Below are 288,358 nucleotides of genomic sequence, written 5' to 3'. Positions count from 1 at the left end.
TAATCTCGACAAACATAACCAAAAACACATAATATCTTGTCCTTTTTTTCAGAGCCTTCTCACTTCACAGATAACAACCTGATAAACATCATTAGATATGGGGAGGACTACTATGCCTCATCAGAAGTCAACTACTTGAATCAAATTGACCCAATGACCCTGGACGTAATTGGAAAGGTAAATTCAAATCTGTTGAAATGATCACTGTTGTCCATGTAATCTATTATCACTGGCTTTAATATATTCTCCCTTTGCCTGTCCTGTAAACTCAACCTCAGATGAACTACAGGAATCACATTGCTCTGAATATGGCGACTTCACACCCTCACTACGACGATGAGGGAAACACCTATAACATGGGAACTGCCCTCATGAGGTTTGGCATGCCCAACTATGTCATCTTCAAGGTTCCAGTAAATGCATCAGGCATCGGAACATTTACATTTTGGGGGTTCCTGGCCATATACATGTTAGGGGAAAAACCTCCATGAATGAATACCCATTTAAGTGTTCACAGGACAATGTTCTTTCCCTCTCCAGATAAGGAGCATAAGAAGCCTGCCCTGCGGAAGGTAAAGCAGGTCTGCAATATACCATTTCACTCTACCCTCTTTCCCAGCTACTTCCACAGCTTCGGCATGACAGAGAATTACATAATCTTTGTCGAGCAGCCATTCAAACTGGACATCCTCAGACTGGCCACAGCTATATTTAGAAGCGTCAACTGGGCCAGCTGCCTCAAATACGACAAAGAGGACATTGTAAGCTACACTTGTCTGATCACAGCCTCATGGGAAGTTAATTTTTTATCTTCAACTCACTTTGCCAACAATCAAACTTCTTACATTCTCTCTGGTGATCCCCTTGGTCATTCTTTAGACGCTGATCCACCTGGTCGACAAGAAGACTGGGAAGGCTGTATCCACCAAGTTCTACACCGATGCCCTGGTGGTTTTCCACCACATCAACGCCTACGAGGATGACGGCCATGTAGTGTTTGACATGATCACCTACAAAGACAGCAATCTGTATGAAATGTTCTACTTAGCGAACCTGAGAAAGGAAACCCATGAGTTCATTGAGAGCAACAAGGTCAACTTCTCCCCACCAATCTGCCAGAGATTTGTCTAGCCTCTCTGTTGACAAGGTATATATAGATAAGACCCCAACTCTATCCTGTAAATACATTAATATTTAGCTCCTTATGAAAGTTCAAACATTGAGCACCTTAAAGAGGGAGCTATAGAGCATAATAGGCATTAAAGCATGAGAGGTCATGATATATTGTGAAAATATCACATCTAGAACTGATCAGGGGCTGTGATATTTTGCTTAATTAGACATTTCCATGATGAACTAGCTATGAATTCATATTATGTTTTCAAGGCGATATAAGCTTCATGCGAAGCTGCATCAAATTAAATGTTACCATTACATGTTTATACAACAAATAAAGACTGGATACATGTATGTTATAGGATACTACAAAAGGAACAAATCTGGTGAGGCTCAAAGACACAACAGCCAAAGCAGTGATGCAGAGAGATGGCTCGCTGTATTGCCTGCCTGACACAATACTTGAAGGTGAGACTGATGTCAAATGAACATCACGGTGATCAGTATGAATTATATACTACTGCATCAAGAGGTCAAATGCTACGTTAGTAAAACAGTTGTTCGTTTTAATGAAATATTGAGGGTTATAAGTTGCAGCATTTTTTATGGATCATACCCATAAAAAATGTCATTTTTTAAATACATTTTACAATACAATTTTATTTATCTCCATTTGTACACAAACAGGTTTGGAGTTGCCAGGGATGAACTACAAATTCAATGGCAAGAAGTACCGTTATTTCTATGGCTCAAGAGTAGAGTGGACTCCACACCCAAATAAGGTAGTCTCTTACCAATGTATTCTCCTTAACATAGAGAAGTGGGTCCTCCTCATTTCTCACTGACAACATACTGCTGTTTGTGTTATTAATACTTACACAGATTGGGAAGGGGGACATTGTGACCAGAAAGTACACTGAGTGGACAGAAGAGGACTGCTACCCTTCTGAGCCTGTGTTTGTTGCCACACCAGGAGCTGTGGAGGAGGATGACGGTAAGAGGCAGTAGGCCTACTTCAGCTCTGATGTCTGTCACTATAAAACGGTACATTTATTTATTTTCTGTTTTCAGGAGTCATTTTGTCCTCAGTCGTCTCACTCAATCCAAAGAAATCCCCCTTCATGCTTGTCCTTAATGCCAAAACATTTGAGGAAATTGCTCGGGCCTCAATCGACGCCAGCATTCACATGGATCTGCATGGACACTTCATTCCCACACAGAGCACCAACTGACATAGCCAGCAGAGGGCAGGATTGTACCTTAATATTGTAGAGGGCAAAGTATTGCTCCCAACCATGTAAAGTCGATGTCCGTGCCCCTGTGGAAATTCAATCAGCATAATAAACAAAATCCCCATCAAAATTCTTCTGTTTAAAGTAGAGATCTGTTTTGTGTGGGCTGCGTCCCAATCCACTGCATCCAACAATGACAGCCTTCCACATCTGCGGTAGAAGGTGGCAGAGCTACAAGATCATGTCTAGATGGGATACAGATTGTCAAATTGACCTCAAAAGGTGATTATTTTAGCTAACACTAACCCCTTTCCTAACCTTAACCTAATTCTCCTAACCTGCTACTTTAATTATCGTAACCTGCTGTGTAAGTTCTAAACCTGATACGAAAAGTAAATCTGTTTTTTTCATGAAAGAAACACATTGAGTAACAGATTCAATGGGCTAATAGCAGTAAGACCAAATTCAATGTTTTATCAAATATTTTTTTAATAAAAAAATGGTATAACTACAGGGGTCTTAAAATTCTAAATCAAATAGCTAAATTTTGAAACAATTCCATATAGCTTAGTAGAAAACCAGCCCCGGGCCATTCGATTACTAGGCTACCTCTCCAATAGTATTTGCTCAAATGTATAATTTATGTTTACAGAACATCTACTACAAAGTGTCTTTTAAATCCTATTTTTAGACAGAGAACGACAACCTCTATTTTTCTAATCAGGATGTATACAGTGTAGTTTTGTATGTAAAAAGGGTTTATAATAATGTATTATTAATAATAATGTATTCATTCCATTTATCCTGGTCACCCTATTGTACATTGTGTTTCTGTACACCAGGTTATTAAGGAAAACAATAGTGTATGGCAAAGCAGTTATGGCATTGTTATTATTGCTGTGGCATTGCTATCACCATTACTTCTCTCAAAAGTGAGAACTTACAGCACTTTCTGCGCACATAATTACCTCATTCAACATTATGATGATTATTACCATGAGTCACTACAATGTACTTACATTAGCTTTGTAAATATATATTTGAATATCCATTAGAATACTGTGTTTATGAAATGTCACTTATTTAATTCACACAAAAAAACATGTATACTTTGATTTAGTACATTCTAGAGGAAGACTGAAACAAGACATTAATGCTCTAAAGTTTAACAGTTTGACAATTTGCTGTGCATTAAATGCCAGTTATTGTTTGTTGTTGTTATGTTTTGTTTTAATAGTGTGTTAGTCTAAGTTTGATTCTGTGACTTTGCTGAAAACGGATCCCCTGATGTCTGTGTAAATGTGCAATTGAACTATTTGTCTTTAAGTCTGACCATGTCATCACCTTTTAATTAATACATTCTAAAAGGAACATATTGTTTACAACTACAGTAACACAAATGGCTATTTATTTATATGTAATATAGTCCAACAACATGGCTGTGCCAGTAAAGTACATTTTAGCTTGCTAACAAATAAAGACTTCAGGGGAAAAACATATTCAAACCTTGTTGTTGCTTTATCCACAACTCTTGATGTTTGTAGAGAAACCAATCTTTCCCCGCAAGAAAGAAAGTCTACAAAGAATATTACTGAAAAAACAGAAACATGTTAAGATCATTTGTTCAGTTGGTATGGTTGATATGATTGTTAGTGTAGCTCCTCCTTCCCCCATGGGAAATGTGGTTTGACTCGGGGAACTTCACCCTCACTAATAAGAGACAAACACTGGATATCCCTCAGCGCCAGGCATGCATAATTAACAAGAAATTGGCATAGGCTAGCATGGTACCAATGGCTTACAAATATAATATATTAGGTGACCTGGTGGGATTAGACTAATCATGGTATACAAATATAAGATTTGGGTAACTCAGTGCAAAGAACTGACATCATGATTTCTTACCCCCGACCTTACCTGACAGCATAGACACAATACAGAGATGCCATTATTTAGACATAGTTATCTTTTAAAATAATTAGACTTTTCAGATGATCACTGCAACATTTTAAATGTTTTATATCAGGTTTTGCTATTTACGTTTACTGTGCATGAGAAGCCATTTTGACAGCTTCACACAGCAATAATGAAATCACCAAAGACAGACAAGTTATTTATTGTAACTGAGGAGTACTTACAGTAGTAATAGTCTTGTGACTACTATCCTTACGCTATTTTCTCCCCAAGAACTTAACATGGCAATTACAGTAAGTAGAAGTCTTACTTTAGTCTTATCCTTACCTTTCAGACAGCAGAATGAATGGAGATGAGGCTTTTCAATCTTACCATGTCACGGAGTTCACCAAAATCAATTTCACAGGTCTGTCTTAACCAACTGTGTAATAAAAGTGTTAAATTACATAATATGCAACCATAACTGTAATTCCTAGAATGTTCAAGAGATTTAACAAAGAGACCAAAGATTAGGCCTACTATCTGACACAGAGTGTATAGCCAAGTACATCAGATGACAGGTACAGTTGAAGTCAGAAGTTTACATACACTCAGGTTGTCATTAAAACTAGTTTATCAACCACTCCACAAATTTCTTGTTAACAAACTATAGGCTTTGGCAAGTCGGTTAGGACATCTACTTTGTGCATGACACAAGTAATTTTTCCAACAATTGTTTACAGACATTATTTCACTTATAATTCACTGTATCACAATTCCAGTGGGTCAGAAGTTTGCATACACTAAGATGACTGTGCCTTTAAACAGCTTGGAAAATTCCAGAAAATGATGTCATGGCTTTAGAAACTTCTGATAGGCTAATTGACATCATTTGAGTCAATTGGAGGTGTACCTGTGGATGTATTTCAAGGCCTACCTTCAAACTCAGTGCCTCTTTGCTTGACATCATGGGAAAAACAAAAGAAATCAGCCAAGACCTCAGAAAAAAAATTGTAGACCTCCACAAGTCTGGTTCATCCTTGGGAGCAATTTCCAAGTGCCTGAAGGTACCACGTTCATCTGTACAAACAATAGTACGCAAGTATAAACACCATGGGACCACGCAGCCATCATACCGCTCAGGAAGGAGACACGTTCTGTCACCTAGAGATGAACGTGCTTTGGTGCGAAAAGTGGAAATCAATCCCAGAACAACGGCAAAGGACCTTGTGAAGATGCTGGAGGAAACAGGCACAAAAGTATCTATATCCACAGTAAAACGAGTCCTATATCGACATAACCTGAAAGGCCGCTCAGAAAGGAAGAAGCCACAGCTCAAACCTCCATAAAAAAAGCCAGACTACGGTTTGCAACTGCACATGGGGACAAAGATCGGACATTTTGGAGAAATGTCCTCTGGTCTGATGAAACAAAAATAGAACTGTTTGGCCATAATGACCATCGTTATGTTTGGAGGAAAAAGGGGGAGGCTTGCAAGCCGAAGAACACTATCCCAACCGTGAAGCACGGGGGTGGCAGCATCATGTTGTGGGGGTGCTTTGCTGCAGGAGGGACTGGTGCACTTAACAAAATAGATGGCATCATGAAGTAGGAAAATTATGTAGATATATTGAAGCAACATCTCAAGACATCAGTCAGGAAGTTAAAGCTTGGTCGCAAATGGGGCTTCCAAATGGACAATGACCCCAAGCATACTTCCAAAGTTGTGGCAAAATGGCTTAAGGACAACAAAGTCAAGGTATTGGATTGGCCATCACAAAGCCCCTCAATCCTATAGAAAATTTGTTAGCAGAAATGAAAAAGCATGTGCGACCAAGGAGGCCTACAAACCTGACTCAGTTACACCAGCTCTGTCAGGAGGAATGGTCCAAAATTCACCCAACTTATTGTGGGAAGGTTGTGGAAGGCTACCCAAAACTTTTGACCCAAGTTAAACAATTTAAAGGCAATGCTACCAAATACTAATTGAGTGTACGTAAACTTCTGACCCACTGGGAATGTGATTAAAGAAATAAAAGCTGAAATAAATAATTCTTTACTATTATTCTGACATTTCACATTCTTAAAATAAAGTGGTGATCCTAACTGACCTAAGACAGGGAAGTTTTACTAGGATTAAATGTCAGGAATTGTTAAATACTGAGTTTAAATGTATTTGGCTAAGGTGTATGTAAACTTTCGACTTCAACTGTACATAAATTGGCAACATGGTGAGTTAACTTAAAGGGGCAATCCGCAATTTGTACGTCCATTTTTGTACTTTTAAAATAATTATATATTCCCATTGATCTTGAAGAATATGACTTACAAATTCCTCCTGAGCCTAGTTTAACTGTTGTCGTGGACGAATCAGAATTAGTTGGGTAACATAGATAATTAAGATGTTTTATTAGTATAATATGCTTATTTGAGGTACTTGTCATTAGAAAGTGTCCATTGGACTCTGGTGTCTTTTCAGTTGCACGTCTACCTTAGCTGGGGCTCAGACACTTGGGGCCCAGAGAGGGGAGAGGTCAGACTTGTCGTCATGGGAATGTGTCTTTACCTATTTCTTAAACCATGTGAAGGGATGGCGTGATTAATGGGGAACCAATGACTTGTCTCCACAATGTCTGTGAGCAAGTCACTCCCTCGTTTTCTTTATTGTGGGGAGGATTATGGCAGTAAATGAACCCTTGTATGTCCTCTCTTAGATCTCACACTTATCCTGTGATAATATATGGCTTAGAGGCACACTCCCCAGTGAGCCTGTCCAGGAGTAGGGTCAAGAGGGGGTTTGCTTGAGATGGGAGTATCTAGAGTTGACAATTGATATATGCCATTGGATGAAATGGTGTTTTCGTTCTATACCGTACCAGGGAGGGACGGTTCTAGGGGGACCAGATACTGGGCTATACAATGAACCCTGTTGACATAGCAGTTACTGTCTGCTGTGTTTTATGGATATCTGTCATACAAAAGTTAACCTTTGAACTGTTACTAAGTATCTGTGGTTTGTCAATGTACGTTGAAGGGGGTGTATCGTTGCTATAAAAGATCCCTGTAGCCATTGTGTAATCACCTTGTTCAATGGTTCATTCGAGAGAGTGCATTATTGGGGGTCAAGTACTTTTGCAAAAGTATCTAAAGTATTAAAGATGTAGTTTAACTCGGACTGGTGTGTTTGTAACTTCTCATTTGGTAATGCAGAAATTAGCCACCACACTGGCGTACCCAATCAGACCCCAAAAATATAATCTTGTTTGTATATATGCATCATGACAATATTTAATGAAAGACATACTTATGACACTGGTTGATTATCTCAGTTGAGATACTACAATCATGGTTTGTGGTTCTATATAAATGTTCCACTATACTGTAGAATATGAATATGTGGCTGCCTCCATATGTGGAGGTGTATTGTTCGTATTTGCTTCTGATAATGCATTTTAAATCCATTCTATTGCATTTCCAAGTAGACTTTGTTTAGTTACATAACATTTATGCACTAGCATAGAAACATGTAGGTTAAAGGTTCATAGCAAATCTGGTTCAATAGTTTAGTTTGTCATAGTTAAGAGAATAATAAAAAAAAGAAATCAATTCTATGAAATGGAAATGATTGAAATATTATGTATTGTGAAAAGAAATCCTGGTATTTCTGTTCTAAAAAACATATTGCCAACATTGCTGGCATTAGTTTCACTAAGCCTAAGTAATGCAGCATGATCACTCAACAAAACCATCAATCTAGCTCCTACTGTATAACAGCAGAGTTTAATTTTATTAAAATAGGTCTAATCCAAGTGTGCATGAGGTCATTGCATTCAAATAAATAAATTTGTGACAAAACGTTTTGGAATTTAAAGTAATAATTCAGATGCAGCTAATGTTATGTTATGTTATGTAAATGTAATGTTATGGATGGTGGGAAAGTGGTCTATGAGTTGGCTTAGCATTAGCCCACTTGCAAAACAAATTGGACATGCAAATGAAGAACGGATTATCATTTAGAGTATGATAACAGGGGTCATACAACTTCCATCCTTTTGCAGTCAACAATACTAAGGCTATATATGCTTTAGCTTTGTATACAAACCTATCACGTTTCAAGGTAAGACCCAGATGCAGATAATGTTGAATTAGCAACAGTTTATTAATCCAACAGGGGCAGGCAAAAGACTGGTCAAGGGCAGGCAGGGGTCAGTAATCCAGATAGGTGGGGCAAAGGTACAGGACAGCAGGCAGGCTCAGGGTCAGGGCAGGCAGAAAAAGGTCAAAACAAGAACAAATCGAGAGACAGGAACAGAGGAAAAACGCTGATAGGCTTGGCGAAAACAAAACAAACTGGCAACAGACAAACAGAGAACACAGGTATAAATACACAGGGGATAATGGGGAAGATGGGCGACACCCACAGGGGGGGGGAGACAATCACAAAGACAGGTGACACAGATCAGGGTGTGACACAAACCTTAACCTTAGGTTGTAGAGTCCTTATTCTTTCTTGAAACATTCTAGGAAAACTGAGCTTATGATTCCACCAAATATTGATATGCTTATCTCCAGTTCTAGTTACCTTATAATAGAGTACATACAGTAGCTGAGAGGGTCAAAGTTACTTTTGTATATATAGTGTATGTGGACACCCCTTCAAATTAATTGATTCAGACTTTTCAGCCACACCCGTTGCTGACAGGTGTATAAAATCGTTCACACAGTCATGCAATCTCCATAGACAAACATTAGCAGTAAAATGGCCTTACAGAAGAGCTCAGAAACTTTCACCGTGGCACCATCATAGGATGCCACCTATCCAACAAGTCAGTTGGTGAAATTTCTGCCGTGCTTGAGCTGCCCCGGTCAACTGTAAGTGCTTTTATTGTGAATTGGAAACGTCTAGATGCAACAACTGCCCAGCTGCAAAGTGGTAGGCCACACAAGCTTACAGAACGGGACCCGAGTTCTGAAGCGTGTAAAAATCTTCTGTCCTTGGTTGCAACACTCACTACCGAGTTCCAAACGATCTCTGGAAGCAACATCAGCACAAGAACTGTTCGTAGGGAGCTTCATGAAATGGGTTTCCATGGTCGAGCAGCCGCACACAAGCCTAAGATCACCATGTGCAATGCCATTGGACTCTGGAGCAGTGAAAACGTGTTCTCTGGAGTGATGAATCACGCTTCACCATCTGGTAGTCCGATGGACGAATCTGGGTTTGGCGGATGCCAGGAGAACGCTACCTGCCCGAATGCATAGTGCCAACTGTAAAGTTTGGTGGAGGAGGAATAATGGTCTGGGGTTATTTTTCATGGTTTGGGCTAGGCCCCGTAGTTCCAGTGAAGTGAAGTCTTAATGTACAGCATACAATGACATTCTATAAGAGAGTGTGCTTCCAACTTTATGGCAACAGTTTTGGGAAGTCCCTTTCTTATTTCAGCATGACAATGCCCCCGTGCATAAAGCGAGGTCCATACACAAAATATTTTTTCAAGATCAGTGTGGAAGAACTTGACTGGCCTGACCTCAACCCCATCGAACAACTTTGTAATGAATTGGAGCGCCGACTGCGAGCCAGGCGTAATCACCCAATATCAGTGCCTGACCTCACTAATGCTCTTTTGGCTGAATGGAAGTGAAGACCTCGAAAGAATGTCCCAAAATCTAGTGGAAATCCTTTCCAGAAGAGTGGAGCCTGTTATAGCAGCAAAGGGGGCACCGACTCCATATTAATGCCCATGATTTTGGAATGAGATGTTCGAAGTGCAGGTGTCCACATACTTTTGGTCATGTAGTGTATGTCTGAATGGAGTAAAGGTCCTCAAATTGCTTTGGATTTAGACTGTTACACTGTGATGTTTTACATGGCAGGACTGTTAGACCAGCGCACAACCCCCAGCCTGGGAAACCAGGGAGATCCTTGCCCAATCTGAAGTATCTGGCTGAATGCAAATACAGAGCAAAAAACTAACAAAAATCTTGAATAAATTAAAATGTATTTGTATGATAAAGTGCTCTTGCACTACCATGAAATATGTTGTGAGGGGAAAAGTATGTATTCACCTTATGTGTTGGCTATGTAACAATTATTTACTTAACGAACATTAACATATTTTTGTCTTGCTAATGCTGTGTTTTATGGTCTCCACTCTAGCACCCTGCAGCTAGTTTGGGTGTTGAGGACGTGGGCTCTACTAGAGAGAGCTTGAAGCTGACAATTGATTTGTGTTGGTGATAAAAACCTAAAAGCTAGCATTCTATAGACAAGATGTGGTGTGTGACTTGAGATAGAGAGCCTGGAAGAGCTAAGAACAATGCCTCATTGTCTCATCTTCCTGGCATCTGGGAAACTAAGTAAAATACCATCCTAATGTAGATAACCAAGGTGGCTTATGGGAAGGTTAGAAGTGACTGACTAAGCAATCTTGGTATCAGCTATTTAAAAACTGTGCATCATCTGTAAAGGCTAGACTCTCAGCCCAACAGTGAGTCAAGACTGGTGGGCTGACAGTCTCATTATTATAATAATTAATCGATATTAAATAAAGATGATTGTTTGAAGAAATGTCCAAGACCAAGTCTCTCTCGGTACTGAATTTCCACGACAATGTTCTATTCCGTCTTTGTAGCACAAAATGCATTTCATACATAAACACATTTAGACAAGGAGCACATTTACCGTACTCTTCTGTGTTGTACTATACTGAATTATACTCTACTGCACTGAACTATACTGTACTCATGTTTACTCAACTGGGGCCTAATTTATAATCGTTGTGTAAATTTTACACTAAATATCTGCTTGCACCATTTCTGAAAAGAGATTATAAACTTGGCGCATACCACACATACACAGCTTTACCGTTATAAATCAGACCTGTTGAGCATTATAACTCAGCCTAAAAACACCCATCACTTACTCAGCTTTTATGGTGACAATAACGACCTTATTTGCTATATAGGGCCTAGCCTACTTTGGAAGTATTGGAATTAGGCCAAGACAGTATCTAAAGGCAATAGCAATGTCAAACCTAATCAAATGTCTCTGGAGGAGTTGGCAAAATATTTTAAACTTTTACAGTGACACTTTAAAATTGTTAAGGACCTGTAAAGAGATTATTTTAATTAAATAATGGTTTGCATTTACTTTTTCCCGAACCTAAATATGCTGCACTGCCTGCGAATTCTGAAACTTTGTCTAGAACAGTATGTCTATTCTAAAAAAAACTAAAGTAGGCCTACTTACAGTGGTAGCCTACACACTTCAATGCAAAATATCAACTGTCAGTTCACCTGTATGTTATAAATCGCTACGGATGCATAGAGCAACATAAAAAATAAACGTTTTGGAAAACTCACTTTATTCAGTTTTACACACAAGACAACACATAAAACAATATAAATATACTCTGCTAGGAAAAAAATAAGAAAAAAGTAACTATAAAGATACCGTACTTTAGACAAGTTAAACACACTGGGCAGAAGGATACAAAAGTTAAAGGGCAATCTGTAGTTTATACAGGAACAGAGTGGTCACCTCGCCATTTTTCCTGTAAACAGACGAGGGAAAGGGGTGGAGAAATGCAACCACTGATAAGAATGCCATCAGAGGGTGGACTGTTCAAAGTAAGACTGTTTTATGATGCTTGGAGCCCAAGCATCATAAAACAGTTTGGAGTTGCCACGTTTATTGAATTACATTTTTCTAATTTCAGACAGCACAACACATCTCCCACCCAATATTTATATGATGGGGAACCGCCATCTTCCAGTTCTGGAGTATTAGCCGTCTAGCTAAAAGAGTTGTATGAGCAACAGTGTCCGACTGAATTCTTGACGGGACACACACACACACACACACACATATATATGGGCAGTACTCCAAAAAGGGCTGTAAGGGGAGACGGATCTATAACAGTGTCATATATCAGAGGAACATTAAAATATTAATTCCCAGAAACCAGACAGTTTATAACAGTCTCAAAACATATGAAACATTGTGGCTGGTTCCGTTTTACATCGAACACAGGTAGGATCAAAATCAGAGAAAATTTTGGCCCCAGACCAGTGGATACGGTGAACCACCTTGAATTGAATGAGGCTGTGTCTAGTGCTAAAAGAGGACGAATGCACCCTGTGCAGCACAGATTCCCAGGTGTCTTCCCCAAGTTCCTCCCTAAATGCTTTTCCCATCAAGTCTTTACATGCAACAAAGAAGGGTTCTGTAAGTCATTAATGATTGCATACACATCTGAAATTGCACTGTTAGGAAGCTTGTTTCGGTCAAAGATGCTTTCTATAGTTGTACTCTCAGGCATATTGGGAAATTCAGGTGTGGTAGCTCTAACAAAGTTCCTAGTCTGGAGATAGCAGAAGAAGTGGGATTGGGGGAGGTTGAACCTTTCCTTTAGTTGAGCAAAATAGGCAAATATATAATCAAATAATAGTTGGGCTAGTGAGGAGAGGCCAGATGCCAAAAGCCCCATCATTTAAAGATGGAGGAAATAAAATGTTCTGATTGATTGGGCCTGATAGAGAAAAGCCTCGAAGGCTAAAGAGTAAACAGAACTGATTACAAATTTTAAGAGACTGCTTTACAATTGGGTTGACACCACATGTTGCCTAGGGACACTGGGAGAGAGGACCACATCACAGAGGAAAGTGCAGCAGGTTTACATGATTCAGACTCCATCTGGGCCCAGAGTGGTCTTGGGCCAGTAGGATCAGCTTGTAGCCAGTACAAAAGGGCTCTGACATTTGCAGTCCAATATTATGTCTAAACATTTGGTAGAGCTAAACCACCCAATACCTTAGGCTTCTGTAAATGTTTTCTACCAATCCGTGGTACCTTGCCATCCCAAATAAAATACATTGTTTGATCCAGTGAATTAAAAAAATATTTTGGAATACAAATGGGTAAACATTGAAATAAGTATAAACATTTGTGTAACATTCATTTTAATGACATTAACCCTTCCAATAAGAGAAATATGTAGAGACTTCCAAAAAGTAAAATATTGTTTCAAACTGTCTGCTAGAGCAACAATGTTTTCCTTAAACAAATTTGAATATTTCCTTGTCACTTTAACTCCCAAGTAGGTGAACTGATCCCGGACAATCCTAAACTGAAAGTTTGTAAAAGAGCACTTTAAAGCAGCCTGATTTACAGGAAAAAGTTCGCTCTTGCCTAGATTCAGCTTGTACCCTGAGATTGCTGCCAACTGTTTAAGAATAGATAAGGCATGTGGTAATGAGGTATCTGGGTTGGAGATAAACAAAAGGAGGTCGTCCGCATATAGCGAGATTTTCTGCTCTAAGCCTGTCCTGAGTATACCTTGAATAGCATCATTAGAGCGCAGTGCGACGGCGAGGGCTCGATTGCCAAAGCAAACAAGGGAGAGAGTGGACAACCCTGTCTGGATCCGCAGTGCAGGGGAAAATAGTCAGAGGACAAGTTCTTAGGCCATACCGAAGCCATGGGAGAGAAATCATCTTTATCCACGCAATGAATTTGGGACCAAAGCCAAATCTATAAAGGGCGGCTGTTAGGTATTTTTTTTAAATGTCACCTTTATTTAACCAGGTAGGCCAGTTGAGAACAAGTTCTCATTTACAACTGCGACCTAGCCAAGAAAGCAAAGCGACAAACAGAGTTACACATGGAATAAACAAACGTGTTATTTACTGTACAAAAGAAAAAAATCTATATACAGTGTGTGCAAATGAGGTAAGATTAGGGAGGTAATGCAATAAATAGGCCGTAGTGGCGAAGTAATTACAATTTAGCAATTAACACTGGAGTGATAGATGTGCAGAAGATGAATGTGCAAGTCGAGATACTGGGGTGCAAAGGAGCAACAAAAAATATAACAATATGGGGATGAGGTAGTTAGATGGGCTATTTACATATGGGCTATGTACAGCTGCAGCGATCAGTTAGCTGCTCAGACAGCTGATGCTGAAAGTTAGTGAAGGAGATATGAGTCTCCAGCTTCAGGGATTTTTGCAATTCGTTCCAGTCATTGGCAGCAGAGAACTGGAAGGAAAGGCGGCCAAAGGAGGAATTGGCTTTGGGGGTGACCAGTGAAATATGCCTGCTGGAGCTCGTGCTACGGGTGGGTGCTGCTACGGTGACCAGTGAGCTGAGATAAGGTGGGGCTTTACCTACCAAAGACTTAGAGATGACCTGGAGCCAGTGGGTTTGACGACGAATATGAAGCGAGGGCCAGCCAACGAGAGCATACAGGTCGCAGTGGTGGGTAGTATATGGGGCTTTGGTGACAAAACGGATGGCACTGTGATAGACTACATCCAATTTCCTGAGTAGAGTGTTGGAGGCTATTTTGGAAAATGACATCACCGAAGTCAAGGATCGGTAGGACAGTCAGTTTTACGAGGGTATGTTTGGCAGCATGAGTGAAGGATGCTTTGTTGCGAAATAGGAAGCCGATTCTATATTTAATTTTGGATTGGAGATGTTTAATATGAGTCTGGAAGGAGAGTTTACAGTCTAGCCAGACACCTAGGTATTTGTAGTTCTAAGTCACATATTCTAAGTCAGAACCGTCCAGTGATGCTGGACGGGCGGGCAGCGGTCGGTTGAAGAGCATGCATTTAGTTTTACTTGCATTTAAGAGCAGTTGGAGGCCACGGAAGGAGAGTTGTATGGCATTGAAGCTTGAGTTGAAAGCCTTGGCCAGGTCGATGAATACGGCTTCACAGTATTGTCTTTTATCGATGGCGGTTATAATATCGTTTAGGACCTTGAGCGTGGCTGAGGTGCACCCATGACCAGCTCAGAAACCAGATTGCATAGCGGAGAAGGTACGGTGGGATTCGACATGGTCGGTGATCTTGGTAGTCCCACTAAACGTGGTCAAAACTTTTTCCGCATCAAGCGAGACCACCACCTCCGGGTCCCCCGACGCTGGAGAGTACAGTATATTCATAAGGCGTCTAATATTGAAAACGAATGCCTATTTCTCATAAAGCCAGTTTGGTCATTCGGATGGCTAAGAGGTTGGCTAGGATTTTGTAATCACAGTTTAAAAGCGAGATTGGGTGATAAGATCCACATCCAGGGGGTCCTTATTTTTCTGAAAATAGTAATGAAATTGAAGCCTGATAAAGACTAGGCGGTAGCTTTGATGTATTAAGGCACTCTGCAAATATCGAGACAGGAATGGGCAAAGCAGACCGGAAAACATTCTTTAAAATTTGTTTGGAAAACCGTCTGGACCCAGTGATTCCCAAATTTTCATTGCGGACACTGCAGTTGCAATCTACTTAGGTGTAAATTGTTCTTCTAAACCATCATGGGAGTCTATCAATTGAAGGCATATTCAGACCATCGAAGAACAAAGCAATTAACAAAGGGGCTTAAGGAGATTCAGAGGTGTACAGCGCAGAGTACATTTTTTGAATTGATCATCTCTTTATGTATAACTGTGGTTGCACCAGACAGGGTCTTTAATTGGGATTAAACATGAGGCCTCAGATTTACGGATCTGATGTGCAAGGAGTTTACTGGCCTTGTCGCCTTGCTCCTACACTCTGTATCAAGCTCGTAAAGAGTAATTGTTCAGCTTGTCTGGTAGAGAGCTCGTCAAATTCAGATTGGAGTAGCTGGCGTTCTTATAGAGATCAGAGGAAGGATGTGTAGCATATTTCTCATCCAATGTAGCTATGGCTTCGCTCAGGTCTCGAAGCCGCTGAGCGCAAGCTTTGTTTTTGTTGGATGTATAAGAAATAATTTGGCCACGTAGGTATGCTTTGAGGGACTCCCATATGGAAGAGCAGGACATACCTGGGAATTTAAACTGACTTGCCTAGTTAAATAAAAAGGTAAAATAAAAATAAAAAAATCATTTCTAGGAATAAGGTGATTTCCAAAGAAATGAAATTGACAAACTCCTTATCTGAGAGTAAATTTGAGTTAAAACACCATTGATAACAAATATGAGATTGCTGGGGAAACTGTAGCTCAAGCACTAATGGTGAATGGTCAGAAATAACAATACTCTCAGAGCAACATTCTTTAATTGTAATAGCCTGTCTAATAGGCCCGATTAAATGAGAGATGCGCAAGGTAATTTGTTGTAGGCCTATGTCTACTTCGGAATATGAACTTATCGTGGCCAGAAAAGGTGAGAAATTTATTCTGCAATGCTTATGTATTATGTGGTAAATTAAATATTGTCTACTTGAGAAATTTGACGTTCCAGTATTCAGACAACGCCTACAAACGTCAATGGACGTGAACTGTCAGTTCTACCATTAAACTGCGCTTTGGATCAGATCGCATAGAGCAAAATAGTTGAAATACTGTAGATTATCTATTTACTAATGTGAATTGGGTCCAATTAAATGAGAGATGGGGTGTATTTAGCCTATCCTAACTTGTTGTAGGCCTATAGGCTCGCTATTTCGCCAGTATAAATCCATCACAGTCAGAAAAGGTGAGGAATGTATTATGCAATGATCATGGAAATGAAATAAAGAATTGGAAATAGATACCTATTTCTAATAATTTTAGAATGCAAAGAAAATAAATATTGTCACTAAAGGCAAATGATTGCATTGCTATTATATTTAGCTACCCGTTTTTTGTTGTTGTTATGAATAAAGTGTCATCATATATCCCTTCACAAGGCTCCCACTCGGCAAAAACTGGTTGAACCAACGTTGTTTCCCCATCATGTCAACAAACAAATCCAATGTGATGATGTTGAATCAATGTGGAAAACTGATTGGATTTGCAAAAAGTCAATGTAAGGCAATTTCATATTTCTTTCACCAAACTTTTAACCTAAATCCAATGGCATGGTATTTTTTTATAATTTTTCAAGTTGAATTCCCATTAGTTGACATCTCAACCCAATCTAAATCAAAACTAGACGTTGAACTGACATCTGTGCCCAGTGGGCTACGTTTGCCTTAATTGCAATGCAATACTTTAACCACTAGAAACTGTCTAAAGTTTGCGTGAGGATAAGCACATTATCATGTCAAGTTCCATTTCTATAAATGCCAACTCTTGCGTGCATGTTTTGGGCCATATTTTGAGGCCCCAGGATCTTATTTTTATCCATTTAAACTGGTCTTGGTCTGGTCATGGTCTCGATCCACTGGTCCTTGGTCTAGGTCTGGAACTAAATGGTTCCGGTTTTGACTTAATCTCTGGTACTCAAACCAATTTTAAACTTTGGAATTCATGTAGGTAATGGTGCTCCACCAAATTGGAAGTCTTCCACCTAGCTTGGAAAGACATTACTGTGCAAAAATGTAAGTAAAAAGCTGCCTTCCCCAAGTAAAGATGACCTTCACTTCAGCAGTGATGAATTCATGAACTTCTTCGACGAAAAGATCGTGATCATTAGAAAACAAATTACGGACTACTCTATGAACATGCATATTTTTCCAAAACTCAGTTGTCCTGAGTCTGCACAGAACTGTCAGGACCTTAGATCAATGGAGACACTAAACATTTTTCATCCTGTAGCTCTCGACACAATCACTTAAATAGTCATTGCCTCTAAACCTTCCAGCTGTCTACTGGACTCTATTCCAACTAAACTACTGAAAGAGCTACTTCCTGTGCTTGGCCCTCCAATGTTATACATAATAAATGGCTCCCTATCCTCTGGATGTGTACCAAACTCACTAAAAGTGGCAGTAATAAAGCCTCTACTGAAAGAGACAAACCTTGACCCAGAAATGTAATTTTTTTTTGTTGATGAATCTCCCATTCATCTAATACATTTTTAGATAAAGCTGTTACTCAGAAACTCACTGCCTTCCTGAAGACAAATAATGTATACGAAACGCTCCAGTCTGGTTTTAGACCCCACCATAGTACTGAGACTGCACTCGCGACGGTGGTAAATTACATTTTAGTGGTGTCAGACCAAGGCTCTGAGTCTGTTCTTGTGCTCCTAGACCTTAGTGCTGCTTTCCACACCATCACCACATTCTTTTGGAGGGATTGGAAACCCTAATTGGTCGACACAGACTATTTCTTGCCTGGTATAGATCTAATCTGTCTGAAAGATATCAGTTTGTCTCTGGATGGTTTGTCCTCTGACAAATCAAAGGTAAGTTTCAGTGTTCCTCAAGGTTTCGTTCGAGGACCACTATTGTTTTCATTATACACTGAATATACCAAACATTAGGAACATCGTCGGGCATGGACTGTACAAGGTGTTGAAAGCGTTCCACAGGGATGCTGGCCCATGTTGACTCCAATGCTTCCATTAGTTGTGTCAAGTTGGCTGGATGTCCTTTGGGTGGTGGACCATTCTTGATACATACGGGAAACTGTTGAACGTGAAACCTAGCAGTGTTGCAGTTCTTGACACAAACTGGTGCGCCTGGCACCTACTACCATACCCCGTTCAAAGGCCCTTAAATGTTTTGTCTTGCCCAATCACCCTCTGAATGGCACACATACACAATGCATGTCTTAATTGTCTCAAGGCTTAAAATCCTTCTTTAACCTGTTCAGTGGCGGTTTTAGCATATAAATCTTGGTGGGGCGACAAAAACAAATGTGGGATGGATGCCAGCAAATCCACTACACAACGCTAAACAATACATTAGTTGCACTATACCTCTGCCACGCCTGGCTATCAGTGGAGCCTTGTTTGGCAGCGAAACTGTTTATTCAGCCTCATTTACTGCTTTATATGGCTGACTTGCTTAAACAAATGTGGTTTCTACTGACAATTGAGATGTACAAACTATGGCATAACAAGCGTATAAGAGGCAATCCGTAATTTCGATAAAGACATTAATGAACGAGCTAGGACATACGTAGTCAATATAACTATTTGTTCAGCACTTTTGAAATGTACAGACACAGAATTCACAACATGGGCTGTTCTTACAGTGTTCTCCCTGTACACCAAGTCAGAACTGTATGATAAATAAAGGGGGCATATAAGCAGACAATGAAAGGCCTTACAATATTCAATGATTACATTTCTCAAAAACAGGTTATAGGCTACATGTGCACCACCCAGTCAGAACAGTTGGTGAAATTAAGAGGTGAAAATAGACCAAAATATTAGGGTGAGGCTCAGCTTACTACACAACATACACATTACTTTCTTAGCTACAGTATACATATCTCCCTGGCATATTACATAATTTATGCAGCAGCATACAAGACATGTTTGGAGTCACCTTGTTGTGCTGTGCTCACTTGAACAGCAAGGTGGCGCAGCGGTCCTTCGTCTGCAAATTATGTCATCAAACTTTGTCATCCAAGTCTGGCATTCCCTGGATTTGTGATGATAGACAACTGGGAACTTGGGGAAAAAAAGGTTGAATCATGATGACGTCAGTGATCTTCAGGTCGTAGCTCGAGAAAGAGGCCCGAGTTCCCAATTTACAATTCCGAGTAGGATGAAAGTTCAAAACGTATTTTCCCAGTCGTAGCTCATTTTCCCCCCCGAGTTCCCAGTGGTTTTGAACTCACTAAAGTCAGATTTTGCAGTTCCGAATTAACCGTTGTTTTGAGTGCGGCACAATTCATGCTTCATTGACAGCATGGCCAATGTTGAATGTTTATAATTTTTAACTAGGAAAAGAGATCCTTAATCTTAGACTTGGGAGCACACAGCCACTCCACTGAATTGCAGGCTAATGATTGCTTTGCAATGCTTGCTGTTAGCCACTGATTCCTTCCAAGCCACTAATTGTGTAATTTGCGATTTCCAACTTGTGTAACGTTTATGTCCAATGGACGTTTTATCTATAATTTCTCTGCATTATTTCTCTTCATATGACAAGGATTTGCCAGTAGATTGTCGACTTGATTCATGATGTTGACTGCTAGCTAAGATTTTGAGAGTATGATGTTGACATGTTGATCAGTCCAATCAAAGCTACTGTAGATATAACGTGATTTGACGTCCTTTTATCTGTGGCCAATGACCTTGCGCCTTCTTGGATGGGCACTTCTAATGTAACTATGGCAGCACCCAAGGGGTTAGAATTTTAGAGCTCTACCCTTAGACTTGGCGGTGACGTAGTGTCCCCATGATAGACAGAACACTGAGCCAATCGCAGCGCAATGCTCTGTATTTTATGCTGGCATGCCCCACCACAACAGAAAGCACTGAGCTAAGCTGGAACACCTGCATTTTGGAGCTGCCTTACTCAAGAAAACAAAAATGAGACCATGTTTGTATGCGGCTTTATTAACGCAATGACATTGTTTGCAAACTGATATGTGATACATATTAATGCCAAAATAACATACAAAACAAGCAAGCCCACCCCCCAAAATTTTTTTACTATTACGGGGGCTAAGTCACAGCCTTGCTCGCGATCTCCCATACTGTCCCTAGGAAGGCATCATGTCAGGCTTTTTTCGCTATACTCAACTTGATTTGGTTAAGTCACTGACGTGATCTTCCTGTTCAGTTTTGCGACCCCTCGGGCTTGTGCGGTGGGGGAGATCTTTGTGAGCTTTTCTCAGCCTGGTCTCAGGGTAGTAAGTTAGTGGTCTATTTATATCCCTTTGGTGCTGTGCTTTGGTAAAGTGGGTGGGGTTATTTCCTGCCTGGTTGGCCCTGTCTGTGGGTAACTTTGGATGGTGCAACAGTGTCTGTCTCCCCCCCCATCTCAGTCCTCAGTATCTATGTTGCAATAGTCTATGTGCTGGAGGGCTAGGGTCAGTTTGTCCTATCTGGTGTAATTCTCCTGTCTTATCTCCTGCGTGATCTTAGGTATGGTCGCTCAAATTTCTCTCTCTCTTTGTCACCGTCTCCTCTTCTCGAGGACCTGAGACCTAGGACCATGCCTCAGGACTACCTGGCCTAACTACTGCTGACTGTCCCCATCCCCAGTCCACCTGGTCTTGTGCTGATCCAGTTTCTGCTGTTCTGCCTGCGGCTATGGAACCCTGACCTGTTCACCGGATGTGCTACCTTGTCCCCGGTCCTGCGGTTTCAACCCCCCCCCACGGGCCTACGACACAGCGGCCCACATGTCCCTCTTTGGGAACTCCTTCTCAGTGCTCATGCTAGCACAGAACAGGATGCTCCAGCCGGAGCACGCAGACCCGGACCTCTGCAACCTGAATGACGCAGCTCTTCAAGCGCTTGCATTCATGAACAGAGAGCTAGGCAGACTGATGTCCACCCATGTTGTGACTTGTCACCAAAGCCCCAATGTCTGATGACTCCAGACGGATGCTGAGAAAGCGCCCAGCAGTCCCCAGACTGCTCTTTGACCCCGTGGCTGAGCGGGCCATCAAACGTAGAAAACAGCTGAGACATCAGAACAGCAAGATGGATTTTACTCAACCTATTTCCTGGTTCCAAATAAAGACGGAGGCTTCTGTCCAGTTATGGATTTAAAATGGTTCAATGTTTTCCTAAACGTTCTCCCCTTTCACATGTTGTGAACCATCAGCGTTCTCCAGACCATAGCCGCAGGGGAATGGTTCACGTCCCTGGACTTAAAGGATGCTTACTTTCACGTTCCTGTATTACCGGAACACAGGCGTTTTCTGCGGTTCGCCTTCCAGGGTCAGGAATACCAGTTTGCGGTATTACCCTTCGGTCTCTCCCTGGCTCCTCGCGTCTTCACAAGATGCGTGAGTGCAGCCCTGAGGTCCATCCACCTACAAGGGATCAAGATCCTTCCTTACCTCAATGACTGGCTCATCTGCGCCCCCTCTCGTCAGTGTGTGGCTGAGGGCACAGCACAGCACTGACACTGAACCACGTCACTACACTGGGTCTTACCATGAACAACGAAAAGAGTAACTTCACACCAAGCCAGAAGGTCAACTTTATTGGCATGGCTCTGAACTCCCGCACTATGAGTGCATGTATAACAACTCAGCACGTGGACAGCATTCTTCTGTAACAATTTCAGTTGAATGCAGTCGTGGTGGCCTCCACGGTGACACCGTTAGGCCTGCTGTCTTTAAGACCACTACAAGGGTGGTTCAACCCAAGCAGGACAGAAACACCAAAATACGGGTGACAAGGGCATGCTACTCCACTTTGCGGCCGAGGAGGATGAGAGCCTACCTGTCTCTTGGATCAATTCTGGCAAGGCTGGATGTAGTGATGACCGACGCTTCGCTAACAGGCTGGGGAGCAGTGTGGCAACACAGGTCTGTACGAGGAGAGTGGTGCCCCCGCTGGAGGAAAGAGCACATCAACATGCTAGAACTTCAGACAGTTTACCTAGCCCTAAATCATTTTCTGCTGGTTCTCAAACATGCCCTGAGACGATCAGACAATACATTGACAGTGTTCCACATCAACCATCAAGGTGGAATGAGGTTCTGTACGGTCCCTACAGGTGGCCCAACAACTCTTGATATGGGTCCTACCACATCTGGCCTCCCTACAATCCATGAATCTCCCAGGCAAGGTGAACGAGGTGGCAGACTTCTTGTCACGACAGAAACCACCCCCGGGGGAATGGAGACTTCACCCACAAGTAGTGAAGATAATATGGCAGCGGTTTGGAACAGCACATGTGGACTTGTTCACCTCAGAGCAAACATCCCACTGCTCCCTCTGGTTCTATCAGCCCCCTGGCCATGGACGCCTTAGCCCACACGTGGCCAGAGGGCCTACTGTATGCTTTCCCTATGACTTCCCCGATCTTAGCAACGCTACACAGGGTCTCTCGGGCTCAGCACAGGCCACTGCTTGTAGTCTCCAGATGACCAACGAGACCCTGGTTTCCAACCCTCCTCAGACTTCTGGAGGGAGAGCCATGGCAGCTCCCTCACAGACAGAACCTACTTTCACAGTTGGAATGCAGGATATGGCATCCCAGCCCAGACCAACTACAGCTATGGGTGTGGCCTCTGAAGAGCCCGACCTTCTACTGATCCGCTGCGGTCCTGCTATTATCGGACAAAATCTCCTTTCGAGCAAACGGAGGAGCCGGACATAAAATGGTTATATTTGAAAACGGCTTTCGTCTAAGCTATTTCATCAGTGAAACGTGTTAGTGAGCCCTGTCTGCCTACGATGGAAGGCAGACGACCTAGGCGTGACTTTACGCCTCAATCCAGTCTTTTTGCCTAAGGGTTTATCACCTCTTCACATCAATCAAGCCATCGAAATTACAGCTTACTGCCCCCCCTCCTTTCCAGAATGCAGAGTTGGAGCGAGCAAATCTCCTGTGTCCAGTCCGTTCCCTCAAATGCTATATGCAAGCCTCGGCGCACTACAGGAAGTCAGACCAACTGTTTATTTTCCTTGTTGGGAAGTCAAAAGGCCTTGCATTGTCCAAGCAGAGGTTTTCACACTAGGTTGTGGATGTCATCACTCAGGCTTACAAGGGAGTAGGGCTCCCTGTCCCAGAAGGTGTGATATGTCACTCGACCAGTAGTGTCGTCACATCCAGGGCTGCACTGAGAGGCGTCCCCCTAAAGGAGAAATGCGCAGCTGCTACCTGGTCGTTGCCCTGCATCCTGCCACACTATGGGCTGTGCCATTATTCAAGTGGCACTGGTCCATTCATCAGCGGTTAGTGGTGCTATTACTCATGACCTTGTTGGTGTGAGTCATCCATACTTTGATCCGTACTGACAGTCTGAAAGTATAAAGTAGAACGGAAGTTATGAATTTAACTATGGGTCTACGAATACCTGGAAGACCGTCAGTACTTTCCTGTCACTGAATCTTTTGTGCGAGAAGATTCTCTGAGACAGTGCATGGTCTGACGTAGGGTTTTATTTGAACCGCGGGGGCATGTCCTCCCACGCTGTCACGTCACCGGTGTGACTTTGTTATTATTACTCGACCTGCGCAGAGCACGAGGGATATAATCCACACTTTCAACCGTACTGACGGTCTTCCATGTATTCGTAGAACCATAGTTACAGTCGGAACTTCCGTTTCTGCATGCCAAATTTGAAAAAAAGTTACCAATCTGAGTTATTTTACAGCGTCGTTGTGAATATTGAACGAGATAGCTTCCAAAAGGTTAAACGTACATATCGTTACACGGAACCCAAACCGGCTGCGCGTGTGCGCCATCGTGCATAAATGTATTTTGTCCCCCTACACCAAACGCAATCACGACACGCAGGTTAAAATATCAAAACAAACTCTGAACCAATGACATTAATTTGGGAACAGGTCGAAAAGCATTAAACATGTAGGGCAATTTAGCTAGTTAGCTTGCTAGCTAATTTGTCCTATTTAGCTAGCTTGCTGTTGCTAGCTAATTTGTCCTGGGATATAAACATTGAGTTGTTATTTTACCTGAAATGCACAAGGTCCTCTACTCTGACAATTAATCCACACATAAAACAGCCAACCGAATCATTTCTAGTCATCTCTCCTCCTTCCAGGCTTTTTCATCGTTGAACTTATATGGTGATCAGATCTACACTTTCATAGTATTACCACGACAACCGGCAAAACAGTTAGTCTTTCAATCACCCACGTGGGTATAACCAATGAAGAGATGGCACGTGGGTACCTGCTTCTATAAACCAATGAGGAGATGGGAGAGGCAGGACTTGCAGCGTGATCTGCGTCAGTAATAGGAATGACTTCTATTTTAGCCCTTGGCATCGCAGACACTCGTTGGCTCGCGCTAGCAGTGTGGGTGCAATAATTGAATAACATGGATTTCAAAATGTATTTTGCGATGCTCGTGCACGCGACGTGTCTGGTCTGGTCAGCATGTAAGGATCGTAAGAAAATCTATACGTAAATTGTTTTGATCGTAAGAAAAGCCATGCGTGAAACGTAAACTTTAAATTAGCTCTGTAAACGTACAAACCATATGTTACGACTATGAACGAACATTTACACGTTCAATTCTTACTTAACATCTCCCTTTATTCTGTTACAGATCTTTTTTATACATTCAAACTTTTGTCAATGTGGCATCTGCAAAGGACATGAACCCAACGTAGCTAGTCAATCAAGCAACTCTAGCCCAGGCGTTAGAGTTGCTTTGCAGCTTACATCTAGAGCTTGTTTTAGAACTGCATTCAATAGTGACGTTACACTAGTCGATGGCATAGTATAGGCTTGGACCTTCAGCAAATGACTTGTGTGAGAATGATAAAAACACAGAAGAGCCTTGTCTATAATAACCGCCTGAGCTGCAAAATAAAAAGCAAATACGATTTAGGCTAGGCCTATTCTGCTATCTAAATATGTAATGCGGTTGTGTGTTATTTAATGATCATATAATTGCACAATTAATTTCTATAACTACGTGGGGCTACTGTGATCATGTAACCTAATGAATCACACTTTTTCTAGTATTTTGGGAGCACGGACTGCTTTATATTAGGCATTTTGACTGTTGTATTAGTGAATTCCACTCTGCATGTACGCTTATTATAGCCATTTGCACTGCACAACTCCATCATCCATATCAATAAATGAGACAAAACGAAATATTAAGTCTTGGCTATAACCTGTCCTGAGCAGAATGGTCATGACTATCTATAGCCTATTCTTATTGCCAAATCGGTTTTCCTATCAGCCACTGCACATGCTTCTTGAACTATTTTGTTTAAAATGTATTTAGAGGCTATATTTGTATTTATTTTACCAGGTAAGTTGACTGAGAACATATTCTCATTTACAGCAACGACCTGGGGAATAGTTACAGTGTAGAGGAGGGGGTTGAACGAGCGAATTGTAAGCTGGGGATGATTAGGTGGCCATGATTGTATGAGGGACAGATTGGGAATTTAGCCAGGACACCGGGGTTAACACCCCTACTCTTATGATAAGTGCCATGGGATCTTTAATGACCTCAGAGAGTCAGGACACCCGTTTAACATCCCATCCGAAAGACGGCACCCTACACAGGGCAGTGTCCCCAATCACTGCCCTGGAGCATTGGTATATTTTTTAGACCAGAGGAAAGAGTGCCTCCTACTGGCCCTCCAACACCACTTCCAGCAGCATCTGGTCTCCCATCCAGGGACTGACCAACCCTGCTTCGCTTCAGAAGCAAGGCAGCAGTGGGGTATGCTGCTGGCTATTTAAAGGTCTGTGAGCTAGAGTCTCCTTTTAAGGGGAGCCCTATAATAAAAACAGTTCTAAAACACAAATAGAGTTCTACAATTATTTTAAATTCATATTAACACCTCATACAGAATATGCTTGGGCAAGATTTTGAGTGATTAAATAAATACCAAAATATTTTGAGTGGCATTGACTCCAGTGGTCATACATAGAATAATAGATGTTTGGTGAATCTATATATTATGTTTCATTATTCTTGGTAGATTCTACTGGTTATGATTGCAAACAGAGCCCAGAGAATGGGATGGTGCAATATTGAATTAGTCATATTTTGATAAGGTGCATGCATGGGGATGTCCACGTCACCCAGAGATATGCCCATGCTGTAGAGACATACCTAGAGGACTGAAACTTCACTGTTGTAGGCATAGTACAGCTAGTGCTATCTAGACTTGCCTCGGCAAACACATATTTTACATTAGCTACCTGTATGTGAAGTAAACTCAACTGAGGACTAATAGAGACTTAATTTGAAAACGTGCAGCATACCTCTTTCAGGTTTCCCTGACTTCCGTTTTTTATACTGCCTTTATGCTTGTTAGTGTAACACTCTTCAAAGGCCGTTTGGTGTACAAACTCTAAAAGGTATTATTGTAGGTCAGAATTGCAACACAAGGTTTGTTCCAGCCAAAAATGTTAGTCGGTAATCGTAACATGGTGTTTGTATGTTCACAGATTCAATTTCACGTTTACTTTCATGTTTCATGCATGGCTTTTCTTATGATCCTAACGATATGTACGTTCAACCTTTTCGCTTGCAACGCCAGGGTTGTGGGTTCGATTCCCACGGGGGAGCAGCATGAAAAAAGTATGAAAATATATACACTCACCACTATAAGTCGCTCCGGATAAGAGCGTCTGCTAAATGACTCAAATGTGACTTGCACTTATACTAGGCTACTACTTGGTAACTCAGAAATGGGAGTGGTTTCCTTTGTCTAATATATAAACGACCCCGTTATTTCGTCTCTCACAACTTCTTCGGAAGGTAACGCGTGAATATTTGTCTTTGATCTCAATAAGGATGGCCTACGACTACGCTAAAAAGATAGAAGAAAGACCTAATCCAGTGAAGGCGGACCTCAAAGGTATGTAACCTGATGAGATGGTTATGAAAACGTTCGATAATTTTCATTATCAACATAACATGCGCATCAACGTTCACAGGTATAACTGGGGCTGTAGCAGTGTATGGTGTAAAGTCAATGGGGAAGCCAAAAAAGTTGCATATTACAATTTAGGAGTTATCATAATTACTTTGTTTTCTCTTATCCTGTTCATATGCCTTGCCACCGTGATATACATATAGGCCTAAGGCCGAGATAAGACACAGCGGCAGAATAAATTGAACCATAACTTTGTTACATCACAACCGGAGAAAACATATGTCTGGTGAAGTCCACAAAGCATATTGCATGTAACAGTTACATGACCTACACAGCATGGTCAATCAAGACAATGTTTCTGAGATTTCCGGACATCTAAACAACTACTGATTTAGAACACATGAGTAACCTCAAGTCCAAAAGAAAACAGGTGCTGCTTCCACTATTGCAGCACCATTACAACTTCACCATGTCAACATCATCAAATCACCCTATGCTTAGTCTAATACAGTGACAACTAAAATATATTTTTGGAACAATTTTTAGTCCAATCAACGTAAGCTAAATATCACGACGCTGTCCATGGAACTGATTTCTTGGTGTGTGCGTAAGTAGAAAATGCATGTTGACTCACCGTACTTGAGAAACGCCAATGCCATCCTCCTCATGTTGCCGAAAGTCTATGACTGTCATACAGTACAAGCTTTTAGTTTTTGTTGTCCTAGGCTACCTGGCTACAATGTTTGCTCGCAAGCATTTCATGGGCAACGATTATCCAGCTAATTAACATTAGCCTACTACATCTACCTACATATTGAACTTCCATCCTCTTAGCCCAGAGGCACAATGTATGACTTTATGGTTGGATCAGAATCGCCTTTTATAATGAAATTGTATTTTTCACATGCTCAGAATACAAGAGGTGTAGACCTTACAGTGAAATGCATACTTACAAGCCATAAGGCATTTCAAAGATGGTACAATAAAAAATAAATAAATACAAACAAGTAGTTTTCTTTGTATTAACTTTTACCAAATCGAATGTATTATATTCTCCTACATTAATTTCACATTTCCACAAACTTCAAAAGTGTTTCCTTTCAAAAGGTATCAAGAATATGCAAAGCCTTGCTTCAGGTCCTGAGCTACAGGCAGTTAGATTTGGGTATGTCATTTTAGGCGAAAATGGATCCTTAAGAGGTTAATGTATTAATCCAGCTCAGGTGCAATTTAGATTTTGGCCACAAGATGGCAGCAGTGCGTGTGCAATGTTTTAAACTGATCCAATGAACCATTGCATTTCTGTTCCAAAATTTGTTTAACTTTTCAAGTTCATAACTGTGCACTCTCCTCAAAAAATAGCATGGTATTCTTTCACTGTAATGGCTACTGTAAATTGGACAGTGCGGTTAGATTAACAAAAAATTGAGCTTTCTGCCAATATCAGGTATGTCTATGTGCTGGGAAATTTTCTTGTTACTTACAACCTCATGCTAATCTCATTAGCCTACGTTAGCTCAACCGTCCTGTGGGTGGGACACCGATCTGTAGAGATCCTTATGAGGAATCCCTAAAAAAAGTAATAGATAAGAATAATTAAAGAGCAGCAGTAAATAACAATAGCAGGCCTATATACAGGGGGTACCAGTACAGAGTCAATGTGCGGGGGGCACCTTTGTTGAGGTAATTATGTACATGTAGGTAGAGTTATTAAAGTGGCTATGCATAGATGATAATAACAGAGAGTAGCAGCAGCGTAGGCGAGTGGGCAATGCAAGTAGTCTGGGTAGCCATTTGATTAGCTGTTCAGGAGTCTTATGGCTTGGGGATAGAAGCTGTTTAGAAGCCTCTTGGACCTAGACTTGGCGCTCCGTTCCCGCTTGCCGTGTGGTAGCAGAGAGAACAGTATGACTAGGGTGGCTGGAGTCTTTGACAATTTTTAGGGCCTTCCTCTGACACCGCCTGGTATAGAGGTCCTGGATGGCAGGAAGCTTGGCCCCAGTGATGTACTGGGCCGTACGTACTACCCTCTGTAGTGCCTTGCGGTCAGAGGCCGAGCAGTTGCCATAGCAGGCAGTGATGCAACCCGTCAGGATGATCTGAGGACCCATGCCAAATCTTTTCAGTCTCTTGAGGGGATATAGGTTTTGTCGCGCCCTCTTCACAACTGTCTTGGTGTGCTTGGACCATGTTAGTTTGTTGTTGATGTGGACGCCAAGGAACTTGAAGCTCTCTACCTGCTCCGCTACAACCCCGGCGATGAGAATGGGGGTGTGCTCGGTCCTCCTTTTCCTGTAGTCCACAATCATCTCCTTTGTCTTGATCACGTTGAGGGAGAGGTTGTTGTCCTGGCACCACACGGTCAGGTCTCTGACCACCTCCCTATAGGCTGTCTTGTTGTTCAGGCCTACCACTGTTGTGTCATCAGCAAACTTAATGATGGTTTTGGAGTCGTGCCTGGCCGTGCAGTCATGGGTGAACAGGGAGTACAGGAGGAGACTGAGCACGCACCCCTGAGGGGCCCTTGTGTAGAGGATCAGTGTGGCGGATGTATTGGCTGAGCGTTTTCCTGTTTGCTTATGGCGGAATACAGCTCATTGAGTGCAGTTTTAGTGCCAGCCTCGGTCTACGGTGGTATGTAGATAGCTATGAAAAATACAGAAACTCTCTAGGTAGATAGTGTGGTCTACAGCTTATTATGAGATACTCTACATCAGGCGAGCAAAACCCAGAGACTTCCTTAAATATCGTGCACCAGCTATTGTTTACAAATATGCATAGGCCCCGCCCTGTGTCTTACCAAAGGCTGCTGTTATGTCCTGCTGATGGAGTGTATAACCCGCCAGCTGTATGTTCTTAATGTCGTCGTTCAGTCACGACTCAGCCCAACCAATCACTGGACCCATATGTTCACTTGGCTACGCATGCCTCTCTCTAATATCAATATGCCTTGTCGATTACTGTCCTGGTTAGTGATTGTCTTATTTCACTGTAGAGCCTCTAGCCCTGCTCAATATGCCTTAACCAACCATGTTGTTCCACCTCCTACATATGCGATGACATCACCTGGTTTAAACGTCTCTAGAGACTATCTCTCTCATCATTACTCAATGCCTAGGTTTACCTCCAATGTACTCACATCCTACCTTACCTTTGTCTGTACACTATGCCTTGAATCTATGCTATCGTGCCCAGAAACCTGCTCCTTTTACTCTCTGTCCCAAACGTGCTAGACGGCCAGTTCGTATAGCCTTTAGCCGTACCCTTATCCTACTTCTCCTCTGGTGATGTGGAGGTTAATCCAGGTCCTGCAGTGCACAGCTCCACTCCCACTCCCCAGGTGCTCTCCACTTCCGGTTTGGAGCGAGCAGTCGCACTACGCTTTGCTCCACAGGTAATATTACACTTCATTACATTACAACGGTTTGATTTGTTTGATCTGAGCAATTTTTCTTAGCTAGCTACATAGCCGTCTTTGTATCAAAGATAATTGTGTAGTTTAGAGTAATTATCGAGGTTAGCTATCTTCGTCCTCCTAACGTAGTCATCACTGCTAGCTAGCTAGTCAACACTGCTAGCTAGCCAACCAGCCAACTTCTACCGACTAGCAGCACTGTAGAAACTATTACATTACAACGGAGCGACTTGATTAGTGTAGTGTTAGTGTTAGTTAGCCAGCTACATAGTTGTCTTTGCATCTAAGATAATTGTGTAGTTTAGAGTAATTATCGAGGCTAGCTAGCCAGCCACGACGCGACGCCAGACTTAGTCAACACACCTAGTCATCATTAACCCACTGCTAGCTAGCCAACCATTACCGACTAGCAGCGCTGTAGATACTAATACATTACAACGGAACGATTTGACTAGTGCAGTGTTAGCTAGCTAGCTACATAGTTGTCTTTGTCATAGCTTGATGATTGTGTAGTTTAGTAATTATCGAGGTTAGCTAGCCAGCTATTTCCGCCCCCCGCGATGCCATTTTTCCAAACCCAGCCAACTATTACCGACGAGCAGCATTGTAGAAACTAAATACATTACAAAGGAACGTCTTGATTAGTGTTATGTTCGCTAGCTACAAAGTTGCTTTTGTATCATGACAAGGTGTAGTACTGAAACTATCGAGGTTACCTAGCCAGCTACACGTTCAAAGTCAACAACGCAGCCACTGCTAGCTAGCCTACTCCACCAGCCAGCAGTACTGTATCATTTTCGTCATTTTAGTCAATAAGATTTTTGCAACGTAAGCTTAACTTTCGGAACATTCGAGACGTGTAGTCCACTTGTCATTCCAATCTCCTTTGCATTAGCGTAGCCTCTTCTGTAGCTTGTCAACTATGTGTCTGTCTATCCCTGTTCTCTCCCCTCTGCACAGGCCATACAAACGCTCCACACCGCGTGGCCGCTGCCACTCTAACCTGGTGGTCCCAGCGCGCACGACCCACGTGGAGTTCCAGATCTCCGACAGCCTCTGGAACTGCCGGTCTGCGGCCAACAAGGCTGAGTTCATCTCAGCCTATGCTACCCACCAGTCCCTAGACTTCCTGGCGCTGACGGAAACATGGATTACCACAGATAACACTGCTACTCCTACTGCTCTCTCTTCGTCTGCCCACGTGTTCTCGCATACCCCTAGAGCATCGAGCCAGCGGGGTGGTGGCACTGGAATCCTCATCTCTCCCAAGTGGACATTCTCTCTTTCTCCCCTGACCCATCTGTCTATCTCCTCATTTGAATTCCATGCTGTCACAGTTACCAGCCCTTTCAAGCTTAACATCCTTATCATTTATCGCCCTCCAGGTTCCCTTGGAGAGTTCATCAATGAGCTTGACGCCTTGATAAGTTCCTTTCCTGAGGATGGCTCACCTCTCACAGTTCTGGATGACTTTAACCTCCCCACGTCTACCTTTGACTCATTCCTCTCTGCCTCCTTCTTTCCACTCCTCTCCTCTTTTGACCTCACCCTCTCACCTTCCCCCCCCTACTCACAAGGCAGGCAATACGCTTGACCTCATCTTTACTAGATGCTGTTCTTCCACTAATCTCATTGCAACTCCCCTCCAAGTCTCTGACCACTACCTTGTATCCTTTTCCCTCTCGCTCTCATCCAACACTTCTCACTCTGCCCCTACTCGGATGGTATTGCGCCGTCCCAACCTTCGCTCTCTCTCTCCCGCTACTCTCTCCTCTTCCATCCTATCATCTCTTCCCTCTGCTCAAACCTTCTCCAACCTATCTCCTGATTCTGCCTCGTCAACCCTCCTCTCCTCCCTCTCTGCATCCTTTGATTTTCTCTGTCCCCTATCCTCCAGGCCGGCTCGGTCCTCCCCTCCTGCGCCGTGGATCGACGACTCACTGCGAGCTCACAGAACAGGGCTCCGGGCAGCCGAGTGGAAATGGAGGAAAACTCGCCTCCCTGCGGACCTGGCATCCTTTCACTCCCTCCTCTCTACATTTTCCTCTTCTGTCTCTGCTGCTAAAGCCACTTTCTACCACTCTAAATTCCAAACATCTGCCTCTAACCCTGGGAAGCTCTTTGCCACCTTCTCCTCCCTCCTGAATCCTCCTCCCCCTCCCCCCTCCTCCCTCTCTGCGGATGACTTCGTCAACCATTTTGAAAAGAAGGTCGACGACATCCGATCCTCGTTTGTTAAGTCAAACGACACCGCTGGTCCTGCTCACACTGCCCTACCCTGTGATTTGACCTCTTTCTCCCCTCTCTCTCCAGATGAAATCTCGCGTCTTGTGACGGCCGGCCGCCCAACAACCTGCCCTCTTGACCCTATCCCCTCCTCTCTTTTCCAGACCATTTCCGGAGACCTTCTCCCCTACCTCACCTCGCTCATCAACTCATCCTTGACCGCTGGCTACGTCCCTTCCGTCTTCAAGAGAGCGAGAGTTGCACCCCTTCTGAAAAAACCTACACTCGATCCCTCCGATGTCAACAACTACAGACCAGTATCCCTTGTTTCTTTTCTCTCAAACTCTTGAACGTGCCGTCCTTGGCTAGCTCTCTTGCTCTCTCTCTCAGAATGACCTTCTTGATCCTAATCAGTCAGGTTTCGAGACTGGGCATTCAACTGAGACTGCTCTTCTCTGTGTCACGGAGGCTCTCCGCACTGCTAAAGCTAACTCTCTCTCCTCTGCTCTCATCCTTCTAGACCTATCTGCTGCCTTTGATACTGTGAACCATCAGATCCTCCTCTCCACCCTCTCCGAGCTGGGCATCTCCGGCGCGGCCCACGCTTGGATTGCGTCCTACCTGACAGGTCGCTCCTACCAGGTGGTGTGGCGAGAATCTGTCTCCGCACCACGTGCTCTCACCACTGGTGTCCCCCAGGGCTCTGTTCTAGGCCCTCTCCTATTCTCGCTATACACCAAGTCTCTTGGCTCTGTCATATCCTCACATGGTCTCTCCTATCATTGCTATGCAGACGACACACAATTAATCTTCTCCTTTCCCCCTTCTGACAACCAGGTGGCGAATCGCATGTCTGGCAGACATATCAGTGTGGATGACGGATCACCACCTCAAGCTGAACCTCGGCAAGACGGAGCTGCTCTTCCTCCCGGGGAAGGACTGCCCGTTCCATGATCTCGCCATCACGGTTGACAACTCCCTTGTGTCCTCCTCCCAGAGTGCTAAGAGCCTCGGCGTGACCCTGGACAACACCCTGTCGTTCTCCACTAACATCAAGGCGGTGACCCGATCCTGTAGGTTCATGCTCTACAACATTCGCAGAGTATGACCCTGCCTCACACAGGAAGCGGCGCAGGTCCTAATCCAGGCACTTCTCATCTCCCGCCTGGATTACTGCAACTCGCTGTTGGCTGGGCTCCCTGCCTGTGCCACTAAACCCCTACAACTCATCCAGAACGCCGCAGCCCGTCTGGTGTTCAACCTTCCCAAGTTCTCTCACGTCACCCTGCTCCTCCGCTCTCTCCACTGGCTTCCAGTTGAAGCTCGCATCCGCTACAAGACCATGGTTCTTGCCTACGGAGCTGTGAGGGGAACGGCACCTCCGTACCTTCAGGCTCTGATCAGGCCCTACACCCAAACAAGGGCACTGCGTTCATCCACCTCTGGCCTGCTCGCCTCCCTACCTCTGAGGAAGCACAGTTCCCGCTCAGCCCAGTCAAACTGTTCGCTGCTCTGGCACCGCAATGGTGGAACAAGCTCCCTCACGACGCCAGGACAGCGGAGTCAATCACCACCTTCCGGAGACACCTGAAACCCCACCTCTTTAAGGAATACCTGGGATAGGATAAAGTAATCCTTCTAACCCCCCCCCTTAAAAGATTTAGATGCACTATTGTAAAGTGGTTGTTCCACTGGATATTATAAGGTGAATGCACCAATTTGTAAGTCGCTCTGGATAAGAGCGTCTGCTAAATGTCTTAAATGTAAATGTACATTTGTTGACTTCTAACTGTAAAAGCCTTGGTTTCATGCATGTTAACATTAGAAGCCTACTCCCTAAGTTTGTTTTACTCACTGCTTTAGCACACTCTGCCAACCCGGATGTCTTAGCCGTGTCTGAATCCTGGCTTAGGAAAACCACCAAAAACCCTGAAATCTTCATCGCTAACTATAACATTTTCTGCTAAGATAGAACTGCCAAAGGGGGCGGTGTTGCAATCTACTGCAAAGATGGCCTGCAGAGTTCTGTATTACTATCCAAGTCTGTACCCAAACAATTCGAGCTTCTACTTCTAAAAATGCAACTTTCCAGAAACAAGTCTCTCACTGTTGCCGCTTGCTATAGACCTCCCTCTGCCCCAGCTGTGCCCTCGATACCATATGTGAATTGATTGCCCCCCATCTATTTTCTGAGCTCGTGCTACTAGGTGACCTAAACTGGGACATGCTTAATTAACACCCCGGCCATCCTACAATCTAAGCTCGATGCCCTCAATCTCACACAAATGATCAATGAACCTACCAGGTACAACCCCAAGCCTGCATCCGTAATGGGTCTGCGACCAAACGACCACCCCTCATCACTGTCAAACGCTCCCTAAAACACTTCTGCGAGCAGGCCTTTCTAATCAACCTGGCCGGGGTATCCTGGGATGACACTGACCTCATCCCGTCAGTAGATGATGCGTGGTTGTTCTTTAAAAGTGCCTTCCTCACCATCTTAAATAAGCATGCCCCACTCAAAAAATGTAGAACTAGGAATAGATATAGTCCTTGGTTCACTCCAGACCTGTCTGCCCTTGACCAGCACAAAACAACCTGTGGTGTTCTGCATTAGCATCGAATAGCCCCCGTGATATGCAACTTTTCAGGGAAGTTAGGAACAAATATACACAGGCAGTTAGAAAAGCTAAGGCTCGCTTTTTCAAACAGAAATTTGCATCCTGTAGTACTAACTAAAAGTTCTGGGACACTAAAGTCCATGGAGAATAAGAGCACCTCCTCCCAGCTGCCCACTGCTCTGAGGCTAGGAAACACTGTTACCACCGATAAATCCACTATAATTGAGAATTTCAATAAGCATTTCTCTACGGCTGGCCATGCTTTCCACCTGGCTACCCCTACCCCGGTCAACTGCCCGGCACCCTCCCCAGCAACCCGCCAAAGCCCCCACCATTTCTCCTTCACCCAAATCCAGATAGCTGATGTTCTGAAAGAGCTGCAAAATCTGGACCCATACAAATCAGCCGGGCTAGACAATCTGGATCCTCTCTTTCTAAAATGATCTGCCGAAATTGTTGCAACCCCTATTACTAGCCTGTTCAACCGCTCTTTCGTATCGTCTGAGATTCCCAAATATTGGAAAGCTGCCGGTCATCCCCCTCTTCAAAGGGGGTGACACTCTAGACCCAAACTGCTGCAGACATATATCTATCCTACCCTGTCTTTCTAAGGTCTTCGAAAGCCAAGTTAACAAACAGATTACCGACCATTTCGAATCTCACCGTACCTTCTCCGCTATGCAATCTGGTTTCCGAGCTGTTCATGGGTGCACCTCAGCCACGCTCAAGGTCCTAAACGACATCATAACCACCATCGATAAGAGACATTACTGTGCAGCCGTATTCATTGACCTGGCCAAGGCTTTCCACTCTGTCAATCACCACATTCTTATTGGCACACTCGACAGCCTTGTTTTTTTTGAGTGGGGCATTCTGTATACTTCTGGCCCCTCTTTGGACACTGTGTTAACTAACCTCCAGACGAGCTTCAATGCCATACAACTCTCCTTCCGTGGCCTCCAACTGCTCTTAAACGCAGGTAAAACTAAATGCATGCTATTCAATCGATCACTGCTCGCCCGTCCAGCATCACTACTCTGGACGGCTCTGACTTAGAATACGTGGACCACTACAAATACCTAGGTGTCTGGTTAGACTGTAAGCTCTCCTTCCAGACTCACATCAAACATCTCCAATCCAAAATTAAGTCTAGAATCAGCTTCCTATATCGCAACAAAGCATCCTTCACTCATGCTGCCAAACACACCCTCGTAAAACTGACCATCCTACCGATCCTCGACTTCGGTGATGTCATTTACAAAATAGCCTCCAACACTCCACTCAACAAACTGGATCGAGTCTATCACAGTGCCATCCGTTTAGTCACCAAACCACCATTGCGACCTGTCCGCTCTCGTTGGTTGGCCCTCGCTTCATACTCGTCGCCAAACCCACTGGCTACAGGTTATCTACAAGTCTCTGCTAGGTAAAGCCCCGCCTTATCTCAACTCACTGGTCACCATAGCAGCACCCACTCGTAGCATGCGCTCCAGCAGGTATATCTCACTGATCACCCCCAAAGCCAATTCCTCCTTTTGCTGCCTTTCCTTCCAGTTCTCTGCTGCCAATGACTGGAATGAACTGCAAAAATCTCTGAAGCTGGAGACTCATATCTCCCTCACTAGCTTTAAGCACCAGCTGTCAGAGCAGCTCACAGATCACTGCACCTGGACATAGATGGGCTGTTTACAGATGGGCTATCTACCTACCTCATCTCCATACTGTATTTATTTATCTTGCTCTTTTGCACCCCAGTATCTATACTTGCACATTCATCTTCTGCACATCTACCAATCCAGTGTTTAATTGCTATATTGTAATTACTTTGCCACAATGGCCTATTTATTGCCTTAACTTACCTCATTTGCACTCACTGTATATAGACTTTCTCTGGACTGTATGTTTTGTTTATTCCATGTGTAACTCTGTGTTGTATTTGTCGAATTGCTATGCTTTATCTTGGCCAGGTTGCAGTTGCAAATGAGAACTTGTTCTCAACTAGCCTACCTGGTTAAATAAAAACAAGAGTACCGTTTTTTTTATGTCCCGTTGGTAGGATATACATGCTTTCAGTTCGTCCCAGCGATTGAACGTTAGCTATCAGAACGGAAGGCAAGGGCAGACTAGCCACTCGACGCCTGATCCTCATAAGGCATCCTGATCTCTTTGTGCGAAACCTATGCTTATTTTTCCAGCAAATCATGGGGATCTGGACCTGGTGGGTGTCTGCAGTGTATCCCTCACGTCCGACTCAGAACTCCTTGTCCAATTTGAGGTGAATAATCATTATGTGCAAAACAAGTTAAGAACAACGCGAAGAAAAAAAAATGGCATGGTAGGTTAAGAGCCAATAAGACAGCAGCCCTACCCTCCGGCGCCATCATCATACATCATTGGCCAGTAAGGAGAATTAAGTAAAACCACAAGTCCAAATCTCTGTCCATGGCTAATTTAGGAAAGGGCCAATTTTAGCTAGCCAGACATTGGAGGACAACACAAGGAGAGGCAAGATTTCAACCAAAAAATTCTGTCATTAAAGTTTGGCTTGACATTTTTTTGTGGTGCGCCAGGACCATTCACAGTTGTGCTCACTCAGTTTAGCTCAATGCTGATTGGCTATCGTTTTTATTTTTTATTTTATCAAGAGTCCAAATGCTTGCTGGCTTCCCTTGCAGTCAATTCTACTAGCGGCAACAACATCATCATACTCTTTTTGACCAGACAGCGTCAGATAGTGGGGCTACACATACAGAGTCAGGAGGCACTGTTTTGCTCACTTGGATGCTTTCACCGGTGAGATACATTCAGCCCCTTACTAATTGAAGGGCAATTATGAAACGCAGAGAGATGAAAGATCAATTATTTAGTAGTCTTAATTTTTTTTATTGTTCAATATATATATATATATTTTTTAATAAAAATAGGGGGGGGTGAAAGTTGTTACTTTTGGGGGGGATGTTTAAAAGCAAAGCAGTTTTTCCTCTTTGTTGTTGAGGAGGCAATTGGAGTCCGACCGACATCCCCAGGTTTTAATGTCTATGCCGACATCCCACAACTTGCCACAAGCTGACGGTTCATAGCTTTATGCCACGAACCGCATAGGTATAGGCTATTCATGATTTAAATAATGGCTGTGTGAAATGGCTAATGGATGTTGTTGTTTCACAAAACGTTGAACCCAGCTTTGAAAATTGTTTCTCATAGTCAATTAACAATATTCTGAAGGCCTACTCCTCAAACAAAGACCATTTATTTTCTTATTAGTTATTTACATTTCTTTTTGAATACTTAAAAAAAAAAACATTTAAAGCACACAACAATGTGTGTAGATTTGTTTAAGACTACCAAGAAACACTCTGTGTGACCCTGACTTAGCCCACTGCAACAAAAGTTAAGGGCTGCAGAATGAGCAGTGACGCTCCTTGGTTGTACACTCTGAGTAGAGGGGCCCCCCTTTTACTGCGATAGAATGTACAGGAAATTGTGCAGTATGTCCAATATGAAAAACGTACTGAACATCGTGCAATACGAATGGGCTAATTAACTATGGGATTTAAGTGTTTTCTAAAGTTTATTATAATATTGTTATAAATACTATTATTTGTGCTATAAAGATTAACTTTATTATTTTTCATGTTGTTAAACAAAATTGTAAGTCTGCTAACATTTCCCCATAAAATGTTACAAATTTTGACCATTTGTATTATTCTTCATTGCAGGACTTTTATTTTGAAAGAAAATCACAGAGGACACGGCCTTATTCTTGCTATATCTTACTTATTCTTGCTGGCGGAATAGACACACTATCATAGATCTCCCCCCCCACATGCTGTTTTGTAAAACTCTTGTTTTATGTAGGCAACCTTCCAAGCTGGCTGCAAGGCACGTTGCTGCGCAATGGACCAGGTTCGATGGGATGGCCCTGATGCACAGCTTTACATTCAATGATGGTAAGATGAGTGGAAGTGTTTCTCTTTTTTGTGATATAGAAACTCAAACAAGAAGTCCAATTGGCAAGCTTTTGGGCTTTTTGGTACTATTGGCTCCATTGGTTGTGCAAGTAAAAACAATTTCCACATTTAGCAATTCACAATCGAAGTAAATCGGTCTGTGTGTTTATTTAAGGTGAGGTAATCTACAGAAGCAGATATTTACATGGATACACATGCAAAGACAACATGGCTGCCAAAATAATTGTTGTCTGAAATGGGGACAATGGCCTACCAGGATCCAGGCAAAAACCATATCTAGGTAGCACATTACAGATGGTTCACTTTGGCACATTAAAAAGGCAAGATGTTGAAATCAATTACCTAGCAATTATGTTCTGGCATGCTGTAGCATAAGCTCAGGCATGATAGTGCATATGAGCTGACTGTTGATGATTTAATTGCATTTGTCCCTATGAATATTCCTGTTGCTGATCAAATGATCTTTCTCCAGGGTGATCACCTTTCTTAACCACATGGTCCCAGACTTCACTGACAACTGTGGCAACAATTTCATTCGATGTGGGAAGGATTATTATGCAACCTCTGAAACCAACTACATCCGCAAAGTAGATCCTGTGACTCTGAAGACTCAGGATAAGGTAACTTAAAGCTATCACTGGCGTTGCTATCTGGATGACCATACGCATGAACACACCTTTTTATAACAAGATGGGCTTATCTCACTAGGTGGACTACCTGAAATACCTTGCTGTGAACCTGGTGACATCCCATCCACATTACGATAAAGACGGAACAGCCTACAACATGGGGACTTCAATAGCGGAGAAGGGAAAGACCAAATACACCTTATTCAAGGTTCCAGACACTACTGCGGGAGGTACACTACCAGTCAAATGTTTGGACACACCTACTCATTCAAGGGTTTTTCTTAATTTTTTTTACTATTTTCTATATTGTAGAATAATAGTGACAACATAAAACTATGAAATAACACATATGAAATCATGTAGTAACCAGGAAAGTGTTTGAAAAAAAAAAATCAAAATATATTTGAGATTCTTCAAAGTAGCCACCCTTTGCCTTGATGACAGCTTTGCAAACTCTTGACATTCTCTCAACCAGCTCCATGAGGTATGATTTTCCAATAGTATTGAAGGAGTTCCCACAAATGCTGAGCACTTGTTGGCTGCTTTTCCTTCATTCTGCTGTCCAACTCATCCCAAACCTTCTCAATCGGGTCAAGGTTGGGTGATTGTGGAGGCCAGGTCATCTGATGCAGCACTCCATCACTCTCCTTGGTCAAATATCCCTTACACAGCCTGGAGGTGTGTTTTGGGTCATTGTCCTGTTGAAAAACAAATGATGGGATGGGATGGTGTATCGGTGCAGAATGCTGTGCTAGCCATGCTGGTTAAGTGTGCCTTGAATTCTAAATAAATCACAGACCGTGTCATCAGCAAAGCATCCCCACACCATCACATCCTCCTCCTCCATGGTGGGAACCACACATGCGGAGATCATCCGTTCACCTACTCTGCGTCTTACAAAGACACAGCGGTTGGAACCAAAAATCTCAAATTTGGACTCATCAGACCAAAGGACAGATTTCCACCGGTCTAATGTCCATTGCTTGTGTTTCTTGGCTCAAGAAAGTCTCTTATTTGTGTCCTTTAGTAGTGGTTTCTTTGCAGCAATTTGACCATGAAGGCCTGATTCACACAGTCTCCTCTGAACAGTTGATGTTGAGATGTGTCTGTTACTTGAACTCTGAAGCATTTATTTGGGCTGCAATCTGAGGTGCAGTTAATTCTATTGAAAGTATCCTCTGCAATCGAGGTAACTCTGGGTCTTCCTTTCCTGTGGTGGTCCTCATGAGCCAGTTTCATCATAGCGCTTGATGGTTTTTGCGACTGCACTTGAAGAAACTTTAAAAGTTCTTGACATTTTCCAAATTGTCTGTCCTTCATGTCTTAAAGTAATGATGGACTTGTCATTTCTCTTTGCTTATTTGAGCTGTTCTTGCCATAATAAGGCCTATTTGGAAAAAGACCAAGTCCAATCTTCTGTATACCACCCCTACCTTGTCACAACACAACTGATTGGCTCAAATGCATTAAGAATGAAAGAAATTCCACAAATGAACTTTCAACAAGGCACACCTGTTAATTGAAATGCATTCCAGGTGACTACCTCATGAAGCTGGTTGAGAGAATGCCAAGAGTGTGCAAAGCTGTCAAAGACAAAGGGTGACTACTTTGAAGAATCTCAAATATAAAATATTTAGATTTTAACATTATTTTTTTTGTTTGGTTACTTCATGATTCCATGTGTGTTATTTCATAGTTTTGATGTCTTCACTATTCTACTGTGTTTGTCCAAACTTTTGACTGGTACTGTAGATCTTCAAAAAGATCACGTTGTCTGTCTTTTTATGTTTGAGTTAGTTAATTCCTAGTTACAGGGGTATCACCAGTCCCTGTGAGGTTGTTTCTCCCTTGGACTTGATCACTGTCCATACCTCTCGGTTGTCAGGTCTAAAACCGGCACTAATTAAAAGGAAAGAGAAATCTAGCAGAGACTTCAGCTCCCCGGGAGTTAAACTTTAGACCACTGACCTTGTTACCTCTGACCTTGTAAGCTCTGACCTTCACTGGTATCTGATGAAAATGCATGGTCTCATATAGCAGTGGTCAAGACCTTTTTTTTTATATTGGTGAAGTCATGTTTTAACACATTTGAGCAATAACCTTGTATTTTACAAACTTAAACATTTAGCAGAATAATTGACCCATCACCTTTCTGGGGTTTGTCTTACTACTTTACACCATGGATGGAGAAGTATTCTGAGCCTGAAGCAGATCCTTTTCACAAAACATTACAAATAGCAGTAAATGGTTGCAAATTCTCCGTTTTTGTTTCATCAGATAAGGCCAAGGCTTCTCCAGCCTTGAAGAACCTTGAGGTGATCTGCACAGTGCCCTGCCGCTCCCTCCTCAGCCCCAGCTACTACCACAGCTTCGGCATGACTGACAACCTCTTCATTGAGCAGCCATTTAAACTGGACATCCTCAAGATGGCCACAGCATACATGAGGTGTCAACTGGGCTGGTTGTCTGAAGTTTTTCCCTGAGGAAAATGTAAGGGTTATAAGACTCATTTTCTTTGGCAATGAATTTAATGATTCCAATGTAAGTGCAAGTACACCGTTTTTTCCATTGCATGGAAATTACATCCCTTTGTGTTTTCAACTTTGACAGACCCTGACCGACAGAAAGACAGGCAAAGAAGTGGGCATAAAGTACTACACAGAGGCAATGATAGTGTACCATCACGTGAAGGCCTTTGAAAAGGATGGTCATGTCATCTTTGATGTCATCGCCTATGAAGATCCCAGCTTGTACAACATGTTCTACATAGATGTGTTAAAAGAACAATCAAAGACCTCAGCATTGTCTGTGCCAAAGTGCAAAAGATTTGCCCTTCCTGTACAGACTGACATGGTAATGGTTTGCAACTGATTACCATCTTAACCTTTTAAACATTGCTCTCAACTAATGAGTAGTCAACTGTGTCTATAATGTTGTGAACTGTTTCTGAAGGGAATTGATGTTGGAGATGATATGGTGAAACTCATGCACAACAGCCAGTGCTGTGAAAGAGAAAGGGGGTAAACTACTCTGTCAGCCAGAGGTGCTTTGTGATGGTAAGACCAAAACTTGTATTGCTCAATGTTCTGTTAAATTATTGTGCCATATAGACACTCAAAATGCATACCAGCCCAACATTTTCTTTCACAATATACTTGTGTTGATTTTTGTTGTTCAATCCCAAAATCTATCTACAGGTGTGGAACTACCCAGGATAAATTACGACTTCAACGGCAAGTACAGATTTGTCTACATGACTTGTGTTGCAATGTCAGCAGTGGCAACTAAGGTAAAAGTCCCTGGGATTTTAATTTAGGCCTTTGTGAACATAACTGCATGTGTTGCTTATCTAATATTTTGTTAACTATACTTAACTTTTATAAATAGACCATGAAGTTGGACAATGAGGCAAAGGAGAGGACTGAATGGCGTGAGGAGAACTGCTGGACATCAGAGCCCGTGTTCATTCCAAGACCCAACGGAGAAGGAGAGGATGATGGTGAGATTGCTTTACATGGTCCTTAAATATATGTATAGACTTATGTTTTGATTAGAATGGCCAGACATTCACACTGTATGCTGAATCAACTTATAATTTCAATGAAAGTCTGTCCATCTTGCACCTACAATATTCTAACAAAATGTCTCCTATGTCCAGGTGTGGTCTTGACAACAGTCATCAACTCCAATCCAGGGGAATCTGGCTTCATCTTAGTGCTGGATGCAAAGTCTTTCAAGGAGGTAGCTCGAGCATATGTGAATGCAGAGCTTCACATGGACATGCATGGATACTTCATCCCAAAGGAAAATTAGTCTGACAAAGCAATTATTTACTCAGAGTAGTCTACTACCCTCTACAAATAAATAGACACTATGGGAAACAATAGGGATAGTATTAGACACTCTAAACACCAAAGTGCCTTGTAAATATTGTTGTCTAAACAATGTGCTAGTATTGCTACATTTTGCACAACACATGATGTGAGCAGTTATCTATGGACTAATGCCAGTGTAGTCTGGAGTCTTATCTCAAGGGAAACCATAATGGATATCCTCAATCATCTACCTATCAATATACCATTAAATATTTGTCTGAAAATGTTTGTTTTGCTACCTATTTAATTATGTGATTGGTGTGTTATATATTTATGTATTATTATGTATTTTGTCCTGTATAGGATTGTCAAGGAAAATCCTTATAATACAAATTATTGTACAATTTTTTTGTTTTAATTAGGCCTAATAAACAATGTGTGAAAAGGGTGATGGTTGTCTCCAGTCCACGAGAGAGCGCCAGTTACAAAGTGAGTATACGTTGCTGTTTGCGGGACTCTGATACCTACGTCATATTGTGGAGACGAACATCAACATTGAAATCGAGGGGCATTACTTTTTAAGAACTTGTGTTGGATTATTGTTAGGTTTATCTTCAGTAAAGGACTTGGTCACGATGCTCTCTATTTCCAGATTTCTTCAAAAAAATCAAGTAAATCAATTTCATTCATTCTAATGCATAACGTTAGACTAGTCAACTTTGAAGGTTGAGTGCGACTATTTTCTGCTCACTTAAGTCAGACAGCAAATGACACTGGCCATTTAACGTTAGATCGCTCACTTAACTAGTTAACGTTACATCTTGTAATTCCATATTTATTTATTGTGAGTTAGCAAACGTTCGCTAACTGTCTTTGAAAACATTTGTTTTAGGCTGTTTTGGTTTCTAGACAGTTGCAGAGGACTCGGTCTTCTCAGACCGATGGAGAGACCCGAATTGCACACATTCTCAAAGAGAAGTTTCCATCGGCCACGTCTCTAAAAGTTGTGGACATATCAGGTAAATAGACATATAAACATGGGTGTCAAAAGGGGTCCTGGTCTAGCCCAGCTAGCTAGATCATTATGCATAATCAAATGTGTGTTACTAAGACGCTGAATTTGTTGGTGTCTTGCTGGTATTCAGTGGACGCATTCTCGCGTGGTCATCCTTCCATATTAGGTCTCGTTTACGCGACTAATGGAATGAAATGCGAGAAGCCTGGGCTTCCTAGGATTGTGGATTATTGGCGGTTGGCATCCAATAATAATAGTGCATTGGAGTACCAGATGCACTCATAGGTTCAATAAAATACTTATGGGAAAAACAACCAGCCCAAACTGCATATACTACCATACCAAGCATTATCCCTAACCACAGGCCTGAGTGGGCATTACCTCTCAACAACTTCTGTAGATCCTTTTCAGAAATATCTAGATTATCCAGAAAATGTTCAGCTGCTCTACACAACAATTCCAATTTCATCTGACCAGCTTTCTACTTGTGCAGCACAATTCACAACCATAGCGATGAAGGTCAGAAACCTGGACTTCTCCAAACACAGTTGCTTGGATCCACACATTTCACTGTGAGCAGGCAATGAAGAGAGCCTTGAGCCCTACCTCCTGATTCACCCTTCTCACTGCTTCTGCTTATGTAACTCCCTGTCCCACCTGTATCTGTTTCACCTTTACCAGGCACTCTGTAGCCCTGGCCTCATGACTACCTCCACAATTACTATACTTTCTGGGCTCATCCTCCAAATATTTCTCCACTACGTGGAAACCTCCACACCTTGTACATCTAGGTTGCCCTACCCTACACACTGACGTTACATGACCACATTTCTGGCAGCGGAAACACTGCAGAACAGCTGGCACAAATGCTCTAACCGGATAGCTCAATATATCTCAACATTACCAGATCAAAAGTACCTCCAAAGCATAGCAAAACCGACAGGCTCCTCCTTCAATCCATCTCGATTACAGCTAAGCCGCAAGGCCTCACACACACACCAGAAACCTTCCTCTTTAGCTGCTCAACCTCTACACTTAGAGGCACTGCTATCACACCCTTGAGTGGAGCCCTGCTCTGTAAACTAAAGCACATTATTTCTCATTCTCCCAGTCAGACCATGTTCACTGCTCAGTCCCTTTGGGAGGTGGATATGCATCCTATCCGAACAAATAGAGAGGAGTTTATCTTAACATACTTCCCTATCCTACTCTCCACCCACCTTGAGACCTCATGGGTCTGCCAAAACCCCAGATTTACTTTTTCTAAGAACCAAACCCCAATCACCAGAATCCTCATAGACAATCCTCTTATTTCCATTCCCCATATCTGCTTCTTTTCCATTCTTCAAAGGCACAGCAGTCGCCTCATCTTTCTTCTCTGACTCCTCTTCCATTTTTACCTATCTCATCTTAACTCTCTTCACTTCCCTCACTCCATATCACTCCCTCCATGATCACTATTAACCGGAGAAAAAAAGGTTTTCAGCTTCATCTCTTAATTTATTTGCGCGAGGGCTAGTTAAGTCTATGCTCGACTAGTTCTCGGCCTAGGCAGCGGCGTCGTCACGCACCCATTATTTTAGAAGTGTTACGAAGTACGAGAGTATTGAGGGGGGGATGATGCGGAGGGGGAAGTTGGATAAAAACATTTTTTTTCCTGCATTCTAGAGCCATAATCATTATGCCTAATTCTAAGATTTTTCTGGATAGGTTATCTAAGCATACCTCTTTACCTGTTCAATTTTAATGAGGGTGTCATTCTGACTATTGTAAATCACACACATCAATATACTGCAGTAATATGCCTAGGATATTACATACAAATTACAACACAGTACATGGGATCATAACACATATCAATACAAGCACATATCATGGCATCATAATTAATTCACAACTATCATGATATTATCATAAGGTGCCAGATTACATTAAACCAAGTATGTTTCTGCATATCTAAGCATACCTCTTGAGCTGTCTGTATCCTCATGCCTGGTGCTTATTTTTGTTACACTTCTCTGCTAAAATCTGGGTAAAAGATTGAAAGGAATGTGAATCTTATTCAGTACATTTAGTAATTACTTGCTTTTCTAAAGTCTAGCAAAATTGCCAGCAGACATGCCAGCTAAAATAGTTGGACAAGCTACGCTAGTTATGAGGTTGGGAGACTGGGAACCTATCTAGCAGGCTAGCTAAAGCAAACTTCATAAAATGGCTAGGTGGCTAGTATTACAGAGAAACAACAAAACATATTTGTTATATTTATTCATCAATAAATAATCAATAGGCTACATAGCTTAATCAAATTAATGTATAAATGTACCTCCTGCAAGTTCTGCCTATCACCAGCAGCTAAAATCAAATCAAAAACAGGACAAATCTTAGGGGGCACGTGCCCTTGTTCCCCCTATGGGCTTGACGCCTCTGATTCCTTGGTGCACTCATGAAAATTGTGTGTCATTATGTTTTGTGTTCTCAGGTGGCTGTGGTGCCATGTATGAAGTCCATATAGAATCCAATGAATTTAAAGGGAAAAGAACTGTTCAACAACACCAACTAGTCAACCAGGTAACCTATGGAGATGCATTCTGGAGAGATCAATTAGTTTGCACCATTGTATGGAAGGGTATAGGCTATATAGCTGTCAAAATTGTACATTTGCTTTGGTTGATACTGTTTTGTACCGATCGGATGTGTGGGGGAGAGATAAAGCAACAACAAGTAGTAAAGTATGTCAAGTCTTATATCAAACCTTTCAGGTGAAGTTATTATCCAGTATTGCATTTTATTCCATATGCCACATTTTTGCAAAAACAGCACAGCTGAAAACTGCTATGTTCTCATCCACAGGCTCTCAAGGAGGAGATCCAAGGAATGCATGGACTACGAATATTCACAGATGTTCCTCGAGAGTAGGACCAAGCCCTTTTACAAATTGTAGGTCTATGAACGTACACCCCTCGAACGGAATGTCATATGCTGATTACATTTTCATCTAAGGATGAACAACCCAAAATCTCAGATGAATTGCTAATGTATCTATGACAGTAACAAAGGAAATGGTTTGTCCTGTTACTTCCTGACAGTATTGTCAGAAATAATCTGAAGAATTTATGGTAGGGACATATTTTACAATGTCAATTGTGAAATAAATGTAACTCTAAAACCATCATATTTTTATTTATTTACCATAAACACAATTAAATTATTGAGATTGATGATGAGATTATTCGAATGATGTCTTTACAGAAGACATTGACCTAAAAAGCTATGATGCGCACAAAATAACGCTGTCAGCATTCATTCGTAAATTGCTAAGTCAATTATGCCCCTATGCAATTGAGTTGGCCTATAGTGTTTTTAACCATTGTAAAGATAGGATGCAAATACATTGTAGTGAACAGATGGAAAACCTCATAAAACAACTAGCTATGCAACTATTCTTGTACATTTAATCTGTAATTGAAAATCCTTCCTATGTTTTTGTTTAGTGTAGTAGTAGTAGTTTGTTTGTCATGAGACAAGTTTTCATTCCGTTTCCAGTATTTATGTTGTTATTCCTCCTTGTTAACCATTTAATGTAGAAATAAAAGTTGCTGACAAAGTAGATGGATTTAAATAATAGTATGTGATTAAAAGGACAAAAACACAGGACCCTTGTGTCTTTATTAAAGGGATACTTCAGGATTTTGTCTACACTACTGTAGAACTTATAATTTGCAGGTGTCTAACAACCTCATTAGATTGTAATAATCACTGTGTTGACCTACTTCTACTGTGTGGCCCCAATGCTACCCATACTTGGTAAATGTACTGCAGTTTTTTCTACTGGGAAATTCACCAGCAGGTGGGGCCCACTAGCTATTTCCCTGGCCAATATTTTTGTGGGTTAGTACTTAAAGTGAGAATACATTTTACTACATGGTAGCCTACTTGAGATGTAACTTTGTTGCTCACTTATTCATAAACAGGTTATGAATGGATTATAGACATGAAAACTATTGCCAGTAAATGGTCATTCATAATTTTGATATTCCCCAAAAACTGGTGTCATGTACCCTATGTGTTGTGGTAGTCAGTCAATGTTAGGTTCATGTTTTGATACTCACAAATATTTTAATTTATGTGCCTGGAAGAAGAAATTTGCGAATAACCTTGTCTGATCACATGCTCATTTGTAGCCACAATAGTGGAATTTGCGGTTCGTCTTCAAAATAAAAGTCTCCTATTTGAAAGTGATGTTAAGGGATAAAAATTGTGGAATCATGTCATATTTGGACAGAATAATCCTAAACAATGTTGGATGTTGTTACATAATTTCAAATGAAATACAATAATGAATTAATTTGACAATAAACAAAAATCTGTTGAAATCCAACTGCGTTGTGTTACGTCAGATAATGCGGCAATTCCGCCTGCACTGATCGGTTGAGGGACGCGCTTTGCATAGGAGTGATGCCATCTGACGTAAGACCATGATCCCACTGTGGATGTTTTAGACTGCATAATTGCATTGGGGGACATACATACAGTACAAGTCAAAAGTTTGGACACACCTCATTCAAGGGTTTTTCTTTATTTTTACTATTTTCTACATTGTTGTAGCAACCAAAAAAGTGTTAAACAAATGAAAATATATTTTATATTTGAGATTCTTCAAAGTAGCCACCCTTTGCCTTGACAGCTTTGCAAACTCTTGGCATTCTCTCAACCAGCTTCATGAGGTAGTCACCTGGAATGCATTTCAATTAACAGGTGTGCCTTGTTGAAAGTTAATTTGTGGGATTTCTTTCCTTCTTAATGTTTTTGAGCCAGTCAGTTGTGTTGTGACAAGGTATGGGTGGTATACATAAAATAGCCCTATTTGGTAAAAGACCAAGTCCATATTATGGCAAGAACAGCTCAAATAAGCAAACAGAAGCGACAGTCCATCATTACTTTAAGACATGAAGGTCTGTCAATCTGGAAAATGTCAAGAACTTTTAAAGTTTCTTCATGTGCAGTTACAAAAGCCATCAAGCGCTATGATGAAACTGCCTCTTGAGGACCACCACAGGAAAGGAAGACCCAGAGTTACCTCTGCTGCAGAGGTTAAGTTTAGTAGAGTTAACTGCACCTCAGATAGCAACCCATATAAATGCTTCACAGAGTTCCAGTAACAGACATCAACTGTTCCAAGGAGACTGCGTGAATCAGGCCTTCGTGGTTGAATTGCTGCAAAGAAACCACTACTAAACGACACCAATAAGAAGAAGAGACTTGATTGGGCCAAGAAACACAAGCAATGAACATTAGACCAGTGGAAATCTGTTCTTTGGTCTGATGAGTCCAAATTTGAGATTTTTGGTTCCAACCGCCGTGTCTGTGAGACGCAGAGTAGGTGAACGGATGATCTCCGCAGGTGTGGTTCCCACCGTGAAGCATGGAGGAGGAGGTGTGGCGGTGCTTTGCTGGTAACACTGTCAGTGATTTTTTTTTTTTGAATTCAAGGCACACTTAACCAGCATGGCTCCCACAACATTCCGCAGTCATACGCCATCCCATCTGGTATGCACTTAGTGGGACTATCATTCGTTTTTCAACAGGACAATGACCCAAAACACACCTCCAGGCTGTGTAAGGGCTATTTGACCAAGAAGAAGAGTGATGGTGCTGCATCAGATGACCTGGCCTCCACAATCACCCGACCTCAACCCAATTGAGATGGTTTGGGATGAGTTGGACTGTAGAGTGAAGGAAGAGCAGCATACGTGGGAACTCCTTTGTGAGTAGGTGTGTCCAAACTTTTGACTGGTACTGTATATTCACTGTACAGCCTTACCCCGTTTCATTGGTGCACAATCCATAGGTATCAGCCTACTCAGTGACACCCACAGAACACAATATCTTTATCAGAATCAAATGTGTACAGGATTTTTAATTTTTTATACATGTTTATAAAAATGTTGACGTTAATGCCACATGTTTGGTGAAAATCACTTCAATACATGTACTTTATTTGTCAGCCTGGCCTGATATTGCGACACTATCTAGCTACCTACTTCTCTCCTTACCGCAGGACGTGTTGTTGTGTTGCCTGCTTTGCAGCACAAACTATCCCCATTGGGCAGTAGACTGTATCACGGTGACATCTAAATGGTTACTACCAATACTTGAAGTTATTTATCGTGTAGGCTGCTGTCCTACTCTAAATATAATCAAGTGGCATGGAACAAATTCGCCACGTTACTGGCCCATGAAGGAACTGCTGGCCAGTGGGTAAGCACCTCGATATCATACCGTTGTACGTTAGCTGACTTCCAGATGGTGACCAATACTACAAGTTATTTCCCTCTCGTCCATTGAAATAAACATCACTTTATTTTACAAGTTTGAATTAGTGCCAATGCCATGCTTCTGTTTTTGCCATCAAGTCAACATTAACTAGGCTCATCAGCACGACTGACTGAACCCTTTCGTCTCCACTAGACTCTCAACTGCGCGACACACGTGATCAATTTAGGCACCAGGCGTGTCCCTACTAATAATTTATATATATACACTAGATGACTGCAAGGGGGCGCTGAGTTGTAGTTTCTGTACCTCCATCTTGGCACTTCCCCACCGGTGTAAAACTAATATTTTGGAAGCTACATAAATACATGTATGAATGTCTACATTCGTTTTTGCCACGTGTATTATGTTACAGACAATGTAATGCATACTTTTAAATCATATTATGCGAGCTAAACGTAAAAAAATATATATATATATTTGTAAAGAATCCTTAAAGTATATATTTATTTGATGAATAATGTTACTGTCCCCACTACAACAAAACAATACTTAAATACATGTAATTTTGTCCTTGAAACGTTTAATTGAGGAGTGCCAATATGGCGAGTGGTGGCTTCAAATCCTCTCTTTGGCCAATACACAGCACCAGCAATCCAAGGTTTATAAACATCTTTGGTGCGAATAGCCTCTCCCTCTTCCAAAAGAGAACTGATTCAGCTCATACTGCGCATTCTGAACTTGGAAGGAGGGAAGGACCAGTTACAATCTCGAGCATCCCCTTCCAGCCCCATGAAGCCCACCGACATGGCTAAAGAAGGAACGGAGTTGACAGAGGAAACTGAGCACATGATAGAGAAGAATGGAGCAAAAGAAACAGAAAATGTCCTATCTGCAGGAGATACCAAAGAAATGAGAGCCGTAATACTTTCCGGTTTCGGGGGTCTCAACAAACTCCGGGTAACCAAGAAGGCGATGCCTGAGCCACAGGAGGGAGAAGTGAAAATTCGCGTCAAAGCATGGTAAACGTTGCATATTAAACTGTTGATTAATTGTTACATTGATGCCTGCCTATATGATCTTAAAATATCAGTGATGCGAAGTTACCACATTCATACGTGTATTGCAACATGTTGCAGATTCTGATTCAGTATGGGCGAGCCATGAATAGACCTTGAATTAAAGTAGGTTCAACTCGACCTGTATAGTTTGTAAAAGTGACACGAGAAAAGGACTCATTGCATTCATGAAGCCGCATGTCCTCTGAAGTTTCACTGTCTGTAGTAGATGATTAATAAGGACTGTCTGTGGACCAATCATGCAAATGAAAAGCAAAAACACCTGAAATGTTGGAATGAATTACAATTTGGCTTGTTAAAATGATTTGCTTGGCTTGTTCTTGACTGATCATCTTAATGAGCTTTTATTGGCTATGGCAGAAGGGGGAATACCTCGAGCCTGTTGAAATTGATTTTCTCATTACAACTGGCTCATACAAAGTCCTACAATTGTGGTATTTGTGCTCTATTCTCTTATGATAGTCTACTTGGCATTTACTAAGTAGATTCTGTTGAGGGATTGAATAGTTGTCTTTAGTCCAACCATATTGTTTTATTGATAATATTGAAATCCATAATAAATACACATAAACTATACTTTCAACAAGTGGCATGCAATTTTTCCATAAGAGGGAGAGCCTGTTACAGATATGCTCTATCACAGATTGGCTATTCATTGTTCAGTGCATGTGAATCCCCATGGCCTTGGAACTGTAGCCCCTTTTAATAGTCTGGAATTCAAGCATGGGTTTGTAGATGTCAAACTGTTTGTGTTGTGAATTTATGACTGCTAAGGCATTTATTTACTAACATATTTTAAGTCTAAGTAACATTTATCGAATAGTGAAAATGTCCATCATGCATTATTGTGTCTTCTCCAATCACCTAAGTTAAAAATAAATAACTGCTTGATTGTGAGGTTAATATCAATGAGACATTTACTGTTGCAGTGGCTTGAACTTCCTGGATCTTATGGTGCGTCAAGGTAATATTGACAATCCTCCGAAAACTCCACTTGTCCCTGGATTTGAATGTTCTGGAATAGTTGAGGCGATGGGAGAAAACACCAAGGGATTCGAGGTCAGTGAATCCAGATCACAGTATGTTACAGATATTATGTCATGGATTAGTAGCACAACTATATTGATCTCACTTTGCATTTTTACCTCCCAAAATATTGATTTGTGTTCCGGTTTGAAATGGTTAATGTTGATATTTTGAAATGCATTGGTCAGAGTAACATGTGAGGTTTGTTGCATTTCTTAAACAAACCTGTAACCATGTCACCTCTCAAATCTGCATTTATCATATTTTATAGCTTACCCTTTCCTCTCTCCAGATAGGAGACCGGGTTATGGCTTTTGTAAATTACAACGCCTGGGCAGAGGTGGTTTGCACACCGCTGGATTACGTCTATAACATGCCTGATGATATGACTTTTCCTGAGGCAGCGGCCTTCTCCATGAACTTCGTGGCTGCCTACATGATGCTGTTTGAGGTTGCCAATCTCCGAGAGGGGATGTCAGTATTGGTCCACTCAGCAGGAGGGGGTGTGGTAAGTCAACTCCCGAAAGGAGGTGTAAAGAAAAACACAGCATCTGAAAATGATATCAGTGATGTTACTATAGATACCGACAAGGTGCGTATCTCTGGTGGCTCTTGAGGGTAACAGCCTGTGGCTATTATCAGACAGCTCAGATGCTGTTTTACATAATGCCCTATTCATGATTGAAGATGATGGACAGATGTGGCTGAGAAAACGACATCTAGGAAAGATGTGACTGTGGTTGAAGATAGAGAGTGTCTGGGCTGTGCTGGTTACAGTATATATGCACACAGACTCTTCAGAATTATTATTAATTAAAAAAATTTACCAGACATTGAATTATCAGGCTCATGTAGCACATTTCCCTTTAGCGAAAGCACTGTTAGTGATTCCCAGCTTTAATAATTAAACATAACTAGAGATGTAACTATACTCCAGAGATGCTCCTACAGACTGTAATTCATGAACAACCTCTTACAGTGTGTCAACATACAGACTGCTCAGATTTCAGACTGATGCACACAATGGGGTATAACTCTGTTGTTTAATTCACGTATGTAGTACCATACTGTAGTGGAGATGGACAAGAAAACATTTACTGTCTTTACCTAGTGTGTTGAATGATTAGAACAGGATGAGAATAATTATTATAATTATTTTTCATATCAAATATGGATTATGGTTGGTAAAGCTGTGATGCATAACCTGTGGAAATGTCATTGTCTGGATTGGCCTTGTGTAATACTGTCTGTGTCTTGGAGAGTCTGACTAGGATTGTGTGGTGTTTTTCAGGGTCAAGCTGTGGCTCAGCTGTGCTCCACTATACCCAGCGTCACCGTGTTTGGAACGGCCTCATCTTTCAAACATGAAGCCATCAAAGACTCTGTGACCCACCTCTTCGACAGAAATGCTGATTATGTACAAGAAGTTAAAAAGTAAGGTTTGTTTTTTGTTCTACAATAGCAATTATTGGGATAAAATCTTTATTCTAAACATAGAGCTGCGGAGGTAATTGTTCTACACAATTTTTATGAATAAGACTAATTTGTTAGCAAATGTGTAATTTCGTTGGATCTTACAGGTTTATTAAAATATGTTTAGATATAATTTCACATAATTACTAACAATCTCTTTCAGTTTATAATGTACAATTTGATATGTACATATGAAATGACAATGATAATGTGATAACGTAGAATACAGAGCATGTAGAGCTCAGGGAGAATGCAGATGTTAGTCGATGCCATATTTGGACGTGTGTGGCTGCGGTCCCTATGGCAACACGCAGCTCGTCTCCGAGAGCAACGGCAGTGTGTGGGGCAGAGTGCTCAGAGGCTCTCTGAAGGCAACCTGCAACAGGCTGTCTGCTGGGGACGTGGAACAGCTGGGCCAATCAGGAAAGCGCCCTGATGCCTCATAAATACTATGCCCATTTAGATCACATTGCATGTCGTTGTCTTGTCTGTTCCAAACATATTACTCACCATATGTCTGCTGCAGAGGGACAAGTGAGAGCCATGAGAAAATGAGTTTTGATCAGTCATGGAAATAAAAGTGCTGAAAACAAATTGGCTCCATATTTAAAAAGTAGATGGAGAACAAGCTTTGGAGGAAAAATACTGGAGTTTTGGTGCAGGTACAGACAACTAGCGCAAAAATAATATTGCGATATTATCAGAACGATACGATATATCGTTCAAAAATAATATCCCGATATGTAACTGTATGGATTTTGTCTCCCATCACTAATTATCTTGTTTGATTGGCAATCAGTGCAATCCATAGGGATGCTGCCGCCTCAATAGGAGACAATCAGAAAAGAACCCTCTATGCCAAGGCCAACTTCATGTCTACTGTCTAATAGGAATAGTGTTTTGGAGGTGAGTCGTGCAGTCAGGAGGCTTAAAGCATGTCCATCCGATAATCACATTCTGAATTTATTCTGAAGTGCTTTATAAATGCGTACATTCAACCAAGCTTTCCTCTTGAGTTCCTTTCTTAAGGAGCCTAATCCTTGGTTCCCCCTCAGTACTTATTGACAGAGGGAGAATACTGTCTGCCTGCATATCACAATGGTAGTAAATACAGCCATATCAGAGGGAGAGGCAGATTAATAAGCCTTTCATCTCTGTGGCCTCACATTCCTCTCAGGATCAAGAGAAAAGCAAAAAAGCTCATTTTACAATATGCAAGGCCATGGGCATCATAAGACCGCCGAGCAGTTTAGCCAAGCAGGCGGGCAGGCCACTAGGCAGAAAGGAAGGCATTAGGACCCCTTGATCAGAACATGCCTCTCATTCTTTCTTTCACATTGGTGCTCTTAAGTGAGTCATGCTACGAAAAATTGCACTGATGGTTAACCTGTCCAATGCTTTTAATACTGTATCACTTGAAATCAAGAGTGGAATTTGATGGAACAAAAGGCTGATTGAAATGTCAATAAAGTGGATTGTTTAGTATTTGCTAAAAATATATAAATGTAACTATTGAAATCTGAACTAAACATTGAATGACTAATAGATTGATAGGCGTCTGATGAAGCCTGTAGTTGAGGCTATCTGTAAATGAGGAACATGTTGATTCTCGTTAATTGAATTTCCTGTATTTGGTAGGATTTCTCCAGAGGGAGTGGACATCGTCCTGGACTGTCTGTCTGGGGAGAACACTGGTAAAGGCCTCGGTCTGCTGAGGCCTCTGGGAACCTACATCCTCTACGGTTGGTGTCCTATCAGGATGCTACTCATAAATTTGCTACATTGTGCCACCAGTATCGCACATAAGACTCTAGAGATATGATGTGGTGTTAGCCTGTGAATGATGAAGTATCTTGAGTGACATTTTTAATTTAGAACATTTCAAACTTACTGACAGGTATTGTATATAGGTTAGGCACCATTGTACTTGTGCTATACTGTACATATACACTGCCTTCAAGAAGTATTCACACCCCTTGACTTATTCCATATCATGTTGTTTTACAGCCTGAATTCAAAATTGATAAAAAAAAAAAAGTCTCACTCATCTACACACAATACCCCGCAAGGACAAAGTTAAAACATGTTTTTAGAAATGTTAGCAAATGTATTCAAAATTAAATACAGAAATATGTAATTTACTTAAGTATTCACACTCCTGATTCAATACATGTAGAGGCAGGTAGTCTATTGGTTATTGCGTTGGGCCAGTAACCAAAAGGTTGCTAGATCGAATCCCTGAGCTGACAAGGTAAAAATCTGTCGTTCTGAACAAGGCAGTTAACGCACTGTTCCCCTGTAGGCTGTCATTGTAAATAAGAATTTGTTCTTAACTGACTTGCCTAGTTAAATAAAAGTTAAATAAAAAATGATAAATATTTTGTGCCAGTAATTACAACTGTGAGTCTTTCTGGGTAAGTCTGTTAAGAGCTTTGCAAACCTGGATTGTACAATATTTGCCCATTCTTCTTTAAAAAAAATAGTTGTTGATCATAACAAGACTTCCCTTAGATTTTCAAGCAGATTTAAGTCAAAACGGTAACTTGCCACTCAGAAACATACACTGTCTTCTTGGTAAGCAACTTCAGTGTAGATTTGGCCTTGTGTTTTAGATTATTGTCCTGCTGAAAGGTGAATTCATCTCCCAGTGTCTGGTGGAACAAGGTTTTCCTGTATGATTTGCCTGTGCTTAGCTCCATTCTCTTTCTTTTGTATTCTGAAAAACTCCCCAGTCCTTAGTGATTACAAGCATACCCATAACTTGATGCAGCCACCACTATGCTTGAAGAGTAGTACTCGGTAATGTGTTGTATTGGATTTGCCCCAAACATAATACTTTGTATTCAGGACAAAAAGTTAATTGCTTTACCACATTTTTTGCATTATTACTTCAGTGTCTTGTTGCAAACTGGATGCATATTTTTGAATAGTTTTGTTCTGTACAAGATTCCTTCTTTTCACGGTCAATTAGGTTAGTATTGTAGAGTAACTACAATGTTGTTGATCAATCCTCAGTTTTTTCCTATCACAGCCATTAAACTCTGTAACTGTATTAAAGTCACTATTGGCATGGTGAAATCCCTGAGCGGTTTCCTTCCTCTCCGGCAACTGAGTTAGAAAGGACACCTGTATCATTGTAGTGACTGGGTGTATTGATACACCATCCAAAGTGTAATTAATAACTTCATCATGCTCAAAGGGATATTCAATGTCTGCTTTTTATTTTATTTTTACCCATCTACAAATAGGTGCCCTTCTTTGCAAGACATTGGAAACCCTCCCTGGTCTTTGTAATTGAATCTGTATTTGAAATACACTGCTCGACTGAGGAACCTTACATATAATTGTATGTGTGGGTTACAGAGATGAGGTAGTCATTCAAAATTCATGTTAAAAACTATTAATTCACCCAGAGTCCATGCAACTACTTACACTACTTGACCAAATGTATGTGGACACCTGCTAGTCGGACATCTCATTCCAAAATCATGAGCATTAATATGGAGTTGATCCCCCCCTTTGCTGCTATAACAGCCTCCACTCTTCTGGGAAGGCTTTCCACTAGATGTTGGAACATTGCTGTGGGGACTTGCTTCCATTCAGCCAAAAGAGCATTAGTGAGGTTGGGCACGGATGTTGGGCGATTAGGCCTGGCTCGCAGTCTGTATGGACTTCGCTTTGTGCACAGGGGCATTGTCATGCTGAAACAGGAAAGGGCCTTCCCAAACTGTTGCCACAAAGTTGGAAGCATAGAATCATCTAGAATGTCATTGTATGCTGTAGCGTTAAGATTTCCCTTAACTGTATCTAAGGGGCCTAGCCTGAACCATGAAAAATAGCCCCAGACCATTATTCCTCCTCCACCAAACTTTACAGTTGGGACTATGCATTCCAGCAGGTAGCATTCTCCTGGCATCCGCCAAACCCAGATTTGCCCGTCGGACGGCAAGATGGTAAAGTGCGTTTCATCACTCCAGAGAACGCATTTCCACTGCTCCAGAGTCCAATGGCGGTGAGCTTTACACCACCCCAGCTGACTCTTGGCATTGCGCATGGTGATCTTAGGCTTGTGTGCGGCTGCTCGTCCATGGAAACCCATTTCATGAAGCTCCCGACGAACTGTTCTTGTGCCGACGTTGCTTCCAGAGGCAGTTTGGAACTCGGTAGTGAGTATTGCAACCGAGGACAGACGATTTTTACTCGCTACGCTCTTCAGCACTCAGCGGTCCCGTTCTGTGAGCTTGTGTGGTCTACCACTTCGCGGCTGAGTCGTTGTTCCTCCTAGACGTTTCCACTTCACAATAACAGCACTTACAGTTGACCGGGGCAGCTCTAGCAGGGCAGAAATGTGTTGTTTGTCTATGGAGATTGCATGGCGGTGTGCTCGATTTTATACACCCGTGTGGCTGAAATAGCCGAATCCACTCATTTGAAGGGGTGTCCATATACTTTTGTATATATAGTGTGTGTGGCTTGTTAAGCACATTTTTACTCCTGAACTTATTTAGGCTTGCCATAACAAAGGGGTTGAATACTTATTGACTCAAGACATTTCAGCTTTTCATAAAACTTTTTTTTTTTTTAAATGGCTTTGACGTTATGGGGTATGAAAAATCACAATTTAATCTATTTTAAATTCAGGCTAAAACACAACAAAATGTGGAAAAAGTCAACAGGTGTGAATACTTTCTGATGGCACTGTTTCCTATGACATAGCTTAGACCACAAATATTTGTATGTTTCTTGTAAGATATAGGCTCAAGATCTTTCACCTTGTCTAAGGACACTTAGAATACATATGGTCCAATTATTTATAGGTAATATCCCTCCATCTACTCAATAGTCAATCTGGACAGAATTTAAGCGACCGCTTGAACCTCATTGAAAACCAAGGGTGCGGTGTGATTCAGTGTGAAATGTAGGTTGATTCAAATGGATAAAAAAATGATACCTGAATTTATTTTACTTACCCTGGCTTTTATCCACATCTGAATTGTTTAATGACAGGAGTCTTCTTGGGTTTCAGATAATGTAGAATTAGTTTTTCTGTCAGTATGACAGTCGTGGAGTTGTAACACTAGTGCGGCATGAATCAATTAATGGTATGACGGTGAACAGAGTTCATTTACTGTGCCAGATCAAAAAGAAGCAACCACTCCTCCCCCACATTAACCCCTCTTCACCTCACGGCTCTTTACGGTTCACCTATCACTTCAGCCCAACAGTTAACACCGCCACCCTGTCTCTCTCTATAAGCTTGTGTCTTTGTTTTTGTGTTTTCAGGCTCATCAAGCATGGTGACCGGGGAAACAAAGAGTTTCTTCAGCCTTGCAAAATCTGTGAGTCAGAAATGCTGAGTCTGTCACTGAGTTTACAGAATGGAACAGTCTGTTTAATATTTATCGAACATTCATTACTTACAATGAAGCACAAATGAGTTATTGGGGTAAGTGATGTGTGTGTCTCTGGTTTGACTCCCCAGTGGTGGCAGGTTGAGAAGGTGAACCCTATTAAACTCTACGAGGAGAACAAGGTCATTGCTGGATTCTCGCTGCTCAACCTCCTGTTCAAGCAGGGCAGGTGTGGGCAGGTGAAAACGGTGGTGGAGAAACTCTTCTCCCTCTACAACCAGAAGAAGATCAAACCTGTGGTGGACTCCCTGTGGGCACTGGAGGAGGTAAGTGGACAGCTGGTGGGCAGGGACATTTCCCTGAACACATCTGGCATGATGTCTTTGACTGGCAGGTCTGCTATACAGCCAATCTGGGAATGATCCACACGGTCACTAAGGAAACACAGATGGGTAGTCGGAAAGTTTTAGAGAAGGTGGTATGGAAACATCTTGGATGGAGTGTCATCTGTTGTTTGTCACTGTTCCGCTGTTAGTGGACGTCGGTTCGGCCCGCAGATGGCAGGTGGGCCGTTGAGACCGGTTGCTTGTTTTGATGGCTGCAGTTATGCGACGTTCACATTCACGCCCACATGAAATCCATACATCAATCTCTCCTCTCCATCTCTGCCAGTGCATCTCTCTGGGTGTCTGTTTTCCTCTTTCTGTTTCTACACTGTCACCAACTCTGTTTGTAAAGAAACACAAATGTGACATTTGGGTGTTTCACACATTCTGCTATTTCTGTGGACTTGATTGTGGAATTGCTAGTGGTTAGCAGGCAGCTCAGCACAGAGGGTCATAGAGTCATTTATTGAGACTACAGTCCTGCTGCTATGAGGTAGATGATTGGTGGTTTAATTATTCACAAGATCCCCTGCTTATAAAACAGTGAAAGCCTTCCCGGAGCTTTTCCTCTCCATTCATATTACTGGTGTTTACCTCCACTCAGTTATATTTCTTTATACACATATACAGTATATACAGATATATATATATACAGATATTGACCAAAATCTGTTTCTGGTGAAAAAATTTATAGACAAATTGAATTATTTCTGTCCTTCCTATTGAATGTCTGAGACACAACTGTACATTTCATTTATCCATTCCAGGAAATGTGAATAGTTTCTCTGGTAAGGCTGACATGTTGTTATTTGAGTAGAAACAGTCAAGGAGATACAGTGTGTCATGTAATTTGATTTAATTACATTGTGTTGGTCAGGTGGCCAGTTCAAGTCACAGAGCTGACCTCTCTGATTCAGAGGGGTTGGGTTAAAAGCGGAAGTAAAGTTTTGGTTGGGTGCACTAGACCAGTGGTTCCCAAACTTTTTATAGTCCCGTACCCCTTCAAACATTCAACCTCCAGCTGTGTACCCCCTCTAGCACCAGGGTCAGCGCACTCTCAAATGTTGTTTTTTGTCATCGTTGTAAGCCTGCCACACACACACTATACGATACATTTATTAAACATAAGAATGAGTGTGAGTTTTTGTCACAACCCGACTCGTGGGAAGTGACAAAGAGCCCTTCTAGGACCAGTGCACAAATAATAATCATCAATCATTTTGCTCTTTATTTCACCATTTTACATATAAAACCTTATTTGTTAATCGAACATTTTGAATAACTCACCACAGGTTAATGAGAAGGGTGTGATTGAAAGGATGCACATAACTCTGCAATGTTTGGTTGTATTGTAATGGAGAGAGTCTCAGTCTTAAATCATTTTCTACACACAGTCTGTGCCTCTATTTAGTTTTCAGGCTAGGGAGGGCTGAGAATCCACTCTCACATAGGTACGTGGTTGCAAAGGGCATCAGTGTCTTAACAGCGCGATTTGCCAAGGCAGGATACTCTGAGCGTAGCCCAATCCAGAAATTGGGCTGTGACTTCTGACTAAATTCAATTTTCACAGTTTTCGATGAGGCTCTCTTGTTCAGATATCGGTAAGTGGACTGGAGGCAGGGCATGAAAGGGATAACGAATCCAGTTGTTTGTGTCATCCGTTTCGGGAAAGTACCTGCATAATTGCGCACCCAACTCACTCAGGTGCTTCCCAAATCACATTTGACATTGTCCGTAAGCTTGAGATCATTTGCACACAAAAAATCATACAATTATGGAAAGACCTGTGTGTTGTCCTTGTTAATGCAGACAGAGAAGAGCGCCAACTTCTTAATCATAGCCTCAATTTTTGTCCCGCACATTGAATGTAGTTGCGGAGAGTCCCTGTAATCCTAGATTCCGATCATTCAGGCGAGAAAAACATCACCCAGATAGGCCAGTCATGTGAGAAACTCATCATCATGCAAGTGGTCAGACAAGGGAAAATGATGGTCAGTAAAGAAAACCTTAAGCTCGTATCTCAATTTTTTTTAAAAAGGTCAATATTTTACCCCTTGATAACCAGCACACTTCTGTATGTTGTAAAAGCGTTACGTGGTCGCTGCCCATATCATTGCATAGTGCAGAAAATACACGAGAGTTCAGGGGCCTTGCTTTAACAAAGTTAACCATTTTCACTGTAGTGTCCAAAACGTCTTTCAAGCTGTCATGCATTCTCTTGGCAGCAAGAGCCTCTCTGTGGATGCTGCAGTGTACCCAAGTGGCGTCGGGAGCAACTGCTTGCACGCGCGTTACCACTCCACTATGTCTCCCTGTCATGGCTTTTGCGCCATCAGTACAGATACCAACACATCTTGACCACCAAAGTCCATTTGATGTCACACAACTGTCCAATATTTTAAAAATATCCTCTCCTGTTGTCCTGGTTTCCAGTGGTTTGCAGAAGAGGATGTCTTCCTTAATTGACCCCACATAAACGTAACGGACATATACCAGGAGCTGTGCCAGGCCCGACACGTCTGTTGACTCATGCAGCTGTAACGCATAGAATTCACTGGCTTGTATGCGAAGCAGTATTGTTTCAAAACATCTCCTGCTATATCACTGATGCATCATGAAACAGTGTTGTTTGATGAAGGCATTGTCTGTATAGTTTTTTGGGGGCCTTTTCCCACAGCATTGTCCCAGCCATAGCCGAGGCAGCAGGAAGAATTATGTCCTCCACAATAGTATGGGGCTTGACTGTCCTAGCCACTCGGTAGCTCACCAAATAAGACGCTTCTAACCCCTTCTTATTATTGGTATCTGTTGCTTTTATACATGTCTTACTACTCGAAAGTCGTCTTAATTCTCACTCAAAAAACTCCTGTGGCTTTTTTTTCAAATTGGCATGTTTTGTTTCTAAATGTCTGCGCAATAGTGAAGGTTTCATTGAGTTGTGAGATAGTACTTTTGCACATACTGTGGGGGGAAAAAAGTATTTGATCCCCTGCTGATTTTGTACGTTTGCCCACTTACAAAGAAATGATCAGTCTATAATTTTAATGGTAGGTTTATTTGAACAGTGAGAGACAGAATAACAACAAAAAAATCCAGAAAAACGCATGTCAAAAATGTTATAAAAGGATTTGCATTTTAATGAGGGGAAATAAGTATTTGACCCCTCTGCAAAACATGACTTAGTACTTGGTGGCAAAACCCTTGTTGGCAATCACAGAGGTCAGATGTTTCTTGTAGTTGGCCACCAGGTTTGCACACATCTCAGGAGGGATTTTGTCCCACTGCTCTTTGCAGATCTTCTCCAAGTCATTAAGGTTTCGAGGCTGACGTTTGGCAACTCGTACCTTCAGCTCCCTCCACAGATTGTCTATGGGATTAAGGTCTGGAGACTGGCTAGGCCACTCGAAGGACCTTAATGTGCTTCTTCTTGAGCCACTCCTTTGTTGCCTTGGCCGTGTGTTTGGGTCATTGTCATGCTGGAATACCCATCCATGACCCATTTTCAATGCCCTGGCTGAGGGAAGGAGGTTCTCACCCAAGATTTGACAGTACATGGTCCCGTCAAATGATGCGGTGAAGTTGTCCTGTCCCCTTAGCAGAAAAACACCTCCAAAGCATAATGTTTCCACCTCCATGTTCGACGGTGGAGATGGTGTTGTTGGGGTCATAGGCGGCATTCCTCCTCCTCCAAATACGGCGAGTTGAGTTGATGCCAAAGAGCTCCATTTTGGTCTCATCTGACCACAACACTTTCACCAGTTGTCTTCTGAATCATTCAGATGTTCATTGGCAAACTTCAGACAGGCATGTATATGTATTCTTGAGCAGGGGGACCTTGTGGGCGCTGCAGGATTTAAATCCTTCATGGCGTGGTGTGTTACCAATTGTTTTCTTGGTGACTATGGTCCCAGCTGCCTTGAGATCATTGACAAGATCCTCCCGTGTAGTTCTGGGCTGATTCCTCACCGTTCTCATGATCATTGCAACTCCACGAGGTGAGATCTTGCATGGAGCCCCAGGCCGAGGGATATTGACAGTTCTTTTGTGTTTCTTCCATTTGCGAATAATCACACCATATGTTGTCACCTTCTCACCAAGCTGCTTGGCGATGGTCTTGTAGCCCATTCCAGCCATGTGTAGGTCTACAATCTAGTCCCTGATATCCTTGGAGAGCTCTTTGGTCTTGGCCATGGTGGAGAGTTTGGAATCTGATTGATTGCTTCTGTGGACAGGTGTCTTTTTTACAGGTAACAAGCTGCGGTTAGGAGCACTCCCTTTAAGAGTGTGCTCCTAATCTCAGCTCGTTACCTGTATAAAAGACACCTGGGAGCCAGAAATCTTTCTGATTGAGAGGGGGTCAAATACTTATTTCCCTCATTAAAATGCAAATCAATTTATAACATTTTTGACATGCGTTTTTCTGGATATTTTTGTTGTTACTCTGTCTCTCACTGTTCAAATAAACCTACCATTAAAATTATAGACTGATCCTTTCTTTATCAGTGGGCAAACGTACAAAATCAGCAGGGGATCAAATACTTTTTCTCCCCCACTGTATATATATATATATTTTAATGTGAATCACATTTTTCTTTGTCTTACCCCCAAAGGCTAGTTTGGTACGTGATTCTGTACAGTACACTCTTAGAAAAAAGTTTCCAAAAGGGTTCTTCAGCTGTACCCATAGGAGAACCGTTTTGTTTCCAGGTAGAACTCTTTTGGGTTCCATGTTGAACCCTCCTTGGAAAGGGTTCTACCTGGAACCAAAAGGGTTAAACCTGGAACAATAAAGTGTTCTTCAAAGGGTTATCCTATGGAGATAGCCGAAGAACCCGTATTGGTTCTAAATAGCACCTTTTTTTCTAAGAGTGTAGTGTTAATAAGAGGACATTTAATAAATGGGCTCCCTTGTGTTCAGAACAAGAACACAGCCTTAGTTGAACAGCCACCTGTGACTTGCTTGAAGACAGCAAGCAATAAATAAAGGAGCGGCATAGGCAAGGTGCAATAGATGGTATAAAATACAGTATATACATGTGAAATGAGTAATGTAAGATATGTAAACATTATTAAAGTGGCATTATTTAGAGTGCATTGTATAAAGTGACTAGTGACTAGTGATCCATTTATTAAAGTGGCCAGTGATTGGGTCTCAATGTAGGCAGCAACCTCTCTGAGTTATTGATTGCTGTTTAGCAGGCCTTGAGATAGAAGCTGTTTTTCATTCTCTCGGTCCCAGCTTTGATGCACCTGTACTGACCTCGCCTTCTGGATGATAGTGGGGTGAACAGGCAGTGGCTCGGATGGTTGATGTCCTTGATGATCTTTTTGGCCTTCCTGTGACATCGGGTGCTGTAGGTGCCCCCGGTTATGCGTTGTGCAGGCCACACCATGCTGAGATACAGCCTGACAGGATGCTCTCGATTGTGCATCTGTAATAGTTTGTTGGGGTTTTGGGTGACAAGCCGAATTTCTTCAGCCTCCTGAGGTTGAGAGGCATTGTTGCGCCTTCTTCACCACACTGTCTGTGTGAGTGGACCATTTCAGTTTGTCTGTGATGTGTACGCCGAGGAATTTAAAACTTTCCACCTTCTCCACTGCTGTCCCTTCGATGTGGATAGGGGGGTGCTCCCTCTGCTGTTTCCTGAAGTCCACGATCATCTCCTTTGTTTTGTTGACATTGAGTGAGAAGTTATTTTCCTGACACCACACTCCGAGTGCCCTCACCTCCTCCCTGTAGGCTGTCTCGTCATTGTTGGTAATCAAGCCCACTACTGTTGAGTCATCTGCAAACTTGATGATTGAGTTGGAGGCGTGCATGGCCACGCAGTCATGGGTGAACAGAGAGTACAGGAGGGGGCTGAGTACGCACCCTTGAAGGTCCTGGGTTGACGTGGTTACACGTGGTCTGCAGTTGTGAGGCCAGTTGGACGTACTGCCAAATACTCTAAAACGACGTTGTGGCTTATAGTAGAGAAACATTACATTCTCTGGCAACAGCTCTGGTGGACATTCCTGCAGTCAGCATGCCAATTGTACACTCCCTCAAAGCTTGAGACATCTGTGGCATTGTGTTGTGACAAAACTGCACATTTTAGTGTGGTCTTTTATTGTCCCCAGCACAAGGTGCACCTCTGTAATGGTCATGCTGTTTAATCAGCTTCTTGATATGCCACACCTGTCAGGTGGAGGGATTATCTTGGCAAGGGGAAAATGCTCAATAACAGGGATGTAAACAAATTTCAGAGAAATAAGCTTTTTGTGCATATGGAACATTTCTGGGATCTTTCATTTCAGCTCATGAAACTTTGGACCAATACTTTTGTTCAGTATAGATCCTTGTTTGCTTGGTTTATTGTTTTTCCTTTTGATCCTATCAGGCATTGTGGTGGGAAAGTGACAGACTGACTCCCCACTATTCTGCATGGTTGTCATGGTTTCAGAAGTTGATCCATCCACAGCATTCTGCAAAGTCATGCCAGGGTGGGTGGCACCTTTAAATGCTCATACCAAAATAGGAAAGAAAGTGATTGAAGAAATGAAATCCCTAATTACAGATGTATCACACTTAGGTTATAAGTTATAATTCTTTCCCAATCAAGATTTTTTATTTGGAAATAATTATCAAAATATTTGCCATGAGGTCACTGTCTTCGAAATCAGTGATCCGAATAAACTTGAAATGAACAAATAATGACAGTCAGTGGAATAAATGCTATCCTAGCTTGTCAGCTACTTTGAATTGATAAATTTACTTTTCTAAAAGGCTTCCCTATCTTAGTTCTCTCCATTAGAAACATTATTGACTTACAGGCTTTCAGAGTGTTGACTTAAACCTACAATCATTTTACTCTGGGGACTGGATGTACTTGTAATACTATTGACAATGATATTACTCCTCATGTGCAACAATAGGGCAGGCCTGAGTTGGTCAGAGAGACATGACTGACCTGCTGTATCCATTTTGTTCCCTTTCCATCAGGAGACATAATGTGATGTGTGATGAATTATGCTCTGTCACCTGAGTGCAGAACCACCGTTCCCCAGACATGGCTCTTATTAATCTCTGCTGTTCACTTCTCCCCCAAGAGGGCTCTTCAGAACACATGTTCTCTATCTGGAAGCCTCCACCACACAGAGAGTCATGTTTTGGATGTGAAGGTGGGTTCTGCCTTATGCCGTCACGGCATGGAAAAGTGTTATTTAGAAAGTCAGGGAGATTAGTACCTGCTGCTCCATACTCATCATAAGATATAATAACATACTAGCTACGTGGTCTGTATCACCTGACTGATACGTCTGCAGACTCCTCACTGCCCGGAGCAAAGCTACTCTGCTAATCATGAGGAGACTGCAGCTGGTACCGCAGAAGAGGGCGAGAGAGTGCAAGGGCAGAGAGAGAGAGAGAAATTAGTGAAGGTTAATGAGAAAGCAAGGGATAGTGGAGGATAGCGTTGTGAGAGGGAGAGGTTTGAAGGAGGCTTCAGTGTTGTAACATTTTGCAGCATCGCTCACACTAAAGCTCAGCCCTAATAGTCATCCTTGTTTATGATCCTACTGTTCTGCTTGGAAACAATACCAGACCCAGAGGGAAAAATAGATGAGCTGGCCATGTCTTCTCCAAGCAATGTGAATCTTATTACCTGTGTTGTGGCCATGTTTTCTGGACTCCATTTAACCCCCTGAGCTGAAGATGATTATCTGGATACTTTCTATGACAGCAACATTCATCATTCAGCACCAGTGTAGCCAGGGGCCTTGCTGTGATTGTTTGGTATGGTCCTCTACCTTCTGTTCCACAATAGTCGTGAGGGAAGTCATGCACCATCTTCCCGTGACATCCCGACCAGGGGATATCATTTTGTTCTCCACAGCCTCTTAATGTCTCTAGACTCGGATTTGTTTTGGAAAGCAATATATCAAACGGGTTTGCACAATGAAAAGCAAGTTTACCTATAAAGACCTTGTCTTGGAGAACGGCTTTGAAGCCACAGACTTCAATTACTAGAAACTATTTCTGAATGCCCTGAGCATCACAGAGGCAATTCTCTCTGTGCCGTGAGTCAAGTGAAGTCCTGGAGAGGTCCATAGTGAAGTTGAGGGGGCTATTAGAGGAATGCAGCCAGAGAATGCACAAAGCTCCCCCCTAGAGATGCACATCAACCAGCTGTATCCTGCTCCTCCAAACTAGTCAGTCTTTCACGGCACTCCAGGAAATGAACACCCCTCCAGAAACACAACTCTAGTATGCTTTTTTACCTTGGGCCACATCCATTTGTCTGTTGCCTAGGAATTGTCAGTGACCTGACACCTGAATGCATATCGGTTGTTTTCGGACAGTTGTTTACTGTTGTTGCCGAGCTCTCCCTCCCAACCAGCTTGGCTGTTCCACTCTGCTCCCTGACACCTCAGATCTGGCATTGGCAGAAGGCAGGCAAGGCAGCCAGGCAGCTCTGGACAATCTGATTTATGGTCCTCTCAGACAGCACTTGTTAAAACTCAGCACCAGCAGTGTTTTCCCCTCACCAGCCTATCAGGCAGAAGGCCATTACTGACACTGGCATTACTCAGGATGTACTACCACCGTAGCCAGGCTACAGATAACCCAAGCCTCAGTAGATTCACTAGTCCACCTTGTCCTGGAAATATGTTTCGATTTCTCATTAATGAGGCTGTCATGGTTAAACTCTGCTGAGCTGTCACCAAAACCGTGTGTAACACAAGCCTGAACCACACTTTCAATGCTTTAATGCTGTCGTCTGTATCCTATCCTACAGCCAAGAAGTATTCTCAACACAGCACCTTTTCTGTCGCTACTTGTTGCCCAGTGGACTCCTGCTCGGCTGTCTCGTGTCGCTAACTGAGCTACAGCATTAGTACTATGTGGTTGTATATCACGGCACAGCTCTCGGTTTGGCCACACCAGATCTGGCGTTACCTCCCCGGCTGAGCCAAGCTTGGCACTGTTGCCATAGGAACCAAGGCCCTGCATTGATAAACAGACCAGAGTGTAGCCAGGGATCTCTCCGAACGTGGGGGTGGGAAGAGAGTAACCAGGCTGCCACACCCTGTTATGACACCCTAGAGCCATTTTCACTGACCAGTGACCTGTAGGACTGTGAAATCTATCAGCAGCATGTGGGCTCTCTGACACACTGAAATGAGCCGTGCTAAGACAGGCATGTATTATGGGTTGCTATCATTGTTAGCTACTGATTCCACCACATGGTCTGATCATTCCTGTTTATTCCAGTGATTCAAATGGCTGTTGTCATTCACCCCATGTTTGCTCTGGCTCCTGCACCTTTCTATTACCACTATCATGTAAATTAAGGCTCTTAAGTCTTGGCCTTAGCTACGCTTGTTGATTTAATGACCTCGCACCTGGCAAACCTGGCCTGTGTAAGACAGCATGATGAACAGTCCTTTCCTCTTGTAGTAGGCAGCTGTGTAAGCTGAATGTGCCCAAATGGTAGAAGGAACTGAAGCCTCCAGAAAAGGTTGTTTGCTGTTATCTGTTCATCTGTAATACATGGAGGAAAATGGATGGCTGACTCGTATTGGTGAATTGTTCATAAACATGTGAAATGATAGACATTAATGTTATTAGTGGAGTGGAATTATGTTTTTCAAAATGTTTAGTAGTGGTGGCTGCATCATGTTATGGGTATGCTTGTAATCATTAAGGACTGGGGAGTTTTTCAGGATACAAAATAAACTCAATGGAGATAAGCACAGGCAAAATCCTAGAGGAAAACCTGCTTCAGTCTGCTTTCCACCAGACACTGGGAGATTAATTTACCTTTCAGCAGGACAATAACCTAAAACACAAGGCCAAATATACACTGGAGTTGCTTACCAAGAAGACAGTGAATGTTCCTGAGTGGCTGAGTTACTTGTCTAGAAATGATTAACAACCAATTTGACAAAGCTTGAAGAATTCTGAAAAGAATAATGGGCAAATATTGTACAATCCAGTTGTGCAAAGTTCTTAGAGATTTACCCAGAAAGACTCACAGCTGTAAACGCTGCCAAAGGTGATTATAACATGTAATGACTCAGTGGTGTGAATACTTATGTAAATGAGATATTTAAAAAAATATACACTGCTCAAAAAAATAAAGGGAACACTTAAACAACACAATGTAACTCCAAGTCAATCACACTTCTGTGAAATCAAACTGTCCACTAAGGAAGCAACACTGATTGACAATAAATGTCACATGCTGTTGTGCAAATGGAATACATTACATTACATTTAAGTCATTTAGCAGACGCTCTTATCCAGAGCGACTTACAAATTGGTGCATTCACCTTATGATATCCAGTGGAACAACCACTTTACAATAGTACATCTATATCTTTTTTTGGGGGGGGGTTAGAAGGATTACTATATCCTATCCCAGGTATTCCTTAAAGAGGTGGGGTTTCAGGTGTCTACGGAAGGTGGTGATTGACTCCGCTGTCCTGGCGTCGTGAGGGAGCTTGTTCCACCATTGGGGTGCCAGAGCAGCGAACAGTTTTGACTGGGCTGAGCGGGAACTGTGCTTCCTCAGAGGTAGGGGGGCCAGCAGGACAGAGGTGGATGAACGCAGTGCCCTTGTTTGGGTGTAGGGCCTGATCAGAGCCTGAAGGTATGGAGGTGCCGTTCCCTTCACAGCTCCGTAGGCAATCACCATGGTCTTGTAGCGGATGCGAGCTTCAACTGGAAGCCAGTGGAGAGAGTGGAGGAGCGGGGTGACGTGAGAGAACTTGGGAAGGTTGAACACCAGACGGGCTGCGGCGTTCTGGATGAGTTGTAGGGGTTTAATGGCACAGGCAGGGAGCCCAGCCAACAGCGAGTTGCAGTAATCCAGACGGGAGATGACAAGTGCCTGGATTAGGACCTGCGCCGCTTCCTCTGTGAGGCAGGGTCGTACTCTGCGAATGTTGTAGAGCATGAACCTACAGGATCGGGTCACCGCCTTGATGTTAGTGGAGAACGACAGGGTGTTCTCCAGGATCACGCCAAGGTTCTTAGCACTCTGGGAGGAGGACACAAGGGAGTTGTCAACCGTGATGGCGAGATCATGGAACGGGCAGTCCTTCCCCGGGAGGAAGAGCAGCTCCGTCTTGCCGAGGTTCAGCTTGAGGTGGTGATCCGTCATCCACACTGATATGTCTGACAGACATGCAGAGATGCGATTCGCCGCCTGGTTATCAGAAGGTGGAAAGGAGAAGATTAGTTGTGTGTCGTCTGCATAGCAATGATAGGAGAGACCATGTGAGGATATGACAGAGCCAAGTGACTTGGTGTATAGCGAGAATAGGAGAGGGCCTAGAACAGAGCCCTGGGGGACACCAGTGGTGAGAGCGCATGGTGCGGAGACAGATTCTCGCCACGCCACCTGGTAGGAGCGACCTGTCAGGTAGGACGCAATCCAAGCGTGGGCCGCGCCGGAGATGCCCAACCCGGAGAGGGTGGAGAGGAGGATCTGATGGTTCACAGTATCAAAGGCAGCAGATAGGTCTAGAAGGATGAGAGCAGAGGAGAGAGAGTTAGCTTTAGCAGTGCGGAGAGCCTCCGTGACACAGAGAAGAGCAATCTCAGTTGAATGCCCAGTCTTGAAACCTGACTGATTAGGATCAAGAAGGTCATTCTGAGAGAGATAGCAGGAGAGCTGGCCAAGGACGGCACGTTCAAGAGTTTTGGAGAGACAAGAAAGAAGGGATACTGGTCTGTAGTTGTTGACATCGGAGGGATCGAGTGTAGGTTTTTTCAGAAGGGGTGCAACTCTCGCTCTCTTGAAGACGGAAGGGACGTAGCCAGCGGTTAAGGATGAGTTGATGAGCGAGGTGAGGTAGGGGAGAAGGTCTACGGAAATGGTCTGGAGAAGAGAGGAGGGGATAGGGTCAAGTGGGCAGGTTGTTGGGCGGCCGGCCGTCACAAGACGCGAGATTTCATCTGGAGAGAGAGGGGAGAAAGAGGTCAAAGCACAGGGTAGGGCAGTGTGAGCAGGACCAGCGGTGTCGTTTGACTTAGCAAACGAGGATCGGATATCGTCAACCTTCTTTTCAAAATGGTTGACGAAGTCATCCGCAGAGAGGGAGGAGGGGGGGAGGGGGAGGAGGATTCAGGAGGGAGGAGAAGGTAGCAAAGAGCTTTCTAGGGTTAGAGGCAGATGCTTGGAATTTAGAGTGGTAGAAAGTGGCTTTAGCAGCAGAGACAGAAGAGGAGAATGTAGAGAGGAGTGAGTGAAAGGATGCCAGGTCCGCAGGGGAGGCGAGTTTTCCTCCATTTCCGCTCGGCTGCCCGGAGCCCTGTTCTGTGAGCTCGTAGTGAGTCGTCGAGCCACGGAGCAGGAGGGGAGGACCGAGCCGGCCTGGAGGATAGGGGACAGAGAAAATCAAAGGATGCAGAAAGGGAGGAGAGGAGGGTTGAGGAGGCAGAATCAGGAGATAGGTTGGAGAAGGTTTGAGCAGAGGGAAGAGATGATAGGATGGAAGAGGAGAGAGTAGCGGGAGAGAGAGAGCGAAGGTTGGGACGGCGCAATACCATCCGAGTAGGGGCAGAGTGAGAAGTGTTGGATGAGAGCAAGAGGGAAAAGGATACAAGGTAGTGGTCTGAGATTTGGAGGGGAGTTGCAATGAGATTAGTGGAAGAACAGCATCTAGTAAAGATGAGGTCAAGCGTATTGCCTGCCTTGTGAGTAGGGGGGGGAAGGTGAGAGGGTGAGGTCAAAAGAGGAGAGGAGTGGAAAGAAGGAGGCAGAGAGGAATGAGTCAAAGGTAGACGTGGGGAGGTTAAAGACACCCAGAACTGTGAGAGGTGAGCCATCCTCAGGAAAGGAACTTATCAAGGCGTCAAGCTCATTGATGAACTCTCCAAGGGAACCTGGAGGGCGATAAATGATAAGGATGTTAAGCTTGAAAGGGCTGGTAACTGTGACAGCATGGAATTCAAATGAGGAGATAGACAGATGGGTCAGGGGAGAAAGAGAGAATGTCCAATTGGGAGAGATGAGGATTCCAGTGCCACCACCCCGCTGGCTCGATGCTCTAGGGGTATGCGAGAACACGTGGGCAGACGAAGAGAGAGCAGTAGGAGTAGCAGTGTTATCTGTGGTAATCCATGTTTCCGTCAGCGCCAGGAAGTCTAGGGACTGGAGGGTAGCATAGGCTGAGATGAACACAGCCTTGTTGGCTGCAGACCGGCAGTTCCAGAGGCTGCCGGAGACCTGGAACTCCATGTGGGTCGTGCGCGCTGGGACCACCAGGTTAGAGTGGCAGCGGCCACGCGGTGTGAAGCGTTTGTATGGCCTGTGCAGAGGGGAGAGAACCGGGATAGACAGACACATAGTTGACAAGCTACAGAAGTGTTGTTTCTTGTATTATTGTCTCTTGTGTCTTTAGAGAACTGTTTCACTTTGATATCCTTTTTCTTCTGTCCTGATTTTCTCTTTCTTTTCTTCTGTTAACTAGATATTCTTTGTTGTTCTTCGTTAGCTAGCTAGCTTCATAGAATAGAATAGAATAGACAATAGTTGGAAATTATAGGCAATTAGCAAGACACCCCCAATAAAGGAGTGGTTCTGCAGGTGGTGACCACAGACCACTTCTCAGTTCCTATGCTTCCTGGCTGATGTTTTGGTCACTTTTGAATGCTGGCGGTGCTTTCACTCTAGTGGTAGCATGAGACGGAGTCTACAACCCACACAAGTGGCTCAGGTAGTGCAGCTCATCCAGGATGGCACATCAATGCGAGCTATGGTAAGAAGGTTTGCTGTGTCTGTCAGCGTAGTGTCCAGAGCATGGAGGCACTACCAGGAGACAGGCCAGTACATCAGGAGATGTGGAGGAGGCCGTAGGAGGGCAACAACCCAGCAGCAGGACCGCTACCTCCGCCTTTGTGCAAGGAGGAGCAGGAGGAACACTGCCAGAGCCCTGCAAAATGTCCTCCAGCAGGCCACAAATGTGCATGTGTCTGCTCAAACGGTCAGAAACAGACTCCATGAGGGTGGTATGAGTGCCCGACGTCCACAGGTGGGGGTTGTGCTTACAGCCCAACACCGTGCAGGACGTTTGGCATTTGCCAGAGAACACCAAGATTGGCAAATTCGCTACTGGTGCCCTGTGCTCTTCACAGATGAAGCAGGTTCACACTGAGCACGTGACAGACGTGACAGAGTCTGGAGACGCCGTGGAGAACGTTCTGCTGCCTGCAACATCCTCCAGCATGACCGGTTTGGTGGTGGGTCAGTCATGGTGTGGGGTGGCATTTCTTTGGGGGGCCGCACAGCCCTCCATGTGCATGCCAGAGGTAGCCTGACTGCCATTAGATACCAAAATGAGATCCTCAGACCCCTTGTGAGACCATATGCAGGTGCGGTTGGCCCTGGGTTCCTCCTAATGCAAACAATGCTAGACCTCATGTGGCTGGAGTGTGTCAGCAGTTCCTGCAAGAGGAAGGCATTGATGCTATGGACTGGCCCGCCCGTTCCCCAGACCTGAATCCAATTGAGCACATCTGGGACATCATGTCTCGCTCCATCCACCACCGCCACGTTGCACCACAGACTGTACAGGAGTTGGCGGATGCTTTAGTCCAGGTCTGGGAGGAGATCCCTCAGGAGACCATCCGCCACCTCATCAGGAGCATGCCCAGGCGTTGTAGGGAGGTCATACAGGCACGTGGAGGCCACACACACTACTGAGCCTCATTTTGACTTGTTTTAAGGACATTACATCAAAGTTGGATCAGCCTGTAGTGTGGTTTTCCACTTTAATTTTGAGTGTGACTCCAAATCCAGACCTCCATGGGTTGATAAATTGGATTTCCATTGATTATTTTTGTGTGATTTTGTTGTCAGCACATTCAACTATGTAAAGAAAAAAGTATTTAATAAGATTATTTCATTCATTCAGATCTAGGATGTGTTATTTTAGTGTTCCCTTTATTTTTTTGAGCAGTATATATACACCGTTCAAATGTTTGGGGTCACTTAGAAATGTCCTTGTTCTTGAAAGAAAAGCATTTTTTTTGGCCATTAAAATAACATCAAATTGATCAGAAATACAGTGTAGACATTGTTAATGTTGTAAATGACTTTTGTTGCTGGAAATTGTAGATTTTTTATGGAATATCTACATAGGCGTACAGAGGCCCATTATCAGCAACCATCACTCCTATGTTCCAATGGCACGTTGTGTTAGCAAATCCAAGTTTATCATTTTAAAAGGCTAACTGATCATTAGAAAACCCTTTCACAATTATGTTAGCACAGCTGAAAACTGTTGTTCTGATTAAAATCAAGGACATTTCTAAGTGACCCCAAACTTTTGAACGGTAGTGTATATATCTAAAACCATGTTTTCACTTTGTCATTATGGGGTATTGTGTGTAGATGGTTATGAAAAAATGCTATTTAGTCCTTTTTGAATTCAGGCAAGAACATGTGGAGTAAGTCAAGGGGTATGAATACATTGAAGGCACTGTATTTTAAAAGGAACATATGCTTTGTCCTCTTACTAGCACACCATAGAACAGCAGCCTTGCCAAATTCAATGAAAACCTACTTTTGTTGTTGTGGGACAATGATCTGAAAAGAACTTGGCCACACTGGCCACCATAAACACATTGAAGGTATTGGGAACCCACATCCATCTTCTCCATGTCAGCATTTTCTTTTCAGATTTTAGATTCACTCTAGCTCACATGGTGACAGGATTCAGTTATTTGGTGGCACAAAGGGAGGTCTTTTTTGCATGGTGAAAAAATATTTTCCGTTATAAAGCGGTTGTAACAAAGGTCTATTGATGCTATGGCTTTGGTTACCTCTCTTGCTCTCAAGCAATTTCCTATGCTACAAACGTCTGTCGTGGAAAAATTCTTACACAGGGACACTCAAACTCAATCTTAAATGAATCATTGTTTATTGTCAGCGCGCTGGAGAGGTTCCAACCAACTCAATGCACCATAGAACACATGTCTGTCAGAAGCTCTTCCTGGGCAGTCCCAGTTGTCTTATATACAGCTATACACAGACCAGTTATATTTGCATGATTTAGCATAATTAATGAATCATTACCGTTTTGTTTCATTCATGGGACCGACCAATGCTGTTTCATAACATGTGACAGACCAACACCTCACGAGGCTTCTCCTCTCTAAGCTGAGACCTTAACTGAGATATCGTTTGTTCGTTCTCAAAACAACGTCTGGGCGTGCTGCCAAATTGCAGTTACTGATAAGAGGAGGATTTGTTCAGTCAACCACTTGCATGAACACAGACATTGGTTTATAGAACAGCACATGAATAGAACACAGAAAATAGTTATAAGCACAAACATTCAAATTCCCATTACACACCTCCGCCTGAACCAGCTATAATATGCCTGACAATGTAATCGTCTTCTCCAGACCTTCAGAATTTCTGCCTTTCCTGTCATTTGGGGTCTTGTCAATGTTGGATGCGATTAGAAGTTGTGAGAGTAGCTGTGTGCCTAGAGATCGATCTCCTGTGTGAGGCTGGTGTGGGATTCCGTGGCCTTTTCCTGCTGTGGGAGGAGGATCTGTTCATTAACCAGCTGCCCACATTCATCTGGGAGGACCGCTCTCTGCTAAACATTCAGATTACGGCTGCCTGATAAAGAATGTTAAGTAATTTATCAAGCCTGACGATGCGTTTTCGGAAAGGGCCTTCTGATCCTCATAGGCTTGGCACTCACCGGTACGACAAATCACAATACTACTTCTGGCATGGTCTCAGAAAGGAATTCCAAGATATGACTGTTTAACATCGCGGGGATACCACCGGGATGCAGCCATACCTGGTTGTGTAAGCAGAAGCTTTTCCGTCATTTTTCCAAGTGAGTTCTGTGAAGTCCATTCGGAAGTTATTTTTGTGGTTTGTTGGTGAAATGAGTTGCGCAATTGTCAGCAGTTGTGGGAGGACAGATACTGTAGCTGTCTGTGGAGCTCACCGTGATGTTGTCTTGGGAGGATATCGTGCAGCATGTGAGTTTCAGCTTTGTATGAGATAGAAAGAGAGAGGTGTGTTTATGAGATGTTTTGTATTTCTCCTGGGAACACTGTCCTCCGCTGGTCAGTGAGGTTTGGCATGAAATGCAGGGTATTCTCTGGAACCACAGCCCATGAAGAGCCTCATTAAAGGGAAGTGGGGTGGCAAGCCAGGGGCAAAGACTCCCGTTGCTTGTGTGCGTGGGATGAGAATTCAGGGGGCGTTGGTTCGTGTAAATGCTGAGCCTGGAAAACGGTTCTCGCCTGGCTGGAGAGGGTGGAGGGTGTGTCTTCAGGATAGAATGAAGGAGAGGTTGCCTGGATACCCAAGCAGCATTGCCTGTCTAACTTGGAGTGTCTTGGCCAATTAGGGTGTAATCGGGATCTAGACAGGGAGTACAGTAGGGGTTCACCATGGATAAAGCATGGCGGAGCCTTCTTGCTGGTTCTCAGATATGTGCCTGCTTCACAATTTACCCCCTACCGACTCTCCAACCAGCCACAATTCTCCATCATTGTTAATTAACATCACATTAACAGTCCCTGACCTACTTCTGCTTTAGGCTACGTCATTTCCTTTAACTAAAGAATGTTTTGGAAACAATGGGATCCAGACAAAGAGGTACATTGTCTGTGTGTACCATGGTAATGAGAACAGTGATATAGGCCGTCCACGGTCATCATCTCTGAGGGGTTGAACTATTCCCATGTAGTGATTATGTAGATCCCCATGAGTTTTAATGAGCGAGATCAGAGAGTAATCACATTACCCTTTTCCATGAAACCCCTCTACCTTCCAGCATAGTTATTGAATGACTTTATAGTATACATCATTTCTAATGCAGTAACTCTCATAACGGCTTTGAACACAGGAACAAACACTGGCACAGACTGCTGGTTCACAGTCTGGATTATGTTATTCTGGTTTCATGCTTGAGTTCCTTCCACCCTCCTCAGCCCATGAAAAGACTCAATACCCTTAAGCCTTCCGCATGCGAACCGAACGAGTGTGCTTGCATACTCCATTAAAAGACCTTTGCTTGAAAAATGATAAAAAAGTGTCAATACTACTGTTTGTCCATCTTGAGACGCTGTAGCCAAGATACACTTCCTCAAAATAGTCAGAATTATTTTGTATGTTTTTGCCAAATCGTGCAATTTTACATCTAACTAAGATTTTTTGTTCAGTATATCTCAAGTAAAAAAAATTGCATGAAAACGATTCGTCTCTCATCAATTAACTGTTTGTTGTCATTCAAGAATCCCTAATGTTGACCAATCATTGACAAAGGGGCGTAGACTTCGGCTACCGACTTCGGCTTGCCTCAAGATATTTTTTGGGTGCACGAACATGCGAAAAAACCCTTGCCGAACAAAAACGTCACAAAATGTTGTCATAATATATGCACAAACTGTTCCAAACTGTTTCGGATGTGAAGCATGCGGGCGCCTTAAATCGAAATCTTCTTTAACAAAGGAACCTAAAGATTAAGAGATGGGAGGTGGGGGTGGAGATGAGGTGGGGGATGGATTAACCATGTGGTAGTAAGGTATCACAGCCGTCCAAACCAACACAACTTTCTCACATTGAAAGTACTCTGTTTGCAGTGGCTTGTAGGAAAATGCTGAGGCAAGATTTGTCAGAAATGGAGGGATCCACTGAATCACAGTAACTGTATGACCTCACAAGGCTGTATTTATGATCCCACTTTTTCCCATAACATAATTTATTTACTAGCATCATCATTTATGTATGGACAGAGATTGGTGCACCTACCTGGTAGAAATGGTTTTCTCATGGTGTACCTGAGTACTGAGTACTGTCTGGATAGCACGCCACTTGGATATCCCAAGGCAAAATATATTTGCCATTCAAACTGGATAAAATGGTCTCACTCAAAAGACATTTTAGATTATATCAGTTTTTAGTCTTGAAAGAAAAGAAAAAGAAAATAGTTATTGTTCCAACTTCAAACATCAGTGCTACTCAAGTCTGGTAAATCCTGTTGGAGTTGTATGGTGTTCAACCTTCCCAAGTTCTCTCACGTCACCCCGCTCCTCCGCTCTCTCCACTGGCTTCCAGTTGATGCTCGCATCCGCTACAAGACCATGGTGATTGCCTACGGAGCTGTGAAGGGAACGGCACCTCCATACCTTCAGGCTCTGATCAGGCCCTACACCCAAACAAGGGCACTGCGTTCATCCACCTCTGGCCTGCTGGCCCCCCTACCTCTGAGGAAGCACAGTTCCCGCTCAGCCCAGTCAAAACTGTTCGCTGCTCTGGCACCCCAATGGTGGAACAAGCTCCCTCACGACGCCAGGACAGCGGAGTCAATCACCACCTTCCTGAGACACCTGAAACCCCACCTCTTTAAGGAATACCTAGGATAGGATAAAGTAATCCTTCTAACCCCCCCCCTTAAAAGATTTAGATGCACTATTGTAAAGTGGTTGTTCCACTGGATATCATAAGGTGAATGCACCAATTTGTAAGTCGCTCTGGATAAGAGCGTCTGCTAAATGACTTAAATGTAATGTTGTAGGAGAAATAACATGGGGATTAGATCTAATTCCACAACCCACCACCCATCAGGTTGGAGTGGCTCACTGCTGCCACTACTAAAGCAGCCAGTCTCCAGTTTGAGTCACTGGTCATTGAAAACACAATTTTAACAAGCTATTGCACACTGGGATATTGTATGTGGCTGAAGTTAGTAAGCATGTATTAGATTTATGGTGAACATTATGAATGATCATTTTTCACATGCTGATAATTGTTTACGTACAGGGAGGGATGTGACTCAAGGCTCTACGCTGACCTTTTTTACAGGGAGCACGTGTGTGCCTAAGTTGAAACATTTTGGAGCACAAAGAAATTTAAGAGCACAATTAAAAATATTTGAGGTAACAAGCAGTTTTCTTTGTAGTAATGGTGCAAGCGTATACTCCGTGGCACCCAGGGCCTGTGGTACAGTGAAGGAATCATTGCAACAATTATCATCAGGGTGACTCTATTCTAAGCGCACTGGTGCTCCTATATTAAAATTCCAGGTCACACAGCAAAATATTTAGGTACATATGCAAGTAAAATGGTCGCACTGTAGAGCCATGTGACTCATGTTTTCCATTGCAGAGTGCATCATGTTGAATTACAGCATCACAGAGCCTTCTAGTGCATCTCGTATTTGACTGCAGGATTGATTCTTGGTACACTCATTTTCCTAATTGTGTTCTCAAGTGGGTTTCTGGTAATGCAAACACTACTGCCATTAGAAATGACCAGGGATGAATTAAAGGAAATTAGAGATCTATCCAACCCCTAGGGGAATGAAACAACCCACAATCAGGGAAAACACAACATGTGCTCAATGGATTTCAGAATCATTGTAGAAATGTTACCTCTGATACATTTCCATGCTAAAGATATTACAGTAATGTAATGGGTGCCTACTCATGACTTTCAGTTGCTTCCTTTCAAAACATTCAAAGACAATTGCTCCATTATACGGATATGACTTTGAAAATGCACAGTGCCTTGAAAGATATATTTTGAACTGCTCTCTCAGTGATGCATTTTATTGTGCTCGTCTGGCCATGGACTGCTGTAAATGGATTCATTCTGCAGTAATCACACTGAGCATACAGGCAATATCCCTGAGATGCATCAGGGCAGACTGGTCTCAGATATCCCTTCTCTGCTCTACGTAGCAACAGGTGATAGGGAGCATGGGGAGTGGTGTGCTTTGAGCACTGAAACATTGGGATTGGTGAAACGTCACCACATAGAACAAAGAGTATAGAGGCAGAGATGCAAATTTAAAATGGAGTCTGACAGTAAGGTAAGAATACTTGGAAGGGCAGCCCTAAAGTGGTCTCCAGTGGCATTGACTTAGAGGAAGTAATCATTATAGGTCATCTCATCATGCTATATGTCATACTGTGAAATGGTGTGATGAAAAGTATTTTTCGTGGCAGGGTTGACCTCCTTAGAAGTAGGAGGAATACACTTGCAGCACCTTTTTTTTTAGGCGGGTGGGAAGCAGTTCCAATCATCTGTAAATGTCATGAGCTCTGACGGAGGGTTTGGGTATTGACTGAGTCTGGCTAGATGAAGGACAGGGACGCTAATCTTCTCCGGCCATGTATATCAATTCAGAAAAGCCACCAGACCACGGCACGCAATATGCAAAATACACTATTCTAGAAATGACACGTATTTTTCAGTCCTGTGAAATGGTGTGATGATCGTCATGCTTTGTGCACATCCTGGCTGTGTTAAATGTGTGCTGGCTCAGATGACTGACTGAATGATTATACAGTGACCTGCACTGATTTATTTGAGAGAGAACCAGTGTGTGCTTCAAAGTTACTGTCTGTCTGGGAAGTGGAATGTTTGACCTCTCACTTCCACCCAGCAGAATGAACAGGCAGTAACACTTTAAAACATGGCCTTCAGCTTAGCACATGTAGCAACTGTTCCACTCAGATAATAACACTCTGATCATTCTAAATGAGAGCGTGTACTGACACTGGTCGTGTGATTGGTTGAGTTTGGAATCTGAACACCAATTAATTGTGGTTGTTGACTGTAATTTCTTAGGTTATGTATGAAGATTGTACTATGGCTAACCCTGTAAAACAACACATTTCACTGCACCTATACGTTTTTTTAAACACTCCGTTGTTAGTCAGGCTATTTGCACAGCATAATAGCATTCAGTTCTGCAGACAATGTGGACTGTGATTTAAGAATGTGATTTTTAGCTGGCTCCTATTACAAGAGTTTGGATGGAAGATGCTGTTAAATGTAGTTTTGAAGTTGTTGTGAAGAGAAATGCAAACCCTTATCACCCCGATTGCAACGTCTACTCCTCTGTGCACATAAGTCACACTCTGTCGCTATGTTTTTCATGGGCTTGCTGTGTCACCACTGCCACCTAATGTGCAGTGCCTAAAACTGCATGCACTCTATTCAGAACTTCACATACAGCTCCCAAACAAAATCACAAGCTGTATTTTGGGGGATCGAATGTCTAAACTATATGGTATATATTGTTATTACTGACATTGATTTTATGTGACAGTCAGTGTTTGGTCTGATTGGTTATTGTGTTTGAACCCCAGGTAAAAGAAGCCATGCAGAGGATCCACGACAGGGGCAACATAGGAAAGCTAATCCTGGATGTGGAGAAGTCTCCCACTCCTTTGGTACGTACACAACCCTGACCTTTTTTTTTTACAAAAACAAGATATTGCTAAGTGGTCTAAAATTGCACATGCATTCAACAAGTTTGAAAAACCTTGAGGAAAAAGGAAATGATTAAATAGCATCATGACTCACCACAGTGAGCAATTTATCCCTGGAGAACTCTTGGCCAAATTAACACATGGTTAGGTTTGAGGTTCCTAGATAAAACTAAGTCTGATAACAATGAATATGATATCTTCCAATGGCACTGGTTTCTATAGTGACCCGGGAATGTCAGCGTCCCCATTTGGAGCAGCAAACATAAGAAACAAAAGCCTGAGCAGCGTTGAAAAAAATTTTGTTCAATGTTGATACGTTTAAAGTAACTGTCCAGTAAAACCCCATCTCAAACGCTTTTAATTGTATTTAAAAAAATTACTTCAAAAAATAAAATGTAATGCTTGAAATTTGCTTGGGCCATATGTGATTGGTCCAGCAGCTTTTGCCTTTTTTGTTTTTATTTTCCAGTGGGGTGAAGGATCATTCTTGAGATAATGGGAGGCACGTGCTCAGTAATACACACTCACTGCACACAAGCAAGATAGCTAGCAAGCCGAGCAATCCACAGCTGGTGTTAGCAAAAAGGACAACGCCTATGTAACAACTATCTCACCTGTCACTTCTATTTCAAATGATGTGGTTTGTATAGGTAGACCACAATTAAAATACCCAAATGCGGGACAACAGGATGATTTTGCGGGACATTCGCGAGACAGTTGCCTTCATGAATAAAAACATTTAGCAGCATGTCCCCATCCCACTGTCAGGCGGTAGGTGTAGCTGGTGCATGAAGTTAGGCGCAGGAGAGCAGAGATGAGTGAATAACGCACTTTACTTAAGGAATAGCACAAAGTAACAATACCAATGTGTGAACAATAACGGTTACCACAAAGCACTGGGTGAAAACAGCACCCGGAAAAAAACAGCCGGAAACATACCGACCTGAACAACGAACAATCACACACAAAGACATGGGGGAAACAGAGGGTTAAATACATACATTTTACATTTTAGTCATTTAGCAGACGCTCTTATCCAGAGCGACTTACAGTAGTGAATGCATACATTTCATACATTTTTTTTCCCCCGTACTGGTCCCCCGTGGGAATACATAACCAGTAATTGGGAAATGAAAACCTGGTGTGTGGGAAACAAAGACAAAACCAATGGAAAATTAAAAGTGGATCGGCGATGGCTAGAAAACCGTCGACCGCCGAGCACCGCCCGAACAAGGAGAGGAACCGACTTCGGCGGAAGTCGAGACACCCACCCAGATGTAGCCTATTGAATATCATTATAGAATATGCATAAAATGCATCCTCCAATTGCAATCTACCTATGCCCACACATATTGTCTCAAGAAACATTTAGATTTTTAATACCCTCAAACGCCAATTTAGGCATCCCTCATTTCAAAATAGGCCATGACATCATCACTGTCAATCATGAATGATAATTCTTCACATTTTACCAGTGAAATGTCCAAACTGCGTCTGCATGCCGATCATTTGATCTCAAATAGTTTCATGGGAATATGCATTTAGATCTTTGTGAATTCCAATTCCGTGGGCAAATTAGAGCAGAAGGTGTTAAAATTCATAGCCTTCCTGTATTTAAATTTTTTAAATCATAGCACATTCTGGCGCTGTTGAGTTTTGGCCATCTGATAATTTTTGGGGACTATTCAGTTTACCATCCTAAAATCTCATAAGAAATGAAGTGGTATTTTTGGTGTAACAGTAACGTTATACTATGCTATTATATTTGTTTTTGTTATGTAGAATACTAACCCACTGGCACACACTGGTTGAATGAACGTTGTTTCCATGTCATTTCAATTAAATGAATTGACGTCTGTGCCCAGTAAGAATTAATCATTATGTGATCTTCTAAGACATTGATTCAGCTTTGATCTAACATTACCAAATGAGCACCATTGTGAGAAGTAGCCGAGTAATGGCAGCACTACACCCCTGCAGTCTGTTGCACCAAATAAGTAATTGAAGCGCACCTAGCCTACGCTTTTGCTTTTCGCAAAATTTAGTGATGCCATTGAGAGACTACATGTGTGGCTGTTTTATGAAAATCTGGGAATATTTGGCCAAGGAAACATTTTTGGTGGTCTCATGGAAGGTCAAATAGCTAGGAAGGGAGACTTTAAAATCGGATTTAGTGAAGTAGCAGCAAATATGTTTATTGTGCAACTAATGAGCATGGAGAGCCTCACAAGTTTGACTAAATGACCTTATCTTTCAGTCTAATACGATTATTTACTTACTTTTGTAGTTTTTTATCAGAAGCATGCTTTTTGAAAATAGTTAGGCCTAACTGTCCTCTCCAAGTTTAGCTGGAATTTAGCCCGAAAGGATTTGAGAAATATGATTGGTTGACAATAGGCCTATGACATTAGTCTACATCTCGTCTTGCGCTGTGCAGAATATCAGATCTCAGCAACGATTGGAGAAGTGTTTAACATCACCAGTAGACTACCACATTCTTATGATAAAGATTTTTTTTTTTCATAAGTGAAAAGTGACTGCAAGAGACAGGTTAGAATGTCTGACTGAAATACGGGACAAATAAAAAAAAATCTAAATTAGTGGTGTTTGAATTTGTTAATAAAATGTAGAACATAATTTTTTGGTTGTGGGATGTGGGAAAAACGGCCCAAACTGCAGGACTGTCCCGCACAATCCGGGACTTGTAGTCACCCTAGGTTAGTAAGAGTTGGCCTGCTGACTGTTTAGAAGCAGTTAGCTAATGTTAGCATGCGAACGTTCGCTATCAATGCTAAATAAGCCAGCTGGCTAACCAACAAGAAAGAAAGTCAAAGCAGATCCTCCACACAACAACCATCTCACCATCTCCTTCAATTTTAAATCCTGTGGTTTGCAGCTAAAAGTTTTAGGTCAAGGGGAAACCTAGTTTGCTGTTGTTGTCTGATAAAGGTAGCAGCAGCCAGTAGCTAGTTAGTTAGCTTCACAACTACCTAGCTAGCTAACGTTATTTAGGTTGCTAACAACACAAATATTAGGAATATAATGACAAAGCAAAGGACAGAAACGACTCATAATTGTGCTATAATCACTGTGCATTTATTCATTTATTGATGTTATAGTAAAGTGTCCTAGTAGTTTTATTGTGCATTTCCAAATCCTGAATCCATCCATACTATTTGACTTAGTGCAGCCAGGCTCAGGAAGTCTGCCCCAGTGCCTCCACATGGGAACTAATTTGAATATCCAAGTGTATGCCAGTGTTGTTTCCGAAACGCCAAGCAGGGACACAGAGAAAATCTGCTTTTTAACATCCTTAATTATATATATTTTGTATTAGTAATCTATTTAATTCATATTGTCATTAATTGTAGGTAATATTTCATAACAAATCTGGAACACTGGACAGATACTTTAATATCTGTATCCTTTGTTCTTTGTCTTTGGATGTTTTCTTATAGATACAGTTTATACCGTACATGTTGTGTATTGGTACTCTATTCTGTATTTGGATAAATTACAATGTGTTCTGTATTCTGTGTAGATGGCCAGTGACAGCACAGAGACTAGTGAGGCTGGTGAGGAGGAGGAAGAACATGAAGGTGACAGTGACAACAAGGAGCGCATGCCTTTCATCCAGTAGGCCCAGGTACAGCACCACAACTGGCCTGGACACCTTAAAGGAAGGAGGTGGAGCGGGGGATTAGTCCCATAACAGACGACTCCACAACCAGAACTACGCACCGTGAACTCAAACCGTTGTACAGTATGTGAGTGTATGTTTGTGTGCTTGTGTGTGGGTCTGTTGTCTTTTGTTATGTAAGATGTTTGAAAGACATATGAAAACTCATAAGACACTGGTTGTCAAAGTTGCCCATCAGGTAAAGTGCCATTCACTATCCAGTATTATGATGAGCATTATGTTGCTGACCAAATGATGTTAACCTCTTGGGGCTAGGTGGGACGCTAGCGTGCCACCCGTGGTGCACTCCATCAACAGCAGGTGCATTTCAAGAGCGGCAAATTTGAATCCAAATAAATGTCAAAATTCAAATTTTTCAAAAATACAACTATTTTACACCATTTGAAAGATAAACATCTCCTTAATCTAACCACGTTTTACGATTTCAAAAAGGTTTTACGGCGAAAGCATAAATTTAGAGTATGTTAGGACAGTACATTTACAAGAGTTGTGTGTAATGTTTTGTCAAGTCAAAGACAGGGTCACCAAAACCATAAAACCAGCTAAAATGATGCACTAACCTTTTACAATCTCCATCAGATGACACTCCTAGGACATTATGTTAGACAATGCATGCATTTTTAGTTCTATCAAGTTCATATTTATATCCAAAAACAGCGTTTTACTATGGCATTGATGTTGAGGAAATCGTTTCCCTCCAATAACCGGCAGTCAAGTCAGCGTAACAAATTAAATAATTAAAATTAGAAAACATTGGTAAAATATTATATTGTCATTTAAAGAATTATAGATTTACATCTCTTGAACGCAATCAACTTGCCAGATTTAAAAATAACCTTACTGGGAAATCACACTTTGCAATAATCTGAGCACTGCGCCCAGAAAAATACGCGTTGCGATACAGACTAGACGTCATGTTGGGGAGATCTAAAATCGAAAATACTATGTAAATAATCCATTACCTTTGATTCTCTTCATCAGATGTCACTTCCAGGTATCACAGGTCCATAACGAATGTAGTTTTGTTCAAAAAAGCTCATCATTTATGTCCAAAAATCTCCGTCTCATTAGCACATGATGTAAGCCAGCCGGACTTCGTCATGAACGAGGGGAAAAAATATATTTCCGTTCGTTCAAACATGTCAAACGTTGTATAGCATAAATCATTAGGGCCTTTTTAACCAGAACATGAATAATATTCAAGGTGGACGAATGCATACTCTTTTATAACGTATTGGAACGAGGGGTACCCAACATGAACTCGCGCCAGGTGTCTAATGGGACATCATCGTTCCATGGCTCTTGTTCGGTCAGATCTCCCTCCAGAAGACTCAAAACACTTTGTAAAGGCTGGTGACATCTAGTGGAAGCAATAGGAAGTGCCAAAATATTCCTAAACCCCTGTGTTTTTCAATGGGATAGGTTTAAAGTCAATACAACACATCAGGTATCCACTTCCTGTCAGAAAATGTCTCAGGGTTTTGCCTGCCAAATGAGTTCTGTTATACTCACAGACACCATTCAAACAGTTTTGGAAACTTTAGAGTGTTTTCTATCCATATATAATAAGTATATGCATATTCTAGTTACTGGGTAGGATTAGTAACCAGATTAAATCGGGTACATTTTTTTTATCCAGACGTGCAAATGCTGCCCCCTAGACCCAACAGGTTAAGAGATGCTTAGACCTATCTGCAGCCTCATCGTTGTTCATTGTGTTCTATGGCAACCTTAACAAGGGAGCAAAGTAGGAACGGAGTGAATAAGGGGTTGATTATGTTGCTTCTAGGGAAAATACGAGAGTGAGTGATTGAGTGTTAAAGAGAACAGTAAGTGAGTGAGAGTGAACCAGGCACATAAGTGATATTGACCATGCTTGTACTCCTGTCTTGGTGGTTGAAACAAGAGGGAAACAAGGACGGGTGGGTGTTAGAGTAAATGTCTCCTCTAAGCTATATTCCCCTTTCTCTTTTACCACTATTATGGGGACTCAGAAGTGAGATTCATTTCGGCTGCTTCATGAACACTAGTCACTCTGATCACCCCATTATCACTGAATACACAGCAAACCCAGAGCAGATTGGCCCTGGGCTATTTACCTCCACCTGCTGCAGTGAGTCTATCAAAATCACTCTCTGAGATCATTTCTCACCCTCCTCTCTCAGGTTATCTTCAGCAGTGTGTGAGCTAGGAGAGAGTATTAGGAAATGCCACTGTAAATGCCTGCTACCATGTTTACCGACACATTAGAGATCCGACCTTCTGCGGTGTTGTTATGGGATCACCAGTGCCTTTGAGCTAGAAGTCTGCAGCAGTCTTGTAGAAGATTTCAGTATTTGAATTGTACCCATTTCACAGACACTCAATTTCATGGGGGTTCTGCCAAATGCCAGGCAGCATTCTGAGTGTGTTTCCTACATTTCTGCAACTAATGAAAATAAGAACGATAATGTCAGCTTTTGACCTCATCCATAGTCCACATTTCAGACAAACAATGCAGAGAGAAATGGCATGGTGGTCAGGTAATGATGATGATTAACCACACCCGTTTCTGTTTAGTCTGTGTTCTTTATGTGTGTGTGTAAGAAGTTGTGTTACGTTTACTGGCTGGTGCCTGTGTATAGTGTACAATGCCTCCCAAACAGAGTGCCAACGAGAGGGAGGACTAAAGACACATTCACTTACAGATGAGCTGATGGGCCATCAAGAATGGAAGTACTATTGCTGTGGATACCACAGGACAGGAGTTATTCATATCAGATGTTACCATCTCCTGTGAGATGGAGTATGACAACTGTATTGTGCTACAAGTATTATCCATATGGAAAGTGTGAAATCAATTATCCAACGTACACAGCTATTTATTCATTAAAATATGAAACTACCATTGATGGTACGGAGATGAAAGCTATTGAATCGCCTTGTTATAAACAGTAAATCTAGCTAAGGCAGCTGTGTTTCATATAACTGCAAGCTTACATATTACCTTCAGGAGTATTCCCAAACCAAAAATAAATGTACAGACACAGTATAAAACAGCATACAATTTCTTGTAACTTTGCAAGTGAATAGAAAATATGATCCATTTTTGTATGTACCCTACTGTCTGTATGGGAAGAAAGGGCCCAGTTATTACATGGCTGTAGAAGTGATTGGAAAGTAATCAGCTGTGCTTCTCCAAACAAACCACCCACTGGTGAAGAAATCCAGTTTCACACACTTCATTGATCTTTCATTTGCCACTTACAACATTCGTATGATCTTTAATTAGCTAAGTCACATTAAATGTCACAACATTTTATTCAAATATTTTATTAGCTACATCACAACATTGCACCTATTTCCTTTCATGGTAGACTTGGCAATGATACTGGAAATCAAGTATATTAATGAAGGAGAACAGTACATCTAAATGTGAATGTCTCTTTGGGTTTTCCTGTTAGTCTAGGTCTAGAGTGTAGAGTAACTTGCAGTGTGTATGTTTGTGTTTCCATGGGAGGTCATTATGATGGATAGTCAACTTGCCTTAAAAGTAAAAAAAGATAAACTATGTAGGCGTGTTTAGTACTGTAGCTGGAGCCTGATTACAGACTTATATGAAGATATTGTTTAACTGTATTTGTTGGTATTAGTGTTTTTGTTATGTTATACTGTACGTAGTCCAGTTCTGTTTACATGAATAAATGTATCTGCATTGCATTCTGGGAAAGCTGTGTGTTTTTCTTGGCCTGTGTAATCTGCAGGTTTTCTCCACAAGCCACCCTGTGAAAGAGTGCCTATAATATCACACTCTCATAGGCTGGGGTATTTCTCCAAGAATGTACAGTATGAAAAATGATTTAAGCTTTAAATCCATGGTAATTTTCTCACTGTAAATGACTTGCCTGTTAACAATGGTAAATAGACTTTGACCATGGTTACTTTAAGAAGCTCTGCCGATTTCTTATCTAATTAAGTCATAAGGATTCAACATGAATTACTGATTTTCATCTCTCCCAATCACTTTGAGTCTTGATATTCTCTTATCATCCCTTTTCCACTTATAGCAGTGTGGTATGTAACACCGTTATTATGCAATATAAATGAGGTTGGTCCTTTGCTATTTACTGGCAGGCTGGTGGCCTTTCACGATGTCACCACCACAACTTCCTATGAATCCTATAAATCAAATACCACTGTGATAACAAATGCTTGACCTTTTCTCAAGCTCCTATCCCCCCACGGTAACGTAACTCAAATGGGTGACCTTTGCCAATGTCCTATGTACTATTTATAGGCACTATCATCTAAGCCTGCAGAATTTATCTCTCTGACTGGCATAAACATAATTTATGCCGAAGATCTTTTACTGTTTTTATGCTCCAATACTGTAATCTATTTGAAATATGGATTGCATCCTTTTAGCATTGTGTAGCTAAACCACTTTAACTATGTGGTCATATTGCACCTCTCAACAGCCCTAGACTATTATCTGGCCAGGGTTCTAGAGTGTTGTTATGACATTGTGATTTCTTTTCAATGTTGCTCTTCAGGTTTTGGGAATTAATTCATGCAAATGGTTTCACACAGACATTATATTTACTGTACCATTACACCTAATCAAATTTGAAAGGTATCTCTTCATTCATATTTAAGTGAGGCCACGTGCCGCTTGGGCTTCCCGGCTCTCTCAATCAGACAGCAGAGTTTTTCTTAACACTGCACCCCTCTTCCATCTGATCTGTCTACTCTACAACATCACACACTAAAAAGAACCTCTGCTGCACCAGAGCAGGGAGCTGGACTTCCTCAGCTCTATTAAGCTCCCTGTTTTCCATGGTTACACAATTTAATCTCTGTATTTTCAGCACATTTGAGTGAGATATAATTAGAGTTGACAAGCAAAATGTCATCATCCTCTTAATGTTTTGATGCATTGGGAGACCAATCTATGCATTTGGTCATACAAATAATTTTGGTGACATGGCGTATAAAATAACAAATCTCTTAGCCATCTATGGAGTAGCAACATTTATTTTTCAGGGTTAATTTACTGTGGGTCAAATGTATCCATGCACAGGGGAGTGGTGGGAGGTCAGATACAGAAGCAGATATTCTCATACAGAACATTCTGTGCAGTGTTGCAGTCAATGAATTTACGGCTTGTTTGTGAAATGGATGGGGAAAACGGTAAATGAATTGCACCTTGTCCCAAGTAAATATTTATGAATGGGCAGAAACAGGGCCATCATTGTTGTCACCCCACCCATGGTATTTCAGTTCCCCCTGACGTTTGAAAAAACCCAAAGTTACATAGTGTCAGCCAATGAGAGGTGACTCACTGCAGGAGCAAACAGTGGGCCTGTATATAGTGAACTGCCCACAGTGCTTTGGGCTCCTGTGTCAATGTTAAAAGGTGTGCCCCTTTCTTTGGTCGGAATTTAGTGCAGACATGGCGCGTCTGGTTCTCCCCATCTTTTTGGTTATCTCTCTTACCTTGCTCCACCAGGGATATAGCCATCCATCTCGTACCAGGAAAGCAGTGCCAGCACCACAGAGAGGTAACACTCACCACACACACTACACTAAACTTCAGTGGCTCTACTATGTTTTTCTGTACATTTTCTCTCTGACATGCCTGCCTGCTTGTCTGTGTTTCTATGGAGATGCAGCGGCAGATGAGGATGATGTAAAGTCGCAGCTGGAGAAGCTGTGGCAGGAGGTGAACTCCCTGAAGGAGATCTCGGCTCTGCAGACAGGTATTGCGGGGATGGCTGCTCTGTGCGCTTATACTGAGTGCTGATTTATGGCCAGGAAGGATTCAAAGAGGGAATGCCTCTCATGGGGAAACAGTGCAGATTTTGCAGTTACTCTATGTTTCTTATGGGTTAGGCAGGTGGTACATGCACTCTTGGAGAAAAAAAATGGTGCTATCTGGAACATAAAAGAGTTTTTCGGCTGTCCCCATAGGAAAACCCTTTGGAAAACGCTTTTTGGTTCCAGGTAGAACCTTTTTGGGTTCCACTTCCTGGAATCAAAAAGGGTTATCCTATGGATACAGTCGAAGAACCCTTTTGGAACCTTTTTTTTTCTAATAGTGTGGAATTGATGCAGAGAAATTATGATTTTATATTTATTATGGTAATTCACGCTAACCCCAGACATCAGGGGTTAGCGTCATTTACTAATATGCTCAGTCACCAGTAGAGGGCAGGAGTACTCTTACCTTCAACCTCATGCGTCGCAGCAGCAATAATGATGTTGACAGAGCACTGAGTCATGTGCTGTGGAAGATAATGCAGTTGAATTTCTGGAGCACATTGGGAAATGTATGACGATGGATATAAAAGTATTATGATGAGACAGGTTCTTTATACAGCGAGGGTGGAAGAACAGAGTGTTACAGTCTCATATAGTATGCCTCTATCTGGGTTCTCTCCCACTGAAAGGGCTTATGTCTTATTTTGGGAACTTGGTTTAGGAAACATAGATACAGATGAAAACCTTTGCTTGGTCCTACTAGTCTTCATTATGTCTGATTGAAATTCTATAGATTAGAAAATATCAGTGAGACATTATACACCAATATATCATGTAAATATATATTTTGTATATAATTCACATTCTTCAGGAATATTTGAGCATGGTAGGTAGGGTTATTGCCTGAGGAAGTTTGAAGGAGATAAATGTAAAACTGCTTCCCTCTGCTTCCAGTTTGTCTTCGTGGCATCAAAGCTCACAGGAAGTGTTACCTGACCATCGAGGAACCCAAGCAGTACCATGAGGCCAACGAACACTGCATCGCATGGGGTGGAACACTTGCCACTCCACGTGACCTCAATGAAAACAATGACCTGAGGGACTATGCCAAGAGGAGTGCGCCAGGTACCAAGGAGTTCTGGATCGGTGTGACAGACATTGTGAAGGAGGGCCAGTATGTAGACGTCAACAGCATGCTCATCAGCTACTTCAACTGGGACAAGACCAAGAAGCAGCCCACAGGGACCAAGAGGGAGAGCTGTGTTGTGCTCTCACTGGCTGCACAGGGAAAATGGCATGATGAGGTCTGCCTTGGCAAGAAAAAGTACATTTGTGAATACCCTATTCCCTAACTTGTGTACCGCCATGGAGACCAGATGGTTGTTGACAACCTGATGATCATTTATGTTAGTCATTAAAAAATACATAGGAAATGGTACCACACTGGTTTGTGAGTCTCTTTCACCTTCACTGAGTTGTCTGTATTATACTGCTAATCAAAATGTCCAATTTGCTTTAATTTATGAGTTGGTGAGTTTGTAGAGAAGTTGAAATTCTAGGTAAACAATTAACAATTCCCTTCTGTACTCCCACTTGCAATAATGATTGTTAATGTGTTCATTGTTTAATAGTTATTTTAAAATAACGAGTAGATAGGGGACACTGTTAGGCCTACCAAAATATGCCACTTGATGATTGGTACCGGACTAGACCTTACAGTAGATTCTATTCTAATCTGTGATATTGGCCATAACAGACAGCCAGCCAGACATAAGTTACATCCACACGTACATCCATACATAGGCCTACATACATACAGGTAACTGCCAAAATAAAGGAAACACCAAACATAAAGTGTCTTAGTAGGGTGTTAGGCAACCACGAGCCAGGACAGCTTCAATGCACCTTGGCATAGATTCCACAAGTATCTGGAAGTCTATTTGAGGGATGCAACACCACTCTTCCACAGGAAATTCCATAATTTGGTGTTTTGTTGATGGTGGTGGAAAATGCTGTCTCAGGCGCCACTCCAGAATCACCCATAAGTGTTCAATTGGGTTGAGATCTGGTGATTGAGACGACCCTGGAATATGGTTTACATCGTTTTCATGCTCATCAAACCATTCAGTGACCACTTGTGCCCGGTGGATGGGGCATTGTCATCCTATGGGGGCATAGCCATGACAGCCAAAATAATGGCCTGCCCAGCATTTTTATACATTACCCTAAGCATGATGGGGTGTTAACTGCTTAATTAACTCAGGAACCACATCTGTGTGGAAGGACCTGCTTTCAATATACTTTGTATCCCTCATTTACTCAAGTGCTTCCTTTATTTTTGGCAGTTACCTGTACATACATGCAGTGGTGGATTTAGGTACTTTATAGGTGACATGGGTGGAACCGGGTGTCCGCACAAAAAAAATCGTAATAGTGATATTTGCGTGATCGGTTTTCTATCGCTCATTTGCACGTCACGTCAATGATACATGTCACCGTGTGGGACTGTGGGTCAATTAACCTTATCGGAGTGGGCACCCTGATTCTAGTTTGTGAGCTAGGCAGGCTACTGCCTGGGAAGGTCTCCTACTCAGAAGTATGAGATGGGGAGGGGGGCGGGGGTAGGTTGACCTCAAGTCTTCCCACTGGAAGCCTGAGGTAGGGGGAGCAGGGGAATCTATCAAATAGCGCAACTCTAACTTTGTACAGTAAAATCAGTCAGGGGGGGCTGAAGGGGGCCCAGGCCCAAGGAGCCATACAATCTAGAACAGCCACTGCATATACATATATATATATATATATATATATATATATTTTTTTAAATTATTAACAACAAATCAATACAGAAAGTACATGGGGGAACACAAGTATATATAAATAATATATCAAGGACAATTGGGCTAGGGGGTACAATATCACATTACACAAGGACCTTAAGGGACATACATACACTTATAATTCTAACAGTTTTTTTGTGAGTAGAGTATTTAATTGTCTTAAAATATATTTAAAAAAAGAATTGTAAGGTAAGAAAATCTAGTGTTTTGTTTGTAAATTTACATTTGTGAATATGAAATTTGGCCAAAAGAATAATGAAATGAATTACATAAAATTGTTTCAACTTATTTCTATCATAGGTAAAGAATCCAAGCAGTACATCTCTCCACAATAGGGTAAAATCTTCATAAATGTGTTCAATTATAATCTACTGATGTCTTGCCACAGTTTCCTTACATGAATACAATGCCAAAATATATGCAACACCGTTTCTGGGTGGTCATTACAAAAGGTACGATTTAAGTTTGTTTTTCCTAAACCTCTTCATATAGTGGTTGTTAACAAGTAGTTATGTGTGTGGCAACACCCAAACTTTTCCCCAACAGATATTATCAATAAAACCGTTCTATAAGGTATAGATACAACATCCTGCTGAAACAAGGTTCGTATCGCTCTGTTGTTGAATGGACCAAAAGAGAAACAAATCTTTCCTACTGATGAGTCAACAGGGTTAATGGAAGGTAGGCTCTGAGGGTCAGGCCTTGACACGTTCCTGAATATTAAAGCAACACCTGAGGGAATGGCATCTAAAACAATTGCAAAATCTTTATGTGTTACAGGGACCTTGTAAAGTGATTAAAAAAACAAAATCCTTATAAATAAGTAAAAAACCCTCTGCATTTACAAGTTGGCTCCCCAATAGGATATTATTTCGGAACCAATATTCTAAAAACAAATACGTATTTTTATACAATATATCCCGATTATTCCATATATAATATCTGTGTGGAGAAAAAATGATGCTTATAAATTAAGGACCACGACAAGAAAACCTGCGGATGAAAAGCACAGAGTTTCACTGGAACTTTGTCAATATTATAATTGTAAACATGCTAGACAGACTTGATCTACGTACTTAGGTTATCAGTGACATCAGAGATGTTTAAGGATGTGACGATGACACCTTCTCTGAAATCTCGCGAAACTGAAGGCTGTCCATTTCCTCCCCATTGATAGCTGTGTGTTTGTGCTTAGGTGGTGTAACAGAAACTATCCTATATAATTTTCATACAAGTTTTTTATTCGTTTCAGTTTAGTTGTACAGACCCTTGTGTTGAAAAAACACAAATTATGTTTTTGTTCATCGTCGTAAAGTTTTCCCGTTGACATCGAGCTCGGGTAGATGCCTGTATAAATTGTCGCACAAATGGAAATGGTGCCCAGCGAAGAGAATCAGCTCGTACTCAAAGAGGTGAGATTACCATAGCCAGTTCCAGAACGGGTTCTGGCAACAACAGGCCCTTAGCAATCATCCCTGTGACAGTAAATGATGCAAACAACTTTTTAGTTAGTACAGAAAAGTAGTTGGAGGCATTATCTATTGACACGTAAAACCGCAATGACAGAGTTGGCTAACTGACGTTAGCTTTCAGCTAGCTAGTTAGAAAAGATTGCTAGCATGCTAATCTTAGTTAGCTACTGTAGCTTTAAGCCCGACTGTTTCGCTCAAAACGGCGTAGTAACGTTTAACTAGGAAGCTATGGTGGACAAGAGGTAGCCAGCTAGCTTCATGGAAAATAAAACAACTGTAGAATAATAATTGCTATTTTTTTGTATTTTTTTTTGGCTAGTTTGCTAATAATGTCGTTAGCAGCAGCTCAAAACAATGTCTAACGTTAAATTGTAGTTGGCTAGCTTGTCAAAGCAAAGGCAAACTAACCAGTTGAACGGTGTCGTTGTCGATGACAAGCTAGTTTCAGATCGGGTAAACAAAAAAGTCCTTGTTGCAGGTAACGTTAGCTAGCGAGAGCTAGCCAGCTGGCTATCTATTTTTCTAAGCATTAGTCTCACATGACATTTTAGTTTCATAGCTAACGTTAACTATTTGATATGTCGTGTACACAAAATGTGCTATTAGCTAGCTGTGATAATGTTAGATGTTCATCTAACAAGTAATGGTCCAATACCCTCATTTGCTAAATATAATTAGGTCAAACTGTTAACAATATAAACGTTTTTATGACAGTCAGTGCCTCCCAATTAACATTTCATAGGGTTGTTTTTGTGTCCACAATTTCCACACGAAGATTTATTGTAGCTAATCCGGCCAGTCTTGCCTGAGTTTGCTGAAATATAGTGCCAAGGGCTGTAGACAGTGAACTGCCTGCTTTCATTGTAATCAGAAATAATTACCTTGTCTTTTGACATATTGTGTTAATCGCTTTCCAACCTTTTGTAAATGGTACTAGAATGAGAATTTTTAAATCTTATATTAATTTAGAAATGTGTATCTAGCTAAGAAATAATATAATGGCAGATCAAGGAGTGTTGAGCCTCTGTTTAGGCTGGTATTAGGGCTGAGACTGGAATGTTGGCCTCAGTAGGATAGTACATCTCCTTAAAATGGAATTGACTAGTTTTTTAATCTGCTCTGGACAGCCTCTCTCAATAATCAAGTGTTCCCAGTGCTGAAGGCCCAAGCCGTTGTGCTGCTGTGCTCAGCGAAGCCTTGATCAGTCCTCTCTCCATCCCCCTAATCACGCAGCTGAAACCATTATTTCAGCTCAATGCAGGGCTCACTGCTCTCCACAGCCAAACTCTGATGACAATCTCCAACCCTACACACATCGCTGCCTGGGCCCCTGTCACTCTGCATTTGAGCATGGCTAGGCCTCATATTTCATTGGATGTCTTGTGTAAAATAATGGAGAATCGTCTTTGTTATCCATTAACCAAGCAAGAGAACGATTCTTTCATTTTCGTCTCAATTTGAACTGGAACAGGTTAGGTGACTTGAAACAGCTTTTTTGACAGCACCAAACTCAGTTTAAAGATCTTATTGTCCAACCAATGAAGGCAATAGTCATTATTTGAAGCAGTAGCTTCACAACATATCCACTCCTGCCTACTATTGAGTCGTCCAGAGGGAACTGGTTGGTTTAAACTTTGTAGAGCCACCTGCTAGCTGCTGTTCAAGCGCTTGACAGAAGTCGTGTGCAGTGGGATGAGTCAGCGGGGTGGAGAGTTTTCGGCCTCTGAGGTTAGACTTAGTCCTCAATCTGGCATTGAGAATATGCCAGATAGCACTGCTGTTGTATTGTTATTAAATTGTTCCTGTTTCCTCAAGTAAAACAAGGTCTGCAAGTCAAATATTTAGTTCTCTAAGTTGTGTAGGCTAGCTTCAAACACTCATATAATTTCCTTTGCCCTTGCCTGTTGCGTGAGCAGACTTTCCTAGGAGTTAACAGGACATTAATACAGTGTAAGGGCTATTGTATTTACGTTCATTGTCATGTTTGTTTTTCCTTCCTTTCTGACCTTTCGTAACTATACTAGAGACATTTTATCTTCTTTCCGGGAAATTATGTCTACAGTTTGTCAGATGTGCAAATGCATGTTAATGCAATGTAATTCCCATGGCAGCTCATGTCAGGCCTAAATGTTATTTTGAAAACCAAATCCCCAAGCAGGTTAACAAGCCCACTCTTGCTTTCCCTTTATGCAATGTTCATAGTTCCCGAGAAACAACATGCATAGAAAAGTTTCAGTATCTGTTTTAGGAAGAGTCATTAGACCTCAGGTGCTACTGTGAAACCAGGAAGTAAAGAGCCAATTTCTTTCCCCTCCCAGACGGTCTTCTTGATTGAAGAAAAAATGTGATCTTACAGACTGGAGTGACATGAAAATGAGACTGAAAATTACAGGCTGAAGTTCTGCTGAAATTCAGGGTTTTCTGCCAGCCAGTGACTATAGACCAGGTTGTTCTCTCACCCTCTGAAGGCTCTTCAATAGAGTTAGTGTTGCTGTAGGCCTACTGATGCTGGGTGTTAGATTGCTGTTATTTGCCCTATTAGCAGGGAAATATTTTGTGTCACCTGACTGAATCAATAATGATTTAACAATGGAAATCCAGACTAATAACTCTGGTTTTAGTTAAGTAATAATTCCTCTGTGTTTGTCATTTAGCCTAGATTCTCGTATCTGTTCTGTGTAGTGCGCTTGTCTGTGCTCTATAGCACCTATGGCTGCATGTCAGCACCTTGCGACATTATCTGTGATAAAAATACCCCTAATCTGATAATTCACTCGTGTTGACATCTGCGGCTTGTTTGTAGCATCGGCCGGGACATATTTTGCCAAGATCACCAGCTTTACATAGTTACTTGTTCTGTCTGTTTGATTTTAATAATACCTACACGATTACTGGTGGTGTTTAGAAGTGAATTGAAAGCGTGCCATTCCCAGTTAGTTCGTCTGAACCAGTGTGCTTGTGGATGCGTAGAGAAACTCTAGCATGTTGCGTAATGTTTCCCTTCTCGGTAACAGCTGTTTGCACTGTTTTAATCTTTGTTTTTCACCCCTCCTCCCCATGTGTCATTAGGGTATGTTTTGGAGTTGCAGGCAGAGTATTTTCGATGAGATGAAGAAGAGGTTTTCTCAGGTAGTTCCTCCTAGCGGAGTGGATAGTCTGTGATTGTGTGCAGCTTACTGTGTGGGGTTTGCTGACGACTGCATGGAGCATCAGGTTTTTGCTGTCCTGAATGTTTGGCAAACCTACTACCAGCTGGTCACTGTGCCTAGACCATAACAAAATAGTAACTTTTAGAATAGAGGGCTGATTGAGTGAGGGCCAGTTTTGTTAACCCAAATGGCGGTAACACCAGGCCAACATGACACGCATGTAGGTTAAATAAACAGACCACAGGAATTTGTTTGGGGGATGACTCATTTGAATTATTTAGGAAAATAGAAAAGGTTCTTTGATTAGGAAACATTTGACAAATGCCTACACACCACACTCATGGACTATAATTGTGGACAATTAAATAAAGGTCACAATAAGCACTTGCCATGTAATGGTGCTGATAGACCTTTTAAGCGCGTGTTATTGCGTGAGCCTCACTGGAACAGTTGCTTTGGGCACACTTAGTCACACAAACATCACTGTCTTGGACAGGTTTATCTTGTCATTCCTGGAAGGCCTGCTTTGGGGAAAATAGTCTGATACACTGTAGTGGACATTGTATTCATAACAAATGTTGGCTTCACTAGATTTGCTGAATAACTAGCCCATCATTTCATAAATAACATGGACAAAGCCAGACTGAATAGAAACAATGAAGGTCTATAGGTTGCGATGGTGTGAGGCTCTCACTAGACATGCAGATGGTAAACCAGACTAGCCCTATAGATTCAATGTATGCATGAGGCTCAAATCTTGATCTATCATTGCATGTGATGGTTTTTGGTCAATTTAAAAATGTACCGTCATCCCGTCCCTTGATGAGTTACTTAACCAGATATTTTCAGTTTCCTTACTGATGAGAGATTCCTCATGGAGGAATTTTTGGCACTGTATGAAAGTTTGGAAACATGGCTCTGTTCCAGTCTTTGTAATGTGCCTCCCTCTCTAGGTTTGGGCTACTATTTTAATCTGCATCTTCCAAGAACCTAATGCAATGTAAGGTCCACACCGTAGGTCATATGATAGTAATCCTGCATTGCACCACCTGCCTGCTCTAGTTTCTTGTTTGGTGTTCGTTCGCCTGTTATGATGACATTCATGTATGAGAATGCCCTAACCACTGACTGTAGTCAAATCTCTCGGCTCCCTGAATGCATGCAAATAAGCTGCTGATAATGTTTTGTTTTAATATTTTGTCATGAAGTAGAAAACTGAATGGAGGTGTGTGTGCTCTGTGCTCAAGGGGTTTGTATGTGTCCTGTATCCCACAGGTAGAGAATGCGGCGGAGGAGCCCAGAGTGCTGTGCATAGTCCAGGACACTACCAATGCTAAGACAGTCAATGAAAGGCTCACCCTCAACTTGCCAGCCTCCACCACCCTCTCCAAACTCTTCGAGGATGTGGCCCACAAGGCGGGCTATGTGAACGGCACCTTTGACCTGGCATGGCGCAAGACCGGGGACATGGTGAGTCTGTGCCTGTGCCCTAAGACAACCTTATGATCCCAGGTCCCTTTATTGGATCCTGGTGGGGGGGCTTACATACTTGTGTACTCGACCAAGCTCCTCCAAAACGTCCGTTGTTTGCTCCTCCTCACATTGCTACACTGTCTACTGTACGTCAGCTGTTCAACTGAGCCGCACTCACTGACCAGCGGCTTGAAATGGTGCCGTTTGTATCCTCCCCATAGTGTGTAAATAGCTTTATGTACGCCAGTCTTTCTTTCCTGTCCCTGAAGTAATCTGAGGCTGGAGTTATCTCACAAGAGTAGGTCAGTGGATTAAGCTCTCTTTCCACTGCTGGCTACTCCCCCCTCCCTCTTCTACAGCAAACATTACATGACAAAACACTGCTGCTTCATAGCATGCTCCACAAACTGGTCCTAAATGCTCATCTTTTGAATGATCATGGGGAGGATTCTCCTTATGAATTCAATGGGAACCTCTGGTTGACTGGTTGATTAGGTTGTATTGTGGGGAATTACTGATATTTTTCAATCTCAAATCCTTTTTTTATTTTGTTTGCGTCTGCCATCTTCTCATGTTCAGACCTCCCTGTCCAAACTGAAGGATTTTTCTCTCTTTCTGTTCTCCCCCAGGGGCCGCTGGACCCCAGCAGTGAGATGTCCCTCACTGAGTCCGGGTTCGAGCCCGGGAAGAGGAACTTCCTCCAACTCACAGACAAGGATGGAGAACAGCCTCAGATTGCATCGGTGAGTGAGTGGGGAAGATGAGAGTTAATGGTTAATATGAATACCAGCATGCCTAGGGCATTCCCCTGGAGGAGGGATTGACATGCAGTTTATTCTTGGTAGACTAGTTGTAGCTTATAAACTGAAGCTTAATTGTCCTTTGTGTAGGATGAGTCGGGGACAGCGGGCAGCAGTGGTCTGGATGACCGCCAGGAGCGCTTCATCGGCCCCCTGCCCAGAGACTGCACGGTGGGCTGCAGCAGTGACTACAGCAGCCCCAGCTACTCCTACTCCTCCATCCTCAACAAGTCTGACACAGGTACACCCTTTCTGTCAACAGCATAGACTTGACCTCACTTCCTGTTTCGTAACCCCCCCGGACTGCTCACTTCATGAAGCAGATGCGAAGCTACAGGACTGTTTTGCTAGCACAGACTGGAATATGTTCCGGGATTCTTCCGATGGCATTGAGGAGTACACCACGTCTGGCTGGCTTCATCATCTGGCCTCATCAATAAGTGCATTGATGATGTCATCCCCACAGTGACTACGTACATACCCCAACCAAAAGCCATGGATGACAGGCAGCATCCGCTCTGAGCTTAAGGGTAGAGCTGCTGCTTCCAAGGACCGGGACTATAACCCGGAAGCTCCCGCTATGCCCTTGGACGAACCATCAAACAGGCAAAGCGTCAAAACAGGACTAAGATTGAATTGTACTACACCGGCTCCGACACTCGTCGGCTGTGGCAGGGCTTGCAAACTAGACTACAAAGGGAAGCACAGCCGCAAGCTGCCCAGTGACACAAGCCTACCAGACGAGCTAAATTACTTCTATGCTCGCCTCAAGTAACACTGAAACATGCATGAGCGCATCAGCTGTTCCGGACGACTGTAATCACGTTGTCCGTAGCTGATGTAAGACCTTCAAACAGGTCAACATTCACAAGGCCGCAGGGCCAGACGGATTACCAGCACACATACTCAGAGCATGCGCTGACCAACTGGCTATTGTCTTCACTGACATTTTCAACCTGTCCCTGACTGAGTCTGTAATACCAACATGTTTCAAGCAAACCACCATAGTCCCTGTGCCCAAGAACACTAAGGTAACCTGCCTAAATGACTACCGACCCATAGCACTCACATCTGTAGCCATGAAGTTCTTTGAAAGGCTGGTCATGGCTCACATCAACACCATTATCCCAGAAACCCTAGACCCACTCCAATTTGGTACAGATCCACAGATGATGCAATCCCTATTGCCCTTCACACTGCTCTTTACCACCTTGACAAAAGGAACACCTATGTGAGAATGCTGGTCATTGTCTACAGCTCAGCATTCAACACCATAGTGCCCTCAAAGCTCATCACTAAGCTAAGGACCCTGGACCTAAACACCTCCCTCTGCTACTGGATCCTGGACTTCCTGACGGCCGCCCCCAGGTGGTAAGGGTAGGTAACAACATGTCCCCCACGCTGATCCTCAACACGGGTGCCCCTCGGGTACGTGCTCAGTCCCCTCCTGTAGTCCTGTTCACTCATGACTGCATGGCCAAGCACGACTCCAACGCCATCAAGTTTGCCGATGACACAACAGTGGTAGGCCTGATCACCGACAACGATGAGACAGCCTATAGGGAGGAGGCCAGACCTGGCCGTGTGGTGCCAGGACAACCTCTCCCTCAACGTGATCAAGACAAAGGAGATAGTTGTGGACAAGGAGGACTGTGCACGCCCCCATTCTCATCGACGGGGCTGTAGTGGAGCAGGTTGAGAGCTTCAAGTTCCTTGGCGTCCACATCACCAACAAACTATCATGGTCCAAACACACCAAGACACTCGGGAAGAGGGCACGGCAAAGCCTATTCTGCCTCAGGAGACTGCAAAGATTTGGCATGGGTCCTCAGATCCTCAAAAGGTTCTACAGCTGCACCATCGAGAGCATCCTGACTGGTTGCATCTCTGCCTGGTATGGAAATTGCTCGGCCTCCGACTGCAAGGCACTACAGAGGGTAGTGCGCACGGCCCAGTACATCACTTGGGCCAAGCTTCCTGCCATCCAGGACCTCTATATCAGGCGGTGTCAGAGGAAGGCACTAAGAATTGTCAAAGACTCCAGCCACACTAGTCATAGACTGTTCTCTCTGCTATCGCATGGCAAGCGGTACCGGAGCGCCAAGTTTAGGTCCAAAAGACTACTTAACAGCTTCTACCCCCAAGTCATAAGACTCCTGAACAGCTAATCAAATGGCTACTCGGACTATTTGCATTGCCCCCCCTTTACACTGCTGCTACTCTCGGTTTATTATCTATGTGTAGTTACTTTAAGTCTACCTACATGTTCATATTACCTCGACTAACCGGTGCCCCCGCACATTGACTCTGTGCCGGTACCCCCTGTATATAGCCTCGCTATTGTTATTGTACTGCTGCTCTTTAATTATTTGACATTTTTTCAATTTTTTACTTAGCACTTTTTCTTAACTGCATTGCTGTTTAAGGGCTTGTAAGTAAGCATTTCACTCTAAGGTCTACACCTGTTGTATTCGGCGCATGTGACAAATAACATTTGATTTTGATGTCTTTCTCCCCCTCTGCAGGATATGTGGGTTTGGTTAACCAGGCCATGACCTGCTATTTGAACAGCCTTCTACAAACACTGTTTATGACCCCAGAGTTCAGAAATGCGCTGTACAAGTAAGTCCCTGTTCTCGTGAAGCTCCTTGTATTGTTCTACTAAAAACTGTATTTAATGAAGAGCTTTGTCTTAACTATTTTCTACTTGTCCACTGTTCGCTCCAGCTGGGAGTTTGAGGAGTCGGAGGAAGACCCAGTCACCAGCATCCCTTACCAGCTACAGAGGCTGTTTTTGCTGCTGCAGACGAGTAAGAAGAGGGCCATCGAGACCACCGATGTGACCCGCAGCTTCGGCTGGGACAGCAGCGAAGGTGGGTTGTCGCACTTCTACAACTAGACCCCCCCCCCGCCAGGCAGCCTCCCCGTAACCAGGAGGAGCCCAGGCTCAACCGCTTCTGATGTTTTGATAAAGGAACTGGAAGAGTGGGGGAAGGGGTACTTAGTTTGTTTTGTCACACAGTTCACTGTGCCTTAACTGGTCCGTGTGTGTTTGTCTGTCTCTTCTGTGGTGTCTGTGTATCTGTGTTTTCAGCCTGGCAGCAGCATGACGTCCAGGAGCTGTGTAGGGTCATGTTTGATGCCCTGGAGCAGAAATGGAAGCAGACAGAGCAGGTATGAAAGAAAAGTGAACCCTGCCACTTGTCTGACAACACTAATCCAGGGAGCCAATGAGGGGCCTACCCCAGGCCCAGAACAAAGGGCCTTCTGTGGGAAGGTGAGAAGGAGCCAGTAAGGCTGAGGGTTAGTGTTTTCTGATCTCAGGAGTTTGGTATGAACCGTAAACACTTAATTCACTGTGGATAGAAGCACTAGGCTCGAACACGTGAGCTCCTGCGTTTAGCTGTATTTGTAAAGAATGCTCTGCATTATCAGTGGTTAATCAAAGTCCCATTTTGATTTTTGCTATATTTGTGTCCCCAGCAGCAGTTTTCTCCACTTACGGTACTTATTTGAACTTCTATTATTGTTTTCTTCAACTGTGTTTGATTTTATTTGTCATTTAAAAAATTACATGTACACATTACATGCATACAAAAAACGAGAACGGGATTGCACAATAAAGTCAGATTTATTTCTGCTGTGGTCCCTATTTCTTTGAGTTGTTGACATACACTGAGTGTACAAAACATTAAGAATGCCTTCCTAATATTGAGTTGCACCCCCTCTTACCCTCAGAACAGCCTCAACTTGTCGGGGCTTGGTTTCTAAGGTGTCAAAATCGTTCCACAGGGATGCTGGCCGACGTTGACTCCAATGCTTCCCGCAGTTGTGAAGTTGGCTGGATGTCCTTTGGCTGGTGGACCATTCTTATTACACATGAGAAACTGTTGAGTGTGAAAAACCCAGCAGCTTTGTAGTCCTTTACACAAATCGGTGCACCTGGCACCTACCATACCCCATTCAAAGGCACTTACGTTTGTCTTGCCTATTCACCCTCTGAATGTCACACACAATCCATGTCTCAAGGCATAAAAATCCTTCTCTTACCTGTCTCCTCCCTTTCATCTACACTGATTTGAATGAATTTAACAAGTGACATCAATAAGGGATCATAGCTTTCACCTGGTCAGGGAAAGAGCAGATGTTCTTAATGTTTTGCACCCTCGGGGTAGATTAGTTACATATTCCAGATATATACAGACATGAAAATATTTGCTACTTTTCAATCGTTAGCTAGCTTTTAACATTCTATTTAAATGAGGTTATTGTTGGAATGGCTTTAAGTTTAACAGCACTGGAATATAAAAAAGGGTTCTTACCAGATATACTCTTACATTTTAAATGGTGACTATTCAAGTCTCTGGCGCAGGTATTATGCTGGTGGACATCTCTAAATAAACATAATTGGATAGGTATGTGAGGGCTGAGTCAGTGATAATTCTGTGGCCCTTACCAGACCAGTTCAATTAATAACATTTATTTTTTACACAGATAGCCAGCCAAGCTGCTTAAAATGCTGGACCTCCAGATAAGTTCGAGGGCCGGGGGAGTTAAAATACAATTCTTACAAGCTTATTTTATCTGTGGCTTATTCTGTAGAATCAAAAGTTTTTAAATCCTAAATTGTTTAGATGTTTGTGGCTGCTGGTGAACCATGATGAGCACACATAATCAGTGACACTGAACTAGCTTACCTGCCAGACTCTTCAGGGTCTCAATATCAAGCCATTTAGAGGTCTGAGCTAGGAATTATATTTTGGGGTTTATTTTTGTTAAACATAATCTCACAGGTCCGGTACCTATCAAATTAACACCCAAGGTGATGTTTTTGGTCTAACCTCTGAGTTGCCCACTTTGACACTGAAACCAGGGGACCTTACAAGCGTTACTCTGGAACCAAATAAGCCATTTAGTAATATTGGATAACTCCGCTCTAAGGATCTCTTCTACTGAGGCTTTGTTCTTTTGGGACATCAATTGAGCAGAGTCATCCGCGTACAAAAACAATTTAAAAGAGCAGGCTGATTTTCATATTAATGTACAGTAGGAAGAGCAGTGGACCAAGGACACTCTCCTGCGGGACTCCACAGCTAATCTCCTTTTGCATTAGACAGTTTTCCATTAACATCCAACACTTGGACCAATTGGTCTCTACTTGTTAAATAGGGTCTTACCCAGTTAATGAGCCCGCTGTTGCAATCACATATTAAGTGAAATGTGTTGACTCTTTGAGAGGAGCCGAGTCATTGTCTTTGGGGAGTGTTAGAGTTTAGGGAGTTTACATTATTATTAAGCTGGCATAGAGTTGTGTGAGTAGTAGGTTCAGTGTGAGCAGTGAAGAGCGTATTTCAGAATTCTGAGAGATGCATGTGTGTGAGTGTTGTGACTGCTTGGGCCTGACTCCCTCGTGTTGTGTCCCCCCTCAGGCTGACCTGATTAACCAGCTTTACCAGGGGAAGCTGAAGGACTATGTGCGCTGTCTGGAGTGTGGCTATGAGAGCTGGAGGATCGACACCTACCTGGACATCCCTCTGGTCATCAGACCATTTGGGGCCAGCCAGGCTTATGGCAGCGTGGTGCGTGTCTCTCTGCCTCAATTTCTTATGTCTCTGCCCTTCTTCATGACTATAGCCGTATTAATCCAAGTGTTTGAAGAGATCAAAGCTATCATGGTCATATTGCACGGTCGTATTCACCGCGCAGACACTGAAGTCCAGACCCTGCTGTGTGCTCCTGCATTTTCCTAAGACTGTTAATAGTAAGACAGTGTAATGTGAGGTAAATGTGGTCAGAGTTGTTACTGATACAGTGCCTTTGTGACTCACTGAAACAGGAGGAGGCTCTGCAGGCCTTCGTCCAGCCAGAGACTCTGGACGGGGCCAACCAGTACTTCTGTGAGCGCTGCAAGAAAAAATGTGATGCCCGTAAGGTGAGTATACAGACTAGTGATCTTGTTGATGTTAAGACCACACTTCCCTTTGGGTCATGGGAGAACTGATGGGGGGGGTATTAAGTGAAGGTGGTCACTGGTCTGCCCAGGTAATTTGGGTTCTGACCCATGCCCTTTGCCCTCCCTCCACAGGGGCTGAGGTTTCTGCACTTTCCCTACCTGCTGACTCTGCAGCTGAAGCGTTTTGACTTTGACTACACCACTATGCACCGCATCAAACTCAACGACCGCATGTCCTTTCCTGAGGAGCTGGACATGGGTCCTTTCATGGACGTGGAGGACGAGGTGAGACACACCAGCCCAGTGTGGCCTCCCATGTGTTTTATACTCTAGATAGAGTAAGGAGGCCCGGGGTGGAATAGTGCCAGCCTTTCAGGTCCACTCAAATTAGATTTTCGATTATGTTTCATGTATTAGTAATTTCCATGAAGTCATCATTAATTCATGAGTGTAACTGATACCTGAACTCTGTCTGCTTTCTCTCTCTTTCCATCCCGCTCTTTGTTTTTGATCAATGCCTTCTCATAGAAATCTCCTCAAACGGAGAGCTGCACTGACAGCGGGGCAGAGAATGAAGGCAGTTGCCACAGCGACCAGATGAGCAACGACTTCTCGGCGGACGACGGTGTGGATGAGGGCATCTGCCTGGACAGCGCCAGCAGTACTGAGAGGGTCCTGAAGCCAAAGGTACCCAGCCTCAACACTGTATGTAATACCACACAAACAGTCCTTACACTGTAGCACCCGTACTCCCTGTGTCTTATAGCCCATCTTGGTCTGTTTGCATGTAGTGCAATCTGCTGTCATTAGAATTAATTGTTAGCCAATTCTCTCTCCTGCCTCTGTCTCGTCTCCAGAGTTCATTGACCTTTGAGCTGTTCTCGGTCATGGTGCATTCGGGCAGCGCTGCAGGTGGCCACTACTATGCCTGCATTAAGTCCTTCAGCGATGGCCAGTGGTACAGTTTCAACGACCAGCACGTCAGCAAGGTTATCAGTCTTACAATAACTTATGTTTACTATGCATGTAATACTAGACAAAGCAACTCGACACAGGTTGCATCAATATAACTCCTCGACCTACGCTTTAAATAGACTTAAGAAATCGACGCCTGTCATTGTAACTGACAGTTGTCAGAAACTCAACGGTGGTGATCCAGTGTGTTGATGTGTGTGTCCTTATATAGATCACCCAGGAAGACATCAGGAAAACGTATGGAGGGTCCTCAGGGAGCAGAGGCTATTACTCCAGTGCCTTTGCAAGGTCAGTGGAGCTCCTGTCTCTCAGTCACTCTGAAATCAATATGTCCCTGAACACATCTCACTCCCATGCCTGGCTCTCCCCTCTCACAATATCATTGTATGTACCTACTAATGCATGCCTACATGGCCAGAACATTACCAGCATCAGTTAGCTTCCCACTCCACACACCGCAACGTTCAATACCAGAGGAAGCTTTAATGGGGATGAACCGCGGCTTGTTTACACAGAGCCCTACATTTTATTGAAGTCTCCCTGGGAGAAAAACAAGAGGGTAGTTATTCAGGCTAGGACAAAGCCCTGTTGATAACTGAGCTTTTACATAATGTACTGTTCTTTCATGTGTTTGGAAAGAAAGACAGAACTCTCTAAGATTTGGCTACTCATTTTCCTTTTCTCCATTTGCATTTAATAAGATGTTTTTCTGTTTCAATAGCTCTACGAATGCGTATATGCTGATTTATAGGTTGAAAGACCCCTCAAGGAATGCAAGTAAGGGAAACATATTGAACCAAGTCTAGTTCCATAATCAAGTTTGCTTTTAAATGTCTAAAATGACTGTTAAACTGTATAAAGTGAAATATGTGGGTATAACAATCCTAGTAGGTTTTACTTTCCTAGTCTCTCTCAATGACTTGGACCCCCAGTTAGTTATGGTGATCTCTTGACTGATGGGCCATGTTGTTACCACGGCAGAGTATCTGGATTGTGATGACTTCCCTGAGCACATAAAGCATCTGGTCCAGAGGGAGAAGGAGTCTGAGGAGCAGGAGAAAAGACAGAGGGAGATCGAGCGCAATACCTGCAAGGTACATCCTCCTCCTGTGGACTTTCCCATGGGCAATGGTGTCGGTCATTTGACTGAATGTTGTTCTGTTGTTTTTCACAGAGGTTGTCTTGTTGTTAATTGATCTGTATTTCTCTGTCAGATCAAGCTGTTCTGCATGCATCCGGTGAAGATGATGGCTATGATGGAGAACAAGCTGGAAGTGCACAAGGACAAGACGCTCAGAGAGGCAACAGAGATGGCCTACAAGGTACGTCAGAGTGGAAGCTAAACGCGGAGGAAAGCATTGAAAGCTAATCTCACTCAGCAGCTGCAGTTCATACCAGCTAGCGGTCGGTGTCAGAATAGAGAGTGGTCCAAGGATAGACATAGTTCTAAGAATAAAAGGGGGGTTGCAATGGCCAAGAGAATCTTCAAAACATTATCTTATGTGTCTATTAGCAATTGGATGTGTTTGTGTGTTTGTGTGTGTCTTTGGCCACCCATTCTGCCCCCTAGCTCATGGAACTGGATGGGGTGGTCCCGCTGGACTGCTGTCGCCTTGTCAAGTACGATGAGTTCCATGAGTACCTGGAGCGCTCGTACGAGGGCGAGGACGACACCCCCATGGGGCTACTGCTGGGCGGGGTCAAGTCCTCCTACATGTTTGACCTGCTGCTGGAGACCCGCAGACCAGAGCAAGTCTTCCAGCCATACAAACCTGGAGGTCAGTAAAACACATTCAATACTTTAAATATAATACTATAACTAGCAACTCTTTTAGCCTTTTTGGAAGTGAGTTGTGTGTGTGACTGGTTGGTGTGTGTCTCTGTAGAGGTGATGGTAAAGGTTCACGTGGTGGATCTGAAGACTGACACTGTCGCCCCTCCAGTCAGCATCAGGGCCTATCTAAACCAGTCAATCACTGAGTTCAAGCAGCTCATTGCACAGGTAAGTTAGTTCAGACACTCTTCTTTAATTCTTCCTTTCTATCTAATACAGTCTAATCCAGCCTGATACAGTCCACACTTGTAAGACCATGAAATCTGCCACTATTTGTTTTGGGATCTGTGGTGAGGTATCTCTCCACTGTGTGTGTATTGTTTGTTGAAAGGCCACAGAGCTCTCAGCTGAAACCATGCGTGTTGTCCTGGAGCGCTGCTATAATGACCTTCGGCTTCTCTACGTGCCCAACAAGACACTGAAAGCAGAGGGTTTCTTCAGGAGCAACAAGGTCGCACTCTACTTTATTATTGTCCTTTCCAGGTTGTGTCTGCTGTGTTAATGTTGTGTATCTGTAAACAATTTTTCAGCAGTGCTTTGATATCAGATGTAACACAAACCTAATTTGTCCATTATCTGGTTTCTCTTAGGTTTTTGTGGAAAGCTCTGAATCCCCAGATCACCAGGTCACTTTCACTGATTCCCTCTTGTGGAAACTGCTGGATCGCCATGGGAACACAATCCGCCTGTTTGTCTCGCTCCCTGTGCAATCCCCCGGCACCAACAGAACTATTTGCCAAAAAGTGGGCGGTGACCCTGAGGAGTGCTCTGAGGGGTCAAAGGGCAACAGGAATTCTGTAGAGACCATCCTGGAGGAGAGCACAGAGAAGCTGAAGAACCTGTCCCTCCAGCAGCAGCAGGGCTCCTGCACCAGTGACAGCCAGAAGAGCTCAGACACCAGCGACTTCGAGCACATCGAGTCCCCCTCACCCTCTCAGGAACTAGACTCCTCCGTATCCGCTGTCGTTGCAGTCGACAACCGAGAGCTGGAGAACCGGATCCGGGCGGCCGGCGGGGGGACCTACTCTGACCCGGAAACCCAGTTCCCTGGGGAGGAGCGCTCGGACTCTGAGGTGAACAACGACCGCAGCACGAGTTCAGTTGACAGTGACATCCTGAGCTCCAGCCACAGCAGTGACACGCTGTGCAACGCTGACAGTGGCCCCATTCAGCTGGCCAATGGCCTGGACTCACACAGCATCACCAGCAGCCGCCGCTCCAAGGCCAACGAGGGTAAGAAAGAGACGTGGGACACAGCCGAGGAGGACAGTGGCACGGACAGCGAGTATGATGAGAATGGGAAGAGCAAGGCGGAATCCTATTACCTCTACTTCAGAGCAGAACCATATGCACAGGAGGACGGCTCTGGGGAAGGAGGCCAGAAATGTACGTCTTCTAAATGTATTTACAAATGCAGGTCTTTGATTCTAATCTTGTTTAGTCTGTCCTAACTTTTTTTGATTGAATGTTTAGTTTGTGGGAACTGTAGAATTGTTTTTTTGTACCTTTTTCAGTGGAATAAGTGTGGGTCGTTCATATTATGAATTGGATCACTTTTTTTACAGCACCATTTTGATTTCAATGAAACCTTCCATACATGTTTCCCCATGTTAGAAGTGGTCAGAAAGTGCTCAAAGATGACAAATTTTTCTTACCCCACCATGCACACCCGCATGTGTGTATGTCTGGTATGTGTGTGCACGTGTGCTTGTGAGAAAGGGGGAGAGTGCTGTAGCAGGCCTCACTCTCCATTGGATTTGCTTTTACTGTATAATAAGATGTGAAGATGTTTAAGATCTGAGAGAGGGAGAACGCTGTAAAATGACTCTCTCCAATCTCCATTAAGACAGTTTGTATTGCATATACTGTAGGGGGGTGACGACAAAAAAAACAGTAACCACTTGTCCAAAGACAAAATTTAGTACGATACAGAAATGGCTGTAATTCACAAACAACAATGAGTTCAATCATATATTTGGGCTTAGAAGAGGTCAGATAACAATACTATATGCTTTTAAACAATTTAATTCTGAAATGTATTTCAAAATGCATATGCTGAAGTCATTTTAAAGTATGATAGGCCATATTGACATTTTAGTATTGTTATTCTCTATCTAGACACTTGTGCTAACTGTGTTGACACCAAATTTCATGCATTTACAGAAAACAGAATTTGTGGCACATTTTTGATATCGTACTAAATATAGTCCATGGATGTGAAGGGGTTCATTTAAGATAAGCACTCATGTCAGTTATCTGACAGACCGGGGAGCAACACCTCGAGGGTTAAGAAACACTGGTTTAGATGCTGTTAGAACAAAATCCACATGTAGTATTGAATATACTGTTATATGATTAGTTTGTTCCAACTAATTGAAACGTATGTTTTGGTGCTGTTTGCCTGTCAGGTGTACTGGTCCACGTGGATAAGAGGATAACTCTGTCAGCGTTCAAACAGAACCTGGAGCCTTTCGTGGGGGTCACCTCTACCCAGTTCAAGGTGTTCCGCGTCTACGCCAACAACCAGGAGTTTGAGAGTGTACGGCTCAACGAGACCCTCTCTTCCTTCTCTGACGACAACAAGGTCCGTAGCGTCTCACTATCTGCCCCTTTCAAAACATGACTTATTTTCAAAAGATAATAGTGTTTTTTTTTTTTACAAACAATCTTATCCATGACGCTCCTCTTGGTCTTCTTACAGATAACCATTCGATTAGGCAGAGCACTGAAGAAGGGCGAGTATCGGGTGAAAGTGTACCAGCTACTAGTGAATGATGCAGAGGTAAGGACTGGGATGAGCTGATGTTTCTTCAGACACATAAGTGATTGTTATTCGGTGTTGTGAAATTTCTTCACATAACAGCTGCCTGTAGGTGTGTTGCTGATGGATTTGTCACCAGGGTGTATTTATGTGACAGTTGTATATGTCATTGTGTTTCCTGCTTAAGTGATGGTGTGTGTCTGTCTCTTCTCCCCAGCCCTGTAAGTTCCTCGTGGACACAGTGTTTGCTAAGGGCATGACTGTGAAACAGTCCAAAGAGGAGCTAATGCCTCAGCTGAAAGACCAATGCAAGCTGGATCTCAACATCGACAAGTGGGTTCCACCTTACACACTTAAAAACATGTACAGTCACGTAACTCTAATCTGCATATCTAAGATCTATGTACACAATCCAATGCACACGAATGTATGGGCACACATCAAATATTATACACTTGAATCCCTTACCTACATGTTTTCTTCAGGAAAACATTTGTTGACTGTAAAAGGTTCCACATGTGTCTTTGTGGTGATACAATCAGAATGTCAGTCTTTAGTCATTTAGAAGACGCTCTTAACCCTAATTGCTCCTGTAAGTTGCTCTGGATAAGTGCCTTGCTCTAAGGCACATCGACAGATTTTTCACCTAGTCCGCTCGGGGATTCAAACCAGCGAACTTTCAGTTACTGGCCAAACGCTCTTAACCACTAGGCTACCTGCTGCAGATCCTCTCACTTCAAAGTATTATGGGTGCCATTGTTCTCTTATGGATGGGTACTGTGTATGAGACCTTTTTAAAGCACTGACTCACAGCTGATGCTTATTGATAGAAGTGCTGTTGAATCCTAATTTTGTTTGTGTGTGTGGGGTCAGGTTCCGTCTCAGGAAGAAGACGTGGAAGAACCCAGGGACAGTGTTTCTGGACTACCACGTCTACGAGGAGGACATCAACATCTCCAGTAACTGGGAGGTCTTTCTGGAGGTTCTAGATGGTAATACTGGTTTGCTATTGTTTCGACTACTCTCTTCAGAGTAGCCTGAAAAGAGACAAACTTACTCTAAAATATATTACTGCTTTATATCAAACTCCTATATTAGGTCACGTAAAAAAGATTTAACAATTACTTCTGTAAAAGGAAAAGCCCTGTAGAACTGAATTGTCTCTCATCTGAATGAGTATCACTTGTGAGGGAGAGAGAGAGAGGCAGACCGAGACAGTGGGTGGGTGGGTGTGCTCGCTCAGCCTCCCTAACCCTCCTTTCCAGGACCGGAGAAGATGAAGTCCATGTCCCAGCTGGCTGTGCTGACCCGCCGCTGGAACCCCGCCCAGATGAAGCTGGAGCCCTTCCAGGAAGTGGTTCTGGAGAGCAGCAGTGTGGAGGAACTCAAGGAAAAGGTGTGTGTGTGTGTATTCACGTCCTGAATGTGGTGCCAGGCCTTGTACACTGGTGCACATGTCTGAGGCCACAGACACGCTGGATTGCAAGGCAGCACTGTGGGATTGTCTTACCCACTAAGTGCTGCTCCCAGCGACATCACTGGGTCTGATGCACCACTTGGGACTAGTGAGATGCACTGTAACTTTTCACATCACAGTATATAACATCAGCCTCTAGACTTTGAGACGCATAAGTAGATGTTGCAAGGTAAATTATAGGGCATGCTAAATGAATATTAAAAGGCAATTTGTGACATCAATTCTCTCTCTCCAGCTCAGTGAAATAAGTGGTGTTCCTCTTGAAAACCTGGAGTTTGCGAAGGTAGGTAAACTGTTTTTGATGCTGTTAGGATTTATTTTTACTCTTGCGTTGATTCACTCCACTTAATTTCCTGAAATGTTTTCCAATTTACTGACTGGTGTCCTGATTGTCTCCTGCAGGGGCGCGGAACATTTCCTTGTGATATCTCTGTACTGGAGATCCATCAGGATCTGGACTGGAACCCTAAAGTGTCCACTCTGAATGTGTGGCCTCTGTACATCTGTGATGATGGCGCTGTGGTCTTCTACAGGTAAACCCATCATACTCTGCCATACTGGAACAGGGCCCTTTGCCATTTCAAATGAGTAGCTGTTGTGTAATGACAATGGGATGTTCAGGAAAACTGCAGAGATTTGGTTTAATATAGGTATATTCTCCAGAAAATCTCACAGCTTGTGCTCTGGGGTTTCAGGGACAGCACAGAGGAGCCTATGGAACAGTCTGAAGACGAACGCAATGAGCTGATGAAGAGGGAGAGCAGCCGCCTGCTGAAGACTGGCCACCGGGTCAGTTACTCACCTCGTAAGGAGAAGGCCCTTAAGATCTACCTGGATGGGGGCCCGGTCAAGGACCCGGGGCAGGACTGAGGCCCTTCTGAGGCCCGTCCCAGTTAGCTGGTTGGCCTGCCTGCCTGCCTGCCGCAGTGTAGCTTGGCCCGGCCAAGGGACCCTGTCTGGCGTGGGGCCCCACGTTGACTCGACGACGTCACCAGATCAGTGCGGCTCATACACCATCTCTTGTCCTCCCATCTGAGCTCTAGGGGAGAGTGGCTCAGAAATCATATTGTGCACTATAGTTTATTGTACTGTGAAGTTTAAAGGGAAGTGCAAAAGCTATTCAATAAACAAAATACCATACAGACAAATCAATTTAACGAAAATGTTCCAGGCATGGGTGCACGATCAGAGTAGAGCTGTGTAGCCAGAGGGAAAGACAAGTCTGTCCGTTTCCTCTCCTTCTTCTCTGCAACACTTTATTTCTCCTCATCTCCCTCTTGCACTTGGTTTCTCGCTCTCCCTCTGTTAGGCAGACTAGCGATAGAGCCTACCTGACCCATCTGTGAATATGTACCTGGTTCAAATTCTCCACATCTGATATTTCACCAGGCTAGAGCGATGCTCGTTCCACCCACCCACTTTAGAGACTGTGAGTATAAAGCCAAGAGTATCTACGACAACAAACTCACTTTGTCTTCTTCCAGTTTCTTTGTCTTCTTTAATCCAAACTGCAGTTTTTTTTATCATCCTTGGCTGATCGATACGTAGTTCACACTCAACATTTAATGACTTCTGTTTTCTCTGATTCTATAAAGTGGTCATTTTTGATTTGCTGACGTGGAGGGTTTTTGCTGTTTTCCCAGAATGCCACAGTGTACATCACTGTGGAAACTCCTCTTACTGCTGCTTCACCCCCTACGCTTTATAGGAGCTCAGCCTCTCACTTCCTCCTGATTCACTGATACGTGTTAGTCCTCCAATTACCAAGGAAATGGCAACTAGACCACCATGTAGACTACGTTAAGAAGCTCATCATTTTGTTCAATGTAAATTATTTTGATGTTATTGTGAGCGACCTCTGGCACACATTAAAAACATTTTGTCTGTATTTAACCTTATGTTAATTTAGAAACCTGTTTATTTCTGCACGATGTGAACGGTGTGCGTGTCTGTCGAGGCCACGTGCATGCTGATTGCTTGAGGGGCGGGAGCCCTCAGTTGTTTTGGGAGATGGTTGGGGGCAATATATACCTGCTGCTGCTTCTCAGACTGAGACCAGAGGGCATAGACCTTACTGGACCAGCTGACTGGGTATCCACGCTGCAGGGCCCAGTAGAGCTCCTCTGGGCTTCTAATGCTGCCTGCCACAAGCTGTTCACAGTAGAAATGCCAATAAAATAATTTGTTTCTTTGTTTTGAGGTTTAAATCTTGTGTGAACATAGTTAAGGTGATTTTAGAATTGAAATTAAAATGTTTTTTTCATAACTGCAGTATTCTGTTATTGTAAATTAAATATTTTGAATCCCCACTTTACCAATTCTGCATTTATATGGATTTAACATGGTATACATATAAGAATATTTACATCACAAGAATAGACATCTACATTTTCAAAGCCTTTTATTTTCTCATGCGCAAAAGTTGTGCGAGCTGCATGTGTCTGGGTTATAGTTTCCATTACTAAGTTGTGGGCATGATGAGCTGACCTGTCAAAGTGCTCCATATATTCAGACATTTCATCTGTCCTTGTTTAAACCACTATTTAAAACAAAAACCAGGACTAAGCAAGCTACTTCACATGTATACAGTGCCTTGTGTTTATTCTTTCTTCATCCCAAACTTGACTTAATTCCTTTGAGCAAAGGGCCTCAACGGTGCATCCTTAAGGTAGGCACATAAGTGAGAGCAGGATGGGGTATGCTTTAAGTACATATTTGTTAAAACACGAACTCTTATTGCAGAATTGGAGTGTAGTCATCATACACACTACCTTTGAACAGCGTGAACATCTAGGAATCGGGGAAATACCCCAAAATGTAAACTCCGTCTAATACATACATGGTGTTACGTAACATCTAGAGCTTTGGTTAACTTCAAGCAGATAGAAAAAACTGCAATGGCTTGAATAAACAATGACAAGTTTATAGATGGAAGAATCTTACATGTAAGCCTTGTGAGAAGGTGAGCAACCTCATTTTCTAGGCTGAAATCACTGGAGACCCCTCTATCTGATTGTCTACAGGCCTGAAAAGGTTGAGCTGCATGGGTACTCCTAGACAATATAGTCAATTTCTGAATAAAGTGTGTCTGTCAGGTCCTCTTCACTCGAGTTCTGTCTTTTCAGACACAGGGAGCCTCGTCTGTCAAAGAGATGAGGAAATATAAATTTGTAGCATCATCCTGGGTCAACAGCATTTTGAGTGATCGCTATGGCTTTTGTCTACCAAGTGTTTTTTTACAAAAATGTAATGACTTATGCCTTCATTTAAATTGAATATAAATGTTGCAGGTTTGCAGCATATATACTCTTACCCGATATGTTGGCACTGGAGGTCACCAGCACAGGGGCAGTGTTCCCTTGGTCCCTGGCCCTCTATGTCCCAGGACAACAGCTCCATAAGGTGGTTGGAGGAGCCATGACAGCACTCACGCTCTATTGGCTTGGCCGTGCACACAGGGAGCAGCAGAGCTGACCACAAGGTAAGGGGAGAGAGATGGGTAGTGACAAAGGTAAGTGACATTACTACAGAAACTTTAATACAGGAGTACAGTATATGGACAGTGCTTAGAAGAGAAAGCAGGTTATGGGTTTTCACATGATCACTTAACTATCTGAAACTTCAATGCGCACTGCTTCACTTGACTTCATGACTATAATAATTGGCTAGCGACAATTACATTGAGAACAGAGGCTTTGTGGTATCGCAATTTGAAACCTCCCTTTTTTGGATGTCAAAGCAATCCCTGTAGGTTTTATTCTGGCTGAGTCATAGCCAAATGAAAGGAGCCCATTTTGCTCCCCACAGATGATGTTAATTTCATGTAGAATGACTCATGGTGTATAATTTAGCAGAGGAATTATGTTCTGTGTGTGGCCTGTACCTTTATGGAAAGCACAGCAGAGGTCTGGGCTGCAGTCGTTCTGGTATTGGCAGATGCTGCCAGCTTCCCCCTTAGTGGCGTTCTGGCTGCACTGGCCCCACACACACAGATGTCCTGTACAACACTCCTCATCCTTTTTGCAGGGCTGGAACACACACACACAGTGACAAACTGTCAGATGACATGCATGGCATCATATAAGCCCCATGGTCATGGAATGGCATGACCGGTCTCGTGTAACTCTCATAAGCTCTCTAGGTGCAGCAAATTCCTGCTACTTGTGCAATCTGAACCAATAGTGGGATCTAATTTATAGTGTGCTGCTTGACATATGACTGTGTTTTTCTGTGCAGGACATTAACACAGGCCTTATCAACTTGGAAAACCCTTAGCTATTCTCAGCATACCTTTGACTTTGAATGCAAGCCAGTATCTACAGTATTATGTGGATGGATTTCCACTCTGCCCTGCCAAAAACATTGGTCTTAAATTCAATTACATTGTTTGTGTCTGTAGAGTAGGCTCTCTCATTACCTCTCATCCTGCTGCTCTCTTTGTCCTCTGAGAGAGGGGGAGAGAGGTGGAGCTCTTATTCAATCAGACACATGCTTTGATGCACAGCCAAGAGGGGAGAAGCTCTCCCTCATGAAACACTCCAGTTACACTTGTGGCAACACTGCAATGCAGTAACAATGCAGAAGCAGCTGCATCATATTGTTTAAGCAATCTGCTGCTCTGTGATTGCTGTGTGTGTGCATGTGTGCACTAAAGCACTGTTACAAAAACTGGAGATGGTCTGAAGTAGGAACTAGGAAGGAGTCAAAGTCCCCTGGGAAATATAGGTCTGCATGAATACATTCTAGATGGGTTCAGTGTCAGGGTGTGTAAAATGTGTGTGACACTGTTAATAACCATGAAATGGACCTACCACGTCGAGGGCTTTGCAGGTTAGACACTTGGATCGGTGCGTCTCATACCGGCAATATTTCCCCTTTTCACAGTCCTCATCAATAATACACTCCTGTGAGGAGGGGAAAAGGGGACATTCAAGACACACCCTCCTTCACAGATAAACATGCAGATGGTCTCTATATGGTACCAAAGCCGCCCACAATCCAGAGTTTTGCACTAGAAAACAGATTGTACTGGAAAAATTGGCTAAATGAAACATGGTAGTCTTGAAGTGAAATTCAGATGTTGTAGCCATGTACTATTGCAAACTTAAAATAACTTCAAAGTACATTTTTGAGGATGTGATACGTTGTTGCACGTTCTCCTCCAATATTTACATTCATGGTTTGGGGTCACTTAGAAATGTCCTTGTTTTTGAAAGAAAAGCTGATTTTCTGTCCAATAAAATAACATCAAATTGATCTGAAATACAGTATAGACATTGTTAATGCTGTAAATGACTATTGTAGCTGGAAACGGCTGATTTTTAATGGAATAATTACATAGGCATACGGAGGCCCATTATCAGCAACCATCACTCCTGTGTTCCAATGGCACATTGTGTTAGCTAATCCAAGTTTATCATTTTAAAAGGCTAATTGATCATTAGAAAACCCTTTTGCAACTATGTTAGCACAGCTGAAAACTGTTGTTCTGATTAAAGAAGCAATAAAACTGGCCTTCTTTAGAATAGTTGAGTATCTGGAGCATCAGCATTTGTGGGTTTAATTACAGGCTCAGAATGGCCAGAAACAAATAACTTTCTTCTGAAACTCATCAGTTTATTCTTGTTCTGAGAAATGAAGGCTATTCCATGCGAGAAATTGCCAAGAAACTGAAGATCTCATACAACGCTGTGTACTACTCCCTTCACAGAACAGCGCAAACTGTCTCTAACCAGAATAGAAAGAGGAGTGGGAGGCCCCGGTACACAACTGAGCAAGAGGACAAGTACATTAGAGTGTCTAGTTTGAGAAACAGATGCCTCACAAGTCCTCAACTGGTAGCTTCATGAAATAGTACCCACAAAACACCAGTCTCAACGTCAACAGTGAAGAGGCAACTCCGGGATGCTGGCCTTCTAGGCAGAGTTCTTCTGTCCAGTGTCTGTGTTCTTCTGCCCATCTTAATCTTTTCATTTTACTGGCTAGTCTGAGATATGGCTTTTTCTTTGCAACTCTGCAAAGTCCAGCATCCCGGATTCGCCTCTTCACTGTTGACGTTCAGACTGGTGTTTATTTCAGAAGAAAGTTCTTTGTTTCTAGCCATTTTGAGCCTGTAATCAAACCCACAAATGCTGATGCTCCAGATACTCAACTATTCTAAAGAAGACCAGTTTTATTGATTGTTTAATCAGAACAACAGTTTTCAGCTTTGCTAACATAATTGCAAAAGGGTTTTCTAATGATCAATTAGCCTTTTAAAATGATAAACTTGGATTAGCTAACACAACGTGCCATTGGAACACAGTGGTGATGGTTGCTGATAATGGAACTCTGTGCGCCTATGTAGATATTCCATTAAAAATAAGCCATTTCCAGCTACAATAGTCATTTACAACATTAACAATGTCTACACTGTATTTCGGATCAATTTGATGTTATTTTAATGGACAAAAAAATTGCTTTTCTGTCAAAAACAAGGACATTTCTAAGTGACCCCAAACTTTTGAACAGTAGTGTATCTGTGCCTAAAGTGACCTGAATAAAAAGTTAAAACTGGGACAATGGGCTACTTGTCCCAATATATGTCCAAATTCCCTCTCACTTGTCTCTCTACCACATATCTTAAGGAAAAGACTGGTAGGAATGGCATGATCTGAGACTGTCTATTATTTTAACTAAATATTAAAACCTGTGACTGCAATAAAGAAAATGTATGTTTAATGTGCAGGATGTTATGAAAATGACTACACGCAATGTTTACCAAAAGCACCGAATCAAATGATAGACATTTCACAGTTATTGTTCAAAACTATCCAGCTAGATATTGTGACTAAAACCCCCAAAAACAAATAACTAAAAACCCCTCAGACTTTTGCTGACAAGATGAATTGAGCGCTTCTTGCACTGTGTCCTGGTCAGAGGCCGGTTATAGCAGTAATCTAGTGTCTGTCTCCAAAGGCCTACTACTGTATACTGGTCAAGACATGCACTCACGCACACATCTGGCTTTATTGATCTGTGATTATTTTGCTATTATCTTGCCTGATCAGCAGACTCATCAGGGCTGAGATGTGGCTGCCATATATAATTAATGTACAGACAGGATGCAGCTCTGAAGAGAGCTTATCAACCAGCCACCATCCTGCACGTCACTCTGCCTGGATAAGACGTAGCTTTAACCTGGCTTACTGAGCATGAGACAGCACAGTTGAGACTGGAGAGGCGTACAGGGCATGGGGAAAGAGAAATGAGATTCCCAAACATGACAGCAGCTGTGGCCGCATGCAGAACAGCACAGAAAGAGGAAACAGCCCATGTGTTGTTAAATCTTTCATGAATTGTGACTTGCATTAAGGATGGCATTGTATTCATCTTATGCCCACTGTCTTTATTAAACACAAAACACCAGTTAGAGTTATAGTGTTCAAGTTATTGTGGATAATATATGTTTAAAAAAAAAATCTGTTGTAAATCATGATGGAGGGAAATTCCAAAGATTGTTGTTGACTCACATGATTAATATTATTTTCCTTGCCACTGGACTGGATAATTGTTCCGGTGATATGGGTCTCTCCTGTTCTGTTGTCTGTCTCCTAAAGAAAGAGAGACACATTTCCAGTTAGGATCACTTTTGTAGGATTTCTGCAATTTTGCTTTCAATCTTCATGACAAATGTGGGATGCCAAAATACTACTACCATACAGTATTACAATTCATAATAGCATTTCAGCATTCTAGTTTTGAATGAAATACAGTACAAAAATGCATTTGCGTGTGACTACTACTGTACCTTGTGTACTGTCTCTATGGTGTGGATGGATTGAGTTTCAACCACAGTCTCAGAAGTGCTTTCGTTGTGGTAATTTGAGGGAAGGTTATTGGGATGCAAGCTGGACTTGGCACTCTCATTGTCCATCTAAAGAGGTTTGATGCAAAAGATCAACGCTGCATTGAGGTCACCACTGTTTTTTTTACACACTGTGCATGTTAAGATTGACTTAGACTCATCTCAACCCACATGGGCAACTGTTTTTATTAGTCTAATAAATATTTATGTCTCAAGTTAAACTTGTGGTTACTTTAACAGAAAGGTTTCAGATCAACTAAAATGATATAATAAGAGTGTACTGCGCTATTATCTGTTGCATTTTACATAACATTAAAAATCATACAAATGAAAGGGGTGTTATGGGACATAATAGGCTAATTTATTTTGTATCAAAGCTCTGCAAATATACATCTGAGTAGACCTAACCATTAACCGACCTGGTGCACCGCGTCCTCCAGTTTATTATGCGTGTCCTCCGTCAGTTGCTCTACCTCCTCAAACATGTCGTTTAATGTCGTGTGTCCTTGTGCCAAATTATCCTCAGGGATCTGGTTGATGTCCAAAACCACGGGCCTGGCAGATTCAGGAAGGAGGATGCCATGGATGGACGTTAGGCTCAGAGTTAGAAGAGAGAAATACAACATCATTGCTGCTGCGCAAAAAAGGCATCAGAATGAATTAGGTTATTTGGACGTCCCATCTGCGCACTGGGTGTGTGCGGTGATGCTGCTGCTGCTGGGTCACTCTGTCCGAAGAGAGGGGGGAGGATAGGCTATAATATTGCCTTATGCATGTATTTATATTTTGAGAAAGTTGTAGTTTATTTTGTCCCAAGTTATGCGACCACTGTAGGCTATAGCGTAATTGACAGGTGCAAGCCATGGTGATACGTTTTCGATGCTCTTACCTTTCATAGTGACGCCAGTGACGGGCCTATTCTGGGCCAACCGCAGCAGGCTGTGGGAGGATGGCGCCAATGAAGAAGGGATGGTGGCACACCGCAATGGGCTGACTGCTCGTCTTTGAGCAATGAGCAGACTTGCCTAGAGCCCGGGTTAACGTTGGAACATCTGTGTAATGAGATCTGCGTAATGAGATCTGTGTAATGTTGGCGACGACTCTTTATTGTTACTCTTCAATTAGAAGTTTATAATTCACTTGTTATTATATTTCACAATTAGTAGATCTAGTTACAATGTATTAAAGTTGTGATAGTTAGGCTACACAGTAATATAGTCTGCTGTGACTGCGTAAACGTGGATGCATAATATGGCTCTGTCGCATGTTTTCGCCCATTTACCGCTAGATGGCCTCATTTGCATGGAATATATTTTCAGTAGCCTAGTCTAAACCACTGTGGAGTAGCCTAGTTTAAAGGTTTATGGCTATGAAACCATAATTGCTAGACGTATGGGTTAAACACCCACCCACCACCCCGAGCAACCACCCGACTAAGTAACCATCTTGTGTAACCATACCAAACATAACATATTATACTAATGTGAGTGTCCCGGATTTAACTTTACTATGTTACGTCTAGTCTGAGACCAGTTTTTTTTTTAGAGAGGTCACTCCTTGGTATGGAGAGGCTTGTGATGACGTTGGAGCAGAGAGGTGTGACGGTGATTAACTGACCATGTCATCGCCATCATTTGAACGTGTCGTTTTATGTAATGGAAGAAACAGTCAATACTTTAAAGCAGTCCATGTTTACTCACTGCGTAAATGCCAAATGTAGCCTATTATGGATCAATTAATTTTGCGTAATTTGACGCAAGTTCTTTGTTTTGTTTGTTTGTTCTTGAAACATTATACTGGACACTGAACAGCTGGAGATATGTTTGTGCTAGAGCCTGTGCACGTGCCTCAATCACTTGCTGAGTCCAACTTGTGCCTCAAAATGTATTTGAATTATTACAATGATATACATCATGATTTAGGCTATATGCCGATATTCCATTTGGTTAATTTATTTGTAGCTTAATTAGCAAAATACCCATTAAACTTAAATCCAGCTTTATTCTCCATAAAACAATCAGAGTATACTACTATCTATGCTGTAATTTTTTTGCACTGTGGCTACATGTAAAGTATTTGTGTCTACAGTTGTAATGAAGCCTTTCTAATTTAAATTTCGAGCACAGTGTATCAGAAGTTACCATTGGGTCTTGTAATCTCCAGCACCGCCCTCATGCAATAGACGGGAGGTACTGTGGTAGTGAGACAGTAATTTAGCCCAGTAGTAGTTTAGAGTGAGTGACTGGAAGAGACATACCGACACATATAGCCAGCGAAAATTCGATTAGATACATTTTCTTTGACCGGTCATTACGGTTTTGAATATCCCTCTTCAATCAACTGCGAAGACTGGACCAGTTGATTTATTTTTTCTCCTCTGTAAACTAAGGTAAATCACACTTCCAATTACGCATGTTTCACAAATCAATGACCGCTGGGCAGATGTCTAGACAATTGAGCAACATGACAGTTGAGGCTGAACACTGTGACATAGTTCATTCAAGGTTGTAAAATCGAATCTTATTTGATGAATTGATTTCGTTTCTCTGCTGTGGGATTTGTACATGTTCTTTGCTTTAGTATTCAAATAAATACATTCTGATAGGATTAGATACAGATTCCTGTACATACAGTAAGAGCCTGTGTGTCTGAACTGGACAATAAAACATCTGGTTTGTCTACATATTCTGAAAAGATAGCTCTGTGTGTTCAACCATTATAATAATGATGTATGTGTCTCCACCATAATCCAGGTTTAAAAGCCTTTATACTTGATGTGTCTGACTGACTTCTACGGTGGTATAGGCTACTACCATGGCATGGTATTTTCTTTAAACTTACATTGAGTTACATTAATAAGAGAGAAACAGTAAATTACTAACACTGTACTACTAGTTTGAGTAGCGTGATTGTCACCTGAGACAAGTGATGATTGAAGACTAAATTATTATCTCTGAGTATCCAGGCTGGAACTTTTGTCACAACTTCTCCCATATATGAGAGAGGTTGTGAAAAATGTTCCAGCCTGAATACTCAGAGATAATAATTTAGTCTTCAATCATCACTTGTCTCAGGTGAGACTATGTTTACGCCAAATTAGAATTGGCCACAATTTTGGATTCATTTATCAATTGAAATGAAGATTTATTTAATTGACACATTTCAGACATGAATACCACACAATGTGCTTCACAGGAAAAAACATAAATAAAAAACTCTGAAAATAGATACAGAAATATTTCCTACACAAACATAAAAGGATAAAAAACAAAATAATAACAATACAAAGTGAAAGACTGAAAAAGCACCCTAAGGAAAAGCAAAGCTAAAAAGGTGTGTATTAAGATCTCTTTTAAATATGTTCAGTTTTGACCCCCCTCACGTTCTCTGGCAGGCTATGCCTTTACGCTTGATGTATCTGGCTGAGTTCTACAATGGTATAGGCTTCCACCATGGCATGGTATTTTCTTTACATTGTGTTTACATTAAGAGAAAGACAATGATTAAACAGTAAGGAAAACGATATTATTATTTGATTATTGTTTTCTTAATCATAGTATATTGTAAAGGCTCCATTATATTGTATTTATATCAACAGATATTACTGTCTACACAAGCCAGTGAGAATTTTCTCCCCCTGCAGCTTTTAGTGGTGAAATACAGAGTTACACAACTTTACGGCCCTTTGCGTGTCGTTGGGGGGGGGCACAAATACACAGGGAGAGGTATTGTGACACTGTCTGTCTGCTTTAGCGCTGCTGTTTCTGTCAGATGAATTAATGTTCCCCTTTCATAAGAATTATGGGAATTTCTAAGCTTACTCACTAACCTGTGTTTGATTTTGATTTTGAACTTGTGGCTTTAAATAATAAATACTGTACAGTAGGCTATATTTTTCTTTGTCCCAGGTGAGGCACATTAGTTACAGCACACATGGTCAGATGATCACAGATCCGTTTCAGAGACATCTGTAAGGTATTTAGATACAGTATATAATCTGTTATAAGCACACATTTTGGATTACTGAAATCTGAATGGAATTGTCCATTTTCATTTTGGTACTCTTGAAAGTGTACCTACAGAATGTGGGCGTATCTGTCTGATTATGTTGATCTCAAAGTCACTCTAGAAAACAGGCCACTGTGAGTATCTGGCCATGAGAGAGCAGCTGTGACTCAGTAAGGACATTTTGAGAAGGCAGCAGCAATCATACAGTCGTGTAATTTTCCACCCCCTCTTGAATGAGCAATAATTTCCTGTGCATCCTGTGCCGGTTGAAAACATGGCACGCTCTTCCTCACACTGCTGTAAGACTTAAAGTCCTGCTTTATTACTCTGTGATTCACTACCTTACTGATAAAGTATGTGTCAACATCTCAATACACCACATGTCTGTCTCTGAATCTGTCTCAGGTATTGGTTGTCCATGTGTGATTTAAGTACTCTGTCTCCCTGGATTCGATAAACATTGCACGCTCAAACAAAAAACACAATATTTTTCTCCTGTCTTGCTGGAATTTCCTCAGGAATATTCTATCTTGTTAGTATTTCTTGTGTTATAAAGCAACTGAAGTTAAGGAACAGTAAAAATAATATTGTTCAGAAAGATTTATACACTTGCTGTTAGCCATGGGAGTATACTCATAGAAAAATGTGTTCTTTGGTCTACTGTATATAACTTTTAGGTGTTCCATATAAGAAGCAAGCGATATAACCCTTTTTGGTTCTATATGTAACCTTTTCCCAAGACTATACAACATAAAGAAATGTGATTACTTCAGTGCCAATGTTTTTGCGCAGTGTATACAACAGACATTAAATCAAAAGTTTATCTGTAGCCGTACACTTCCTTCATTTTTCTTCTCTTGTTTTATCACCATACCTATGCTGTCTGGAATAAGAATAAATCATCAGGTTTGACTTGCTCTCCCCAAAAGCAGATTTATAGAAAGATCACAAGGCTTTATATCAGGAGTGAATGTAGAGATGTAAAGATGCTGAAGGTTTATGGTCTCTCTCTAGACGTCACAGTTAGTCTAATTGAGGGGGTGGGTGTGTAAAGATCAAATCCACGCTGATTTATTATGTTTTAATGTGTCTGCATGAAAATTCCCAAATGTTGTTAAAACTCAAGAGTTAGTGTGTTGCCAAAATATCTGAAATTGCCCCCCTAAGGGAGTTTCCCAATCTCAGCATGAACCTGCTGTTCTTGTAATTTAGTCAAAATTTACTTAGATGTAAATGCTGCCAGCAGCCAGTTTCATCTTCTAAGTTTGTAATTAGTGGTTGTGCCGAGGCTTCAGGGGTGGACTGGGACAAAAATTCAGCCCTGGCATTTTAGCCACACCATTAGCCACACCAGCCCTCATCCACTTAATAATTCACATTTCCTATTGCTGCAGGATACTTTCCCTGCTGTAGCAAACTGGCTCAAATTAAGATCGCACAACTGTGTCTCTGTTTTCTTCCTACCTCCACTGTACTCACCTCTGAGCTGTCTCTGCTAAGCCTCCTTTCCCACATCACTGGCACCAGAAGACCTGTGCTGGGCCCAGCAAGATCCTAGTTGTGAAGGAATAAACACATGTATTAGATACAAAATAGGTTAATCTAATTGTATAACTGGTTTAACTAGTATAACTAGTTTTAAATGAACCAAGCCTTTGGATTCAGAGCTATGTCACTCTCTCAGGGCTCACTACAGTAAAGAAGAAAAATAAGCTGAAATCAACAAAACTTTTCTGGCTCTGTCAGTCAGCAGACATCATTCCAAATGAGCACCGTATTCCAGCCTGACTGGTCTGTCTGTAGGCTTATTCACAATATCCCAGAGCAGAACTGTGTGAACTTTCTTCATCCTCTTCGCATTATTTCCTTCCTAGAGCCACTCTGTGGAAGTGAGCACATGTTTCCAGGCAACAGCTCCAGCACAGAAAAAGGACGTGGGAGGTTGAGGCTCAGAAAGCAAATCACTTGCAGGATTTATGCATGGTTTAAAATGGTTGATCCTTTCAGTAGGACCCCGCTCTGCCAACTTAAACCACCACCTCAGTCATCATTAGGATATAAATCGCCAACTAGACTACATGAACAAGTTCCCCCTGGCTTGTACAAGCTCAGAAATTGGTCATTAAGGGAACTTAAAAGGAGTTTGTATCAAGGCACAAGGCGAGACCCAAATGCAGACACAGGAGGCAGATGGTTGGAGTCTTACAATGTTTATTAATCCAAAGGGGTTGGCAAGAGAATGGTCGTGGACAGGGAAAAAGGTCAAAACCAGATCAGAGTCCAGGAGGTACAAAGTGGCAGACAGGCTCGTGGTCAAGGCAGGCAGAATGGTCAGGCAGGCGGGTACAAAGTCCAGAAACAGGCAAGGGTCAAAACTGGGAAGACTAGAAAAAGGAGAATGCAAAACGCAGGAGAACGGGAAAACCGCTGGTTGACTTGGAAACATACAAGACAAACTGGCAAAGAGAGACAGGAAACACAGGGATAAATACACTGGGGAAAATAAGCGACACCTGGAGGGGGTGGAGACAATCACAAGGAGAGGTGAAACAGATCAGGGTGTGACAGTTTGAGTCAGTCCTTGTGCTTTAACCTCCAGCAAAGGCAGTTTCACAGTGGCAGCTCTCCATCCCTTTGATCTGGACAGGAAAACAGACACATTCACATATCAGATGACTTTACACCACTGGCTGGAGGCATGTCATGACTTTCTTTACCCTGAAATTACTGTAAGGATTAAAGCAGAATTGGGTTTACAGAGCAACAACCCCTAAGCACTCTATTATTGTGTCTATGATCACAATAAATGGTCACCAAATGTCATGGATAGAGTCCAGCAGTCCTTTTTCTGAAGAGTGGCACAGATCCTTCAGGACTGATGGAGCTGTTCTCATTGTGGTCAGCAACACAGTGTATTTATGTTTGTAGAGTGGTCTTATACAGATGTCAGGCTATCCTCCAGGACATGTGCTGTTTTCCTCTGGAACATGACACCTGTGTATTCTGAGCATGACTTCCCTGAAAGCTGCCTTACCGGCTCCACTATTCCTTCCCTGTGGTTATACAGTGTCATATAAACCCCTCGGTACCATTCTGAAATATGGAACAGGATCTTTGGATCCAATTGCTTCTGCTGACTGAATGTCTGTCTGACTGTCTGGGGGAATGTCAGTTACCAAAAAAATCTGCCTTCAGAGTGCAGTCACTTCTCACCTTACGGGTCTTAATCTCAATCACATTGTGAGGATCTCATGTTACTGTATGGTATATTGGTGTAATGATTGCATTGAATATGGCATCAGTGTTTCCAAGATTTTTCAATGTTGATTTAAGAACATCAGAGCATTCTTTGTGTGGGATCTTTTTACATGGCGAGAGTTCACTGCGTTTGTCAGCTATTTGCTCATTTATTTGTGTGAAATGAAGACAGGAATGTGTCGCTGGATGAGGTCAAACTATTATGTGCCAAGTGGATTACATACTGCATGTCAAACTTCAAATAGCTGGACAGACATTATTTCTGTGCTTTGTGTGTCTGAAGTGTGTCCCGATAAATCTTTCTCCAAGTCCAAGAGGACATGTGGTTAACACACACTGCGTGGGTCAGACAGGCCTCCAGACGGCAGACAGCTGCTTCACCTCTCCAGTACCTGCTTCTGTGTAAATTCATTCTTTTCTCCTCTCTAGATGAATGACATTCACTGCGACCTGCCAGATAACGCAGTGTTTTTAACCGTGTCCCTTTGCTTTGGCACCGCTGTCTGAAGAAACAGCCAGGTTTCATAGAGTTGAGATCGTACAAGCGAGTTATGAGGGCTGGAGAGAGGCAAAGTTGTTGGCGGGATGCTGGAACATATGGTTTTCTTAGATTGTTGTCCAGCTCTGAGGTGTAATGTCTGCTTATCAGGGGTTGAGGGCTTACTTCCTGGTTTCCTTCAGTTCTCTCGGTAATTAACTGCATTACGTGTCATTCCTAGCCCTCCCATTGCTTTCCTTTGAGTCGTCAGCTTCCCATTGTTTTTTGATAGCTAGAGGCTGTGTGGAGCAATAACGATGGACATCACGTCATTGTTTTGTGTTTTACTGGTCTAGCAGTATGTACTATATTGCTCAGTTTCTATGGCCTTGGCTGATGTAGTAATGGGCACACTTATTAAGTTATTGGTCAGTGTTTACTGCCTTAGACCATGTATTGCCTGGTTGGTTGTTATTAGACCAAATCTTAATACAACCTGACACTGGTGTTGTTATAAATTATGTGAGGTGTTAAGGTGACTTGGGTTTCTTCTCATTAAATGTGCTCCACTACCAGTCTCAATGCATGGAGCTGCATGTGTAACTGAGGAGGGGTTTAAGTCACAGCTGATGGCTCATGTGGTATGGACATGAAACCTATTTTGATTCTTATCAAGAATGTAAGCGCATGAGCAACCATGCTAATGAGAGTGTCGGTTATAACTCAAATTAAATAAATGAAACATTCCAGAACATTAGTTAAACAGCTAGTGGTTAAATAATTATTTTGTTCTCAAAGAAAAGATGATTTACAGTATAATGCGTATACAGGTATGTGTGTATTTAAGGGAGTGTGTGTTTCTGGCTAGCTCCTTTTAGCTGTTCTGCCTTGGCAGGCCAGCTGTAACAGGTACATACTTCACATCTCTGGAATTCCTCCTCTGGAAACTGATAGCTTGTGCACTCATCCATCTGAAACATGCACTGGATTACCTGAGCTCAGAATAACCTTCAGGAGATATACCTAATATACTGTGTACTATAGCTCTGCCTCAGTTTTTGTATACTCTGTCGGAGTCACGAGTCAAGTGTCTTTAAATAGCAAAGTTATGAGAACTATTATCTAATACAATAGCAGGTAACTGAGACACCTGTGCTGTGCTGTGAAAGCACCAGTGATGGGATGGTTTGTTTGATATTACAGGCATAAAATGAGTAGCCAGTGTTTGCAAATGGATTAGTCATTAGCCAAGTCATAGATGGGCAGATGTAATTTAAAAAACAGGTATGATTGTTAAAACCTGTACAGTATGGTGAAATCGAACGTCCAGGCTCGCATAAAAACAGCTTGGAATGGCCATTGATCCCAGCCGCGGTCTGCTCTTTGTCTCTCGCTCTCTCTCTCTCTCTCTCTCTCTCTCTCTCTCTCTCTCTCACACACTCTTTCTCTCTCGCTCTCTTTTTTATGTGTGTTTTTTACGGGTGCTCTGTGGGTTGGTGCTTTCTGCCTGCGGATTGCCTTTCCATGCTGTCAGATGGAGATCATGGGTGAGGTCATGGGATTCCATCTGGGACAATGTAGCATCAGCTCTTCTAGCTGACCATACAGGGCCTTCGGGAAAGTATTCAGACCACTTGACTTTTTCCACATTTTGTTACGTTACAGCCTTATTCTAAAATGTATTAAATATTTTTTCTTCCCCTCATCAATCTACACACAATACCCCATAATGACAAAGCAAAAACAGGTTGAAAGGTTTGCTCATTTATTACAAATAAAAAACTTAAATATCACGTTTACATAAGTATTCAGACACTTTACTCAGTACTTTGTTGAAGCATCTTTGGCAGGGATTACAGCATTGAGTCTTCTTGGGTATGACGCTACAAGCTTGGCACACCTTTATTTGGGCAGTTTCTCCCATTCATCTCTGCAGATCCTCCCAAGCTCTGTCAGGTTGGATGGGGAGTGTTGCTGCACAGCTATTTCCAAGTCTCTCCAGAGATGTTCGATCGGGTTCAAGTTCGGGCTCTGGCTGTGCCACTCAAGGACATTCAGAGACTTGACTTGTCCCGAAGCCACTCCTGCGTTGTCTTGGCTGTGTGCTTAGGGTCGTTGTCCTGTTGGAAGGTGAACCTTCACCCCAGTCTGAGGTCCTGAGCTCTCTGGAGCAGGTTTTCATCAAGGATATCTCTGTACTTTGGATGTTCATCTTTGCCTCGATCCTGACTAGTCAACCAGTCCCTGCCGCTGAAAAACATCTCCACAGCATGATTCTGCCACCACCATGCTTCACTGTAGGGATGGTGCCAGGTTTCCTCCAGATGTGATGCTTGGCATTCAGGCCAAAGAGTTCAATCTTGGTTTCATCAGACCAGAGAATCTTGTTTCTCATGGTTTGTTAGTGTTTAGGTGCCTTTTGGCAAACTCCAAGCGGGCTGTTATGTGCCTTTTACTGAGGAGCGGCTTCCGTCTGGCCACTCTACCATAAAGGCCTGATTGGTGGAGTGATGGTGAGATGGTTGTCCTCCTGGAAGGTTCTCCCATCTCCACAGAGGAACTCTAGGGCTGTGTCATTGACCATCAGGTTCTTGGTCACCTCCCTCGATTACTCAGTTTGGCCAGGTGGCCAGCTCTAGGAAGAGTCTTGGTGGTTCCAAACATTTTCCATTTAAGAAGGATGGAGGACACTGTGTTCTTGGGGACCTTCAATGCTGCGTACATTATTTGGTACTCCAGATCTGTGCCCTGACACAATCCTGTCTCGGAGCTCTACGGACAATTCCTTTGACCTTATGGCTTGGTTTTTGCTCTGACATGCACTGTCAACTGGGGGACCTTATACAGACAGGTGTGTGGCTTTCCAAATCATGTCCAATCAATTGAATTTACCACAGGTGGACTCCAATCAAGTTGTAGAAACATCTCAAGAATGATCAATGGAAACAGGATGCACCTGAGCTCAATTTCGAGTCTCATAGCAAAGGGTCTGAATACTTATGTAAATAAGGTATTTCTGTTTTCTATTTTTTATAAATTTGCAAAATTTCTAAAAAACTGTTTTCGCTTTGTCGTTATGGGGTATTGTGTGTAGATTGATGAGGGAAAAACACTTGTTTAGTCAATTTCAGAATAAGGCTGTAACGTAACAAAATGTGGAAAAAGTCAAGGGGTCTGAATACTTTCCGAAGGCGCTGTGAGGGCAGTGTGTGCTAGCTTTCATTAACCAACACAGAAAGACCTCTCCAGCAGGTCTTTATACTGTAGCTTTTTTTAAACAATTCATGAAGCTTGGAGCACAAACCCCTGGTTGTATTTCAACTTTCCAAACAGAAGTTGTAGTTACTGTATGTCTTAGTTGGAAATGGTCTGATATTGTGATTGCATCATATTAAAATTGCTTCCTGAAATGTTGTTTTGGGAGTACAGCTACTTGTTAGTGGTAGACCAAGCGGTTGTTTACTGTAGTTCAACAGAAGCCCTTATGTTTTTTGTTTTGAAATCTATACAGAAAAAACGGTTGCAAATACCATCATGTTGTCACATCTAACTTGTCCAATATAACCAGAGGACAAAGCGGGCCATTCAGGATTTTCTCACCATTTGCTGTTATTTCAACAATGGTGTGAATGCAGATGTTGGTTGTGTTGTACCACATCTTGCATGGTAAAGGGAACACCCTTACCCCACAGCAGCATAATAATACATCCTTTACATAAACAATTTACCCTGCCCCAAGCTAATTAAAGCACCTGTATGCTATGCTGAGCCCCTCCCAGCCCTCTTTCAGCACTCATAAACATTACATCACCAAAACACACTGATAACAGCCTACAGAATGGGCCCAGAGTCATGAGCACGCCATTGGATAACTGGTTGAACCATCGACAGAGCTCGGTAGGCGTTGCCTCTGGTTCCTTGTTGATAGAGCAGTTCAGTGCTATGTGAGGCATGTAGCGTTGGAATGCAGTCTGGGGCTTGACTGTCTCCAGAGAGAGGCCTATAGGGTTTTGTGTCTGACACTGGGACAGGAGCCGGGGGTCACTATGGTGTGTGTGTATCAGCCTGGGGGACAGAAGTTGACACCCCTCCCACATTGTCCTCAATACGAGCTGGCATCCCATTATCCAGGATGAATGACTGTAAGGCAAAGAAACAACAACAGCAAACAGGATGCAAAATATACAGATAATTTGGGCCAAACGGGATTCTGTAAGATAGAATGATTTTGTTTGTATGAGAACTGGCATGTTTTCAGTGACCACAAATAGTGCTCATGTTCCAGGAAAAATTCTTTCAAACTGTATTTTGTTATTTTTTGAATTAGCCCATGGTAATACAGTCCCAAAATGTATCATCATGAGTGACACTTTGCTTCTTGAAAATCCTATTTCTTGAAAACTCGACTGCTGACATGCAAAACATTTTGAGCCTGTATCAACAGTGGACTAATGAAAGAAATACCTAAAGATGTTTCCTTTAAGTATGCCTATTTAGAGTTGTTTCCCAAAATGCATCACTGAAAGCTGTCTGAGAACCAAGACTTAGTTCAAGGACTTGACAACATAAGACAAGTCTCATGTATCTTTGCTCCAAGCTAACACCTCCCATATGGAGTTGCTTATCATGTGTCAGTGACATAATAACACTTTTCTTAATGGACAGATGGCATATCGATCTCTCAACACCTGCTGCACAGTGGAAGATGAGAGGTGGTGTCACTCGGCCCAACTCCAGTAGGCAGCAGAGCAGATACACTACATGACCCTTTGCTGCTATAACAGCCTCCACTCTTCTGGGAAGGCTTTCCACTAGATGTTGGAACATTGCTGTGGGGACTTGCTTCCATTCAGCCACAAGAGCATTAGTGCACTGATTAGGCCTGGTTCGCAGTCGGCATTCCAAGTCATCCCAAAGGTGTTCGATAGTGTTTAGGTCAGAACTTTGTGCAGGCCAGTCAAGCTCTTCCACACCGATCTCGACATTTCTGTATGGACCTCGCTTTGTGTACGGGGGCATTGTCATGCTGAAACAGGAAAGGGCCTTCCCCAAACTGTTGCCACAAAGTTTGAAGCACAGAATTGTCTAGAATGTTATTGTATGCTGTAGCGTTAAGATTTCCCTTCACTGGAACTAAGGGGTCTAGCCCGAACCATGAAAAACAACCCCAGACCATTACTCCTCCTCCACCAAACTTTACAGTTGGCACTATGCATTCGGGCAGGTAGAGTTCTCCTGGCATCTGCCAAACCTAGATTTGTCCGTCGGACTGCCAGATGGTGAAGTGTGATTCATCACTCCAGAGAATGCGATTACACTGCTCCAGAGTGGTGAGCTTTTCACCACTCCAGCCGACGCTTGGCATTGTGCATGGTGATCTTAGGCTTGTGTGTGGCTGCTCAGCCATGGAAACCCATTTCATGAAGCTCCCGACGAACAATTATTGTGCTGACTTTGCTTCCAGAGGCAGTTTGGATCTAGTGAAGCTACGCGGTTCAACACTTGGCGGCCCCATTCTGTGAGCTTGTGTGGTCTACCACTTCACGGATGAGTTGTTGTTGCTCCTAGACGTTTCCACTTCACAATAACAGCACTTACAGTTTACCGGGGCAGCTCCAGCAGGGCAGAAATTTGACAAACTGACTTGTTGGAAAGGTGGCATCCTATGACGGTGCCAGGTTGAATGTCACTCAGCTCTTCAGTATGGGCCATTCTACTGCCAATGTTTGTCTATGGAGATTGCATGGCGGTGTGCTCAATTTTATACACCTGTCAGCAATGGGTGTTGCTGAAATAGCCGAATCCACTCATTTGAAGGGGTGTCCACACACTTTGTATATATAGTGTACCTCCCCCAGACCCTGTGGTGTTAGTTGGGGTGGTGGAGAGTGGGGGACGACACTGCAGCAGGTCCTGCTGGGCTGGGCTCACCTCTCCCCTGGCCAAGCCCAGCACAGCCCAGCCCTCTCCATGGATGATTTGAATAGCAAAGGACTGCTATTCCCAAACCTCACAGAAGCCATGGTCCCCACCCATTAAGTTCCCATATTTTTAGGAGAGGTTTCCATGTTATGCTTTTATGTTGTGCTCTGGTGTGGATTTCCTGGCATGATTTTCAAATGTTTGATTAGTGGTTTTTGAAAGAGGGGAATGGGTTATTTTTCTTATTTTTCAATATATGGTGCGTGAGGGTAATGCTAAAAGTATAAGTAAGCATATGTAAGCCTCAATCATAATTAATGAAGAGTTTTCAGTCTCTCTCAGTTAAGGTGTGGCCTGAGTACCACCCTGGCCATTCAATGATACAGAGAGGTTGTCCTCAAACTAATATTCTGTTTCACTTTTATCATTCGGACCTGTCAAAACATCAGTATTATCATAGGGAATTCAATGGCTTTGAAATCCTAGAGTGGAGCGAAAAAAAAGACACAACTCTCAACATGGTCTCAGAGCATTTCGTATTATTCTGAACGTAAAATTTGAGACATTACATTTAGTATGTGTTACGTTTCGTATGGTATGTATTCATTTGTGGATGTTGTATGATATGTTATGAATGACAATTTGTATGATAAGTTACCTATTGCAATTTGTACAATATGTTATGAATTTGCAAAATGTACAATATGTTACGCATTTGAAAAACCTCTAATATGTTACAAATTCACATTTGTTTTGGCTAACATTAGCTAGGTGGCTAATACTAACATTCGTTTTTTAGGGGTTAGGGTTAAGGTAAGGAGTTAGGTTAGGGTTAGGGTTAGCTAAAAGAGTTAAGGTTAGGAAAAGAGTTAGCTAATATGCTAAGTAATTGCAAAGTACCTAAAAAGTAGTAAGTAGTTGCAAAGTTGCTAATTAGTTAAAATGCATATCACTCATACTAATTTGAGTGTCCCAGATATACATTTACTACGTAATGTAGACCTATGAGACCAGTCTACAACTCTAGGAAAAATATCCAGGGGTAGGAGGTGTCCCCGTTCTGCAGATTAAAAACATTTACCTCTGTCCAGTTTTCAGCCACAAGACAAGCACTTTTTTCTGCCTGCTTAGCAGTATGTCCGTGTCCACTAGTGCCAAGTCAGTGATGTGCAAACAGGCATGGACCGAACTGTTTGACCTCACTGAGCTGTCTGGTATTTTTATCAATAGATTTGGTCATTAGAATGAAATGCACTGTACTTTGTAGATGGAAGCCATGATTCATTAATGTGTTGATATTCTCTGTGTTACTGTATGACCTCCTGTATTTCATTTAGTTCATAGAAATGGGAATACTGTATGTTTTGAAACACGTTTCTATTTTGAGCTTTTGAACTTTGGCATTGACTTTTGGAAATGTGCACTCTTCCACAGTCCTTTGTTGACTAGAAATGAAGACAATCATTATCCCAAGATCTATCTAGAAACAATCAGTTAGTATGGCATGCTGTATTAGTTTGTCAGAAAATAAAAATGCTTTCTTTGAGAGCTCAAACACATCTATTCTTACACTGGAAATGTAAGTCAGTGATATGAAGTAAAATAAATGCAATGAAACCAGTTCTGTAGAAAATCAGTGATTGTTGCAGGCTGGTTAATTGACTGTCTCCCTAATTGTCTTCCCCATGCCCAATATGAACGTGTCTATTCCCTCTGTGATTATTCTGAAGAAGGCCATTGAAGGCTGAAACGTCAACCTTTTAAACTTACATAATAAAACTAAGAATGGTTAGCGAGGGTTGTGCCTTTTCCTGTCCAACATTTGACTGTTTAATTATTTTTCCCAATGTTACATAAAGTTCCATCTGTTAAGGATTCTACACTTCTAAAAGCCATGCGATGACATCAGACTCAATATGTTTTCTCTGTACCTCCTCAGATTGGGCAGGACCATGGGGGCCAGGCTGTGGGAGTAGCCACTGAGACAGCTGGGGGAGAGCGAGAGAGGAGGAAAGGCAAGCCAGCACCAGCCAAGCACCCTGCACTCCTCCTGGGAAATATGGGGGAGACAGAGGAGGAGAAGGACCAGGCAGGGAAGCTGTTTGAGAACTTCATCCAGGCCTCCACCTGTAAGGGCACCGTGCAGTCCTTCAACCTCCTGTGCAGGCTGCTGGATCTAGACCCTCAGGACCATGAGACGTTCTACTGTAGTTTAAAGACCAGGCTCACATCCTGGAGGGCCAAAGCCCTCTGGACCAAGCTAGACAAGAGAACCTGCCACAAGGAGTACAAGAAGGGCCAGGCTTGTGTGGGCACCAAGGTAAGCTAACAGCCACTCACCATGACATTCAAAGGACACATGCTTTGCATCATACAGAGGTGTTGTATATACCTCTGGTGTTATTTGCACACTGTAGACAGAGCTCTGTTGCATGGAAGTCTTTGGAGACAAAAGAGACAAAGAACTCCAAGACCATCAGCGTGAAAATTGTCTTGACTGCACAGTGCACACTCTACAGTAGTTTGAAATAAGATCCCAATATATTAATGTGGAAGTAATATTTATGAATGTTATGCATTTCACTTCTCTTTGTGTAGCTGTGAGTTGTATGACTGGTCTGACCCATTGGACTTATGATTAATCAGGATTCAAGTCACAATAGTGACAGGTGTGACTGATTCTCTGCATTTTACCCGGCTGTAATCGGTTTTAGATAATCGGTAGTTTGTCCTTCCTTAGTAGAGAAGTGCTCTGTCATAGGGAGAGTAGTGACTTAGGCAACGTCATGGTCATCACTTTAAACTGTACCTGTCAGGACACATTAAATCAGCTACTATCCTTTACTGCAGCTGGCGCATATAAACAGCTGAGAAGGTGTGTTCTTCTGATCAGACAGAACTCGAAGTTCATCTCAGTATTCACACACGTATGTTCACAAATGCGCATGCACGCACTCACACACACACACACACACACACACACACACACACACACACACACACACACACACACACACACACACACACACACACACACACACACACACACACACACACACACACACACACACACACACACACACTTAAAGCGTCAGCATGCTTCAGTTCGGTTGGCCTTCTCTTGAAAAACTAGAAAAAAGCGGCAATGGTATTGTTGAAGTCGGAAGTTTACATACACCTTAGCCAAATACATTTAAACTCAGTTTTTCACAATTCCTGACATTTAATCCTAATAAAAATTCACTGTTTTAGGTCAGTTAGGATCACAACTTTATTTTAAGAATGTGAATGTCAGAATAATAGTAGAGAGAATGATTTATTTCAGCTTTTATTTTTTTCATCACATTCCCAGTAGGTCAGAAGTTTACATACACTCAATGAATTTTGGCCCATTCCTCCTGACAGAGCTGGTGTAACTGAGTCAGGTTTGTAGGCCTCCTTGCTCGCACACGCTTTTTCAGTTCTGCCCACAAATTTTCTATGGGATTGAGGTCAGGGCTTTGTGATGGCCAATCCAATACCTTGACTTTGTTGTCCTTTAGCCATTTTTCCACAACTTTGGAAGTATGCTTGGGGTCATTGTCCATTTGGAAGACCCATTTACGACCAAGCTTTAACTTCCTGACTGATGTCTTGAGATGTTGCTTCAATATATCCACATAATTTTCCTACCTCATGATGCCATCTATTTTGTGAAGTGCACCAGTCCCTCCTGCAGCAAAGCACCCCCACAACATGATGCTGCCACCCCCGTGCTTCATGGTTGGGATGGTGTTCTTCAGCTTGCAAGCCTCCCCCTTTTTCTTCCAAACATAACGATGGTCATTATGGCCAAACAGTTTCTGTTTGGTCACATTTCTCCAAAAAGTACGATCTTTGTCCCCATGTGCAGTTGTAAACTGTAGTCTGGCTTTTTATGGCGGTTTTGGAGCAGTGGCTTCTTCTTTGCTGAGCGGCTTTTCAGGTTATGTCGATATAGGACTCGTTTTACTGTGGATATAGAAACTTTTGTACCTGTTTCCTCCAGCATCTTCACAAGGTCCTTTGCTGTTGTTCTGGGATTGATTTGCACTTTTCACATCAAAGTACGTTCATCTCTTGGAGACAGAACGCGTCTCCTTCCTGAGCGGTATGACGGCTGCGTGGGCCCATGGTGTTTATACTTGCGTACTATTGTTTGTTACAGATGAACGTAGTACCTTCAGGCGTTTGGCAATTGCTCCCAAGGATGAACCAGACTTGTGGAGGTCTACAATTTATTTTCTGAGGTCTTGGCTGATTTCTTTTGATTTTCCCATGATGTCAAGCAAAGAGGCACTGAGTTTGAAGGTAGGCCTTGAAATACACCCACAGGTACACCTCCAATTGACTCAAATGATGTAAATTAGCCTATCAGAAGCTTCTAAAGCCATGACATCCTTTTCTGGAATTTTTCAAGCTGTTTAAAGGCACAGTCAACTTAGTGTATGTAAACTTCTGACTCACTGGAGTTGTGATACAGTGAATTATAAGTGAAATAATCTGTCTGTAAACAATTGTTGGAAAAATGAGTTGTGTCATGCACAAAGTAGATGTCCTAACCGACTTGCCAAAACTATAGTTTGTTAACAAGAAATTTGTGGAGTGGTTGAAAAACGAGTTTTAATGACTCCAACCTAAGTGTATGTAAACTTCCGACTTCAACTGTACATTTTGAGACCTCATAGCCAGTATATACTTCCTCAAAATAGTCAGATTTAATCTAAGATAACTCAACAAATATGTCATTAATTTTGACATTTTTGCAGAGGAGATCTTAGTCGCGCAATTTTACATCTAACTTAGATGTTTGGGTGCAGATGCAGTATTTCTCTAACAGATGAAAAAATCCTCACTGAAGTCCAAAACGTACAAACGCCACAAAATGTCATCATAATATATGCACAAACTCTTCCGAACTGTTTCGGCTTGGAAGCATGCCAACGCCTTTACTGTAACTCACTTCAGCACTATCCTCATTCCTCCTCATCCACAGCTCTACAGAGTCTTGCCCCTTTCAGCTTGGCAGAATGGTGCATTACAAAGCTACACAGCACCCTCAATCAGTCACCAGAATGCTTTCATAACACACAGCCACAGACAGCATCACTCAGTAAGTGTGATTATTTTCCTTAGTTCTACTGAGAGGGTGGTGTTCTTTATTGGGCCCTCCTGAAAGGTTGGAACCCTGCCCAGATATTATTAAAGTGTGTTTTAAGTTATCCAAAATAAGACAGATTTTACTAGTTCTCTCTGATACCAACTATAAACCCGGTTGGAACACCATATACCCCCTTGATCTGAGAGTATGCCATGATTAGGTGCTATCCCAGTTCTAATGAACCTTTCATTTAAAGTGTCTGATTGTCTTTAGTCCCGTGCCAAAGAGTTTCAGCTAGGTTTCCTCAGTCTGACAAGCCACAGGACAGCGCTGAATAGCCTTATTGATCAAAGTAATAAAACAGATGTACAGTACAGTCTCTGAGTTCTGGGTAATTAACCATACTGTTGGTACAGTAGGAGAGATTCACATAAGTATTTTATTACTCTGGCTGTGTGGATGGAAGTGTATTTTCTGAAGGAGAAACGACCTTGTAAAAAACATAGGCTAGAATTCAACTTACCCTCTCTTCTTATGTTTGAAGTCTGTTTACAGAATAGGAGATTAAAGGCGTAAAATGATTGACGGACATCTCCCACAGATAGTGGTACAGTATATGGCTCTCCTGTTGTGATTAAATGACTTTACTTTCTTCACAAGGAGTGGATGGCTTAAGCGATGAGTTAGGGTTTGGTGGTGGTTCACAGGGAATAATAACGTGATAGCATTCCTCACCCAGCCTCTGGAGCCTGCTGGAGCTACAATCTGTATAGGATATGAAGTCATCCCCAGTTTGTTACTGCATACACCTGGTTATAATGCTAATGACACACACCTACTGTTGGTTTCTTCTATATACGTTTTTAATGAGGAACACAATGAAGGCCCATATTAATATTTTTTAAATACGAAGCAGATACACTGAACAGAATGGTCATAGGACACATGTTACTGGGCTTAGTTTCTTTCACTGATTATGCTGTTAAATGTAAGTGCTTTAGGCCTGTTGAAGTGGCTTCTTGAGCCCGAGATCTGACAAGCTTATTTTAAAAGTGTCAGAGTTGCTTTGTGCTCGTCTCATCTGAGAGGTCTGGAGAAGTGAGCTGGAGTGGGAAGAGGCCCAGTGAGAGAGACGATTAGTTTTCCAGGGCGGTGCCGCTGTCCAGTGCCAGATTCTATGGAAACTATTTGGACCGGCTATGTCCTGAAGGTGAGCTCCTGACCTGCACTTCAGCGCCAGTATACCTCAACAAAATACAGACACTGTTTTCTATTAAGGATCTGATTTGTGTGTTCTCTGCATTTCTACATCACAATTACAAAGTAAGCCCTCTAATTATTAGGCAATCTAACTCCACATTATGACATATACTATTATTGCAGTAATAGCCTAATTAAATGAAATGGCAAATAGCTTGATAGTTTGTAGTCTCCGTTGTGCAAACATAATTCTCCTTGAGCTAGGTAATATGTTTGGAATGGTTTGTGCATTCATGAAATACCTTCAATCATAAGTGCTACATTTCATTTCCTTTTTCTTATGTGAACTTTTATGCCTCTATAATGTTGGCACATACCTCATGTATGAATCACATGGAAACGTTTTCATTGTATTATTGTTTATTATTGTTTATTACACTGTTCAATTCCCCAGTCTCCTGCTCTTTAGACGAAACTACAGTGAAGACATGAACTCGTTACTTCACAACCCACTGAATGTGGGTTAGCATTAAAGACAGAACAACTGTTTTTTATTTCCTACTGTATTTCCCCCCTCATTGTAGAGGAGCTCTCCTTTATAACAGGTTGTCTATGCCATGCTCGTAAATCTCACCCTAGATGGCCCATCATTGAACAGTGTGTCATCAACATTTCCATGCTTGGCATCCTCTCTTGATATCCCTTAATTATATGGTTTGATACTGTGGAAAAGTGTGCTTCCACTGAGCAAATAATTCACTGTATGGAACCTTCTACGGTATGATTTGAAAGTTCAGAGACACACTGTGCCCTCCTTGCCTGTTTCTCAGGCCTATTTCATGCTCAGACAGGAGTATTGCACCTTTTCTCCTCTTCTAATTCCCATGAAGTCTCAGATGGCTGTCTGCGAGGGTTGCCAGTTCATGTTGTGGCTTTCCCGGTGGTCTCTCTCAGTTGAGTACCTTAAGTCTGACGTTTTGTCCCAAAACAGCGTGAGCCACCACTGTGCGCTGAGCCAAGCTAGTGAGGCATCACATCATGTCTGCAGGTGCACGGGCTCCGCTCGCTCACTCACACACACAGTCAGTTTGTTTTACTCCGGTGAAGCCAGAATAAGCATGTGTGTTAAGGAGCTCCACTCAGCCCAGTGTTGGGTGGTGTTCCTGTCAATCTAACCTGGCTGGCAGCATGAACACACTGGAGACCACCAGTTAGCTAATGTCTATGATCTTAGAGGACATACTGTACTCCGTAGACATACTGTACTCCGTAGAGTATAACAAGTCATTTGTATTCATTCAAAAACAGTGCAGTTATGGAGGATAATGCTTGGTTCAGCAGTATCCTATAGTTTTGAGCTCCATAGATTGATCAGGACTCTAGCAGAAAATAATTACCAACTGCCTGACATTGTGTCCACTTTCCATTTTGATAAGCATGTTTGAGTTGGCCTCCAGTCTACATTCTGCATGATCTGAGTATGATAAACTGTGTACGTGGCCAATAAACTTTGATTTGATTTTGATTTGATTGACAGCTAATAGGGCTCCAGGTGCAGTAAGTAATGAACGGGAGAGAAGTGAAAGGTGAGGTGGGGTGGGGGGGTCTTCCACTCCTGGTGAGGGGGTGAGGTCACAGGTGGGGGACAGACAGGAAGTAGCTGTGGTCTGACTCAGCAGAACTGCAGTGGGCCCTCAGGAAGCCCTCCCATCTGCGATAACACAGCATCGCATAGAAACAGGAAAAACAAACCACTCGTCTCTCATAGCACCATAGAGATAGACTAAAACAAAAGTAGTGCTTTGATAGTGATTATCTAGCTCATATCAGGGGATTGTGTGGTTAGGCACATCTGAATAAACTGAGCTGATGTTGTTCTGTGTTTGTGAATAAGGCATTGTTCCACATGTTTTTTTCTTTTTCCTCTGTGGCGGTGATGCTTAACACACCTGGCACGTCTCAGTGACTGTCTGATTCTCCTGACAATGTTTAAAGAGCCCATTCACTTTAATCACCCGTCGTGATGAAAAGAACTGGGCCAGGCCTGTCCAGACACAGCCACGCACAGCCACCTGGGTTTGACTAGTATACCCGATGAGTATTGAATACCTCGTACTCTTACCCCTAGGCTGCTAATGTTATGTTCTCCTTCGCCTCCTGATGACACCCTGCAGCAGACTCACACACGCAGAATGAGAAAACAGAATGACTAAAGCCCAATCTTATTTTTATTGCCGGGAGCAGCGGTACCATTTATGGTGTGATCTGGGCAGCTGGCACGTTTAGCTCTGTAAACAGCACCCTGGGAGAGAGCGGGAGAGAGAGAGAGAGAGAGAGAGAGAGAGAGAAGGGGGCGGGGATAGAGGGGGGAGAGAAAGTGAAGGAGAGCGAGTGGGAGAACGAGAGAGAGAGAAGGATAGAGAGCTAGAGAAAAAGAGAGAGAGTATACCCCATTCAGCACAGAGCTACAGTATACAAACATGATAAGGCCCCTGAGGCTGGTGCTGAAACACGATCGTGTCACAATACTGATCGGAGTGACACCTGGGAGTTCCTGTGGCCCTTCAGGCAGACACACAGGGTGACAGGAAGTGAGTCCCGCTGTTCAAATATACGGCTGGGGATTTAGAGGTCAGGTGTGTGGGTTGACTGGGCTGGGGAGGAAATAAGGGATCTGAAATGAAAAGGTCACAGTGGGCTGAGATGGCTGAGCCTGGTTGAGAGAGGCTCTGATTGGTTATAAGGATAAGGAAACAGGAAGCAGCCCAACTCGTTGGCCACTACAGGGGCTACTGTCTGACTCAAGAGTGGTTGGATAGTGAGATGATTCCTCAGAAGAACTAACACTCCAAAAAAGTCCCTTCTCATCCTTTCTAGAAGGCTGGATGAAGTCATGTTCTCGCCACACATTCTCAGAAGGATCCTTTAACCCACAAGAACTGACTTCATGCATATTTGAGGGAGGCAGATGCATGAATCATGTCTTTGATAGGACTAGGCTGTAATAAGGATCTACAGTTGAGGTAATGACACATACTCTCCCAGCGCTGGGTCAGAGTAACACACAACATACTGTCACCATAAACATCCACCCTAGGCACTCTGTCTGTTTACTTGGCAATATACAGTAAACACTCATCAACTCATCCCCTCATATTTCATCTGCTATTGAGTATGTCTACAGGTTTAAACAATGATTCTATTTTCAGTAATATTATTTATTATGGTGATAATGCACGTATACAGTATATGATCTCTTTGGCAGGCATATGGTTATGATGTACACATGTATTGCATTTTGTGTAACAGAAATGTGACTGAAATACAATTTTGAGTCCTATTTATTTGCATTCATAATGATAATGGTGTCCCTCTGTCATTCTTGTCCCTGTAGTGCCTTATCATCGGGGGAGGCCCATGTGGCTTGCGGACGGCCATCGAGCTGGCTCTGCTGGGGGCCAAGGTGGTGGTGATTGAGAAGAGGGACACCTTCTCCAGGAACAACGTGCTGCACCTGTGGCCCTACACCATCCACGACCTCAAGGGCCTCGGGGCTAAGAAGTTCTACGGCAAATTCTGTGCTGGAGCCATAGACCACATCAGTAAGTACCTTTACATGTGGGGTAAACATCTCATCAGGAAACCTTTCCGCCCGTACAGCCATAACAGTTGTTATTAATAACAGCCGTTTCCCATTGCCCGACATGTACTTACTTTTGCAACGGAATATTTTGCTTATCGATATTGTTGGATTCATGTTCTTAGCTTATGATTATGCTATTGTATCCTATTCCCCTCCAAAGCAATTTTGATGCTTGATGCTGCCAATACCTTCCATTGCATAATGTCAAGGTTGTAAGCCATGGAAGGGGAACCTTCCACCTGCTCTTAGCTACAGAGATACAAAGCAGAGCTGCCAACTGCTGCTGTTAAAAGCAAATCTTTCTACAGCTGTCAAGTGTGTGTATAATGTGTAAATGCATGGATGCCTGTGCAGTGTGCATGTACTAGGTACTGTATTAGATAAGCCAGAAAAGCCAGCTGGGTTTCTTGCATGGTTCTAAGACCTCCTGATTCTTGTCTTTGTTTGCCAGGTATTCGTCAGCTCCAGCTCATGCTGCTGAAGATCGCCCTGCTCGCAGCTGTGGAGTTCCACGTCAATGTGGAGTTTGTCAAGCTGCTGGAACCTCTAGAAAACCAGGAGGATGACGGTGAGTGACAGTCCACTTACAGGTCGTCACTTGCAGTAGCTATATGTCCATTGAAATCCATCAACATTGGCCTAGTACCCATCATCTCTGCTCCTTTCTGGTCACCCTTCCGGGTCTTTTGGATGTAGTTCAGTGTTCAGGCAAGGGCTAGGTTACAGCATTTGGGACCAGACTTTCAATAGCAGACAGGTTAGTTGGGGTTGAAGGGCTTTATGAATGCATTTAGAGAACATCAACAGTGCACCTTAACATTAGCTTTGCAACAGTCAGTAAGACTGTTACAGATGTAGGATTTTAATTTGAGCCAGTTTGCTACAGCAGGAAAATAATCCTGCAGCAACAGGAAATGGGAATTATTATGTGGATTATAATTAATGAACATTTTTGTAGAGGTTGATACATTTATCTTAAGGGAAAATACAGTATGAAAATTCAAAGTGGAAATGACAAACTTTAGAATCATTTTGAAAAACCTCAAATACGCTACAAGTTTAACATTTCATGCATTGCAGGAAAGTTCTCCTGCAACAGGTTGATCAAATTAAGATCCTACATTTGTATGTGGCTGCCCAGAGGATCCCAACACAGTATATTCTCTCCCATTCTGCTGCTTTACAGCACTGTACCTTGAGCTACAGGGAGTTACTGCAGTCCACAACTAGTACCTGTTAGAGTAGTTCTGCCTCCCCCATTCAACAGTGAATCTCCTTGGCAACCAGCAGTAAACAGCAGCACTGTTACAGCAGTGCACTGATCACCCTTTAATTTGATATTTGCATTGCCATGGAAATCAAATGTTTAAAAGTCATAATCATTGCTTCACCATTCCTATTCAGCTGCTAATGGTTAGCAACCTCCCCAGATGCTAATGTTATTTTATGGCTGCTGCTGAGCAGAGCACACAGTAATATCAGTGAGCAGAGCAGACCTATTGGCTTTGTTTAAGGAGCACTAGAGCCAAATTACGGCTGTGGAAGTTAATTAAGAGCTGATTAGCCAGTGTAATTACAACCGTGCCCCCTCGACCAAGTTCTTATAACAGTACAGTACTAGCTGCTTCAAGGTGTGAATGCTGCGTGGTGTGTGGTGATGTGGCGCCGAGCTGAAAGGCTGGCTATCTGAAATACTTCTACACTTGACCCCCCTCTCTCCTTCAGAGTTTTGTTGATTGGACTCCTGGACTGGGGGTCATTAGCTATCCCATGTGGCATCCTCGACAGCGACGTCAACCAACGGATAAAAACAAGAGTCTTTACTAAATTTGGATACAGAATGGTCCCCCTAGTTTTGCTGTCACGGGGTGCTCGGTGTCCTTGACATGATGGAATGCATTTTTGACATGGTGATATTACACAGCTGATAGACAGCCAACCCAACGCTGCTGGGGCCTCACACTGCCTCTGTGGCTGACATTATTCACCACATTTGATCCACTATGTACTAAAACGCTGTAACATATTGAATTATATACTGTAGCTAGCTAGCGCTCTGGTATCAATTACACAGTACAAGTGATACTGACATTAATCAACATCTTATATAATTACAGCATGGTATAGTCTGCTGAGCTAAATGACACAATGTGTGTGGCCTCTGTGTCACCCTCTTTGTTGAGAGCTGTCAGGATTAGCAAACCCTTTTCCCCACTGGTGTTGATAGGCATCATAAATATTGTTCCCCAGAAATAACAGGCCAAAAGAGCAACCAAGTAAATGTTTTGTCTGTTTCTCAAGCCCGCGTCCTCTCATTCTCTCTATCTGGGTTGAACTCTACCCGCTTGTATACTGATAAGTGTGTTTGTTTGAGGTGTGTGTCCCTGTGAACTGTACTGACCTTCTCTCCCCTCCTCTCCTCCCTTCCCACTCTCCCTCCTCTCCTCTGTATGTGTTTCAGGGCCTGGCTGGAGAGCTGAGATCAGGCCTGCCGATCACCCCGTGGCTAGTATTGACTTTGACGTGGTGGTGGGGGCTGATGGGAGGAGAAATACCCTGGAAGGTGAGAACTCTGGAGGGATGGGAGGGTGACGGGCTGTATCCATGCAGAGTATATCTACATACCGTTAATGATCTGACCCCAGACATAGGATATGGTGATATGGTACTGTATATGATATCATGTGATTACATCCGTGGAATGGCTCTCTCTGAGATGCTCAATATGTTTACTAAACACTACTTGCTCCAAAGCTAAATTTAGCTCCAAGTTCAAATGCAGTTGGATATTATCTGAAGCGCCTTCAAACACAATTTCTATATTGAAACTTATGTTTATGTAGCTTTGTTGACAGTGGCTTGTTTCAAATAATATCCAGGACACCTTTCTTATATCATTATTTTGTCTGGATAACAGCCTAACAACTGTAACTAAGAAACATACAATTGTTGTTGGCTGAAGCTTTTGGCTACAAAAAGCATCAATTTAAAAAGGCATAGTCTCATCCAAGAAAGTTAGGAAGCCATAAAATGAAACTCACCTCTGTAAAACGATACCCTATGTGATGTCATTAACGTCTCCTTCAAAGGGCAAGGTTACACATGAACTCACCATCTCTCTGTACCTTAATCAAAAAGATCTTGGGCCCTGTGTGTGTTGTCATCTGGATGCTGTTCAACTGTTGATGCATGCATGTTGGACTCTCCCTCACAGATGCCCGTCATCCCCTCACCAATCCACATCAGATACTTATTCCTAAAAAGGGCATTTTCTGTCTCCAAACAACGAGACGTTTAGGTCATCGTTGGATGACGAAAAGCCTGAGGAAAACTTTCTTTTTAGAAGTCCTTCTACTTTTGAACTGCCATGCAAGCCCTGTCTGAGAGGAGGGTTAAATATACCGCAATCTGTTCTGTACCCAGCTAATCGTCTGAGAGGAACACAGCTGCATTGGGAAGAGTGATGTGAGGAGGGGAAATGCCCCAGTGAAATAGCAGTGACCGTAATGGAACATTTCTGGCTCATATTAAAATGCTACCTCCTCCTAGAACAGCGTCTCTCAGAAGCTCATACATTATTTTGTAGGAGGAAGAGAGGCTGAACACATTAGAACATTCATCCTCCTTTCCTTCCTGAGTCACAGGTCTAGAGGTAATGAGGAGGTATTTTCTTTCACTGAAGGGCTTTGGTGCAGAACCCTCCTCTTCCCCAGGACAGTTATAAGCATACTAACATGTGGCCTGTGGGACATACAGCCTGCAGTGACATACAGTATCCCGGGTATTGGCTGTGGTTGGTTGCCTTTTCCAGGCTTTAAGGAGCTTTGGTGGAGCTTTGACACCACAAAGAGACGTTTAAAAATGATATCACCATATTCTCTTGCACAAAGGCAAGGTTTTGCATGTCATTTAAAAAGTCAGAAAGCTTTTTATAAAACCGTAACTGTGAGAATAGCACCAACAGGAATTCCAAGTGAATAGTAGTCTGGCATTAAACGTCTGAGCCCATGGTTCAGTCTATTTTAAGGCTTGTCTGCAGTTATGTTTGGCCCTGGATAGGACACAGAAAGTTTATGTTAAATGAACCTCTAAAATGTCTCCATTAACAACAAAAAACTTTTCAGCATCAGTGAGAGGATGGCAATTAACTCTTTAATGCAAGAAGCATTTCCCCAATGTTTCTATCTGAAGAGGAACTGATTCTGTTCTATTGTGGTTGATATCCTAAATAGCAGAAGTGTAAGCAAATGCAGCCAATAATAGTATATATTGTAAAATCTCACCGTGAAAAAAACGATAGTCCAGTTCATGTAAGGAGTGGCTGCACTCTACTCCACCTAAAGTTGTGAAAGTTATTCAACCTGGAAAACACATTTATTAGATCAGAACATTTTAGTACTGACCCAACTCTCCCGCCGAGGCTTTTGCTCCCCTGGTGATATAAACAGTATCACATCGGTAACAAGCCTCTCTGATCCTAAAATAACTGGCCTGTGATTACAGCTCAGTGCTAGATTTCCTCTGGATTAGTATGCCTCCGCAGGCCTGGCCAGAGAATAGTAACATCCCATCCCTGTCTCTCTTTCTCTCTCTCTTCCCCTCTTTTTCTCTCCCCCTCTTTCTCTCGCTCTCAGGGTTCAAGAGGAAGGAGTTCCGTGGTAAGCTGGCTATCGCCATCACGGCCAACTTTGTCAACAGGAACACCACGGCCGAGGCCAAGGTGGAGGAGATCAGTGGTGTGGCCTTCATCTTTAACCAGAAGTTCTTCCTGGACCTCAAAGAGGAGACAGGTGGGCCTGAAATCCACCACAGACAATGAGTCAGCCAGAGGAGCAGACTTCCCTCAGAATGCACTTAAATCCACACATTGTCAAACAACAGCAATCTTCAACCCTGTCATTATCATGGGGGGTTTTAACCTTCCTGTCTGTGTCTGTCATTTGTTGCAGGTATTGACCTGGAGAACATTGTGTACTACAAGGACAACACACACTACTTTGTCATGACAGCGAAGAAGCAGAGCCTACTGGACAAGGGGGTCATCATTCATGTGAGCAATCATTGTTTAGATCAGGGATCATCAACTAGATTCAGACGCGGGCCGATTTTTCTTGCTGTCTGAGGGTGTTGCATTCAGATGTGTGTGAGAGAGAGAGGAAGAGAAAGACAGAGAGAGAGGGGGAGAGAGAAGGAGAGGTGAGGAGTTAATAGAGGAGGGTGCTGGGTCGGAGGAATCTCATCCTTGGTGGTCTGCCAGCTGAACAGCCCATGAGCTGGGCGGGCACCACAATGACATCCATGAAAGCTAAGTGTTATAAACATCCCTAAAGGAGCACATATTTCACTGGCTTATGACTCCCTCTCAGCGCCTGCTCTCACTTCAATTGCCAGGGTTCTGCATGAGTCATCCCATGAATTCATTCATAAAGACAAAGTGGGACTTTGAGACTGGCGTCACAGTACAATTTCAAGAGCATCCATCTTTAATGGTCCTCCAATATACGAGCTGAATAACTGTTGTTACACCTAGGGTATCAATGTTGCATCTCATTTAACCTCTTTGACTTCATCCTTTTGGTCATGGTCTCTCATAAACACAATTCCCCTGACTTTGTCTCGTAGGACTACATAGACACAGAGATGCTGCTGAGCAGTGAGAATGTGAACCAGGAAGCTCTGCTGGGTTACGCCCGCGAAGCTGCTGACTTTGGCACCAACTACCAGCTTCCCACGCTGGACTTTGCCATAAATGCCTGTGGCCAGCCGGACGTGGCCATGTTTGACTTCACCAGCATGTATGCTTCGGAGAACGCAGCGCTAGTCAGAGAACGCTTCGGACGCCAGCTACTGGTGGCACTGGTTGGGGACAGCTTGTTAGAGGTGAGGAGGCTGTCACAACAGTGTTTAATCATGCTTTAAAATGGTAAAATAAAACTACATGTGCATGTTCAGCAAAATGTACTGTTATGTGTTTGTGTGTGCAGCCGTTCTGGCCCATGGGTACAGGGTGTGCGAGAGGCTTCCTGGCTGCTTTTGACTCAGCCTGGATGGTGAAAAGGTGGGCTGAGGGCATGACCCCTCTGGAGGTGCTAGCTGAGAGGTCAGTGGTCAGCACACATACTGTACACACACACACACACACACACACACACACACACACACACACACACACACACACACTAAATATATGCATTTCTCCAGGGAGAGTCTTTACAGAATTCTGCCGCAGACAACCACTGAAAACATTGCCAAAAACTTTGAGCAGTACACCATTGACCCTGGGACTCGGTATCCCAACCTCATCTCCACCTGTGTCAGGCAAAACCAGGTACGAAAGACATTCTCAAGGATCACATTGTTTACTGCAGTATTCACTTTTTCCTGTCACCAATAACAGATTCACCCTTAACATTAACACAAGAAGGATGGACTGTGCTTGTCTTCTTATCTCTTCTTCTGCCTAAATCTCAGCTGTGTCTCTTTGTTATTTCTTCCAGGTGCGTCACCTGTACATCAATGGAGAGCTGCCAGTGAAGTCGTGCTCTCTGGTGCGTAATGGTACAATACGTCGCCCTGTGAACCTGGCCAGACGAGGTGAGCCACACACGATACAAAAGAGGCCAGAGAGACTGTGGAGTTGGGAGGCTTTAGTACAGTGTGTCTAGTATGGACTTACAGTTGAAGTCGGAAGTTTACATACACCTTAGCCAAATACATTTAAACTCAGTTTTTCACAATTCCTGACATTTAATCCTAGTAAAAATTCCCTGTTTTAGGTCACTTAGGATCACCACTTTATTTTAAGAATGTGAAATGTCAGAATAATAGTAGAGAGAATTATTTATCTCAGCTTTTAGTTCTTTCATCACATCCCCAGTGCATCAGAAGGTTACATACACCCAATTAGTATTTGGTAGCATTGCCTTTAAAGTGTTTAACTTGGGTCAAATGTTTTTGGTAGCCTTCCACAAGCTTCCCACAATAAGTTGGGTGAATTTTGGCCCATTCCTCCTGACAGAGTTGGTGTAACTGAGTCAGGTTTGTAGGATCCTTGCTCGCACACGCTTTTTCGACCAAGCTTTAACTTCCTAACTGATGTCTTGAGATGTTGCTTCAATATATCCACATAATTTCCCTACCTCATGATGCCATCCATTTTGTGAAGTGTACCAGTCCCTCCTGCAGCAAAGCACCCCCACAACATGATGCTGCCACCTTTTTCCTCTAAACATAACAATGGTCATTATGGCCAAACAGTTGTATTTTTGTTTCATCAGACCAGAGAACATTTCTCCAAAAAGTACGATCTTTGCCCCCATGTGCAGTTGCAAATCATAGTCTGGCTTTTTTATGGCGGTTTTGGAGCAGTGGCTTCTTCCTTGCTAAGCGGCCTTTCAGGTTATGTCGATATAGAACTCATTTTACTGTGGATATAGATACTTTTGTACCTGTTTCCTCCAGCATCTTCACAAGGTCCTTTGCTGTTGTTCTGGGATTCATTTGCACTTTTCCCACCAAAGTACGTTCATCCCTAGGAGACAGAACGCGTCTCCTTCCTGAGAGGTATGACTGCTGCGTGGTCCCATGGTGTTTATACTTGCGTACTATTATTTGTACAGATGAACGTGGTACCTTCAGGCATTTGGAAATTGCTCCCAAGGATGAACCAGACTTGTGGAGGTCTACAATTTTTTTCTGAGGTCTTGGCTGATTTCTTTTGATTTTCCCATGATGTCAAGCAAAGAGGCACTGAGTTTGAAGGTAGGCCTTGAAATACACCCACAGGTACACCTCCAATTGACTCAAATGATGTAAATTAGCCTATCAGAAGCTTCTAAAGCCATGACATAATTTTCTGGAATTTTCCAAGCTGTTTAAAGGCACAGTCAACTTAGTGTATGTAAACTTCTGACTCACTAAAATTGTGATACAGTGAATTATAAGTGAAATAATCTGTCTGTAAACAATTGTTGGAAAAATGAGTTGTGTCATGCACAAAGTAGATTTCCTAACCGACTTGCCAAAACTATAGTTTGTTAACAAGAAATTTGTGGAGTGGTTGAAAAATGAGTTTTAATGACGCCAACCTATGTGTATGTAAACTTCCGACTTAAACTGTACCTCTGATCCAGTGAATGGCTCCAACCTACAGAACATGCTGTGATGTCTATTCAACTGGTTCAAGTAACTCATTTGAAAATGATGACGGTTCGGTCCCTTCGGTTTCATGGGCTAAAATATCTGCAGCACTCGTTCATTCAGTGGCTATTTACCCAAAGTTAGGAGAAGATAAGCCATTCCACTCTAGTTCTATTGAGTTCTCTAACCATTCCCTGTGCTCTGGGAGTGTTCTGAGACAAAGGCCCACAGCAGTCTTTAAGGTGAGGCAGACCTTTTCTCTCACTAACAGGAATGTCAGACTGAGTACTGACCCGCATTAATCTTTGCTTAGGAAATAAGTCGCCGTCTGAGGTTTGTTTTTTCAATGATCCATGGTGAGAGCGGCGTTCTGGTGAGGTGGGAGCCACTTGACTGTGGACAGGGTCATATAGGGTACAGCCCCCACCCCCCTACATTGATCATTTTATTGGAGGCCAAAGCTGGTGGTTCTGTGTATTGTGAAAAGGAAAAACATGACTTGATACACTAGTAGTTAAACGCATCAATGATATCTTCAGGATGTTCTCAGATACCAGACCTAACAAAGTCTAGCTGGTTACGTTTCAAGATATTTTTGGCCCCATGGATCATGTTAAACATTAATACTGGAAAGTTTACAGCAGTTATTCAAGGAGAACTGACCTCATTATAAACTGATGGGATTTTTGTCTCCATCATCAGAAAATGTTTTTTCCATGCATACTGTATCTCTTTAAGCACACCCTGGCCTCTACATAATGCACTAAACCCCATGTTACACAACCATGGGTCCTATTACACAATGACAGACAGGTTCAACATGTCCTGACAGAGTCATATGCATACTTCAGCCCCTATTCTAACTTACCTCTTATCAGTCTTACCTCTCATTAACGTCACCTGCTGTCACTGTCCCACATCTATGATCTCACTTCCTGTTAGCTCTGTGGTTGTGTTGCCAGGTGAGTGGGTGGGTGGCTGTTAGCTGGGTTGTGTTAAGTATTTTATTTATTTGGATCCCCATTAGCTTCTAGCAGAAGCATCAGCTACATTTTAGTCATTTAGCAGACGCTCTTATCCAGAGCGACTGACATTAGTGAATGCATACATTTCATTAAAAAAAAATCCCATACTGGTCCCCCGTGGGAATTGAACCCACAACCCTGGCGTTGCAAACACCATGCTCTACCAACTGAACCACACGGGACCACTACTCTTCCTGGTGTCCACAAAAACACAACACATAACAAGTGACAAAACACTGATAGACTGATAGACGAGGACAGTCACACAAATGGAAAATAGGGCAATGGAAAACAAACATCTATGTTCTTATTGGACCAGCTTAGGTAGTGCCTCCCTTTTTCATGCCATTTTCTCCATACTGAACAGCTTGTTCCTGTCTGTGTGTGTAGAGTCGGAGATCAGGCCGGTCAGGCTGCTGACGTGGTGTCAGAAACAGACCGAGGGCTACAGGAACGTGAGCGTGACAGACCTGACCACCTCATGGCAGAGCGGCCTGGCTCTCTGTGCCCTCATCCACCGGTTCAGATCCCACCTCATGTACGTACAGCAAAACACTGCAACACACAACTAGCCTGTAAACTACCACAGTAAGACTGGCCTCATGTACCTTACAGTAACTGTAAATGAGCTCAGCACTCACTCTCTTTTCTCCTCATAAACCATATGTGAGACTTCTTCTTGGCACACCCTGGCATGTAGCACTTCGTCATTCTAAGTCGATAGACTGGCTCCTCATAAAATGCCTCTATTGTATATTGTGTAATGGTGAATTTCCTCATTAGGCTAACATTTACATCAAGACACCAGTAATAGCAAAACATCTTACACCCACGCTGTAATATTGTCTCCTTCTGTGAGTGCGTAATGTAAAGTATGCCAGGCATGAAAGTAACCCATTCATGTCAATGTATGTCCTGGTGTACTATCTACACACAAGCCCCTGCCTCTCCCTCACAGCCCGTCTTTGTGTGAGAGTAAATGTAAGTGGTGGGTGCGAATTACATTTGACCTTCATCGAAGAGCCTTTTTCTTGATGGCAGTTCTCTCTCTCTCTCTCTCTGTTACTGATAGGTGTGACGAAACAAAGCACACAGAAGACACAACCGCTTTTAGAAAAACCCTATAGTATGTGAAAGGGAGTTTGGAAAGCATAACTATGTATTACATGTCACACTCAGTATCTAGGGCAGTTTGTTATTTCTGACATCATCTTTGTGGTGAAGTGAGGGCTACACTGCTAGACTAGAACTGTTTCATAACGTCTATGTTGACGCCAGCTTAGTCTTATAAAGCCTTCACCTAGTTACCCACACAACATTACAACAACATCGCGTGATATCATTTCAATCGGTTTCCCTCAGAGAGTTTGATTCGCTGAATGAGGAGGATTCGGCTAACAACCTCCAGCTGGCATGTGACGTGGCTGAGCGGGAGCTTGGGATCCGGCCCTTCACCACTGGAAAGGAGATGGCTGCTGGTCAGGAACCAGACAAGACCAGAATGGTCACCTACCTCTCCAAGTTCTACGAGCTGTTCCGCGGCACCCCCCTCCCCGTCTCAGGTACGCCTCACACCCCTCACCCAATCCCCCTGCAGACACGTGTGTCCTGAAGCCCCAGACTTCAGATTTCACTCCCGCACACACCCACACAGATATGCACTCATACACACAGACACACACGCACACACACACGCGCACACACACACACACACACACACACACACACACACACACACACACACACACACACACACACACACACACACACACACACACACACACCCACACAGATAAATCAAATCAAATCAAATTTATTTATATAGCCCTTCGTACATCAGCTGATATCTCAAAGTGCTGTACAGAAACCCAGCCTAAAACCCCAAACAGCAAGCAAAGTATGTGAAAGAAGCACGGTGGCTAGGAAAAACTCCCTAGGATATGCACTCATACACACAGACACACACGCGCACGCGCACACACGCACACGCACACACACACACACACACACACACAAAATATCCCATAGTTTTCTATGTAGTCTGATTGAAGTAGCAGCCCTTTCTATCATTAGACCTTTTTTAAAAGGCTCCTTCCCATGTCAGAGTTATTTTTAAATGCAGCAGAAGCGTTTGGCTCTGAACGCTTAAGGAGCAGACAGGGTGGAGAGGCATATAGTCCTTCTGCTCTGTCCTGGCACCCCTGTAGATACATCCACTCACACACATTCTTGCTACACCACATCACAACGGCTGCCACCAGACTCTTGTTATTATTGCTAAATACTGCACATTTTAAATACTAGCCCCCCAATCCCCCCTTCCCCATAACACGTGTAAATATTGAACTATAAATTGTGCCTTCCTGTATTATACTTATTCTATTCTACTGAGCTATTTACTTGATGTTCGTCTTCTCATTTTTTATTCTTTCTTATTGTTGTTGCATTGTCCAGAAGGAACCTGCAGTAAGCATTTCGTTGGACAGTGTATACCGTGTGTATCCTGATCATACTACTAATAAAAAACCTGAAACTTGATACTTTAACACCTCGTCACTGTCACTGGCCCTACCACTCCACTGTGTCCACTGTATTAAAAGCCCAGCCTCTCACTGTATTGTTTTCACCAGGGCCATTTCTTTACATATCAAGCTGTCTCTGTCTTTAATGTATTTCATCTCTTTTGTCTGGGTGACCCCTGCTCTCTTTCAGATAAGTTACGTCTTTCTAGAGACACTTTAGCTGGTGTAAAAGAGAGTATGAGATTTAATCTGGCTTCCTTTGAAAGGAGGTCTGCGTTGCACAACCCTATCAGTCATGTTGTCTGGCATGAGAGGAATGCACATCTGCACAGCACAGTACAGGCTACCTTACAGATAGTGTATGGGTCTAGGATGCCTGGAGAGAAAACACTACACCTTACTCCAGATATTTTCTGGTCTGAGATGCCTAAGGTGAAGAGAGCATATTATTGCCACAGGGACATCAGTTGTACTAGCTTTATGGTCTCTAAGAGGTCACTGTCACGTCCTGACCAGCAGAGGGCGTAATTGTGTTAGTCTTGGTCAGGATGTGGCAGGTGGTTTGTGTTTGTTAAATGTTGTGTTGGTGATTGGGACTTCCAATTGAAGGCAGGTGTGTTGAGTTGCCTTTGATTGGAAGTCCTATATAGGTGTGTGTGTTTTTCTTTGGGGTTGTGGGTGGTTGTTTTTGCACTGCGTTTGTGAGCCTGCAAAACTGTTCGTGTCGTGAGTACTGTCTATTATTTAGTTTTTCCTGTGGATGCCCTTTTGTTTTACCATTAAAAGCATGAGTATCCACAAACCTGCTGCGCCTTGGTCCTATTCTCTCCCATACGACATTTTCTGTGAGGAGTACGACATTTTCTGTGACAGAACCACCCACCACCAAAGGACCAAGCAGCGGAAGAGGAGGAAGCCACAGGAGGAAAGTTGGAAGCAGCGCGCTCGGGAGGTGATGGATTCCTGGTCGCTGGAAATACTGGTGGAGAGGATTGACTGGTCATGGGAGCAATTGCGGGTGCACTGCGACAACCTGCCTGGGAGGCAGGTAGAGCCCGAGAGGCAGCCCCAATATATTTTTTTTGGAGGGGCACAAGGGCTGTTTGGCGGGGCGAGATGGGAGACCCAGGCCAGCTACCCGTACCCTTTTTGGAAGAAAACACATTGGACAGGTCCCGTGCTTTGGGGTAGGTGCTGTGGTGAGGCCTGGCATTTTCAGGCCGGTAAGCGCAGTACCAGCGCCCCGCATGTGCCAGGGGAGTGTGAGCATCGAGCCTGAAGGGGTGATGCCAACCCTGCGCTCAAGACCGCCAGTGCGCCTCTACGGTCCGATGTTTCCCGCTAAACGCACTAGCATTGAGGTGCGTGTCTCCAGGCTGGCACGTCCAGTACCAGCCCCACGCATCAGGAGTCTAGTGCGTCAGCCCAGCCTCGCCAGTCAAGAGTCGCCAGAGCTGCCCGCCAGTCAGGAGTCGCCAGAGCTGCCCGCCAGTCAGGAGTCGCCAGAGCTGCCCGCCAGTCAGGAGTCGCCAGAGCTGCCCGCCAGTCAGGAGTCGCCAGAGCTGCCCGCCAGTCAGGAGCCGCCAGAGCTGCCCGCCAGTCAGGAGCCGCCAGAGCGGCCCGACTGCCCGGAGCCGCCAGAGCGGCCCGACTGCCCGGAGCCGCCAGAGCGGCCCGACTGCCCGGAGCCGCCAGGGCCCGACTGCCCGGAGCCGCCAGAGCGGCCCGACTGCCCTCCGGAGCCGCCAGAGCGGCCCGAATGCCCTCCGGCCCAGCCCGAGCGGCCCGACTGCCCTCCGGCCCAGCCTGAGCGGTCCGTCTGCCAGGGTCAGCCCTAGTGGCCCATCTGCCCGGCGCAGCTAGCAGCGCCACCGAAGTGGGCGACGCCGAAGGTGGAGCAAGGTCCACGTCCTGCACCTGAGCCACCTCCAGGATGGGTGGGTTGGGGAGGGAGGGTGTAGCACAGTGCCGTCGGTGACGGCAGCCACCCTCCCTTCCCTCCCTTATTGTTTAGGGGTTATTGTTTGTTGGTTTTGTTGGGGTATTGGGGATTTTCTTGTGTTTTTCTTTTTTTAGGTGCATCCCGGGGTCTGCACCTTGAGGGGGGGGGGGTACTGTCACGTCCTGACCAGCAGAGGGCGTAATTGTGTTAGTCTTGGTCAGGATGTGGCAGGTGGTTTGTGTTTGTTAAATGTTGTGTTGGTGATTGGGACTTCCAATTGAAGGCAGGTGTGTTGAGTTGCCTTTGATTGGAAGTCCTATATAGGTGTGTGTGTTTTTCTTTGGGGTTGTGGGTGGTTGTTTTTGCACTGCGTTTGTGAGCCTGCAAAACTGTTCGTGTCGTGAGTACTGTCTATTATTTTGTTTTTCCTGTGGATGCCCTTTTGTTTTACCATTAAAAGCATGAGTATCCACAAACCTGCTGCGCCTTGGTCCTATTCTCTCCCATATGACATTTTCTGTGAGGAGTACGACATTTTCTGTGACAGTCACATGATATGCCTCTATCCACAGCAAAGCTGGTTGCCCACATGACGGAATGATGATGTACTATTTAGCAATAATTGTATACATTCTTATGATCTGTAGTGAAGTGTTTTCGGTATTGGTTTCCACGAAAAAGCCCTTTATTTATTAGGTGGCATTTCTCAGGAAAAACAGATGGTCTTGCCCCATCCGGTTCTTTCCAACACAGTAATATTAAGTTTATTTTAAACACATTGGCCATTGCTTTTATTTGGCATTCATGGCTGAGCTCTGTGGAAAATATCATACCTTTTAATGTACTCGTGTTTCATTGCAGATTCTAGAGGGGCCGACGAAAACAGTGAAGACTATCCTTCCAAGGCAGTCAGAAGTATGAACAAAGTTCTGGTACCAAGAAAAAGGGTACCAAAGGTAATCACACTCCTCTCTCCAGGTGCCTGTCTTCATTGATAACGACTGCAACTTGAGAGCCTCTCAGCCTCCCTGTGTTATCATTTCAAAAGTCATTTCATTTGAATAAGTGGACTGTATTGGGGCCTTCCACGAGATAAATGTATAAAGACAGATCATTCTTCTAGAGTTTTTTTGAGATGGGCTCTATTTTAATAGTTCACTTTCATGTTGAATATTTTTACCTTTGAGTGAAGTCTGAAATATTTAGTCATATACTATGGCCTGGTTGTTTTCTTTCAGGATGAGAAGAAGCTAGAAGATACTGACCCAACGTACAAAAGGAGACGAAAAGTCTGCAGTTATTTGGAAGAGGTAGTTATTACCATCAAACTACAATTTCGTAAGGACATTCTAAGTGCACCAAAGTCAAATACGGCAAAATACCATTTATACCATTTTCACTGTTACTCATGACAGGCAACCAACTTCTCCAGTCAGAGTGCGTCCTGTGTGGGTGAGGGGAGGGAGGTGAAGAAGAACAAGGTCCGCTCCATGGCCAGCCAGCTCCTGTCCAAGTTTGAGGAGAGCAACCCCAGCTTCACCCTCCGGAGACAGGTCAGAACCACCAAGATATGTCCCCCATTTCCCCTCCTCAGGACACTGTCAGTGTTGGACAGTGTCCTCCATAGCTTATACAGTACTGTAGTATGGTACAGTACCTGGCATGTTTGTTCTCAGATGCCTTATACCACAGTGTGCTATAGGACAGAGGTGATCAGTTGTGTTCCAAGGGAAAGAGCCAGGCTTGGTTGTGTACTGTTCGTTTTCTGATTAAGACTTGGTTATAAAGTCTTGGGGCTCCCGAGTGGTGCAGAGTCGTCACTACAGACACCCTGGTTCGATTCCAGGCTGTATCACAACCGGCCATGAATGGGAGTCCCATTGGGAGGTGCACAATTGGCCCAGTGTCGTCCGGGTTTGGCCGGTGTAGGCCGTCATTGTAAATAAGAATTTGTTCTTAACTGTTTGGTGAGATACTTAACTTATCTTGCAATTCACTTTCCCTCTTTTCTTCCTTTTCTGTCTTTCTACTAACCTTTTTCCTTGGCTTTGTTTCTGGCTGACAAACCCTGTCAGTCTCATTGTGATTGGGGTTCTGGGAGGGCCCCTCGGCCACGCTCCATGGACATGACTGAGACCCCACGCTTCACCAACCTCAGGCAGCAGACCCCACTCAACCCTCCCCCCAAGACACAGGTAGAGGACTGGAGCAGGCCTGGTCAACATACTGTAATACACACACATACCCACCCTAATACACTTTGCAGAACACACACTGTCACTCAGTTTTGGTATACACTCACTCACAAACTAGTCATCATCTACCTGGAGTGAGAGTGTTTAATGATCCCTGTGGGTTGGAAATGAAAAATAACCCCCCCAGTGAAGTAGATTCACACGATAAAGAAAAGCATGGGGCATAAATCTCCCTCCTATTCTCTCCAGCTGTTAAACTACTGGAGCCTGTTTGCTGCAATGTCACGGCTGTCGAAAGGAGCGGACCAAAGTGCAGCGTGGTTGTAGTTCCACATTTTTATTAAATCCGTGAAACTTTGCAATACACAAATAACTGAAAAATGACAAAACAACAAACCGTGACGCAGAGAGAAACAAACACTGCTCAAAATATAATCACCCACAAAACCCAGGAAGAAAAACCCCTACTTAAATATGATCTCCAATCAGAGGTAACGAGGACCAGCTGCCTCCAATTGGAGATCAACCCAAAAAACAACAACATAGAAATAGAAAAACTAGAACTTAAACATAGAAATAGAAAACATAGAAAAACACAAAACACCCCCTGTCATGCCCTGACCTACTCTACCATAGGAAATCACATCTTACTATGGTCAGGACGTGACATGCAATTGCTTCTTGTTTTTTCATCAATCTCACCTTGAGTTGACAGAGAGCAATAGAACTGCAGCTCACGTGCTGTGTGTTTTCAGTTTCCGTCTGCAACCTGTGCTAAATATGCAGCTGAGTGCATCGCTCGGCTCTCGCCCCAGCTCCAAGCCCAGCTTCAGTCTCAGCACCAGCCCCAACCCCAGTTCCAGCTCCAACCCAAGCTCCAACCCCCACCCAGCCCAAATCACACCCTCAGGAAGGTCAGACAGGCTGATCAGACACGTACTCAGACGCAACCCCAGACGCATCCTCAAAAGCCAGAGAGCATAGAGTACCCTGGTTATTCTCCCTCCTGCCACTTAGCGGTCCTAGCCATGTCTAGAATGCTCCAACGCCTTCAGGAGGTGGAGGAAAAGATCACCAAGGTGACCTATTCCCCTCTCCTTTCCTCTCCACTCCTCTCCTTTCCACTCCTTTCCTCTCCTCTCCTCTCCTTTCCTATTGTTATTGCCTCCTACTGTGTGATCATATAAGACATCCTTTTTAGGAAAAGGCTGAATATGAATGTTGAGATAATCATCCTGATTATACATGTAGCATTGTATAGCACATAGTCAGCTGGTGAAGTCAACACAGAATCATCCACACTGACCACAATAGCAAGAGCAGACCCACATCCCTGGCAGAGACAAAGAGGTACAGAGGCTGCTGACTGGCAAGTTTAGCCCTTGTGGCCTTGTTCTGTGCCAGGCCTGTGTGTCTGTCTGTCTCTGTCTGGGTCTCAGTCTGCTGTTCCAGGAGCACAGGTATAAGAGTGGAGTCATCTCTGCTGGTGTGTCAAATTAGTGTTATAAGCACTGCCACTCTACTCCACACAGCAACACTATTGTTCCCCACCACCCAATAAACAATGTGCCATCTAGCTCCTTCAGTGGGAAAGTAGGACCAAAGTCCACTTATCTTGCTTGACCATTACCTTTGACATTTTAGTCATTTGGCAGACGCTCTTATCCAGAGTGATTTGCAATAGTGAGTGCATACATTTCATACTTTTATTTGTCCGTACATTATAACTCTGATTTGGGCGTTAATAATTACTATTCAGACAGGGAGTATGTGGTACTGTGTTGCGGGTGCAGCTTTCTCCTGCTGATACCTGTTCTTTGTCTCTGTGTCTCATGGTATGTGTCCTGCAGAAGAAAGCTCAGACCCAGAATGCTAGGGAGTTTCACAATAAAAGTATCAAGGAGAAAGCGGTCCACCTGAGAGTACTGTTCTCTGAGGATGTGACCTCTACGTCCCAGGTGACTATCTGACCCCTGAACTCTGACCACTCACCTCTCCCGTCCCTCAGTGTGTTTGTCGTGTTGCACGCTCGGTCTTGTTTGGCATCACTGCTGCTGCACAGAGTTCATATAACCCTCCCTGTGTTGAAATTCAACATCCATCATCTCCAGAAGCATGACTTTTATGGCAATGTTTTCATTAGCTGCTCAGAGTCTGTAGCAACAGAACACAGCTAGCGCAGGTTATTGTAGGACACAATGTTCTGTTATACAGATGTCGGATCATAATTTGAGCCAATTTGTTAAAACAGGAAAATAATCCTGCAGCAACAGGAAATTTGAATTATTATGTGACTTATAATTAATGGGCATTTTTTTTGTAGATGTTGTTTTCGTAGCTATCACTGTGTGTCATGCTAAAACATTTGTGATCATTCAACATTTAACATTTTCCGGGCAAAGAAAGTCAGAGATTTTAAAGTGGAAATTACAAACCTTAGAAATCTTTTTAAACCTTGAATACGCTACAAGTTTGCATTTCCTGCTGTGAAGGAAAATTGTCGGCAACAAAATAGTGATCAAGTTAAGATCCTACATCTGAAATGTAAAATCACCTTCGCTGTCAGTCAATAAATGACTGTTTACGCCGAGGGTTTCAACAAGGCTTTTTTTTTTTTTTTATGTAATGCCCTGTGAAAACACACCAGGCAATTCGTTGTTTAAGCAGAAATCATTCCATTAAATGGTTTCTTCTTGTTCCATTACTGATTCTATATTCCCACTGAGACAGACCTGCAGAAGAGAGCTCAGGCTGAAAACTAGGTAGCCTCCTCTCTCAGCTCTGTCTGTGATGATATGCATGAACAGCACTGGTAATTCACTTACTCTGTGTGCTCAGCACTGTTGAAAGGTAGCACAGGGTTTTCTGTGCCTCACAGGAAGAGGCTGTAGCTTTATTACTCACAGGATAGTCATCAAGCAAGGTGTTTAGTGCTAGAGTAGTCGTCATACTGCAATTTCCATTACAGGAAAAGGTATTTCCATGGTATTGTATCATCAAAAAACTGCTCACCTTCTTTAAATGAGTTTCCATCTCAGTGGATACCAGGGTAAGCTGTTGTGTTGAGGCTCAGCAGGTTAGGGTTTAGGTAATACTATGATTTGATAGTGCCACGGAATACCTTTGCTTAAAGCCCCCTGTGCACGCCAGTTCTCATTGTAACTTCTATCAAATTACTAACACTCAAAGCTCTCCTTTAACAATCCTCTCCCTCTCTTTTCATTTGCAAATCTCCCCTGTCCCATTCCTCACCTAGCCTGATTCTGATAAACAGGCCATTCCCTCAGTGTCTGATCACATCCTCCCTAACCCCAGTCCAGAAGTCACCTCATTATACCTTTACCCAGAAATCACCCTTTCTGCCTTCTCACCTCCTCATCCCTATTCCTCATCCTCATCCTGTCTGCCCCAACCTCAGGTAAACAATAACCACATCCATGTCTGTCTCACTGTCTTGTATGTGTCCCTATCACTGTGTGTCATGCTAAAACCTTTGTGATCATTCAACATTTATCATGAAGAAATACACGTTTTATCTATATCACTCTTGAGTTTCCATTTCAATGGAATGCAGTGTCATGGAATACCAGGCGCTTTAGGCTTGAGGCCCAAACCACTAAGCATGCAAACTCTAATTTAACTTCCATCTGATGCTCATAATATCTCTTCCTCTCTTTGACTTTCCCATTCCCACACTAGTTTGGATCTGCTGGACAGAGTCAGACCATTCCCTCACCTCACATCCTCCCTGCTCCCCGTCCTAAAATCTCTTCATTACTTTGTCCAGAAATCACCCTTTCTACATCCCCGCCTCATACCTATTCTCCATCCTCTTCCTCCTCTTCCTGTCTACTTCAACATCAAGTATAAATAACCACATCCATGTCTGTGTTTCAGCATGTCAAATCTAATTGTATTTGTCACATGCGCCAATTACAACAGGTGTGATTCCTTACAGTGAAATGTTTACTGTGTCCCTATCGTTGAGTGTCATGCTAAAACCTTTGTGGTCATTCAATATTCATCATGCAGAGATATTGCACATCTTTAATTTATAGCACTATAACTGAGTTCACGTCAAAATGGAATGTAGTGTTCTTGAATTGAGACTAATCAGGTTGGGGCTTGGTCAATAGGATGGTAGAGTGCCATGGAATACCAGGTACTGTAGGCTTGAGGCCCATCAAACTGAGAATGCCAACTATCATTTAACCTATCTGATTCTCAAAGTCTCTCTTTTAACAATCCTCTCCCTCTTTGACCTTCCATTCCTCTGTTTCCCATTCCCACCCTAGCCTGGATCTGCTGAACAGACCATTCCCTCTCCTCCCATCCTCCCTGCTCCCACTCCTAAAGTCACTTCCCTCCTTTGTCCAGAAATCACCTGTTCTACCTTCTCACTCCCTCAAACCGTGTCTTCATCCTTATCCATTCTACTCCAACTCAAGGTGAAAACAAACACATCCATGTCTCCCCATCTGTCTGCCGTGATGGAACCCATATCCCCTAATGTCAGAGCAAACATTATACTATTATTTTGATGCACTCATCTATCCCTTATCTGTCACTGAACTGTTCAACTAAGTTTTCTTCTCTGTTGCCTCTAATTCCTTCATTCTTCATGGAAAACCAAAGACCAGTCAATCTGGGGCACTAGATATGCAGCTTTGTATGAAAGAAATGCAAAGAGATCCCTTGAATGAGTCACATGTGGTGAGTGCCTCTTGTGTGCCTCCAAACCATAGCACTATTTATGGCCACGCCATTTCTATATGCAGAGCTTGCTGCCTCTCAGAGAAACACAAAATGATGTGCTGTCTGTTTGATTTTAAACATGATGTAATCCGGATAATTATATACTGCTCAAAAAAATAAAGGGAACACTTAAACAACACATCCTAGATCTGAATGAAAGAAATAATCTTATTAAATACATTTTTCTTTACATAGTTGAATGTGCTGACAACAAAATCACACAAAAATAATCAATAAATATCCAATTTATCAACCCATGGAGGTCTGGATTTGGAGTCACACTCAAAATTAAAGTGGAAAACCACACTACAGGCTGATCCAACTTTGATGTAATGTCCTTAAAACAGGTCAAAATGAGGCTCAGTAGTGTGTGTGGCCTCCACGTGCCTGTATGACCTCCCTACAATGCCTGGGCATGCTCCTGATGAGGTGGCGGATGGTCTCCTGAGGGATCTCCTCCCAGACCTGGACTAAAGCATCTGCCAACTCCTGGACAGTCTGTGGTGCAACGTGGCGTTGGTGGATGGAGCGAGACATGATGTCCCAGATGTGCTCAATTGGATTCAGGTCTGGGGAACGGGCGGGCCAGTCCATAGCATCAATGCCTTCCTCTTGCAGGAACTGCTGACACACTCCAGCCACATGAGGTCTAGCATTGTCTTGCATTAAGAGGAACCCAGGGCCAACTGCACCAGCATATGGTCTCACAAGGGGTCTGAGGATCTCATCTCGGTACCTAATGGCAGTCAGGCTACCTCTGGCGAGCACATGGAGGGCTGTGCGGCCCCCCAAAGAAATGCCACCCCACACCATGACTGACCCACCGCCAAACCGGTCATGCTGGAGGATGTTGCAGTCAGCAGAACATTCTCCACGGCATCTCCAGACTCTGTCACGTCTGTCACGTGCTCAGTGTGAACCTGCTTTCATCTGTGAAGAGCACAGGGCGCCAGTGGCGAATTTGCCAATCTTGGTGTTCTCTGGCAAATGCCAAACGTCCTGCACGGTGTTGGGCTGTAAGCACAACCCACACCTGTGGACGTCGGGCCCTCATACCACCCTCATGGAGTCTGTTTCTGACCGTTTGAGCATGCACATTTGTGGCCTGCTGGAGGTCATTTTGCAGGGCTCTGGCAGTGCTTCTCCTGCTCCTCCTTGCACAAAGGCAGAGGTAGCGGTCCTGCTGCTGGGTTGTTGCCCTCCTACGGCCTCCTCCACGTCTCCTGATGTACTGGCCTGTCTCCTGGTAGCGCCTCCATGCTCTGGACACTACGCTGACAGACACAGCAAACCTTCTTGCCACAGCTCGCATTGATGTGCCATCCTGGATGAGCTGCACTACCTGAGCCACTTGTGTGGGTTGTAGACTCCGTCTCATGCTACCACTAGAGTGAAAGCACCGCCAGCATTCAAAAGTGACCAAAACATCAGCCAGGAAGCATGGGAACTGAGAAGTGGTCTGTGGTCCCCACCTGCAGAACCACTCCTTTATTGCGGGTGTCTTGCTAATTGCCTATAATTTCCACCTGTTGTCTATTCCATTTGCACAACAGCATGTGAAATTTATTGTCAATCAGTGTTGCTTCCTAAGTGGACAGTTTGATTTCACAGAAGCGTGATTGACTTGGAGTTACGTTGTGTTTAAGTGTTCCCTTTATTTTTTTGAGCAGTGTATATATTTTAGAAGTATAAATTAGTTTAACTTCTAATCTAATTTGCATGTAACTTACAGTTGTAGTTATTAACATCACAGTCATGTTGCTGTTTCAGTGTCACAGCAGTGGCTCCACATATGTATCCCAACAACAACGCACTGCAATACTCCAACCAAAGCTGTTTTTAATAACGTCAAACAGGTATTTTGCCCCCAGCGCCACATGCCTGCTAAAGTAACTTGTACTACCGTCTAAATTACAAAGGACACATGTAGACACAAAGGTCTTACATGCAAGAAGCATGTGAGGTATTTTTTAGCTACTCTGGGCCCTCTCATGCTAAGGCTGAATATATTTGTGTGGTGTTGCACTTTGTGAGTTAGACTGCCCCTCCCTGTTCACAGATTTCTGATCAGTTTGAGTCAGCGCCAATCAGTCAGTCTAGAGTACAATCTGAATCATCCAGACAGGCTCACTAGTTAACCATAATGAGAAAACATTCCTGAAAATCCTCACCTCTTCCCTCTATGAGACTGACCACAGGCCTGAAGCCTCCTCCCCCTGTTCACCCCCAGCCTCTCCGCCTCTGTCTCCAGTAAGCATGTCTGGCTGAGCATGCAGCCACTCAGGCTGTACCAGCCTTGAACAACAGCCCTTATCTAGGTGAAGAACATAGACTAAGGCTCTGAGTCAGATGAAGAGAGATTGTGTAAAATAAGGATTGGGATGATTATTCTTTAAAGGACTCTGTGACTCATTATGCTTTGTGAACCAAAGGCCAAACTCGGCCATAAGGCCTTTTAGGGTCAAAGTTGTGGACTCTGACACAAGTGCATCACTCCCTCATTATCGTAATTTGCTGTGCTGACAACGTTTGTAGCACTGTCTGTCTGTCTGTTCTGTTTCCCAGGGTTCCTTGTGGAGGGAGTTCCCCGGGTCTGGTGACAAGTGTCACTCCTGCCAGAAGCGCGTGTACGTGGTGGAGAGGATCAGTGCTGAGGGACTTTATTTCCACAGGGAGTGCTTTCGCTGTGACACCTGTGGCACCGCCCTGCGCCAGGGAGGCCATGCCTTCGACTCTGAGCAGGGTATGTGTTTCCCAACACTAAGGTTGATGTTCGCTTAATGTCAATCAATCAATCAGCCAATCAATCAATCAATCAATCAAATCAGCAGTTGTGACCAAGTACTATTCAGATACCAAACCTAAAACCCCAAAGAGCAAGCAATGCAGATGTAGCAGCATGGTGGCTAGGAAAAACTCCCTAGAAAGGCAAGAGCCTAGGAAGAAACCTAGAGAGGAACCAGGCTCTGAGGGGTGGCCAGTCCTCTTCCGGCTGTGCCGGGTAGAGATAATTAACTGTTTATGTGCCCATTTTTCTAAATCCTCTTTTGATCATGTTTAATTAGGCAAGTTATACTGCAAGCTGCACTTCACACAACGTAAAAATGGAATGAACCATCGGAGGACATTCAATTCACATCTGGTAATTGTTCTCGATCATTCAATCATCCACCTGCCATTGTCATTTTGATGTTAATTTGTGGGACATCTTTGTGACTCAATGGGTCTCTCCCTCAGGGTCAGAATGGAGCCGGGGTTCAGGAGGGATCAGAGACACAGACTCCCAACGGTGACCCAACAGAAGGCCTGCAGAGCCAGTCACCAGGTACCTTCAGCTCCCGCCTGAGGAAGAGCCTGAGCTGGCCCCTGAGTGTGACCCGGGCTGTGTGTGACTCCCCCCGCCGCCTGTCTCGCTGGGTGCATGGTACGGCCCAGGCTGTGGCCCTCCACTTTAGGGCCAATGTACAAGACTATGTCTTCCTGTATGAGCTACTTAGCCTGGGAGTGCCCCTGCTGTTCATGCTCCAGGAGGTGCTGCTGCAGATGTACTCTGAAACCGGGCCTGTCTCCCAGTCCATCCAGCCCCTACTGCTGTGGCTGGAGGAACACCTGGGCCACAGGCTCATGTAGAGGCCCACCAGGGAGGAAAGCCTAATCCTAACCCTCGTGCAATAGGGTCTGAACCCTGGCCGAACATTAACTGCCGTATCTTGCATTTGTGCCATGTCATATGACGGCAAGCTACCATTTGACCATGTGTACAAGCACCTTGTTAATATTTTCTCACAGAATATGTAGCTGTGAGTGCATTAGATCTAATCCTACACCAACCAAAGAACAAATAACATTTCCCAAGCAGTAGCTTGGTTTGTGATACGTGTGGTAGTTTTTCATGAACATTACATTTTTCTTTATGATGAGGGGTTATGTCCTGTACATGGTTTCATGGTGGTCTAAATCATTTACGGTATGTGGTTGATATGACTGCTGAAATCATCCAATCTATTTTGCTCTAGAGTTGAGTCGTTCAACAACTGACTGTCAAAATCGAGCCCGTTTTTACATGGCTTAACTCAGGTTATGACAGAGTTTTTGTGCGGGAAAAAGTAATCTAAATGAAAAGACTGACTTGAAACACTTTAACTTGGGGAGCTGCCTTGACCTGTGGCTGATGCCTGATGAATGGTGTGGGAGTTAATGGCTGCCTAATAGCTGTCCAGGCCTTGGATAATGACTAGTGCTGACGCTGCACGTTTACTAAACCCTGCTGAACTCACAGGTTGGGGTCGGGGGCCAACGTGGATCTGTGCTTGACCAGATTTTCTCATCTTTTTTTTCTATTTCAATATTGTTTGACACACGTTTACATTTAAAAGTTGTTATTGTAAGATTTCCTATGACCCCATGACCGTAGTGTACTTTCGCTACACATTATGATAACTTTTATTGCTTTATTTTATGGCCCAGTGCCTCCAGTATTTTTGTGCGTTGTCCGTTGTACTTAAAAAGGGGAAGAGATTTCATGGCCGTGGGCTTTGGTTTACTACCCCAGTTCATGGACTGTTTAATGCTTACTCATTGCTGCCACCTATTGGTGAAACAGATGCAAGGCCAAATTCAATTTACTGTATGATGAGGTGGGATAAGGGACAATCTTCTAAAGAGTTGTTGTGTGTTTGTAATATACGTTTTCTTCATTTTTGTTATTTTGTACAAGTCTATTTCACTTAAATATGTTTCTCATAATGTTACGAATATTGCTGAAAGGAATTGTTCAGGAGGACAGAATCTGACATGAAAACTCAGGTTATGTTTGAATGCTGTGGTGTGTATGTTCTTTCCTGAACCAGAAGTTACATAATTCATGCAATACACTGTACAGTGCTAAATTGTGTGTTGTTGAGTAGCACAATCTCATGTTTTCTCAATGCCTTTTCTTTGACTATCTAACAATTACAAAGTTTCAATACATTTTACCTGGATTTAACCCTTCCTCTGATTTCTCTCTGTATTCTAACCTATATTTCCTTCCTTTAATTTCTCCTCATGTTCACTTGAAGTCTGTTTTCAACTTTCTGATGATGAGCCTCCTGATTGGTTAGGAGACATGCCATTCTGAAGGTGATCACCTGCATGGTCACATGGTTTTGTGAATAATGTTTTGGAGTGAATGTCTGGTCAGATTAGTCCCAGTTACTGTCAGGACTTCCACACACAAGTAAAAATTGCTTCTAACCCCTGTGTTTGATCTACAGACAGCAGTATTTAAGCATTGTATTTATCTGTTTCGTCTGCATCCGGCGATACCAACCATTAGCCGATGTACTTGACGGGGGCTGAACTAGAGCAGTGTTTGTGAGACAATGGCGGTTCCTGAAAAAGGTTCTTCTCACAAAAATGTCTACTCTACAAACTATTATGATCCTACTATCGAAAGGCTGAGACTCACAAACACACACGTGTACTCGCGTAGACAGCTTTCTGTCATGTAGAGGCATGTCACTCTTTCTCCCATCTTTTGTCATCTTTCTTTCTCTCTTCCAGAAGCTGTCACCCAGGAGAACTTTCTCTTGACCCACACAAACAAAGGGAATTAATATCCCAATAGGTTCATAACTCATGTTGTCTGAAATTAATGCATTGAATAATGTATTATGGGACTTCGAATGCAGTCTGCTTTTCTCATGGAGATTCTGTGTTGCTTTATGTATGACCTAAAGCAACAAATGTAAATAAATGAACTGAGTTATTTGTCATCTTGATCCAGTTTACTGTCATTCTTTCATAATATCACAATGTTGTTCTCCCCATGGTTTGATATGGCACATAGAATAGTACAAATAGGGGTAACACATTTAAATCAAGCCGTTCAGCATGACATAGTATACAGGCTCAGTATTCAAAGTAAACCCTAAACATTAACTCCTCTTTAAGAGCATGTCTCCTATATTTAGTCTACTTGCCATGTCTAGTCTCCTAAATTAAAATATATGGGTTAAGTTCCTCTGTCCCATTCTCAGTGCTGATAAGGCCCCAGACGGACATGTTCCTGGATGGTTTCCTGGAGCTCTTTCTGGATCCATGAGAGCCAGAAAGGATTCTTTGGTGATGAGGTCACAGGGGACATGTCAAACCATACAACTCTCTCCCCAGCCAGCCCACTGTAGTCCTGCCAGATATGGTTCATGGTTCTCACAGGAGGGAGGCAGTTCTCTTTCTCCATATGCACCATCAGTGTCTTGTGTCTTATTCAAAAGCCATGAAATCATCTCTCATCATACCTGGTTAAGATGTTTTGTCACATACAGTACACAGGATAGGTGCAGTGAAATGTGTTGTGTTACAGGGTCAGTCATAGTAGTACGGCACCCCTGGAGCAAATTAGGGTTGAGTCCCTTGCTCAAGGGCACATCAACATACTTTTCACCTTGTTGGCTCGGGTATACGAACCAGAGACTTTCACTTGATGGACCAACGCTCTAACCTCTACGGTACATGCCACCCCACACCACTAGAATACCTTTTTTTTTTTTTAAAGCATCTACTTTGGAATAACAATTATTTCAAAGGAAACATCATACAATCAATGTATCATACTAGCTGCCAAAGCATGTCTCTCAGGCTGTATTATCACCAGTATCCAATACCTTCTATTAGCTTTGCTTTTAAGGGGAAAGCTTGATTTAATGTAATCACAACAGAGGTACAGACTATTGAAGCACTCTTTTTTTTATTGTGTCATCCGCTTGTCCCTTCAACCCATCACCATGGAAACCAAAAAAAACTTCAGCCAAACACTTTTGCAAGCCCTGATGATGCTGCTTGTAAAAATGTCTGTTTCTCTGAGTTCTCAGAGCCTCTCATACAAACATTCAAGGGAGGTGTTCCAAACCAAACCTGGCACATCTGCTAGACCGGGGCTGGATAGGCCTGGACATTTTGTTCAGACAATTTGCATCACACAGTGTGACGGACCAATGGTGTGTGTGCTGTGATGCAATTAAAGCTACTGGGGTTAGCAGATTGTGCCTCACTTCCTTGTCCAGTACAGCCGAGATCAAGGAGAAGCTGAGGAAATGTGATCCCTAAAAACATTGAAAGGTCTACAGAAGGCCACATGTTTAAAAGCAACTTTCTTGACTAAATAATAATGGAGGTTTGTAAAAGCAATGTATTTCAGTGAGATAAATCATGAGACACAGGTATGTGTCTCTTTGGTGTTGTATTAAAGTAGATATTTTATTTTATTAATCTGCTTCCTTCAGAGCATTCAACCCAAAGCATAGATTTGAGATTGTCAATTGAGAAATGCCAACCATTTTACCTCAGCCATTGGAGCTATCAAGTCAAGGGTAAATGTGCATAAAACGGCTTTATGGAAGAAAATTGCAGAACAATTACTTGCAAAGGAAATTACACTCAACTGAAGTGGCACACTCTCTTGACAGTCAATTAGAGTTGACCGCCTTGACATTATATTTTCTATTCAGCAGCCGTGCTTTGTAAATCACTGCCTTATAGTAATATGCAGCTGGTTAAGAGATTAAGAACTGTTTTTCCTATCTGACCCGGATGAGATGAACTTTGAGCCTCTGTTGCCACCTACTGGCATCTGATGCCACCCACTTTTCCAATAACTGTTTTATGGCTCCACTTTCTACTCTGACTCACACCTTCCTCTCAATCTGATCCCTGATCTATGTCACTGTCCCAGGAGAGGGAGGGCGATGAGACATTAATATATAGTGCCTGTATGTGCGTGTATGTATGTTTTGTCTCTCACTTTCCCCCACTCTGTCTCTCCTCTGCCACTATACTGTATGTCTGCCTCTCTGTCTGTGAGGGTCTTCCTCTCTTGTCTCCACCTTTTCCTTTTCCTGTTGTACCTCTTGCCCCTTCCTTCCTGCTCTGTCATCACCCGTTGCTGTGCAGCTCTGCTAAGTAATAGCAATACCCTCTGGACTCCAGTTCTCACAGTAACTGTTGTGATCTCAAATCTGGGGAAATAAACTAAATGAGTCAAATGAGGTTATCTAAGTCATTAACTGATCACTTTTACGAGTCATTAACGGGTTGGCAACTACCATTTACCACAGCTCATAACAGTGTAATGATTCTATCCTGCTGATTCTATTTCATGTCCTCTAACATGTCGTTGGAACAGGTAACCACTAGAGAGCACTGTTGTTTAGAAAGAGGCTCATATCAAGGGATCAAGGAAATGACCCAAAAATGCCTCTATGTAATTGTCTAATATGTGGGTTCAGGCATTGGCCAGCATAAACATGTTTAAAAGAACCAAGGCCTACAGCATACCAATAGAATCGGAACACTTTCTTTCTCTTTCTCTCTCCAACTTTCTCACGTGTTCAGCTCACTGAACCATTAAACTATAAGCTTCAGGCAGGTTTATGTTGGTATCACAATATGCACGGCGGCTGATTTGATATCTCTCCTATCAGACCACACTGGCTGCTCCATGCTTAATGTCATTTACAACAGGATGAAATCTTGCCTGAATAATCGTATTGCTCAAGGGAGGGTCTGTTTGATCCCCAGTGTTTGGCTCCCATTATATGGCTCACCTCTCTATTGTAAGATAAGGCAGCTTGGTGACAAACAGGCCAGGACAGACTGCATATCTTCCTAATGGAAAGGTTAAGGTGCTCTGAATACCACAACCTTCAGTCACATCTCAGTCTGACAAACAATGTGACCGAGTGCCAACCTGTCAGAACCAACATGTGACCATTACTGACACAGATTCTAATGAAATCTATCAGTTGAAGAAAATTAAAGATTTCAGTTTCTATTTTGGGAACCTGTTGAATAGCTAGCTATCAGTTGTGATAACGGCTTCTATTCATTTATTATATAGATTTTGTATAACCTCACCTCTTGACGTCAGTTATTTAACATGGAACAGATGCCTAGGAAAGTGGAGGTACCAGATGCTACATAGTACAGTACCTAAGGGTCTTCTGCCTATTAACTGGCTAGTGATATTAAATTAAATTACCAGCTGAGAACAAATCATGCAAAGTCATTTAGACTCGGCACACACTCCTTGCTTACGCAATTGAAGAGAACAGAGATGCCGTTTAAAAGCATTTAGCCCAACCAAACTGCACAGATGATCTCTTTGGCATTGGATTACTTGTGTGTCATGGACACAGCATTTAATGCCTGGAGATGGAATTGGTGAGAGATGGGGTTAACTGAGACCAGTTATGAAGGGCAAGTCAAGTATCACAGTGATAACTCAAGTCTGTTTTGACGTGTGCACGTGTTCGTGTGTGTCACTGCTGCATCTGAGGATCCGTCTGCCTGTGAACTTGACAGTCCTGAACCTGGGCCCTGTTCTGAAATAACAGCAGTGCATCAGTCGAGATGCAGGTTGTTAATTCAGTACGTTATGATCAGCGTATTCTGGGAGTCCACCTGCGAGCCGCACTCATGACCTAAGGTCTCAGATGAGACAGTAGTCCATGGTGTAGGGTGACAGGGTGCATGGCCTTGGATGGTGGATAGAGGTGGGACTCCAGTGAGAGGAAAGGGAGGGTTTTAGAGTTGTGTTCTTTGTTATTCTTTGTGTCTGTGGAGATGACCACAGTGGGGAGTTTAGGAGGCACAGAGGAGGCCAGATGCTGAGGTCGAGGGGATGTGGAGGTGTAAGGAGGGCTGTGGGCTCAGCGCTCCCACTCCTCTCTAACGTGCTCCTCATGCCTCACCCCACAGCAGGATCCTCCAGCACATGGGAAAATCTAAGTGCTGACACGGCCATGTGGGAACACATGCACTGACAAATAATCACACAAGCCCTATCACAGATCTCTCTCATTAATTGTGTCTAGTCTCAAGTTACATTCGACACCTCTGGATGTGATCAACACAACAGAAGCTGCAGGGACATGTTGAATGAGATTTCAGAAATGTATCTCTAACAGCAGAGCAAAGACCGATATGAGGTTTCAGTCACACAAAACATATGTGAAGTGGCCCTGCTCTTACCTCTCACTGTCTTTCACAGAACTGAGTATGGCAGAGTAAGTGGCATTGGTAGAATGCTGGTGTAAAATGGAATCCACCGCAGAGGTCACTATTCGTTGTTGTATCTGCCTGTCCGCTCTGCTCATCCCCGTGGACTGCAATGTGACTGTGAATTGACACTGGGAGCATTTCATATTTTCATGTAAATGCCCTTATCTTAAATGCCCTTATTGTTCACACAGGTTATGTAATAACAATGATTAGCATTAAAAAGAATAGCAATCTGAGGCTGAAATTGCAGTGAAATTACAGAAGCTGTGAACGGCAATGAAAATAGAAAGCTGTGGAGAAGATAAATTAAAAAAAAGAAGCACAATTTCATTATCTTAGCACTTTCCAAATCATTCCCTTAAATGGAACAAGACACATGTTCCCATCGGCAAAAAACACATTGAACACAGTAAATGTATCTCAGAAGAGTAATATCTACATGTGTTAATTATAAACCAGGTTTCAGGAGAAATACTGTACGTAGGACTTCTATTCCTTTTGCTGTATGACTCCTGATGGCAGGAGAAAAATCTATAAGTTAGTAAGCATGCTCTTAGTCATATCAGTTGAGTGCTAATATCAGTCAATTTGATTATGTAATTCTTAAAGCCTGCCTTAAAACAAGCTGCTATGAGCATATCTGTCCATCTCTTGTCAAATAACCAGTCTAGTGAGAAATGCATTTGAAAGCTTGGTCAAATGGGTCAAACTCAGTGGTAGAGCTCTTGGGGTGAAGTGGCCCCAGACGTCCTGGCCAGAGGGGCTCCTCACTGTCTGCACCAGGGCCATGCCACAGATAGTCCAACAGTACTGTCTCCTCTAATGACAGCCCAGGGCAAGGCCAGGGCCATTGTGCATTTTGTTTACATGGCGTTGTTCACATAATTGTATCAAAAGAGATGGCAAAAGGGCTGCACTGTGAATAGGCCTTTTGTTAACCCAAAGTTTTTCATAAAACTAGACAGCAAGAGTATGTTAGTATTATTGTAAAAACAACACACAAAAATGTATTTATTATCATCTGCATATTTGATTACATCCTAAAATGTAGGAGGTTAATAATGTGCCAGCAATAGGCCTGTGTTGTCAAGTAGAGGCTTGAATGTCATTGATTTGCTAACAGCTCTCACCACTTGCCTGGTCAGCTGTGCTAGCTAGACCAAGTTCACCAGATCATTAGCAGAATGAGGCAACAAAGCCTGGAAGTCATTTGAGTGATCCTGTCTGTGGTAAATAAGCAATCATGTATTGATCTGGCTCAACACTGACTGAGTCAGCTGCCTTGTCTTACCCATTCTCCCCCACTTGAACAAGTTTGTTACACTGCTTGTTAGGACTGCAGAACAAGTGTGCTGTATATCATTGGTGTTATTTTCCATATTGGCCTTGTTCTAGCCCCATGGAAACTCATGTTAAGCATAAGTAAAAGAAAACTGATGGAGAATTATATTGCTGGAAGTAAATACATCTGGGTAGCAGAAAAACAAAGGAAAATACGTTTGATAATTTCGCTGGACTTAATTTTCCTATGACTAGAATCGAAAACCCTCTGATTATTTTACATTATCGGCTCTTGCTTTACTATACTTATTCCTCATTGCTGGACATTGGCTACCTTATTTTTCCCATATTCATGAAAAGTGGGTGGGAAAGGGACGGGTACGGGAATCAAATAACAGGGAGACGTCGGATGGCTGCGCAAATACTTGGAATTCCGGTTCCGTCGTTGGCTATTCCGTAAACTTTGACAAGCAGAAAGTTGTATTTCTATGATAGGCTACAACCGTCTCAATAGCTTGAATACCCAGCAATAAACTGGAAATGGCTTCTTCGCCACAGAAATCGCCTTCTTCTCCCAAATCCCCGACTCCAAAATCACCACCTTCAAGAAAAAAAGATGACTCTTTCCTCGGAAAACTTGGGGAAACTTTGGCCAGAAGAAAAAAGGCAAAAGAAGGTTCGTGCAGTAGGCTATATTTTGATTATTATTAAGGCATCTATATAAAAAGGTTGACATCAAGAAGCTAAAAAGGATTAGAAATAAAATACGATTACTGTTGAACTGTAGGCTATATTATGCTATAAATAGCCACATTCCACCGTTTTTCCCCTCAGAATTAAACAATTTGTTCAATAGATTAATGACAGTTTTTGCTTGAAAATAAGCTAAGAAACTTTGCTATATGCTGCTTTCAAGATAAATGGGAACTCGGAGAAAAAAAATCATGACGTCTGTGATCTACATGTCGCAAAGTCGGGGCTCTAGAAAGATGCACGAGTTCCCGACTTTGAATTCGAGTTGGATGACCGTTCAAAAAAACATTCTCAGTCGAGCTTGTTTTTTCCGGAGTTCCCAGATGTCTTGAAAGCACTCAAGAGTGAAATCGGAGATGTCCGAGTTCCCAGTTGTTTTGAACGCGGTAATAGTATAGGCTCGCTAGTAATTGCTAGGCGTGTCTATTTACATGACGTCATTTTGTTATACGTGAACGGGAATGGTGACTGAAAGACCCTCTTCATGTTTGATGTATGCATCTATCATCAAATAACTGTGATAACAATTTGGATGATTTTGTTTTTGGTGAGGGGGACAGCATCTGTTTGAGTTGTATTACGTTGCGTCTGTCCAAGCCATAGCGGGAGAAGGCTGTGTGTGTCTGTGTTGACAGTACACATGGCTGAGCCACTGTCATGTAAGGATAAGAGGCTGCTGATAGATATTCCATCACAAGTGTGTTCACCAAGGAATGAGGAAAAAATCCCATTCTCTCTCCAGCACAACCACTGCCTGAGTTCAGACCAGAGGCTGCTAAGGCTTTCATAGTTTCACATTTTATTTAAATCATACCTTCAATTAAGTATTAAATAGAGAAGCACTTGAGTTTTCGTTTAATCTTTTTGGTAAATGAGCAAGCATCAAGTATGATTAAATGTCTGAAGCACTATTATTGTTTATAATGTTTCCTGGAAGACACTTTGACCCATTTTTATTCATTACATTTGAAGCGTATCTTTTGATACAGACATGCCCGATATATACTCCTGAAGGGCATGTAAAAGTGAGTCTGCAGCTGAGCCCCATTCACCAAAATACTGAACTGATGTTGTCCAACCTGGTCCTGTAGGGGTCTGTTCCATGGAGGGCCTCTCCAATCCCATGACAGCAACACACAGTATTTCAATTATATGAGCGTTATTGTAAACTATGTTGTGTCTCTGCCTGTGAACTGAGGAGCAGTCCTTTCAGATCAGAGAGATAGAGACAGACAGAGACAGACAGAGAGGTTTACATTATCCAGATTATGCTTTTGCGTCGGTTCAACAGTCTGTTGAAGAACCAAATGGATGCAGCTCTTTTAGTGTGAGGAAGGTGATCTCTGTCTCTGTGGGTTAGGCTGAACAGCAGAGGGAGATCTTGGTGTTGATTACTAACAGGATGTTGACATCTCCAGGGGGTGCTTTCTCTGTTTGGGAGGAAACTGAAAAAAAACTATCGTAGTTTGTTCTGCAGCCCTTTATCACGTTATGTTATGCAGCTCTGCATCAGTGTTATAGTGATCTTACTGACATATCAACTGGTCCGGACAGGAACTAGCAGTGCTGGTACCATGGCCAGGCAGAGTGGTCAGGTTGTCACATCACCTGTGTGAGTTCCCCACATGTGCCAATTTGCATGACGCCAGGCGAGGTAAGTGAAATGATCAGGGAAGGAGGCGGATGCTCAGGATACCAGCGTGAGACTGAGCCTAGATCTATGAACACCTAGCAACTGGAGGGAGAGGATGGCCTTGTCCTGTGTGGGGCGATGTGTCTCAGAGAGAAAGTCTTTTTTTCAAAGCGGTCATGGTCTGAGCTATCAGAGCAACTGACCTTGACTGCTTAGTTAATAGACATACACTCTCTCACATCTCCTCCAATTTACGGTAATAGTGTGAATGGCTCATTCTGGGAGTCTCCCGTGTAGTATTATCACTGGCTACAATGAGGCACTTCATCTTATTAATCAAAACTAGACTATCTCTCTCCTGGCTAACCCGAACGTGACCAAAGATAACTAGGTTATAATTATAGACATGCGTGGTGAGCCAACTCTTCCTGGTAAGACCAATGTGCCATAATACTAACAACCTGGCATGAAGAGCACAGCTTAACCTGAAGAAAAGAGCCCTAAATTGGGTGGACCATTTTTTTTCGTGTGAACTCAATGGAGGTGTCAGTACAGTTGTATAATAATTAGCCTGTCACACATTGAGTCAGGCCACTAAAGGTCTCTGCTTCTCTGCTTCTGCAGTGTCTGAGCTCCAGGAGGAGGGGATGAATGCCATCAACCTGCCGCTCAGCCCCATCCCCTTTGAGCTGGACCCAGAGGACACCATGCTGGGTAAGGCCTCCATCTCCACTCCTGTAGTGTATCGCATGCCCACACACACACACACACACACACACACACACACACACACACACACACACACACACACTCTCTCTCACTTTCTTGTACTCTCTCTCATTGTCTATATTCTAAACCTGTGTGTGTGTGTGTGTGTGTGTGTGTGTGTGTGTGTGTGTGTGTGTGTGTGTGTGTGTGTGTGTGTGTGTGTGTGTGTGTGTGTGTGTGTGTGTGTGTGTGTGTGTGTGTGTGTGTGTGTGTGTGTGTGTGGTTCTAGAGGAGAATGAGGTCCGCACCATGGTTGACCCTAACTCCAGGAATGACCCCAAACTGCAAGAACTGATGAAGGTGTGAGATATAAAATGACTGCCGTATGTCACGATCAAAGCATTGGAAAGCAATATTATGTGCCTTATGAATGTACAATTTGTATGTGCCTGTTAAATTCTATATAATGTTTTGTATGCAGGTACTCATAGACTGGATAAATGATGTGCTGGTGGGGGAGAGAATCATTGTCAAAGACCTGGCTGAAGACCTCTACGATGGGCAGGTTCTGCAGAAACTCTTTGGTACAATTCCCTCCAAAACATCCCTTCTATGCTTGCAATGCATCACATTATTCTCTGGAATTTGTCTGATTCCAGTTGGATTTGATGGTCCTCCCTGTGTTCTCATTGTATGTGACAATAAAACATATGTATTTATTTTGGAATTACAGAGAAGCTGGAGGGTGAGAGGCTGAATGTGGCTGAGGTGACCCAGTCTGAGATAGCCCAGAAGCAGAAGCTGCAGACAGTTCTGGAGAAGATCAACGACACTCTGAAGGTCTCAATCAGAAACATCAAATGGACCATTGACTGTAGGTGACATGTTTCACAGAGCACTGTTTCATTCGAATTCCTGCTATTCTATTCATTTGTTCATGTTTTTTTTGGAATGTGTTGATCACAATTACAATTATTACTATTATTATGCCAATGGTGTGTGTAAAAGACAATGTAAAGGTGATGTAATAAGATAATGTTCTTTTTTTACCATGCTTGTTTGGTCATTTTGTTGGGTGCCAGAGAGGCACAGAGAAAGTTCACATTGGACCAATCTGCACCGTGCTGACCCTCTGACATTATGACCCTCTGACATTATGACCCTCTGACATTATGACCCTCTGACATTATGACCCTCTGACATTATGACCCTCTGAAATTATGACCCTCTGACATTATGACCCTCTGACATACATTATGACCCTCTGACATACATTATGACCCTCTGACATTATGACCCTCTGACATTACGACCCTCTGACATTACGACCCTCTGACATTATGACCCTCTGACATTATGACCCTCTGACATTACGACCCTCTGACATTACGACCCTCTGACATTACGACCCTCTGACATTACGACCCTCTGACATTATGACCCTCTGACATTACGACCCTCTGACATTACGACCCTCTGACATTACGACCCTCTGACATTACGACCCTCTGACATTACGACCCTCTGACATTATGACCCTCTGACATTATGACCCTCTGACATTACGACCCTCTGACATTACGACCCTCTGACATTACGACCCTCTGACATTACGACCCTCTGACATTACGACCCTCTGACATTATGACCCTCTGACATTACGACCCTCTGACATTATGACCCTCTGACATTACGACCCTCTGACATTACGACCCTCTGACATTACGACCCTCTGACATTATGACCCTCTGACATTACGACCCTCTGACATTACGACCCTCTGACATTACATTATTGAGTCTGTCTCAAGTGGTGGGAGGTCACGGTACTCAGTCTTGTTTCCTTTTTCAATTCCATTTTTCTTCAATATTTTTAAGGATATGCTGAAGCCATGTTTTTTTCACATTGGTTTATTATTCTTTGGTGTATTGTAACCCTCTAATTCTCTTAAATTGCAGTTGAATTTTTTTTTAATCCTTTGTAGATTATCTAAAAGCACCTTGAGGAAATCAATAGGATTGTTTTTGACTGTGATCAAAGGACAGCTAATCCCTTTGTTTTTCATTCTTATCCTCCCATACAGGTTCTCTAAATAGTAAATGTAATATTTTTTAGTGGTGAATTATCATGTTTGACATTTATTTTGGAATTCTATCTTTCAAGAAGTTGTAATTTGCAGCTTGTTGTATCAGTCACTTGAATCGCTATGACACTACAGACAACAAGATTGGAGTGGGTTGTTACAGTTTCTAACAAAGGCACATTACTTCTACTTCTACCAGTTTGTACATGACATTGAGTTTATCATTTTGTTTTTGACCTTTGTTTAACCTTCAACTTGGCATTGTGAAAGCTGAGAGTCACCTATCTTGATAATTGTGAAAAAAAATGGCATTTCTTCTTATCTTAACCCTGCTCCAGTGCACCAGTGTGTGCATCATCTGTTTAATGACAATGCCGGTGGATGTACTATAACATTCCTCTCATTCCTTCCCTCTTTCCTTTCCTATGTTCTCCCCTAGCTGTCCATGCTAAAAGCATCGTGGCCATTCTCCATTTATTGGTGGCGCTGTCTCAGCACTGCCGCGCCCCCATCCGCCTACCTGATCATGTGTCCATTCAAGTTGTGGTTGTACAGGTACAGTTCTTTCCTGATACATTTTGTACTATGAAAAGGGAAATCCTGAAAAAACTAACATTTTTGTCAAAAGTCATAATTGTCTGTTTTTCCCCACAGAAACGGGAGGGGATCCTGCAGTCTCGCCAGGTTCAGGAAGAGATCACAGGGAACACGGAGTATGTCTTCACTGTCATCCTTTTTAACTAACTATGTACAGATGTCTGGATGAAACTACCCAACTTGTCCTGTCTTCCACAAGGCCTTTATCAGACCCTCGGGGTATGAAGAGAAAATGTCTGAAACTTGTTTATAGAGGCAGCCAAGAAAATGAATGCCAATGTTTACGGAAAGAAGGCCTTAGAAACTTGGCCATGAAAATTATGTTAATTCATGGAGGTATAAGTATGAGGGACGAGAACCGAACACAATCATGTACTTTGCCTTGGAAAGGTCATTCAAAACTAGGTGATTATAGGGCGAATCACATGTCTGTAAATATCTGTTCACAAATCAGTCAGCAAATGAGTCCGCTGGGCATTGAAGCAGTTGGAACTATTGAGGGACTGATGAGGGGAATGGAACGGCCTCTCCCGGTCTCGCGTTAAAGCGGAAAGACAATGCGGACACGCCAACTCCTTGGGGGGCCGATATGGACAGTTGGAGCCCCATGCTAATGTGCAGATTTAGTGAGGGGAGGGGGGTTCGGGGGTTCTGCTCCTGCCAGCCACACCACTGCTTTATGAAGCTGCATCTGATTAATAGTGGTCCAACGGGTGCAAATCAGCTCTGGAGATAAGAGGGAGGGGGCCCTGGGCTGTTGCCCTGCGAGGGGCAGCAGCTGCTGAAGCATGTCTCTGCTGGGGAAGATTGGACCGTGAAGACAAGCCACTGCCTCCCGGGCACATGTCCACCAGGAAGGCCCACCACACAGCGTTTGATCGGACCGTTCCTGGGATGGAACCACAACGCAAATCTCTTTGTTTGTCTTCCTGCCTGGCCGTCTTGATTAGACCATCTGCATTCAGTTAATATTTTCCAGTTTAAACAAAGTCCTAGTTTATTTTTTCTTCTCATTTGAACTTGTCTGTTTCGTCTGTCTTTCTACAGTGCTGTGATTACACAGTACGATACCAGTGCTGAAATACTTTGTTCTCTTCTCTTGCAGGGCTTTATCAGGAAGACATGGTAAGCATTTTCACTTTGTTCTAATAAAAATTTTAAAAAGTGTCATATTACCATGCATTGATTTGAGTTAATTTGCCATTACATTATCACTATTTTATTACTTCTGTATTACTAAAATGAACATTCTGTTATTGTAATCATTTAACTTCTATTCAATTTCAGACCGAGATGCGTTTGACACCTTGTTTGACCATGCACCAGACAAGCTGAATGTGGTGAAAAAGGCAAGTCTCCATCCTAATTTGAAAAATAGAAGGTATTCGTTGTTTGTGTAACATTTAAACTGACTGAATACCTGCCCTTCTTGCAGACTCTGATCACCTTTGTGAACAAGCACTTGAACAAGTTGAACCTGGAGGTGTCTGAATTGGACACACAGGTGAGATGACTTTGTTTCCCTTTTAATATACCTGCTTATGATTTGATGATGAACATGGTCATTATTAGTATGTTGTTCTACCTGTCATGTTTCTACAAGTTTGCTGATGGTGTGTACCTGGTGTTGCTGATGGGACTGCTTGAGGGCTACTTTGTTCCTCTCTTCAACTTCTTCCTAACGCCAGAGCATTTTGACCAAAAGGTAGGCTACATTTTAAATCGGACTCATTTTAATCTCTTACAAATAGTTTACAGTGAGCTGCTTACTGGACTGGATCATGCTGATCTCTTTTCCCATATAGGTGCACAATGTGGCTTTCTCTTTTGAGCTGATGCAAGATGGAGGCCTGGAGAAACCCAAGCCACGGGCAGAGGGTGAGTGCCTTCATTTTGTACACGTACATTGTTTCTGAAAGAAAGACATGTGACAGCAGAATTTCAACATTTTGTCATTCGGGATTAAACAAAACAATATGGTGTTAATGATTTTCCCTTGGGGCAGTATTCACTCAACACTATATATAATCAGAGCATGCCTTCTAATCATAACAACAGAGAGAGAGTGCACATATTTCCATTTTAGTCATTCAGCAGACACTCTTATCCAAAGCGAATTACAGGCACTGCTTGTTCTCAATTGCAAATGAAAAGATTTTTCACCTTGTCAGCTTAGGGATTTGAACCAGCAACCTTTCAGTTACTGCCCCAACGCTTTTAACCGCTAGGCTACCTGCCACCCTATTTGATTACTTTTATCCCCTGGGTATAACCATGTGACTGTTGTGTTAATTGAACGGAGGCCTGTAATAGTTTTAATGGTACGGTCAAGCACCAGTGAGTGGCCCATGATGACTGCATTGGGCTGTAACATTAAGTGTTCCCCTTTAGCTTTGATTTAAAGGTGGTTGCATGCCAAATTATAGCAATAGGCCTACTTAAAGCACACTGCAATCATAACAGCTTCATTGAGGCATGGGGCTCAGGCAACATTTGTTTTTCTAGTGTAGATAAAAGTGGCCAGTTGTGCCTCACTGGATGTAATGGGCTAATGCAGATCTTATAGGTGTTGTGTCTTAAGTATGCAGTAGCTAGCAACAGGAGCTGGTTCCAATTACAGGAGATGTTTGAAGAAGGTATCATACAGCGTGTACATCGCAGCTCTGAATCTGGGTCATTTAGATGTTTTTCTTGTAAATGTTTCCCAGACTAAAGTCTGCCTTTGGTTTTTTTCTGATCTTTTGGCAGATATTGTGAACTGTGACCTGAAGTCTACTCTGAGGGTACTCTACAATCTCTTCACCAAATACAGAAATGTGGAATAAAGACGGGTACTTCACCGTTCATTCAGTTATGTCGACGTATCAATCGAGCAAATGCCCTGTTTAGATGTGTATTTCAGGGCAAACACGATGCATCTAATAGGGAGAGCACACCTGTGTTAGCTTTGTCCTGCTGAAGGCTCACTAAAACACAAGTACAGCACAGTATGTTGTAAAGTGTTTGGATATGAAAAGACAGATATATTTCAGTATTATTGAAGGTTAACTTAATGAATTATTGATTATGCCGTCCTATTGCTGAGTCATTGCCATGTTGAATTGTTCTTACCCATGTCATTCCGGGCCAACACCGTTTGAAGTCTACTTGGATTCACTTGCAACTACTACATGAAGGATCAGAATATTGATGTATTGAATGTATGACAGCTGGGTTTGTGCTTATTTACTTCCATCTTTTGAAAGAAATCAGAAGTTTTGAATTGACTCAGAAGGTTTTTGATTGTTGTGTTTAAAGCAGTGGGACCACATACAGTACACACTATTAATGTATATACTACCATGCTGCATATCTTTACCTTTGCTTTGTTTCATTTTATATATTTTAATACTGGCCGTTGTACTTTAAATATAGTCTACCTGTAGTGGCATTTTGGCTCATCATTTACCAAAGATAGTATTTTAGATACATTATTTGAAGCTGTTAGATTCTTAAAAATATTTTGTACTTATGCAAAGCATGATGTATGGCTAATTTTGACTATTTCTTTATAATCTATTCATAAAAAAAGGTTTGCAAAGTCATGTTCCAGTGCAGTGTTTACTAAAACTCTACAGAACAGCAAGACCCCAGTACATTTTTTTTTTTTTTAAGTCAAGAGCGGAGTATGAATTCAAACGATAAAACACTATATTCAACAGAACTAGCTAGTAGTGCTGAGAATGTAGTGTGGGAGTTTGACCAAAATTGATTCCGTTGTGTACTTTAATTTGAAGGTCGTAATCATTTCTTTCTATGTTGTGGTCTGAGTGCAGATTTGATTATGGGCCTTGTGCTGTAGCAAACGTGTGGCATTCCTTCCCATGAAAAGTTGAATGCTCTGTATTGTTAATATGCTATATCATCAAGTGAAATATAGAAGAGCACAGTAAAACGGGGCTCCTGAGTGGCACAGTGGTCTGAGGCACTGCATCTCAGGTCTAGAGGCGTCACTACAGACACCCTGGTTTGAATCCAGGCTGTATCACAACCGGCCGTGATTGGGAGTCCCGTAGGGCGGCGCACAATTGGCCCAGCGGCGTCTAGGTTTGGCCGGTGTAAATAAGAATTTATTCTTAACTGACTTGCCTAGTTAAATAAAGGTTAAATAAAACATGTTTACATTAAAATACCATCAGATTTGGTGGTTTTAACGTAGATTGACTACTCAACTTTTATTACACCTGACATTTTACCGTTTCATAGAGAAATAATACTGTATGGGACTGTGGATGTTGGTGAAAGTGGCTGCTTTACAACGAGAACTTAGCTTACAGTATTCCCAAGAAGTAGAGGTGCTCTACATGCAATTCATGAATGAATTTGCTAACCACACACTGACTGAATGGCTTTGCTAAGTGCTTAGCTGCGAATAGGAAGGTCACATTTTTCCTTTGAGTAACAACACTACTACTGTACAGTGAAGCACAGCACATAAAGCATGACAAGGTTACAATAGAAGTTTCAGTGGAATTTCTTTGTGCCTGATTTGATCTATATAGCATGTTTCATTTATTTAATTGCTTCTTTTTAGGAGTTGGAATTCATTTCTTTCAATTTACAGACACTTAAGCTTAGTTAAGATGCTTTTAGTGTGTCATGTCAACTGACTTAATTGAGCACAGAAATTAGTGAGAGGAGAAATTAGTGAGTTATCTTGTTTGAGTCTTCGAATAAAGTAGAAAATACTCATAGCTCAGTTATTTGTTTTGTTGATATTTCTGGTTTTCCTCTTGGTCATTTCTCTTGTGAACTGAGTTGCTATCTTTTTATACATCATACTGTATAACCTCTGACCCTCTGTTGTCTTCATCTTGCTTTTTGTGGTGCGTTTAACAAATACCACTATTTCCATGAATTGAAGCCCAGAACTGAAGGCTTGGACCTTCAGGGGAGGATGTGACAATGTATTTCAGTACTTCATTGTTCTGACATTTCTGGTCATGCGATTATCAGTCAAGCCCATGGACTAAGAGCTCTGCGTTTTCATCAGAAAGCTGAAATGACCATCCATAATCAACCATCGTGTGCAAAGGTGTTTTGAACAGGAGCTTTTGCAGCCATTAAAGTAATTACCCTCCCATCGCATCTTCTACATCCCTCCCTCCATTCATTATATCAAATAAGCCTCTACGCATGACTAACAGACATGATACTCTCTTGCCTCCGTAGTGTAAGATGCTGAGAAAACACACACAGACACACACAAAAGGTGAGGCAAGAAGTGAGTAATACGATTGATAAGTGGTTCATAGTTATTACAGGGTTGGCACTTTCTGTTGGCATCTATTGATTGGCACCAAGGATTATGATCTGAAAGAGTGAATTGGTCCTTCATTGAAGTTCCTTTTTTCTATGTGGTATATGGGTGTAAAGGCTTTACCTTGTACTCCTTTTGTATAGATGGTTTGTTGCATTTCTTGCTGAAGATTGCTTAAGCCATTTTCCCTGTGTGCAATCAGTTTGTTCCTTTCCATGATTCTTCAAACACATTTCAACAATAGATTGAAAATATTGATTTATGTGTGGTAAGAGTTTTGGGGTTTTCTGTAATTAAATCAGGTCAAGGGATTAGCAGATAGGCAGCAATACATATCATTTTTAGAGACACATCATTCCTGTTTTTTGCTAAAGAGATGTGCAGCACTAAAGTTATATTTTTTTTTAGATGGCAGGACATGAAACTCTGCTTTAAAAACATACTTTTGTGTGATACCGTAAAACCCTCTGCCTCATACAATCTCCGCTCCCATCTGGTTTTAATCACATTTTAGAAATCGGTTATGCCATAATCTTTCTCTCTGATGGTTGTGGTTTACTGGCAGATACCTTTTGCTGAATAGACAGTGAAGTTTGTAGATGGAAAGTCCTGCTCGGTTTAGATTAATCTATCTGTTTTACATGCCATGCTGTGAAAGAAAAACACTATTTTAAATGAATAATGTTTTGACCAGGACGTAGGTGTCTTATTTAATGATTACCAGTTACCTCTTCAAGAAGTTAATATCCTTTGTGGGGGGTAATCAAATTCCAAGACAAACCTGTAGCTGTTCTTTGTTCTATTCACATTGTGTCATGTTACTACAAAACAGACAATTGATTAACTCATCCACTCTCTCCCTTGCTATTTGTATTGATCTGGCAGAGGGTGTAATTATGTAATTATGAAGAGATAAGATCTGTGAATTAAGATAGTGCCTGGTCTGTTCTTCTCTTAATGCAGGCTGTGCAGGGTAGGGTTGGTAGGATTCATGCTTACTGTATAATGGTCTTGCAGTACCTTAGGAGTTGTACTCAAAGAAGAAAATGTTCTCTACATGGTTGCACACTTATCCTTCATGTGATGTGATTCAGAAATAGCACATAGTCCTCTATGATGAGACAACAATGAAAGGATCTGCACGGCCACGTTGGATGCATCATGTGATGGGGTCCTTGTTGTTTTCTGTAGTGCAGGATTGGTACAATGACATGCCTCTGAGTACCAGGATGACCATCAAAGGCAGCGGGCATTGATCCGTATCTTCAAACACTGCATTACGGAATTGAATTAAAGAGACATTTAGTGCACAAACATTTAGACATCAAAACCTCAGCTGTTGCCTGGAGACTAGCGAAACCGGCTAAGTGTCTGCACAGAGAGAGAGAGAGAGAGAGAGAGGGAGGACGAACGGATGGATGGATGGGCAGACTGAACTGACATACATACAGACAGAGGGTAAGAATGCACAAGGAGTGAAATTGCCCCTCCTTGTGAGAGGCCCAGGTGTACCCTGTTATCCACTGTCTGTAATTCAGTCTGCCTGCTGAATTCACTGCTGGAGTATGCAGTAATTCATGTTTGGCCCTTTGTCGCAATTTGGCCTTTTGTCAAGGCACTTTTTTGTGGTCAATTGCTATTGAATGTTCATTTATAAACACAGATAAATATATTTTCCAACTTGAAAAAATGACATCCTCACACTTCATTGTTTTCAGTTGTCTTCAATTTATCATTGTTCAATACATCACAATGATTGGTCGTGGAAAGTTAATTTGAAGTGAGGGCTGTGTACAGTGTTTTATGTTTTAAGGTCATATGAAGTTAGACCTTAGAGAGAAAACATTTTGCAATGATGTGTACTATGGCATGTTCATACTGTAGTAGTCGATATTCGCAGCTCGCTCAATGTTCCTTAGTATGTTCACAAAGCACTGTTTCTAAGTGACCACAAGATGGCATCTGCTAACACATTTGGTTTGTTTGATTGATGCACTTGAATGTCTATAGTTCCCAAACAAACTCCAACGCATGTTCAATGTTTGGCCAATGTCAACACCAAAATGGCCACACACTATGATATACTGTTTTGTTATAATAATTGAGGAATCATTCTGGTATTTCTGGTATTTCATTTTCAGAAAAACATTTTACTTTATGCAAGATAAATTGATTTCAAATGAAGTGTAAGTGATCATATTAATAGAATTAACCCAGAACCACCTTAGATAATACCAACTTCTCTATATAGTTTGATTGAAATGATGTGGGCTTTTTCCACCAGAGAGAGTGGTCCTCAGCTCCTTGCTAACCCCTCTCCTATCTTCTAATAAAGCCAATCGGTGCACTGTCAGAGCAGAGAGCCAGTGACGATCTGCACCTGGCCTCCCAGGGCCGTCTGATTAGGAGAGGTCGGAGGGCAGGGCAGCCGGTTCACCTCTCCTCCCAACATCTCCCCATCCTCCCCAACCAGCAGCACCCCAGGCCTCCCCTGGAGCAGAGGCTCCAGAAGGCTCCAGTTCAAAGCCCTGCCACACCAGACCTGTAGGGCCTTATCTGCCCAGGTGTCAGGCAGCAGGCAGCTATCCCTGGATGCTTCTGTAGTGACAAATGGTACTGTAGAGCGCAAATCCATATCTGGGGTAAGACCTATGTAATTAACCTGAATGAGAAACGTGTCCTGTTAAAGTTTATATTTTAAACTTTTGTAAGATGTCATTGTTAAAAACAATGATCTGTGAACAAATACATATTTACTACGAATTAGGGCTAAATAGAATCTAACAGGATATTGATGTCCACTGCTCAAATACCAATAGATTTTTGTTGATACAATTACAATTATATTAGGCATATCTCTTTGGTTCCATCAATTGTCCCTGAATTATGGGATTGCCCTCCCCACTAAAATCCTTACTGTGAGGTTTCTGTCCTCCCTTATTCCACCCCCACTCCTATTGCTCTGTGGCCACACCCAGTCGTAAAAGAGTTTGAAGGCTGTGTGTGGATAGGGGGGTGGGGACAGAAACCTGCGATGTCTGTTTTGGGGTAAACAGTTCAGCCGTGTTGAGCACTGTCTTCTCCCCTCACCAGATGCAGTGATCCTTTGAAAAGATGCACACAGATTCAATGATTAGTCATCAGTTGGTATAATTTGCCAGCGGAGAGGCACGAGAATTTCAGATGTTACGTTTTCACACGCACACATGGGTTCCCATGCTGTCAGATAACACTTTTATGGCTTCATTATGACATGTAATATCTATTGAAATGTATACTATTAACTCAGTTTAACTTGTTCACCTACACATAGGAAGGAATAAGGAATAACAACACATTCTACACTGAAATGAGTGTTGGTTCAATATTGTACCTTGTCAAATACATTCCCAACTGGGTACACACACGCACACACACATGCGCACACACACACACACACAACACACACATTTTCATATGGCCACATTTCCTGGATGCAATCTGTCAGGAGACTCATGTGCCCGATAAGGCAATGAGAACAGGCTCTGATGTAAGGCTATGAACCATTTTACAGTTTGCCATTATGCTGGGATCTGTCGGTGGGCTTCCTGGATATGCAGGGCTAATATTTAACAAGGAGCTTGTGAAACACTGTCGACAGATGACCCCATGGCTGTGAATGAATCACCGCTGTGACTGTACTCAGGTGTTGGGGTGGTGTCACATGTGCTGTGCTAGCAGAGTTTGTTCCTCCAGGGCTTGCTGCATTTGCATAGATAAGACTCCCTTTTGATGGTTAATAGGTTGGTATTGAGGGAACAGACACCACCCTGGAGAAGAGAGAAGCTGATAAGATAAGGGGCCCTTGGAAAGCAGACATGCAGCCGGTGGTTAAGAATCACAGCTTAAAGTAGAGCTCCGCCAAGATGATGCAATTGAGAATGCCTGATATATGGAATATGGAAGTGAACCACAATTTAAATGAAACTGCAAATGAGGATGTTGTTGACTGGCAATCCATGTGTGTGTGATACTAACTATAGTTCAAGAACAAAACCCCACCTCTCTCCATCTTCAACCCCCCCTCTCGCTCGCTCTCATTCTCTGTCTCTCTTTTCTAAACATGCACAGACAGGTGTTACAAATGTTGATGGATGTCTTCAACAGGCCAGCCGTTCATCTTCATAGATCCCTCTTTATAAGAATTGGTGTCAAAACATTGCCTCCTAATGGATGGCTTGCACAGACACGATCAGACATATAGCCCAAACAAGGTTTGCTGTCTTTGACATGTCTTATGATTGTCTGCTCTCCCATATTACCAGGTTGTACCGCTGATTTTGTGGTGGCACGGGCATGGTTCTCTCCACAGGCTCACAAGGTCTAGCCAACAGTTCTATCCTGCTTGTCTCAGATGATACTGTATTGAAGATATAGTTCTGAAGATATAAGGCCTGCTGATGTTACATTTACAACACATGCAGCTACTGAAGTATGAGATGCGGGTGACAGTTTCTAAACGTGCTCCATTTCATGTCCCAGCTGTGGAAGTGTCAAATAAAAATGCCAGTGTTGTATTCACATCTGATATTTATCAAGCAACAACATTTCAAATGACTGATATGGTTGTGATGAAGGTATCATACTTGTACTTTTATGCAGCTTTGTTGAGGTAGATGATTACAATAGAATGAACTAACTCCACAAAGAAATTCCCTCTTCTTTCTCCCACCAATTTGAATCCGACGTGTCCTGTGAGGTCATTCTGCTTGTTTTGTCCCTCCTTTCGAGGGCTGTTCGGTTCGGGATGACGCCACCTTTGCTCCGCCCCAATGCAAACTCGCTCTTCGCGTTCATTTCATTCCTGTTCTCATTCCGAGCATTCTTCGCATCTCTGTCCGTGCGCTGTCGATTCACGTACACATATCCGGCTGGCCCAGAAACACAACAATAACTTTACACAGTTTACAAAAAATATAATATCCCACGTTAGACAAACAAAGGGGGACGAATTGTATTACAAATAACAATAACGGAGGTGTTTGAGGTAAGTTTCAATGTAGTTAATGATATGCAAAATGGTTGCAGACTAACACTGTTATGATGAAGTTGCGCCTTTCATTAGAAATAAGAAGTATTGTATGGTATTAGAATGAGTGGGCATATTTTAACATTACAATAAAAGTGTGTCGGTGAGATTTTAGGTTGCCGTTTCTTGTCGCTGTTGCAACAGGGTGCTTTCACTTTGTCCACTCAGTGTTGTATTCGACTGACACGAAAATCTTTGACATTTTTCACATTTTTGTAAAGAAGCCCGACCATACGCCCTATTATATCGCAGTAAGTCCAGTGCATGAACCTCAAACTCCTAACAGGATTCCGGATACGATTGGACGTACATTATTTTATGAATGACAATTTTGGACAAGATGACGGATCAAAATGTTGCTGTTTTCTTCTCCTTAGTTGGCTCACCCGGGAGTTGGAGATTTCAGTGGAACATTTTCGGAGCAGTGCAAAAACATTCTGCTGAAAGACTTGTTGCTCCAACACCTTTGGTCGTGTATTTTATCCATCGTCCCTTGAAGTCACTGTAAGTATATTTTTTGTTATTTTATCGGGTTTAGGCTACAGAAATTCCATCAAATTCTTCGCATTCCATTTTCCATATGAGGAATTGATTCAACAGATCATAGGCAAGATCCATCAATGTTGCCGAATTGATTAGATGTGTCTTTTAAGATAATAACTTTTGATCATCTCTGACAGTAGAATATTATGGCCTACATTTAAACACATATTGACCTACATTTAAACACATATTGCCCATGTGCCCTCAGTGTAGGATAGTGGGCCGGGCAACATACTTTTAGAGAATATAATTGATAAAGCACAATCTGTTGCATTTACAAAATAATCTGAAAATGTTATTACATAATTTTGGTGTTCTAGAGATAGTGGAGGAAAACATTTGATATCTGTTTGGATTCAAAGCCAGGTTTTTCTTGGCTTTCGGACACTGTTGAAACGTTGCAAAAAAGAACAAGAGAAAAGACCATTGCTACCCAGTTCTTATTTGCAACTCCCTTTGTCTGTTTAGTTTTTAAACAATTGGTAATTCAATATAGATTTTAACTATTTCAAAAATAAATTCTTACAAGTAGGTGAATGTGGGCTCTGAGCTATGTTAATGTCTGCTTCATTGCTCTGTTCGATCCTTGTTTTCCATATCCGCCTTTTTTCGGCATACATTGTTTCCTGCTCAGCTAAAATCTGAAAAAGTCACAGGGACTGGGGTTGCATTATGTAGCCAAAGCCACTTCTATGTGTTACAAAGTTTCATCGCATCCGAAGAAACCGTGTGATCCGATGCCTATTAAATATAGGCCTATAACGTTAGTCCGTTAATCTCAGGAATATCTTGATCAAGGTTAAGATTATGGAGCTTTCTATTCTTTTAGAATTTCGTAATATACATTAATTACCAATAGGTTACACAGATGCTCAGCTGTTGCTATTTTAAAGATGAATTTGTTGCGGGAAACTTTGCACTGCCTTTTATTGTAGGCTATGTTGATGTAGTGGTTTGCGCTGATGCTATTGCAGAGCTTTGAAACATATGAATATTAATAGGTTATCTAGCCAGACTGCCCTCACTTGAACCAAATTCTAAACGTCATCAAAGTCACAACATCAGATACAATTCCAATATAGGCTGTCTGATATTTAAGCAAATATATTTTATAGAGTAGGCCTATGTAATTATTGTGTAATTAACTTATAGTGTTGTTTATAGTATCTAAAAGAATGTAAACCTTTCAATTATAACTGTATATGCTTGTTGGTAAATATAGAAGGTGAAATGTCTTGGTTATTTCGATGCATGGTGATATACACTTCATTCGTAACTAAATAAACCTAACTGTATGGGGGTATTCTTTGGCTGTGCAAGTTCTCTGCTATGGAGTGGAATTCAGCTCTTAATACAAGTTAGGGTTAACCCTAACCCTATTGTGTGATTGGGGAAAACCTCTTTCTTGCAGTTAATTATCATCTTATATTTCAGTTTGTCTCCCTTGAAAATAGGGGCCAGCAAGATACAATGTGTTATTGGTTGATTCCTCTAACTATGCTATTATAATTTACTACATTAAATAGGTTGACTTCTATCAGACTTGACCCCTGATATGTCATGATGTTGAGAAGTAAAGCTGCTTGCTGTAGGTGGGAAATCAGGACCAGCAATAGATGCTTTGTTTTCTGCTTATGCAACAAGTGGACCTGTTGGACACTAGCCTGCATGGCATTTTCAAGTGCAAGAATTGTACATTGTCTTTGCTTGACTCCATGTGTTTTTGCTTTTGAAAGTGGGCTTATGAATTCCAATTTTACCAGATGATATCAGTTGAACCCCAAGTGTGTGTGAAGTTAAGAATTATTATAATTATCTGGAATTTCTCTTTTTCAAAAGTAATACCATCTAAACTTATGTTGAAACCCAATCACATAAACATATAAGATTAATAAAAAAGAACAAGTCAATGTACATTATGGAAATATGTTACAGAGGCATTCAATAATGTATATCAGCTGTATTGCATGTATTTTGAACTTGGCATTTAACACAGATAGACTGTAGCCTACTAAGCCCTCCCCCCCATTTCTGAACATAAGCTTCGCATAGTTTTTTGTTATAACATCATTTAGCCCCAATGACTCATCATACAGGTACAGTGGAAGTCAGAAGTTTACATACACCTTAGCCAAATACATTTAAACTCAGTTTTTCACAATTCCTGACATTTAATCCTAATAAAAATTCCCTGTCTTAGGTCACTTTATTTTAAGAATGTGAAATGTCAGAATAATAGTAGAGAGAATGATTTATTTCAGCCTTTATTTTTTTCATCACATTCCCAGTGGGTCAGAAGTTTACATACACTCAATTTGTATTTGGTAGCATTGCCTTTAGATTGTTTAACTTGGGTCAAACTTTTTGGGTAGCCTTTCAAAAGCTTCCCACAATAAGTTGGGTGAATTTTGGGCCATTTCTCCTGACAGAGTTGGTGTAACTGAGTCAGGCTTGTAGGCCTCCTTGCTCGCACACACTTTTTCAGTTCTGCCCACAAATTATCTATGGAATTGAGGTCAGGGCTTTGTGATGTCCATTCCAATACCTTGACTTTGTTGTCCTTAAGCCATTTTGCCACAACTTTGGAAGTATACTTGGGGTCATTGTCCATTTGGAAGACCCATTTGCGACCAAGCTTTAACTTCCTGACTGACGTCTTGAGATGTTGCTTCGATATATCCACATAATTTTCCTGCCCCATGATGCCATCTATTTTGTGAAGTGCACCAGTCCCTCCTGCAGCAAAGCACCTCCACAACATGATGCTGCCACAGTTGGGATGGTGTTCTTCGGCTTGCAAGCGTCCCCCTTTTTCCTCAGAACACAACGATGGTCATTTTGGCCAAACAGTTACATTTTTGTTTCATCAGACCAGAGGACATTTCTCCAAAAAGTACGATCTTAGTCCCCATGTGCAGTTGCAAACCGTAGTCTGGCTTTTTTTATGGTGGTTTTGGAGCAGTGGCTTCTTCCTTGTTGCGAGGCCTTTCAGGATATTTCGACATAGGACTCGTTTTACTGTGGATATAGATACTTTTGTGCCTGTTTCCTCCAGCATCTTCACAAGGTCCTTTACTGTTGTTCTGTGATTGATTTGCACTTTTCGCACCAAAGTACGTTAATCTCTAGGAGACTGAACGCGTCTCCTTCCTGAACGGTATGGCGGCTGCGTGGTCCCATGGTGTTTATACTTGCATACCATTGTTTGTTACAGATGAATGTGGTACCTTCAGGCGTTTGGAAATTGCTCCCAAGGATGAACCAAAACCAAGGGTACCAAAATATTTCTGCTGTATTGAAGGTCCCCAAGGACACAGTGGTCTCCATCATTCTTAAATGGAACACGTTTGGAACAACCAAGACTCTTCCTAGAGCTGGCCGCCCGGCCGAACTGAGCAATTGGGGGAGAAGGGCCTTGGTCAGGGAGGTTAACCAAGAAACCGTTGGTTACTCTGACAGAGCTCTAGAGTTCCTCAGTGGAGATGGGAGAACCTTCCAGAAGGACAACCATCTCTGCAGCACTCCACTGATCAGGCCTTTATGGTAGTGTGACCAGGCGGAAGCCACTCCTCAGTAAAAGGCACGTGACAGCCTTCTTGGAGTTTGCCACAAGACACCTAAAAAGACTCTTTCAGACCATGAGAAACAAGATTCTTTAGTCTGATGAAACCAAAATTGAACTCTTTGGCCTGAATGCCAAACGTCACGTCTGGAGGAAACCTGACACTATCCCTACGGTGAAGCATGGTGGTGGCAGCATAATACTGTGTGGATGTTTATCAGCGGTATGGACTGGGAGACTAGTCAGGATCGAGGCAAAGATGAACGGAGCAAAGTACAGAGAGATACTTGATGAAAACCTGCTCCAGAGCGCTCAGGACCTCAGACTGGGTCGAAGGTTCACCTTCAAACAGGACAATGACCCTAAGCACACAGCCAAGACAATGCAGGAGTGGCTTCATTTGCACACACTGTATACAGATTTTATATTGTGTTACTGAGTGTACGTTTGTTTATCTCATGTGTAACTCTGTGTTGTAGTTTTTTTGTTGCACTGCTTTGCTTTATCTTGACCAGGTCACAGTTGTAAATGAGAGCTTGTTCTCATTTGGCCTACCTGGTTAAATAAAGGTGATTTATTTTTTATTTTTTCAAATTCTCTGAATGTCCTTGAGTGGCCCAGACAGAGCTCGGACATGAACCTGATCGAACATCTCTGGAGAGATCTGAAAATAGCTGTTCAGCAATGCTCCCTGTCCAACCTGACAGAGCTTGAGAGGATCTGCAGAGAATGGGAGAAACTCCCCAAATACAGGTTTGCCAAGCTTGTAGCGTCATATCCAAGAAGACTCGAGGCTGTAATCGCTGCCAAAGGCGCTTCAACAAAGTACAGAGTAAATGGTCTGAATACTTATGTAAATTTGATATTTCCGTTTTTTTGTTTCAATAAATTAGCAAAAAATAATGAAAACCTGTTTTTGCTTTGTCGTTATGGGGTATTGTGTGTAGATTGATGAGGGGAAAAACAATTTAATCAATTTTAGAATAAGGCTGTAATGTAACAAAATGTGGAAAAAGTCAAGAGGTCTGAATACTATCCGATTGTACGGTATATAATTAATTTATCATTTAAAAAATGGATGTAGCAACTAAGGATTCTAGCTTTAAAACATGCTAAAAACATGTCAGTTTTTGAACCTCAACATGCAGTAGTTGTACACAGACCACCTCTCTCTGAATACACATGCCTTTTTATAGATCCCACCCCTGCAATGTTTTGGCTAAGAATGTAAGTCTCAGGGCCGGGAAAAGAAGAATATAGTCTTTCACTTGTGAAATGTGGAGAGAATATGTGCATTGCTGAGGCATTGAGTGGATTGGATTACTTCTGGGAGCAGAGAGAGACCCATTGTCTTTCCTGTTGTCAAGACTGAATGTGTGCGAGGCTGTTGAGCTGCTGAGTGCAAACAAGCCCGTTCTCATTGACATCTGCTTGGGTCATTTTCTGCACCTGTATGAAAAAATGCAAATATCAACATTTGCTCTAGCTTGTACTGCTCTGAGATTTCATGCCAACGACCATTAGTCAACTTGTGGTTCTGCGTCCTGGCCAGGCCATTGTTATGTCAGCAACAGGCTGTACTGGCTTTGGCACCATATGGCTCTTGTATGCTTCCGATAAACTATCTGTTCCCTTACCTTAACAATAGCGTTTAATATGCTTCATATTTTATTCACCAGCTGTTGTAGGACAGTGTGTGTGTGAGTTATTGTAGGTGAGCGCATGTGTGTGTATGTGTATTTGTGCACATACGTGATTTCGTCTTACCATGAAATTCCTGGCCTGGAATTGTACTTCAAGGTTTACTAAGCATAAATGTTGAAGCGAACAACAAATACATTCATAGTTTTGTAAACAAGTTCACCTAGTCAAGGCATCAGTAGGTATGACTGAACCACACATGGGCCTTACCACATCATTTACAATCAGACAGCTGGTTTTTCCCTCTGTGGTCATGGGTCATTGTGAAGATGTAAACTGTAGTGGGATACAGCCCAAAGCAAACAGGCACGTCCTGTCATTTTAATATACTACTAAGTCATCATTTCCTATTAAAATCCATCTGCAGTCAAAACTAATTAAGAGTTATCATAGGAAAAAAGAATGCCATGGAAACCGTTGGATCTTTGAGTGTGTTGGTTTTGTGCAGGGGGATTGTACTTGGGCTGGTGCCACATATCAAGTTTTCCTTCACAATGCCATTTTATGTATTTATTTATTAGTAAAGGTTGGCATGGAAGAAATGTTATTTTCTTCAGAAAATCTATTCTTGTTCGATCCTCTTACATTTGTTACATTCTTTAAGAAATGGAAACAGCTGTTAGGAATAAAGGCCTAAACATATCAAAAGCACAGTTAGGAATACCCAACAAATATTTTATATTCCTGTATGCTAACAGTCTGAGAAATGCCTTGTGGGAATCTGAACGGCACAAAGCATATCTTTATCTAATCAAGGGAAGAATTGATGAAATGAAAGGATGCTGCTTTTGTCATAGCTACACAAAACAAGAGGAGTAGGGCGAGTAAAAAAGATGTGATCTGTAATTTAATCTGGACACAGGGTCGTTAATTGTGTAATTACATCCAGACATTTAGCAGGGGAGGGACTCATCATCACATCATTGTGTCTGTGATCGGATAGCATGCTTCGCTAAAACACACTACCGTACTGCTGGGTTCCAGTCACTCTGCACCCTGAGGTAAACACTGTTCTAGAAAGAGAATTTTGCAGTATGGTCTGGTGCTCAACAGTTTCAGTAAGGCCTCAGAGAGGCCAATGTAGAGTGCCACCAAAAAGGGAAAGCTGCCTCAAAGCCACTGACGTCATCTAAGTAAATCTGCTTCAGGACTGCAGTCATAAAATGACTGCCAGCTAGAGTGCACTTTGGCCTTGTCAACCACCTTTGCAAGGCGTAATTCACTTTTTCTCCATATGTATAATTATGGCAAACAGCTTTTGTATTCATTTGTTTGTCCCGCTTTGTCTGTTGGTATATTGACCTTTACCTCATCATATGTTAATTTTCAAAAGGGCCAAAGCACTTTCTCTCTAGATAAGTCAAAGAGTCAATGAAACCTTAAAAAACTAAGTTGTAGAGCATTATACTGCCATACTGTTGCAGGAAATCTGGGGAAAATAAGAAGGGAAGAGAAACATCAAATGTAAGAGCTTTCCTCATCTTTAGAAGTCATACAGTAAAGAAACCACTGTTTCAGCACTTTACAATTATAGTCTCATAATTCGTACCATATGTCAGCCTCAGTCAGTTTCTCAGGAAAGCAAATAATGTTGATACAAATTCTGTCTTAATCACGTCTTATTAAACTGTAATGATTTGGAAGTTATTGGGAAATTGTTATAAGTACCTTCCCTACTTTCACATTCTCTTAACTCTTCTTTTTTGCATGGGAAAAGTCATTTAAACGAGCTACCACATGACCAGACACACATGAGAAGCAATATCTAATCCATGAATCATTAGATGAGTCAGTTCCTGAAACCACATAAACCTTCAAGCTCTTGGCCACAGTCGAAATCAGGAAATCCAGGCTTCAATAACTTCCTTTCCCAGTGCAGGCTATGCTAGTGGTTTAGTGCCCACTAGCAATAGGAAGATGTACGCCTGTGGAACAAAGGCCCTCAGTCACTTCATTTACTGAAACTGTTTATAATTTGTGGTCTGTATTCAAATGTGGGCTGTCCAGGCTCTTTGGCACCGTATTCCCCAGTCCTCTCTTGTAATAAATCCCTACAAGGCCTTTCATTAATGGCTGCTGTATTGTTATCATGGCCGACAGAGATCAGGCAGGCTCGCTCTGCCCTGAAGCTGTCCTGGATTCAGCCGAGGCACAGATAGACTTTGGGTGAGCTCCCAACATTAGTATGCACTCTGTGCCCAGTGAATGAGTTTGAACTGTAGCCCGAAGCACAGCATTCATAGGTTTCTTTACGGCTTAGATCTATGTGTATGTAAATACTTCTGTAAGCATGTTTGGCTGGGAAAGCTGGGATACATTGGCCTAATATGATTGCACCTCATAAACAGTTTAATTGCTCCGTCTGAGGACCACACATATTGCTTTGATCCATTTTTGCGTTGATGCTGGATGTGGCTATGGACTACAGCATGTTGAGACATTCCTTGCATTTATTGAAAATGTTGTCTCAAAATGTTCTGACAAAGTTGTGTTTTGGTGTCGTTTTGCCCTGACAAATACATTATTTTACAAGGTAAGTATTTCAATAGAGTTCCCCGCCTTACATTTTGGGCTTCAAATAGGGAAATAATCATTGTCAATGTGAAACTTAGTTTCTTTCAATAGTTCAATGGTTTTTTGTTTGTGTATACTGCTTGCTTAATTGGAAAAGCTCATGAAATGAATTAAAGCTTTGTGCTGAAGTTGGATGAAAAATTCAGTTGAGTAAATCAGAGTTTGAGAAAACCTTGAGTGAGGTTTGAGCTTTTGTTTGACACTGGCACTGGCAGATTTATATGGTATTTGTTTCATACAGTGACTCAATATGTACTTAACTAAGTCGGGTCAACAAGGAATTTTCTCCATCAAATTACCTTGGAGCTTCATGGGGACGATGTGTCACATCTGGCCAAGCTTTCCTTTAAGTACCAATAAACTGGACCGCGTCCGCCACACAATGAACAGCAAACAAAATAGTTTCTAGAAAATTCCATTTTACCTTTCTGCCGGTAGCACCTTGGTAGTAGGGGCTGGTTTATGGCAGATGGAGGCCCAAACAGACATCCTTCCTGAGATGGAGGCATCTGTGATGGTGAGTGTGGTGTGGAGGAGCTGGATGCAGATGGTGGTCTTCATGCTCATCACTGATTTGTTTTTTCATGCTTATCCACAGTGTCCTGACTGAGCCTGCGCCCAGCCTGAAGCCTCCAGACTGCTCTGCTCTCATAACTGTCAGGGGATCCTTTATCTGCCGGACGTTTATTTACAGCTTTAATTTCCTGCGCTTTATGCGCTCCCCCTTCTCTCCTCACTAGTGTGACGTGACCATGTGCAGACGTTGGAATGCCCTGCATATTTTTGACAAACAGAAGTTTATTGCGTCGAATGCATTGATTCCCAACATTGTTGCGGTTGGATGGCATGTTTTTATGTCATGGATTTGTAGTTCATAATTTCTGACTTGAAGAATATATCATGGGCACATTTTTTAGCAGATCATTTGCTAATTTTCTGAATAGACATCTACAGTAAAAGACTGATGGAAACTGGTCCCCTGAATTCCCACTCTATCTGATGTGATGCCCAGGTATAGAAGGTGCTACTTGATTCTGATACGTCGTGAGGCAGGTGGGGACTGGTAGAGCTTCTTTGACAGCGCCTGTAAATCAATCCCATTCTCTACCGAGTAGAGATTGATCCCCGAGCGGCTGGCCCGTTGGTCGGGCGCTGGGCGGCAGGCTCCAGACCTCACATTTGAGTGGGATATTATCAGACAGATTCACTGCACCCAAGCCTGCTGGTTTAAAGAGGCATGAAATAAACGCTTGGCCGTTGCCAATAACAGAGGGAGCATTACCGAGCTACTCTACTGAACCTTTTGCTCTCTGCATTGGGAGATTGGTATTGAAAACCTTGTTCATTCATTTATCAGCACTCCATACCCAGCAGATTTATTCATGAAACCTGGAGAAAAATCCAATACTACGTAGATCAATCGGTTTGTCCCTGTGTACGGCTAGTCATTCTTGTGTTCCCCTGCACACCTTGTCATTTTCCTCTCCTTAAAGAGGCTACAGCAGAACAAATATCGTGCCTGTTTCAGAAAGAATAGATGTCTAACAGAAGAAGCCTCTTATTTCTATGTTCTGTCACGCCCTGACCTTAGAGAGCCTTTTTATTTCTCTATGTGGTTAGGTCAGGGTGTGATTTGGGTGGGCATTCTAGTTTTCTATTTATTTGTTTGCCGGGTATGGTTCCCAATCAGAGGCAGCTGTCTATCGTTGTCTCTGATTGGGGATCATACTTAGGCAGCCTTTTTCCCACCTTAGTTTGTGGGATCTTGTTTTTGTATAGTTGCTGTGTAGCCTGCAGAACTTTACGTTCGTTTTGTATTTTGTTGTTTTGTCTGTGTTTATTTTAAATAAAAGTAAAATGTTCGCCTACCACGCTGCACCTTGGTCCAATCTTTACGACGAGCGTAATATGTTGCTAGGTGTGTTCATCTAAGAAATGTAAAGACAAGCTTTCTGAATGTTTGAATTGTTTCATTTCATGAATGTTCTATTACCTTATATCTGAAGGTCCATACCGTACTACAGAAAGGGTTTTTGCTCGTCATTCTTGATACATGCCATTCCAGTTACAATGAACATGTTTTGATGAAGCAAACTGTAAATGGAATCTCAGTAATGTCCCATCATGGTAATATGCATAATTGGATATTTTCTGTTCCAAACATGAGGGCTTTGGCATACATTCAACATTACTGAAATAATTAGCCGAAGCCCATGGTACGCCTTTAAAACTCACAGCGACCATTGAGTTTTGTAATGACATGGTAATTATAGTTCTCCACAGTGCAGGCTTAACTACTAGGGGTCATTATGGGGTGCGCAAAAGCCATTCACAGTATCATTATTGCACCCTCTGAGATAACAGCACAAAAGGACTCCACATGGAAAATTACATTTGAGACCTCTCATCTGCTATTTCATTACCCAGGTCTGTATGATCGGTGAAATGGGTTCTTTTAATTTAAGGAGCTGGATTCCAACTTAGCGTGAACGAGAGTGGTTTATGTAATCTGCCGATAAGTGTCATCTCCCATAATGCCATGTCACAACTATGGCCCAACCCTTGCCGTTTGCGTTCACTTGTTGCCCGCTTTCGTCCTTATCTTGCTAATAAGACCATTTCCATGGTTCTGACCTTGGTGTGATAGGAGTATGCAATTATCTGTTAAGGTCGCAAGTGTTTCTACAGGTGACATTCCTACCTCTCTCTTTGGCCGGGATAATTAGTGTTCAGATTCTCAGACACTAGGAGACCAGCTCAATAGGAAACCTCACAGTCCCCATGGACCTCTCACATCTCAGGACAGTAATGGCTCTAGAGTACCTCTGTGGAGATGGGAGAACCTTCCACCATCTGATTGATGCCACATGGTGTTGAAGACCTAGCATCTGGGGACAGAGATGGAGAGATGGAATCTGGGCGTATTTAGTTTTGAGCATGAATTCTGTGATGCAGTCACTCAATCCATGTTTCAGAAGTATTTAACACGAAAATAATGTATTTACTAATTCCTAACATCTTTTAGCTCTCTATTTATCACATTATTACCTTCAAATCAAATTTGAATGGTCACATGCACCAAATACAACAGGTGTAGTAGACTTTACAGTGAAAAGCTTACTTATGAGCCCATTCCCAACAATGCAGAGTTAAAAAGTAAAAGAACCTTCTAACAGCATCAGTAATGGCTGTTCTAACTTGTGGACCTGGTGGCTACTGGAGGTTTGGTGATAAACAAGGTGTAACATGGTGTCCTGGGGATATGTGGAGTCTATGAACACCAGTAACAGGAATAAACAAGGAGATGGGTCTGTTCCATGACAGCCTGTGTGATGAGGTGATAATGATTCCCACTACCACAGAGTCTTCTGCAGGAATAGAAGAACCCGGACCCACTCATCAAGGAGTGAGCAGACACAACAAAATATGCACACTCTCACACAGATGTGTGCCATATAAATGTGAAGGGTCGGTGGAGGTTGAAAAGGGGTTATTTTTAGGTCAGCTTAATTGAATAGACATTTTATGATTGTAGTTTGTAGAAATCCTTTTGAATTGATGCAAGAACCTTAATCATATTCCTTGGCAATAACCTTATTCACAAGAAGCTTGTTTTAAAACATATGGGTTGGAATGTACTCAGCATAGTTGTATCGTAAATGAAATGTCAAACCAAGCCATTTAGGGTTTGGCTTGGGAGTTTACTAGGGTTACAAAGACATTGGAATCAGAGTGCATAAAATATTAGGAACACCTGCTTTTTCCATGACATAGACTGACCAGGTGAATCCAGGTAAAAGCTATGATCGCTTATTGATGTCACTTGTTAAATCCACTTCATGAAGGGGAGGAGACAGGTTAAAACATTATTTTATAGTCTTGAGACAATTGAGACATGGATTGTGTATGTGTGCCAATCAGAGGGTGAATGGATAGACAAAATATTTAAGTTCCTTTGTACGTGGTATGGTAGTAGGTGCCAGCTGCACCGGCTTGTGTCAAGAACTGCAACGCTGCTGGGTTTTTCACGCTCAACAGTTTCCCGCGTGTATCAAGAATGGTCCACCACCCAAAGGACATCCAATCAACTTTACCCAACTGTGGGAAGCATTGGAGTCAACATGCCCTGACAACTCAATATTAGGAAGGTGTTCCTAATGTTTTCTATACTCAGTGTAGATGTTTATTATCTGTCCAAAAGTAATATTGTTGTAGTTGTATTGTCATTCCTAAGGAAAAGCAGGACACATGAAAACTTTCAATTATGCGAAGAATGTCTCCCTCTTCTGAATGTTGTACATTTGACAATCTCAAACTTTGTTCTGTAGTGGTGTCCTTTCTTTAGGGAAATCTCTTTCCTCCATCTTTTCCAATGACCTTGAGAGAGCGTGACACGTAAAAAGTGAAATTCGATGATTGTCAACATCTTTAGAATTGTCCATCCTATATTACTAGTGCAGCGAGCCCAGTCTTTGTATCTTTGGATAGCGCTATCGCCTTTGGAGTTCCAGTAAGGGAGTTTTTGGCAAGCACCCAGATTAGACAGTTCACTTCTCTAGGGACTTAACATATCAATCATGATATAGTTTGTGTCATGTTTTATTACAGAATAGGGTTTACAAAACCCGGTATTTCCCGTCAAAACCGGAAGTGTCATTCAAAAGCATTATAAAGCATATCTGGGTTTGATTGGAGCTTTGGTCAGCATGAAAATTCAAACCTGATGCTACCTGAGCCTGATGAGAAATATATTAAGTACATTTTATGAGCCCTACATTAACGACATTTAATGAGCCCAAGCCCCAAAAAGCCCAAATGCCGTTATCCAAACATACAGTGCCTTCGGAAAGTATTCATACTCCTTGACCTTTTTCCACATTTTGTTACATTACAGCCTTATTCTAAAATGGATTTAAAAAAAATTCTCATCAATTTACACACAATACCCAATAATGACAAAGCCAAAACAGGTTTTTAGAAATGTTTGCACATTTATTACAAATAAAAAACAGAATTGCCTTATTTACTTAAGTATTCAGACTCTTTGCTATGAGACTCGAAATCGAGCTTTGGTGCATCCTGTTTCAATTGATCATTCTTGAGATGTTTCTACAACTTGATTATAGTCCACCTGTGGTAAATTCAATTGATTGGACATGATATATAGTCCCACATTTGACAGTGGATGTCAGAGCAAAAACCAAGCCATGAGATCAAAGGAATTGTCCGTAGGGTGCCAAGACAGGATTGTATAGAGGCACAGGTCTGGGGAAGGGTACCAAAACATTTCTGCAGCATTGAAGGTCCCCAAGAACACAGTGGCCTCCATCATTCTTAAATGGAAGACGTTTGGAACCATCAAGACTCTTCCTAGAGCTGGCCGCTTGGCCAAACTGAGCAATCGGGGGAAAAGGGTCTTGTTCAGGGAGGTGACCAAGAACCCGATGGTCACTCTGACAGAGCTCTAGAGTACCTCTGTGGAGATGGGAGAACCTTCCAAAATCTCTGCAGCAGTGCACCAATCAGGCCTTTATGGTAGAGTGGCCAGACGGAAGCCACTCCTCAGTAAAAGGCACATGACAGCCCACTTGGAGTTTGCCAAAAGGCACCTAAAGACTTTCAGACCATGAGAAACAAGATTCTCTGGTCTGATAAAACCAAGATTGAACTCCTTTGGTCTGAATGCCAAACGTCACATCTGGAGGAAACCTGGCACGGTCCCTACGGTGAAGCATGCTGGTGGCAGAATCATGCTGTGGGGATGTTTTTCAGCGACAGGGACTGGGAGACTAGTTAGGATCGAGGCAAAGATGAACGGAGCTAAGTACAGAGAGATCTTTGATGAAAACCTGCTCCAGAGCTCTCAGGACCTCAGACTGGGGTGAAGGTTCACCTTCCAACAGGACAACAACCCTAAGCACACAGCCAAGACAACGCAGGAGATGAATGTCTCTGAATGTCCTTGAGTGTCACAACCAGAGCCGGAATTAAACTTGATCGAACCTGACCGATCACTGGAGAGACCTGAAAATAGCTGTGCAGCAACGCTCCCCATCCAACCTGACAGAGCTTGAGAGGATCTACAGAGAAGAATGGGAGAAACTCCCCAAATATTGGTGTGCCAAGCTTGTAGTGTCATACCCAAGAAGACTCGAGGCTGTAATCGCTGCCAAAGGTACTTCAACAAAGTTCTGAGTAAAGGGTCTGAATACTTATGTAAATGTATATTTCAGTTTTCTACTTTTTATAAATCAGCAACATTTCTAAAAACCTGTTTTTGCTTTGCCATTATGGGGTATTGTGTGTAGACTGATGAGGGAAAAAAACTATTTTATCATTTTTAGAATAAGGCTGTAACCTAACAAAATGGGGGAAAAAGTCAAGTGATCTGAATACTTTCCGAAGGCACTGTATATGATATAAACTACTGCACATTACTCAAGACAGAAAAACATAAAAGCCCATAGATGTAGCTAGCTATATGCTCTCTTAGGTAAATAAATGAAACTAGCTCCAGTAGGCTAATCGTTTTTAATTCGAACTGTATTACTGTACTGTATTGTTTTATACTGTATTATATGGATTGGAATTACACACATCGTTCAAACCATGATAAAGCAAAGGAGAACATGCGATTCTGGTGCAGTACATGTGGCCTACAAAGTTACAAGTATAGGCTAGCGAATTTGATTTGAATTTCGAAATATAATGGTGCCTATTTTTCAAAGTAGTAGGCTGATGCATATATACCTTTCATAATATTTCCCCTAATGTTATTAGCCTACCTCCTCTTTCTCTCTCTATTGTTGCTTCATTCATTCCTCACTTTTAACAGTTAAATGAAATAAGTTTTGTTGTCCTTACCTTCATCATTCTAATGACACCCATGAATAATATAGGACTAGAATTAGATGCAGAGAAGGCTTTCACTTATCTTCACGAAGATTGAATGGTTATGGGTCTGAATAAATAACTGCTATAGCCTACCGCCATCGCTCGTTCGCTCTTCCTTCAAACTACCCGTGACTTCTATTGGATGCTGTATCTAACATTCAGCAAAAAAGAGCTTGTGTCCTTCTTCGAATAGTCTATTGGTATAAGAAATGCTAAAAGAATTCTGTCCAGCAAGCTATTCTAGTGTAGATTTTCTTCCATGGGACTCCAAGCGCTAAGCAGTGTTTTTTAAGGAGAGGCCAGCGGAGCACAGGTGCTTGCGTATTGCTCAAGAGACAGAGGCTATAAGTTAGAAGCTTATTAGGCATAACCCATCATTAATTAGCTAAATATAAAGCTAATATTGCATTGAATGTATTACCTGAAAGAGGTAGTAGGCTAGGATATTTATATATAGGGCTATATATCAATGTAGAACAGGATTATATATTTGGGATACAATTTGAATGGAATAGATGGAGAGAGACAGAAGGCGAGAGAGTGCTTGCGCGTACACTGATTTAAAGCAACGATATTCGAGTGATAGGCTTTTTTTAAGCTCTGCAGCTGCAATAAAAAAAATTAGAATCTTTACAATTGAAAAAACAAGCTGACCCCCGAAAGCCAGATGGAGATGGGTAAATTAGACGTGCATTCGGTCTTTATATTACTGTAACATAGACTATGCTGCAGCAAATGTAGGCCTACCTGTTACCATGATGAGTTACCATGATGAGATGATAGGTCTACATGCATTGTGAACTGCGCTCCATATTGAGATGGGCTGTCTGCCCCCACCCTCAGCGTTGATTCATCATGCAGAGGCCGTAGAGAAGCAAGATTTAGACCTCACATTTCATTTAACAGTTCCATTTCACGCCATGCTGTTCATATAAATCATTTATTATAATTTACCGGTTTCTCTTAGTTATTCATCCCGGGAAAAGGGAGTGGTTTTGGGCGGTAAATCCCGAGAAATCTCAGTAACCGGGTTCCCATCATTCAACCGTATCACTCAACTCTCTGAGGTATAAGTTGTAATTTTCTTTGTTTATGCATGTTGATAAATTGATTTTTGCCCTGATTCGCTCTATCACTCTCTTGCTTTCTCACTTTCTTTTTTCTATCATTCTCTCTCTCTCTCGCTCTCTTTCTCTCTCCCTCTTTCTCTCACTCTCTCCCTCTTTCTCTCTCTCTCCGTCTCCCTCCTTTCTTTCTCACTCTCTCTCTCTCTTTCTCTCACTGTCTCTCTCTCTCCCTCTTTATCTCTCTTGTGTAATAATGGATGAGACACATCAGTGCCTTATCATCCAACCAGAACAGATACCAGAAATCCTGCCATCAAACAACAGCCACGTGGTGTATCCTGTTAAGCTTCCATCGTTTTTTTTTACAGTTCCAAATCCCCAATCCTGGAACTCTTGGTGTGCCTGTGTGTGTGTGTGTGTGTGTGTGTGTGTGTGTGTGTGTGTGTGTGTGTGTGTGTGTGTGTGTGTGTGTGTGTGTGTGTGTGTGTGTGTGTGTGTGTGTGTGTGTGTGTGTGTGTGTGTGTGTGTGTGTGTGTGTGTGTGTAGATGTCTGTGAGTTGTGAAAGAGGTGTGTAGGGGCACATCCTGGCTGAAATGATTTGGGAGACTTTTCAGAGAGGGGTACAGCCTCAGGAGAACCTGTGAACACACACACAGATACAATGAACACAACCTTTTGGTGAGGAAAGCTATTGAACTCCACTATGATATTATAAGCATATTAATAAAACATTATATAAACATGGGCCTGGCTTATGACCGTGCCACTGAGGTTTAAAAGCATAGAATTTGCCATCCACAGTGTTAGGCCCTTAGAGAAGGGAAATCCTCATTTCCAATTTTATGTTAGAGTAGACACGATGCAAGAAATCATCCATTGTATGTGAAGAGGATTACAGGAATATGTGTGAGGAGAAAGTACACGCTTTGAGTACACGCTGTTGTTTCATCATTGCTTCGATTTTTGGGAATTAAATGTAACAAATCAATTTAAAGTGGTCGCATTATAGTCATCACATACTTTTCATGTGGGGTTTTGTTGATGTCTTGTGTTCTTGTCCATTAGTCTTGTCATTATGATGACTGGAACAGTTGGGTTTAGTTGAGTTGGGAATTTGATTAGAGTTTTACAGAAATATTTCCAGACATTCAATTAACTATAATGACTCACAAAAGCCACAATGCTCTTTACCTGCTGAAGGTTGCAGGTGTTCGTATTGTTTCATCATTTTTGTACTATTACGCAGAAATATATGAATGGAGCCAGATTGAGAAGCTCCCATCTACCATACAGTTCCGTTATTACAGCCAACTGCATTTTTATGAAGCATCTTTCTGCTTTGTAGGCATGCTGTAGGGCAGCTAATGCAATGTTGCTCTGCCGGTCTAGCTCCATCATTTTATTGAAAAGTGTGCAGCAAACACCTGCTTATAGTCCATCGTTAGTGCACACCAGATGAAATGATCATGTTTGTTGGTGGGCTATTTTGTTTTGAGTGATGTACGATCGAGAGAAAGCGCCTCTCCCTGGGTGGGAATGGGATTTGTCTGTAGCCTATGGTGTCCTTGTTCTGGGTATGTCTGAAATGCTTCCCCTGCTTTGAGAGCGAGGTGTAGCGACAGCAGCCCAGCCACAGTATATTGTTGCATGACTAATCTCTGTCTCCCATCTGCCACTGGGGCCTGGACAAACATCACCACTTCAGCATCATCTGGAGACATATTGCACTAATCACAACACTCGTCTCTCTCCCGGTCCAAACACACAGCCAGCTCAGCATAGCATACCTGTTATGGCTAAAGCACCCAGGCACATTCTCCTATGAGTGTATTTATACATAAGGCTGTGTAACATAGACTAAATATTAGAGACACACTCGTTTGATTGCTGTAAAAAGTTATTAACAGCACAGTAACTCTGTTAGGTTACTATGCTCTTGGCCTGGTGTGCATTTAGATTTGGCTCAGTTCAGCTACATGTTGTATTGGTGAATTTCTTTCCCTTGCCTTTCATTACTCAAGTCTATAGGGGACAGCAATGATTTATGTTAGTCATGTAAATGTTTTAGGGATGAAAAGCCGAAGTCTTGGGAGTCAGCAAATCCTCCATTCTCTCCTATCAAGAGAAGTGTTTTATTTTCTGTTTGCAAACATGCCCCCTGCGTTTGTTTCTCCATTAAGACAGCTGAGTGACCATAGTTTAGAGGATGTTCATTAGAAGAATGGTCAAGGTGTTCTATGATATTCGTCTTGTGTTTAAAGCAAACTTTCAGCAAACAATGTCTACTGCTATGCTCTAATGATGATCTCACTCTGTTCAAAACAGGAAGAACGACTCACTTGTCAACGTCGAGAGATCAACGAAACACAGGGTTATCAGTAATTGAAACATAAAGAAATACACATCAAACTCTGGCTAATTGACTTCATATTTCCTCAGAATGCTCAAGGAGGTGATCACCCGCTTGGACCCAGAATTCATCTGGTTGTAGAGGTGTCTCCTGAGACATGCTCCTTATGAAATAGTGACATAGTGACAGGGGTCAGTTATTTAGGGTGATATATCACTGAGATAAATGACTGCAGAGTGACTTCAGCCATGCCCGGTGATTAAGCTGTTTTAACTCAATAGATTTATCTGTTGTTCTCTAACACTTGTTCAGGTTAATAGACTACAGCGTGCTAATGACAGTGTTAGGGTAAAGTCATTCATTCAGGGGACATACTGTAGAGTGCTTCTGGCTGTGGTGTCTTGGTGGGAAATAACACCCGTGACAATGTATTGTTCTATTGAATTTACTTTGGCGAATGGTGGCAATAAACGTATACCAGTAACAAGAGAAATGTGTAGTTATCACCAAAGAATTATGCGGACATTGATTATATCACATTGTAACTGCCACTAAGTACATGCATTTGTAAAGAGCATTGACTTACTGTAGATCTGTCAGCTGTACGATGTGGGTGCTTCTACTGGCCAAGAGAGGTACTCCTGAGCCCCTTTGCTGCCTCAGTCTTTTAAACTCTTTGTGATTACATGGCATGGAGTGTGTACTGCTGTTTCCCCCCTCAGAGTAATCTTACAGCAGCTGCGGATGCACACCATCCCCAGCAATGGATGGAGGAGAGAGAAAATACTTATTTATATTGGTTATATTAACAAAATTAATTAAGAGTACCACTTAAAAGGAATGAATTAGCCTACCAGGTTCTATTATACCATTTCAATGTTATGTATTACCCCTCCACCCCTACCCCTCCATCTTTATACCCCAAATATTTTCTGCTCTATTCTTTTCATGTAGCAGTATGATAGGCCAAGGATTTCTGCTGCCCTTCCCTAGTGGTAAATGCTAGTCGTGGTTGAGAGCTCAGTTTTTGTTTTGTTGTTGGACGGGGGTGGGGTGGTGGATTCAATAATTCATTGCACGCTTCAGTGTAACAGTATTCATTTCCTGGTGTGGCGCGTCAGGGGAAACCACCTGTAGAAGAGCGGGGAAACATCAGCCCATTGTGGGATGAACATGGCCATGAGCTCACTAAACACCCCTCCAAATGTCAGTGTTGTTTCCCTCTTTTTGTCCAGACACTCACGTTAGCTCTCGCTCTTTCTCGCTCTCTCTCGCTCTCACTTTTCTCTCTCTCTCTTTTCTCTCTCTCTCTCTCGCTCTCTCTCACTCTTTCTTGCTCTTTTCTCTCTCTCTATAAATATTCTTCTCTCTCTGAATGGTGAACCCCTGGAAAGAGCATTCACAGCCATTTAACTTGTTGAAGAAGTAAAGAAAAAATCTTGCTTGAGATCAAGTATTAAAATCATGACCGTGCTGGAAGTGATTACCGGTGTAGTTTATTATTCAGTCTGGGTGGGGGGAGCAAGGCTGGAGAAAAAGCCCAAGCCATTTAGTGGTCGAAATGGGCGGTTTTTCCCCTCCCTCATCAGTCTGTGAGTAAGTTCTGCAGTGTCAGCAGTCAGCTCACAAAAACGGAATTCAGTAAACGCTCCCTCCGCTCTCTGGGAGTTTTTTTTCCTCCCAAACAGCTTGCTCCCATCCCCCCTCACGAACCGACATTCTAGAAGAAACATATGCTGCTAGTCCCACTTCACAACAGCTTGTGCTGCTTGAATAGAATCTTGCCTAGAGAGGGAGCGGTCGTCTGGAAGGGGAGAGGAGGATAGGGCGAGAGATGGTGGACCGAGAGGGGAGGATAGGGAGGGAGACTGGGTAGTGGGATGGATGGGGGGGTGCTAGAGTGAAGCGATACAAAAACATCCACGGAATGAACTCCCCAGTTGTGATTTTCACCGTTAAAATACAACTCAGCATGATTGTCTACAGCAATACATTAGAACCTACATTGCTTTTATGAGTCACTTTGTGGACAATAGTTTTGATTGAGGAGAGATGGACACTTTGAGTTTAGGTACTTTTCTGCCTCTAATTCAATCAAATTTCAATCAAATGTATTTATAAAGCCCTCCTTACATCAGCTGATGTCACAAAGTGCTGTACAGAAACCCAGCCTAAAACCCCAAACAGCAAGCAATGCAGGTGTAGGAGCACTTAATGTTAAATGTGATTTCCTCCTTCTTTGCTTACAATCTAGCAGTTTGAATTAGTTTTTAATGGGGATCTAATTCAGAGCAGGTTGTTTACACAGCATAAATGCAACAAAAAAAATGAGGAACCTCACAATGGAATTTTCTATGTTAAGGGAATTCACAATGAGGAAAACAGACTCTTTCCTTGAACAAAGAGGACAGGGGATATTCTTTCAGTTTGAAATTTAAAGTGGTACAGATATGGTTGCGTCCTTTCTTGAGTGGGCTTCTCTATTTATTTTTTACAGTTCTCCTACATGAATTTCATCCAGATTTAACAGTCTATTTGACAGTCCTGACAGCTGGTATAAAAAGGCTTCACCTGCTCCTGTGCAGGAAATACCAGGTGCGCTGGATGTGTTTCAGGGTTATGCTCTCATTATATATTTTATATCTGCAGTCTTGCATTTTTATTTGCCTGCTTATCTATTTTGGAAAGTAAAGGAGGTGAATCTACTACAACAAGCTAAAAATGTATCCTGTGATGAAGTAGCTACATGTGACCTCCATCACACATATTTGTTTTAAATGGGAGCTAACATTAAGTATTTTCAATAGTACCATTTAAAATGTCGTACAAAAACTAGTATAAAGCAACGTTTCAGTCCCTTCCATGGCAACTAGTAAAACTGTACCACAGTCATCCTAACATCATAGGTAGATAGCAAGGCCAAGAATCCTCTCCTGTTTGGCTCACCACACTATTGACCAGTGGCCATGAGCAGTGTGTTGTCGTCTTGGAGGCAGATGTCTGTGCTGTGGAGAGTGACGGATGGCTTGTGTTTGTTTATTTGGGAATTCCAGATCTCTCCCTACAGTGCTCCAGGCTTCGGCTTGGAGATCCCAAGCTCCACCATGGACCCCAGCAGCTGGAGCGGCAGCGAGAGCCCTGCCGAGGACATGGAGAGGATGAGCGACTCGGCAGACAAGCCACTGGACAATGACGCCGAGGGGGTGTGGAGCCCCGACATCGAGCAGAGCTTTCAGGAGGCGCTGGCCATCTATCCCCCCTGTGGGCGCAGGAAGATCATTCTATCTGACGAGGGAAAGATGTACGGTGAGTACATGGGGTCAGGGATGTGGGTTGGTACATGGGGTCAGGGATGTGGGTTGGTACATGGGGTCAGGGATGTGGGTTGGTACATGGGGTTAGGGATGTGGGTTGGTACATGGGGTTAGGGATGTGGGTTAGTACATGGGGTCAGGGATGTGGGTTGGTACATGGGGTCAGGGATGTGGGTTGGTACATGGGGTCAGGGATGTGGGTTGGTACATGGGGTTAGGGATGTGGGTTGGTACATGGGGTCAGGGATGTGGGTTGGTACATGGGGTTAGGGATGTGGGTTGGTACATGGGGTTAGGGATGTGGGTTGGTACATGGGAGGAAGAGCGAGGATACCCTCCTTTGTAATTATACATGACTATTTTTTACATACATTTTTTAAGATGTTAGTCACAACATTTCACTTTTAAAACCAATTGCATATCATCATTACACACTCAAATAATCTTGGTATGGGACCTTAAAAAGTGCTCAAAGTGACTGAGGAAGATTTTCAGAGAGATTCAGTGTGGATAAAAGGGACAGCACAAGTGAAACAATAGACTGGAAGTGAAAATGTCAATCAGGAATTCATTTGTGGGACTTGCAGGCCTCCCTGGCTGAGGCCATACATTAATGTCCCTTCTCTGCAGAAGTAGGAGTCTATAAGTAAAGCAGCATTAACTATTAGTCAGGGGCAGATGGTACTGCGGCTGCCACCAGCTGTGTCCCCCCTCCCCCATCCATGGCTGGGTGATGTCATGGAAAGAGGGAATATTTTCTTTCTGCAGTGTTGGACTCTCTCACAGCCTGTCAGTGTCAAGTGAAAGCAGAAAGCCCCTCGGGGTGTTAGTTTGCAGCTGTCATGTGACCCCTCCGGCCAAACCAAATGTAAAGTCTAGGAGTGGCAGCGAAGCCCCCTCAGCTGCCGGTACAAAGAGGCTTCAGACCACATGACCAACCAGCTCACCACCCCAGCACCACCTCCTCTCTCCTACAAGCAGAATGGGAGTGCCAAAGAAACTCACTCACACTCCCCTTGCTCAGGATTAGAGCATAACAAATAGGTTTGCCTAGCAAGTTTTAAATGATTAACGCTAAGGACAAGACTCACTGGTGCAGACTGGACATGCCAGTCTAATTTTTGGTTGGACGCATTCTTCTCTCCGATAAGAGATCAAATTAGGTGAAATAAAAGTTACGTTTGGAGGAGAGATTTAACACCTTACTGAATGTAGTTTGTTTAATGGCCACCATCAGACATTTATATTTTAGCTCAGGTACTTCTACCATTTCAAATTCCACAAAACAGCATTTCACATAACACAGCATGTTTTGTGTCAAATGCAAACCTTGGGAGAATTGATAGACCTTTGCTGGCTCTGCTGGTGCATAAAGAATATGATAATAGCTGATTCAAGGTTATTCATTTACATGAAAATGCATTGTCTGGAGCTCTGTTTGTTTTCAGTGCTGTGTAAAGGGAAGTGCCATGCAGAGTGGTGTTTACAGCTATTCCGTCAGTGGTTGTGTTATTGGGGGTATTGAATGTACCTTGACCTGCCTGAGATCGGGGGGATTGAGCAAAGGTCAACCATGCCAGATGTGCTGGGTATCCGGTTGCATATATACTCACCAGCACAATCCACTATCTCCCCGGACTGGCCTTTCACTGTTCCCCGAGCCAGAGCTGTCAGCCACCCACAGTGAAATATTTTGACGGAAATATACACTCAGTTGCCAGTTTATTAGGTACGCAACTTTGTTCACAGAAATGGTTCGATCCTACAGACATGGCCGTGGCTTGCTATATAAAGCAGGCAGACAGGCATCAAGGCATTCAGTTACTGTTTGATTGAACGTTAGAATGGGCAAAAAAACTAGTGACCTAAGCGACTTGCCTGGTGTCAACAGTACAGGCTGGTGGTAGTGGTGTACTGGTGTGGGGAATGTTTTCCTGGCACACGTTAGGTCCCTTGATACCAATTGAGCAACGATTGAACACCACAGCATGTCATGCCCCAAAGAAGTCAGGCTGTTCTGGAGGCAACTTGCGTAGGTGTGTAAATCTAGTGGGATGATCCTTCTTGTATTGAAATAATGCTTCAAGTACCACTGAAGTTTATCAAGGGATGTGTTAATGGACAATGTATTATGTGAGTAACACTCTTCATTTTCATGCTGCATAATTCAATTGCTTTTCTGCAGCACAATGGCCAATGGATCCAAAGATGTGAAGACAACAAGCTTACATGCTGCACATGAAAGCGCTATAGAAGGTTGTTTGTTGTGCCTTGGAAATAGACTGGGTCGAGTGCCAGTGTTCAGCTGTGTGAAAGAGCTTTTGAAAGACAGTGTGTAGAGGAAGATTTGTTTTTGTTTTTTCAGGGGGCTAGGGAGGAGGGGGGGCGTGGTCTTCTTTCAGTGCCTAACTAACACAAAGTTTGGTGGGACTGTGAGGCGGGCGGGCGGGGAGGGGAGCAGATTGGAACTGGTCTCAGTGTTTTAGTGGGCTTTTTCTGGGGGCAAGGCTAGCTGTTCTGTTCAGCCCGGCAGCTGTTGCTGGGTCCTAGTGCCAAACCCATCATAGCGTGAACTGTGACCCCACTCATACTCACTGAGCCATTAAGAGGACTGTAGCACTTCCCAGTATGGAAAATAGGCTGCCTTTTTACTGGGACTGTTTTGATGTTTAAAAACCTGGGTATAGTGTTTGTTTACATATAATAACTGTGTAATTAAGGAAATAGTAAGAAACATCAAACATCTTACCTTCAATCAATTTTACCAAAATAATTTCACTCAAATGTTATTGTTTTATTAAGAAATAATATTTGCACAAAAATGTAAATAATGATGAAATATTGAAATTGTATTATTATTAGAAGAAGAATGCCAACTTGAGGGTGGTTGTGTTGTACACTGTGGAGAGATGCAGCTCTCAATGAGGCAATGTTGTCTCACAGGAGACCCTGTGTCTGGCTGGAGAGCCAAGAGGAATCTCACAACCCAGCCTCTTCATCTCCCTCAGGAATCTCACACCTTCCTTCCTTTCTCACCAATCATGAATTGTTGGGATATCTGTATGATGCCGGTGTCATTCTTTAAAAAACAGAGAACAAAGGGGATATCTCTAGAGGTAGCCCCTGTGAAAGCAGATTTACCAGCAAGAGCCTCATCTTTAGACATACCGACCTGTTGCATTTCCCCTAGAAAAACTGAAGCGTTTTGTTTACGATGTTAGATATGTGTCTGTTTTTCCCTGCATGCTACAGATTTCCATTAGTGAGGTGCTCTAGCTCACAGGGTAACACTTCAGAATGCCACCAGAGATGATGAGAAAGCCATGAAGTGGTCTTCAGTGCTGATGGAGGGCATTGATTGGTCTGAAATGCCACAGTGATTTGTGTTTTAAGAGGGCGAGCCGGGCCCTGCTAACCATAGAACATCTCCCCTCACACAGCCTTGTAATCCTGGTCCACAGGGTTGTGTCCTGATGGACAGACAGACAGACAGACAGACAGACAGACAGACAGACAGACAGACAGACAGACAGACAGACAGACAGACAGACAGACAGACAGACAGACAGACAGACAGACAGACAGACAGACAGACAGACAGACAGACAGACAGACAGACAGACCCTCTCATGGCATCTGTGACAGGTGGGGGGTGGAGACGCAGGTATTTTGGTGATGAGAGACCCTGGGGATAGTACTGGGTACCGTGCATAAACTCATCACAAGAGGAACCGTCCTGAGTGCCCTTAAGCCCTTTGGTACCCCCGGGCCGAGTGCAGTTAATTAGCAACAGTCTCTATAGCAACTGCCTCTTGGTTCAAAACAATGTCTAATTTCGGCTTCTTAGCCTATCGTGGCGGTTTTTACCTGAAGAGCTTTCTGGTGCCCTGAGTCTCATCGGGGCTGGCGCCGTGCCCAGCCTCAGAGGTTAATTGTGACTGGGGTGAACAACAGCACAGCTGCATGGTAGGCAGAGCCTGGCCCTGGGCTGGCTGATGAGAGGATCATGAAAGCCCAGTGAGAAAGTGGCTGTGGCCCCAAGCCCCTAACACTGCTGCTTACATAATTCACCTGCTGTGCAAACCTCTATTTAACTCAGCCCAGAAATAAGGTTGACGCATGAAATGACATGCCCCACATTATGAATGTATTCACTGTATATTTGCATTTACGCGCTTGCCTTGCATGACAAGTGAGTGAATATTTCCCATTTTACTGCTGGCAAAGAAAATCTGAATTCATTCATTTTTCCCAGGTGTTGCCTATAGGGACATTTCTTGTATTTTACACCCATCACTTTCAAAGGATGGCTGTATCTAATTTTTGTGTTCCATAGCAGAGCTGTTTAACTCCTCTGGTGTGTGTGTGTGTTACATACCACAGCAACTGATTCCACTTTACATCAATGTAGACAAAGCACTGGCACAGCTATCATAAACCAGTCTAAATATCACAATATGTTTGTGTTGGAGCAGTGAAGCCGTGGTAACAGTAATGATTATGATGTGTGAAACGACCATCTGTCTGGGGAGCTCAGAGGTGCTCTGCTCTCGGAGGCTGTCTGATTGAGCCCTATCTGACCCTGGTCAGTCACCACACTGCATCTGTTGAGTTTAGAGGTGGAAAATGTTACGGCTTTCTGTCATTTCAACTTGATGACTAAGGTACAGGTAAGACGGGGCTTTACATACGATTCTGGAGATTGGCGACACTATCAGTCCACATACAGTCCACGTATGCCTTTGTCCTTCTTGTCTTTTGAAACAAAGCTTTCCCATTACTGCTATGCTGTGTGCTCTGTCATCTCATCAGTGGGCCGACCCATGCTCCTCCTATGGGCACTAAGTGGCACTTGGTTTGCAGGGATGCCAAGGATGAGTTAGGCATAATGAGCAGACCTGGCTCACCCCCGATGGCCCAGCTCTGTGCTCCTCTGGGGCCCGCCTTACCGGCCCTGCAGTGCTTCCAGAGACAGCGAGCGGACCTGAGATCCCCCACTGGGCGGATAATGAGGAATTCTGGGATCAGCTCAGGCTCCCTGAGTCACCTGCATTCACACAGATTGGAGTGTGCGGAACTTCAGGCCGGAGAGACATCAGACACCTCAACAATAATCCCCTCTTTGTTCCTGAGCCATTGTGGCAATGGAGCACTGCTGTGTTTTTACACACATGAAGGAAAAATTCCAATTATATTATATTATATTTTTTCTCCTGATAAGAGGAACTCTTGAAGTGTAATCTGAGTTTAGTCTGGACGGACTGAATGTTGGCATTGTGAGACTAGCAGGGGGTTGTGTTGAATAATGTAAAGGATTTAAAGGTCATGAGTTCATAGGTTGACACACCAAGTTATGTAGTCATTCTGGGTCAGTCAGTAAAGATGTTTCTACTTCTATCTGCCCGTCACTCTGTTTGTTTGTCGTCCGCCCTGCCCCACTCACTACATTATATTTAGTTTACTCTCAGGGACAATGCTTCCAATTGTCTGCTCCTTAAAATTCTGTCGGATTTTCAAAGGGAGATTGTTGCAGTATAACGAGACTCAAAGGCACATGACATTTCAGCCTCTAAAATTCAAGGAAGGGTACCTTTTATATGTGCTCTTTGTGCTGTCACTTTAAACCAAGCTCAACGCTGACAATCCTGCTGCTGCTTGCCTGCACCTGTTGTTGTTTTGTGCCCGTGGCAATGAAGAGAGACGTGTGTGTGTGTTCGTTCCATACGCCCAGCTCGAAGAGTATGAGGACAGGTGATACAAGCAGGTCGAGTTATATTTAAAACTGGATTTCATATCGCTTATGTAATCGTAATGTAATCAATTTACATTCGAATGGATTTTCATCGAGATTCTCCGCTTTTTTGATGATCAGTACTGTTATTTTTAGTAGGGGTCTCCCCAGCATGTAGACCCCAGTGTTAACCTGTGTTGTTATTGAAGTGACCCTGTGTGTGAGGTGTGACCAGGCATGGCATGTTGGCACTTGTCGTAGATTCCTGTCTCCTGCCTGCCTGCCTGCTGCGTTAACCAGCCTCAGGTTGTTGGGGTATTGCACCACGCTTGGCTGCTCAGCCAGAACAATGGGCCCTGGGCTCTTGTTGTTGTTATTTGTTGACCAGTGGGTGACGGGATGCTATTGGCAGGAGCTTAAATAGTGCTAAATTGGCGGTTTACTCGCAGACGCAGAAATAGGAACGGAGATTTGATTTGAGATAGCATGCAACGTTTATGAATATTGGGGATACTTTTGGTGTATCCATATGTCAGGGTTAGACGAAGGAAAATCCTTGTAAATCTCTTTCCGCTGGATTTGTTTCGTGACATTTAGGGACTTTTTGGTATATTAATGTAAATCCATCAGCATACAGTAGCTGGTATGTCTGTTATGGACAGCAGTCTCAGTTTGTCTTTTGTAGGTCAGGACCTCAGTTGGTTTATCAATGTCCAGACACAGGCTCCTCATCAGAATGGAATGTACCATGGAATCTCAGATGGCTTTCTTAGAGACTGTGAGAACCCAGACACATTTATACATAGATAAAGCAGACACACATACATGCATGTAGGCTAAACACACACACATTCACGCACAAGCGCACATAAACACGGACATCTGTGTCCTAAAATGATCAACACTGAGGTTGTTTTTGTCATTAAATGATTGTACAAAATACAATGTTTGTTTTTCCCATATAAAGGACACAATCAGGTTTTCAAGTCCCATCCTGTTCTAACAAGAGAAGAAAGAGCGCTTTCTAAAGATGCCATGTAATTCCTGACCTGCAGGGAAGAGAGACTACAGAGGCTTACAGTGTGCTCAGTTGTGATTTGACCATGGCGAGGTTTGCTCAATGTTTTATCAGGAAATGTTTGCATGTGAGAGCAGGGTTAGGTTAGTAGGGAATATTCTGCTGCCTGTGTGTGTCAGGGACTTTATGGGTTGTGTCCCAGCAGGGAAGCCTGTGTGAGTCTCTTTAGAGCTGGGCTGGTTTCAGGTTGCACGCTCCCAATTGGCTGCTTTTGTTTGAGTAAAATGCTGGAACTCTGGGCTTCTTAAAGTTGCAGTGTCTTATGCTCTCCATTCATGTAGAGCATCAGTTTAACACTGATGATGGCACCATTTTATATTTATGAAACCCTTTCTACTGATGAGACCAACCATTCTACACTGATGAAACCATTCTGTGTAATCAATGTAAGAATGGAATCTGTACTGTACCTCTATATTTTTCAACCAGTGCTCCAAAAGCCTGTCATTTAATGTTGGCAGCAGATGTTGAAGCATGTGATTGTATGTCCAAGGTAAAGCCTATAGGATTCTCAACTGTAGAAACTGTAAGTCTGTTCATGGAGAGGATCATGAAGAACAGGTAGGAGATATGCTAACCTTGCCAATACTGCACAGTGTTCTTTGCAGAGAAGCAGACAAAGGAGCTGCTCTTAGAAGACTTCTATACTCATATCTCAACAGCAAAGAAATGATCACATTGGGCATGTTTACTATCATTTACTATCATTTACTATCGTGTTTGGTCTGTATCACAGGCAGCTATCTCTTCTAGACTGATTGGAGCTGTCAGACTGTTACAGCCTTAACAGAGAGGATTGTGTGCAATTTCTCTGTTGGAAAATGATAGCATTCCCTCACAACTTTGAGAGATAAGGTTTTTACTTTCAGCCTGTGTGAGTTAAAGAGAAGCAAACAGGGAGAAGGAGAGGCAGACCACATCAGGGCCACAAAGTTGGGCTTTTCATTTACACATATTGGTCGCCGCTAACAGGTTTTTCTTTGTGTTCAGATGCCGGATTGATCCTGAGAGATTGAAAATATTGATTTAACCCTGTGAGGGGGCAGGTGGGGGTGCCTCCCTGCCTGCCAGCCAGCGTCATGTTCACACATCGGCCGCGCTCCGCTACAAGTTCCTCAGGGGACTCCTAATTACCGTCGCCCTCACAGATTAGTCCAGCAGCCAGTCCGACTGTAGCCTGACTCCCTGGTTGTTTATTTCATCCCTCCGTCCTTCTCTCTCTCTTCCTCCCCCACTACTCCTGAAAGACACACCCCGACCCAACGGCCAGGCCTGCCTCTGCAGTAATGTATGTGATGATATACTCAGTGGCTTCTAATTGATAGAGTGATTCAGACGAGTGCTGGTTGCGTTAATTGGTCCCCGGTGAGCGTATGTATTGCTCTGAGAGGGGGGAGTAGGCCTGAGCCGCAGGCTCGCCTAAGCAGGACAGGTCAGGGAGAGAGGACGTAGAGCCAGCCAGGGCCACTGCGTGATGGGTGGCGCCCCTAACTCCTTGCCCCTGTCCGAAACACAGTCGCCATTTAGCAGAGGTTAGCTGGTGTAATCCTCTCTGTGTCTCCATGAAGACCCGGGTCAGTAACCTGTTGATATCTGATGTGCCGTTAGCTTGAGAGAAAATACCCCACCTTTAATCTCTCACGGTTAACCTGACTCATTACCTCAACCACTCACTGGGCTTTTACCCCACTTTAAGGTCAGTTAAAGTTAAGTATTGATTTCTTTTTGGTGTTGGCAGATATAAATAGATTTTTAAAGAGGTATTAATTACATACAAAGACATTATAAGGAGATATTAATTGATCAGCAGTCAGATTTCCAGCCACCGAATGAGACTTTTTATCCATTAATCAGGCCTGAAGACTAAACACAGTGCTTTTGAGTGTCTGTGAGCGCCGACCTCCACTGGGTTGAATTATGAATGTGTATCAGGAGTCGGGAGAACTTGGCGAAGCCTATTCAGCTGGCCACTTTCTGCGGGTGAAAGTGATGGTCTATTACCACTGAATGCTTGTAGATCCTGGTTGCATACCATGCTGTTACTCACTGTAGAACAACAGTTATATCACATGACAATGATTAAGTAGCGGATATTGTTGGACGGCTCGACGACTGAATGAGAAACATTACTCAGGTTTGGGGTCTGCTGCTCTGTTTGTTCTTTGTTTGCTTATGACCACAAATATAGCCTAGCCGTTCCATAGAAGAGCTCACCCTTTGTAGCCCTAATCATCAGAAGGAACTGCTTCTATTTTCTCAACCAATCAGCAAAGTCCTCACATTAGAAACCACAAATGAACAAACTGCAGAAATGGGATAAATGAATCACTTGAAATCATAGTGTATCTAAGAGAAAATGAGGTTATACCTCAGCAAATATAAGATCTTGTCTTCTCATAGATACATACATTTTAGACAGAAGTATTTAAAATATAGGTTTATGGTAGTTTTGCAACGTATTCGTCTGCCACAGATTACTAGCACATCGTTTTTAGTGAAATACTGTAAATGTATTTGAGTAATAGTAGGCCTGTTTCTAAAATGACAATCATGTCATTACATTTGAATGTTACTTTCTGTCATTTCACATTGTATGCTAAAGGTTATGTAAGAGATTGGGAACATCATTATATCTATGTCTTTGAAAGTGGACTGGATTTTGCCTTTTTGTTTGTGGAGCTCATTTTATACATCATTTTTAATATTAAACATGATATTATGTAAACATCATCTTAAAAACATAATCTGTTCGTGTAAACCCATATGTGAGTTTAGTGAGTTATTCGAGGGCATTCATGTTTTGTAAATGGGTGATATGAATCTCTGCGGTTTCTGTCTGCCCTACCGGCCTGTTTCAGAAGTCCTGAAGAGGGGGACACATTACTTAATGACTATTCGAACCAACCACATTTCTTCTTCAGTGTTACCTAAGTGCCCTCATGGATTGGTTTCATTATTTAATTTTTTTTCTGTTTCAAATGAGCTCTGAATTGTTGTGATCTGTGGCTGTATGAATGAGAAATACATGTTGAGTGTTGGGGCCGAGGTCAGAGCCGAAAGCAAACAGCCACTGATGTTCTATTTTTTCTCCCAGAGACATTAAGGAGCCTGCCCTACATTTACACAGGCACACAGCAGGCTCTACAAATCAAATAGTCAAATCATGGATTGTGGAATTTTGGGTGGAGGCTACAATGAATGTACAGATTGCAGATGACAAATCAGAATCCCTTACTATGTTTCACTTAAAATAATTCATAAAAACATTCTTGAAAACTATTTGCACAAAAAAAACGAACATATGGTCTTTATTAATCCTTGTTTCCTCTTACCCAGCAGCATGGCACCATGCGATGGATTATTAAAGCAAGCTGAGTGAGTAGAATGTAGAGGATGTGGATACGTGTGTTTGCGTGTGACCTTGCCCTCTCAGCAGGAGGCAGATGGACGCACGCACAGACGGCCTCTTTGGAAGATATATAGGCTTAAACTTTCAGTTTGTAAAAGCCAGGAGGGATGGGTGGGACGTGTGTGTCTGTCATCGTGGGGGGTGGGGTAAACTATTGTGACCCTAAGAATGGCCCGAGTGTGTGTGAACGTCGACGTGCCAACTTTGGCCTTGAAGTCTTTCTTAGGGCCCCACGCTTTAAATACCGGGGGGGGGTTAAGCCACCCGAATAAGTAGCTGGTTGGCTGGAGTCAGATGTTGGGATCAGCAGACGCTATCCTCTTTCTAAATGGATTTCACTGGCATAAGGGGCTGAGCCCCCTCTCCCTCTGACCCTAATTATTACTGATGAGAGAGCAGAGATTTGAAGAAAAGGGGGAGGAGGAAGAGGGGAGGGGAGGGAGTTTCTTTGAGCCACACCTTCATGGGGAAACACCTGCAGGATCTTAGCAACTTCAAGCCTTTATTTTTAGAAGCAATGGAATTGTTTCAGCTAGCCTCTTGCTCAAAGGACAGACCTATTGTTTTGTTCACCATGGCAGCTCAGCAATAATTGTTTTTGTACAATTAACACCAATACAAACAACATACTTTTGTAGTGTGATTATGTTTAATGATTATAAAACTGGGCTATTGTTGCGTCATTTAAAAAAATGATTTTGTACATATTCAAATGTAGGTTACTTGAAACTGACAGCCAAACGTAGGACACCATTGTCTGTCACCTGTTCAACTTCCAGGCCTCAAGGCTCCTTTATTGTTAGTGTAGTGACAGGTTCTCCTCTTGGCAAGCGCTGTTTCCCAGTGTGCCGCTGTTCTTGTCAAGTTAAAGGCTCTCTGCCTCCTCTACCCACACCCTAACCCAGCCAGGGACCCTCCTGCTGAATGCCTCCAGATTGTTGGTTTAGTCTATTGTAATGCTAATGTCAGCCTGAAACCCCTGAGTCATCTATCAGGGATGACAAGGAAGTCAGGCCTATTGTCTGAACCTGCTACTGCATCCACATAGAGAGAGAGGCTGGCCTCTGGCCCACACTGCATTCTGGGACAGGAAACCCAATGGAAAAGGATCAATGCTGCTCTTACTCTGCCCAGACAGGAAAACTGTCAAGCCATTTACATTGACAGGCATTCATGTAATCAATACTTACATAGATGCCTGTGTCTTTAGGAGGAGAGAGAGAGAGAGAGAGAGAGAGAGAGAGAGAGAGAGAGAGAGAGAGGATAGAAGCACTTTCTCTGGTTTTTCTCAAATTAATGTTTTGAGACTGGGGAATGTGTAATAGGTGCTTTACCCAGTAGTTCCCTACAGCACAAGGTTCTAAATATTGGGTTGAGATAATGACTGAGCAGTGCCCTAACATCTTACAGCGTGTTAAGCTTTCACAGGTCTAATTCAGGTTAAGCCTGGGCGAAATCACATTGGTGGTTCCTTTTGGGCCTTGACAAGTGACACTTGAGAAAATGACATTGTAATGAGAACGAAGGATAGACGTGTTTGGTGGGGAGGGGCATGTCGGCGAGAGGTTGCCCCCTGTGCTGTTCAAGGCGTGTCCTGTGCTCCTACTAAGAGGAGAGAGTTAAAACCACATGAGTGAGCGCACCGCTGGCTGACATGGAGCCAGGCCCAGCACGGTCTCAACATCCATTGACATCATCGCCCACCGCCGGACCAGATGTGACTGTGGTTGTGCCTGCATTAAACAAAAGTGCTGCTACAGGAAATGAGCGCCTTGAAAAGGAGGAAAAAAACCTTCAGCAAAGCGTTGTTATTACCACTCGAAGGACGTAACCAAGGCAGTTAAAACGTTTAATACGCCATAACCTAAATTATTCCAATGTTTATCATATGCAGGTGCATTGCTTTGGGGCCTTTTCAGATTTTATGATCTTTTCATTGATATGCCAGTGGAGATGCTTCGTTTACAATAGCCTCTGGGTGCGTGATCAATGGCAAATGTATGCACATCAAGTTCACTTATACTTATATAATTGACCAGCTCACCCTCTGGAGAAATGTATCTCATCACTGCCATGGGTGAGAACATGTGTGTCTGGGCTGAGTTCAAGTTCTGGAGGGTCAGCACCATTTTCGAGCTAAATGAATATCTCATGCCATATATATTCTGTGGATATTATGGCCACATGACCCAGGCTATTGGTCTATCTCATTCCCTTCTTCAGATGAGGCTCTAGCACTGCTGTTCTCCTGGCAGGTGACAATAGTCAGGCCACAGCACCACCTGTCTTTCCCCGGTGTCACTCACCACTAATAAGTAGCAGGATACTTTAGAATATGGGCTGAAGCAGAAGGACATGTGGTCTACACATGTGGGATGAACTAACTTCAACTCAAACATCCATATACTGTATCTCCTGCAAGACTCAGATTCTCTGCTTTTCATAGAGCAGCTAATGATGGACGTTTTGTTAGCAGTGATTAGTTTGAATATAGAGACAGTAATGTGATGAGAACGGAAGAGGAGAGAGAGTCAAGACTTATAAATGATGAGAAGGGCTTACCAAGAAAAACTTCCAAAAGGACTCATTCAAGGTAGAAAGGAGTTGGAGCGCTCAACAAAAAGTGACACAGTGGGGATTTTTGAAACATTGAGAAAGACTATAAAGGTCAGAGGAAATTATTACTGAAGAGGGAGTTCAACTCGGAGTAATGCTAATGTTACTCAAAGTAGTGTGATGGAACATTATCAGAATACGCCTAGGGAAAGTTGAGGAGTTGTAAATAAGCTGGGAGTCTGTTATTTTTGGGGGCAGCAGGCTCCAGCAGCACCAGAGGGGGTATGAGTGGGGTGGGGGTAGAGGCAGTATGGGGGCTGGCGGTAGGGGGGTATGAGTGGGGTGGGGGTAGAGGCAGTATGGGGGCTGGCGGTAGGGGGGTGTTGGATGGGGGCTAGGAGCAAGCAGACACAGCAGCTGTGTAAACCCCAACAGTCCAGGGAGGGATAGAGCGAGGGGGGGGGGTGGACTTTCCAGCTAGGCCTACTGCAGTCTCACTCAAAAACATTTTTACAGTTTAATGGTGGACTGTGTTATGTGCTACAATAACTACATACCTGAGATGTTTCAAACCATGAAATAAGTGGTGCTGCTGTATGAACCATGACAGCTAATAGGCCTAAGCAGCAGGTCATCCACCACATACTGATTTAAAAGTGTTACCGGAGCATTGGCTCTCGGACTAACAGGCTCCGAGACAGCTTCTACCCCCAAGCCTTAAGACTGCTAAATAGCCATAAGACTGCTAAATAGTTAATTAATGGTTACCCGGACTATCTGCACTGACTCTATGCACACTCACAAGACTATATATACACACTCACTCACACACACACTACACTGACACTGACACTCTCACGCAAAACATTCACATACACTACACACACACATACACATACACACACACAAACATACACACTATTTTACTTGTATTATTATCTATCCTGATGCCTAGTCACTTTACCCTGCCTTCATGTACATATCTACCTCAAATACCTAATCTGCTACTGGTACGTACCAGTACCAGGTATATAGCTCCACATTGATCTGGTACTGGTACTCCCTGTATGTAGCTCCACATTGATCTAGTACTGGTACTCCATGTATATAGCTCCACATTGATCTGGTACTGGTACTCCCTGTATACAGCTCCACATTGATCTGGTACTGGTACTCCCTGTATATAGCTCCACATTGATCTGGTACTGGTACACCCTGTATATAGCTCCACATTGATCTGGTACTGGTACTCCCTGTATACAGCTCCACATTGATCTGGTACTGGTACTCCCTGTATATAGATCCATTCTTGTGTATTTTATTCCTCTTGTGTTATATTTTTTCTTTGTATTATTATTTTTGAACTCTGCATCGTTGGGAAGGGCTCGTAAGGAAGTATTTCATGGTTAAGTCTACACCCGTTATATTCAACTCATGTGACAAATAAGATTTGATTAGATTTTTGATTGCAGGGGCAGAAAAAGTGCATTCCTGTGGTCAGGCTTGAGTGGACTGTGACTTTATTCTCTACTACTATTGTAACACCCAGCAGGGCTAGGGACCAGGGTGAGGCTGTTCCAGGATCCTCCCAGGGAGGAAGGATGCTCAGGGCCAAATTAGATTTCTGACTGAATGAAGAATCAGCTCTGGGGGACAATCCCAGGAAGAGTGGACCAACTGGCTCTTTGTGGTGCTGTGGTTTGAGTGCCATTGATATGGCCCAGGACCTTCAGGGTCATTGAGATTCAGAGGAGACCATTCTTACCGGGGGGAAGGAATCCACAGAGCATACCTATTAGCATGACTCTACTCTGGGGATCACACCATAAATATCTAATCCTTTTCCTGCTGCTTTGAGTGACAACAAAAACCCTCCTTCAAGAGTTAACTCCCTCAGTCAACCCCCATCCTTTCGCCATTACTTTCCCTGTTTTCTTCCAGTGGGGCACAACTATCCACCCGTCAACCTGAGTGAAAATGAAATCACGTGTCCTTACGATGGTCCCAACTCCTAAAGATTGAGAGCTTCCCCTCTCAGCAATTCCCTTCCAGGGCATCATCGGTTACGATGCAGGGTTACTTTTGTCCAGCGGGGAACCTCTGAAGGAGAGATGCAGAGAAGCCAGGCCAGCGTAAAAGTCTGGTCTTGCGTTGGGAGAAGGTGTTGGCCAACGTGTTGACAGACAGTGGAGTAAAACAGGCTGCTGCTTCAGCGTCTTTAGGGGTAGTAATTCATCCCAGTCGTATACCTCACTAAATAAGATGAACAGCTCACGTCAGCTCAGACTCTTACCTCCCACAGAGTTGAAATAAGCATGTGTGATGAAGCAGAGCTGGGAGCCTGATGTTCATGTGGAGAAAAGGGTCTATCTTGGTTCACAACAACTTTCAACTCTCTGAATGCTATTGGTTCTCACTGTTTAGGGCATAGTAATCTGTTGATTCTTATTGAAATAATCTGCTAATCTGTTTTGAATTGATTGTTCTCATTTGTATGAATTTAATTGCTTCTTTCACTTTAGTTAAGTAAAAACGTTCATGGCATCGAAAAGCTTGTTTGAACCAATGCCAATTGTTTCCAATTATGTTATGTGCTTTTAAAAGAGGAAATTAAAAACACAACTGTACTTGAAAAGTGTGAATGAAAAGGAAAGAGAGAGAGAAAGAGCGAGAGGGAGAAAGAAAGTCATCTGGCATTGCTTAGGTTCCAGGGAAATGAAAAGGCCGGACTTTAAAACGTTGAATTAGAACTCTCAACAGGGGTAACTTCTCTACCGTGCGACTCCAGGCACTGCGCCACATCTCTCAGAGTAAAACACAAGTGTTGATTAGTTTACGGGAGACACAGTATTGCCCCTTAGAAACATTTTGAGTAGGTCGGAGAGCGGTTGAATAAAGTGGATTCAGAGTGCTGAATGTGGCCAGTTGCTGTTTTAGCAAATGTTGTTTTGCAGTGGAAACACAGGAAAGAAAGCAGGTTCGCCAAGACCCGCTGAGCAGTCTTTTTTCAGCCTGGTCAAGAAAAAAAAGAAAATTCAGCAGTAAGCATTTGTGTGCTTTGATCTAGGAATCAGGCGTCTGCATGAATGCCCTTATTGTCATGTTATGTGTACACAGTGTGTGAATTATTGAAAACAGCGCGGCCCCGAGGTTCATCTGGGAGAGATTACAGTGCAGGCATGCTGGGAGGCCCGGGCCGGGATTGAAATCCCCCAGATGCTGTTTATTTTTCCAGGGGAAGGAGACCTGATTCAGTCACCCTGGACTTGTCTAAATGCTCCTTGTGAGGAGGCGAGACTTGGGTCACGACTCTCGCCACACCCCTCCTCCTGGTGCCTCGCCCACAACAATCCCCAGCCCCCGTCATGCAACAGAGCAACACCTGTCTGGGTGTGCCAGACACATGGAGCAAGGTGTTGTGCTACACAACATGTGTTTACTCAACTTCTTCAGTTTTATCAGTGCGTTGATTTAAATGTGCTATTTTGAAAAGGCACTAGTAAATCTGCTACATCAGGGTGTCTTCTTTCAAAAGAAACTGAACATTTGAAATGCTTATATATAGAGCCAGTAGTGAATCTAGGGGCTAATACATTTGATAAAATAGTGAAAGCAAACATCTTGGCATCCAAACCCCTCTGGCATCCAAAAATAACACTGAGGGAGACAGCCAGAGAGAGAGGGGGAGCGAGAGAGAGAGAAAGAGAGAGAGAGACCCTCTCCGTTGACAGGTGTTGTTAATGGCAGTAACTCAAGGGGCAATATCCAGACTGAACGTCCTTTCATCTGGCACACCTGAACAGAGCGCGCTCCCTGGGTTCACAGCAGGTGGAGACTTCTGCCTGGCTGCCTCGGTGTGACATTACACAAACAACAGGCAGCACATACAGCCCCAGCCTAACAACCCAGACCTGCCTGCCACCACCTCCACTACGCTTGTTCTATACTTCACTTTATTCACCATCCTCATGTGCAGCATCTGCATTAGGCGGTCCATCCACTGCCTTTCACAGGACATGTTGTAGCTTTTCCATTCTGAGAACACAGTCACTGCTCCGTAGCCAATGTACCGGTATATATTGATGACGCTAAGTGAAATATCAAGACACGGCCTTTCATTGAGCTGGAGAAAAAAAGCCTGTTTGGTTGTTTAAAGGACGTGTTGCATTACATGGGAGGGAGAAGTAGGTCCATGGCATTGGTTGCCTTCAGCTGGACACATAATTAGAGTGGCTCCTTACCTATAATTTGCGTAATAGTTTTGGGGTGGCGGTATGTTATTACCATATGAAAAGGCTAAGCAGGGGTCATTGTGCATCGCTGCAGCAATTAGAGGCGAGCTGAGGGCAGAAGAATGTTTGGCGCTGCCATTAATTAGAAATCACTACAAAGCCCATGCTTTAATAATCATTTAGTGAGAACAGCACTGCTTAAATTAATATATTTCCAGTGCCATTATTTACAGTAACAGTATGAATGTCTGGGTCAGTTTCTTTTCATAGCGTGAGGCTTTGAAGAGAATGGGATTCAATTAGATGAATTTGAAAGGCTGTATGCTTGTTGTAAGGCTTTTGCATGCTAATGCAACATGCCGCTTTTACATTTCAATTGGATTTTTGTTTGTTTGTTTGTCAAGATGTATATAGTGAGATGTTAATGTCTGATGATTATACAGTATGATGCATATTTGACTAATGTGTGCTTCATTTGTGTCATTGTAAATTAAAAGGACACGTGAAATCCAGGATCTCAATGATGGCTTATTTTGTGCTAACCTTTCTCTCTCTCCTTGCTGTGTGCTTTCTGCAGGTCGGAATGAGCTGATAGCCCGATACATCAAGCTTCGGACTGGAAAGACGAGGACGAGGAAGCAGGTAAGAGGGGAGCGGAAAAGTTTGCATGGCATGTTAAAACTGAAGAAGGCCATCACACCTGAATGTACCTGCTGCCTGTGTTTCTGATGGAGAGAACACAGGACACACACACACACACACTCACTTGCATGGAGCTTTGCTGCATGCTTGGTCTGATGGGAGGCTGTCTTACCAGACCCTGGATGTGTTTAGTCTTCTTACAGTTATCCTGCATGAGAAGATGTCTCTGCAAAAGCTCTCTCTCTCTCTCTCACACACACACACACACACACACACACACACACACACACACACACACACACACACACACACACACACACACACACACGGACACCCTCACATTACAGTAACGCAACTATAACACACTCGTTCCGTCTGGAAGAGTGTTATAAGATATATACATTACTCAATATTTGTGGTAAAAAAATATATTCAGTGTTTTAAAATAATCACAACAGAAACTGGATTAGGACATAGATGATAGGACATTGATTAATAACAACATTATTGTTGTCTGTTATACGTTTCCAGTTGATGTAAGCAACAGACTGTAGATATAAATAGATGTTACCCATAAGCTCCCATAATATAAGTTGGTGGGAAGGTGTCTGGCCATGAGGTCCATCAGTCTGGTTGAGCAGGAAGTCATGCTCGTATGTCCATGATAAACACCCCTGTGTCCAGACTGACACTCTATAGCTGGGTGGGAATTGATCAGCCAGCTAGAGAAAAGTCATGTGTGCTATGTCTCTGTAATTCACTCTCTCAATGGGGGATCACACAAGATAGAAGGTTGTTTGCCTGCTGTAATTTATGGTACAACCAAAAAACACAAATATTTGATATTTAATTATTGAAGTGTTGAGATGTTAATAAATCAGTCTCAATCAGAAATAATGGTAATTTATTTGAGTTAATTAACATCATTTGAAATATGATGATTACTTCCACATTCACTGTTCTAACTAAAGAGCCCTGTTCTGTATGAGACTAGAGAAAACAATATCAAGACATAGGTTGATTAAAATAAGGAATGTCAGATTGAATTGTAATTGTAATCTTATTTTGGCAAGATGGAACAGAGTACCTCTCAATCACCCTGCTCCCCCTATTAACAGACATGCTTTTAGGCGTTGATCATTCCCTGGTGAACTGCCTCAACAGCCACTTGTGTGTGATTGGCCTGATTAAGACCGAGAGGAGAGGAAGGAAATCCCCCTCAGACCAAGTGTTCGTCCCTCCCCCCGTCAGAAATACAGACTGACCACACATTATCTTACTATAGCCAACCATTTACACTACTGAATATTTTATACAAAAGCATTACATATTTCCAAGTCTGTGTGAATGTTGAAAGCAGCATGGGCCTCTGAAACACCTTATCCGGCTCCCTTAAGAATACAAGACTGGCCGATTCTCATTCAGTACACAGTCGATCACATCTGCGCCCTGTTAATGTGTGCTAAAGAGGCCTGCATCCTTCTTAATCAGCTCACTTAAGTGACAACAACAGGCAACACAATGCTTTGTGGCTGTGAGCTTGGTGTGTGGCTTGGAGATGCTTCTATTATCCTATTGGGCAGCTCAAATCCCCCTGAAGTGTTCTCAACAAAGAGATGTGTAATCCTTTTTGTATTTTTGGTTTTCTTGTTTTTTCTCTCTTCTTTTGTTTTAAAAAAATGGAGGTGTCTAGTCACATACAGGTCTTAGCAAGAAAGAAAGTTCGAGAAATCTCAGCTGCCATCAAGGTACGTCTGGCTTTGCCCAGTTGCAGGGGGGCTTTTCATCGCCATGGTTACAGGCTGTTCCTTTGTTTTCCTCCCCTCCCCTACCCCGCAGGTGTCTAGTCACATTCAGGTTCTTGCCAGAAGGAAATCTCGTGAGTTTCATTCCAAGCTAAAGGTATGCGCTTTTCTGCTTTTGGGCTTGTGGTTGCTGTGCGTAGTCTTACTTCCTGTTTCCCGTGGTGACAGAGTGAATGCCTGACGCTCTGATTCCCGTAGCCTAGATCCCCTGCTTATGATTAGAATTCATAATATAACACACACACACACACACACACACACACACACACACACACACACACACACACACACACACACACACACACACACCTCTCCATAAGTGTTTTATTTCTATTTTCTTTATTGTCATTGAACAATAAGTGAATTTGCTTTGAAAACAATTGTAAGGATCTGTTCAAAAACTTAAGAAATATATTTTAGGTTTGTGAAAAATATAAGATATAGTATTACTAGTGTCCATAATGCAAGTCTGAAAATAGATAGCATTTTAAAATGTATTTATTTATTTAACTATTCAAGTCAGTTAAGAACAAATTCTTATTTACAATGATGGCCTACACCGACCCAACCCGGACGACGCTGGGCCAATTGTGCGCTGCCCTATGGGGACTCCCAGTCACAGCCCGTTGTGATACAGCCTCGATTCAAACCAGGGTGTCTGTCGTGACACCTCTAGCACTGAGATGCAGTGCCTTAGACCGATACGCCACTCGGGAGCATATATAGATATAATGTGAATGAGAAATTCAATATTCTCATGAGAGCAAGGCTTGCTAAATATTCTAAATCTGTTCCACAGAGCTCAGAGCTTGACACTCTTAAAAAGAGCTTAAAGAATTTCACTTTCTTCTGTATTTTTTGCCAAGAAAAATATGTTCATGTTAGTCCAGACATCCGAAAGGCAATGTCATCATTTCCTCAGTTAAATTAAAATGAGCCCAACTGCGTTGGATCCTTATAAAACCCTCAAAGCAAATGGCACTCACAGTTTGTAGACTTTGTTGCTTCTTTCTTTCTGTTTGGCATGACAATGTGAACCCAGAATCAGAGGTTGGTACTGGTGTTATCTGTACTGAATGTGGGAAAGCATGTTGGCAAGATGCATTGGCTGTTGGTGAGTGGCTGAGAGCTGAAGTTCAGAGGTCATCAGCAGAAGTCTGTTTACATGTCATAAGCAGACACACTATCAGCCACTGATGTGCTGCATGTTAAAAGGGTTTAGGTTCAAAGACTAAGGGTGGTCTATGAAAAAACCTTTGCCTCTTTTTTTTTCTGTTTTAACCTAATCATCTTCCCCTGTCAATGCTGAGTTAAGACCATGAGGAAGCAGCATCTCATCTGCCCTCTCTGCTGTTGTGCCAACCCTCCATATTGATAACTCTAGGCTATCACATTGACATGGCTATCAGTTGCCTTCTTTTCTCTGTGTACATGTGTAGCTGTCCTATTACATTCTTCTTCTGTGACTCATTTTATCAATGTGTTGAAAATCATGGGCTAACACCAAACATACCTTTTCAAAAATGTCTTGTGAAATAAAATATATTGTGAAAGGTGTAATCTTGTAATACATGTACCTGTAATTCAAAACATTTTTCCAAGGGTCATTTGGTAATGTATGTGTGTTTAAGGACCAGATTTCTTTCTCTCTCGTCTTTATGAGGGGATGACTACATCTTTTGACTTTCCCCTGTTCCCAGTGTTCAGATGGATTAATGACCCCTCATTAGTGTGTGTGTGTGTGTGTGTGTGTGTGTGTGTGTGTGTGTGTGTGTGTGTGTGTGTGTGTGTGTGTGTGTGAGAGAGAGAGAGAGTATCAGCCAGCTGTGAATGCCTGGTCTTTCAGGCACAGTGCGGCTGTCTGAGTTAAAACAGCCATCTTTTGTACGGGTCTCTGTCTACTCTCATCTAAAGCAAATTAGAGATCAGCAGCAAAGAGAAAGGCACGCGTCCCCCTCCATTTTACAGGGAACATCTCTGTAAATCTGCTCTGTCTCTTTTCTTATCTGAGACATGTTGAGTGAAATGACAGTCATTATGGTGCCATTCTTTGTGCTACTTCTCTCAAACCATAGCTGACCATAGTGATCAAATCCTCAGACATTCCAAGTCCACCACATTCTCCAAAATCTTCCACCCCACATTATTATTATCCAAATTTCAGTGTGACAGCAGTGCTAGTTGTTAATGAGTCTGAGGTTCCTGTACTGATACATTATTTCAGTGTAATGTTTTGACAGAGGACATGGCACGAATACTTCAAAGTGCAGTTTGCTTTGAATACACATTTAACAATGGTATTTTGTCAGTCTAGGTTTTCTTACATTTTTGTTACGACCAAAGGATATAATGTCCTAAAATATGATTCAATAGAATTCATATAATTTTGCAAGCATTATTATAATCAAATCTGATTAACTGAAATCTGATTAATTGAATGAAATCATTCAACTTTCACCTACATTGTCAAATTGATTAAAGTGATTTCTAGAAATGCTCTTTGTTATCAGGGTATTGTGTGTTGGATCATTGAAATCAAAATGCTGATTGATAAAACATACATTTTTACATCTTGCTAAAGCAGGATTGTTGTCCAGATAGATTGTAAAATTACAATAAAACCTTGTTTGTTTGCATTCAGGTTACAAGCATGGTAAGTATCAATTATCCGTCCAAGCTCCTGGCTCTGCTCTTGCCAGACCTGTCAGCTGGTTGAGTATCTTTGCTTCTGCTATAGTACCATAGCTGCTGCTGCAGCCCAGTGACTGTCTAGTCTGTGGGCCTCTGTCATAGCTTCACACCACTGCATCTACAGATACTGTACAGCTCTTGCCAGCATGCTCACCCTCACCCTCAGCTTCTGCATGTGTTCTCATGGGGGTCCTAGTTCTGTAGGGATGGGTCAGAAGTCATACTGTATACTGCTCTACTTGTGTTGGGATAAGAAACGACATTTCTGTTCGTTTGTGCTGCTGTGAAAACACAGTAGAAACAGAATGCCATAGATACAGTTTAGCTGGATGGTATACAGCAGACTACTGGGTGGAACTGATGCTAGCGAGTACTTCTCCACCGTTCCCTCAGCCACTAACTCCCTAACTCACTACACCTGCTATCGATTAATGAACCTTGCTTGATATCAACATTAAATGTGATGACATTTTTTCTGATACACAAAGGCTGAGAGTAGTCCTCATGTACTGTATTGAGCTGAAGCCTTTCATTTTAAATGTTTTTTTTTTTTAATTGAACCTTAATTTAACCAGGTAGGCCAGTTAAGAACTGCGACCTGGCCAAGATAAAGCAAAGCAGTGTGACACAAACAACACAGAGTAACACATGGGATAAACAAACGTACAGTCAATAACACAATAGAAAAATCTATATACAGTGTGTGCAAATGTATTAAGATTAGGGAGGTAAGGCAAAAAATAGGCCATAGTGGCAAAATAATTACAATTTGGCAATTAAACACTGGAGTGATAGATGTGCAGAAGATGAAAGTGCAAGTAGAGATACTGGGGTGCAAAGGAGCAAAAAAACAAAACAATATGGGGAAGAGGTAGTTGGGTGGGCTATTTACAGATGGGCTGTGTGCAGGTGCAATGATTGGTGAGCTGCTCTGACAGCTGATGCTTAAAGTTAGTGAGGGAAATATAAGTCTCCAGATTCAGTGATTTTTGCAATTCGTTCCAGTCATTGACAGCAGAGAACTGGAAAGAAAGGCGGCCAAAGTAGGAGTTGGCTTTGGGGATGACCAGTAAAATATACCTGCTGGAGCACGTGCTACGGGTGGGTGCTGCTATGGTGACCAGTGAGCTGAGATAAGGCGGGGCTTTACCTACCAAAGACTTATAGATGACCTGGAGCCAGTGGGTTTGGCGACGAATATGAAGCGAGGGCCAGCCAACGAGAGCATACAGGTCGCAGTGGTGGGTAGTATATGGGGCTTTGGTGACAAAACGGATGGCACTGTGATAGACTACATCCAATTTGCTGAGTAGAGTGTTGGAGGCTATTTTGTAAATGACATCGCCAAAGTCAAGGATCGGTAGGATAGTCAGTTTTACGAGGGTATGTTTGGCAGCATGACTGAAGGATGCTTTGTTGCAAAATAGGAAGCCGATTCTAGATTTAATTTTGGATTGGAGATGCTTAATGTGAGTCTGGAAGGAGAGTTTACAGTCGTCCAGAACCGTCCAGAGTAGTGATGCTAGTCAGACGGGCGGGCAGGTGCTGGCAGCGATCGGTTGAAGAGCATGCATTTAGTTTTACTTGCATTTAAGAGCAGTTGGAGGCCACGGAAGGAGTGTTGTATGGCATTGAAGCTCGTCTGGAGGTTTGTTAACACAGTGTCCAAAGAAGGGTCAGAAATATACAGAATGGTGTCGTCTGCGTAGAGGTGGATCAGAGAATCACCAGCAGCAATAGCGACATCATTGATGTATACAGAGAAAAGAGTCGGCCCGAGAATTGAACCCTGTGGCACCCCCATAGAGACTGCCAGAGGTCCGGACAACTGGCCCTCCGATTTGACACACTGAACTCTATCTGAGAAGTAGTTGGTGAACCAGGCGAGGCAGTCATTTAAAAAACCAAGGCTGTTGAGTCTGCCGATAAGAATGCGGTGATTGACAGAGTCGAAAGCCTTGGCCAAGTCGATGAAGACGGCTGCACAGTATTGTCTTTTATCGGTGGCGGTTATGATATCGTTTAGGTGCACCCATGACCAGCTCGGAAACCATATTTCATAGCAGAGAAGGTATGGTGGGATTCGAAATGGTCGGTGATCTGTTTGTTAACTTGGTTTTCGAAGACTTTAGAAAGGCAGGGTAGGATACATATAGGTCTGTAACATATAGAGTGTCTCACCCTTTGAAGAGGGGGATGACCGCGGCAGCTTTCCAATCTTTAGGGATCTCAGACGATACGAAAGAGAGGTTGAACAGGCTAGTAATAAGGGCTGCAACAATTGCGGCAGATAATTTTAGAAAGAGAGGGTCCAGATTGTCTAGCCCGGCTGATTTGTAGGGGTCCAGATTTTGCAGCTCTTTCAGAACATCAGCTATCTGTGAAGGGGAAATGGGGGAGGCTTGGGCAAGTTTCTGTGGGGGGTGCAGAGCTGTTGACCAGGGTAGGGGTAGCCAGGTGGAAAGCATGGCCAGCCGTAGAAAAATGCTTATTGAAATACGTGATTATCGTAGATTTATCAGTGGTGACAGTGTTTCCTCGCCTCAATGCAGTGGGCAGCTGGGAGGAGGTGCTCTTATTCTCCATGGACTTTACAGTGTCCCAGAACTTTTTGGAGTTTGTGCTACAGGATGCAAATTTCTGTTTGAAAAAGCTAGCCTAACTGCCTGTGTATATTGGTTCCTAACTTCCCTGAAAAGTTGCATATCGCGGGGGCTATTCGATGCTAATGTAGTTCGCCACAGGATGTTTTTGTGCTGGTCAAGGGCAGTCAAGTCTGGAGTGAACCAAGGGCTATATCTGTTCTTAGTTTTAAAAAAATTAAATGGGGCATGCTTATTTAAGATGGTGAGGAAAGCACTTTTAAAGAATAATCAGGCATCCTCTACAGACGGAATGAGGTCAATATCCTTCCAGGATACCCAGGCCAGGTCGATTAGAAAGGCCTGCTCGCTGAAGTGTTTTATTAGGGAGCGTTTGACAGTGATGAGGGGTGGTCGTTTGACCGCGGACCCATTACAGTCGCAGGCAATGAGGCAGTGATCACTGAGATCCTGGTGGAAGACAGCAGAGGTGTATTTAGAGGGCAGGTTGGTCAGGATGATATCTATGAGGGTGCCCGTGTTTACGGATTTAGGGTTGTACCTGGTAGGTTCCTTGATAATTTGTGTGAGATGGAGGGCATCTAGCTTAGATTGTAGGACGGCCGGGGTGTTAAGCATATCCCAGTTTAGGTCATAAGGAGAAGAGTGGGGGGACTTGATGAGAGGAGCCATGAAAGGAACTCTTAACCAAAGCTTTCGTCCTTCAGACTTACTTTAGTCATTCTCTTTGTATGGTTAACTGTGTTCTGTCAGGCAGACAAATCCAACCTTGACACAAGAACTATTGAATTATGTTATATTCAAGGAATAACAGAGAAAGGAGTTATTATTAATCACTCCATTACCTATTCTATATGGTTGGAAGTGTGTTAGTGATAGATTTGTCAACAAGGAAACTTGCTTTTATTAAGTGCATGCCCGCACTTAACATTTTATACAGGAATTCAATTTTCACTTTACTCTGTGGCACATTCCTTTGAAACAATCCACTTCTTTAATGGCTGCCGCAATATGTTTGCTTTTAACATGCATGCTGTCCGTCGTTGTTGGAGGCGAGTGTGTGTGCTTGTGTGTTTAGAAGTGTGGCTGTTGTTATCACTGTTCTATGTCCCCCATCTTGCCGTCTGTGAGTGCTAAGCCTTTTGTGACGGTTGTTGAAGGATCAGACCGTGAAGGACAAAGCCCTCCAAAGCATGGCCTCCATGTCCTCGGCTCAGATCGTCTCTGCTACCGCCATCCACAACAAGCTGGGCCTGCCAGGCATCCCGCGCCCAGCCTTCCCCGGAGCGGCAGGGGTAAGAGGCCCGCCGGCAACGCACTATCGGTCCACTCAGACCAGCACACCACAGAGGGCAGCCACCAGGCCCCCTGCTCCCCAGCCAACACAGCTGACGTCCCATCCAAATCACATTACACACACCAGGGCTTTATGGAAACTGACCACATCTGATAAGCACACAATCAAAACGAATGCTAGTCGAGATAACTACATGTGTTAATTGTGCTGCTTGGAAGTATTTTTCGGTGATGTGTTTGGATGTTTTGTTTTGTTTTGTATTGATATATCTAATTCTCTAGTTTTGGCAGGGCATGATATCGACAGCCCAACCTGGATCATCCCAAGAGTGAGTATCGTGTTCTATTCTCAGAAAACATGGAACGTGACTGTTTTCCATTTCACTCCCTCTCTCTGTCACCCTCTTGCTGTTCCGCTCACTCTCTCGCTCTGTCGCTCTCTATGTCACGTACTCGCCAATATTTTCTTTGTGGGTGCAGTGGTTGAAGGGTCTATATGTTCCAGAGATAGAAATGAATGGGCTCTCGTACAAATACTTCAGTCAGCCTTCTTTCTTCCTCGCTGCTTGTCAGTAGTGATATATTCAATATGTTGCTCTGTAGAAGTTCCAGACCATTGCATTTTTCTAATGGGATCCTCCCTCTGTTTTAGCATCAAGCCGTTCACCCAACAAGCATATCCCATCCAGCCAGGAGTAACAACAACGATTTCCAGTAAGGCTTTCACGCATGCTTACAACCAATTTCCTTTTTTTTTCTTAATACGTAGACCTGTAGCGTTGTTTAAAATCTGACATTATAATGAGTTATGGAGATAAAATTCAGTTTGATGATATGTCAGAGAGAGAGTTGTGTTATCTGAGTGTTGCTCATGGTGGTTGTGATGCAGGCTATGAGCCCACGTCAGCCCCAGCCCCCACAGTCCCAGCGTGGCATGGCCGCTCCATCGGGACATCCAAGCTCCGGCTGGTGGAGTTCTCTGCCTTCCTGGAGCAGCAGAGAGACCAAGACTCAGTGAGTATCAGGGCCCCATACTCACTTATCAGACACTTTTATCCAGAGCGATTTACAGGAGCAATCATGGTTAAGTACTTTGCCCAAGGGAACATCAATAGGTTTTTCACCTAGTCAGCTTGGGGATTGGAACCAGCAACCTTTTGTTTACTGGCCCAACGCTCTTAACCACTAGGCTACCTGCCACTACTCATCACCACTGCATATGTATCTTTCATGTACCACTCTACCAGGCTACTCATCACCACTACACCACTACACCCTGCCACTGACCTATTCACTGTATCCAGACTAGCACTACCTCAGGGTTTTTTATGGGGTTTTAATGTTGAGGGAAAAAATAACCGCTCGCTCTTATAGCTCTTCTTTTTCATGAAAGCATGTAAAAGCATGTCAAGATAGGGAGGGTATTGTCCGTATTCATGGCCACTCTCATGAGACATAGCTGTCACTCATTTCCAGCTCTTATCGGCCAGTTCTGTCCCCCTCTCACCACACAGAAGGTCTAGCTGCACACTGTCGAGGATCAAAGAGACGAGAATGAATGCACACACTAGATTGAATTCCCTTCGCTAGTTCTGACCGACCATACACAAACACAGAACACTGGGATTAGGGGAAGTAAGATGGACCACAGACCCATGTCACGTCATGTGAAAAGGCACACAGACCAGCAGCCCTAAGCTCATGCCTCACATTCTTTATTGTTTGGTTTGGACGTGAGCGATCTGTCTTGGTTTGTCTGCATTCCCCCGAGAATTTTATTTTGTTATTGATATCGCATGACAACAGCCATTAATCTTGTATTTAGCTGAATATTTGAGATGGTTACATGGCCTTAAGGCTAGGCTGGAGAGGCCATGCAGCACTCTGGTACTGAAGTAAAGGGCAACAGTGACTTTGAAATAACCCTCATGATAAGATTTGACTCTCTCACAACCAGAGCATTAGGACAATAGTACAGATTTAATTGTGAAGATATTCCCGGATTTGCTGGCATTTCTCCTTTTTGTCTTATGACTATATATCTTATTTATATTTTTATATCTCATACAGATGGAGAACAGACTGACTGGTACTGTAAATTAGAATAGTTTTGCTGAGGATCTCAGTCAGCCAGATGTTCTACAGTTATTGAAAACAGAACAGTAATAAACTGGCAACTTCTTTATGAGAGATCAATACTCAAAAGCATTTTTTTAATGATTTACATATGTGTCTTTCTGATATTAGCTCTGTAAGATCCTCATGTTAACTGTCTTTCAGTACAACAAGCACCTCTTTGTGCACATCGGACAGACGAACCACTCCTACAGCGATGCCTTGCTGGAGTCAGTGGACATTCGTCAGATTTATGATAAATTCCCTGAAAAGAAAGGAGGACTGAAGGAGCTCTTTGGCAAGGGTCCCCAGAATTCCTTCTTCCTCATAAAATTTTGGGTGAGTGTCATGTTGCAAAGTGTCTGCACTGGTCTGGTGACTGAATAGCACTTGAGTGTGTACAGTAGGCCAGTGTGTTTGTATGAAGAAAGAAGTAAGAAAAGATATGGAGAAGAAAAATAAACTCAAACAGATATTTAAACAAATATGTTCACAGAACTACTCACTATTAATTAGCTTGTGAAATGAAACGGGTGAGATTGAATGCATTTTGTTCTACATTAGTATCTCCATAAAGATATATTGTATATCATTTCTCATGTTGTTTCTGTGGTATAAAGCATTTCCTGTTTTACAACCCAGAGAAAACGGAATTTGTTTGGTTTCATCTCTAGTGAACGGGTTTAATCAGAGGCTAAACACTGAAGATGGCTGCAGAATGCATGTTGCTATATTTGGCCTCGCATAGCAGGAGAACTTGTGATCAAAGCGCTCGCTAATTCAGTGTAATATCTCAAAACAATGGAGTGACCTGGTTGCACTCTTAATGGCTGTTTAAACATTGCATGTATTTTACCCCAATGGAAAATGCTAACTAGCGGCAGCCAACAAAGTGGGGCTCGCCATCGCAGCCAGAACAGCCCGCTCAAATTCCTTTTGAAGTGACCGGCCAATCTGAATTTCAAATGAAAGGCACAATCTGCACAATAATTAAAGTGTAACTGCTTTGACTAATGAAGGAGGAGGATGCTATAGAAGGAGATGTGCTCTTTTTGTCCCCATAATGAACATGATGTCCTGGACCTGGAGAGCTGCCCTCAGAGCACTGCTCCTTTTCACTAGCATGAATCATCCTCTTAACATAACTTCATTTAATCTCCTTTATAATCTAGTTCCAAATATGGAATACATTTACATAGTCATTCAGAGGTGGCTAAGAAGTGTTTTATTTATTTAAGACTATCCGTTCACTTTATCACTGATGCCCCACTAGATGGTCATACATTCACAGGTGTCGGTCATTATTTATTTAAGATAAATTACGACTTTCAATCTACACTGTCATTTTTCCATTGCATGGTGCATATCCATACAACATTCTGCATTCCATTCAATTGTCATCTCATTGCCCTCTCACTTAGAGGGGCAGTATTGTGATGATGGCCATTTTTGAGCTAAGACACATTTCTTTCACCTCATATGGATGAAGAAATGGAACACATTTCTGTCTTACCAACAACTTATATTGTGTTATTTGTGGTTCCCAGGCTGACTTGAACTGCAACATTCAGGATGAAGCGGGGGCTTTCTATGGAGTGACCAGTCAGTATGAGAGCTCCGAGAACATGACAATCACCTGCTCAACTAAGGTGTGCTCCTTTGGCAAGCAGGTGGTCGAGAAGGTGGAGGTGGGTACTCAACCAGTCTTATTGTTCCAAAAAATGATCGTATTCTGTAAATGACATATTCAGTCATCAGTATATGTCTAGGTGGAAGAAGCGCACACCTGGTTAGGTGAGGTTCTCAGGTGAGCCGCACACTCTTAAGAGTTCAGATGAAATCATTTATTACCAAGGTTTCGACAGCCAAGCTGTCTTCATCAGGGTTTCATGACAAACACTGCGGGTCACTAGTTTATGTAGTTTGGAAGGACACACACAGGTGTCTGTAATCCTGGCCAGCTGTGGCATGATTTCATTGGTCGATTTACAAATATCAATAGAACATATAAAAAAGCATGAATGGATTACATACGATCATAGTTACAATTAGGTTACATCATATAGGCCTACAAACACTTTAGTTACAATGGATAACAAAAACACAATCATCAGATCAAACTCTACGATGAGACCGAAGGGAGCAAGTGTCTTTAAATTAAAGATCCAGGCGGTCTCTCGTTTTAACAATAAATTGTCAAGGTCACCCCCTCTCCTAGGGAGGGTGATGTGTTCGATGCAGATATAGTGAAGGTATACAGTATGTGTGACATAGCTATCAGTATATGCGGCACACATTTCTGGATGTTGGTTCTCTCTCTCTCCAGACGGAGTATGCCCGGTTTGAGAACGGACGCTTTGTGTACAGGATAAGCCGGTCTCCCATGTGTGAATACATGATCAACTTTATCCACAAGCTCAAACACCTGCCTGAAAAATACATGATGAACAGTGTCCTGGAGAACTTCACCATTCTATTGGTAAGGATTACTTCTTGTCCTGTCCGTCCTACTACTGCTTCCTAAAGCAGGCAAATACAAAAGCCAGTCTCCCACTACTCTAACCTGTGGCTAGGACCCTCCCTTTCCTTTATGCTAGCTTTCTGCTGGGCTCCTTTGGCTCCAGCGAACCTGAAAAGAGGAGCTCTGACTGGGGCCTGAGATGAGCATCGTTCCATGCTCCTGCATTCCTAACATTCCACAGGGGATGGAACGCAGTGTGGGGAGCCTTATCATCTGCAGGGGAGAGGAAAGGAGGAGGGGGGGGGAGCGATCAGAGAGGGTGGGGACCCCTGTTATTAGCCATCACATGGGGGCTTAAAGTCCTATTCTCCACTGCAGAGAGAGCTCTTTTTAATGCATGTGTGGGTGTGCACTCTCAACCCTGCCCCGGTTTTGTTTGTTTCATTTTCTTCACACACTCCTTTAAATTCCTTAGATTTACAAATGTACTTGTTTTTGTCATACTGTTTGCTGATTGACATCTGTCCGTGGGCCTTTTAACATCGGAAAGTCCTTTTCCTGAGACCCATATTCCTCTCCAGAGACTGCTCATTGCATTACATGGAGTGGGATTGCGTTAGGTCCCGAATGACTAACATGACATCTCTGTCTCTTCCAGGTGGTGACGAACAGGGACACACAGGAGACTCTGCTGTGTATGGCGTGTGTGTTCGAGGTGTCGAACAGCGAGCACGGTGCGCAGCATCATATCTACCGATTGGTGAAGGAATGAGACTCCTGAACCCCCTGAATCCTCCCTTTACATAGACTAAAGAACCTCAAAACAAAGTGACAGTGCCTCTAGCTGAAAATCACACATGCACTGCTTTTCGGTCACATTTTGGGCGAGGCCTATTGTCATTAATTTCTTTGTATATTAATGTATGTATTTGATGTTTGACTGCAGCTGTGAATTGCGGTACAGTTGTTCTATGTTTTGATACAGGATAAATTCTTCATTTTAAGGATGGCAAGTCAATCTTTGTTTGTAGGATGTACATATAAAAGAGGCAGTATGTAAGGAATCAGTTGGTTGGGTTTAATTTGGTCAGCAGACATTATGTGTGTGTTGTCTTCTTCCGCTTTGATCTTGTAATGTACACTTAGAAAACACTAGGAAGATGTTGTCTGTTCCCCATGGGTCCTGTAAACTACATGTATATCTGTAGTTGATTTGTGAGCATATAGGTCACAGGAGGTTGGTGCCACCTTAATTGGGGAGGACGGGCTCGTGGTAACGACTGGAGTGGAATCAGTGGAATGGTATCAAATACATCGAACACACTGTTTCCAGGTGTTTGATGTAATTCCATTTTCTCCGTTCCAACCATTATTATGAGCCGTCCTCCCTTCAGCAGCCTCCTGTGGTGTAGATATACAAACCGTACATACACACTTGACCAATGGGTTTTCCAAAGAAAAGCATTTTTAAAAACATTTTGGGGATAATAAAATTGCTACACGAAAGTTAGTCGAAGGCAGGTGATTGTGGGCGTCATGATAGTGAAGTTATTGCTTTACAAAAACATCTGTTTCTTTCAGGGAAATAAGATACCGATCCCTCTGGACAATCCACGGTCTTAGACACTAACAGCAGAATGAATGCACTGTGATTACACTACAGACACCTAGTTCAACCTGTGTCTCTGCCTCAGACAGGGCTTACAAGTCTTACATTGCAATAAGGAATCCAAACATCTGTCCTGTTCCAGTGTCCGACGGAGTCATTAAAATGGATTTGATTCTAAAAACCATGAAAGCACTACTTTAGCTACTCTGAGTGGACTGCCACCTTGTCCTAAGCACTTGGTTCCCCTTCTAGGACATGCCAATTTTAACTTTTACCTTTTTCTTTTAGATGTGTGATTTAAGGTTTTAGGATATCCTGAAATAACCATGAGAAAATGGATCACTTCTTAGACAGCGGGCTGTGTTCAGTATGCAGTTTCATTGCCTCTAAACAGATGATGCATTTTTTTCTGGCCATTGCAGTGTTATTTCTACTAAGTTCTAGCCGATGTCGCTGCCTTTACGTTCACACCACCCCATGAATCTGTGGCCTACACCAATTCCGAGCCTTAAAACATGTTACGGACGTGTGAATTTCAAAAGATGCCACTAAAGCTGTGATCTCTTTCCTAAGCTGGGTGACTCATTTTCACATTTTGTAGGAATTCTACTACAGTACAATCTGCCAAAGTGTAACAGTGTACAGTGCCTTATTGTATGGTGTCAAACTGGCCTTGGTTCACTTTTAAGAATGTATTTTGTTTTTAACACGCACAAAAAAATATATTAAATCACTCACCAATATACATATTGGTACAAAATTTTACCACACACACACACACACACACACACACACACACACACACACACACACACACACACACACACACACACACACACACACACACACACACACACACACACACACACACACACACGAGTTAAACGGAGTTACTTTTTAACATAAATAAGAACTGACTTTGCCTTTCCTGTTCTGAAAGACCAAAAATACAGAGATACATACGATCTCTAGACATGTCCTGCACTGTAGCATGGAAGTGCCTTTGGTTTAGAATCTCCAGCAATGAAAATACTAAATATTCTGAATTAAGTGTTGCTAAACCAAAAAGAGATGTAATGACACCAATCACCACATTGCCTTGTTGAAGGTTTGTACTAGATGACAAGGGACAGTGAGTGAGTCGATCCATGGTGAAATAAATGATATATTAATATAATTTGGTTTTAAGAAATGATCTGTTAAGAAGAGTACCTGTACTATACATGTGTGTAAAGTTATAGTCTGTGAAAGGCCTGTTTGACCAGACAGCAACTGATAGAATGGAGGATGGTGACTCATTCCAGCAGCTGTGAAGTCACATAGGCTTACAACTTTACCTTAAGAAGAGATACATGTTTTCTGATTCTTACTAAATTATTTATGGGAACGTCTTATTCTGAGTCATAGCAGAAAATGTTTCTGGTGGATACAGACAAAGTTGGTTCAATTGCTCAGTATTTTTGCTACAGCCCTATGGAGACTGGAGTTCAGTAGGCATATATATTTTTTCTTTGTTGACTGTTTTATCTCCCTTTTTTCCCTGTGTACTAGTTCACGTTAATGAATAACTTACTGAGGTGTTCCTGTTTTATTGTTCTACATGTATATGATGGTTTGTGATTACATTTTGGGTATATTCCAAGCCCCAAGAGGGTGGTGATGCTGTTACTGCTACACTGCTGGTACATTTGACATGTGAGTTCCAAGCTGGAACAGCTGACTGTACCTCCCATTTCTCTGGGGACCAGAAGACTGTTGCCTTTGATCAGATGAATTGTCTAGAGGACATTCTGAATAAAATGGACATAAAGCATGGATGTCTAGAGGACACTCTGAATAAAATGGACATAAAGCATGGATGTGTAACAGAATCTCCACACAATCATATCAGCAGTTTAGCTCTTGTTGTTATTTGTTTGTAATTTTGTCTAAATGTAGGTACTGGTACCTTTTTTGTTGGTTATTACTATTTTAAGATGTTGGCTTTAAAGTGAACTTTTAAATAGTTCAGATAGTATCATAAAAACAACTATTGGGTTTGTGTGCAGAGATTTTTTTTTGTAAAAAGGTGCTTTGTATAAAATGATATATCCTGGCTTTTCTTGGTACAGAAGTGTGATATCTTTTCATATCCATGACAGTAAAGCGTTGGAGCAAGGGACAGAAAATAAAATAAAACCTGCTATGTGTATGTGTTCTCTACTGCATATGGTCTTGTCTTTGCTCCGTAACATTTTGATGCCTTCTTGATAAAGTGGTCGATATTTTGTAGCTTTCTAGATACTTTGTATGTATACAATATTGAAGTTAAATAAATCTGGAAAAATATGGTCTCCCTTTTTATTCTGTGAACAACTGACAGTGAGAATGCAACAAAAAGAAATTCGGAGCATCTCCACATTAACACTTGAATTCTAACTAAACCTTTAGATGAATAAACATAATATGTAAGAACACATCAGCTGTACTAACCACAAATACACAACAGAGGGAGCTATTCCCTGGCTTTTGTATTGGTGCCAGCCTTGTTGCAGTATCTCCATACTGTTACAGTGTGTCATGTGGCAGTATTTTCAAATATGAAACTAGATTTCATAAACTGGGACAACAATTTACAAAATAAGCCCCTATAACAACAATAATGAAGCCACTTACACAGGCTGCACTCTTTGATAAAGATTGTTTACATTTAACAGACACTCTTATCTAGAGCGACTTACAGGAGGAATTAGGGGTAGGTGCCTTGCTCAAGGGCACATCAAGAGATGGTTCGAATCCCCCAGCCGACTACATGAACAAGCACCCTTTCAGTTCCTGGCCCAAAGCTCTTAAGGTTCCGCTAGGCTACCTGCCGCCCAATGTTATTATCCCTAGAGCACAGCCCTCTCTCAGCTAAAGTTCTATGCTTCGTTCATTTTGAATAAGATCTAGCATGACTATTGCACTTAATTATATATATTTTTTGAGAATAACTTATGAAGCATTAGTGTCATTGTAAAATGTATCACTTTCCTTTTTGAATAACAGTTATCATGGGTAATACTGAACGCTAACACCAGATGGAGCCATTATCAAATGAAAGACTTGTCCATCGGACCAACCGAAAAAAGACTGAAGGCCACGGTGCTGCTGTTTAGCAGTTGCACTGACATGCTCATTCTGTAACACTGTTGTAAAAAGTGCTAGCATATTTCAACCTGGAGCCTAGGTATGTCTATTGCTCTCTCATTCACTCACTCACTCACACAACGGTTATACCTTGTAATGGTTTTACGTTGTAATGACTGTAACATCAGTAGTTTAGTGTGCTTAAATAATCAGAGACAGAACAACTCGTCCGTCTACAGAATGCCCTCTCTCTATCCTCTCTCTCCACTGACACTGTCCACATAATATCTAACAGATGTGTGTCTGTCTGTCTGGCTCATGTGTGTGAGAGGATCTGATTATGGAGACATGTTTAAATCCATGCACAGTGTACCAGTGTAATCTTCCCAGGGGTCAGAGCCCTGCCAGATTTGGACTACTACACTTCCTGTTTCTAGGGAGGCGTTTACACAGCTGTATCTGAGTACAAGAATACTGGACTCTCATAATGGGTGTGAAATGTTCCCTACTATGGTCTTGATTCATGGTGTAGCTGTCCTCACTTGACAGGTACCAGCAGGGGGTCAGAATTTCTCTCTAATTCCAGATAAATCCTTGAGATCAAGGTTAGAACGCTGCCTTCGGAATGAACCAGGAAGTGATCATCCCATTCGGCACAGACGTCATTTCAACGTCTAGTTTTGGTTTACATTTGGTTGAGTTGTCATCTAATGAGAAGTCAACGTAAAATCAACAAAGAATGTCACGTCGTTGGATTTAGGTGAAAAGTTAGGTGAAAAAAAGTCGACATTCCGTTACGTTTCCCACGTTGATTCAACGTCATCACAATGAATTGTTTTTGTTGAAATGACGTGGAAACAACATTGATTCAACCTGTTTTTTTCCCACTGGGTTGTTGAACTGATGTTGATGATGAACATGTAGGAATAGAAAAGTGAGATGAGGCAATGTACCGTGGAACCACGAAGCTGGCTCAATACAACCACTTTTCTTTTACCATCTGTTTGTTGGGGTGTTTGTTAGTCAAGTGACATATGTGTGTCACCCAGAGAAGACGCATGGTGCAATGTATTAGGCTACAGCCTCCTATGCAGATGTGTGTAAATTAGTCTTACCTTGTACACTGCACGCTAATGTATTTGGTTTTAAAAAAAGTATAGCTGCTCAGCAGTAAGATAACATCTTCTGATTTAGGGATGTCAGTACCTTAATTCACTCCTCTCATTGTCACTATTCGAAGTGTTGCACAACCCCCAGGGCTGTCTGCATTTCTGTTGGCATCATCCAAGGTACCACATGATATAATATGATGTTTACCTGGGTGGTGAAATGAAAGATGAATAGGCCTACACATTGGGTCTCATTCATAAACATTTACTAGAGTAAATTATTATAAATTAATATTAGTAATAATAATACATGTGCATTTATACAATTATTATTATAAGTATTGTTATAATTGTACATATCACTACTATTGTTATTGATGTGGTACTTGTTGTAATTATTGTTATCATTATTAGTTGTAGTATTAGTCGTTTGGTGTTGTTATTCATGGATAATAGTGTTGTTGTTGTTGTTATTGTTATTGTTATTGGGGTGGCACGTAGCCTAGTGGTTATAGCGTTGGACCATTAACCGAAAGTTTGCTAGTTCGAATCCCAGAGCTGACAAGGTAAAAATCTGTCATTCTGCCCCTGAACAAGGCACTATTCCTAGGCCGTCATTGTAAGTAAGAATTTGTTCTTAACTGACTTGCCTAGTTAAATATAAATTGTTATCACGTTTTATCAAAATACGAAATCAGGTTCTCTGGGATAGTAACAAACTGTATGGGCGGTGTTACTTGTAGTGTTTTGGAACTGTACAGTTGTCATGTGATCAAAGCAGAGCGAGTCTCCGGTTGTAAGCACAGCGCGCAAAGGGCGCAGTTGAGTGTGCGTACTTGGACACAGACAGCGATAGCGAGGACTTCCCATCCGCTACCAACTACCTGAGGGAACGCGTAAAATGAACAATTTATCTCAGAATGTTGGATGTTGCTTTCTATTCTAACGTATGCAGATGTACAACTAATTTAGCACTTAAATGACAAAACTGTTCCAATCCGTTTCCAGCCTCAACGGAATTTGAATGGTTATCTAAAGGGGAATAACGTTTCGTTTTAGTTTATGATGGAGTCCAAGGAAAGTAAGATATCTGTGTGGGTTTGCCGAGAGGAGAAGCTTGTCTCCGGACTGTCAAAGCGCACCACCTGTACAGATGTGGTCAATGTGCTCCTAGAGGATCAAAACTTGCAACAATGTGTCTCTGCAGCCATGCTCTCGGGATCACCCCAATCCTATTGCATCGTAGAAAAATGGAGAGGATCTGAGAGAATTTTGCCGAATAAAACAAAGATCCTTCGACTTTGGGGCGCGTGGGGAGAGGAGCAGGAGAACGTGCGGTTTGTGTTGGTTAAAAATGAGGCTTCATTGGCTAACCACGGACCCCGGAGCGCAGAGGCCCGTGTGGTGCTCAGCAAGGAGAGCCCGTGCATTTACAAGGGGACAGCAAGAGCCACCATGGGCTTCTCACCTGAGAAACAACGTCGGATTGTTAGGAAAGCTTTCAGAAAGTTGGATAAAATAAATAAAAAGAGGGCGCAAACCGTCTCCAAGGATGCGCCCACTGGGGAGAAAATGGAAACTTTGGTTCACCTGGTCATATCCCAGGACCACACAATCCGCCAACAGATCCAGAGAATTAAAGAACTGGACAGAGAGATAGAAAGGTATGAAGCTAAAGTTCATTTTGACAGGATGAAAATGCATGGGATCAATTACGTGCAGGACACATACTTAGTGGATGCGCATTCTGACGGGCTCCCCAAGCAGGAGGGTGAGAAGCCGTGCTCGGCGGAGGATGTTGCCCAGTTTGAGGAGTATGCCCAACGGTGTGAGGAGGTGATTAGACTTCAGGATGAATTGGCTGAGCACGAAGCGCTCATGGACAGCATTACTGTGGAGATCCAAGAGGAACTTAACCAGAGGTGGATGAAGCGAAGGCAAGAGGAGCTGTCAAGTAAAGAGGTGGAACCCAGCGCGGGAGAGACCGCTATGTGGGTATCAACAGCCCATGCGACACACACAGACACTTTAGCCCTAGAGGCTGACACATCATTCGAGAACGATTTGCTTCTGGAGGAGGAGAGGATCAAAACGCAGCTGGATACTAGTTTATACATTGGACTGCGCTTGAACACGGATTTGGAGGCTATCAGGAATGATTTGAATGTAACCCAGGATATTTGGGGGGCGAAAGAAAAGGAGATACGGGATTTGCTGGAGAAAGTGAACTCATTGTATATAGAGGATAACGAGACACCAAGCGAGGACAATGACTGCAACTCTGTGGTTACTGAGGCAGCAATGATGCCTCCCCTGGAGACGAAAAGCGAGTGGGTGGAGCAAGCCAGGGGGCTTTCAAAGACATGCAATGCCAACGATGACGACTCAGACACTGGCCTGAGCTCCATGCACAGTCAGGACTCGGATAACCCACCTGTGTGCGAGTCATTGGTATAATTTGCCAGGATGCTTCAAATTCTATTGACAATTATGGGACATTATTACTGTTTGTCTAAAAACTCAGGGATCTGACAGAGTATATCCCCACAATGAAAACACAATACAATGTATTCAAAAATGTCCCAAAATGTATTGACTAATATGTAGCTTACCCCAATACAGAGTCAAAATACTTGGTCACTTAAATATATGCACTTATAGCTATTCGCATATTTTGCTGCCTTTTCTCTATAAAAAAAACCCTTTGACCTGTGCCAGGATAAGACACACCTCAGTGTTATCGGTCAGATTATTATTGGTTAAGGGATGGAAGTCTTTGTGTTTGCAAGACTAACAGACTTAAAATAGACCATGCTAAATGTAACACTGCACAAGTGCTAATTCTGGTTGGAATGTGATTCTGTGGACACACTGATGAGTCTTAAATATGAAGGGTGTATGGCATACTAAAATAAACATCATTTACAAAGCTTATGTGGAATTGCTTCATTGAAATGTGCAGAAAATGACTTTGCCTTGCCTAATCAATACTAAGTCTGCAAATTGTATGCATCAGGAAAGAGTTTGGGAAGAGTGAAAAGTATAGGATGATGTTAAACAATGTATGTGTATGTATGTGTGTGTGTGTGTGTGTGTGTGTGTGTGTGTGTGACATGCATGTGCGTATGTGTGAGAGTGTGTGGATGCATGCATCACTGTGTGTGTGTGTGTGTTCATGCCCTTGCGTGCATGTGTGCTTGAGAGAGACGGTGGGTAGGGTAAGGGGTGGCATGCAGCGTTACGCAATGGGATGAAAACTCCAAGCAGATGCTGGGCTCACACAGCGCAAACCAGAGCCTGTACAGTACATAATGGATCAGGGATACATACAGGACGTTTGTGCCACAGTGTGAGTGAGAAAGGCCAGGAGGGCATGAAGGATTTGGGCTCATATCCATGGGCGTCAGGGGATTCCCAATCAATGTGACTGAGGCCAGGGGTGAAAACTTCCTCTGACATAAACCACACAGGGAAAAGCAGCAGAGATGCCTTTGACAGAGAGACACAGTAGTATGGCATTACATTGCATTTCCCCACAATAGCGAGTGTGAGGCTGGCTGTCTGGCCCAGGTGGGGTATCACATGATGCTACTGTATTTCACTGTTGACTGGTCTTCAGTCAGGCTTCAGATCCAGTCCCTCACAGCCAGGGTCTCATAAGAGGATCACCCCCCCTTCTCCTCCCTCCTGCCCACTCCTACTGTACCCCTGCTATAGTGTGCTCTTAACACATCCCTGAACACTAGATCAAACCAGCATTAGCTGTAATCAGAGGCCTGCTGTTGGCGTTAATCTGGGTGTTGTCTGTTGAGCAGTGTGAGGATTGTAGCTATAAAACCAGAGCTGCAGATGCATTCAGACTGTCACAAATAACATCATCAGGTTTGTTTGCAAAGCTAACGTCAGAGCATTACCTCTGGCTCTACTTCACATTCACCACTGTAGCAACATAGTTTATTTATGCAGAACACTTAACAGATATTAACATTTGAATCATTCAGATAATATTGTTATTACATATGTATAAGCTACAGAATTTCATAACAGGGTGTAATATGCTCCAATGGCCCAAATAGTATTTCTGTCTATCACAGCCAGTGAACATCTGGACTAAAGTATTACCTCACCTCGGGTTGGGCAGGGTAATCATGGATTAAAGCAACATACTGTACGTTTGGCCAATAGCCTTTCCAGATGACAAAATTATAAAATATTATAATAGGGCTGGATTATAATGTGGGTCGAAAACCAGTCATAATGAAAACCTCCAGTCTGAGTGGTAGGGTTACTTTACTCTCTAACCATGCTATTTCAGAAATGATTTTATCATTCCAATCACTCTCAATTACATTAAGTCTGTTCAGAAATTGATATTTGCATGCCACCAGCACACCACTGAATGAACTAGTACGTGATCTGGATGCATTAGTGGATGCACTCAGAGGTCACAACAGATAGAGAATGCTAATCCCTTTTTAATGTCGGTCCAGAAACACTTGCTAGAGTTTATGGGAACCTCTCGTACCCTCCTCAGTAATAAAGTCAAGGATCCGTGACGCACCAGCAAGGAGGAATGCTGTAAACCCCCCTTCCTGGCTGTACAGGCTCAGGAACACATAGTGTATGTCTTCCACTGATATACACTACAGGGGCTAGGTTCGATTTTTACTCACACAAGAATGGCCACCCAACTAGTATGACATTTTACTGTTGTTGTAGCTTATGTCAGTATTTTCATGAGGCTCTCTTCACACACACACACACACACACACACACACACACACACACACACACACACACAGAGAGAGAGAGAGAACTACCACACTATCAGATTCCAATATTTGAAGGTTCAGTGACTCCAGAGTAAATGAACCCAAAATAGAGAGAACCTAGCCACTGATATACACTACAGGGGCTAGGTTCGATTTTTACTCACACAAGAATGGCCCCCCAACTAGTATGACATTTTACTGTTGTTGTAGCTTATGTCACTATTTTCATGAGGCTCTCTTCACACACACACACACACACACACACACACACACACACACACACACACACACACACACACACAGAGAGAGAGAGAACTACCACACTATCAGATTCCAATATTTGAAGGTTCAGTGACTCCAGAGTAAATGAACCCAAAATAGAGAGAACCTAGCCACTGATATACACTACAGGGGCTAGGTTCGATTTTTACTCACACAAGAATGGCCCCCCAACTAGTATGACATTTTACTGTTGTTGTAGCTTATGTCACTATTTTCATGAGGCTCTCTTAAACACACACACACACACACACACACACACACACACACACACACACACACACACACACACACACACACACACACACACACACACACACACACACACACACACACACAGAGAGGGAGAGAACTACCACACTATCAGAACTCCAATATTTGAAGGTTCAGTGACTCCAGAGTAAATGAACCCAAAATAGGGCGCAGGTGTCAATCAAGTCATGGTCATGGGACACTGCATTGCTCGGGGGGATGTTTGTTTGTGTTTTAAACAAGAGGGAGAAAAAAATGTCAGCGCCAAACTGAGTTTCCAGACCAATAAGCAAGGCTCCAATCATCCTGACACTCACTACAATCATCCATCTCTCTGATTTGGCTGCTTTACAGTAGGATAGAATTTATATTTGGCATTCAGAGCCATTGAACATTGTATACAGGAACCATGACAACAACATACAAGCCAAGCACAGCATGCACGCAGCCACGAAAGCACCCCCATCCATAAGCATCACAGCATACTGAGCGCACTAACTCAAAAGGAGAAACTACTTGAGGTGTTTACACATTTTCTTTTGTTTCTAACAGCCTGGAGTAGGAGTCCACTGTTGGCTTAAATACTGACCAGGTTCTTATGACGTTCTGATTTTCCACCATATACAGTCGGCTACTTTGGTGGTTCCAGCAGTTTTCCTACAAAGACGAATTATAGCTAAACTAAACTCCTTACTGTATGGATTCCTAGATACCACACACACTGTAAACCAACCAGTGTTTAGTATACACACTGTACCTGTATACAGTAGGTATCCAGTGTCAGGTGTTGGATCTGAGACATAGCAGCAGTATACATTACTGCCTCCATCCTGGAAGCCTGGCAGGAGGTTCTCTGTTTTATGTGTTTGATTATGATTGGATAAATCAAAACCGGAGGACTAACAATGGCTATTCAATATTTTCAATGTATCGTATAAATGCACAGAGGTGCTATGAGAAAGTTCTGTAATTATTTTGGGATGTCTAGTGAGAACCTCAAGGTTATAATGCAGACAAAGCCTATTATGGCACAATGCACTTCTTCCGTGGTCTCCAACTGCTCTTAAACGCTAGTAAAACTAAATGCATGCTTTTCAACCGTTCGCTGCCCAAACCCGCCCGCCCGACTAGCATCTGTCAACGCTATCCTTGGTAGCAGGAAAGGGGCAGAGTCAAGCGCAGGAGATGGAGGTCCGTTAACACAGATGTTTTATTGAACACTGTATAAATAAGGTAGCCACAAGGCAGGGTGTGCAAAACACACGATAGGAGAACAACTCCCCCCCAAAAATGTTTAAACGCACGGGGGCGCAGCCCGGCAATCCAAATGTATAATCCAAAGTACGCTACGTAGTAAAAGGCAGCGCAGAATACCAACTGCCACTCACACATGACATTAAATAATCCCGCACGAATTCCCCAAACAAAAAGACAAACTAAATACCCCCCCCCCCACTAAATGACTAACAAGAAACAGGTGCGGACCTAGACAGACAAAACCAAAAGACACAGAAACATAGATCGGTGGCAGCTAGTAGGCCGGCGACAAGACCGCCGAGCACCGCCCGACCGGGGGAGGGGCGCCACCTTCTGTGGACACTGTGACAGCATCACTACCCTGGACGGTTCTAACTTAGAATATGTGGACAACTACAAATACCTAGGTGTCTGGCTAGACTGTAAACTCTCCTTCCAGACTCATATTAAACATCACCAATACAAAATCAAATCTAGAATCGGCTTCCTATTTCGCCACAAAGCCTCCTTCACTCACGCCGCCAAACATACCCTCGTAAAACTGACTATCCTACCGATCCTCGACTTCGGCGATGTCATTTACAAAATAGCTTCCAATACTCTACTCAGCAAACTGGATGCAGTCTGGCTTCATATTAGTCGCCAGACCCACTGGCTCCAGGTCATCTAAAAGTCGATGCTAGGTAAAGCTCCGCCTTATCTCAGCTCACTGGTCACGATAACAGCACCCACCCGTAGCACGCGCTCCAGCAGGTATATCTCACTGGTCATCCCCAAAGCCACATCTTCTTTGGCCGCCTTTCCTTCCAGTTCTCTGCTGCCAATGACTGGAACGAATTGTAAAAATCGCTGAAGCTGGAGACTTATATTTCCCTCACTAACTTTAAACATCAGCTATCTGAGCAGCTAACCGATCGCTGCAGCTGTACATAGCCCATCTGTAAATAGCCCACCCAATCTACCTACCTCATCCCCATATTGTTTTATTTACTTTTCTGCTCTTTTGCACACCAGTATTTCTACTTGCACATCATCATCTGCTCATCTATCACTCCAGTGTTAATTTGCTAAATTGTAACTACTTTGCTACTATGGCCTATTTATTGCCTTACCTCCTCACACCATTTGCACACACTGTATATAGACTTTCTTTTTTTCTATTGTGTTATTGACTGTATGCTTGTTTATTCCATGTGTAACTCTGTGTTGTTGTTTGTGTCGCACTGCTTTGCTTTATCTTAGCCAGGTCGCAGTTGTAAATGAGAACTTGTGATCAACTAGCCTACCTGGTTAAATAAAGGTGAAATAAAATAAAAATAAAATATTGGATGAAGAGTGTACGAGTGCATTAAAAGCATTCTTTCTAAGTTGGCTAAATAAGTCACACGAGCATGTTGGTATGTACGTTTGAGGTGTAGAACATAAGACCAGAGGGGTGTTATGTTCCGATCATGCACAATACTTCCATTGAGATTTAGTTAGAAAACTTTTATCCAACATCAAAGATACTTGATAACCATAAAATGGGATCTGATACTTTGACAGCAATTAGCGTTGAGACAAGACACTATCCATGTGGAACCTATTCATGTGTGTTATTCACCCACAGGTACATCACCCATCCACCTCTCTATTGTTACCTGCTTTGATATCTCTCACCTTACACTACTAGCACAGACCTGGGATGGAATGGTGATACTGTAACAAACTGCCCAGAGAACCAGAGAGAGAACTGACATCTATCTGTAAGATCTAGACAGCCACCCTGACGTTACCAGTCTAAACAAATGTATTGGAAAATACTATGTTTCATAGTTTGATTCCTTTGTGTTTGCATATTTGACAAAGGCAGACACTCCAGCGGACTTATTAACATGTCAGAGGGCCTCCTGAGTGGTGCAGTGGTCTAAGGCACTGCATCGCTATCTGTGCCACTAGAGATTCTGGGTTTGAGTCCAGGCCCTGTCGCAGCCGGCTGCGACTGGGAGAACCATGGGGCGGCGCACAATTGGTCCAGCGTCGTCCGGGTTAGGGGAGGGTTTGGCCGGCAGGGATGTCCTTGTCCCATTGCGCACTAGTGACTCCTGTGGCGGGCCGGGTGCAGTGCACGGTGTTTCCTCTGACACGTTGGTGCGGCAGGCTTCCAGGTTACCAAGCAGTGCGGCTTGATGGGTTTTGGAGGACGCAAAGCTCTCAACCTTCGCCTCTCCCGAGTCCGTATGGTAGTTGCAGTGATGAGACAAGACTGTAACTACCAATTGGATACCACAAAATTGGGGGAGAAAACGGGGTAAAAAATATTTTAAAAAATGAACATGTCAGAGAGGGATTAGTCTGAAGCCAAAACTCTAAATGGAACAATGACCCCTCTTCTCTTGTTATACAATCGGTGTCTTTCACAGTTCTCTGCTCATCTGCCATTTCTCATAACTTAATATGCTGTTTGACTTTTGCATTTTGAAAGAACACACAGGCCCTGAGGTAATGTTGACATTTTAATACCTTTGGCTCAGAAAACAATGAATCAGTTTTCAGACTGGTCCAACAGACTGGGACACACCTCAAACAGGTTGAACGTTTTTATGCTCAGTATATGGGCTGTATTAGAAGAGAAGACAACCATCCACTGTGCTTGTCAAATCCACCAAATGCAATATTTCCCCAAACCCATAAAGCCAGAACTCATGAACTAGACAGCACAACCTCCTCTGCCAACCAAGCCACGGCCTGTTCTCCCCGCTTCCATCAGTCAGACGTGGGCTGTAAAGGAGAATCATAGCAAAAACTGTCAGACACACCAATAGTTTCTACCCCCAGACCATCAGGCTACTGAATAACCACTAGGCAGCTATCTGAAATCCCTGTCCCCCTTATTATTGTCTCATCCACTTCTCACTTCCCCCCCTGCTGCTCCCCCTATGGATATTCTACACCCCCCCAATGGACACTTATCCTGCCCCCACCGCCCAATGGACCCTTACAGTGCCACCACCCCCCAATGGACATTTATCCTCGCCCCACCCTCCAATGGACACTTATCATTGCTACAGTTCTAAATGTGTATATATTTGTATTGCATTTTTTATTATTGTCTCATTCACATCTCTTTTTTTTAACCTGCACTGTTGAAGCATAAGAATTTCACTGTACCCTGCGATTACATCTGCGACTCTGTGCATGTGACTAATAAACAAATCTAATCTATCTAATCCTATCAGTGGTTTACACAAACAATCTACAGGAATTCCACCCCAGATCCCACATAAAGGGTTACAAAGTCATGGCATAACATCCATTCCATCTGGCTTCCATGTTAATGATCTTCTGACATGGCTACAGTGGGTGTCTGTACAACATCCCACACACAGAAACAACAACCAGAAACCCTATGGACCTGACCAGTCATGGGAGGGGCCCCTCCCTTTATGGAGCTCATTAGGACCTGAGTGTAAGGAGCTGCCAGCGGTGCCATAAACCATGAGGTCCACTGAGAAAAACACACGAGGTGGTGCAGGGTTCATCTCCTCCTCGTCTCTGCACCATTTATCAGTTAATGAAAACACCCGGGCCTGGCCACTCAGTCAGTTGTGTAAATAGCTGGCTGGCTGAATGGGAGGTTTACAGTGTTCGCATGGCATGTCATGAAGCCTGGTGGGCCTATCACTCTGAAGAAGTTTGGAGCTGTATGGGGGACAACAACATCTCTTGTTTATATTGGTATTGGAATGTTAACTGCAGTAAATGATTGGTATATTGATCTTAATCGCTTTGTGACAGAATAAAATGTGATATTATGTCCCATACTACATTCTATGGCAAACATTCCAATACCGTAACATTATATACTGTTTACATGTGCTATTATCAATAATCATATTACCATACATCCAGACGATGTACTAGAATTAGTTTTTTCCCCCCATACTGACAACTGTATGGCATAGGGAGTGAACTTGTAGAGTTTATGGCCTGTTTTGTGTCTTGACTTAAATGGTAAAAGTAAGGTTTCTTCCTACACAAAGCACAAGAACACCATCACAGCTAGCCATCTTCAAAAAAAGAAGGGAGCGTGCAGGATTGAGAATAGGCCTGATTTGCATTTTGATTTAGGGGGATTACATTACTGGACCCTCACAACGCAGCTTCACTGTGTGGTATAATTGAAGAGAGTTTGGGGAGTGTGCAATGGCCAGCTCATACTGAACAATGTGTCTTGAACCCCTCACGTCTCAGAGGCTGTGACTTCTGGGGGATTCTGGGATGTATTGTTTGTCTCGCTTAGCAGTTGACATCTTGGTGACAGCTCCGTATAAAAGGGACAAAAAAGGTAGTGATTGCAGTGCATGCAAACAGGTTCTTTCTAAACGTGTGCTAAAGGCAGAGCAAGTAGGAGAAGGAGAGGGGCGACAGGCAAACATGCATGAAACAATGTGGCTTTCAGTGGCGCCAGCGAGATACTGTGTGTGCCTCTCAGTGGAAAGGGAATGCACGTGAAGCAGGACTGAGTCAGAGTTCAGGATCCCACACTGGCAGAACCAATACCAGAGCAGAAGTTAAAACAATAAATGAATGTTAGGCAACAGGTGCATCCACCTTACGTAATCAATTCATTCCATTTCCTTTTCTATTCTAAGTGGTTCTAAGCACACACAACATAATAAAATGACCTGTTGGAGTATCATGGATCTTTTGTCCAGTATTTTGTACTTCTTGATAGTGAATGCACCTGATGGTTGAAGTAAACAGTTATTTTAGTTCAGAGATAAAGACAATTAAAAGTCTCAGTGTTGCTTGAAATAAAGGGTTGCATTACCACCCTGAATAATAGAAGACGCATTGCACATAGAACTGAAGTCCCGAGGTGTCCTATCCCTTTAGGCACTAACAGCACTTCAGCATAATGCAGAATGCAGTTGAAAGACACTGAATATGAAATGCAGCTCAGAAATACAACAGGAAAGAGCTTTTTTTCAGGGAGGCAACAGGAAATAAAGAACCAAATTATAAGGCAGGATTTCATCATGTGTGGTTTATTTGGGGATTTGGGGTTCACTCCACTATTCCTCTTAGATCCTAGATTAGTCATAATAATACTGCTTTTATCTAGAATCTAGATGGACTGTCACATGGGATGTTTTTCACCTTATTTCTACTTGTGTAATAATCAATAAAACTTGCACTAATGTCTGTGAGAGTGTTGAGAGAACAAGATGGTGGAACTTGACATTATATACATCTTATATACCAACTTTCCTGTTTAGTATAACACGTTTCAACAGTTCACAGTTACAGTAGACGATCTATGTTCTCCCTCATTTATGGCCCTACGTTATGAATGAAGTGGTTTGGTGACATACAGTACACGCACATAAAAGCTGGGTTAAAAACAACCCATGTGCAGTGGAAACTTGTCACAGGCACTGCACTCAGTTTGTCTACATTTCCCAATATCCCCTCTGCCTGCTGAGACCTGACTGCTTCCTCTGCTGCATCTCATGAATAATTGGCCTCGGAGGAAAAACACTCTTTTGCCACAACTCTCTGACTTGATAATGTGTCATGTTAAGCAGTTGCTGCAGCCTCGTGTCATGTTAAGCAGCTGCTGCAGGCTGCCTGCCCTTTGTCTGGCAGTCCACGGTATGTGAAGAGAAATGACCATGCAGACCTGAGCTGCTCTTCAGCTGCAGGCTGTGCAGGCCCGTTGTGGGTAGATAAGCAGGACAGGCCATTGACCAAGCAAATGGACCATACACACAGCCTCTAATACCACTACAAACTCTAAGCCCTAGACACACCTCAGCCTGATGCTGATGGAATGAGTGCGAAGCTCCACATCTGCTCTTGTTGAATGGGCCACAGGAGCTCAGCTCAACTTGCTAGCCAATCCAAGGGTTCAGTGAAGAGAGAAATGGAAAGGGAATTAGAATACGAAAAGTAAAAGGTGGAAATGAGAGAACAGAAAACAGAATGCCTTTTGACAGCCCCCAAAAAAAGAAATGAGTCACAGAGACAGACCTGGTCCTACCACCGACTAGGAAGAGGGGAGAGAAGCCAGTTCTACTCTACCCAAACACATTGCCCTGGCCATATGTGATCTGACTGGGACAGGCAGTGCAGACAGGGTGGGATGTCTGTTTGGATCTTCATGTCCCTGAGAAAGTCCCAGAGAATTATAACCCTGTCAATAAACCAATATACTTTGTGCAAACTCAGGTCACAAAATATTGAATCTGGCAGTTAAGCCAGGGCAGTAGAGGAACATTACCGCTATCTTTGTTGACCCTCGATGGACCAGACCAGAGAGAGGAGTAACCATGAATAATGATCCTGCTGTATTACAAGAAATGCCTCAATCCATTAATCATCATGATCTTTATAGTCATTTCTGTTTTGCTTTGTGATCAGGACAGACTTCATCTTGAAAGGAAGCTACATGTATTTAAGTTCAGTCAAGGTTGCAACCTGTGGATAAGGAGACGTAGTCATAACATGTACATTTCCAATGCCTCAAACATCCTACAGCCAGGTAGGCATGCAAGTCTATAAGACTAAACCTAGAGAACAAGGACTACGCCTCTTTGTAGAGAAAACATCTCAGCTCGGTGGTAACAGGGAAGCTTTTATGATGACTATGGGGAAAATGTTCACCCTAAAACTGTAGGGCTGGGCGATATGGCCAAAATATCATATGACAATCTTTTTGACAGAATGGCGCTATTTTACAGTATTTTATACTTCTGAATAATACAAGTTACAAATATGTTTTATGAGTAGTGCATGACCCTAGAATGGCAACAAATGAATTCTAAGTGATGTTAAAAGGCTTTCTCCATTCTGGTGGTTTTATTCTCAACCAATCTTGGCCAAAACTGACAGTGAAGTAGTCCAATTTGTTGAACTTTCATAGACAGTATTGTCAAAATCCATACCGGTATACAAGTATTCACAATATATTTCCCAGCCCTGTGAGAGTGCTACCCTGGCCTGAAGAGGGAATGTGGTAAAACATGCACGATAGGCCCAGAGTGGAACTTATAACTCCTCTTCTGGAATATAAATACATAGAATATGATCATAAATACAGTACCAGTCAAAAGTACTATTGTACTATTTTCTACATTGTAGAATAATAGTGAAAACATCAAAACTATGTAATAAGACATATCGAATCATGTCGTAACCAAATAAGTGTTAAACAAATCAAAATATATTTTATATTTGAGATTCTTCAAAGTAGCCTCCCTTTGCCTTGATGTCAGCTTTGCACACTCTTGCCATTCTCTCAACCAGCTTCATGAGGTAGTCACCTGGAATGCATTTCAATTAACAGGTGTGCCTTGTTAAAAGTTCATTTGTGGAATTTCTTTCCTTCTTAATGCGTTTGAGCCAATCAGTTGTGCTGTGACAAGGTAGGGGTGGTATACAGAAGATAATCCTAAATCCATATTATGGCAAGAACAGATCAAATAAGCAAAGATAAACAACAGTCCATCATTACTTTAAGACATGAAGGTCAGTCAATAAGGAACATTTCAACATTCACTGCGTGAATCAGGCCTTCATGGTCGAATTGCTGCAAAGAAACCACAACTAAAGGACACCAATAATAAGAAGAGATTTGCTTGGGCCAAGAAACACGAGCTATGGACATTAGACCAGCGGAAATCTGTCCTTTGGTCTGATGAGTCCAAATTTGAGATTTTTGGTTTCAACAGCCATGTCTTTGTGAGACGCAGAGTAGGTGAACGGATGATCTCCGCATGTGTGGTTCCCACTGTGAAGCATGGAGAAGGAGGTGTGATGGTGTGGGGGTGCTTTACTGGTGACACTGTCAGTGATGTTTTTTAGAATTCAAGGCACAAAGCAGCCAACAAGTGCTCAGCATATGTGTAAACTCCTTCAAGGCTGTTGGAAAACCACTCCAGGTGAAGCTGGTTGACAGAATGCCAAGAGTGTGCAAAGCTGTCATCAAGGCAAAAGGTGGCAACTTTTTTTTCCTTCTTTGGTTACTACATGATTCCATATGTCTTATTTCATTGTTTTGATGACTTCACTTTCATTCTACAATGTAGAATAAAGAAAAACCCTTGAATGAGTAGGTCTCCAAAATGTTTGACTGGTACTGTATATATACACACACTATATATACAAAAGTATGTGGACACCCATTCAAATTTGTGGATTCAGCTATTTCCTTACTGAAGAGCTCAGTGACTTTCAATGTGGCACCGTCATAGGATGCCACATTTCCAACAAGTCTGTTCGTCAAATTTCTGCCCTGCTAGAGCTGCCCAGGTCAACTGTAAGTGCTCTAATTGTGAAGTGGAAAGTCAAGGAGCAACAACGGCTCAGCCACGAAGTGCTAGGCCATACAAGCTCACAGAATGGGACCAAATAATGGTCTGGGTCTGTTTTTCATGGTTCGGGCTAGACGATTCCGTGCTTCCAACTTTGTGGCAACAGTTTGGGGAAATCCCTATCCTGTTTCAGCATGACAATGCCCCTGTGCACAAAGCGAGGTCCGTACTGAAATAGTTTCTCAAGATCGGTGTGGAAGAACTTGACTGGCCTGCACAGAGCCCTGACCTCAACCCCATCGGACACCTTTGGGATTAATTGGAATGCTGACTGCAAGCCAGGCCTAATCACCCAACATCAGTGACCAACCTTACTAATGCTCTTGTGGCTGAATGGAAGCAAGTCCCCATAGCAATGTTCCAACATCTAGTGGGAAGCCTTCCCTGAAAGTGGAGGATATTATAGAAGCAAAGGGGGGACCAGCTCCATATTAATGCCCATAATTTTGGAGTGAGATGTTCGTCGAGCAGGTGTCCACTGTGAAAGAAAAATTACATATTTACCAGGTTTATTTGATATTAATGGTTAACAATTGAAATTTAACTAATAGTAAGACACTTCTGTCCTGGTAGTGTCTGTATTTTCATGGGCTCCACTCAAGTTCCCTGCAGCTAATCTGGGCATATGGTCACCAGAGATGGCTTTAGCTGACGAATGATTTAAAGACTGCATTACATAGACAATAATGTGTTTTACCAGGGATAGCTTAGGGATAGAACAATCCCTCATTGTCTCAAAATCATCCTTGCATCTCGGAAACTAAGCCAGGGTGAGGTTAAGACAACAACCCACGTGCAGATAATGACAGGATGAACCCAGAGTGGCTTTTGATGCCCCAATCTGCATGGGATTGGTGGAACCAATCATGACTAAGCATTTTTAGTGTAAGCTATATGTATATAGTGCTCTGCATTTGTGTAAAAGTTAGGTTACTTGGTCCAACACTCAAGGGTGGGGGGTTGACCAGCCTCATTATTGCAATAATTAATCGATGTTGAATAAAGGTGATGGTTTGAATAATTGTCCAAGTCTCTCTCAGTACTGAATTTTCCACGACACCACATACTTTTAGTGCATACTGTATATATACTGCAATGGTTGCAGTTTGATTGTTCTCCCTGGCACTTATAAAGAGAAGAAAGTAAGTACATGTTCCCAGGTTTCTGCGTTGAAGAGAACTCCTCAGCCCTGTGAGTTATTGCATTACATAACCAAGGCTTCTCATTTCCTTTCTCTGCCTCCTCAGAGAAACCTGAGCCATCTAAAATGCATGGTAAAGGTGGAGAATCTGGAGCACCATCATTATCAGACAAGAGGAAGTACTGTATCACATGGCATGTGAATGGTAGTCTTCCTGCTTCTTAAAAAACATATACAAACGCTTTTCACTGTGCAGAACTCCCTCAGGTGGCTCTGTTTCCATTGCACGCATTGGTACACATAGGAACATAATTTTGTCACAGAACTTGACAAGGAAACCTTTTCTGTGTCAGATTAGTCAGATTAGGATGCATTATTTTACCCATGCGAATAATGAGTGTATTCCTTTCCTTTTGTTTTACAGGTGTGACTCTTCTGGTGTTTGTTTCCCACGCTACTGGAGAGAGTGGTCCCTTATGGCAGGGGCTGCAGACCACTACAGCAACCTGAGAGGCAGTGGAGGAATCTGGAGTGTCCTGGTCCTCTTCTCTCAGACATTCCACTGTACTGAGCTGCTTTAATGAGGTTGAGGTTCCCAGCAGCCTCCAACCGAAACACATTCAACAGTGTTTCCCCCAGTGGGCTCTCTGATAACCCTCTCCACATCCCCTCGTCTGCCGGCATTATACTCTAACTCTACCCACACACAGGCATAAGCTCAGACTTTTGCACTCACGTGCGAACACGCATGCACACACTCACGCGAGTTTCCACACACACGGATACATGGGAGGCGCACACAATGGCACAGGCCAGGGCTTTGTTCTGGGGTCTGGGTCTGAGAGGCAGAGGTCAGCCCTGAGCCTCTATTTGCTCCAGGGTCATTGGGGGTAACAGTTGGGAAATGGGGGTGTATAATGGCAGCATGCTCTGAGGGCCAGGACCCCTCTGACTTTGGCCCTTCAGAGCCAGGCCGTCCACATGGTCACTACTTCATCATGTCAGTTTATCAGCTCTTTAAAAGAGATACAGGACCTTCTTACGCACCTGTCTGTCTCATTAGGATGACAGCCAGAGAGAAAATGTCATAATTCAGTTCAAGAATGCTTTTAAAAGGCCAGTATCTATGGTAATCATTGTGCCAGTCATGGTGCTTGTAGGATGAGGTCACCTTTGGTTCTAAATGTAGAATCCAAGTCCATTTAGTATCTAATGGAGGTGTAACTTAAAAGGAAATCAGTGCATGGGAAGATGGATTGTTGTCATTTTCCAGGGTTGGTCCGACCACACCAAACTCCCACAGCTTTCCTGTCCCAGCCACAGGACAGCGATGCAGATACAGGCCTACTGAGACCCAGGTCCCCCACATATTGTCCTATTTTAACTACACTTTAAAAGGCTATTCCCGTGTTGAGGCCCATCCAGAGGTAGAAAATAAAACCACAGGGCTATAACAACTCTCTCAGATAGACTAGAGATGGCTTTCTCCTGCTGCATATACACTACATGACCAAGAGTATGTGGACACCTGCTCGTCGAACATCTCATTCTAAAATCATGGCCATTAGTATGGAGTTGGTCCCCTCTTTGCTTCTATAATACTCGTCTGGGAAGGCTTTCCACTAGATGTGGAAACATTGTGGTGGGGACTTGCTTCCATTTAGCCACAAGAGCATTAGTGAGGTCGGGCACTGATGTTGGGTGATTAGGCCTGGCTCGCAGTCAGTGTTCCAGTTCATCCCAAAGGTGTTCGATGGGGTTGATGTCACTTCACAATAACAGCACATACAGTTGACCGGGGCAGCTTTACCAGCGCAGAAATTTGACGAACTTACTTTTTGAAAAGGTGGCATCCTATGACGGTGCCACGTTGAAAGTCATTGAGCTCATCGGTAAGGCCAATCTACGGCCATTGTTTGTCTATGGAGATTGCAAGTCTGTGTGCTCGATGTTATACACCTGTCACCAACGGTTGTGGCTGAAATAGCCGAATCCACTAAGTTGAAGGGGTGTCCACGTATTTTTGTATATATAGTATATATCTTGAAATTACAGTAGATTGGAGAAAAAACAATGTTAAATTGAACAACCTATAAAAAACATTTCTCTCACATCAGGAAATATTGTGTCTCTTTTAACGGCACAATCTTTCAACGCTCCTTAATCCCTGGAATGTGTCACTTTGTGTTGCTAGGTCCCTTTGTTCCCCTGCAGAAAGAGCCCTGTGGTGGGGTCACTAATGAAGGAAGGGACTGGAGAGCCAAGCTGTCCATTAAGGTTCCACCAAACGCCACTCTGCCCCAGCACTCTGGGCTGAGGCACTCAGGAGCCCACTGGTATCAGACTGGGACCAGCGGTACTAGGCTCATTAAGACTAGTTATTCCAGCGACAGGTGTGTTAATCCTGCAGGTTTGTGATGTGACCTCTGACCTCTTGCACAGTGTGGTGCTATATGGCCCCTCCTACTCACACCGGGGTTGTCACATCCGTTAGGAGCAGACGTGTCCCAGGCCTGCCACCGACACAGCCAGGATCACTGGCTCACGCCTCACTGGGTTTTATAGGTATGGCAAGGCAGTATTGAAATCACACACTGTTGAGCTGTTCTGTACTGAATAAAAGTTCTGCAGAAGCTCTCAGGACATGAGGGCTCAGTAATGCTGTTACACGGACTCAGATTTCATTGTTTCTGTAGTGATGTAACTTTTTTAAATGACTCATATCACTTTGAACCGATAAGCAAATAAAGATGGCGTGTGATTCATGTCTACAAAACTGGAGGGACGAAAACCCTATTGCTTTGACTGACTTACAGCATCACAACCACGCTGGTTCCACCAGTCATTCATTCTCTGGTCTACAGTAAACAATTGACATCTCAACAAACCCCTCAACAAAGGTTATTTATTGTCATCGTAGAGGGGAGAGATGCTGGGGAAACTTTGTTGCAGTGTGATGCCAGCCATGAGAGGACAGTTGGAGATTAAAAGCCACGTGTTAGGATGACTTTCACATCTCTAATGTGCTATTACATATTAATCAGCTTAACACAGTCTCTTACCTGGAGCAATAAGCACAGCTCCTAGTTAGAATGCAACACTCCCCATTTACAACGACTGAATGTCAACTGCAGCAGATCCACTTGACTGCCCCGCTGCAGGGAAACTAGCATCATCAGAGTGCCAAGTGGAGCTCACCTGATGTAACCTGCACTTACAAGTTTGAATGCTCCCGATTACCACCCCAAAGTCTCTCAATGCTTGATTTAATTAATCAACTGCACATGCTGCTGACAGATGACAGCTGGAACCCATGCCACAACAAGGTGAGGGTCAACCAAAACACAGACACCGCTTGGTTTCACGGTCGTGACTCATTCTCACCATTGTCTTGACTGACACCCTCCCCTTGCCGCCTCAGGGGTCAATGTAGGGCCCCCGGGCGGAAGGGAGGAGCAGCACCTGCAACGCTGGAGGTCGTGTCCCAGACTGTGGCCTCGTTCACTGGGCAGCTCTGGTCAGGGCAGTGGGTGCAGACCCAGAGGTCAGGCTACTGAATTAAATGGAGAGGAGTGTTTATGGGGGTATTTTAGAGCTCAATATAAACCAGTCTCCAAGCTTGTGAGCAACCCAGAGTTTACCTCAAAAGCTAAACACAGAGGACCTCTTTCAAATGAGCATCATTGAAGGCAGGTTAAGGAAATAATGTTTTCTTCCACAAACTCTCTCTGTGGTCACTCTCCATTCTCCTGTAAATGTAATCTGTGATTAGTACACTAGGCCCTACTAAGTCACTGTGTGGTCGCCCAGCCCTCCATGGCAGCGGGCAGCATGCTCGGAAGCGGTTAAGACGCTTAAGATTATTAGTGTTTGTGTGACTGCCACTGTGCTGAAAAGCAAGTAAGGCTTTACTACAATGAGCCGAGAGAGGAGCTAAATCTTTGTTTCCCCCAAATGTAATAATCCTGAACATGACACCTAGCGACCCGCTCCTCATTTAGGACATTTCCGCCACTCATCAACTCTGGTATGGGAATGAGCGGGAATGTCAGGTATGTGCCCTGTTTCGGAAGCGGCCAACTCTGGATGTTTTGTCTGTGCTCACAGACGTGTGTCTGCTATGGTGAGAGAGTGTTACTGCCTGTGCCAAAAGAAAAAATACACCTGCATGCATAAGGTCTATATATGTTCAATCATGCAGAAGGAAGGGTAGTACTGATCTCAGTTAAGAAGTATTTGATCATTTTTAACGCCACAAGTCAATCCTGACCTTGTGACCTAACAAGGAAATACTCCAGGCCCTATTCATGTCTCATCATTATTGTGTTAGCCTATTCACTGGGGTTGTCAGACTGCCCAAGCGTTGAATGTTGAGAATATTGCGGATCAGAGTTACAGATCAGATTTAAATACTGAAACACATCCAGTATGTTTTTGTATGCACGCCTGAGGCAGCTTGTAGGCTTTTGCTCCGGCTTACCCAGTGACACTACCCAACTTCTTTGATGTGTACAACAAGGCTAAAGGGCTCATCTGCTATGGCCATTCTCTGCTAGCAGGATCAAATACTCCGAAAAAGAACAAAAGCTATCCGGCTCTATGGAAAACGAGTTCTGCTCCAGACGCTTCTGTAGAGAATCCTGAGTTCAGCTGCAACATGGATTCTCTTTGATAGACTGTTGTCTGATTAAAGACTTCATACACTGACAGCCCATATGCACTGACTAAGGAGTCACTGAGAGAATAGTGGTGTAAGGAAAAACTCAATAACCATGGAGGAAGATGCATGTGTAACAGACTGGTAACCACACCTATGGGTGAAGAAAGGTTGATCGTAGCCAATTTACAGCTGAGCATTTGGTTGAATTATCTCCTCCAATAACACACAGGTGTACTCTTATCATGCATAACAGAGGATTCCATGCGTGCACTTGGTATAAGTTACATAAAAACGCATGAACATTTCTGGGTGTTTCTCAACCTCACAGAATGATCTTCCTCTCCATAATAAAAGTGAATGGATTCTGTCCAGGGGCAAAACTCACAAGATTTTGCACCTGAACAATTGCTGTCGCCCCCATGTTTATCACTTGATGGGGGAAAGTTTGGTTTCACTCACAATGGCATTGTATCATGTTGCAAAGATTTTTGTGGAGCACATTCTTTTAGCGTTCAGGCACATTGACAATGTGCAGGCAGGGTTGAAATAGGATCCCAAAATGGTGGATGTGGTACCTTTTTTATGATGTTAAAGTTAAACACTAATGCGGCAATAAAAATGTCTTTACCTTTGATGATTTCGAGTGAAAATGTCCTTGTTGCTTTTGTATTTTGGCTGCAGATACTGGGGACACTCATCCCCGAAGGTGTATTTTAGAAAGACGCAAGAGCAAGGGACAGGCTTACAATGGATAGGCTGAGAGTTTCAACAATATAAAACACTTTGTATGCACAGTGTACAATAGACGTTAGCTAACACATCACTTCCCACTTCTGAGACTTATGTTTTGCTGTATATTGTCCCTGTTTCAAATAAGGGTAATAATAAAATATAAAAAACAGACTTCCAAAATTACTTGGATTTGCTTGAGGCAAGTTTCCACAGATGGGGAAAGCATAATCAAGCAAAGAAATCATAACTGCACTTGGGCGGAAAAGCATTTGTTATGACACTACTTAAGTGTCCTACTTACAGACTAGGGTTGCAAAGTTACTGGTAATTTACCAAAGTTAACGTAATCTATGGTAACTTTGCTAATTTATGTAGTATACATTTGTTATATTTGTCCATGGATTTCTAGTGGATAGGCTAATAGAGAAAATAGCCTAATTAATGACATAACATTTACAATAAAGACATATGGACATAGTAAAAGAAATAAAAGTGTGTAAAAAAAATAAACAAAGGATATTTTATGTTGAAAGCCTTATATTAAACACCAGTGGTATTCACTAAGTTGATGGTTTATATTTAGGATAATGTTTTACAGCTTTGTCATTCAATGTTGTATTTTAAAATCATCTTATTCTATTATTGTATATATTGTACATGTGATAAGGCCACACAGAGGGCCAGAAATAATAACGGACACCTGTAATAATCTGAATTACCCAAAAAGGCCACTAGATGCATTTTTATAAAATTACCCAAAAACCTTGAAAGCTACCAAAATTCCGGTAGTTTACTGGTAAACTTTGAAAGTTTCCAGTAATATACACTCCCTTTGCATCCCTATTACACCTGTTTCTCTAATCAGGTGAGAGAACTAAGCCATGAATAGTTGAACAAATCCTTGCGTGTGTAGGTGATTAGTGTTATTATAGAGAGGTCACAGGTTCAAGTCAAACCCCTGGAGCGACACACACTCTCCTGTACCTTTTCTAACCAGGTGCAGACTTCACCAGGTCTCCTGTAGAGGAGCATGCAGACATGGGAAATATCAGTCATTAGCATGAACATAGCCTCTTATTACAGGAGAAAATCATATCCTTTCAGCTGCTTGAAAATATTAGCTATGCATTTTAGATATATCATCTCCTGACACCTGTGGATTGATCAATCATTTTTAGTTTCAGAATGAGGTTCAGGATTAGCTGGGTATTGTGCATGCAACAAGAAAGCAAATGTTAACAAGTGAACATAGATACAGAAACAGTTTTTCTACAATTCAGATAAGTTGTAAAGCAGTGCTCAGAGAGGTTGACATTAGCTCTATGTGAACAATGCAGGGCAAGACGTGCTGTTCTGTTTTGGGACAGCTGTAGCTTTATTATGTCTTTCTTTGCAGCACTTGGCCCTATTACAGTAGTCAAGATAGGATAAAACTAGAGCCTGTAGGACTTGTTTGACTGAGTGTGGTTTTAAGAATGCTGAGCATCTCTTTATTACAGACAGACCTCTTCCCATCTTTACAACCATTGAATCGATATGCTTTGACCATGACAGTTTACTATCTAAGGTAGCACCAAGTAATTTAGTCTCCTCAACTCGCTTAATAGCCACATTTTCCATTATCAGATCCAGCTGAGGCCTAGACCTTAGGAAATGATTTGTTCCAAATACTATGCTCTTAGTCTTAGGACTAATATAGGACTAATATAGTTTCAGGACAAATTTATTACTGACCACCCATGCTCTTTGTTTAGCTTTCGATCCACGATATGGCAGAGAGTGTAAAGCCATAACACATACATTTTTCCGCTGACATTTTATGGTCAATAATATCAAAGGCTGCCCTGAAGATTAACGTTACAGATCCCACAATCTTCTTATTATCAATTTCTTTCAGCCAGTCATCAGTCATTTGTGTCAGTGCAGTACACGTTGAGTGACTTTCTCAATAGACATGCTGAAAGTCTGTTGTTCATTTGTTCATAGAGAAATAACATTGTATCTGCTGGTCAGACAAATAAAGTCTAAACGTTTGCCAAGAGCCGGGTGATTGGTCAGCTGTTAGAACCAGTAAAGCGGAATGACTTTAGCTTCCCTCCAGGTTTGCGGAAGAAAAAACATGATCCAGGCATGAGGTGTGTATGAGGTGGTGGTGGTGTTAAGGAGGTGAGAACATGCCAGAGTAAATCACATTACAATGTTCACTACAGGTTTGATGCCATGTCTCTGTTGTTTATGTCAACAACCCGTTGTGGGCTCTGCTTGGAGAGATGCTCCACCACTATCACACATCTCAGATTTGTCAGAGCTGATGCATGTGTCTGTCTGCTACGTTCACCCCGCACTGTTGGCAGGAAGGATATGCAACTAGCCACCATCATAGCTGCGGTAGCTGACACTGGAGGAACTCACACCCTAGTATATGAGCGAGAGCACTGCCTCAGGTGACCATGTGTCTGTTTAGTCTGTCCCTCATTGGCAGCTGCAGCCTCACACTCTGTGTCCATACACGTGGATTTGACTCAGGATGTTTGATACCACAAGGGCGTTTTATTGTGTCTCCACGGTTTCCCCACGTACCAACAGACATGGTTGTTTGGGCCAGATAAGATCCTGAAAGAATATCCACAGACCAGGGCAGAGCTTCAGTTAAGCCACCAATAACAGGACCATGAGAGAGGCCATGGAGCTGCTTAGGAAGGGGTCATGAAGGGGTCACTGAAGACCAGTAGTTGGTGGTGTTGTTACTGCTGCACTGTGTACTGACTGTCATTACTGAAGTGTACATTTAGTCATATAACCATTACTATAAATGTATTTATGTTCTGCTATTCCTTTATTGTTCTGCGATGCTTTAGCATATTCCTCCAGTAATAACAGGTGTTCTCTGGTTGGCCGTACCCATCCTTCAACTCCAAGGACTTCAGCCATGTAGGTCTCTTAACACCCAGGATTATGTCAACAAAATGCATGTTGATCTTTCCTGGCTCAAAGTTGAGGAGAGAATGTTTGCAACACTTCTCGTTTTGTAAGAAATATTATTGTGTTAAAAACTCCAAACTGTCTATTCAATCAACTAACATACAGCTCTGAAAGACATTCATACTCCACAAGACATGCAACCGGAATTCTATTCACAGTCCTTATAGCCAAAACAAATACAAGGCAACGCACAGTAATATATAGAGCCATGATAGCATGGACCTCCCTACCATCTCAAATCACTCAAGCAAGCAGCAAAAGCAGCTTTAAAAATTGAATAAAACAGCACATCACAGCACAACGCCTCTGACCTAAATAGCTTGTAGCATCTCCCTCCCGAGCAGATCTGGTGTTTGGGTTAAAATGAAAGATAAGATATGCCCTTGGCATTAGGATATCAGGGCCTGCTTAGAGAAAACATGTAAACCTCAGTAGGGTAAGGACTTCAGTCATGCTCTGAATGATATGATAGTCTGTTCAGCTCACTGACTAACTGGTGTTGTGAGAATGTCTGAGGTTGTTTAAAGAACATGATGCAGTGACATCAAGATATCAAGGCCTGCCTCAGTAGAGTAAAGTATTATTGATGTATAGAATGTTAGGTTTAAAGAAGCAATACAACTGCCCTTCTTTAGACTAGTTGAGTATCTAGAGCATCATCATTTGTGGGTTCGATTACAGGCTCAAAATGGCCAGAAACAAAGAACTTTCTTCTGAAACTCATCAGTCTATTCTTGTTCTGAGAAATGAAGGCTATTCAATGCGAGAAATTGGCAAGAAACTAAAGATCTCGTACAACGCTGTACACTACTCCCTTTTCACAGAACATTGCAAACTGTCTCTAACCAGAATAGAAAGAGGAGTGGGAGACCCCAGTGCACAACTGAGCAAGAGGAAAAGTACATTAGTGTCTAGTTTGAGAAACTGATACTTCACAAGTCCTCAACTGGCAGCTTCATTAAATAGTACCGCTCAAAACACCAGTGTGAACATCAACAGTGAAGCGACTCCGGGATGCTGGCCTTCTAGGCAGAGTTCCTCTGTCCAGTGTCTGTGTCACGTCCTGGCCAGTATAAGGGTTAATTGTTATTGTAGTTTGGTCAGGACGTGGCAGAGGGTATTTGGTTTATGTGGTTCGGGGTGTTTTTTTTTCTTCTAAAAGTGCATTTGATTGAAGTATTCCGGGGTTTTTGGGCACTGTTCCTTGTTTACGTATTTCTATGTTGATCTAGTTGGTTGTATGTCTATGTTTGGTTAATTGGGGTGGACTTCCAATTGAAGGCAGCTGTGTGGTGTTGCCTTTGATTGGAAGTCCTATATTAGTTGGGTGTGTTTGTCTGTGTAATTGTGGGAGATTGTTTCGTGTTTAGCGTGTGTAAGCCTAACAGGACTGTCAGTATATCGTGAGTTCGTTTTTGTTATTTTGTATATTCATTTTGAGTTTATTAAATGTTCAAAATGAACTATATCAACTCTGCTGCATATTGGTCATCTTTTTCCGACGATGATTTCGCTATATCGTCTGACGACGAAGAAATCCCTGACAGTCTGTGTTATTTTGCCCATCTTAATCTTTTATTTTTATTGGCCAGTCTGAGATATGGCTTTTTCTTTGCAACTCTGCCTTGAAGGCCAGCATAACGGAGTCGCCTCTTCACTGTCGACGTTGAGACTGGTGCTTTGCGGGTCCCCATGCTCTGTGACATGACAAATACGTCAAGGCTCGTCTGAGTGGAAGGTTCGTGTTCATCTGTGTCTTGAGCTGCAAAAGCATGTGCTTTGACTGTTTAAAGAGAGGGCAAGTCCTATAAACCCCCACCCATGAAGAGCAAATGAGGTCCATAAACACACACACAAACAACATGTTCTGAGACTGAGCACCTCAGATCCCCAGACAAAGTAAAGGCAGTGTAACTGTTTTCTATAATGAGTATTTCACATTGTTATGCAATCTCATGTAATAATCAGGTGTGATTTTAGAGAAGCTGTTATTTGTTGGTGCCTGTGGTATGGTCCAGGGTTAGAGGTCAGAGCTGTCTCTAAAGGTTAAGCATGTCACTGAGGTGGTAAATAGTTGTTTACTGGTCTCCATTTGAGTTAACCAGACTTTTGTATTGACTAAACTATTTAAGCCTACTGCAGGCCTATATCTGGAGCCTGCAGTGCCTTCAGAAAGTATTCAGAAAGTATTCACACCCCTTGACTTGGATGAAAATGGAATGTTGTGTCATTGGCCTACACGCAATACCCCATAATGGCTGTCTAGCAATGGTGATTGGTGATTGCAATACACTTCCGTCCAACATGTGTTTTCAGTTAAAGCTTGTTAAGTAATTTGTCCCTAACACTCTTTGCAAAACATGTTGAAAATCTGTGGTATGTACTTTCTAATTAGCAGGTTGGTGTGATCAGCTGCCACAGCCGCTGTAAAATGGCCTCTAGGCTTCTTCCAGAGTTGTTCCAGCGTTTGAGTTTAAGCTATAGGTAGACTCAGTGATATTATGTAGATGCAGAAAGTAAACAGCATAGTGGGTCAATTTCCACAACAACTAAGAGCTTTTAAGCAGGAGAATTAACTTCTCCGCTGTTTTGGTACCTTGGCAACCACGCTGTAAAAAAGCGTGAAGTATGCACATGCACAGATACTGTGGGTGACTGTGTGAAAGCGAAGTCTTGCATCTCGCTCATCTCAATATCTGTGGTGCTGCTTGTGGCAACGTAATTTCGCTGAGTCTATATTTAATGATGTCATAACCCTGTGTGTATAATCCATATGTTATTTATTTGAGAAATACTGTATGTGTACGTGTGTGTGTGAGAATGAGTGGTATTTTAGTATTATATTACAATCCCTATTAGCTACTGCTAAAGCAGCAGCTACTCTTCCTGGGGTTCACACAAAACATAAGACATGACATAATACATAACATTTTATAGACAGGTACATCACAAGGACAGAACTACATACATAAAAAAATAGGTATTCACACATACATTTATGTCTTCATAATCATGTTATTCATAGACGCTACTGAATACAAGTGCAACACACAAAAAGGAAAATGGGAATGCAATAACAAGGAGGTGCGTTGCAATTAGGCATACACTCAGCAACCTTGTTTCGATAAATTCCCCTGACGTGAATAAAGCTGCCTTGTTTCCATAGCTATCGTAGTTAGCGCCGTTAATGGGTACATTGGGGTAAAGTATAGACTTTTTACAGTTACCATCCATAATGGATTTCCTGGAGTAAAATGCAACATTCAACATTATAACCAGGCATTGATTCTTAAGTCTGAGGGATTGTGCTAGGCTTTGGATGTGCTCATAATACAATGTCCCTGTGAATCAGATGGAATTGTTACGCTCCTACTCCTACCAGAATCAGATTGGAGTTTCACCTAAGGTCCTTGGTTCCCGTTGGGGCTTTCACCTCAGCCACCGTGATCAGATTTAACAGACGTGAACGCAGCAACCTTGAATAGTGTGTAGTTTCCTCCCTCTAAAGTTTCTACTTAATGGTTTCCACCTCAGCAACTTGTCTTTCCACTGTCGTTCCCCTACACCACATTCACACCCAGCAGCATCCTCCAGTCTCACACACACACACACACACACACACACACACATCAGTAAATACTTAGGTATCAACTCAAGGACAGAACTACATACATTTAAAATAAGAATATCCACTTTATACATTTAAAGATGCACTATGCAGAAATCGCTTCACCATTTCCTGCTTGCTAAAATTTGAATTGTTCACCTAATTTCAGTTTGTGACAAAACAAGCAAGTATAGTGTAAAGAATCATTGTACCATTTAAACCGCTGTGAAATATATATATCTTTTTTAAACTGTGGAATTATGTTGGTGTTCCAAAATTCATATTGAGCTGTCATCGTGGCTGCTCCTTGGAGAAGTTGCCTTTGCTTCAACTCTATTCTCAGTGCAGTGGAATGACACTTCTGTTCAGTTTTCTCCACATTGGACCTTCATTTGACTGTTTATTTTGACTAGTCTCTTAAGCCATTCAAATGAGCCCTTTCCTGAAGAGGTTCTCCCCATAGAGGTGTTCCCACGCTTAAAAATAATACAATGCATCTGCAACTGGGTAACAAAGGGGATAAATCAAGACCTTCTGCCTCCCACAGATGGACCGGCCCCTGTTGACAATGGCACGCCAAATAGTATTTACAGACGACAAATCGGACCCCGCTGCTCCCTCCTAAAGGGCTCTATTTGAGAGTAGGCTGAAAGCTCTTTAGCAGCCATGAGAAAACATCTGAGTTGAAGTTTGTGTCGCTTGTTAGGGAAGCCAGGAGAGCCAGGAGCCTGGGGCCTCTCAATGGTGGGGGGACACGCTGAGCCTGGGGCCTCAGTGGCGGGGGGACACGCCACACACCGTCTCCATCTCTCGCTCGCCGTCTCTCTCTCTATGGCTGTATTGTTGGAGTCTTTCCAACGCCTGCCTGGTGGATTTAAGACCCAGCTGCTCCTGGGGGTGGGGCAGACAGTGCTGTTGGTGTCATAGAGAGGATATGACATGCATGTCATGCTCAGACCACCAACATCTCTGGTATGGCTGGTTGGCAAAGGCTCCATCTTCACAAACATTGAGACTGACCACAGAACATAGTCAAGTTTAATAGGTAGGTGTTACATTCTCAGGCATCCTAAGACTTTTGGTGCGCCCCTACAGTAAATACACAGCATAGTTTCCAATAGGCTGAAACAAAGGTAGGCTGCTAGCTAGAGAGTCACATGTAGCTAACCCAAGCCCCCAATTCTTCAGTAGCTCTCATAACTGTCTGAAGTTTCATCTGAGCGAGGCTGTTGGGAACAAATAAGGGCTTTGTTCTCTGTAATGGGAACCATGTAGGTGCATTCAAGCACACACACATTCCCAGATACTCATGTTTTCTTACAAACATACGAGTTTCTCATATTTTCTCCAAACTATTTCAGATAGTTTATCTTAGAAATATGTTTTGATCACACATCAACTGTCCATGAAAAGTCTTGCTCTGAGATAGAACACAGGTATGGGGAATTGGACATGCTTCAAATAGAAAGTGACTGATAGGAAACTGTTGGATATCTGATGGGCATACTCTGAAAGAGGGACATCTAGAACTTGTTTCCTGCAGGCTAGAGAAACAGAAACCATTGGACTGCACCAAGCAGTCTATGTTGCTGTATCAAAATATATTCTCCCATGACAAAATCTAATTTGACTCGGTTAGACTGAGTCCAAATAAACACATGATAATAAAGCCCAGTTGCTCACAGCTTGACATAACAGATTTGATATAACAACTCTTTATGAATATGTAAGAGTCTGGTTGTACTGTTTTGATGGATGGTTCAATGAGGGAATCTGCTCCATCTGTGAGAGAGGAAGGTCCTGCTGGGTAAATGCCCCAGATATGCCTTCACTACGGCAACCAATTCATCCATCTAGTCTACATTGACGCATGGGTGGGCGACTGTTGATAACACCCCAGACACATCCCAGCAGCCCTCACTGGAAAAGAAGGAACTGGATAAGAAAGCTTGGCTGGAGCCAGGATATCAACCACAGTTCCCACTGGTGCCTAATCTATGCCTATTGTCAGTTCAGCTAAATGAATGGTGTGTTCACTCAACTTGTTCTATCTGTAAATTATTGACGTTAGCCATGTAGATTTTAACACTTGTTATGAATCCCACTGCATCCCACTGCTGGCTTGCTTCTGAAGCTAAGCAGGGTTGGTCCTGGTCAGTCCCTGGATGGGAGACCAGATGCTGCTGGAAGTGCTGTTGGAGGGCCAGTAGGCGGCAACCTTTCCTATGGTCTAAAAAAATATCCCAATGCCCCAGGGCAGTGATTGGGGACATTGCCCTGTGGAGGATGCCGTCTTTCGGATGGGACGTTAAATGGGTGTCCTGACTCTCTGTGGTCATTTAAAGATCCCATGGCACTTATCGTAAGAGTAGGGGTGTTATCCCTGCTGTTCTGGCTAAATTCCCAATCTGGCCTTCATACCATCATGGCCACCTAATTATCCCCAGCTTACAATTGGTTCATTCACCCCCTCTCCTCTCCACTGTAACTATTCCCCAGGTCGTTGCTGTAAATGAGAATGTCTTCTCAGTCAACTTACCTGGTAAAATAAGGGTTAAATAAATAAAATAAAATGAAATGTGCTAATACATAACAAAAGGCTGGTAAATCATGTCAAGGGTCATAATGGGTCAACGAACTGGGTCAAAAGGCACCTGTGGAAGGATTCAGTAGCTCTTAATCTAAATGTGACTGTGGGCTGCCTGAACACAGAACCATAAGCCAGGGCCTAATCGTCCTCCTTTGCTGTCTGTTGACTTTGCAAGGGAGGATTAAAAAAAAGACATTGATGAAGTTCTAACCTAAGGTGTCCACATCTTTAAGACACATACTGCTGATGTTTGTGTATGATTATACTCTATTCTGAAGTGAATAATTAAACAATACATATTCACTTGTGAACTACCTTAAAGGCCCAGTGCAGTTAACTTGATTTTGCTGTGTCTTATATATATTTCCACTCTATGAGGCTGGAATATGCACACTCACAGGGCCCTACACACTCACACACACTGTCACTCCAACGCACACACAAACACTCGCTCCATAATTTGCTCACACACACAATATTTTTACATTTTAGTCATTTAGCAGACGCTCTTATCCAGAGCGACTTACAGTAGTGAATGCATACATATCATTTCATTCATTTATCTTAAAAAAATAAATAAAATTATGCACATACATTACTGACTGAGGGACACACACACACCCACTCACATACAAGCTGCTGCTACTCTGTTTATCTTATATCCTGTTGCCTAGTCACCTTACCCCTATACATATCTACCTCTATCACTCCAGTATCCCTGCACATTGTAAATATGGTACTGGAACTGACCCTGTATATAGTATGCTTGCTTACTTACTTTATTGTGTTCTTATATCTTATTCTTATTTATTGTGTGTTTTTGTTCTACCGTTTTTTTTTGTAGTACATTGTTATTGATCACTGCATTGTTGGGTTTTGAATTTGCAAGAAAGGTATTTCACTGTACACTGCATGTGACGGTAGAACTTGAAACTTATTGTGAAAATGATGATAATGGCATTTTAGTGTAAGAGCTGTTTGAAAAGACCGACTTTAAATTTCAGCCTGTTTAATTGACCAATAAGAAAGAGAGTTCCAAACTCTTTGCCCATAACAGCTAGTTTTCAGTTTTCCCCTCCCCACTCAGACCACTTCCAGATAGTCCTAGCAAAATTCTTGCTTGAGAAATTGCTCTTTGCTAAGAAGCTATTTGTGTTTCTTTTTGACCATTTTAATTGAAAAACAATCACAGGAAGGTTCTTAATTGTTACCCAGAAAGGATTTGATAGGGAGATAAAAACAACTGCATTTGACCTTCAAGATATTAACCTGAATGAAGCTAAAATCTGTAAAAAATATTGGGGTCCAATCTTTGGCTAGTTTTGGTATGCAGTGATCTCATTTACACAAGAAGCATATATTATCTCAAGCTATCCCAGTCACAAAGAGGGTGACTACCCCACCCAGTCATAAGCAAACACATCTGACAAGACAAAGATATCTTTAGAAAGCAAAGGCATGACACCTCCGCATATGAATACACAATGGTATCTCATATCTATCTTCCCTTTACAATCTACTTAAAATGGGTTAGAATAGGGGCTGTGTTGGGCTGTTTTATAGATAACGTACTTGTATACACAGATGTCAATGGCAGTAACTGGCTGTTCAGGAGGCTGTTTGTTAACTTATTGTTCATAGACAATAGCTTAATGTCTGTTTGGCATGAGATATTTTTCCATTTTAAGCCTCATGTCAAATATGTCTTATGTGGTAAAATGTACAGATGTACAATCTTAATTTGAGCCAGTTTGCTACAACAGGAAAATAATCCTGCAGTAACAGGAAATGTGAATTATTATGTGGATTATAATAATGGACATTTTTGTAGGGATTGATACATTTTGTGAAAATCAAGTCTGATATTTTTAAGTGGAAATTACACACTTCAGAAGTCTTTTTAAACCTCAAATTTAGCAAAGGTAAACCTCAAATACACTACAAGTAATTTACAGGGTGATCAAATGACGATCCTACATCTGTAATGGTAAATTACACCATTAAGCTTTGCTTGTATAACTAATTATGTGAAGGCAACAGATTTATGAAGACTTAAGTTGTGTATGACAGATTAAACCTCTGTAAATTCAATATTTGGTTTGTGGCTTAACTATGATATACACTATGATATACAGTATCTTCATCAAAAGGGAAAACTCAGATGTCCCTTTCCTTGCCTATGATCTTCTTTAGCATAACTGACCCCATAGCATCCTTGCTGAGATATTTGCCAACGTCAATAGCCCTCTAAGTACAGTATAATACATTGTGGACTGTTTGATCAAGAAAGATTGATAAATGCATCACAATAATACTTCCCCCATATATTAAAGGCTGGCATGGTTAACTGACATCCTGTCGAAATATAACAACCAATGATAAGACCATAAAAACACCTTGGGTCCACATTTTTTTACATTTATTTGAATTTATTTAACCTTTATTTAACTAGGCAAGTCAGTTAAGAACAAATTCTTATTTACAATGACGACCTACACCGGCCAAACCCGGATGACGCTGGGCCAATTGTGTGCCACTCGGGAGCCCATCCATACTTGCGAACATTAGAATATGTTTAAGTTTAATATTTTTCTCCGTCTTACAATGCATATCATCCAATTAAAATCGTTGATGTAGTTGCACGTGATCAAACGACAGTGGTGGCGAGTAGTGTACTACATGTAGTTCAATTAGTAATTGTAGTTCAATTAGTTGAACTAAATTCAAATCTTGGCAGTGTTTTCAGTAATTAATTGCCATGTAGCTAACTACTGGAACTACACACTACTTTTTTTTCTAAAATAAAGTATGGGTGAAGTAGGCAAGAATTTCCATAATTTTTCAGTATTAATCAAACCTAATTCTAACTTGAAACATATTTTGTTTGTGTTTAATCCTTAAGAGTCTAAGCTAACATATGGAATTGTTTTAAGATGGTCATAGCAAGGATCTTTCAGCATTTAGATTTAGATTTTTTTTAGGTACTGTATAGAAATATAAATAAATAAAATATTTGATAAAACATTGAATTTGGCTTTACTGCTATTAGCCCATAGAAACACAGTGAATAACAGATTCATACATGGAAAAACAAATATTTAACATTTGAGATTTAAATATGATAATTTTTCATGAAGTAGCTTGGATGTTGTGATTTTTTTTTTTTTTTAAGGTAGCTTTATTTAAGTAAACTATGTTTTTATTAAGGGTAGTTTTCGTGAAGCTTTAACTACTTCCAGCGTGAAGTAATTGGTAGTTTGGTCAACTATGATTTCAGAGTAGCTTCCCCAACACTGTCAAATGTTACATATTAGCTTTCCCCCATGAGATAACCTGCCATTTAAATTTTTTTTTTTTTTTACATTTCATTCATTTAGCAGACTTACAGGAGCAATTACGGTTAAGTGCCTTGCTCAAGGGCACAGACAGATTTTTCACCTAGTCAGCTCGGGGACTCAAACCAGCAACCTTTCAGTTACTGGCCCAATGCTCCTTATTGCTAGGCTACCTGCCACATAGCCCTAAGCTAACCTGACCCAACTGGCAGTGATTATTTCCTGTAACAAATTCCGTATAAGCCTATCAAAGATCTTAAGCTTTATATCCACCAACCAATTGCATTTCTTAAAATAGGCCACCAGAGGTCTATTTTAAATTTTCCTGGTGGCACACACAGCTAAAGTGGTTGACTCATAAATGACAGTACACATTAACCATGGGTTCAAGCCCTCCTCGCGTCAACCACTTTTGTTAAGGAAAACACTGTTCATTGCTGGTCCTCGATGCTCAAATCAAATAAAGCATATGTGACAAAGTGGATCATTATAATAATGCATATGAATCATTATGCATGTAAGTGTAGCCTACACGTCTATGTAATATAGCAGTGAAAATGATTTATGTAGCAGTGTCAGTAACCTATGTGTCAGTCTGCAAGAGGGACTGCAACAATTTGAAATCTTATGTAAAATGTAATTAACAAGGTTTTGGCTGCACTTCTCAACACACTAATAAAAATTCTACATTTCAAAGGGCCACAATCTGTGACAATTACATGGAGCTAGGCACTCTACACAGAGAGTTATTTGACCTTTTGTCAGTCAAACACACGTGATCTAGTTGCTTTCATTTTCAGAACCTGCGGTTGGACAAGGACGCTTTCATGAACAAGTGTTGGATCACGTCCAACTACGTAGACAATTTTAATTGGCTGACACGGGATTTGAACCAGATATAATCACGGCTGTGTAGGTTAGCATAGGGCTAAATCTGCCAGGTTATCTGATGGGAACAGCTAACATAGCGTTTGATCACGTGCAACTATGTCAACGATTTTTAATTAATCGGCTGATGCGCATTTTGAGACAGAATAAAAACTTAAACTTATTCTAATGCTCACATTAGTATGGCCCCCTTATGTTTGCATACAGAACATTCCAACCAGTTCTGTAAACTCTGATAACATACAATAGAAAAACATACAATGAAAAAACATACAATACAAAACATAACTTGGTCATGCAATCATAAGAATGATTATAGTAGGCCAGTGAAGATAAAAAGCCATCACTCCTATCATTATTACAGTTCTGAAGAAGGCAGGGATGGCACTGGATTGTTTATACTGTACATATTCCAGATAGGAGATGGCTGACACTGACAAAGTGCTTAGAG

At 42.7% G+C, this 288,358-nt stretch overlaps 9 protein-coding genes and 2 pseudogenes across 29 annotated transcripts; 10 read left to right on the top strand and 1 right to left on the bottom strand.

Moving 5' to 3' along the window:
- The window catches only part of LOC106562095 (beta,beta-carotene 15,15'-dioxygenase-like), a 4,187-nt pseudogene extending 426 nt beyond the window's left edge, over positions 1–3,761 (top strand).
- A 23,386-nt stretch (positions 3,762–27,147) lies between these two features.
- Positions 27,148–44,519, top strand: LOC106562096 (beta,beta-carotene 15,15'-dioxygenase-like; annotated as a pseudogene).
- Positions 44,520–44,601: 82 nt separating this feature from the next.
- bola3 (BolA-like protein 3) lies at positions 44,602–48,735 on the top strand. The gene is given in 4 exon segments (NM_001141385.1): positions 44,602–44,741; positions 44,963–45,089; positions 47,565–47,653; positions 47,936–48,735. Coding segments are annotated over 4 exon segments (318 nt in total). The 5' UTR covers positions 44,602–44,705; the 3' UTR covers positions 48,002–48,735.
- Positions 48,736–51,990: 3,255 nt separating this feature from the next.
- Positions 51,991–90,318, top strand: LOC106562097 (synaptic vesicle membrane protein VAT-1 homolog-like). The gene is made up of 10 exons (XM_045689140.1): positions 51,991–52,380; positions 53,367–53,496; positions 53,756–53,971; positions 54,755–54,897; positions 56,575–56,678; positions 60,220–60,275; positions 60,419–60,613; positions 82,797–82,880; positions 86,461–86,855; positions 88,290–90,318. Exons 1-9 carry the CDS (start codon positions 52,151–52,153, stop codon positions 86,557–86,559), a joined length of 1,257 nt encoding a protein of 418 aa, XP_045545096.1. The 5' UTR covers positions 51,991–52,150; the 3' UTR covers positions 86,560–86,855; positions 88,290–90,318.
- A 1,650-nt stretch (positions 90,319–91,968) lies between these two features.
- Positions 91,969–93,796, top strand: LOC106562113 (tetranectin-like protein). 2 transcript variants are annotated; one of them, XM_014126712.2, is made up of 3 exons: positions 91,969–92,159; positions 92,271–92,357; positions 93,313–93,796. In XM_014126712.2, exons 1-3 carry the CDS (start codon positions 92,051–92,053, stop codon positions 93,708–93,710), a joined length of 594 nt encoding a protein of 197 aa, XP_013982187.2. In that variant the 5' UTR covers positions 91,969–92,050; the 3' UTR covers positions 93,711–93,796. The 2 variants fall into 2 exon arrangements, with proteins under 2 accessions (XP_013982187.2, XP_013982186.2); XM_014126711.2 differs by having other exon boundaries at positions 91,981–92,159; positions 92,265–92,357.
- A 2,528-nt stretch (positions 93,797–96,324) lies between these two features.
- On the top strand, positions 96,325–117,355 carry LOC106562100 (ubiquitin carboxyl-terminal hydrolase 47). 8 transcript variants are annotated; one of them, XM_014126681.2, is made up of 30 exons: positions 96,341–96,607; positions 99,737–99,796; positions 101,092–101,286; positions 101,919–102,032; positions 102,180–102,330; positions 104,615–104,711; positions 104,817–104,962; positions 105,184–105,263; positions 105,576–105,593; positions 107,519–107,668; positions 107,926–108,021; positions 108,175–108,327; positions 108,571–108,747; positions 108,900–109,031; positions 109,229–109,305; positions 109,739–109,794; positions 109,999–110,111; positions 110,232–110,339; positions 110,588–110,795; positions 110,904–111,019; positions 111,183–111,302; positions 111,442–112,237; positions 113,260–113,435; positions 113,553–113,633; positions 113,830–113,945; positions 114,486–114,604; positions 114,878–115,008; positions 115,325–115,372; positions 115,492–115,622; positions 115,785–117,355. In XM_014126681.2, the coding sequence occupies exons 1-30, from the start codon at positions 96,563–96,565 to the stop codon at positions 115,957–115,959; spliced, it is 4,185 nt and encodes a 1,394-aa protein (XP_013982156.2). In that variant the 5' UTR covers positions 96,341–96,562; the 3' UTR covers positions 115,960–117,355. The 8 variants fall into 8 exon arrangements, with proteins under 8 accessions (XP_013982160.1, XP_013982162.1, XP_013982161.1 ...); XM_014126682.2 differs by having other exon boundaries at positions 105,573–105,593; positions 108,571–108,729; XM_014126680.2 differs by having other exon boundaries at positions 105,573–105,593.
- A 118-nt stretch (positions 117,356–117,473) lies between these two features.
- LOC106562112 (dickkopf-related protein 3) lies at positions 117,474–123,986 on the bottom strand. Of its 2 annotated transcripts, XM_045689139.1 has the most exons (8): positions 123,825–123,986; positions 123,355–123,490; positions 122,879–123,004; positions 122,601–122,681; positions 119,901–119,993; positions 118,973–119,117; positions 118,403–118,559; positions 117,474–118,230 (listed from the first exon to the last, which is right to left on the bottom strand). In XM_045689139.1, the coding sequence occupies exons 2-8, from the start codon at positions 123,418–123,420 to the stop codon at positions 118,143–118,145; spliced, it is 756 nt and encodes a 251-aa protein (XP_045545095.1). In that variant the 5' UTR covers positions 123,421–123,490; positions 123,825–123,986; the 3' UTR covers positions 117,474–118,142. The 2 variants fall into 2 exon arrangements, with proteins under 2 accessions (XP_045545095.1, XP_013982185.1); XM_014126710.2 differs by lacking the exon at positions 123,825–123,986 and having other exon boundaries at positions 123,355–123,761.
- Positions 123,987–125,080: 1,094 nt separating this feature from the next.
- Positions 125,081–172,903, top strand: LOC106562102 (protein-methionine sulfoxide oxidase mical2b). Of its 5 annotated transcripts, XM_045689126.1 has the most exons (21): positions 138,649–138,921; positions 141,616–141,732; positions 142,265–142,930; positions 145,798–145,943; positions 146,315–146,522; positions 147,015–147,131; positions 149,025–149,126; positions 151,198–151,353; positions 151,513–151,613; positions 152,186–152,443; positions 152,548–152,663; positions 152,765–152,891; positions 153,061–153,157; positions 156,118–156,265; positions 157,090–157,289; positions 161,053–161,147; positions 161,430–161,501; positions 161,607–161,744; positions 169,707–169,884; positions 170,207–170,283; positions 170,379–172,903. In XM_045689126.1, exons 6-21 carry the CDS (start codon positions 147,035–147,037, stop codon positions 170,769–170,771), a joined length of 2,355 nt encoding a protein of 784 aa, XP_045545082.1. In that variant the 5' UTR covers positions 138,649–138,921; positions 141,616–141,732; positions 142,265–142,930; positions 145,798–145,943; positions 146,315–146,522; positions 147,015–147,034; the 3' UTR covers positions 170,772–172,903. The 5 variants fall into 5 exon arrangements, with proteins under 5 accessions (XP_013982166.1, XP_045545081.1, XP_045545080.1 ...); XM_045689123.1 differs by lacking the exon at positions 145,798–145,943; XM_014126691.2 differs by lacking the exons at positions 141,616–141,732; positions 142,265–142,930; positions 145,798–145,943 and adding an exon at positions 125,081–125,324 and having other exon boundaries at positions 138,541–138,921.
- A 5,936-nt stretch (positions 172,904–178,839) lies between these two features.
- On the top strand, positions 178,840–187,821 carry LOC106562110 (alpha-parvin). The gene is made up of 13 exons (XM_014126708.2): positions 178,840–179,139; positions 181,474–181,563; positions 181,847–181,917; positions 182,039–182,141; positions 182,291–182,431; positions 184,080–184,195; positions 184,295–184,353; positions 185,343–185,362; positions 185,525–185,586; positions 185,673–185,741; positions 185,841–185,942; positions 186,043–186,115; positions 186,986–187,821. The coding sequence occupies exons 1-13, from the start codon at positions 179,004–179,006 to the stop codon at positions 187,060–187,062; spliced, it is 1,119 nt and encodes a 372-aa protein (XP_013982183.1). The 5' UTR covers positions 178,840–179,003; the 3' UTR covers positions 187,063–187,821.
- A 6,515-nt stretch (positions 187,822–194,336) lies between these two features.
- LOC106562169 (transcriptional enhancer factor TEF-1) lies at positions 194,337–251,171 on the top strand. Of its 8 annotated transcripts, XM_045689130.1 has the most exons (15): positions 194,337–194,562; positions 194,982–195,108; positions 216,350–216,602; positions 234,194–234,258; positions 235,944–236,006; positions 236,098–236,160; positions 238,705–238,716; positions 242,518–242,652; positions 242,936–242,982; positions 243,306–243,367; positions 243,543–243,667; positions 244,934–245,107; positions 246,316–246,456; positions 247,095–247,247; positions 247,888–251,171. In XM_045689130.1, exons 3-15 carry the CDS (start codon positions 216,401–216,403, stop codon positions 247,999–248,001), a joined length of 1,356 nt encoding a protein of 451 aa, XP_045545086.1. In that variant the 5' UTR covers positions 194,337–194,562; positions 194,982–195,108; positions 216,350–216,400; the 3' UTR covers positions 248,002–251,171. The 8 variants fall into 8 exon arrangements, with proteins under 8 accessions (XP_045545086.1, XP_045545088.1, XP_045545089.1 ...); XM_045689132.1 differs by lacking the exon at positions 235,944–236,006; XM_045689133.1 differs by lacking the exon at positions 236,098–236,160.
- A 2,669-nt stretch (positions 251,172–253,840) lies between these two features.
- LOC106562108 (ras association domain-containing protein 10) lies at positions 253,841–255,989 on the top strand. Its single transcript, XM_014126703.2, has one exon. It carries the CDS (start codon positions 254,118–254,120, stop codon positions 255,510–255,512), a length of 1,395 nt encoding a protein of 464 aa, XP_013982178.1. The 5' UTR covers positions 253,841–254,117; the 3' UTR covers positions 255,513–255,989.
- The last annotated feature ends 32,369 nt before the right edge of the window (positions 255,990–288,358 follow it).

This window comes from Salmo salar, chromosome ssa11, assembly GCF_905237065.1.
Source record: "Salmo salar chromosome ssa11, Ssal_v3.1, whole genome shotgun sequence".
NCBI lineage: Eukaryota > Metazoa > Chordata > Actinopteri > Salmoniformes > Salmonidae > Salmo > Salmo salar.
Note: the sequence above shows the minus strand (reverse complement) of the source record. Positions and strands in the feature narration are given on the sequence as shown.

What these genes read in the sequence shown, in the direction of transcription:
- LOC106562108 (XM_014126703.2), top strand. Translation starts at nt 254,118, where the DNA reads ATGATGGAGTCCAAGGAAAGTAAGATATCTGTGTGGGTTTGCCGAGAG.
- LOC106562097 (XM_045689140.1), top strand. Translation starts at nt 52,151, where the DNA reads ATGAAGCCCACCGACATGGCTAAAGAAGGAACGGAGTTGACAGAGGAA. An exon ending in ACTCAGCAGGAGGGGGTGTG is followed by an intron (nt 53,972 to 54,754) that starts GTAAGTCAACTC and finishes GGTGTTTTTCAG; the next exon opens with GGTCAAGCTGTGGCTCAGCT. An exon ending in TATGTACAAGAAGTTAAAAA is followed by an intron (nt 54,898 to 56,574) that starts GTAAGGTTTGTT and finishes TGTATTTGGTAG; the next exon opens with GATTTCTCCAGAGGGAGTGG.
- LOC106562169 (XM_045689130.1), top strand. Translation starts at nt 216,401, where the DNA reads ATGGACCCCAGCAGCTGGAGCGGCAGCGAGAGCCCTGCCGAGGACATG. An exon ending in TGACGAGGGAAAGATGTACG is followed by an intron (nt 216,603 to 234,193) that starts GTGAGTACATGG and finishes TGCTTTCTGCAG; the next exon opens with GTCGGAATGAGCTGATAGCC. An exon ending in CCTTCCCCGGAGCGGCAGGG is followed by an intron (nt 242,653 to 242,935) that starts GTAAGAGGCCCG and finishes CTAATTCTCTAG; the next exon opens with TTTTGGCAGGGCATGATATC.
- LOC106562113 (XM_014126711.2), top strand. Translation starts at nt 92,051, where the DNA reads ATGGCGCGTCTGGTTCTCCCCATCTTTTTGGTTATCTCTCTTACCTTG. An exon ending in AGTGCCAGCACCACAGAGAG is followed by an intron (nt 92,160 to 92,264) that starts GTAACACTCACC and finishes GTTTCTATGGAG; the next exon opens with ATGCAGCGGCAGATGAGGAT. An exon ending in GATCTCGGCTCTGCAGACAG is followed by an intron (nt 92,358 to 93,312) that starts GTATTGCGGGGA and finishes CTCTGCTTCCAG; the next exon opens with TTTGTCTTCGTGGCATCAAA.
- LOC106562110 (XM_014126708.2), top strand. Translation starts at nt 179,004, where the DNA reads ATGGCTTCTTCGCCACAGAAATCGCCTTCTTCTCCCAAATCCCCGACT. An exon ending in GGCTTTATCAGGAAGACATG is followed by an intron (nt 185,363 to 185,524) that starts GTAAGCATTTTC and finishes ATTCAATTTCAG; the next exon opens with ACCGAGATGCGTTTGACACC. An exon ending in TGTCTGAATTGGACACACAG is followed by an intron (nt 185,742 to 185,840) that starts GTGAGATGACTT and finishes TGTTTCTACAAG; the next exon opens with TTTGCTGATGGTGTGTACCT.
- LOC106562102 (XM_014126691.2), top strand. Translation starts at nt 138,661, where the DNA reads ATGGGGGAGACAGAGGAGGAGAAGGACCAGGCAGGGAAGCTGTTTGAG. An exon ending in GAGGAGAAATACCCTGGAAG is followed by an intron (nt 149,127 to 151,197) that starts GTGAGAACTCTG and finishes TCTCGCTCTCAG; the next exon opens with GGTTCAAGAGGAAGGAGTTC. An exon ending in TGCCTTCGACTCTGAGCAGG is followed by an intron (nt 169,885 to 170,206) that starts GTATGTGTTTCC and finishes ATGTTTAATTAG; the next exon opens with GCAAGTTATACTGCAAGCTG.
- LOC106562112 (XM_014126710.2), bottom strand. Translation starts at nt 123,564, where the DNA reads ATGATGTTGTATTTCTCTCTTCTAACTCTGAGCCTAACGTCCATCCAT. An exon ending in CTGCTGTGCTTTCCATAAAG is followed by an intron (nt 118,560 to 118,972) that starts GTACAGGCCACA and finishes CCTTGTGGTCAG; the next exon opens with CTCTGCTGCTCCCTGTGTGC. An exon ending in CTCCAGTGCCAACATATCGG is followed by an intron (nt 118,231 to 118,402) that starts GTAAGAGTATAT and finishes TCTCTTTGACAG; the next exon opens with ACGAGGCTCCCTGTGTCTGA.
- LOC106562100 (XM_014126680.2), top strand. Translation starts at nt 96,563, where the DNA reads ATGGAAATGGTGCCCAGCGAAGAGAATCAGCTCGTACTCAAAGAG. An exon ending in CAACAGAGATGGCCTACAAG is followed by an intron (nt 110,340 to 110,587) that starts GTACGTCAGAGT and finishes TCTGCCCCCTAG; the next exon opens with CTCATGGAACTGGATGGGGT. An exon ending in CTTTCTGGAGGTTCTAGATG is followed by an intron (nt 114,605 to 114,877) that starts GTAATACTGGTT and finishes CCTCCTTTCCAG; the next exon opens with GACCGGAGAAGATGAAGTCC.